The sequence below is a fragment of the Pseudophryne corroboree genome, chromosome 1, assembly GCF_028390025.1.
Source record: "Pseudophryne corroboree isolate aPseCor3 chromosome 1, aPseCor3.hap2, whole genome shotgun sequence".
NCBI classification, from domain to species: Eukaryota; Metazoa; Chordata; class Amphibia; order Anura; family Myobatrachidae; genus Pseudophryne; species Pseudophryne corroboree.
Genome location: NC_086444.1, coordinates 338,331,729 through 338,620,086, shown reverse-complemented (window position 1 = coordinate 338,620,086; position 288,358 = coordinate 338,331,729).

Genomic DNA, 288,358 nt, shown 5'->3' with positions numbered 1-288,358 from the left:
AGTGTTACAATGTTGCGCCTATGCGCTCCATTGTAACCAATGGTGGGAACTTTGTGGTCAGCGGTGAGGTCACTTTCGGTCAACCGCTGAGCAGAAAGTTCCCACCATTGGTTACAATGGAGCGCATAGGCGCTACATTGTAACACTGCCGTGTGCCGCCTGTCAGACAGTACAGGAGCACACAGCCGATCAGGAGGGTGCTACAACGTGGCGCTCCCTGATTGGCTGAAGAAACCCACTTAGACATCAGTCAGAGTGGGTTTCTGGCATTCGGGGAAAGGGGTCCCATGTGAAAACATGGGTCACCATTCAGTGCGTGGCTCTGGTCTCCGTTTTATTTTTTTAATCAAGTACGTGGATTACAAAAGGATTATCCGAGGAGCCTGGTACCCTGGATCTGGTGAGTATAATTTATTCAACAGGTACCCCATGGATTCTACTGGAGAAGAGGACCGACCCTCGTGTGAACATAAGGTAAGTATGTATGTATGTTTGTGTGGATGGATGTAATAAAACTTTACTTTCAAGGTGTGTGTGTATTGTCTTTTTTTGGGTATTTTTTTTGTAGTAGTACTACAGGTACCAGCGGGCCTATTTTTCCGCCGCATGCTGGTACTTGTGGTTCTCCAAGTACCAGCATGCGGGGGAGGCTTGCTGGGCCTTGTAGTACTGCTACTAAAAACAATATCTTACACTTTGACAAAAAGGCTATCAGCCCCCCATCCGCAGCCCATTGGATGGGGGGGGACAGCCTCGGGCTTCACCCCTTGCCCTTGGATGGCTGGGGGGGGGACCCCTTGATTGAAGGGGTCCCCACTCCCCCAGGGTACCCCGGCCAGGGGTGACTAGTTGGATATTTGATGCCACGGCCGCAGGGCACTGTATAAAAGTGACCCCCGGCTGTGGCATTATCTGTCCAGCTAGTGGAGCCCGGTGCTGGTTTTAAAAATACGGGGGACCCCTACGCTTTTTGTCCCCCATATTTTTGGAACCAGGACCAGGCGCAGAGCCCGATGCTGGTTGCTTAAATATGGGGGAACCCCTGTCCATTTTTTTCCCATATTTCTGCAACCAGGATCGGCTCAAAGAGCCCGAGGCTGGTTTGCCTTAGGAGGGGGGACCCCACGCAATTTTTTTTTAACATTTAAACTTTTTTTTTTTAAACAAAGTGCACAATGAAGCCCAGCACGGATCTCTCAGATCCGGCCGAGATTCATTGTATTAAAGTCGGCAGTGTTTTACAAGTCACTCACGTAAAACACTGCCTAAAAAAACGAATGACATCGACATCGGAAAACCCGAAAATGCAGAATACGGCAGCTTAGTAAATTAGTCGTAATAAATTCAAAAAGTTGCAGTTTTACACTTTCGATGTCATTCGTGATTATTCTCCCACCAAATCGGGAGAATTACGAATGTTAGTAAATATACCCCAATGTTTGAAATTTACAGAAATTGTTATCAAGAAAATCACACACTATTATTAGCTACAGTTGATTCGAAATTTCAAATAACAAGATGTTTGCATCTTAATTTGAATGATTATATTTTTGCAATTGTTGTATTATTCATTCATTTCTTATTTAAATCTTGCATATGGAAAAAAAAATTGCCTTTCCATGTAACAGGAAGAATTCACATAATCAAATACTTTCTCCAACCAATATGCATATGTACAGTATTACAGAAAATCGTACATATGACTTGTGCTTTTGGAGGATTAGCATTCAGACACCCCTACGTGATTTGGATGACACCAATGCGAGGACAGGTTTGAGGGGGGTTAGTGTCCCGGTCAGACCTCACATCAGAATGCACCGGGCAGAATTTGATCCAGGGAGCCTGTTCTGGCACTTCCACTGAATGGATTTGGAAGAAAACTTCACAGATGGTAACACTGGATCCTAGATAACATACTAGGGGCTCGGGTCAATCAGACCTCATGTCAGAATGTACCGGTAAGAACTTTGACCCAGGGACCATGTTTTGGGCCGTCCACTGAATGGATTTGGTAGAAAACTTTACAGAAGGGTAACATTGGATCCCATAAGACATACTCGGGGTTGGGGTCCTGATTGGACCTCCTGTTGGTGTATACTGGCCAGAAATTTGACACAGGGAGCCTGTTCTGGGCCTTCCACTGGATGGAGTTGGATGGAAACTTTAATTAACAGTAATAACTAACAGAAATGACCTAATTCAATGACCTGAAAATACTGACTGAAATAACCACAAATCAATTAACCAAAATACCTGAGAGAAACGGAGGTGGGCAGACAAAAAACTGTTGTGTACCCAAATGCCTTGGAATAGCAACATTGATAACAGAAGGAAAACAAAAAGAAAAGCTGGGGATCAGGGCTAATGGCAACACCTCAAAAACAAAAACAACACTGGAAGCCACCTCATGGGTGTCTTGTAATAACTAAAAAGCTACAAATTATTTTTAATATGTTAACAGTTATATCCAACTCATTTATAACAGAATAAAATAACTAGAAAATGTAAGCTTGGGCAATGCCGGGTACTTCAGCTAGTATAATATAAAACACAATACATGAAATCATACCAGAAGAAGCCCAGAGAGAATATGCAGGTAGGCTGTTGGGGATGGGCCAAATGGATAATTAAGCCATACCCCATGATTCACACATGTGTGCATAGGGGCAGGACTAAAATTACACAATTGCATAGAATCACGTCATTAGGCTCTGCCCCCCACACATAGAGGGTAATTCAGAGTTGATCGTAACAGCAAGTTTGTTAGCAGATGAGCAAAACCATGAGCACTGCAGGGGGGAAAGATATAACATGTGCAGAGAGCTAGATTTGGGTGGGTTATTTTTTTCTGTGCAGGGTAAATACTGGCTGCTTTATTTTTATACTGCAATTTAGGTTACAGTTTGAACACACCTCACCCAAATCTAACTCTCTTTGTACATGTTATATCTGCCACCCCCTGCAGTGGGCCCTCATTCCGAGTTGTTCGCTCGCAAGCGGATTTTAGCAGATTTGCTCATGCTAAGCCGCCGCCTACTGGGAGTGAATCTTAGCATCTTAAAATTGCGAACGATGTATTCGCAATATTGCGATTACACACCTCGTAGCAGTTTCTGAGTAGCTCCAGACTTACTCGGCATCTGCGATCAGTTCAGTGCTTGTCGTTCCTGGTTTGACGTCACAAACACACCCAGCGTTCGGCCAGACACTCCTCCGTTTCTCCGGCCACTCCTGCGTTTTTTCCGGAAACGGTAGCGTTTTTTCCCACACGCCCATAAAACGGCCTGTTTCCGCCCAGTAACACCCATTTCCTGTCAATCACATTACGATCGCCAGAACGATGAAAAAGCCGTGAGTAAAATTCCTAACTACATAGCAAATTTACTTGGCGCAGTCGCAGTGCGGACATTGCGCATGCGCATTAAGCGGAAAATCGCTGCGATGTGAAGATTTTTACCGAGCGAACAACTCGGAATGAGGGCCATGGTTTTGCCCATCTGCTAACAAATTTGCTGCTATGATCAGGTTGAATTAGGCCCATAGATCGCAGATTCACTAGATTTATCTCACCATTTTGCCAACTTTACTAGGATGGGGAAGGGAGTGGATGGATGTGGGAGGGGTGCCCACACTTCTGGAGGTGGGTGGGACAAACTGAAAAATTGTGTGTCTCCCATAGGTTCTGGTAGTGTAGGCAATGCATACAAATAACAAAACAGTGACAATAAAAATTAGGATAATCATCCCCAGCGTATAATTTAGCTTAAGACTGCAGAGAATGAATCCCACTTATCCTCCACAGCCACAGGTGGTTTATACAGAAAAAATAAATAAATAAACATACCATACAGACGAAATGACCCATAGCCAGGACAGTAAAGAGCCTGGCTGGGCCCAGGTACTTTTTAGGTGGCGTGGCCTAATCACAGGAGGTGCAGCCATGCTGAGGAGAAGAGCTACAGCTGCTGCTGTCAGGTAAGGAAGGGGGGACCTGGGTCCCCACTGAGCTCCTCGTTCAGACATGAGCCCGGGTAATTAGTACCCAGGGGTGCGAGCTCCGGGCACCGATATAAAGTTAGAGGGCATGCTGCCGCCCGCTACCCCCTTCTCGTGGGCCACTGCCAGCCACAGAGCAGGAGGAGAAGCAGAGGGGGTGCACACTCAGTCGGACTCTGAGACTAGGTAGGGAACTGAGCAGGCTAGAGGGGACAGCAGAAGATACTGACAGCGAGCACATGCCGGAGCTCTGCCCATCCTCCTTATACTGTACGTCTCACTGTTTGCTAGCTGTGCAACAGGGCTACTTCAGTCCTGCAGCACCTCTCTCTTTTCCGGAAACTGCAGCACATGACTCCACTTCAGATGCTACAGCTACTCTCTCTGCCCTAGCTGCTGCAGCACGTCTTTCTGTCTCGGCTTTTACAGTACCTCTTTCTGCCCCAGCTGCTGCAGAACTTATAACGTCAGTCCCTGCCCCATGGGAGCTTACAATTTTTATTCCTTACCCCTCACACACACACACACACACACACACACACACACACACTACACCGTCCATACTGCCATGACCCTATATTGTTGTTGCAAGACTCTGGCATGCACTCATCTTATTTTAAACATTGTGGGCACCAAAAGGAATCTTTCGCCCTTATCTCCACAAGGTCTAGCACTGGCCCTGTTACCAATTTAGGATTTTTAAATACTGTTTCTTTTCAAATGTAACATACACCCAATTCAGTAGAGTACAGGGGAGGGGAGCAACAAAACATAACCTTGCTCCGGGCACCATGCCACCTAGCTACACCTCTGTTAGTACCTTCCTCTCTCAGTTGCTGGAATAGATCAGGTCTCCTCTTTCAGCTATGATCACTACACAATGGGGGTCATTCCGAGTTGATAGCTAGCTGCTTTTGTTTGCTGCGCAGCGATCAGGCAAAAAAACGGCACTTCTGCGCATGCATATGCGGGGCAATGCGCACGCGCGTCGTACTAATACAATGAATGATGTCGTTTCACACAAGGTCTACCGAAGCTTTTCAGTCGCACTGCTGGCCGCAGAGTGATTGACAGGAAGAGGGCGTTTCTGGGTGTCAACTGATCGTTTTCAGGGAGTGTTCGGAAAAACGCAGGCGTGTCAGGAAAAACGCAGGCATGGCTGGTTGAACGCAGGGCGCTTTCGTGATGTCAAAACAGGAACTGAATGGTCTGAAGTGATCGCAAGCGCTGAATAGGTCTGGAGCTACTCTGAAACTGCACAACATTTTTTTGTAGCCGCTCTGCGATCCTTTCGTTCGCACTTCTGCTAAGCTAAAATACACTCCCAGTGGGTGGCGGCATATCGTTTGCACGGCTGCAAAAAACTGCTAGCGAGCGAACAACTCGGAATGACCACTAATGTTACTAGCACTGTGAAAAATCACCTGCATCAATGACTCCTGCAACATACTTGCCTACTTTCAAAAAAGCATTTCAAGGAGATTGTGAAAGTAACACCTATCAGTGCAGATGTGTACTGCTACATCTGTGGGGCGTCATAAAAATGACTCAAAGCCAAATGTAAATCAGCCCCAAAGTTAGTAAGATCTAATTATTGAAGAAAAGACACTGACATTTTTCAGGATTTGCTCATGTATTGTGATTTACAACAGGTTCTATATACTGTACGTGGCCACAATAAACCTTATTTAAATTCATGTAGCCATAGGGATCAGTGGGGCAGCTGTATTAAGCCTGGAGGAGAGCTAAAGCAGTGATAAATTCAAGGTGATAACGTACCAGCCAATCAACTCCAATATGTAAATGAGCAGTTAGGAGCTGATTGGCTGGTGCGTTATCACCTTGCACTAATCACTGCTTTATCACTTCTCCAGTCTTGATACATCTGCCTCATAACCAATGCAGAGAAATGGCAATGATGATCCCGTTTGAATGTATGTATCTCTGATTTCTTTTTTTCCCAAAAAAATGTTACAGCTACATAATGGTGGTAAGGGGCAATCAGGGAGATTACTGGTCTATTTAGGTAGTCAGGGAGATTGCTGCTATTCCAGGGAGTCTACTGCAGAATCAGGGAGGGTAGGCAACTATGTCCTGCAAGCAGGGAACACTCACATTTTAAATTGAGGAAGTCCCCTCTATCAAATTATGTGGCCCACATGTATCCATTGTCTTGCGATTACTTGTGATCACCATACTTGCACTATGGAATACAAATTTTTCTGCAGTGACGTGCAGTCAGGGAAGGCAGAGCCTCATACTGTACTCCAGTACACTCTAGAGTTTTAGTGTTCTCTCACCTCCCCTGTCCTGGATATAGACTGCTTATCTGGGACGCCCAGGTGAGCAGTCTATATCCAGGACAGGGGAGGTGAGAGAACACTATAATGCCGTGGAGGGGGGGAAGTCCGGAGCGGCACCCGCCAGTCAGTCTCTGCGCACGCCTATGGGTTTGGGGTATAATCAGAGAAGCAGGCCTTTAGGTAAATTCTCCTCTCAGACACAATGGTGACAACAGTATTTCTTCGAAAACAGAGTCTCAATTTATTAGAAGGAATGAGCAGTATTATACTAAGGAGAGAGTATTGACTGCATAGGAGAGAAAAGAGTTAAACATCTGGGGAGGGGTGGACCTAGCTGTGAGGAAAGTACAGCCTTCTTTAGGGGGAGGGCTTGATATATATAGGGAAGGTGAAGCCATCTTAAGTCTCTTGGTGATTTGGTTTGGTGAGTGCTGCAGTGCCAGCAAATCTTGTTTTATTGCTGAATCTTGCTGTGTCTATAGTATATGGGCTGACCCACTCTTGGTGCTCTCCTCTACAGTATCCCCTTACCATTTGAATTTACTTGACCCTCCCGGTATTGCTTTTTTTTTTTTTTTGTCTGCTGAGATGTCCGCTCGTCCCCAGCGCGTGCTGAGGGCCCCGGCTCGGTACCGTGGGTCGGACGGCCGAGCGGGCCCTGAGGCGGCGGTGGGCGGCGTAGGGGACGGGGCTCCGGCCCTTAGGGCCTCCTCAAATGCGCCCACAGGCAGCGCTGGCGGGGCCCGGGTGGACTCGCCGCCAGGTGCCGAGTCGGGCACTCCGGCCAGACGAGGGCGGCGTGGGGGACCAGGGGTCCCTGCAGGCCGCTCGAGTGTCAGCGGGCGGCGGCCGTCCCCGCCGGGAGCCGCCGAGCCCGGGATCATTGCGGGCGCCCGCGCGCCGCGGGGGGCGCCCGAGTGGGTCAGACACGGTCTCTCCTGCCTCGCCGCGGTCGGCTGTTCGGGCCGGGCGGGGGGTGAGGATGGTTGAGGGAGCTGGAGGTCGCCGCGCGGGGACTATACAGGAGCCTCGCGCGGCGGCCGAAGTGGAGGAGCAGTCCAGGAGGCCGTTGGCGGGAGGACGTGGGGCGCGCGCACGAGGTGCGCGCGCCCACGCTCGCTCCGGACGCCGCTGGCCGCGCACGGGCGCGCACAGCGGCGCCAGCATTGCATAGGCCACCTTCTTCTTCTCCCCGGATGCCGGAATTCGGCAGGGGGAGAGACAGTTTTAGGGGGGTGCAGCGTGTGCCTCGGGGAGGCAGCGCTGGGCGCATGGACAGGGCAAAGAGTGATGGGGGCACAGCAGGGGCAGCAAGAGATGGCCGCCAGCAGCATGCGGGTGCACTCTCCGCGGGTCAGGTGACACGCGGGGGAGCACGCGCGGGGAGGCAGCAGGTCCCTGGGACCGTCGCAGGACGCACCGGGTCCCGCGGCAGGAGGGGAGACAGAGAATGGGTCAGCGGCCGCAGGGCCGCGGCCCGGGCCGCTGCGCGCGACAGCGGGTCCTCCCCAGGACCAGGGGATTCTTCTCCTTCCCTGGATAGGGAAGGGGAAGGATCGGAAAGGGAGAGCGACTGGGCCGGCCGGGGGGCTCTTGCCTTCGGGTTAGAGCATGAGGGGCAGGATCCCCGGGGTGCATCGGGCGGTCGGTGGGCACGGGCTCGCGCCCAACCAAGGACCGGTCGTCCGTCGGGCGATGTTTCCGGGGGTCGCGCCGCATGGGATACTCCTGGGGCCATAGCGTCGGCGCTGGCCACGGTGGTGGAGGCTCTGGGGCCATTAGCTGCAGTGGCCTCCCCTAGGGCAAAGGTGGATTTCGGGCACGCTGCGGGACGCAGGGGGTCAGGCAATGGCAGGGCATCAGCGGCGCAGCGAGTGGCACGAGCCTGCCGAGAGCTGGGGGCTGCCGCGGCGGAGCTGGAGCTAGGATCAGACAGTGAGCGGCAGGGGAACACGGCCATGGCGCATTCCACTCGGGGTGCCCGGCGTGCGCCGCAGGCGCGGGCCGGGCCCTCTTTTGTTTTGTCTTCCACAGAGGAACCAGGTGAAAGGGATTCGGCAGACTTCGCGGTGGATGACGATTGGAATGAAGACGACGAACAATCCGGGTCGGAGAGGTCGACGGCATCCGGTGAGTTGGTACAGTCTATTTCAATTTCCACCGCAAGCTCGAGTTCGCGTAGCTCTTCGTCCTCCTCCTCATCCTCCTCTTTGGCGTCGCAAGCGTCCGACGCTGATAGTACTGCTAGGGCAAGGAAGGAGGCCGAGAAACTTGCCAAAAGGGCAGCAAAACAGCAGAAAAGGCGGAAGCGGCGCAGGCGAATTAGTGAAGAGGAGCGTAGGGCAAAGAAGAGGCGAGACCTTCCGGGGGTAGTGCGCTGCGAGTACACCGCAGTTATGCGGGGGCTGCGAGACAGCTGCCGCAAAAAGATACGTAGGGGTGACTTTGTGGACTTATTCGGTTTGACTAAGGCCATGAAGAAGGATTACAAAGCGGCGGCCGCTACGAAGGGCATGGGGGCAGAAGCTTTCAGGTCTTTTGATAACTGGCTGGCCGGTTTTTGGGTGTTTGCGGCTTGCTATTTGGAGGACAGGCCGGAGGAACACAGGAATATCATCCGGTACCTTCATCTCGTGCACGACATGCAGCGCACATCCTCGGGCTCGGAATGGCGGAGATATGACCAAGAGTTTCGGGAGAAGCAGGACGGGTTACGGGTTATGGACTTTGGGTTCAAAGACGTGGAGGTCTGGCTCAAAGTGACCCGGGCATCCCAGCGGGAGGAAGAGACCCAGAAGCAGGGAACGGGTGGGTGCCGCGGGGGGTCGTCAGCGCAGGGAACGGGCGTGGACGGGGGATTTACCAAGACAGGCGGGTTGGCCGTTCGCATGGGCGGGCGGCCTGCCCCTCGGGGGAAATGCTTCGCTTTTAACAGCGGAACATGTTCATTTGGCAAACAGTGTCGTTTTCGCCACTCTTGCCAGCAGTGCGGTGGAACCCACCCAGCCTCCTCTTGTTTCAAAGGGGGACGACAAGGCAATCGGGGGAAACAACCCTACCCTAAGCAGGCCGCGAGCGGGACCGCTCAGCAGAGCACCAACGCCAGTTAAGTTGGAAACTATGGGTAAATGGTTGGGTCTGTATCCCAATAAAAGGGATGCAAAGTTTTTGTTAGAAGGTTTTAAGTTTGGTTTTCGCTTGCCTGTTGCAAGCGAAGTGTCAGTGCGCGCGCACAGGAACCTTCAGTCCGCCCGAGCCTTGCCGACTGTGTTACGGGAGAAAGTGGATAAGGAGGTCAGGTTGGGCAGGATGGAAGGGCCGTTTAAGTCACCCCCGGTGGATGACTTGGTCATCTCCCCGGTCGGGGTAGTACCAAAGAAGACTCCGGGCGCTTTTCGGCTCATTCAGCATCTTTCTTACCCGCCAGGGGCATCGGTCAACGACGCAATACCACCGGCTCATTGCTCGGTGGTGTATCAGTCATTTGACGAGGCGCTAGAGATGGTCCGCAGCTACGGGAGCGGGGCCCTCATGGCTAAGATTGATGTTGAGTCAGCCTTTAGATTAATGCCATTGCATCCGGACTCATTTCGCTTTATGGGTTTTCGGATTGGGGCGGAGTATTTCATCGACAAATGTCTGCCGATGGGATGTTCCGTTTCGTGCGCGTTTTTCGAGCGCTTTAGCACTTTTCTTCATTGGTGCGTGGAGTCTGCGTCAGGCGGTCACGGGATTGCACATTACCTCGATGATTTCCTGTGTGCGGGGCCGGCTACTGGCACAAGATGCGGCGATTTGCTGTTTAGCACACGAGCCCTTTTTTACCACTTCGGTGTCCCGGTAGCCAGGGATAAAACGGAGGGTCCGGCCTCCTGTCTTTCATTTTTGGGGATTGAAATTGACACCGTGGCGGGAGAGTGTCGCCTGCCCCAGGACAAAGTGTCAAAGCTCCGCAAAACTATTTGCCGTTTCAGCGGCTCGCGTAAGGTCACGCTGCGGCAGGCGCAGTCTTTGCTGGGCATGTTGAATTTTGCTTGTCGGGTAATACCGATGGGCAGGGTTTTCTGCCGGAAGCTCGAAAGGGCAACAGCGGGGTGTGCCAGGCCGCATCATTTCGTCCGATTGTCCTCGGAATTAAAAAGGGATTTGGCCGTCTGGGCTTCGTTCCTGGAGGATTTTAACGGGGTGAGAATATGGCAAGCGCCAGCCGTTGACAGCGAGAGTTTGCAGCTTTTTACTGATGCTGCAGGTGCCTCTGGATTCGGTTGTTTTCTGGAGGGATCGTGGTGCGCGGCATCTTGGCCGGCAAATTGGCATAGCGAGGGTCTTACAAGAGATCTGGTGCTGCTGGAGCTTTTTCCCATTATGGTAGCGTTGGAAGTTTGGGGCGATCGGTTAGCTAACCGCAGCATAGTGTTCAGGTGCGATAATCTGGGCGTGGTGCATGCGATAAATAACCAGAGGGCGAAATCGCTAGTGGTACTGCGGGTACTTGGGCAATTGCTTTTGACATGCTTACGTAGGAACCTATGGTTCCGAGCGCAGCACGTGCCCGGTTTAGAAAACGGAATCGCAGACGCGTTGTCGCGTGGACAGTGGGAGAGATTTTGGGATTTGGCACCTGAGGCTGAAGAGCAAGGTTTTCACTGTCCTGGTTATGTTTGGCAGGTGATCGGGCCGGACTGGAGGGTCTAGCGTTGCGGTCAATCGCGCCGGCCACGCTCAAGGTGTACGGACAAGCTTGGAGTGAATGGGAGGAGTTTGTACAGGGGCGTCAGCATCAAGGTAAGAGCAGGCATAGGCTGATGCTTTCGTTTATGTGGGAGCTGTACGTCTCCGGTAGGTCACGAGCAGTGGTTTCGCGGTATTTGGCAGGCATATCATTTTTCTGCAAGCTGCGAGGCGTCCCTGGCGTAACAAAAAGCGAGGTTCTGCGGAAGGCAATGAAAGGGTGGGTGCGAGTCGCGCCGTCGCCACCGGATAGGAGGCGGCCCATCGATGCGGCGTTGTTGCCGGCCGTCATCGAGGCAGTAGGGCGAGTCGCGTCGTCCAGGTTTGAGACGCTTTTGTTTAGTTTGGCGTTCTCAATGGCTTACCACGGGGCCTTTCGAGTTTCTGAGTTGGTAGCGCCTTCCAAGAGAGCAGATTCGCGCATGCTGGTCGGAGACGTAGTAGTGGGTGAGAGGTCCTTGCTGTGCAGGTTGCGACGATCCAAGACGGATCAAGTGGGGAGAGGGCGCTGGGTTACAATGGTTCCAGCGCTAGAGGAGAGCGTTTGCCCGGTGGGGCTGGCAAGGCAATACGTGGTGGTGCGACCCGTTAAAGAGGGGTCTTGGCTGTTGCATTATGATGGGCTGCCAGTCACGAAATATCAGTTTCGATGGATGCTGAGTCGCTGTTTGGCGGGCTTGGGCCTCCCACCCACTGCTTTCGGTACCCATTCCTTTCGCATAGGCGCAGCGACATCGGCTGCTGCGGCGGGTTGCTCCAGAACTGAAATACAGGCGGTGGGGCGATGGAAGTCGTCAAGTTATAGACGATATATTCGCCCCGTCACATGAGCGGGCGGTTTGCGCTTGGTGCGTTGTTTAAAGTTGCAATGTATTATGTTGTTGCAGTTCTGTGAATTTATGGTGTTGTGCGTCTGTTGATGTTACCCCCTTTTTGTTTCGTTTTATCCTACTCAGGGATTAGCTACTCGCCGTTGCTGGCATGAGTCGGCAGCGGGGGTCTGGAGTTATTTGCGATTTTTTGCCTGACTTGACGGACTGAATTCTAATCTACAATTCGGCTAATTTGGTCTAATCAGAGTCCCTCAGCAGGTCTTTACGTTTCACCTCCAGCTGAGTTATTACATGTGTTTCCCATTTTATACCCCCCCCCTCCCCCCCCTCCCCCCCCTGTTTTTATTTTGTTTGTTTTATTTGATCTTTCCCCCTTTGTGTCTTTAATTGCGCTCTTAAATTGGCTATGAAACATGGTGCAGTTGGCTAGGCCGTGACTGCTACAATAGCGAGATCTAAAGTTTTCTTTTTTGGCAGATCCTTCAGTATAAACAAATAATAAGCCTCTTAGTAATCAATTCTACCCCTCTTTTTCCCTTCAGGATGGTTTGACGACAATTTGACCATTTGGGTGGTTGGCCACTCTTATATTTATTGGGCGGCCAGGTTTGTGGCCTCGGAAGGGTCTCAGGCATTGCTTGGAGTACAGGGTGTCAGATGGCTTGGCTGGCGAGGAATGATGTGGGGCGAGCTGAGGAGTAGGTTAGTGAGTCAGGCCAGCAAGCATGGGGTCCCTAAGGTGTTGGTTGTCCATCTTGGTGGCAATGACTTGGGGAAGAGGACATCCTTGGATCTGCGGTGGGCCATGATACAGGATCTGGCAAGTGTGACCGCGGCATGGACCAATTGTGTGTTGGTTTTTTCCATGATGGTGCCGAGATTGTGTTGGAGGGGTGTGGCGGATGGTCGCCAGATTGATGAGGCCCGGAAAAAGGTGAACGGAGCGGTGGCAAAGTGGGTGCTGTCCCACGGTGGGAGGGTGGTTCGCCACCCGAGGATACGTTTCAGAGACAGCCACCTTTTCCGGCGCGATGGAGTACATCTATCCAATGAGGGGATGATGTTTTTTCTGGAGGATCTAGGTTTCGCTTTGCAGGAGTTAGGGTAGGTTTATGGTGGCGGTGCGAAAGACTGTTGGGGATGAGTCTTTCGCTGTTGGCGGAAAAGAACGGCAGTTTGGTATTGTAGAGAAAACTGTAGTGTTTTACAGTTTGTTGTGGTTTAGGTGCACTCACCTCCATCGACTTATGGCCGCTTGACCACCCGTCCGGGAAGGCAGCGGCAGGGCACCCAGGAGCGGTGGGTAGTCACTGTGGGGGTTGAGTTGTCACCTATTACCGGTTTATGGTAAGTTTTTAGTAAATTTATAGGGTTAAGTTATTTAAGGTTAATTTAGATTAATTGAGCCGTTCTTTTGGGCCGCCACCATATGCCAGCTGGAGCGGCATATTAAATTAATCTCTTTATTTACAGGTTTCCTAATGGTTAGGGACAAATAAATAGCTAACAATTTTCTGCCAAAATTCAAGTCTCAGTGTCATTATTTCTGGTTCTTTGTTATGAATGCTTTACTTTCAAAGAAAGGGGTCCACCAAATATCACTAAGATGTTTAGGAGAGAGTATTGACTGCATAGGAGAGAAAAGAGTTAAACATCTGGGGAGGGGTGGACCTAGCTGTGAGGAAAGTACAGCCTTCTTTAGGGGGAGGGCTTGATATATATAGGGAAGGTGAAGCCATCTTAAGTCTCTTGGTGATTTGGTTTCCCACCCTCCCGCCCTGGTAGTTGGAAATTTTGGCACGTGGTGCTTTGGCTTTAAAGTTGTTGGCTGTTTTCGTTGGCTATTTATTGGCGGAAAAGAACGGCAGTTTGGTATTGTAGAGAAAACTATAGTGTTTTACAGTTTGTTGTGGTTTTGGTGCACTCACCTCCATCGACTTATGGCCGCTTGACCACCCGTCCGGGAAGGCAGCGGCAGGGCACCCAGGAGCGGTGGGTAGTCACTGTGGGGGTTGAGTTGTCACCTATTACCGGTTTATGGTAAGTTTTTAGTAAATTTATAGGGTTAAGTTATTTAAGGTTAATTTAGATTAATTGAGCCGTTCTTTTGGGCCGCCACCATATGCCAGCTGGAGCGGCATATTAAATTAATCTCTTTATTTACAGGTTTCCTAATGGTTAGGGACAAATAAATAGCTAACAATTTTCTGCCAAAATTCAAGTCTCAGTGTCGTTATTTCTGGTTCTTGGTTATGAATGCTTTACTTTCAAAGAAAGGGGTCCACCAAATATCACTAAGATGTTTATAAAAACAGTCTATGTCAGTGGTTCTCAAACTGTGTGCCGTGGCACCCTGGGGTGCCTCAGGATACTTGCAGGGTTGCCTTGGTTTGGTGGTCCAGGGCCAATTCAAAGTATTTATCTTCAATGTAATAGGCAAAACCTGTGCTTGTAGCTGCCAATTATAAAATATGTGGACAACCAGAAGCAAATCACCACATTATTGAACCTAAGCATGACATATAAATACAATTTAATTAATTTTTCTTTCTAAATTTCTAAATAAGAAAATGTTGGCATTGGAGTGCGGTGAAAAAATTTCTGGTACTCTACGGAGCTGTATTTCGAAAAATTTTGGGAACCACTGGTCTATGTAATTAATCAACTTTAGTAAAAATGGTTCACCACATGCAGAATACTTTGGTATTTGTAGTGCAACACCTGAAGTTTAAGCAAATGGTTTATGTAGAAAAGAAAAGCCCTTTGAAGACAGTACAACACATTCAGGTCACTGTAGTACTTGTACTACACCAGCTTAGGTTTAAGCAACAGTCTATGCAATTAATCAGCTTTAGTTAAAACAGTCCAACACATGCAGTTCCCTGTAGTACTTGTAGTGCACTAGCTAAAGGGCCCCACTGGCCGATTTTTTGAAAGATATGAACGATCTCGTTCATAAATGAACGAGAACTCGTTCATATCTTTCAGTGTGGAGACTCCTGCGATGAACGATGCGCTGCCCCGCACTCGTTCATCGCTGGTCTCCCGTCGGCTGTGCATGCAGGCCAATATGGACGATCTCGTCCATATTTGCCTGCACTTCAATGCAGCCGCGTGATGGGGGGAGTGAAGACACTTCACTCCCCCCGTCACTGCCCCCCCGCCGCCGGGTCGCTCGTCGGCCGTATCCGCCGTCGGGTAGCTCGGCGGCGGGTCGGCCAGTGAGTAGGGCCCTTTAGGTTTAAACATTTTATGCAATTAATTAGCTGTAGGGAAAACAGTTCTACATATTCAGGTCACCGTAGTACTTGTAGTGCAAAGACTTAGGTTTAAATAACAATCTATGCAATTAATTAGCGGTAGGGAAAACAGTTCTAGATATGCAGGTCCCTGTAGTACTTGCACTGTACCAGCTTAGGTTTAATCAACAGTATATGCAGTTAATCAGTTGTAGGGAAAACAGTTTAACATATGCAAGTCACTGTAGTACTTGTAGTGCATCAGCTTATGTTTAAGCAGTCTATGAGGGTAATTCAGAGTTGATTGCAGCAGCAAATTTGTTAGCAGTTAGGCAAAACCATGTGCACTGCAGGGGGGAGGGGCAGATTTAACATGTGCAGAGAGAGTTAGATTTGTGTAGGTCAGGCATTCCCAACCACGGTCCTCAAGGCACACTAACAGTGCAGGTTTTAGTGATATCCAGGCTTGAACACAGGTGACTTCATTAGTAGCTCAGTTATTTTGATTTAACCATCTGTGCTGCAGCCTGGATATCAGTAAAACCTGCACTGTTGGTGTGCCTTAAGGACCGTGGTTGGGAATGCCTGGTGTAGGTTATTTTGTTTCTGTGCAAGATAAATACTGGCTGCTTTATTTTTACACTGCAATTTAGATTTCAGTTTGAACATACCACATACCTCCCAACATAACCCTCTACAGGAGGGACAGAATACTCTGCTCCTGGACTTCCCTCTTCATTTATGATTACCAGCACCTGTGGTGAAACACCTTTCTTATCCATTAACCTGTTCAAAACAGGTGCCGGCAATCATACATTAAGAGAAAAGTCCAGAAGCAGAGCACTACAGTATGTCCCTCCTGGAGAGGGTCATGTTGGGAGGTATGATACCACAACCAAATCTAACTCTCTCTGCACATGTTACATCTGCCCCCCCTGCAGTGCACATGGTTTTGCCCAACTGCTAACAAATTTGCTGCTGCGATCAGGTTTGAATTAGAGATGAGCGCCGGAAATTTTTCGGGTTTTGTGTTTTGGTTTTGGGTTCGGTTCCGTGGCCGTGTTTTGGGTTCGACCGCGTTTTGGCAAAACCTCACCGAATTTTTTTTGTCGGATTCGGGTGTGTTTTGGATTCGGGTGTTTTTTTTCAAAAAACCCTAAAAAACAGCTTAAATCATAGAATTTGGGGGTCATTTTGATCCCAAAGTATTATTAACCTCAAAAACCATAATTTACACTCATTTTCAGTCTATTCTGAATACCTCACACCTCACAATATTATTTTTAGTCCTAAAATTTGCACCGAGGTCGCTGTGTGAGTAAGATAAGCGACCCTAGTGGCCGACACAAACACCGGGCCCATCTAGGAGTGGCACTGCAGTGTCACGCAGGATGTCCCTTCCAAAAAACCCTCCCCAAACAGCACATGACGCAAAGAAAAAAAGAGGCGCAATGAGGTAGCTGTGTGAGTAAGATAAGCGACCCTAGTGGCCGACACAAACACCGGGCCCATCTAGGAGTGGCACTGCAGTGTCACGCAGGATGTCCCTTCCAAAAAACCCTCCCCAAATAGCACATGACGCAAAGAAAAAAAGAGGCGCAATGAGGTAGCTGACTGTGTGAGTAAGATAAGCGACCCTAGTGGCCGACACAAACACCGGGCCCATCTAGGAGTGGCACTGCAGTGTCACGCAGGATGGCCCTTCCAAAAAACCCTCCCCAAACAGCACATGACGCAAAGAAAAAAAGAGGCGCAATGAGGTAGCTGACTGTGTGAGTAAGATAAGCGACCCTAGTGGCCGACACAAACACCGGGCCCATCTAGGAGTGGCACTGCAGTGTCACGCACGATGGCCCTTCCAAAAAACACTCCCCAAACAGCATATGACGCAAAGAAAAAAAGAGGCGCAATGAAGTAGCTGACTGTGTGAGTAAGATAAGCGACCCTAGTGGCCGACACAAACACCGGGCCCATCTAGGAGTGGCACTGCAGTGTCACGCAGGATGGCCCTTCCAAAAAACCCTCCCCAAACAGCACATGACGCAAAGAAAAAAAGAGGCGCAATGAGGTAGCTGACTGTGTGAGTAAGATAAGCGACCCTAGTGGCCGACACAAACACCGGGCCCATCTAGGAGTGGCACTGCAGTGTCACGCAGGATGGCCCTTCCAAAAAACCCTCCCCAAACAGCACATGACGCAAAGAAAAAGAAAAGAAAAAAGAGGTGCAAGATGGAATTGTCCTTGGGCCCTCCCACCCACCCTTATGTTGTATAAACAGGACATGCACACTTTAACCAACCCATCATTTCAGTGACAGGGTCTGCCACACGACTGTGACTGATATGACGGGTTGGTTTGGACCCCCCCCCCCAAAAAAAGAAGCAATTAATCTCTCCTTGCACAAACTGGCTCTACAGAGGCAAGATGTCCACCTCATCATCATCCTCCGATATATCACCGTGTACATCCCCCTCCTCACAGATTATCAATTCGTCCCCACTGGAAACCACCATCTCAGCTCCCTGTGTACTTTGTGGAGGCAATTGCTGCTGGTCAATGTCTCCGCGGAGGAATTGATTATAATTCATTTTAATGAACATCATCTTCTCCACATTTTTTGGATGTAACCTCGTACGCCGATTGCTGACAAGGTGAGCGGCGGCACTAAACACTCTTTCGGAGTACACACTTGTGGGAGGGCAACTTAGGTAGAATAAAGCCAGTTTGTGCAAGGGCCTCCAAATTGCCTCTTTTTCCTGCCAGTATAAGTACGGACTGTGTGACGTGCCTACTTGGATGCGGTCACTCATATAATCCTCCACCATTCTTTCAATGTTGAGAGAATCATATGCAGTGACAGTAGACGACATGTCCGTAATCGTTGTCAGGTCCTTCAGTCCGGACCAGATGTCAGCATCAGCAGTCGCTCCAGACTGCCCTGCATCACCGCCAGCGGGTGGGCTCGGAATTCTGAGCCTTTTCCTCGCACCCCCAGTTGCGGGAGAATGTGAAGGAGGAGATGTTGACAGGTCGCGTTCCGCTTGACTTGACAATTTTCTCACCAGCAGGTCTTTCAACCCCAGCAGACTTGTGTCTGCCGGAAAGAGAGATCCAAGGTAGGTTTTAAATCTAGGATCGAGCACGGTGGCCAAAATGTAGTGCTCTGATTTCAACAGATTGACCACCCGTGAATCCTTGTTAAGCGAATTAAGGGCTCCATCCACAAGTCCCACATGCCTAGCGGAATCGCTCCGTGTTAGCTCCTCCTTCAATGTCTCCAGCTTCTTCTGCAAAAGCCTGATGAGGGGAATGACCTGACTCAGGCTGGCAGTGTCTGAACTGACTTCACGTGTGGCAAGTTCAAAGGGCATCAGAACCTTGCACAACGTTGAAATCATTCTCCACTGCACTTGAGACAGGTGCATTCCACCTCCTATATCGTGCTCAATTGTATAGGCTTGAATGGCCTTTTGCTGCTCCTCCAACCTCTGAAGCATATAGAGGGTTGAATTCCACCTCGTTACCACTTCTTGCTTCAGATGATGGCAGGGCAGGTTCAGTAGTTTTTGGTGGTGCTCCAGTCTTCTGTACGTGGTGCCTGTACGCCGAAAGTGTCCCGCAATTCTTCTGGCCACCGACAGCATCTCTTGCACGCCCCTGTCGTTTTTTAAAAAATTCTGCACCACCAAATTCAAGGTATGTGCAAAACATGGGACGTGCTGGAATTTGCCCATATTTAATGCACACACAATATTGCTGGCGTTGTCCGATGCCACAAATCCACAGGAGAGTCCAATTGGGGTAAGCCATTCTGCGATGATCTTCCTCAGTTGCCGTAAGAGGTTTTTAGCTGTGTGCGTATTCTGGAAAGCGGTGATACAAAGCGTAGCCTGCCTCGGAAAGAGTTGGCGTTTGCGAGATGCTGCTACTGGTGCCGCCGCTGCTGTTCTTGCGGCGGGAGTCCATACATCTACCCAGTGGGCTGTCACAGTCATATAGTCCTGAGTCTGCCCTGCTCCACTTGTCCACATGTCCGTGGTTAAGTGGACATTGGGTACAACTGCATTTTTTAGGACACTGGTGAGTCTTTTTCTGACGTCCGTGTACATTCTCGGTATCGCCTGCCTACAGAAGTGGAACCTAGATGGTATTTGGTAACGGGGGCACACTGCCTCAATAAATTGTCTAGTTCCCTGTGAACTAACGGCGGATACCGGACGCACGTCTAACACCAACATAGTTGTCAAGGCCTCAGTTATCCGCTTTGCAGCAGGATGACTGCTGTGATATTTCATCTTCCTCGCAAAGGACTGTTGGACAGTCAATTGCTTACTGGAAGTAGTACAAGTGGGCTTACGACTTCCCCTCTGGGATGACCATCGACTCCCAGCAGCAACAACAGCAGCGCCAGCAGCAGTAGGCGTTACACGCAAGGATGCATCGGAGGAATCCCAGGCAGGAGAGGACTCGTCAGAATTGCCAGTGACATGGCCTGCAGGACTATTGGCATTCCTGGGGAAGGAGGAAATTGACACTGAGGGAGTTGGTGGGGTGGTTTGCGTGAGCTTGGTTACAAGAGGAAGGGATTTACTGGTCAGTGGACTGCTTCCGCTGTCGCCCAAAGTTTTTGAACTTGTCACTGACTTATTATGAATGCGCTGCAGGTGACGTATAAGGGAGGATGTTCCGAGGTGGTTAACGTCCTTACCCCTACTTATTACAGCTTGACAAAGGGAACACACGGCTTGACAAATGTTGTCCGCATTTCTGGTGAAATACTTCCACACCGAAGAGCTGATTTTTTTGGTATTTTCACCAGGCATGTCAATGGCCATATTCCTCCCACGGACAACAGGTGTCGCCCCGGGTGCCTGACTTAAACAAACCACCTTACCATCAGAATCCTCCTGGTCAATTTCCTCCCCAGCGCCAGCAACACCCATATCCTCCTCATCCTGGTGTACTTCAACACTGACATCTTCAATCTGACTATCAGGAACTGGACTGCGGGTGCTCCTTCCAGCACTTGCAGGGGGCGTGCAAATGGTGGAAGGCGCATGCTCTTCACGTCCAGTGTTGGGAAGGTCAGGCATCGCAACCGACACAATTGGACTCTCCTTGTGGATTTGGGATTTCGAAGAACGCACAGTTCTTTGCGGTGCTTTTGCCAGCTTGAGTCTTTTCAGTTTTCTAGCGAGAGGCTGAGTGCTTCCATCCTCATGTGAAGCTGAACCACTAGCCATGAACATAGGCCAGGGCCTCAGCCGTTCCTTGCCACTCCGTGTGGTAAATGGCATATTGGCAAGTTTACGCTTCTCCTCCGACAATTTTATTTTAGGTTTTGGAGTCCTTTTTTTACTGATATTTGGTGTTTTGGATTTGACATGCTCTGTACTATGACATTGGGCATCGGCCTTGGCAGACGACGTTGCTGGCATTTCATCGTCTCGGCCATGACTAGTGGCAGCAGCTTCAGCACGAGGTGGAAGTGGATCTTGATCTTTCCCTAATTTTGGAACCACAACATTTTTGTTCTCCATATTTTAATAGGCACAACTAAAAGGCACCTCAGGTAAACAATGGAGATGGATGGATACTAGTATACAATTATGGATGTACTGCCGAGTGCCGACACAGAGGTAGCTACAGCCGTGGACTATTGTACTGTACTGTGTCTGCTGCTAATATAGACTGGATGATAATGAGATGTAGTATGTATGTATAAAGAAGAAAGAAAAAAAAACCACGGGTAGGTGGTATACAATTATGGATGGACTGCCGAGTGCCGACACAGAGGTAGCTACAGCCGTGGACTACTGTACTGTGTCTGCTGCTAATATAGACTGGTTGATAAAGAGATGTAGTATGTATGTATAAAGAAGAAAGAAAAAAAAAACACGGGTAGGTGGTATACAATTATGGATGGACTGCCGAGTGCCGACACAGAGGTAGCTACAGCCGTGGACTACCGTACTGTGTCTGCTGCTAATATAGACTGGTTGATAATGAGATGTAATATGTATAAAGAAGAAAGAAAAAAAAAACCACGGGTAGGTGGTATACAATTATGGACGGACTGCCGAGTGCCGACACAGAGGTAGCTACAGCCGTGGACTACCGTACTGTACTGTGTCTGCTGCTAATATAGACTGGATGATAATGAGATGTAGTATGTATAAAGAAGAAAAAAAAAAACCACGGGTAGGTGGTATACAATTATGGATGGACTGCCGAGTGCCGACACAGAGGTAGCTACAGCCGTGGACTACCGTACTGTGTCTGCTGCTAATATAGACTGGTTGATAATGAGATGTAGTATGTATAAAGAAGAAAGAAAAAAAAACACGGGTAGGTGGTATACAATTATGGACGGACTGCCGAGTGCCGACACAGAGGTAGCTACAGCCGTGGACTACCGTACTGTGTCTGCTGCTAATATAGACTGGTTGATAATGAGATGTAGTATGTATAAAGAAGAAAGAAAAGAAAAAAACACGGGTAGGTGGTATACAATTATGGATGGACTGCCGAGTGCTGACACAGAGGTAGCTACAGCCGTGGACTACTGTACTGTGTCTGCTGCTAATATAGACTGGTTGATAAAGAGATGTAGTATGTATGTATAAAGAAGAAAGAAAAAAAAACCACGGGTAGGTGGTATACAATTATGGACGGACTGCCGAGTGCCGACACAGAGGTAGCTACAGCCGTGGACTACCGTACTGTACTGTGTCTGCTGCTAATATAGACTGGTTGATAAAGAGATGTAGTATGTATGTATAAAGAAGAAAGAAAAAAAAACCACGGGTAGGTGGTATACAATTATGGATGGACTGCCGAGTGCCGACACAGAGGTAGCTACAGCCGTGGACTACTGTACTGTGTCTGCTGCTAATATAGACTGGTTGATAAAGAGATGTAGTATGTATGTATAAAGAAGAAAGAAAAAAAAACCACGGGTAGGTGGTATACAATTATGGACGGACTGCCGAGTGCCGACACAGAGGTAGCTACAGCCGTGGACTACCGTACTGTACTGTGTCTGCTGCTAATATAGACTGGTTGATAAAGAGATGTAGTATGTATGTATAAAGAAAAAAGAAAAAAAACCCACGGGTAGGTGGTATACAATTATGGATGGACTGCCGAGTGCCGACACAGAGGTAGCTACAGCCGTGGACTACTGTACTGTGTCTGCTGCTAATATAGACTGGTTGATAAAGAGATGTAGTATGTATGTATAAAGAAGAAAGAAAAAAAAACCACGGGTAGGTGGTATACAATTATGGATGGACTGCCGAGTGCCGACACAGAGGTAGCTACAGCCGTGAACTACCGTACTGTGTCTGCTGCGACTGGATGATAAATAATGATATAAAAAATATATATATATCACTACTGCAGCCGGACAGGTATATATTATATAATGACGGACCTGCTGGACACTGTCTGTCAGCAGAATGAGTTTTTTATAGAATAAAAAAAAAAAACACCACACAAGTCACACGACGAGTGTTTAACTTTTTCAGGCAATCACAATATAGTATACTACTAACTATACTGGTGGTCAGTGTGGTCAGGTCACTGGTCAGTCACACTGGCAGTGGCACTCCTGCAGCAAAAGTGTGCACTGTTTAATTTTAATAATATGTACTCCTGGCTCCTGCTATAACCTATAACTGGCACTGCTCCCCAGTCTCCCCCACAATTATAAGGTGTGTGAGCACAGTCAGATATATACATAGATGATGCAGCACACTGGGCTGAGCAGTGCACACAGATATGGTATGTGACTGAGTCACTGTGTATCGTTTTTTTCAGGCAGAGAACGGATTATATTAAATAAAACTGCACTGTCTGGTGGTCACTGTGGTCAGTCACTACTAAACTCTGCACTCTCTACAGTACTCCTAAGCTCCAGTAAATCAAGTGTCTCTGTCTCAAATCAATCTCACTCTCTCTCTTCTAATCTAAATGGAGAGGACGCCAGCCACGTCCTCTCCCTATCAATCTCAATGCACGTGTGAAAATGGCGGCGACGCGCGGCTCCTTATATAGAATCCGAGTCTCGCGAGAATCCGACAGCGTCATGATGACGTTCAGGCGCGCTCGGGTTAACCGAGCAAGGCGGGAAGATCCGAGTCGCTCGGACCCGTGAAAAAAAACATGAAGTTCGGGCGGGTTCGGATTCCGAGGAACCGAACCCGCTCATCTCTAGTTTGAATTAGGCCCTATATCAGAGGTTTCTCTGACGTCCTAAGTGGATGCTGGCAGGGGTGTATCTTCCTATTGGCCAGGATGGCACTTGCCAGGGGCGCCCGCCAAGAGGGGGGCGCCGCCCGGCAGTAAAACCCGTGCCAGGGGGTAGAATGACATAGTAGTTCTCACTGAGTACATCCCTTAGCACTGCTGGACTCTCAGACGCATATTGCACTCTGACACTCTCTGTGAATACAGTCACAATGATGGTGAATATAGCCAGGGAGCGGGGCACTTCCAGGTATGGGGAGGGGCGAGGCACCTCCTCTTCCTCATCTGCTCCCCTTCTCATTGGTCCCACGCAGTCTGTCAGAAAACACCAGCCACTACAATCAGTACCAGTCAGCAGTGCAGCATGAGCATACCTGTACATTTTCTGCGGTACCGTAGCTGCACTGCATGGTCTATCCTAGCAGTCTGGATCACAGCTTACAAAGAGCTCTGTATGGAGAGGTATCTAGACCAGTGACTGCCTGTCCAGCTGTGTTGAGACTACAAGTCCCAGCACACCTTGTCAATTGGATTTGCTGGGACATGTAGTGCAATCACACCTAGAGAGGGTTTTTTAACTGTATGTATGTGTGCATATATCCCCTCGGTGCCCCTGTCCACACCCTCCTTGTAATTCACCCTTAGTGTCACTGCCCGCACCATTCCTGTAACTGCCCCCTCAGTGACCCTGCTCATACACTCCTGTAATTCCCTCTCAGTGTCCCTGCCAGAATCTCCCCGTAATTCCCCCTCAGTGTCCCTACCGGGTGGTCTTCAGTATGCCGACTGACGGGATCCCGGCGCACAGTATACCGGCGCCGGGATCCCGACAGCCGGCATACCGACACTTATTCTCCCTCGTGGGGGTCCACGACCCCCCTGGAGGGAGAATAAAATAGCGTGGCGCGTGTAACGTGCCACTGTGCCCGTAGCGTGGCGAGCGCAGCGAGCCCGCAAGGGGCTCATTTGCGCTCGCCACACTGTAGGTAAGCCGGCGGTCAGGCTCCCGGCGCCGGTATGCTGGTCGCCGGGAGCCCGACCGCCGGCATATCGTAGTGAACCCGTCCCTACCAGCACCCTCCTCATAATTCCCCCTCAATCTCCCTGACTGCACCCTCCTCATAATTCCCCCTCAATCTCCCTGACTGCACCCTCCTCATAATTCCCCCTCAATCTCCCTGACTGCACCCTCCTCATAATTCCCCCTCAATCTCCCTGCCTGCACCCTCCTCATAATTCCTCCTCAATCTCCCTGCCTGCACCCTCCTCATAATTCCTCCTCAATCTCCCTGCCTGCACACTCCTCAAAATTCCCCCTCAGTCTCCCTGCCTGCACCCTCCCCGTAATTCCATCTCGGTGTCCCTGCCCGCACCCTCCTCGTAATTCCTCCTCAGTGTCCCTGCCCGCACCCTCCTCGTAATTCCTCCTCAGTGTCCCTGCTGGCACCCTCCCCATAATTCCATCTCCGTGTCCCTGCCCGCACCCTCCTCGTAATTCCTCCTCAGCAGGGCCATAACTAGGTGGGTGCCAGAGGTGCCTGGCACACAGCGCACATGCATTGTGGGCGCAGTACCGCTGGTAACACCCGTAGTTCCGCAATGCAATGTGATCCTGCGGTAGTTAAAGTGCAGTCGCGGACAGTAAAGCCCTGCCCCCACCCTCGGAAACATGAGATTACAGCACAGCCAGACCACTCGCCCCCCCCCCCCCCCCCCCTCCACCAGAGGTTATAATGAGCCACGACAATACTGCCCGCTCCCCTCCGCCGCCGCCACCACCGTAGGTTAAAGTGAGCTGTAGTGCCCGATCCTCCCCTCACCTCGCACCCACTCCTGTCAGAGTTACAATGCAGCGCATACAACGGCAACCCAGCAGTCATTTCCTCCCCCTCCTGCCTGGAGGTTACAGTGATGATCTTCTGTACTCCCAGGGGACATGCCGGCTGAAAATCTCTAGATCTACAACCACACACAGCGGCAGTGAGCGGCCAGCGAGCTCCTGGACTGCACGTAAGCAGCCACTCTGCCCAAGCCTGTGCTTGTCAGTGAGCGGCCTGGTCTCCAGGCAATGGATTGACAGTGTCCCATGAGATCAGGATCATGCAGCAGTCACACAACTACAACTGGGTGAGCAGAACAGCAGCAAGTGGTAGGGACTCTTTATGCCAGCCCTTAGAAAGGTGAGAGGAGAGAAGTGCCTGGGTCCTGATGCTGTAGAGCCACAAGTCCCATCATGTCCTGACAGACATTACATGATAGAGCATGCTTGGACTTGTGGTTCTACCATAGCTGGAGAGCAGACAATGCCTACCTCCGAGTTCTCATGATTTTTGTACAGGGCCGTAGCTAGGTGTGTGCCGAGTGTTCTCGGCCCACAGTACATAGGCATTGAGGAGAAGAAAACTGCATGTAATGTGTAAAAGGGAGCTCTGCCTGCTGTAATGTGTAAAAGGGAGCTCTGTCTTCCGTAATGTGTAAAAGGGAGCTCTGCCTGCCGTAACGTGTAAAAGGGAGCTCTGCCCGCCTTAATGTGTAAAAGGGAGCTCTGCCTGCTGTAATGTATAAAAGGGAGCTCTGCCTGCCGTAATGTGTAATAGGGGCTCTACCTGGAGTAATGTGTAAAATGGGGCTCTACCTGGCGTAATGTGTGTAAGTGGCGTCATTTGATTAATGGAGACCACTGTGCAGCGTAATATGAATTGGTATTATTTTGTTGCCACGCCCCTAACATATAAAGCCACACCCCTATAGTTTTCGCGCACACCTACAGCACGCACTGGCCCTATTTTAAATATGGTGGTGGGGCGCTGAGGCTGTTTCTTGCACACAGCGCTAAAATATCTAGTTACGGCACTGCTCCTCAGTGTCCCTGCCTGCACTCTCCCCATAATTCCATCTCAGTGCCCCTGCCCGCACCCTCCTCGTAATTACTTCTCAGTGTCCCTTACCGCACCCTCCCTGTATTTGCCCCTCAGTGTCCCTGACCTCAGCCTCCCTGTAGCCGCTCCTTCTCATTTTCCCTACCCAAACCCACCCTGTAATTCTCCCTTAGGGTCCCTGACCTCCGTCTTCCTGTGACTCCCCACTCAGTGTCCCTGCCCACACCTTCTTATAATTCTACCTCAGTGTCCCTGCCTGTACCCTCCCCGTAATTCCCCCTCAGTGTTCCTGCCCGCACACTCCTGTAATTCCCCCTCAGTGTCCCTACCCGCACCCTCCCTGTAATTCTCCCTCAGTGTTCCTGACCTCAGCCTATCTGTAACTCCCCACTCTGTGTCCCTGGGTGGGGGAGGTGGGGGGCGCCAGTTCCTCACTTTGCCAGGGGCGCTCAGACCCCTAGATACACCCCTGGATGCTGGGACTCCGTAAGGACCATGGGGAATAGCGGCTCTGCAGGAGACTGGGCACAACTAAAAGAAAGCTTTAGACTAACTGGTGTGCACTGGCTCCTCCCACTATGACCCTCCTCCAGACTTCAGTTAGAATCTTGTGCCCGGCTGAGCTGGATGCACACTAGGGGCTCTCCTGAGCTCCTAGAAAGAAAGTATATTTTAGGTTTTTTATTTTACAGTGAGATCTGCTGGCAACAGACTCACTGCAGCGAGGGACTAAGGGGAGAAGAAGCGAACCTACCTGACTGGAGGTAGCTTGGGCTTCTTAGGCTACTGGACACCATTAGCTCCAGAGGGATCGAACACAGGACCCGACCTCGATCGTTCGGTCCCGGAGCAAGAAGTGTTCCGGAAAATCGGCGGCAGAAGACTTCTGTCTTCAACAAGGTAGCGCACAGCACTGCAGCTGTGCGCAATTGCTCCTCATGCACACCTCACACTCCGGTCACTGATGGGTGCAGGGCTCTGGGGGGGGGCGCCCTGAGGGCAATATAATACACCTTGGCTGGCAAATCTACACCATATATAGTCAGGAAGGCTATATAGGTGTAAAAATCCCCCTGCCAGAATTCCAGAAAAAGCGGGAGAAGTCCGCCGGAAAAGGGGCGGGGCTATCTCCCTCAGCACACTGGCGCCATTTTCCCTCACAGCTCCGCTGGAAGGACGCTCCCTGGCTCTCCCTTGCAGTGTCAAGCTACATAAGGGTAAAAAAGAGAGGGGGGGCACTAAATTTAGGCGCAGTATATATAATATAAGCAGCTATAAGGGAAAAAACACTCATTTATAGTGGGATCCCTGTGTTATATAGCGCTCTGGTGTGTGCTGGCATACTCTCTCTCTGTCTCCCCAAAGGGCTTTGTGGGGTCCTGTCCTCTGTCAGAGCATTCCCTGTGTGTATGCGGTGTGTCGGTACGGCTGTGTCGACATGTTTGATGAGGAGGCTTATGTGGAGGCGGAGCAAATTCCTATAAATGTGATGTCACCCCCTGCGGGGCCGACACCTGAGTGGATGGTTATGTGGAAGGAACTACGTGACAGGGTCGACTCCTTACATAAAAGGTTTGACGACATACCAAATATGGGACAGCCGGCTTCTCAGCCTGTGCCTGCCCAGGCATCTCAAAAGCCATCAGGGGCTCTAAAACGCCCGCTACCTCAGATGGCAGACACAGATGTCGACACGGATACTGACTCCAGTGTCGACGACGATGAGACTAATGTAACTTCCAAATGGGCTACACGTTACATGATTGAGGCAATGAAAAATGTGTTGCACATTTCTGATGTCACCCCCGGTACCACAAAAAAGGGTATTATGTTTGGAGAGAAAAAACTACCAGTAGTTTTTCCTCCATCTGAGGAGTTAAATGAAGTGTGTGAAGAAGCGTGGGCTTCCCCCGATAAGAAACTAGTAATTTCTAAAAGGTTACTAATGACGTACCCTTTCCCGCCAGAGGATAGGTCATGTTGGGAAACATCCCCTAGGGTGGATAAAGCGCTTACACGCTTGTCAAAGAAGGTGGCACTACCGTCTCCGGATACGGCCGCCCTAAAGGAACCTGCTGATAGAAAGCAGGAGGCTATCCTGAAGTCTGTATATACACACACAGGTATTATACTGAGACCAGCTATTGCTTCAGCATGGATGTGCAGTGCTGCAGCTGCGTGGTCAGATTCCCTGTCGGAAAATATTGATACCCTAGACAGGGACACTATAGTGCTAACCGTAGAGCATATTAAAGACGCAGTCTTATACATGAGAGATTCACAGAGGGATATTTGCCGGCTGGCATCTAAAATAAGTGCAATGTCCATTTCTGCCAGGAGAGGGTTATGGACTCGGCAGTGGACAGGTGATGCAGACTCAAAAAGGCACATGGAAGTTTTGCCTTATAAAGGTGAGGAGTTGTTCGGGGATGGTCTCTCGGACCTAGTTTCCACAGCAACTGCTGGGAAGTCTGCATTTTTACCCCATGTTCCCTCACAGCCAAAGAAAGCACCGTATTATCAGGTACAGTCCTTTCGGCCCAATAAGGGCAAGCGGGTTAAAGGCGCGTCCTTTCTGCCCAGAGGCAGAGGTAGAGGGAAAAAACTGCAGCATACAGCCAGTTCCCTGGAGCAAAAGTCCTCCCCCGCTTCCTCTAAGTCCACTGCATGACGCTGAGGCTCCACAGGCGGAGCCAGGTACGGTGGGGGCCCGTCTCAAAAATTTCAGCGATCAGTGGGCTCGCTCACGGGTGGATCCCTGGATCTTTCAAGTAGTATCTCAGGGGTACAAGCTGGAATTCGAGACGTCTCCCCCCCGCCGTTTCCTCAAATCTGCCTTGCCAACAACTCCCTCAGGCAGGGAGGCAGTGATAGAGGCAATTCACAAGCTGTATTCCCAGCAGGTGATAGTAAAGGTGCCCCTACTTCAACAAGGACGGGGTTACTATTCCACAATGTTTGTGGTACCGAAACCGGACGGTTCGGTGAGACCCATTTTAAATTTGAAATCCTTGAACACATATATAAAAAAATTCAAGTTCAAGATGGAATCGCTCAGGGCGGTTATTGCAAGCCTGGACGAGGGGGATTACATGGTATCACTGGACATCAAGGATGCTTACCTGCATGTCCCCATTTACCATCCTCACCAGGAGTACCTCAGATTTGTGGTACAGGATTGTCATTACCAATTCCAGACGTTGCCGTTCGGTCTATCCACGGCTCCGAGGGTCTTTACCAAGGTAATGGCCGAAATGATGATACTCCTTCGAAAGAAGGGAGTTTTAATTATCCCGTACTTGGACGATCTCCTGATAAAGGCGAGGTCCAGGGAGCAGTTGTTGGTCGGGGTAGCACTATCTCGGGAGGTGCTACAACAGCAAGGCTGGATTCTAAATATTCCAAAGTCACAGCTGGTCCCTACGACACGTCTACTGTTCCTGGGGATGGTTCTGGACACAGAACAGAAAAAAGTGTTTCTCCCGGAGGAGAAGGCGAAGGAGCTGTCATCTCTAGTCAGAGGCCTCCTAAAACCAAAACAGGTGTCGGTGCATCACTGCACGCGGATCCTGGGAAAGATGGTAGCTTCCTACGAAGCAATTCCATTCGGCAGGTTCCATGCAAGAACCTTTCAGTGGGACCTGTTGGACAAGTGGTCCGGATCGCATCTTCAGATGCATCGGCTGATAACCCTGTCTCCAAGGACCAGGGTGTCTCTGCTGTGGTGGCTGCAGAGTGCTCATCTTCAAGAGGGCCGCAGATTCGGCATACAGGACTGGGTCCTGGTGACCACGGATGCCAGCCTTCGAGGCTGGGGGGCAGTCACACAGGGAAGAAACTTCCAAGGACTATGGTCAAGTCAGGAGACTTCCCTACACATAAATATTCTGGAACTGAGGGCCATTTACAATGCCCTAAGTCAGGCAAAACCCCTGCTTCAAGACCAGCCGGTACTGATCCAGTCAGACAACATCACGGCGGTCGCCCATGTAAACCGACAGGGCGGTAGGAGAAGCAGGACGGCGATGGCAGAAGCCACAAGGATTCTCCGATGGGCGAAAATCACGTGTTAGCACTGTCAGCAGTGTTCATTCCGGGAGTGGACAACTGGGAAGCAGACTTCCTCAGCAGGCACGACCTCCACCCGGGAGAGTGGGGACTTCATCCAGAAGTCTTCCAACTGATTGTAAACCGTTGGGAAAGGCCACAGGTGGACATGATGGCGTCCCGCCTAAACAAAAAGCTAGAAAGATATTGCGCCAGGTCAAGAGACCCGCAGGCGATAGCTGTGTACGCTCTAGTGACACCGTGGGTGTACCGGTCGGTTTATGTGTTCCCTCCTCTTCCTCTCATACCAAAGGTACTGAGGATAATAAGGAGAAGAGGAGTAAGAACTATACTCATTGTTCCGGATTGGCCAAGAAGAGCTTGGTACCCGGAACTTCAAGAAATGATTTCAGAGGACCCATGGCCTCTGCCGCTCAAACAGGACCTGCTGCAGCAGGGGCCCTGTCTGTTCCAAGACTTACCGCAGCTGCGTTTGACGGCATGGCGGTTGAACACCGGATCCTGAAGGAAAAGGGCATTCCGGAGGAAGTCATTCCTACGCTGATTAAAGCTAGGAAAGAAGTAACCGCAAACCATTATCACCGCATATGGCGAAAATATGTTGCGTGGTGTGAGGCCAGGAAGGCCCCAACGGAGGAATTTCAGCTGGGCCGTTTCCTGCACTTCCTACAGTCAGGGGTGACTATGGGCCTAAAATTGGGTTCCATTAAGGTCCAGATTTCGGCTCTATCGATTTTCTTCCAGAGAGAACTGGCTTCACTACCTGAAGTTCAAACTTTTGTTAAGGGAGTGCTGCATATTGAGCCCCCTTTTGTGCCTCCAGTGGCACCTTGGAATCTCAACGAGGTGTTGGATTTCCTAAAGTCACATTGGTTTGAGCCACTTAAAACCGTGGAATTGAAGTATCTCACATGGAAAGTGGTCATGTTGTTGGCCTTGGCTTCGGCCAGGCGTGTATCAGAATTGGCGGCTTTGTCATGTAAAAGCCCTTATCTGATTTTCCATATGGATAGGGCAGAATTGAGGACTCGTCCCCAATTTCTCCCTAAGGTGGTATCAGCCTTTCATCTGAACCAACCTATCGTGGTGCCTGCGGCTACTAAAGACTTGGAGGCTTCCAAGTTGTTGGACGTAGTCAGGGCCCTGAAAATTTATGTTTCCAGGACAGCTGGAGTCAGAAAGACTGACTCGCTATTTATCCTGTATGCGCCCAACAAGTTGGGTGCACCTGCTTCAAAGCAGACTATTGCTCGCTGGATCTGTAGTACGATTCAGCTTGCACATTCTGCGGCTGGACTGCCGCATCCTAAATCAGTGAAAGCCCATTCCACGAGGAAGGTGGGCTCTTCTTGGGCGGCTGCCCGAGGGGTCTCGGCTCTACAACTTTGCCGAGCAGCTACTTGGTCGGGGTCAAACACATTTGCTAAATTCTACAAGTTTGACACCCTGGCTGAGGAGGACCTAGAGTTTGCCCATTCGGTGCTGCAGAGTCATCCGCACTCTCCCGCCCATTTGGGAGCTTTGGTATAATCCCCATGGTCCTTACGGAGTCCCAGCATCCACTTAGGACGTCAGAGAAAATAAGAATTTACTCACCGGTAATTCTATTTCTCGTAGTCCGTAGTGGATGCTGGGCGCCCATCCCAAGTGCGGATTGTCTGCAATACTTGTATATAGTTATTGTTTAACTAAAGGGTTATTGTTGAGCCATCTGTTGAGAGGCTCAGTTGTTATCATACTGTTAACTGGGTATTGTATCACGAGTTATACGGTGTGATTGGTGTGGCTGGTATGAGTCTTACCCGGGATTCAAAATCCTTCCTTATTGTGTCAGCTCTTCCGGGCACAGTATCCTAACTGAAGTCTGGAGGAGGGTCATAGTGGGAGGAGCCAGTGCACACCAGTTAGTCTAAAGCTTTCTTTTAGTTGTGCCCAGTCTCCTGCGGAGCCACTATTCCCCATGGTCCTTACGGAGTCCCAGCATCCACTACGGACTACGAGAAATAGAATTACCGGTGAGTAAATTCTTATTTTTAAAACTCTGCCTTCAAGGCATCCCAATGGTCCATGTTTTAAGTTTATCCATGTTTACCCACAGGTGACTTTATTAGCACCTCAGTCAATTTGATTTAACTATCTGTGCTGGGCCATGGATATACCTAAAACCTGGACTGTTGGGTGCCTTGAGGACTGTGTTTGAGAACCTATGATTTATGCAAAGAATTAGCTTTAGGGAAAACCGTTCAGCACATGCAGGTCACTGTAGTACTTTTAGTGCACCAGCTTAGGTTTAAGCAACAGTCTATGCAATTAATCAGCTTTAGTGAAAATAGTTCAGTACATGTAGGTTAATGGGGTACTTGTAGTGCATTGGCTTTGGTTCAAGCAAAAGGTCTATGCAGAAAAAAAAACCACTCTGAAATTAGAGATGAGCGGGTTCGGTTTCTCTGAATCCGAACCCGCACGAACTTCATGTTTTTTTTCACGGGTCCGAGCGACTCGGATCTTCCCGCCTTGCTCGGTTAACCCGAGCGCGCCCGAACGTCATCATGACGCTGTCGGATTCTCGCGAGACTCGGATTCTATATAAGGACTCGAGCCGCGCGTCGCCGCCATTTTCACACGTGCATTGAGATTGATAGGGAGAGGACGTGGCTGGCGTCCTCTCCATTTAGATTAGGAGAGAGAGAGATTGACCTGAGGCTGATACTGTAGAAGAGAGTGCAGAGTTTAGTGACTGACCACAGTGACCACCAGCAGTGCAGTTGTTTTATTTAATATATCCGTTCTCTGCCTGAAAAAAACGGTACACACAGTGACTCAGTCACATACCATATCTGTGTGCACTGCTCAGCCCAGTGTGCTGCATGCCTGCATCATCTATGTATATATTATATATCTGACTGTGCTCAGCTCACACAGCTTATAATTGTGGGGGAGACTGGGGAGCACTGCAGTGCCAGTTATAGGTTATAGCAGGAGCCAGGAGTACAAGACAGTCACATACCATATCTGTGTGCACTGCTCAGCCCAGTGTGCTGCATCATCTATGTATATATTATATATCTGACTGTGCTCAGCTCACACAGCTTATAATTGTGGGGGAGACTGGGGAGCACTGCAGTGCCAGTTATAGGTTATAGCAGGAGCCAGGAGTACATATTATATTAAAATTAAACAGTGCACACTTTTGCTGCAGGAGTGCCACTGCCAGTGTGACTGACCAGTGACCTGACCACACTGACTACCAGTATAGTTAGTAGTATACTATATTGTGATTGCCTGAAAAAGTTAAACACTCGTCGTGTGACTTCACTTGTGTGGTGTTTTTTTTTTTATTCTATAAAAAACTCATTCTGCTGACAGACAGTGTCCAGCAGGTCCGTCATTATATAATATATATACCTGTCCGGCTGCAGTAGTGATATATATATATATTTTATATCATTATTTATCATCCAGTCGCAGCAGACACAGTACGGTAGTTCACGGCTGTAGCTACCTCTGTGTCGGCACTCGGCAGTCCATCCATAATTGTATACCACCTACCCGTGGTTTTTTTTTCTTTCTTCTTTATACATACATACTACTACATCTCTTTATCAACCAGTCTATATTAGCAGCAGACACAGTACAGTACGGTAGTTCACGGCTGTGGCTACCTCTGTGTCGGCACTCGGCAGTCCGTCCATAATTGTATACCACCTAACCGTGGTTTTTTTTTCTTTCTTCTTTATACATACATACTACGACATCTCTTTATCAACCAGTCTATATTAGCAGCAGACACAGTACAGTACGGTAGTTCACGGCTGTGGCTACCTCTGTGTCGGCACTCGGCAGTCCGTCCATAATTGTATACCACCTACCCGTGGTTTTTTTTTCTTTCTTCTTCATACATACATACTACGACATCTCTTTATCAACCAGTCTATATTAGCAGCAGACACAGTACAGTACGGTAGTTCACGGCTGTGGCTACCTCTGTGTCGGCACTCGGCAGTCCGTCCATAATTGTATACCACCTAACCGTGGTTTTTTTTTCTTTCTTCTTCATACATAAATACTACGACATCTCTTTATCAACCAGTCTATATTAGCAGCAGACACAGTACAGTACGGTAGTTCACGGCTGTGGCTACCTCTGTGTCGGCACTCGGCAGTCCGTCCATAATTGTATACTAGTATCCATCCATCTCCATTGTTTACCTGAGGTGCCTTTTAGTTGTGCCTATTAAAATATGGAGAACAAAAATGTTGAGGTTCCAAAATTAGGGAAAGATCAAGATCCACTTCCACCTCGTGCTGAAGCTGCTGCCACTAGTCATGGCCGAGACGATGAAATGCCAGCAACGTCGTCTGCCAAGGCCGATGCCCAATGTCATAGTACAGAGCATGTCAAATCCAAAACACCAAATATCAGTAAAAAAAGGACTCCAAAACCTAAAATAAAATTGTCGGAGGAGAAGCGTAAACTTGCCAATATGCCATTTACCACACGGAGTGGCAAGGAACGGCTGAGGCCCTGGCCTATGTTCATGGCTAGTGGTTCAGCTTCACATGAGGATGGAAGCACTCAGCCTCTCGCTAGAAAAATGAAAAGACTCAAGCTGGCAAAAGCACAGCAAAGAACTGTGCATTCTTCGAAATCCCAAATCCACAAGGAGAGTCCAATTGTGTCGGTTGCGATGCCTGACCTTCCCAACACTGGACGTGAAGAGCATGCGCCTTCCACCATTTGCACGCCCCCTGCAAGTGCTGGAAGGAGCACCCGCAGTCCAGTTCCTGATAGTCAGATTGCAGATGTCAGTGTTGAAGTACACCAGGATGAGGAGGATATGGGTGTTGCAGGCGCTGGGGAGGAAATTGACCAGGAGGATTCTGATGGTGAGGTGGTTTGTTTAAGTCAGGCACCCGGGGAGACACCTGTTGTCGGTGGGAGGAATATGGGCGTTGACATGCCAGGTGAAAATACCAAAAAAATCAGCTCTTCGGTGTGGAGGTATTTCAACAGAAATGCGGACAACAGGTGTCAAGCCGTGTGTTCCCTTTGTCAAGCTGTAATAAGTAGGGGTAAGGACGTTAACCACCTCGGAACATCCTCCCTTATACGTCACCTGCAGCGCATTCATAATAAGACAGTGACAAGTTCAAAAACTTTGGGTGACAGCGGAAGCAGTCCACTGACCAGTAAATCCCTTCCTCTTGTAACCAAGCTCACGCAAACCACCCCACCAACTCCCTCAGTGTCAATTTCCTCCTTCCCCAGGAATGCCAATAGTCCTGCAGGCCATGTCACTGGCAATTCTGACGATTCCTCTCCTGCCTGGGATTCCTCCGATGCATCCTTGCGTGTAACGCCTACTGCTGCTGGCGCTGCTGTTGTTGCTGCTGGGAGTCGATGGTCATCCCAGAGGGGAAGTCGTAAGCCCACTTGTACTACTTCCAGTAAGCAATTGACTGTTCAACAGTCCTTTGCGAGGAAGATGAAATATCACAGCAGTCATCCTGCTGCAAAGCGGATAACTGAGGCCTTGACAACTATGTTGGTGTTAGACGTGCGTCCGGTATCCGCCGTTAGTTCACAGGGAACTAGACAATTTATTGAGGCAGTGTGCCCCCGTTACCAAATACCATCTAGGTTCCACTTCTCTAGGCAGGCGATACCGAGAATGTACACGGACGTCAGAAAAAGACTCACCAGTGTCCTAAAAAATGCAGTTGTACCCAATGTCCACTTAACCACGGACATGTGGACAAGTGGAGCAGGGCAGGGTCAGGACTATATGACTGTGACAGCCCACTGGGTAGATGTATGGACTCCCGCCGCAAGAACAGCAGCGGCGGCACCTGTAGCAGCATCTCGCAAACGCCAACTCTTTCCTAGGCAGGCTACGCTTTGTATCACCGGTTTCCAGAATACGCACACAGCTGAAAACCTCTTACGGCAACTGAGGAAGATCATCGCGGAATGGCTTACCCCAATTGGACTCTCCTGTGGATTTGTGGCATCGGACAACGCCAGCAATATTGTGTGTGCATTAAATATGGGCAAATTCCAGCACGTCCCATGTTTTGCACATACCTTGAATTTGGTGGTGCAGAATTATTTAAAAAACGACAGGGGCGTGCAAGAGATGCTGTCGGTGGCCAGAAAAATTGCGGGACACTTTCGGCGTACAGGCACCACGTACAGAAGACTGGAGCACCACCAAAAACTACTGAACCTGCCCTGCCATCATCTGAAGCAAGAAGTGGTAACGAGGTGGAATTCAACCCTCTATATGCTTCAGAGGTTGGAGGAGCAGCAAAAGGCCATTCAAGCCTATACAATTGAGCACGATATAGGAGGTGGAATGCACCTGTCTCAAGCGCAGTGGAGAATGATTTCAACGTTGTGCAAGGTTCTGATGCCCTTTGAACTTGCCACACGTGAAGTCAGTTCAGACACTGCCAGCCTGAGTCAGGTCATTCCCCTCATCAGGCTTTTGCAGAAGAAGCTGGAGACATTGAAGGAGGAGCTAACACGGAGCGATTCCGCTAGGCATGTGGGACTTGTGGATGGAGCCCTTAATTCGCTTAACAAGGATTCACGGGTGGTCAATCTGTTGAAATCAGAGCACTACATTTTGGCCACCGTGCTCGATCCTAGATTTAAAGCCTACCTTGGATCTCTCTTTCCGGCAGACACAAGTCTGCTGGGGTTGAAAGACCTGCTGGTGAGAAAATTGTCAAGTCAAGCGGAACGCGACCTGTCAACATCTCCTCCTTCACATTCTCCCGCAACTGGGGGTGCGAGGAAAAGGCTCAGAATTCCGAGCCCACCCGCTGGCGGTGATGCAGGGCAGTCTGGAGCGACTGCTGATGCTGACATCTGGTCCGGACTGAAGGACCTGACAACGATTACGGACATGTCGTCTACTGTCACTGCATATGATTCTCTCACCATTGAAAGAATGGTGGAGGATTATATGAGTGACCGCATCCAAGTAGGCACGTCACACAGTCCATACTTATACTGGCAGGAAAAAGAGGCAATTTGGAGGCCATTGCACAAACTGGCTTTATTCTACCTAAGTTGCCCTCCCACAAGTGTGTACTCCGAAAGAGTGTTTAGTGCCGCCGCTCACCTTGTCAGCAATCGGCGTACGAGGTTACATCCAGAAAATGTGGAGAAGATGATGTTCATTAAAATGAATTATAATCAATTCCTCCGCGGAGACATTGACCAGCAGCAATTGCCTCCACAAAGTACACAGGGAGCTGAGATGGTGGATTCCAGTGGGGACGAATTGATAATCTGTGAGGAGGGGGATGTACACGGTGATATATCGGAGGGTGATGATGAGGTGGACATCTTGCCTCTGTAGAGCCAGTTTGTGCAAGGAGAGATTAATTGCTTCTTTTTTGGGGGGGGTCCAAACCAACCCGTCATATCAGTCACAGTCGTGTGGCAGACCCTGTCACTGAAATGATGGGTTGGTTAAAGTGTGCATGTCCTGTTTTGTTTATACAACATAAGGGTGGGTGGGAGGGCCCAAGGACAATTCCATCTTGCACCTCTTTTTTTTCTTTTATTTTTCTTTGCGTCATGTGCTGTTCGGGGAGGGTTTTTTGGAAGGGACATCCTGCGTGACACTGCAGTGCCACTCCTAAATGGGCCCGGTGTTTGTGTCGGCCACTAGGGTCGCTAATCTTACTCACACAGTCAGCTACCTCATTGCGCCTCTTTTTTTCTTTGCGTCATGTGCTGATTGGGGAGGGTTTTTTGGAAGGGACATCCTGCGTGACACTGCAGTGCCACTCCTAAATGGGCCCGGTGTTTGTGTCGGCCACTAGGGTCGCTAATCTTACTCACACAGTCAGCTACCTCATTGCGCCTCTTTTTTTCTTTGCGTCATGTGCTGATTGGGGAGGGTTTTTTGGAAGGGACATCCTGCGTGACACAGCAGTGCCACTCCTAAATGGGCCCGGTGTTTGTGTCGGCCACTAGGGTCGCTAATCTTACTCACACAGTCAGCTACCTCATTGCGCCTCTTTTTTTCTTTGCGTCATGTGCTGATTGGGGAGGGTTTTTTGGAAGGGACATCCTGCGTGACACTGCAGTGCCACTCCTAAATGGGCCCGGTGTTTGTGTCGGCCACTAGGGTCGCTAATCTTACTCACACAGTCAGCTACCTCATTGCGCCTCTTTTTTTCTTTGCGTCATGTGCTGATTGGGGAGGGTTTTTTGGAAGGGACATCCTGCGTGACACTGCAGTGCCACTCCTAAATGGGCCCGGTGTTTGTGTCGGCCACTAGGGTCGCTAATCTTACTCACACAGTCAGCTACCTCATTGCGCCTCTTTTTTTCTTTGCGTCATGTGCTGATTGGGGAGGGTTTTTTGGAAGGGACATCCTGCGTGACACTGCAGTGCAACTCCTAAATGGGCCCGGTGTTTGTGTCGGCCACTAGGGTCGCTAATCTTACTCACGCAGTCAGCTACCTCATTGCGCCTCTTTTTTTCTTTGCGTCATGTGCTGATTGGGGAGGGTTTTTTGGAAGGGACATCCTGCGTGACACTGCAGTGCCACTCCTAAATGGGCCCGGTGTTTCTGTCGGCCACTAGGGTCGCTTATCTTACTCACACAGTCAGCTACCTCATTGCGCCTCTTTTGTTCTTTGTGTCATGTGCTGATTGGGGAGGGTTTTTTGGAAGGGACATCCTGCGTGACACTTCAGTGCCACTCCTAAATGGGCCCGGTGTTTGTGTCGGCCACTAGGGTCGCTAATCTTACTCACACAGTCAGCTACCTCATTGCGCCTCTTTTTTTCTTTGCGTCATGTGCTGATTGGGGAGGGTTTTTTGGAAGGGACATCCTGCGTGACACTGCAGTGCCACTCCTAAATGGGCCCGGTGTTTGTGTCGGCCACTAGGGTCGCTTATCTTACTCACACAGTCAGCTACCTCATTGCGCCTCTTTTTTTCTTTGCGTCATGTGCTGATTGGGGAGGGTTTTTTGGAAGGGACATCCTGCGTGACACTGCAGTGCCACTCCTAGATGGGCCAGGTGTTTGTGTCGGCCACTAGTGTCGCTTAGCTTAGTCATCCAGCGACCTTGGTGCAAATTTTAGGACTAAAAATAATATTGTGAGGTGTGAGGTATTCAGAATAGACTGAAAATGAGTGGAAATTATGGTTTTTGAGGTTAATAATAATATGGGATCAAAATGACCCCCAAATTCTATGATTTAAGCTGTTTTTTAGTGTTTTTTTAAAAAAACACCCGAATCCAAAACACACCCGAATCCGACAAAAAAAATTCGTTGAGGTTTTGCCAAAACGCGGTCGAACCCAAAACACGGCCGCGGAACCGAACCCAAAACCAAAACACAAAACCCGAAAAATTTCAGGCGCTCATCTCTATCTGAAATAGACAGTTCTAGAGATCGCCATTTTTGGGATTTTTTTTGTTTTTGTTTTTTTCTTCATGTTTTGGTTTTGGATTGGTTTTGCCAAAGCTGCCCTTGTGATTTTGGTTTTGGTTCTAATCTCAAAAGAAAAAATCATAAAAACAGCTAAAATCACAGAATTTGGGGGTGTTTTGTTCCTATAGTATTATTACCCTCAATAACATTAATTTCCACTCATTTCCAGTAGTGATGAGCGGGTTCGGTTTCTCGGAAACCGAACCCCCCCGAACTTCACGCTTTTTACACGGGTCCGAGGCAGACTCGGATCTTCCCGCCTTGCTCGGCTAACCCGAGCGCGCCCGAACGTCATCATCCCGCTGTCGGATTCTCGCGAGGCTCGTATTCTATCACGAGACTCGGATTCTATATAAGGAGCCGCGCGTCGCCGCCATTTTCACACGTGCATTGAGATTGATAGGGAGAGGACGTGGCTGGCGTCCTCTCCGTTTAGAGTAGACTAGAGAGTAGTAGAGAGTAGAGACACTTGATTTACTAATTTTGGGGAGCATATTAGGACGGAGTACTACTTGCTGATAGTGTGACCAGTGACCACCAGTTTAATTAATCCGTTCTCTGCCTGAAAAAAAACGATACACAGACAGTGTGACACAGTCACATACCATATCTGTGCTCAGCCTCAGTGTGCCCTCAGTGTGCTGCATCATCTATGTAATACTGTATATCTGACTGTGCTGAGTGCTCACTGCTCACACAGCTTAATTGTGGGGGAGACTGGGGAGCAGTTATAGCAGGAGTACATATTTTAACAGTGCACACTTTTGCTGCCAGAGTGCCACTGCCAGTGCCAGTGTGACTGACCAGTGACCACTGACCACCAGTATATTGTGATTGTCTGCCTGAAAAAGTTAAACACTCGTCGTGTGGTGTTTTTATTCTATAAACGCATTCTGCTGACAGTGTCCAGCAGGTCCGTCATTATATAATATATACCTGTCCGGCTGCAGTAGTGATATATATATATTTTATATCTCATTATCATCCAGTCTATATTAGCAGCAGACGCAGAACGGTAGTCCACGGCTGTAGCTACCTCTGTGTCGGCAGTCGCTCGTCCATCCATAATTGTATACCACCTACCCGTGGTGTTTTTTTTTTTTTTTTCTATCTTCTTGATACTAGTAGCTTACTTTAGGAGTCTGCAGTGCTGAGATGACAGTGTCCAGCAGGTCCGTCATTATATAATATATACCTGTCCGGCTGCAGTAGTGATATATATATATATATTTTTTTTATATCATTATCATCCAGTCTATATTAGCAGCAGACGCAGTACGGTAGTCCACGGCTGTAGCTACCTCTGTGTCGGCAGTCGCTCGTCAATCCATAAGTATACTAGTATCCATCCATCTCCATTGTTTACCTGAGGTGCCTTTTAGTTGTGCCTATTAAAATATGGAGAACAAAAATGTTGAGGTTCCAAAAATAGGGAAAGATCAAGATCGACTTCCACCTCGTGCTGAAGCTGCTGCCACTAGTCATGGCCGAGACGATGAAATGCCAGCAACGTCGTCTGCCAAGGCCGATGCCCAATGTCATAGTACAGAGCATGTAAAATCCAAAACACCAAATATCAGTAAAAAAAGGACTCAAAAATCTAAAATAAAATTGTCGGAGGAGAAGCGTAAACTTGCCAATATGCCATTTACCACACGGAGTGGCAAGGAACGGCTGAGGCCCTGGCCTATGTTCATGGCTAGTGATTCAGCTTCACATGAGGATGGAAGCACTCAGCCTCTCGCTAGAAAAATGAAAAGACTCAAGCTGGCAAAAGCACAGCAAAGAATTGTGCGTTCTTCGAAATCACAAATCCACAAGGAGAGTCCAATTGTGTCGTTTGCGATGCCTGACCTTCCCAACACTGGACGTGAAGAGCATGCGCCTTCCACCATTTGCACGCCCCCTGCAAGTGCTGGAAGGAGCACCCACAGTCCAGTTCCTGATAGTCAGATTGAAGATGTCAGTGTTGAAGTACACCAGGATGAGGAGGATATGGGTGTTGCTGGCGCTGGGGAGGAAATTGACCAGGAGGATTCTGATGGTAAGGTGGTTTGTTTAAGTCAGGCACCCGGGGAGACACCTGCTGTCCGTGGGAGGAATAGGGCCATTGACATGCCTGGTGAAAATACCAAAAAAATCAGCTCTTCGGTGTGGAAGTATTTCAACAGAAATGCGGACAACATTTGTCAAGCCGTGTGTTGCCTTTGTCAAGCTGTAATAAGTAGGGGTAAGGACGTTAACCACCTCGGAACATCCTCCCTTATACGTCACCTGCAGCGCATTCATCATAAGTCAGTGACAAGTTCAAAAACTTTGGGCGACAGCGGAAGCAGTCCACTGACCAGTAAATCCTTTCCTCTTGTAACCAAGCTCACGCAAACCACCCCACCAACTCCCTCAGTGTCAATTTCCTCCTTCCCCAGGAATGCCAATAGTCCTGCAGGCCATGTCACTGGCAATTATGACGAGTCCTCTCCTGCCTGGGATTCCTCCGATGCATCCTTGCGTGTAACGCCTACTGCTGCTGGCGCTGCTGTTTTTGCTGCTGGGAGTCGATGGTCATCCCAGAGGGGAAGTCGTACTCGTAAGACCACTTTTACTACTTCCACCAAGCAATTGACTGTCCAACAGTCCTTTGCGAGGAAGATGAAATATCACAGCAGTCATCCTGCTGCAAAGCGGATAACTGAGGCCTTGGCATCCTGGGCGGTGAGAAACGTGGTTCCGGTATCCATCATTACTGCAGAGGCAACTAGAGACTTGTTGGAGGTACTGTGTCCCCGGTACCAAATACCATCTAGGTTCCATTTCTCTAGGCAGGCGATACCGAAAATGTACACAGACCTCAGAAAAAGACTCACCAGTGTCCTAAAAAATGCAGTTGTACCCAATGTCCACTTAACCACGGACATGTGGATAAGTGGAGCAGGGCAGACTCAGGACTATATGACTGTGACAGCCCACTGGGTAGATGTATGGACTCCCGCCGCAAGAACAGCAGCGGCGGCACCAGTAGCAGCATCTCGCAAACGCCAACTCTTTCCTAGGCAGGCTACGCTTTGTATCACCGCTTTCCAGAATACGCACACAGCTAAAAACCTCTTACGGCAACTGAGGAAGATCATCGCGGAATGGCTTACCCCAATTGGACTCTCCTGTGGATTTGTGGCATCGGACAACGCCAGCAATATTGTGTGTGCATTAAATCTGGGCAAATTCCAGCACGTCCCATGTTTTGCACATACCTTGAATTTGGTGGTGCAGAATTATTTAAAAAACGAGAGGGGCATGCAAGAGATGCTGTCGGTGGCCAGAAGAATTGCGGGACACTTTCGGCGTACAGGCACCACGTACAGAAGACTGGAGCACCACCAAAAACGCCTGAACCTGCCCTGCCATCATCTGAAGCAAGAAGTGGTAACGAGGTGGAATTCAACCCTCTATATGCTTCAGAGGTTGGAGGAGCAGCAAAAGGCCATTCAAGCCTATACAACTGAGCACGATATAGGAGGTGGAATGCACCTGTCTCAAGCGCAGTGGAGAATGATTTCAACGTTGTGCAAGGTTCTGCAACCTTTTGAACTTGCCACACGTGAAGTCAGTTCAGACACTGCCAGCCTGAGTCAGGTCATTCCCCTCATCAGGCTTTTGCAGAAGAAGCTGGAGACATTGAAGGAGGAGCTAACACAGAGCGATTCCGCTAGACATGTGGGACTTGTGGATGGAGCCCTTAATTCGCTTAACAAGGATTCACGGGTGGTCAATCTGTTGAAATCAGAGCACTACATTTTGGCCACCGTGCTCGATCCTAGATTTAAAACCTACCTTGGATCTCTCTTTCCGGCAGACACAAGTCTGCTGGGGTTCAAAGAACTGCTGGTGACAAAATTGTCAAGTCAAGCGGAACGCGACCTGTCAACATCTCCTCCTTCACATTCTCCCGCAACTGGGGGTGCGAGGAAAAGGCTCAGAATTCCGAGCCCACCCGCTGGCGGTGATGCAGGGCAGTCTGGAGCGACTGCTGATGCTGACATCTGGTCCGGACTGAAGGACCTGACAACGATTACGGACATGTCGTCTACTGTCACTGCATATGATTCTCTCCCCATTGAAAGAATGGTGGAGGATTATATGAGTGACCGCATCCAAGTAGGCACGTCAGACAGTCCGTACTTATACTGGCAGGAAAAAGAGGCAATTTGGAGGCCCTTGCACAAACTGGCTTTATTCTACCTAAGTTGCCCTCCCACAAGTGTGTACTCCGAAAGAGTGTTTAGTGCCGCCGCTCACCTTGTCAGCAATCGGCGTACGAGGTTACATCCAGAAAATGTGGAGAAGATGATGTTCATTAAAATGAATTATAATCAATTCCTCCGTGGAGACATTGACCAGCAGCAATTGCCTCCACAAAGTACACAGGGAGCTGAGATGGTGGATTCCAGTGGGGACGAATTGATAATCTGTGAGGAGGAGGATGTACACGGTGATATATCGGAGGATGATGATGAGGTGGACATCTTGCCTCTGTAGAGCCAGCTTGTGCAAGGAGAGATTAATTGCTTCTTTTTTGGTGGGGGACCAAACCAACCCGTCATTTCAGTCACAGTCGTGTGGCAGACCCTGTCACTGAAATGATGGGTTGGTTAAAGTGTGCATGTCCTGTTTATACAACATAAGGGTGGGTGGGAGGGCCCAAGGACAATTCCATCTTGCACCTCTTTTTTTCTTTCATTTTTCTTTGCGTCATGTGCTGTTTGGGGGGTGTTTTTTGGAAGGGCCATCCTGCGTGACACTGCAGTGCCACTCCTAGATGGGCCAGGTGTTTGTGTCGGCCACTAGGGTCGCTTAGCTTACTCACACAGCTACCTCATTGCGCCTCTTTTTTTCTTTGCGTCATGTGCTGTTTGGGGAGTGTTTTTTGGAAGGGCCATCCTGCGTGACACTGCAGTGCCACTCCTAGATGGGCCAGGTGTTTGTGTCGGCCACTTGGGTCGCTGAGCTTAGTCATCCAGCGACCTCGGTGCAAATTTTAGGACTAAAAATAATATTGTGAGGTGTTCAGAATAGACTGAAAATGAGTGGAAATTATGGTTATTGAGGTTAATAATACTTTGGGATCAAAATGACCCCCAAATTCTATGATTTAAGCTGTTTTTTAGGGTTTTTTTGAAAAAAACACCCGAATCCAAAACACACCCGAATCCGACAAAAAAAATTCGGTGAGGTTTTGCCAAAACGCGTTCGAACCCAAAACACGGCCGCGGAACCGAAACCAAAACACAAAACCCGAAAAATTTCCGCTGCTCATCACTAATTTCCAGTCTATTTTGAACACCTCTCAGCTCACAATATTGTTTTTATCAAGTTTCAGCCAAAAGGTTGCACCAAGGTAGCTGGCTGACTAAACTAAGTGACAGAAGTAGGTGGCACAAATACCTGGCACATCTAGGAGTGGTACTGCAGTGGCAGACAGAATGGCACTTTTATAAACTATGCCCAAAAAATGCTCCAAAGAGCACATAATGAAAAGAAATAAGGTGCAATATGAAATTGTCCTTGGACCCTTCCATCCACCCCTATGCTGTGTATATGAAACCGGACATGCACAGTTTAACAAACCAATAATTTCAGCGACAAGAGCCGGCACTTGTGGCTGAAATTATTGGTTTGTCTGGGCCCCCACAAAACAATTTTTTAGAAGAACTTCCTCCGTTAAGTAATTACTCTGAGGATGCTGATGATGAGGTGTTAATTACATTATAATCTTGTACAATAAGTATCATGTCTTCGCCGCAAATAACGCAACATGGAGGAGGTTCCTAGATGGCTAACGTATCTACCTCTACTAAATTTGGTTTCACAAATGGAGCAGATGCTTTCATAAACATTGTCAGGATTGGGGTTAAAATAATCCCACTCCCAAGAGGTGGCTTTTTTGGTTTTATGACCAGGTATCACAATGGCTTTCTTTTTATCACGGTCAACAACTGCAATCACCAGTGGCTGACTTGCACAAACAACATCATCATCAACATCCTCAATGTCAGATAGTACACACATGTCCCCCTCATCCTGTCCCACTTCCACACACAAATCCTCAATTTGTATTATGTCCTCCTCATCAGATTCATCCCCCTCCTCAACGGATTCATCACCATCTTTATTTGTACTGCTCCCCACATGTGCAGATGGTTCAGAAATGGTGAAAGGCAGTGAAAGATGTCAAACTCATACCTGACGTGGACACCCCTAAACGTTTCTCGAGAACGTCTTTTGGTACTGATTCTGAATGCGCAGTTTGTCTTACTGCCTCTGCAGGTAACTTTCCTTTTGATTTTTTTTCTATACCACTCTAAAATTAAATGATTTTATAAACCCTAACTTAAGTCCTCTATGCACCTGGGTATCTGCCTTAGCAGCTGATGATAACGGACTTCAGCACTAGTAGTAGCTTCCATTTCTATCAACATAAAGTGGGGTTGACCTTCACCGACAGCGTCACACAAATGAGTCAGAAATGTATATAATAATTACACACTGCAGTTGACTTCACCAACAGTGTTGCACAAATGAGCCAGAAATGTATATAATAATAATTAACCACTGCGGTTGACTTCACCGACAGCATTGCACAAATGAGTCAGAAATGTATATAATAATTATACACTGCTTTTGACTTCAATGACAGTGTTGCACAATACGTGTATGAGTAGGAAATAATATACTGTGGTCTGACCAGCAGTGTCACAGTGCTTATGAAAATAAAATAAAAACTGTATAGTACACTTGGGTACAGCACAAACAAAAAAAATATATATCTTTTTTTTATAATTTTTGGCTTTGTTTTTACTTTTATTTTAATTTTACACTGGGGCAGAGCCCCTGGCTGAACGGACAGATCATCCCTTTCATATGGAACAGGCATGTCAAACTCATGGTCATCCAACTGTTGTGAAACTATAAGTCCAGCATGCTTTACCAGCTGATCAGTGGAAGGTATGCTGGCAAAGCATGCTGGGACTTGCAGTTTCACAACAGCTGGAGGGTCACAAGTTTGACATGCCTGATATAGAGCATACAACAAGTGATAGCACACCTTTTTAAGATACAGCAGACAAAGATCACCCCTTTTTTAGATACAGCTGACAGAGAGTACCCATTTTTCAGATACCGCAGACAGAGACAACCCCTTTTTCAGATACAGCACACGGTAAACCCCCACTGCCACACATCACACCACGCCACCTAGTACTGAGATAGAAACATCCATCCGTGCAGTACACTCTCCTATGCCAGAGTGAAAATGGCTCAGATACACGGGAACTTATATAGAATCCGACAGCGGGATGATGTTTTGCCTCAATGACGTAGTTGAGGAGAGTGGGAAAACCCGAACCAGGCTCGGATCCCGGTTTGGATTGCAAAGTTTGTGGGGTTCAGTTCACAGAGAACCGAATCCGATCCTCTCTACTTCTAAGGGTACAGGGCTTACTAAACCTTCTTGCCAGCGACGGCTCCTACCTTTTTGGAGTAGGGCTGGTGATACTGTCAGTCCTTCCCTCCTTGTCCCTGCCATTACCTGGTTTCTGACGATTGTGCTATGTGCAGTTCACAGACATAGGGTCCTGGCTCATGTGCAGTAGTGGTGATGGTACTGCGCACGCGCAAAACCATGGTTTCTATGGACTGCATAGGTTGCATCCCATAGAAGCCAGCTAGGGCTAAAGAGGCAAGGAGCTGGCTTCTTACAGCCAGCTCTCTGCCTTTTGCAGCCTGGTCTGGCAATCCCGGAGGGAGAATCACCTCCCAATGGGACTGCCTATAGTGTCTGTGACTGGCAGGTAAGACTTCCAATAGGTAGTCACTGCCAATCACAGTCAAGCCAGTGCAGTCTCACGGACTTCATCTGGCTTCACTGACATTGAGCTGGGTGGCGGATTTTATATGAGTGGGCTGCATAGGTAAAAACAATCACTGCCTTGCCTAACCCTAGCCTTGAGCAGCGCTTAAGCAGCTCCTGAGGGATACTGTGGGATCTTTTCTTTTACTGCCTGTGTACTGCAGGACTTCTAGCAGGGATCTTCAATGTGGATCTCCCTGGGACTTACTACCCTAGTCTTCTGTGGGTCTTATCGCCAGCTTGACGCAGCTGGGATTCTGTCACTGTGGCAATTCTTTGTGTAGGTGCCACAGCTGCTAAACACCAGACCATTCCTGGCCTCACCCTTCCTGAAACTGGGCATCCTCTTTCTCCCACCAGCAGTGCCATTTCTTGCACCTGCCACGGCACTTTGTGACTCCATTATTCTCCCCCTCCTCCCTCTTCCCTAGTACTCTGCTCGGGGGAGTTGAGTACTAGTGAAGAGGGAGAAGGGGGAGTGTGTTGTCAGTGCTGGCAGACTGGTGCCCACCAGTGAACATACACCCCCTTGGCAATGAGCTATATTTTTGACAACAAGCATCACCCTCGGAAAAGAGCATGGATCCCAGAGCATGAAACCCCTGGCAATGAGCATGACACCCAGTGCGTGAAACCCCTGGCAACGAGTGTGACACCCAGCACATGAAACCCTTGGCAACAAGCAGGTAATTTAAAAGTAATTAGAACATTTACTGTAGGGTATAATGTATCACGGGTATTGCGGTGTATGGTGTAATATGGTGCAGGGGGCATAATATGGTGCAAAGGGCATTACTCTGTGGGGGGTTAATATTGTGAAATGTTTATTTACCTGTGGTGGCCGAGGTCTGTTGTTGCAGGGTCAAAAACTAGGGTATAAGATAGTATTTTCCTTCAAGGCCACACCTATTTTAGTGAGACCAGCCCATTTTAATGAGGCCATACCCCCTCACCGGGAGCATGCACAAGTCACGTGCAAAATAGCTTTTTGTATGTCGCATTTTTTAATGTCTATTCGGGGTTTTAATTTTTTTTTAATGCTCGCACCGGAAGCCAAGTTATCTAGAAACAGCCCTGACCACCAGACTGCACTTTATTCTTGGCTGATACATGGTGAGATTGCTCCACAGGTACAGCCGGAAAGTATTCACAGCGCTTCACTTTTTCAACATTTTGTTCTGATACAGCCTTATTCCACAATGGAATAAATTCATATTTTCCCTCAAAATTCTACACACACTACCCCATAATGACAATGTGAAAAAAGTTTTTTTTTAGATTTTTGCAAATTTATTAAAAATAAAAACTAAGAAATCACATGTACGCATGCACAGCCCTTACCATGAAGCTCAAAATTGAGCTCAGGCGCATCCTGTTTCCACTGATCATCCTTCAGATGTTCCTACAGCTTAATTGGAGTCCTTCTGTTGTAAATTCAATTGATTGGACATGATTTGGAAAGGCACACACCTGTCTATATAATGTCTCACACTTGACAGTGCATGTCTGAGCACAAGCCAAGCATGAAGTCAAAGGAATTGTCTGTAGACCTCCGAGACAGGATTGTCTCGAGGCACATATCTGGGGAAGGGTACAGAAAAATATCTGCTGCTTTGACAGTCACAATGACTACAGTGGCCAATGGAAGAAGTTCAGAGCCACCAGGGCTCTTCCTAGAGCTGGCCGGCCATCGAAACTGAACGATCGGGGAGGAGGGCCCTAGTCAGGGAGGTGACCAAGAACCTGATGGTCACTCTGTCAGAGCTACAGCATGTGGAGAGAGGAGAACCTTCCAGAAGGACAACCATCTCTGCCGCAATCCACCAATCAGGCCTGTATGGTAGAGTGGCAAGACGGAAGCCACTCCATACATAAAAGCACATAGCAGCCTGCCTGGAGTTTGCCAAAATGCACCTGAAGGACTCTCAGACCATGAGAACCAAAATTCTCTGGTCTGAAGAGACAAAGATTGAATTCTTTGGCGTGAATGCCAGGCGTCATGTTTGGAGGAAACCAGGCCCCGCTCATTACCAGGCCAAATACCATCCCTACAGTGAAGCATGGTGGTGGCAGCATCATGCTGTGGGGGTGTTTTTCAGCATCAGGAACTGGGAGACTAGTCAGAATAGAGGGAAAGATGAATACAGCAATGTACAGAGACATCCTGGATGAAAACCTGTCTCAAGAGCGATCTTGACCTCAGACTGGGGCGACGGTTCACCTTTCAGCAAGACAATGACCCTAAGCACACAGCCAAGATATCAAAGGAGTGGCTTCAGGACAACTCTGTGAATGTCCTTGAGTGGCCCAGCCATAGTTCAGACTTGAATCCGATTTAACATCTCTGGAGAGATCTGAAAATGGCTGTGCACCGAAGCTTCACATCAAACCTGATGAAGCTTGAGAGGTGCTGCAAAGAGGAATCGGCAAAACTGCCCAAAGATAGGTGTGCCAAGCTTGTGGCATCATATTCAAAAAGACTTGAGGCTGTTATTGCTGCCAAAGGTGCATCAATAAAGTATTGAGCAAAGGCTTTGAATACTTATGTACATGTGATTTCTTAGCTTTTTATTTTTAATAAATTTTCAAAAATCTAAAAAAAAAAATTTCACGTTGTCATTATGGGGTATTGTGTGTAGAATTTTGAGGGGAAAAAATGAATTTATTCCATTTTGGAATAAGGCTGTAACATAACAAAATGTGGAAAAAGTGAAGCACTGTGAATTCTTTCCGTATGCACTTTACATGAAAGATCTTGGGGGTCATTCCGAGTTGATCGCTCGCTAGCAGATTTTAGCAGCATTGCACATGCTAGGCCGCCGCCCTCTGGGAGTGTATCTTAGCTTAGCAGAATAGCGAACAAAAGATTAGCAGAATTGCGAATAGAAATTTCTTAGCAGTTTCTGAGTAGCTCCAGACCTACTCACAGATTGCGATCAGCTCAGGCCGTTTCGTTCCTGGTTTGACGTCACAAACACGCTCTGCATTCGGCCAGCCACTCCCCCGTTTCTCCAGACACTCCCGCGTTTTTCCCTGACACGCCTGCGTTTTTCCGCACACTCCCAGAAAACGGCAAGTTTCCACCCAGAAACACCCACTTCCTGTCAATCACACTCCGATCACTTCAACAATGAAAATTCTTCGTTCGGACGTGATTAAATCAGTTTTGTGCTAAAATACTTACCGCATGCGCACTGCGTACCATGCGCATGTGCATTTTTGCCTTAATCGCTCCATTGCGAAATCGGCAACGAGCGATCAACTCGGAATGACCCCCCTAGCCCCTTAGCAGCTATTATCTGGGAAATCACCTCAGATTAAAAGGCACTGGGGTACATAAACTAACATTTCCCATGGCGCAGCGGTAATGCAGGTCTTGGTTTGCCTATTAATGTGGCAAAGCATGAAGCTGCATTATTTGCAAAATGTACAAAGCTTCCCTTGTGACACCATATAAATAATAAGATTTTACTTACCGGTAAATCTATGTCTCGTAGTCCATAGTGGATGCTGGGGACACCGTAAGGACCATGGAGAATAGACGGGCTCCGCAGGAGACAGGGCACTTTAAGAAAGAATTTGGATACTGGTGTGCTCTGGCTCCTCCCTCTATGTCCCTCCTCCAGACCTCAGTTAGAGAAACTGTGCCCGGAAGAGCTGACAGTACAAGGAAAGGATTTTGGAATCCAGGGCAAGACTCATACCAGTCACACCAATCACACCGTATAACTCGTGATAAACTTACCCAGTTAACAGTATGAACAACAATGGAGCATCAGATCAACCCTGATGCAACCAACATAACCCTTATTTAAGCAATAACTATATACAAGTATTGCAGAAGAAGTCCGCACTTGGGACTGGCGCCCAGCACCCACTACGGACTACGAGAAATAGATTTACCGGTAAGTAAAATCTTATTTTCTCTAACGTCCTAGTGGATGCTGGGGACTCCGTAAGGACCATGGGGATTATACCAAAGCTCCCAAACGGGCGGGAGAGTGCGGATGACTCTGCAGCACCGAATGAGCAAACTCAAGGTCCTCCTCAGCCAGGGTATCAAACTTGTAGAACTTTGCAAAGGTGTTTGAAATTGACCAAGTAGCAGCTCGGCAAAGCTGTAATGTCGAGACCCCTCGGGCAGCCGCCCAAGAAGAGCCCACCCTCCTTGTGGAATGGGCCTTAACTGATCTAGGCAGCGGCAACCCAGCCGCAGAATGAGCCTGCTGAATCGTGTTACAGATCCAGCGAGCAATAGTTTGCTTTGAAGCAGGCGCCCCAAGCTTGTTGGAAGCATACAGGATAAACAAAGATTCTGTTTTCCTGACCCTAGCCGTTCTGGCTACATAACCTTCAAAGCCCTGACCACATCTAGTAACTCGGAATCCTCCAAGTCACGAGTAGCCAGAGGCACCTCAATAGGTGGGGTCATATGAAGGGATGACACCTCTTTTGGCAGAAATTGTGGACGGGTCCGCAATTCTGCCCTGTCCATATGGAAAACCAGATAGGGGCTTTTATGTGACAAAGCCGCTAAATCTGACACACGCTTAGCTGAAGCCAAGGCTAATAGCATGACCACCTTCCACGTGAGAAATTTTAACTCCACGGTTTTGAGTGGCTCAAACCAGTGTGACTTCAGGAAACTCAATACCACGTTAAGATCCCAAGGTGCCACTGGAGGCACAAAAGGGGGCTGCATATGCAGCACTCCCTTTACAAACGTCTGGACTTCAGGAATAGAAGCCAGTTCTTTTTGAAAGAAAATGGATAGAGCTGAAATCTGGACCTTAATGGAACCCAATTTCAGGCCCAAAGTCACTCCCGACTGTAGGAAGTGAAGGAAACGACCCAGCTGGAATTCCTCCGTAGGGGCATTCCTGGCCTCACACCAAGCAACATATTTTCGCCATATACGGTGATAATGTTTAGCCGTCAGGTCCTTCCTAGCCTTTATCAGCGTAGGAATAACCTAATCCGGAATGCCTTTTTCTGCTAGGATCCGGTGTTCAACCGCCATGCCGTCAAACGCAGCCGCGGTAAGTCTTGGAACAGACAGGGCCCCTGTTGCAACACGTCCTGTCTTAGAGGCAGAGGCCATGGGTCCTCTGTGAGCATTTCTTGCAGATCCGGATACCAAGTCCCTCTTGGCCAATCCGGAACGATGAATATTGTTCTCCCCCTTCTTTTTCTTAGGATTCTCAGCACCTTTGGTATGAGAGGAAGAGGAGGAAATACATAAATCGACTGGAACACCCACGGTGTCACTAGTGCGTCTACAGCTATCGCCTGAGGGTCTCTTGACCTGGCGCAATATCTCTGTAGCTTTTTGTTGAGGCGGGATGCCATCATGTCCACCTGTGGCAGTTCCCACCGCCTTGCAATCTGCGTGAAAACTTCTTGATGAAGTCCCCACTCTCCCGGGTGGAGGCCGTGCCTGCTGAGGAAGTCTGCTTCCCAGTTGTCCACTCCCGGAATGAACACTGCTGACAGTGCTCTTACGTGATTCTCCGCCCAGCGAAGAATTCTGGTGGCTTCTACCATCGCCACCCTGCTCCTTGTGCCGCCTTGGCGGTTTACATGAGCCACTGCGGTGATATTGTCTGACTGAATCAGAACCGGTTGGTCGCGAAGCAGGGACTCCGCTTGATGTAGGGCGTTGTATATGGCCCTTAGTTCCAGGATGTTGATGTGAAGGCAAGTCTCCTGACTTGACCACAGCCCTTGGAAATTTCTTCCCTATGTGACTGCCCCCGACCCTCGGAGGCTTGCATCCGTGGTCACCAGGACCCAGTCCTGAATGCCGAATCTGCGACCTTCGAGAAAGTGAGCACTCTGCAGCCACCACAGGAGAGACACCCTGGCCCTGGGGGATAGGGTGATTAACCGATGCATCTGAAGATGTGATCCGGACCACTTGTCCAGTAAGTCCCATTGGAAGGTCCTCGCATGGAACCTGCCGAAGGGAATGGCCTCGTATGATGCCACCATCCTTCCCAGGACTCGAGTGCAGTGATGCACTGACACCTGTTTTGGTTTTAATAGATTCCTGACCAGTGTCACGAGCTCCTGAGCTCTCTCTATCGGGAGATAAACCCTTTTCTGGTCTGTGTCTAGGATCATGCCTAGGAGAGGCAGATGAGCTGTAGGAACCAACTGCGACTTTGGAATATATAGAATCCAGCCGTGTTGCCGTTACACTTCCAGAGAAAGTGATACGCTGTTCAGCCACTGCTCTCTTGATCTCACTTTTACGAGGAGATCATCCAAGTACGTGATAACAGTGACACCTTGCTTCCGCAGGAGCACCATCATTTCCGCCATTACCTTGGTGAACATTCTCGGGGCCGAGGAGAGACCAAACGGCAACGTCTGAAATTGGTAATGACAATCCCGTACCGCAATTCTGAGGTACGCCTGATGAGGTGGATAAATGGGGACATGAAGGTATGCATCCTTTATGTCCTGAGTCACCATAAAATCTCCCCCTTTCAGGCTTGCAATGACCGCTCTTAGCGATTCCATCTTGAACTTGAACATTTTCAGGTATATGTTCTGGGATTTTAAATTCAATATGGGTCTGACCGAACCGTCCGGTTTCGGGACTACCACATGGTCGAATAATAACCCCCTCCTTGTTGAAGGAGGGGAACCTTGACCACCACCTGTTGAAGATACAATTTGTGAATTGCAGTTAACACTGTCTCCCTCTCGTGGGGGGAAGCCGGCAGGGCCGTCGGTGAGGGGGCATCTTCTCAAAGTCCAGCTTGTATCCCTGAGACACAATATCTATTGCCCAGGGATCTAACAGGGAGTGAACCCACTTGTGGCTGAACGTACGAAGGCGTGCCCCCACCTGGCCTAGCTCCGCCTGTGGAGCCCCAGCGACATGCAGTGGATTTTTGTAGAGGCTGGGGAGGACTTCTGTTCCTGGGAACTAGCTTTGTTGTGCAGCTTCTTTCCTCTGCCCCTGCCTCTGGCAAGAAAGGACGCACCTCGGACTTTCTTGTTTCTTTGTGTTCAAAAGGCTGCATTTGATAATGTCGTGCTTTCCTAGGCTGTGCAGGAATATAAGGCAAAATATCAGAATTACCAGCTATAGCTGTGGAGACCAGGTCCGAGAACCCTTCTCCACACAATCCGCAGCCTTCCATATGCCTCTTAAGTCGGCATCATCTGTCCATTGCATATTCTACAGGATACGTCAAACAGAAATCGACATAGCTTTGACTCTAGGACCCAGTATACTCATGTCTCTTTGGGCATGTTTTATATATATATATATATATATATATATACAAAATAGAGAATTCAGCACTCACCATAGCAAGCTCACTTGTCCTCACAACATCAATAAATAAATGATGGGGGTTTAGTTGGTGAATTGGCCAATGCACGGAAGCCTGCATACCGATTTTCAAGGTACCCCACCTTCATGCAGGTCCTACACTATCACAAAGCCTAAATAATTAAAACCTGGCAACTGTATCATGGTCACAGGCCTTTTCATGCACCCCTGTGTAATCTTAATTGTTCTAAACCTGTGTCAGCTGCTCCTTAGTAATTTATCGGCTGTGTCAGGTGACTAGTATGCCTTTAAAAGCCACTAGATATGTGGCAGGCATACATTAAACCTAGTGGGCATATTTGCAGTTATATTATATGTGATACAGTTGCCAGGTTTTAATTCTTTAGGCTTTGTGATAGTGTAGGACCTGCATGAAGGTGGGGTACCTTGAAAATCGGTATGCAGGCTTCCGTGCATTGGCCAATTCACCAACTAAACCCCCATCATTTATTTATTTATTGATGTTGTGAGGACAAGTGAGCTTGCTATGGTGAGTGCTGAATTCTCTATTTTGTATGTATTTGGCAGTGGCGTGCGGTGAGGTCAGTGTCTGGTGAGGCACTGCAGCCATAATGTTCGCTAAGTCCTGCCGATGATGCAGAGCAGGGAGGGCAGGATGGGAGCAGTGGTGCGGAGCAGGAGGGGGCAGGATGGGAGCAGTGGTGCGGAGCAGGACGGGGTGGGATAGGGCAGTGGTGCGAAGCAGGAGGGCGCAGGAAGGGAGCAGTGGTGCGGGGCATGTTGGTAGCAATGATGCGGAGTGGGGGGGGGGTGAGGTTGGGAGCAGTGGTGCGGAGCAGGAGGGGGCCGGATGGGAGTAGTGGTGTGGAGCAGGAGGGGGTAGGATGGGAGCAGTGGTGCGGAGCAGGAAGGGAGCAGTGATGCGGGGCAGGTTAGGAGCAATGGTGCGGATCACAGGGGGCAGGATGGGAGCAGCGGTGCGGATCACAGGGGGCAGGATGGGAGCAGCGGTGCGGATCACAGGGGGCAGGATGGTAGCAGCAGTGCGGATCACAGGGGGCAGGATGGGAGCAGTAGTGTGGAGCATGGGAGCAGTGGTGCGGGGCAGGTTGGGAGCAATGATGCAGAGTGGGGGGGTGAGGTTGGGAGCAGTGGTGCGGAGCAGGAGGGGGCCGGATGGGAGTAGTGGTGTGGAGCAGGAGGGGGTAGGATGGGAGCAGTGGTGCGGAGCAGGAAGGGAGCAGTGATGCGGGGCAGGTTAGGAGCAATGGTGCGGATCACAGGGGGCAGGATGGGAGCAGCGGTGCGGATCACAGGGGGCAGGATGGGAGCAGTAGTGCGGAGCATGGGAGCAGTGGTGCGGCGCATGGGGGGCAGATGGGAGCAGTCGTGCGGAGCAGGGGGGGGCAGGTTGGTAATGAAAGGTACTCGCTCGCTAAGTTAAACAACAATCTCACCTGCTCCCTGTAGCTCCCGGGTCCCGGCTGCTGTCGTTCCCTCCATGGACACTGCTCCCAGGGCCGGATTATAGGAAGGGCGACAGGGGCCCCACACATTAAGGGCCCCCACACTCCGCTATTTAAACTGGAGTACTCCACAGCTGCATAGAGGGGAGTGGTGCTCTGCGCTACCCTACACATGGAGGGCGGGACTCCTGCTCCTGGCGCTGAGCGCAGCTAAACAGCCTTACAGTCACAATGGGGGAGTGACCGTCACTAGAAGAGTGGCATATCATCGCGGACACACTACTCCCGCCGCCATCGTGACTCACCTCTGAAGACGTGACTCCCTCCCTCCAGGAGGATGTGCCCCGCTGCCCGCGGATTATCAATGTCTGTCCACATGCTGGAAGCACCTGGCTGATCCAACCCTCTATGCTCTTGCCAATTGATGTAAGTGAGTCACCGCTCCCCTCTCAATCCGCAGTGGCCGCCCTGTCTCCCTTCTCACTGTGAGATGACGGACCCCATGCTGGCAGTGTTAGAGCTGTGTGCCCCTGCTGTGCGTATGTGCACAGGTGAGTTTGGGGGGGGGGGAGTGCTTTGTCTCTGTTGTACAGTATGTGCACAGGAGCTCCTGCTGTATGTGTGTGTGGGGGGTGATGTGTGCCCCAGCTGTGGGTGTGGATGGGGGTGATGTGTGTCCCTGCTGTGCGTGTGGATGGGGGGGCTGTGTGCCCCTGCTGTGGGTGTGGATGGGGGTGATGTGTGTCCCTGCTGTGCGTGTGGATGGGGGGTGATGTGTGCCCCTGCTGTGGGTGTGGATGGGGGTGATGTGTGTACCTGCTGTGCGTGTGGATGGGGGTGATGTGTGTCCCTGCTGTGGGTGTGGATGGGGGGGCTGTGTGCCCCTGCTGTGGGTGTGGATGGGGGTGATGTGTGTCCCTGCTGTGTGTGTGGATGGGGGGGCTGTGTGCCCCTGCTGTGGGTGTGGATGGGGGTGATGTGTGTCCCTGCTGTGCGTGTGGATGGGGGTGATGTGTGTCCCTGCTGTGGGTGTGGATGGGGGGGCTGTGTGCCCCTGCTGTGGGTGTGGATGGGGGGGCTGTGTGTCCCTGCTGTGTGTGTGGATGGGGGGGCTGTGTGACCCTGCTGTGGGTGTGGATGGGGGTGATGTGTGTCCCTGCTGTGTGTGTGGATGGGGGGGCTGTGTGCCCCTGCTGTGGGTGTGGATGGGGGTGATGTGTGTCCCTGTTGTTCGTGTGGATGGGGGTGATGTGTGTCCCTGCAGTGGGTGTGGATGGGGGGGCTGTGTGCCCCTGCTGTGGGTGTGGATGGGGGTGATGTGTGTCCCTGCTGTGCGTGTGGACGGGGGTGATGTGTGTCCCTGCTGTGGGTGTGGATGGGGGGGCTGTGTGTCCCTGCTGTGGGTGCGGATGGGGGGGCTGTGTGCCCCTGCTGTGGGTGTGGACAGGGGGGGGGGGGGCTGTGTGCCCCTGCAGTGGGTGTAGATGCATGTGTGTGTATGGTGGGTAGACTGTGTGCCCCTGCTGTGTGAGTGATTTGTGATGGCCTCCACATGCCCCTGGGCCCCCACATACCCGACTGCTGTCCATAGCGCCCAGCCACCGCCGCCGATCTGTGTCTCCCCTCCCGCAGGCACCAGGTCGGAATGAGCCCCCCTCCCGCAGGCACCAGGTCGGAATGAGCCCCCCTCCCGCAGGCACCAGGTCGGAATGAGCCCCCCTCCCGCAGGCACCAGGTCGGTATGAGGATGACAGCTGCTGCGTTGATGGGACTGAGAAGCGGGACACGGCGGGAGCTCTGCTCACAGCCTCACACTTGCTCCGGCTATCTGTCTTAGCGCCGCGGCTCCTGTGTGACAGCCTCACACAGGAGCCGCATCGCTAAGACAGATAGCCGGAGCAAGTGTGAGCAGAGCTCCCGCCGTGTCCCGCTTCTCAGTCCCATCAACGCAGCAGCTGTCATCCTCATACCGACCTGGTGCCTGCGGGGGGACGACGATACTGATCGGCGGCAAACGTGAGTGGGGGGGGTGCAGTGACCTGATCCCACTGGCTGCAGGATCAGTAGGAGACACACGGGGAAAGGGGGGAAGGAAACTAGACGCTATCGACACAGATGAGATGACACAGATTCTGGAGTCACTGTCGGAGACCGTTTCCGAAGCCCTGCCCACTGCCCAATCACATTGACAGGGGTGTGCTTTCATATGAGCTGAAAGCACACCCCTGTCAAAGCGGCACTGCTATTAGGTGCCGCTTCTGCTGCTTTTCTGAATGGGCTTTCACTGCCCAACGCTTGGCCCCGCCCCCCTCTTCCGGTCCTTTCACATAGACTGCGGGAGGCACCTACAGCGGTGCCTCCAAAGCACATATAATACTGTTTCATAGATGGTAACAATAATTACAATAATATAAAGAGTAAACCAGATACTTATGACACAGAACAAGTGTCATAAGTATCTTCTTTGTATTATTTTACACATTACTGACAGGGGAGGCACTGCCTCCCCTGCCTCCCCTGACTGCACGTCCCTGGTATTTGGGTAGGTGGCCATGGGCTGCATGCACCCCACCCTATGAGTGGTGAGTGCAGACACTGCACTCCGCTTCTGGGGTGGCGAGTGCTGTGGTTTTCTATATTTGTTTTTATATATATATATATAATCAAGACAGCATCTTTTATATATATATATATATATATATATATATATATATATATACACACATATATATAAATCTACATACTAGGGTCTCAATCTCTGCTGATAAGGTACCTGTCCACGCTGCCACAGCGCTATAAACCCATGCCGACACAATCGCCGGTCTGAGTAGTGTACCAGAATGTGCACGCTATCTGCAGGATCCCTGAGAATAGCTGTTACGTCAGGGCTACCTTTAGGGCAAACGTGACACCTAGGGGAAGATTCCCATCCTATCCTGGCCCTAGTGGGGAAAAATTCTTTGAATTCTGAGAATTCTTTGTGGGAAACTGCAGTCTCTTGTCTGGAGATTCCCGCTCTTTTTCATCATGAGAGGAGGGAAATTTACCTCAGCTTTCTTCCCCTTAAACATGTGTACCCTTGTGTCAGGGACAGATGAGTCATCAGTGATATGCAAATAATCTTTTATTACAATAATCATTTATTGAATACTTTTCTGCCATTTTGGGTGTAACTTTGCATTATCGTAGTCGACACTGGAGTCAACCTCCGTGTCGATATCAGTGTTTACTATTTTGGATAGTGAGCATTGAGAGACTCTGAAGGTCTCTGCGACATAGGGACAGACATGGGTAGATTTCCTGTCTGTTCTCTAATCCTTTGTGCAATAAATTCACTTTAGCACTTAATTACACAAATCCAAACAGGTGTCGGCGTTGTCGACTGAGACACCCTCACACACACATATTTGCTCTATCTCCTCCTTAGGGGAGCCTTTTACCTCAGACATGTCGACACACACGTACCGACAATCCACACACTCAGGGAATGCTCATCTGAAGACAATTCCCCCATTAGGCCCTTTGGAGAGACAGAGAGAGAGTATGCCAGCACACACCCCAGTGCTATTAACCCAGGAATAACACAGTAACTTAATGTTAACCCAGTAGCTGCTGTTTATATTGATTTTTGCGCCTAATTATGTGCCCCCCCTCTCTTTTTACCCTCTTCTAACGTGTAACTGCAGGGGAGAGACTGGGGAGCTTCCTCTCAGCGGTGCTGTGGAGAAAAAACATGGCGCTGGTGAGTGCTGAGGAAGAAGCCCCGCCCCCTCGACGGCGGGCTTCTGTCCCGCTTTCATGTACAATTTTGGCGGGGGCCCATGCATATATACAGTGCCCAACTGTATATATGCCCTGTTTTGCCAAGAGGTCTCTAATTGCTGCCCAGGGCGCCCCCCCCCTGTGCCCTGCACCCTACAGTGACCGGAGTATGTGGGTTAGTGTGGGAGCAATGGCGCACAGCTGCAGTGCTGTGCGCTACCTCATATGCAGACTGGAGTCTTCTGCCGCCGATTTCGAAGTCTTCTTGCTTCTGACACCGGCTTCTGTCTTCTGGCTCTGCGAGGGGGACGGCGGCGCGGCTCCGGGATCGCACGACCAAGGGTGCGATCCTTTGTACGATCCCTCTGGAGCTAATGGTGTTCAGTAGCCTAAGAAGCAGGACCTATCTTCAGTGAGTAGGACTGCTTCTCTCCCCTCAGTCCCACGTAGCAGAGAGCCTGTTGCCAGCAGAACTCTCTGAAAATAAAAAAACCTAACAAAATACTTTCTTTTTAGCAAGCTCAGGAGAGCTCACTAAGTAGCACCCAGCTCGTCCGGGCACAGATTCAAACTGAGGTCTGGAGGTTGGACATAGAGGGAGGAGCAAGAGCACACCAGTATCCAAATTCTTTCTTAAAGTGCCCTGTCTCCTGCGGAGCCCGTCTATTCCCCATGGTCCTTACGGAGTCCCCAGCATCCACTAGGACGTTAGAGAAAAAGGATTATAATAAAAATTGTATGTTAAACTGCAGAGTCGGCCCTAGCCATGGGCATTATGGGCAAATGCCTTTAGCATCTGGAATGACTAGGAGCATAACATAGCTAGGGCCAGCTCATCTATTGCAGCCAGCCAGGAGAAGAGTGTGGAGAGTGGAGACATCAGGAGGCTACAGTTCCAGAACACAGAACTTTTGCTCAGTTTAAACAGGCAGGAAGCGTGTTTACTTTCACTTTCTGCCTGCCTGTTGTGGCTGATCATTGGGGCTAATTCAGACCTGATCGCTGCTGTGCGTGTTCGCCGGCGCCGCAGTGCGCCAGCACATGCCAGACAGCCGATGGGTGTCTCAGACCTGTGATCGCCTCTGCCTGATTGACAGGCAGAGGCGGTCGCTGGGCGGGAGGGGGCGGCCAGCGCCATTTGGCCGTCATTTAGGGGGCGTGGTCCAGGCAATGCAGGCATGCCCGGACCGTTGGGGGGGGCGGGCCGCGGCAGCTACGTGACATCACATGCAGCCGCTGTGACCTAGGCAGCTTTGAGTAGCTCCCTGCCAGCGCGCAGGAGCTGCGCTGGTAGGGAACTACTTTTCCAGTACAAAAGCATCACCGCTGCGAGATGCTTTTGTACTTGTGTGTGTGTGTGTGTGTGGGGGGGGGGGGGGGGGGGGTCGTGGTCAGGCCTGACATGCTGGGCAGACTAGCCCTGTGCTGGGCGTCTCCCCATATGTCTGAAGACTGATCGTAGCGGTGCTAAATTTAGCACATCTACGATCAGGTCTGAATTAGGCCCTTTGTCAGCCGCATAGGAAGCCATGCAGAGCCTGTGGAGCTACAGGACTCTTACCCAGCTCCCCACAGGATAAAGGTAAGATATGGATAAGGGGAGGTGGGATGGGAGCTAATTACATAGTTATGGGTAGGAGGGAGAGACCTACAAGGAGTGGGGAGAAGGGGGCTAATTACACTGCTATGGGAGTAGACCTATGGGAAATGGGGGGAAGGGAGAGGGAGACCTATGGGGAGTGGGGTGAGGGGGCTAATGACATTGCTCTGGGGGGAGTGGAGACTTATGGGGAGGGGGGATGGAGGCTAATGACACTGCTATGGAGGGAGGGGGAGACCTATGGGGAGTGGGGGAAGGGGTCTAATGACACTGCTATGGGGCAGACCTAAGGAAAGTGGGGGCCCAGGGGGATATGACACTGTTATGGGTGGAAGACATGGGGGTGTGGGAGCTGATGACACTGCTGCTAATGGGAGTTACGGCTCAGGGGGCTATAGCAGTGCTATGGGGGAGAGGGTCCATAGGTGCTCGCATGGGGTATAAAATGTTCACAGGCACACCCTAATGTCGGGCACTCCCCACATGCCTCGTCAGATGCTGGGCATATGTTTAAAGTTTAATCACTAGCTGAACAATTACACATAGTATGCACTATGCAGTCACACTATGCAGGCACCATCTCAGCAGAGCTCCCATTGTGACACCACCCACGGTAAGTGATTCCTAACCTGCCGCTGCCCGTCAGCATCGATGGAGCTGTCATTAGAAGGATCATTGCCCCCTCATACCAGGAGAAGGTTCTTTCTGTGAGCTGTACTCAGGGGGGATGGAGGATCTTCTGTACTAGATGGAAGGTGGGTGGATGGTACAGGTGTGAGACATGGAAGGTGGGAGCGAGGTGCAGGGGAGATGAAAGGTGGGAGCAAGGTACATGTGTGGAAGATGGAAGGTGGGAGTGAGGTGCAGGGGAGATGGAAGGTGGAAGCAAGGTACAGGTGGGAGACATAGAAGGTGGGAGTGAGGTGCAGGGGAGATGGAAGGTGGAAACAAGGTACTGGTGTGAGACATGGAAGGTGGGAGTGAGGTGCAGGGGAGGTGGAAGGTGGGAGCATGGTACAGATGTGAGACATGGAATGTGGGAGTGAGGTGCAGGGGAGATGGAAGGTGGAAACAAGGTACAGGTGTGAACATGGAAGGTGGGAGCGAGGTGCAGGGGAGATGAAAGGTGGGAGCAAGGTACATGCGTGGAAGATGGAAGGTGGGAGTGAGGTGCAGGGGAGATGGAAGGTGGAAGCAAGGTACAGGTGTGAGACATAGAAGGTGGGAGTGAGGTGCAGGGGAGATGGAAGGTGGAAGCAAGGTACTGGTGTGAGACATAGAAGGTGGGAGTGAGGTGCAGGGGAGATGAAAGGTGGGAGCAAGGTACAGGTGTGAGACATAGAAGGTGGGAGTGAGGTGCAGGGGAGATGGAAGGTGGAAGCAAGGTACAGGTGTGAGACATAGAAGGTGGGAGTGAGGGGCAGGGGAGATGGAAGGTGGAAACAAGGTACTGGTGTGAGACATGGAAGGTGGGAGTGAGGTGCAGGGGAGATGGAAGGTGGAAACAAGGTACTGGTGTGAGACATGGAAGGTGGGAGTGAGGTGCAGGGGAGGTGGAAGTTGTGATCATGGTACAGATGTGAGACATGGAATGTGGGAGTGAGGTGCAGGGGAGATAGAACGTAGGAGCAAGGTACAGGTATGAAAGACAGAAGGTAGGAGTAGGTGAGATTGAGTGAGGTGCATGGGTGATAGATGAAATGTGAGCAAGGTAAAGGTGTGGAAGATGGAATGTGGGAGTGAGGTGTGGGGGAGATGGAAGGTGGGAGCATGGTACAGGTGTGAGACATGGAAGGTGGGCGCAAGGTGAAGAGGAGATGAAAAGTGAGAGCAAGGTACAGGTGTGAAAGACAGAAGGTAGGAGCAGGGGAGATTGATAGTGAGAGTGAGGGGCAGGGGTGATAGATGGAAGGTGGGAGCGAGGTACAGGGAAAATTGAAGGTGGGAGCGAGGTACAAGTGTGAGAGATGGAAAGGGGGAGCAAGGTGCAGGGGAGATAGAAGGTGGGAGTGAGGTGCAGGGGAGAGGCTGTTAGGGGAGAGCCTGGGGTACAGTACTGTGAGGGGAGAATGTCCTATACAATGCCTTTTAATGTGGGAGTATAAGGGACTTTACTCTAAAACCTGTCCCTTTTTACTTTAGTTATAGCAGGGTGCTGTGAGGGTAGAGGGGTGCTGTGAGGGGAGTATGGGATTACAGATGTAGCCACACTCATTGTGGATGTGTCTAGTTATGGGTGTGACTAGGTTACCACGATATGTGCTCATGCCAGCATGCATGTGTGCAGGGCCGGCCCAAGCCTAATTTTTTTGATAAGCAAATATTTATTTTGGCGCCCCACAGTGTAATATATGGGGGCGTAGTTTCATGGGGAAGGGGCAAGGTAACCTGATAGTACCAATTTACATTACACAACACAGTAGAGCCCCTTCTACACATTACACCACAGCGGTACCCCTTATACTCATTACGCTACAGTAGAGACCCTTTTACACATTATGCCATGGTAGAGCCCCTTATACACATTGCATGTTGCCCAACCCTAGAACCGCCACTGACTGGAATGTAATAAGAATGATTAACAACTGGTTTATACATATTATTCAGACAGGGCTTTAGATAAACTAGACTTATTTATAAATGGCATACAGTAACTATTGACAATAACACTGACACACATACAGGGGCAAATTCAGCAGAAAATGACAGTGGAACACCATGATAGATGAAAGGGTTAAATAGCAGTGAGAGGTATATTTGTTCGCGCTGGAGGCGTGCGCTCCCAGAAAGTGGGTGTGGCCCCACTACAAGTAGTGTGGCCTCACAGAATGTGCGATGTGTGGGCCATAAATGCAACTTGTACACAATTTTCATAGTAGGCAGCGAGTGATTGGAAGAGAGAAAGGGTGACCGAAAGAAAGAGAGAGTGTGACAAGCAAGGGGTGACAGAGAAGCAGTCGGTGAAAGGGAGAGGGTAACAGGGAATGGGTGACATGGAGAGGGTAACAGGGAAAGGGTGACATGGAGAGGCAGAGGGTGACAGGGAGAGGGCGACAGGAAAAGCAGTGTGTGAGAGGCAGAGGGTGACAGGGGAAGGTAGAGGGTGATGATGAGAGGGCGACAGGGAGAGATAGTAGGTGAGAGGCAGGGGGTGATGGGGAGAGGGTACCTGAGTATCTGTACGAAGGGGATAAATGGGGTAAATTAGGCTGAAAGGGCTCACTGGGACATCAAGGGAAAGTATTAGCTGGGAAGAGAGAGAGGGAGCAAGAAAAAGATAGTAGAGAGTGAGAGGAGAGGGGTATGGGGGAGAGAGGAGGATAAGGGGAGAGAGAGGGGAGAGAGACCTTCTCTGACCTGCAGTAAGTCAGTTGTTGGTTTCCCTGAGTCTGCTTCTTGACAGTGGAAGGCTCTGCAGAATGTAGTCTCATGGTCCCAGCACTGATGTTAGCAACTGCGCCCAGCTGCCGCGCATTAATGTCCCTCGAGCCGGCCCTGCATCAGAGGCCTGGCAAGTCAAGCAGTATCAGAAAGGAGGGAAGGGGGGAGGCTCCCTACCTATACTTGGTCTCCTACTTTGCTATGGCCTACGGCCGGCTGCAGCGTTCTGCTGCCTCAATCACTGCTTTAAAAAAAAAATGCCAGAAACAACAGGGGAAACACAAGCCCACATGCCCTCCCCCATCCCTGGACCTGCAAGTGCACATATACATAGTTTGTATAGGGGAACACTGACACATCATTTTTTCTCCAGAGTTTTGACTATAAAAATGATTAGAATAATACAAGAAGCTACTTCTAATATATTCTTTATATTTTTAATCTACTTTAAATAGTCTCAAGTCAGGCGTATACGTTAGGAAAGGCTCTGCTCACCTGCCTCACCTCACGTCACTGATATCCAGGGGAGCCAGAACGTGTTGTGGTTGGGGGGGCGTATATAAAAATAAATTTTACCGCTCCCCTCCATGATTATCCACCCACCCCCCACCCCATGCAGGGACCGCTTACCCCACAGATCACCGCAGAGAATCTGACTTCAAAGCTCCGGCGCTGCAGCGTGCTGCCCCGTGTCCTCCTGTCCTAGCTGGCTCTCAGATGCATTACTGGGAGGAGGCGTGGCCTTGCTGAGCCTGTTGGGACATCCCCACCTCCTCCCAGTAATGCCTCTGTGAAAAGCCGGCTAGACTGGACATGGGGCAGCACGCTGCGGCGCCAGAGTTTTGAAGTCAGAGTCTCCGCACTCCGCAGTGATCTGGGGGTAAGCGCTCCCCCTCCCCATTGCCCTCCCCATTCTGACGCATATGCTGATATCCGCGACTCAGCACAGATGGTTAAATCAATTTGACTGAGGTACTAATTTAGTGACCTGTGGCCAAGCATGAATATACTTAAAACCTCGACCATTGGGGTGCTGTTGAATACCACTTTTGAGAACCTCTGGATTAAGGTATTGAAGTGTAATTAACAAGACTAGGAACAGTGTCTGGAAACAATATAGTAACATATTTATTACACCTTATTCTATTTTTTTGTACACTACTTTTGTTCAGCACATAGGGGGTCATTCCGAGTTGTTCGCTCGTTGATGATTTTCGCTACGGAGCGATTAAGGCAAAAATGCGCATGTGCATGGTTCGCAGTGTGCATGCGGTTAGTATTTTAGCTCAAAACTTAGTAGATTTACTCACATCCGAACTAAGATTTTTAATTGTTGTAGTGATCGGAGTGTGATTGACAGGAAGTGGGTGTTTCTTGGTGGAAACTGTCCGTTGTCTGGGAGTGTGCGGAAAAACGCAGGCGTTTCAGGGAAAAACGCGGGAGTGTCTGGAGAAACGGGGGAGTGGCTGGACAAATGCTGGGCGTGTGTGTGACGTCAAACCAGGAACGAAACGGACTGAACTGATCGCTATTTGTGAGTAGGTCTGGAGCTACTTAGAAACTGCTAAGAAATTTCTATTCGCTATTCTGCGAACCTTTCGTTCGCTATTCTGCTAAGCTCAGACACACTCCCAGAGGGCGGCGGTTTAGCGTGTGCAATGCTGCTAAAAGCAGCTAACGAGCAAACAACTCGGAATGAGGGCCATTGTGTTGACAGCTGTCAGTTGGACTTAATTTCCAGTCCCTTAATCAAAGGTGCTTTGTTTTAGTGAAAAGCAGACTATATGGCCCTACACACTACCTGATGCCCGCTGACACCAATATTGGCAGCGGCAAGGACCCGGCGGGGGAGGTGGCATCGGCAAGGGCATACACATCTGCTGATGCGGCCGGGACAGGCAGCGACAGCGGGGGAAGGGGTTGCGGGAGGAACAACGGCCATTCTGCATCTGCACATGTTCGGACGAGGTTGTTAACAATGCGCGGGAACGCGCATCGTTAACTACATTTAGTGTACACCCTGGACGCGATTGTGAAAGATCTCACTCAGATTGGCCCTTCTGAGCGTGATCTTTCAAAATCTCGTCTAGTGTGTATGGGGCTTTAACCAAGAGAGCTGATCTAGAAGGAATTGTGGGCCTTATTCAGAACTGATCATGGCAGCAACTTTGTTAGCAGATGGGCAAAACCATGGGGGTGATTCCGAGTTGTTCGCTCGCTAGCATATTTTAGCAGCATTGCACACGCTAAGCCGCCGCCCTCTGGTAGTGTATCTTAGTTTAGCAGAATAGCGAACGAAAGATTAGCAGAATTGCGAATAGAAAATTCTTAGCAGTTTCTGAGTAGCTCCAGACCTACTCACAGATTGCAATTAGCTCAGGACGTTTCGTTCCTGGTTTGACGTCACACACACGCCAAGCGTTCGGCCAGCCACTCCCCCGATTCTCCAGACACTCCCGCGTTTTTCCCTGACACGCCTGCGTTTTTCCGCACACTCCCTGAAAATGGCCAGTTTCCACCCAGAAACACCCACTTCCTGTCAATCACACTCCGATCACTTCAACGATGAAAATTCTTCGTTCAGACGTGAGTAAATCTACTAAGTTTTGTGCTAAAATACTTACCGCATGCGCACTGCGTACCATGTGCATGCGCATTTTTGCCTTAATCGCTCCGTTGCGAAAATCGGCAACGAGCGAACAACTCGGAATGACCCCCCATGTGCACTGCAGGGGAGGCAGATATCACATGTGCAGAGAAAGTTAGATATGGGTGGGGTGTGTTCAAACTGAAAATCTAATTTGCAGTGTAAAAATAAAGCAGCCAGTATTTACCCTGCACAGAAACAATAACCCACCCAAATCTAACTCTCTCTGCAAATGTTATACCTGCCACACCTGCAGTGCACATGGTTTTGCCCAACTGCTAACAAATACAGTATGCTGCTGCGATCAACTCTGAATTACCCCCGAGATCGAGTTTGCCGTAGGTGGAGGATGATGGCTGATCTGGGACTTTTGTTTAAAGGGGCAATCAATTAGACCAAAATCATATAAACTTACAAGGCAAAACCATGCCTTGTAAGTAACTGCAACGTAACATCCGAGATCAGCTGGGGTCCAGCACCTTTGCCAATCCTGGACTCCATTACATCCCGCCGACAGTGTCCCCAGTCCATATTATGCCACATTACAGTGCCCCAGTTCATATTATGTAACATTATAATATCCTTCAGTAAACTGTATACCGCATTACAATGACAGGTCCAGGGACATATCTAGATATATTGTAGATCCCAAGACAAAAGTTTGTAAGGCCACCTATGTATCTATCAATGGTAAAAAAAAAAAAATGTATCTAACACATATAACTTTGACAGGGAATATGGGCTTCTCTAAGCTCTGGACACCATAGTAGCTGCATTCCCTGCACCTATGGTAGCTACACCCTTGCTTGTGGGTTACTACAAATATCAAACCCCATTATTATTATTATATTTATAAAAATTCTCTCTTTTGATAAATATAATGATATTTCATCACACTGAGGGGCATATTTTTTTTATCACAATCAGCATGTCATGGGGTCTGATTTAGTGATCAAAAATCTCTGATATCTGCTGCAGTTTACCCTTCATAAATCTTGGGAATGCTTAATTTTTGTACATATCACCTGTTTTCAGGGGTTTTTCTGTAAAAAAAATATTTTGATAAACAGCAGCAGCGTATGCATTTGCTGCCTGTAATTGAGCTGGCTGGCTTCTAGGGACAACACTGCCACTAGAAAGTGGGAAGTGCTGCCATGATAGCAGGAGAGTTGCTTACCATGGAAGAGCTCTCTGCCATCACAGCATACTTACCTACTTTTGAAAAAGCATTTCAGGGAGATTGTGAAAGTAACAACTAAAAGCGCGGGTGCGTACTGCTACATCTGAGAGGTGTGTTATGAAAATGACTTACATCCAAATGTAAATGAGCCCCAAACTTAGTAATATCTATTTGTTGTAGAAAAGACACTGATATTTTGCAGGATTTGTTTGTGTGTTGTATTTTGCAAGAGGTTCCATATACTGTAATTGACCACAAATAACCTTATTTAAAATGCATGTAGCCATAGGGATCATTGTGCCTTATAACCAATGCAGGTAAATGGTTCTAATGATCCTATTTGAAAGTATTTACTGTATCTCTGATTTATTTTTCCCCCCAATAATGTAACAGCTACATAATGGGGGTAAGGTGTAATCAGGGAGATTGCTGGACTATTCAGGGAGTGAGGGAGATTGCTGCTATTTCAGGGAGTCTCCTGCAGAATGAGGGAGGGTAGGCAACTATGCATCACAGTCTGGGCTGGCAGTCATGTGACTTCCTAATTGAAGTCACTGCCGCTGATAGGCAGTGCCTTTGGGTGACTTATTTTATTTAAAATCTACCATTGTTGATAATTATGCTTTTACAGTAAGTGCAAAAATCACAGCATTAATAGGCACACCTACCTTTCAACTGCAGCTTCCACTTTTATACCCCATTAACTGTATGTTATTAACTCAGAGTTGGAGCAAGAAATTAAGCTGTCTGTGAAGGAATAGCTGATTAGTGGAAGCTTTTTTATCATAAGTAAATAGGATGAAGAGGGAGTGCAGATCAGCACCAAATGATATATGTTCTTCCTGTGTGTGAGAGACTTTAATCCCGACTTACAAAGTCTACTTTTTGTGCGTAATAGTGAAAGTTGTTAATAATAATAATTGGTGAGTATTTATTACCGGTAATTAAAGGTTATAAGTTGTAAAAATATGGTGAGAAGGCACCTAATAGAAACAGGGGTCTGCCCAGCATGTACAGACATTTTGGGATGAGTGTGAAGGTGTGACCTCATTGGGAGGCTGCTTTTTTAATTAATGAGAATAAAGGTTAGAGTGGCACATATTGCCTTATACTAAAGAAGGGAGATGAGTTACTCTCATGATATGTATATGTCGGTTGTTTATTGCTTTTAATATGACCATATGATACTTTTGATTATTTGTTTTTGGCACAATATACATTTTATTAGAGGTAGACAATTCCCATGGTCTGTGACCTTTTCCTTACAGTAACTACTTTTCCTTAATGGACTAATGACTATCTAAGATGCAATGCGTTTTCATTCATTTACTGATTTGCTTTACTCATATGGAAAATATACAGTATGGCACAACCCGCTGTGCAGAAGATTGCAAATATACAGTACTGACCCATATTTCCAAAGAGAGCTCTAGAAATATGAAGCCCACAGCTGTTGGGTCATACTCTGCTCTGGGTGCAGGATGAAGAGCGTAGGGCTCATATGCACAACACACCCCTACACCCATTATTGGCGCTAGAATTAGAAATGAGTTGAGAAATAAAGTGAATATCTGGTAACATCATGTACAGGAAGCAAATAGAAAGCAATGAAGGAAACTGTTAAAAAGGTGCATGAAGTGAGAAGCTGGACTGTCAGCATACTGACAAAGAAGTGTTTCTCAAGGTTATCCACCTACACATATCACTTCTGCAGACATAGATCACTCTATTTTCCATTATTGTAATGAATACTAAGGATAAAGGGAGGTTATCTGATTAGAGGTGGAGATGGCGCGTTCTCTGGGTGGTGACAATGTTATACGATGGCAGTCAGACAAAATGAATATGTTAATACGTCTTCTGAGATACTATACTCGTATCAGGTATTGCCAAAAGATTTATTTCTTGGCTCCTTAAGGCGGCTAGAATTTCACTTTATATACTACCTAAGTGAAATGTGCTGTGGTTTTTGGAATCCGTAAACCACAGGCATACTCAACTGAATGTAAAATACGGCAGTGTTGAAAAAAGTGTAAGAAACCCAATTTCACATTATAACTACTGTCAGCTGTGTCAGATGGGAAAGAATAAATGTTCTGCCCTGTGTTTGAAAGCTCAGTGGAGCAAGTCCTTGTAATAACCAGATCATAAGGATCAGGACACCAAATAATGTTTTTTTTTTTTAGAAACATGATTTCCCCTTGCACTGATTGATATTAAAGTAGGTATATCTGTGATGTAATACAGCCTCCCTGTTATTAGCAGGCTCAGTGTTGGTTTTTGACGGCCAGTAGATCAGCATTTGATTTTCTTGTCTATGTACAGACATCTCCAGTAAAGGTGAGTGTAAGGATAAGACCTCTGTTCATATCCTGAGCTTTTCCAGTACTACATAATTGGAAAGCTGAGTGGCGACTGATAAGGAATTGGGAATACAGGGGGGCTCCTTGGCAGGCATCATACTTGTTATTACTGAACTATAGGGGCAGATGTATTAAGCTTGGAGAAGGGAAAAAGCAGTGATAAATGCAAGGTGATAATGCACCAACCAGTCAGCTCCTAACTGTCATTTTTCAAATCCGTAATGATTGGCTGGTGCGTTATCACCTTGCACTTATCACCGCTTTATCACTTCTTTATACCTTCTTCAGGCTTAATACATCTGCCCCTATATGATGTGTTGCAGTGTATTACGTGTAGTGATCTAGTGCATTGTATATGTTAGTCAAATGTGGCATACTTAGAAAATCAACTACAAAATGTATTTAATTTGCTTGCAATCCCAATAATAATTTTGACATTTTAGTATGTTGTAAGTGTAAAATTAATATATATAACCAAGGAAAAATTTATATTTTTATATATTTTAATGGCGTTGGAGAGGTGTAATGTATAATTTTGGAAACATAATACATTTGTTGCCGCAGTTTAGACTGTGTCAGTCACTTTGCAAGATAGAAGACAAATTTGCTGATAAAATAGTAATCAGAAACTTTGTCCATTACACAAATCTATTCTATATTGGCAGGAACTTGATATTTAAATAGCTAAAATAATGTCCAGTATGTCTTTATTGGAGCATATACTATATGCGTAAATCTAAAGAGAGAGAGAGGATGATAGAGAATAAAGGTAAGCATAATATTTAAAGTAATTGTGTTTTGTGTCTATATCTCTTTAAATCACCTTTTTAAGTGGTAAAGAAAAGCATCTGTGTTAAGAGTTATCAGGAGGAGACATTGAATCTGATACAAAATGCTAGCAACAGTGTATCTTTATCTTAACCATTTGTGTATATGAGGATACTGAACTTTGCTTCAGGTTTAGCTGGTAAATGAACTGTGCGATAATCACACTGGCAGAGCTAACAGTACAGCGGGAGACAAGGAAGACAGAGAAAAGAAAGGTTACTCTGTTTTGATATTGGCTAAAATATTTCACATTTGGGGAGCTGTCCCATTAGTTCCTGTACCATTAATTGGAATATCTTATAGACCATAGGCTCTCAAAATCGGTCCTCAGGACCCCACACAGTGCATGTTTTGCAGGTAACCCAGCAGGTGCACATGTGTATTAATTACTCACTGACACATTTTAAAAGGTCCACATGTGGAGCTAATTATTTCACTTGTGATTCTGTGAGGAGACCTGCAAAACATGCACCGTGTGGGGTCCTGAGGACCGAGTTTGAGAACCTATGTTATAGACCAATGCATTGCAGACTACTTACCTAATGAAAGTGGGTGAAGCAATGTCATCTTAGCCACCCGGTCTAAAATGCTGGTAATCTGGGCATTGTATACTGGGGAAAGGGGGAGGGGTATACTATGATGCAATCATGCCTCCATCCCCCAGCACCACCCAACTATCCTGATACCACTCCCCTTATTGTGCCGACCTGATTATCCCCTCTGTGGGCCGCCAGAGAGTTGGCGAGTGTTTGTGCAAGCTTTTAGAAATAAGATACTGTGAGGGCAATTCAACTGTTATTTGTGCAACAGCCAGCAGCAATTCAGTTGTTCTGTCGTTCAAGCATGAGTTCAGCGGGCGCCGACATTTCTGCTTGCTGCCTCGCTGCTGGCGAGCAGAAATTCACAAAAAGTATCATGTTTGAGCACCCAAACAGGACTATTCACATAGTGGGCAGCATTTTAGTAATGTTTAGCTGCTCTGCGTGGAAAAATCTGGTGCTTTTGGGTACGTCTTAAGTAATGGGTGCCAGAACGAAGCAACAATTGAATTACTCCAATGGGCACCCATTACTCTGGATGCTCAAAAACACACACCCTGTGAGGCTGATGCCAAGATAAACATATGCTTGAATGCAGAGTATATCATGCATGTTTTCACACTCTGCATGCTCCAGAACTGAGCTTTTACAAGTACAGCTGAGTCATATGCATTTCAATCACACCTGGTATAGAGTAAACCGTTTTGTATCTATAATGGGTGCAGGGTGTGCGGTGCACAAAGACCCCCTGGGGTCTAGAGGGGCCGACACCTCATACCCTGCATGCGTTTATTCAATACTCACCACTCCGGAGACCCCCGTCGGCACCAGCACCTCTCTAACAATCACAAGGAAAATGGCAAGGCAGACTTTTTCCCAGCATTTTGTGTATGCGCAGTAAAGAAATCTCTAGGAAAGTATCCGACACACATTTCCCCGAGATATGTGCATGCACAATACAGTGTTTTCCCTAGTGCTCAGAGTAATGTGCTGCCGGCTGCAGAGGAGGGGGCCTGGATGGAGGAAGCTACACGTAGGCCTCCTCCTCTGTTAATATGCCCCTGAGGGTAAAGGTATTTGGATGGTTCCAGTTCTACTCGGCATTGGTTTGATAATATCCACTGTAGGTGTTAGCTGTAGGTGTTGGGGTCCAATTATTTTTGACACCCCACACCCAGATAAATAAGCGCAATTATGTAAGGGATTGTTTTCTCTTCACCCCTTTGACATAATTGTTTATGTTTGGGAGTCCGGACTATGAGTCAACATACATTAGGTCAACAATCATTAGGTCAACAATATACAGTTGATACACAAAAGGTTGACATGGACCAAAGGTCGACATATGAAAGGTCAACACTGGAAAAGGTTGACCGGTTCAAAAGGTTGAGAGGTTTATATGGTCGACATGACAATGGTCAACACATATGATCGACACATGTTTTTTGGGGGGTTTTCATGTTTTTGGACTATCCATATCACAAATCATAATTTTTTACTATCCTTGTGGAGAACGAAGCGCAGTGAGGCATCATACCCAAGTATGGCGAGCAAAGTGAGCCGGTGAGGGGATACGTTTCTACAGATGGTGGCCCCAGATCAAAAAACTATCCACACTAAACCCAAAAATGCAAAAAAAAGTGTGTCGACCAATTTAGTGTTAATCATTGTCATGTCGACCTTTTGACCTCTCAACCTTTCCCAGTGTTGACCTTTCATATGTTGACCTTTTGTACATGTTGTCCTTTTATCCATGATTACCTTGTGTCTGTCGACCATATGGGATCGACCTAAGGACTGTAGACCTGATGAATAGATCTTGTATATCACAACTTTGTTTTTGCATTCTATCAGGTGAGATAGCTCAGACACAGTGCTACCTCTGCTTACCCGTTGTTTCACTGTGACATAATATTAGTCTATGGAATCTCACATAGTAGCTCTGCAGAGCTGGATCTATGTAAATATAGCATGAGTACAACAGAGATTTGTACAGGTGCAAGCATATATCATAAGCAGCAGGTACAGAACAGCATTCAAATTATAGAAAAACATCAATTAACTATACATTAGTAGCTTTACAAGCACTGACAAACTAATAACACTGTATAGTGAGGAAAACCAACAGAATGTTCTGCAAACAGTTATGGTGCTAAACTTTTATTTCTATGCAGTAAAACTAATTTATGGTAAATTTCTGAAGCAATATTTGTTGTGATGTCTTCAGCTGTCTCATTCACCAATTACCGATGAGGTTAACTACAACATAGAATAATTATTAACAGTTACTTACAGTATATAGCACCAGCATATTCCACAATCTTTTTCATTTTTATGGAATAATAACAACAACAACAACAACAACAACAACAAAAACAACAACATATGGAATTCAATATTTCTTTACATGGGCTGAAGTGACCGGATTTTACCATGTAATTTGTGAATTATCAATAGCTAGATCTTTACATCTTCAGATGCATCTGGTTCCTCGCCAATAGCATATGCTCCTGATTTACGCCATGTCATCATCGTGTAATCGCATATGTAAAAGATACTCCTTCTTAACCACTTTCCTGGCGTGGTTGCATTGTTTGTGACCACACCAGGTAGTGCGTTATCTGATCTTGTTGCAAATGATGCGACCAGTCAAGTACACTACGTGGGCGGCTGCAGGAAGAGAGAATTCCTGCAGCTGCTGCTCTCCAAGAGACCTCTGGGTCCCCCTGGTTCCTTGCACCCTTCCACAGTGTCTGCCATGCTGCTGATCTGTGCTGATCGATCAGCACAGCAGGACCCCGGCTGCAGTCTATAGGAGTCACCTATCATCCTCTTCTGATCCCCAATCCACCTGTAATTACAGACCTTCAACTTTTGAAAACTTTACTTTTAAAGTGCTTTTTATCTTTCAGGTATCTAAAAATAAATTTTATGGCAATCCCATGCCCTCTTTCAGGGTTGTTTGAAAATTGGCTAACAAGGCTGCCATGCCTGATTAATGTCTGGATTTGCATGCCCGCGTATGTGCGCTAGCTCTGCATATGCATCCGCATTCCATAGGATCGCATGTTACACACGCTCCGTATTTCTCTGCAGAGGAACATCTATTTTGCCACATGTTTTTTCAGGGTGGTCTTCTGTTTGCCGGCGGTCGGGCTCCCGGCGCTCAGTATACCGGCGCCGGGAGCCCGACAGCGGGCATACCGACAATTATTTTCCCTCGTGGGGGTCCACGACCCCCATAAAGGGAGAATAAAATAGTGTGGCGCGCGTAGCGCGCCACCGTGCCCGTAGCGTGGCGAGCGCAGCGAGCCCGCAAGGGGCTCATTTGCGCTCGCCAAGCTGTCGGTAAGCCGGCGGTCGGGCTCCCGGCGCCGGGATGCTGGTCGCCGGGAGCCCGACCGCCGGCCACCCGTAGTGAACCCGTTTTTTCAGCATGTCTTTGGGATTTCACATATATTAAAAAAAAACATAATAGACACGTAGTTTAAAAAAGTGGATTTATGGCAAATCTTGTTTCACCAAGGGCTGAACTGCCCATCTGGCAGTTCTGGCAAATGCCATCTGGGTTGACTCCCATAGCACAGTCACTCCACATCCTTTCTGCCACCATGTTAGTTGCTTCTTAGCCACCACCTATAGTCAACTCAGCCCCAACTGCAGTGGCTTATCTATAATGGGTGCAGTGTGTGTGGTGCACATGGGCCCCCCAGGTCCAAGGGGTCCCACACCATACAAGCTGCACCCATTTCTCCAGTACTCACCTCTCCAGAGTATAGTATCATGCTTTGGAGAGAAAATAAGTAAAAAAGTTGAACAAAGCAACCAGTAAGCTTCTGTCATTAATCTAACTCTGGGTCTGATTTGTTTGTAAGTAAAGCAAAAAATGACAAAGGTAAATACTGGCTGCTTTTGCAGGTAGCCCACAAAAGTTTGCAGCTTTATGTTTACACTTTAGATTTAGATTTTGATTACAGTTTGAACACACCCCACCCAAATCTAAATATTTCTGCACATGTTACATCTGCCCCATCAGCAGCGCAACATGGTTTTGTTCATTTGCTTTTATGCTTTACTTACAAATGTTACTCAAGTCCGCAGCCTTTCAAATGACAAAAGCTGATTGGTTTCTTTGAGCAACTTTCCCACTTTATCTCTCTCTACTATATGATACATCCTACCCACAATAATCAGCACACCATGCTGGGGACTTGAGCTCAGATGTACTGTAGTCAGATACTTAACACATGAAAAAGGTGGGCCCCTGTGTGTTTTACAGATGGATGACTATGAAGTGAAAATTGCAATGTGGCAGTTTTGAACACTGAAAGAAGTTCAATTATGGGAAGGGACCACCAATGGGATGAGATAAAGTGCCTGTCAATCAGCTCCTAACTGTCATTTTTCAAACACAGACTGTAACATGGCAGTTGGCTGGTACTTTATCTCTCTCCAAAGCTCAGTACATAGACCATGTATTCATGATGTAATGCTATGATAGTCTCTATCTGAGAGAATGTAAAAAGCACATTGTCTGTTCTTTGTGGGCAGAGAGCTGTACAATATTAAACGCAGGCATTGGATCTGTCTAGTTCTTCTCTATGAGCTGTCTTTTATACTTTAATGATAAATATAATCGGCGGGATGTAATGGAGTCTGAGATTGACGGAGGTTTGGGATGCTGGACAGTGTTTTTTTAAAGGAGCAAACACACTTGCAAAACCATGCACTGTAAGCGATTGCCCCTTTAAAAAAACATCCGAGAAAGATCGGCTGACATCCCACACCTCCGGTGATCTCGGACTCCATCACATCCCACCGCATATTTTGATTTTTTTTTTAATGATGTGGATTATCTGTTATTAAACTAGCTTAAATAACAAGAGAAGGGGGCCCAGTCTGAGACTCTCTTAATGAGCTCCTGAATGTGGGTATATTTAAATCTCTACCAATGTCTCAGATTGGTAGAATGTAATCAAAAAAGGCTTGATACGGAGGAAGGCATTATATCAATAGCGTGCACAAGCAGCAAATGTTTTGGATCTGCGCCATACTTGCCTACTTTTGAAAACTAGTTTCAGGGAGATTCCAGGCAGCAGAATACGCCACACAAAGCGTGGCGTGCCGTTGAGGGGGGGAAGGGGGGGGAGTGGCATGCTTCGCCCAAAGTGCGTGTTGAGGACTACCAATTAGCGTATTTATTGACACTCAGGGGCAGTGGCGTAACTAGAAATTTTTATCCCCCAAGCCAAAAATGGGCGTGGCTTTGTTGAAATGGGCGTGGTTTCACATAAAGGGGCGTGGTATTGCAGGAAAATACTACCTTATACCCCAGTTTTGCAATCTGCACGTCCAGACGTTGGCCACCACAGGAAAGAATAATAATCCTGATTCATGCCCCTTACATTATTTGTAATTTTTCCTCCTTATAGTAATGCCCAGTATACATTATGCCACATACTGCAATGGCTCTTAGACATTATGCTACACACAATAATGCACATGACACAATATGCACACACCATAATGCCCCCGACACATTATGCCACACACCCTAATGCCTGTGACACATTATGACAGGAATCGCAATGCCCGTTATACATTATGCTACACACTGCAATGCCCCTGATACATTATAGCACATACAATACCTGTGACACATTATGACACACACCGCAATGACCCTGAGACATTGTACCACATACCACAATGCCCGTGATATAGTATACCACACACCGTAATGCCTGACACATTATGACACACACCGCAATGTCCGTGATACATTATGCCACACACTGCAATGACCCTGAGACATTATACCACATACCACAATGCCCGTGATATAGTATACCACACACCGTAATGCCTGTGACATATACCGCAATGCCTGTTATACCCTATGCCACACACCGCAATGCCCGTTATACATTATGCCACACTGCAATGCCCCTGAGACATTATACCACATACCACAATGCCCGTGATATAGAATACCACACACCGTAATGCCTGTGACACATACCGTGATGCCCGTTATACCCTACGCCACACACTGCAATGCCCGTTATACATTATGCCACACTGCAATGCCCCTGAGACATTATACCACATACCACAATGCCTGTGATATAGTATGCCACACACCGTAATGCCTGTGACACATTATGACACACACCGCAATGCCCATTACACATTAAGTCCTACAGTAAGGCTTCTAATTACTTTTAAATTACCTGGTCGTTGCCAGGGGTTTCATGCTCTTGGTTCCATGCACGGTGCCAGGGGTTTTCATGCTCAGGGTGTCATGCTCGTTGCCAGGGGTTTCATGCCCTGGGGGTCATGCTCGTTGCCAGGGGTTTCATGCTCTTGGTTCCATGCTCATTGCCAGGGGTTTCATGCACTGGGTGTCATGCTCGTTGCTAGGGGGTAATGCTTGTTGCTAGGGCTGTGTTCCCAGTGGCACATATGCCCCCAGTGCCAGGTACACACATGCCCCCAATGCCAAATATGCCCCCCCCCAAGTGCCAGGTACACATATACCCCTCAGTGTCACATATGCCCCCTCAGTGCCACATATGCCCCCCCAAGTACCAAATATGTTTCCCCTTTCCCAGTGCCAGGTACAGCTCCCCCCCCCGCTGTTTTGTGAGTGAGGGACACGGAGAGCACAGCGCACGCCTCTTCTGTGTCCCACCTGCGTCTCCGGCGTGTCTGTTGAATGAAGTGCCGGTTCGTGAGCCAATCAGAGCTCACGAACGGGCACTTCATTTAATAGACCCGCCGGAGACGCAGGAGGGACACAGGAGAGGCGCGCGCTGTGCCCTCCGTGTCCCTCCTTCACAGCAGCGGCTAGGAAACAAGGGAGACAGCAGACTGACATCAATCTGCTCTAAATCAGTGGCGGCGCCCCCCGCAGCCCTGCGCCTCCAAGCCACCGCGAGGGCTGCGGGGGCAGTAGTTACGCCACTGCTCAGGGGTGTGTCCTGCAATGGCAGGTGAAAATTAGTACTAAAAGCAGCAAAAAATAAAAATAAAAAATAGGGTAATACTATAGGTACACTAGAGTAATAATACAGGTGTACTAAATTATGATACAGTGTACATTTCTGAGAAGAAACGGACAGTATATTACACCCAGTACACACAGCATATAATACATTATATTATACACAGCACCCCTCCCCATATTGTACCCAGTACCATATTACATTACATTATACACAGCCTCACTCCCCCATATTACAGCCAGTACACCCGATACCACATAACATTACATTATACATAGCCTCAGTCAGTGCCTTAAATAGACATTTTTTTTTAGCACTGTGTGCAAGAAACAGCATCGGTACCCCCTATAAAGAAAACTGGTCAAGTGTGTGCCGTAGGCGCGTGTGTGCCAAAAATGTAGGGGCGTGGCTTCATTGGGAAGTGGCGTGGCCACAGAGCTCCCTTATGCAGATTACTGCAGGCAGAACTCCATTTTACGGCTCCCGGACCGCCAGCTAATGAGAAGCTGCCACTGGTTGGCGGTCCGCGAGCCGTGATTGGCTCACGCCAGATTTTAAAAAACCGCGCCTATTTTTGATTGGTGCAGCAGCAGGGACCTGATGCTGTGGCTGGGCGGAGGCGGAACTGGTTCCACCTGCAATTAGAGGTGATGGAACGCAGTTCCGCCCCACTTTAACCACTGCATTACATCATACATAGCCCCAGTACCCCATATTACAGCCAGTACACCCGGACCCATATTTCATTAAATTATACACAGCCTGCAGTCCCCACAATATTACACTAAGTAGCACATTACATATCACACAGCCCCCCCCCCCTATCACAGATAGTACACAGCACCATATTACATTATATTATACACAGCACAACCCCCCCCCCCCCCTCTAATATTACACCCGGTAGCGCATTACATATCACACAGCCCCCCCTCCCCCTTATTACAGAAAGTACCATGTAACATTACATAATGCACAGTACACACTCCCTTCCCCTGACCACACTATACACATCCCCCCTTTCTCATAAAACCCTCCAGCACATACAGCACCCACCTGGCTATTGCTGCTCCTTCCTGTGCAGAGCAGGAGCCGGCCCGGGACAGTGTGGTGGAAGGAAGCAGCAGCACTGGGCAGGCACAGGAGGAGGAGCAGCAAGAGGTAAGATGAGCTGTGTGTTACACGCAGCCCTGTGAGTGTGGTGGGCGGGGCCAGCAGCAGTGAAGCAGAGCATTGGATGTCAGCAGACCAGCTGCTCTGCTGATTATTCTCCTGCCTCCGCTCAGGCTGCCGGCTCTGTGTGCTCACTGCACAGCAGGAGTCAGGATAGCCACCACGGACGGCTGTGACCTCTTACGTGCAGGCAACGCCCCCCGCATTTCCGGACTCGCGCATGCGCAGTCCGGATTAACAGGGAGCTCATTTAAAAACTGGGAGGGCAGGCAAGGTTTGCGGGGCAGCGGGAGGCTCATTGAAAAATCGGAAGCCTCCCGCTGAATCCGGGAGGGTAGGCAAGTCTGATCTGCGCATGCTTTCCAATGTTTACCGCTGGTGGGCACAGAATAAATTTGAATGCTGAGATAAAGCTGGGTGACTTAGCCCAGGGAAACGTGTTAAGACCAGTGAAAGCCAGTGAAAGCCACTAGGACCTGCACTTTATACCACCAATGGATCCAGATAAGGACTATCTATTGGCCAACCTTTTGGAGATACTCCTGACTGTTAAGGGGCGTTCTCACGGAGCGATCGCTGCTTAAAATCTAAGCAATCTGACTAGATTGCTTAGATTTTAAGCATGATCGCTCCGTGTGTAGCCCTCACAGCGATAGCGATGCGCAGCCCCGCGCATCGCTATCGCTGGTGCTAGATTGGCCTGTATGCAGGCCAATCTAGCAGGTCACTCACTTCACCCGCTGGGTGAAATGAGTGGCCTCCCCCATCTCCCCCCGCATGCTCAGCACACATCGGGCTGTGCTGAGCGGCGGGAGAGATGTGTGCTGAGCGGTTCGCTCAGCACACATCTCTCCCGCATCTGCTGGTGAGTACTGGGTCTTACTCTGCAGCTATCAGCAAGATATGGATACTCTACAAATCTACTAACACAGCACCTGCAAGCTGCCTCTGCTGCTATCTGTGTGAGATCATTGTGGATCGGGTAATACCAGCTGTATGTGCTAATAATATGCCAAAAGGAGCAAAGTTTTAACACTACCTCTACCTATACTAAAAACTATCGAATAAAGGCCCTCATTCCAAGTTGATCACTCGCTAGCTACTTTTAGCAGCCGTGCAAACGCATAGTCACCGTCCACGGGGAAGTGTATTTTTGCTTTGCAAGTGTGCGATCGCATGTGCAGCCGAGCAGTACAAAATTTTTTGTGCAAAACAAGACCAGCCCTATAGTTACTTATCCTGTGCAATGATTCTAGTGTCAGAGGTCCCGGAATTGATGTCAGATACCCGCCCTGCAAACATCTGGTCACGCCTGCGTTTTTCCTACCACTCCCAGAAAACGGTCAGTTGACACCCATAAACGCCCTCTTCCTGTCAATCTTCTTGCGATCGGCTTTGCGAATGGATTCATCTCTAGAAGCATTGCACAGCAATGATGCTGTTTTTACCCGTACGACACGCGTGCGCATTGCGGTGCATGCGCTGTTTTGCCATTTTTTAACCTGATCGCTGCGCTGCGAAAATCGGCAGCGGGCGATCAACTCGGAATGACCCCCAAAAAGAGAACAATTCTAATATTCAAATCTAGTCTGGGATCCAATTTATGAAACTTATCCTCTAGTGGCAGAACTATTTTTCTGATTCTCAGAGCTTTATGTAAAATTATTTTTAATGTCTTGTTTTTAATAAATTGTTGTTTCATTGATCCTTCACATACATTTATTTTAGATAAACAACTCTAGCACTGGTTAAATCTTCTTCTTCCTTGAATGCTGAGAGGTAGGCATTTCTGGGAGGTAATGGGGTGCCTATTCAGATGCAGGCATGTCCGTTCTCAGACACATTTGCACTGGCACTGGACTGGTGCCCACGTTCCGATGGACATTCTAAGCAACCATAGGACTGTCCTAATGTCTGATGTGCAACTGATGTGTTCAATGGTTCGTTTTGTACACAGCCTACTGCTGAGACATCCACTGACTCCAGAATTAGCCAATTTTGTAGTCGCACAGCACAAAAACATGATTTTGTTTGCAGCTGCATTAACATTCACCTCTGAATCTTTCCGTTCATTCAGTCAAATTTGGTCCAGGTTAATATTTTTGGTCAACTTACATCTGATAAGATGACAAACTGGTACAGTACTTATAGTTTCAGTCTGTAGTGTGGCTGATGTACAAAGCATATATTTATCCATGTGTGCATTGTCTTTCTATATTCAGACAAGGCATCAAATTCAAGCAGTGATAATTATTTTAGAAAACACCTGTTGACCTACCCACACAGAGAGAGAGACATCCCAATTTTGTCCAGTCTACTACCATTTGCTTTACAGATAAGGAACATTATAATAATAATAATAAGTCAGTGACAGCGTATTTCATCTCCTTTTAGCACCTTGTTGACTTGAGAAACATTCCAATTCTTGCTCTGTGTCTCACTTTTCACATGTCATTAGACCCATGCCCTTTCTGCTATTTCTTAAACCAATCTGACTTTTTCTGATTACTAATACAGAAGGGGAAAATAAAGGCTTGTAATTTATTTCCCAGATGCCAGTGCAAATAAAAGGTTTGCTGCTTTATAGGACTGGCAGGTTGTATTTGCAGATAATGAAAGCGACACACACCACTTCAAAATGTTGTTGGAGAGAAATTCTTGCTGACCTTGTTTTGACATTCACCATGTCGCTTGCAATCATTTTAATATATAGCAAAAAAACAATATTTCATATGAATAGTTTTCAAAAGAATCAACTCTGTATAAAACGTTAGGCAAGGCATACTAACAATTTAAATATACAGAATTTTGCTTTTATGTAGCAGAGCTATTATAATCAATATAATCATCGGAAAAGTAGAATCGGTGTTGCAGTTTAGCGTGACTGACACAATTGTTTTCCATTACAACCACACAAATAACAGATTATCTGTGATAGCTGCATCAACAGGAGCACTGATTTTGTTGGTGGATTTCATCGCATTCAGGGGTCTATTCATGAAGCAGTGAAAACTGTGGAGAAGTGAGCCAGTGGAGAAGAACCAATCAGCATTGAAGTAACATTTATAATTTGCATACTATAAAATCATACAGAGCAGCTGATTGATTGCAATGGGCAACTTCTCCACTGGCTCACGTCTCCACTCTTTTCACTGCTTCATGAATAGACCCCTTATTTTGTACTGTACAGTAGGTTGATTCAGAGATGTACACAAACCCGCAATTGAGCTATTATCGCCAGTCTGTACGTCCATCAAAGTCAGAGCTGCCTACCCTACTGCAATTTGCAGGAGACTCACAGTTAGTGGAAGAATCTCCCAATGCCCCAGGAAGTTGCACAAAGCTCTTGGATTCCACATTGTTTTATTGTGAATCCAGACATTCCAGATGCAGATGGGACATGGACATCGCCGGCGTTCCGGATTCCCCACTACCTCGGCGTGAGTATCGGCATGGACCAGCTGATGTCCAAGAGTGGATTGGCCAGGTCTCCTCGCCGGGAGGATTTTTTGACATGTTGCCCCGTCCCCACTGAGTCACTCCCGAGACTAAGCAGCCGTATCATCGCTACTATTCAATATACAGAGGGGGTATGGCTTTTACATCTATCTCTGGGAAGGGTGAATATATAGTATCCATCTTATTTACACAAGATATTACACTATGGTCACTCCCTGCTACTGGGCACTCACCTGTCCCTACTCCTCCTCTGCCAATGGGTACTCACCTTTTCCCACCTACCCCTATGTTTACCTTCCCCCAGCCCCACTTCTACTGGGTACTCACTTCCTCTCACCACTCCTGTTACTGGGTGCTCACCTTTTCACTCCCCACTCCCTTGTCACTGGGTGCTCACCCCTCTCCCCTCCTCATTCCCTCTCAGCTGCTGGGTTCTCACCTGCACCCACCTTCCACTGTACTTACCTGCTAACATCCCCCTGCAACTTAGTACTCACCTTCCACCCCATCCCCCATCACTGGGTTCATACCTTCTCCAACCCCACCTACCACTGGGTGCTCACCTTCCCCAACCCCATCTATTACTAGGTACTCAACTTCCCCCACGCCACACCCCTGTCACTGTCATTATAGAAATACAAAATAAAATTATCTTCTGATGATATTGTTGCCTGACCCTCCTCAGAAAAATGCTCCATGGCCTCTGTAACTCATTTTGGAGATGCAGTGGGGCCCCAGGCTCTTCTCTTCATATTTGGTGGCATTTTTCTACCCTGTCTGAATTTTGGCAAAAGACTCATGAGCTTTCTTAGGAAATAACTGGCCTTCTATTTCCTTGCAATCCTAAGGGGAAGATATTCTAGGCTTTGATAAGAGTGGAGAAATGAGCCAGTGGAGAAGTTGCCCATGGCAACCAATCAGCTGCTCTGTATAATTTTATAGTATGCAAATGATAAATGTTACTTTACTGCTGATTGGTTATCATGGGGAACTTCTCCACTGGCTCACTTCTCCATTCTTTTCACTGCTTAGTACATCTCCCCCTTAATGTTAGCTTTTAAATATAATATATAGAAGTGATCTCTATATGAATATGGAGGACCTCACATCTTCGACCTTAAACAAAACTCAGAATTCACCACTGCTTGGTATGATTAGCTGACATTTACGGAATCTGTTTATAAATTACATGTACAATCATTCTCTGGGGCTGTCCCTTCCATTTAGGCTGCGGTCTCCCCCAAATCCAATAATCCCAATGCTAATAAATTACCCTCTAAATTTCAATCCCTTGTATTACTCCTTGGGGGCCTTTCTTTTTCTCTCTCACCCCTCTCCATCAATGTTTCTTTCATCCACAATTGCTGTTACATCAGTAGTTGCTTGTGAACTGGAGTTTGTCATTGTTTTAATAAAAATTGACCCTCAAAGGCCTGAATGACCAACTCACCATCTGGACACTGAGTGGCTAACAGTGAAAAGGATTTTTTATTTTAGTGTATAGAACAGGCATTTCCAACTTTGGTCCTCAAGGCACACTAATGGGCCCTACACATTGGACGATCCACCGCCGAGCTGCTCGACGGCGGATACGGCCGACCCGGCGGCAGGGGGGCAGTGACGGGGTGAGTGAAGTTTCTGCACTCCCCCCGTCACCCGGCTGCATTGAAGTGCAGGCAACTATGGACGAGATCGTCCATATTGGCCTGCATGTACAGCCGACGGGGGACCAGCGATGAACGAGCGTATACGCACAGCACCAATCAGGTCTGAATTAGCCCCATTGTTCTCTGAATGTTAATGATTATTTGCACCCTACTAGCCAAATCAATGCAGTTACAACTTCAATATACATGAATTGTCTTTGATTTAATTAATTTTTGTATTTAAATATGCAATGCCTTTCTCTGTCTACTCTTTCTTATCAATTAATTAATTCCACTGTGAATTTTTATAATTTTATTCTTGGTCATCATATCTGCAGTCTGTACCAAACCACAGGCCTCTATTAGAATCACCATTGTAAGCGTTTGCCCCCAAACTTAACTACCTGACCACGGATCAGAGCCCGACTCGGGTTTTCCCGCCTCATTCGGAAACCAGAACGAGGCTAAACGTCATCAACCCGCTGTCAGATTCTCACGGGTTTTGGATTCCATATAAGGAGCCGCGTGTCGCCGCCATTTTCACTCCGGCATTGGAGAGTGTAGAGAGAGGACGTGTTTCCGTCCTCAGTGTCTGTGCGGGAGGGTAAGTGGGGTGGCGATTCCAGTGCCGTCTTGTGCTGCTTTAGTACAGTGGTAGTATCTTGTGCTACATCTGTCCAGTCACAGTGGTGGTGTCCTCTGCTGCCATATGTCCAGTGCTGCTGTATTAGTCCAGTCCATTGCAGTGGTGCTGTGTTGTCCTGCATCAGCCCAGTGGTGATGTCCCTGTGCTGCTGTATAATCCAGTGGTACTGCCGTATATGTCCAGTAATACTGCCGTATATGTCCAGTGGTACTGCCGTATATGTCCAGTGATACTGCCGTATAGGTCCAGTGATACTGCCGTATAAGTCCAGTGGTACTGGCGTATAAATCCAGTCCAGTGATACTGCCGTATATGTCCAGTGATACTACCGAATATGTCCAGTGGTACTGCCGTATAAATCCAGTCCAGTGATTCTGCCGTATATGTCCAGTGGTACTGCCATATAATTCCAGTGATACTGCCGTATATGTCCAGTCCAGTGGTGCTGTCCTGTGCTGTATATTATTTACTCCAAATAAAGGGGTTATTAATATTTAATACAAATAATTTTTACAGGGTTTGCCCTGTGTGGTGTAGAGGTTTGCTCTTCTTTGCTGCATTTTGTTACATAACTCCAGAAAAATAATGGAGAACAAAACTTCCTCCTACTGCTGCTGCTGCCGCTACCGTTGTTGCTGATGGGAGTCGATCATCATCCCAGATGGGAAGTCGGAAGACCACTTGTACTACTTCAACACAGCAAATGACTGTCCAACAGTCCAGGTGAGGAAGATGAAATATGACAGCAGGATCAGCAGTCATCCTGTTGCAAAGCGGATAACTGAGGCCTTGATAGCTATGTTGGTGTTAAACGTGCATCTGGTATCCGCCATCAGTGCAGTAGGACTGCAATGCCAACCCTAGATGGGCCAGGTGTTTGTGCCGCACACTTGTGTCCTTAGCTTAGTCATACAGCTACCTCATTGCATCTCTTTTACTTCTTTGCATGATGTGCTGTTTCAGGACTATTTTTAAGTGCCATCCTGTCTGCCACAGCAGTGCCACTCCTAGATGGACCAGGTGTTTGTGCCACACATTTGTGTCGCTTTGCTTAGTCATTCAGTGACCTTGGTGCACCTCTTTTTTTCTTTGCATCATGTGCTGTTTGAGGACTAGGTGTTTTAAGCGCCATTCTGTCTGCCACTGCAGTGCCACTCCTAGAAGGGCCAGGTGCTTGTGCCACACACTTGTGTTGCTTAGCTTAGTCATACAGCTACCTCATTGAACCTATTTTACTTCTTTGCATGATGTGCTGTTTGAGGACTAGTTTTTTTTAAGTGCCATCCTGTCTGCCACTGCAGTGCCATTCCTAGATGGGCCAGGTGTTTGTGCCGTACACTTGTGTCGCTTAGCTTAGCCATCCAGCTACCTCATTGCACCTTTTTTTCTTCTTTGCATCATGTGCTGTTTGGGGCCTATTTTTTAAATCTGCCATCCTGTCTGCCACTGCAGTGCCACTCCTAGATGGGCCAGGTGTTTGTGCCGCACACTTGTGTCACTTAGCTAGGTCATACAGCCACCTCGGTGCAACCTTTTGGCCTAAAAACAATATTGTGAGATGTGAAGTGTTCAGAATATACTGGAAATTAATGGAAATTAATGTTATTGAGGTTAATAATACCGTAGGATCAAAAATACCCCCAGATTCTGTGATTTTAGCTGTTTTTATGTTTTTTTTAAAAATTGTCCAGATCCAAAACCAAAACTAAAAAACACGATAGGGTGGTTTTGGCAAAACCAATCCAGATCCAAAACACGAGCATGGAACCAGAACCAAAACACGAAAGTGCCCGCCGCACATCTCTAATATTAATCTATGACAGGAAAGTGCTTTCTGCATTCCAGTAGTAAGCATATGCATTAAGGGGGTCATTCCGAGTTGATCGCTAGCTGCCGTTGTTCGCAGCACAGCGATCAGGCAAAAAATTGGCACTTCTGCACATGCGTGTGGTGCGCACTGCACACGCGCAAAGTACTTTCACAAAAGCCGATGCAGTTTCACACAAGGTCTAGCGACGCTTTACAGTCGTACTGCTGATCGGTGAGTGATTGACAGGAATGGGGTGTTTCTGGGAGGTAACTGACCGTTTTCCGGGAGTGTGCTGAAAAACGCAGGCGTGTCAGTTAAAAACGCAGGCGTGCCAGGGGAAACGGGGGAGTGGCTGGCCGAACGCAGGGCGTGTTTGTGACGTCAAAACAGGAGCTAAACAGACTGAAGTGATCGCAAGGAAGGAGTAGGTCTGCAGCTACTCTGAAACTGCTTTTTTAGCACTGTTCTGCGATCCTTTCGTTTGCACTTCTGCTAAGCTAAGATACACTCCCAGAGGGCGGCGGCTTAGCGTTTGCACTGCTGCTAAAAGCAGCTAGCGAGAGATCAACTTGGAATGAGGGTCTAAGGACCTAATTCAGACCTGATAGCAGCGGCAAAATTGTTCTCTAATGTGCAAAACCATGTGCACTGCGGGGGGTGGGGGACGGGGCAGATATAACATATGCAGAGAGAGTTGGATTTGGGTTGGTTGTTTTGTTTCTGTGCAGGGAAAATACTGGCTGCTTTATTTTTACACTGCAATTTAGATTTAAGTTTATACACACCCCACCCAAAACTAACTTTCTCTGCACATGTTATATCGGGTGGTCTTCAGATTGCCTCCGGCTGGCCTCCCGGCGACCACCGTACCAACGCCGGAATCCCGATCGCCGGCATACCAACATCTTTTCTCCCTCTTGGGGGTCCACGACCCCCCTGGAGGGAGAAAAGATAGCGTGGTAGTGCGCCACCGTGGCCATAGCATGGCGAGCGCAGCGAGCCCGCAAGGGGCTCATTTGCGCTCTCCCAGCTGTTGGTATGGCGGCGGTCAGGATTCCGGCGCTGGTATGCTGGTCACCGGGACCCCGACCGCCGGCAAACCATACTACACGCGTTATATCTGCCCCACCTGAAATGCACATGATTTTGCCCATTAGAGAACAATTTTGCTGCTGCGATCAGGTCTGAATTAGGCCTATGTTTGGTAGCCCTCAATTCATACAATGACATACAAATTACATTGCTCCCTAGTCTGATACCAATTTTAGAAAATTATCATACAGTATTTCATATTCTACAAGAAGATTTCTTTACAGATACAAAACATAAATAAGTGATGGCAGAACAAGTCTGAGGACATTGTGAGGTTTTTATACATCAAAAATAGTGTGTATTCTATAAATGGGTAGTCTATTAGGTTTGGTTCATTGAAACCTCTCCAAAATTCCCATATAACATTAGCTTATAGAGAATGCTACGGTCACATGGGGGGGTCATTCCGAGTTGATCGCTCTCTGCCGATTTTCGCAGCGCAGCGATCAGGTGATAAAACGGCATTGATGCGGGCGGCAATGCTTTTGTACCTGAAGAGTAGCTCCCTACCAGCGCGTCTCCTGCGCACTGACAGGGATCTACCCGTCGCTCTCTGGGGTACGGGTACAAAGCCCGTTGTGGTTGTGCACAGGTTCTAGCAAAGTTTTAATTCGCACTGACGGCCGCCAAAAGATTGACAGAAAGGGGGCGTTTCTGGGTGTTAACTGACTGTTTTCAGAAAGTGTATGTAAAAATGCAGGCGTGTCTGAAAAAATGCAGGCGTGGCTGGGCGTTCGTTGGGCGGGTGTAAGACGTCAAATCCGGACACGAATAGGCTGAAGTGATCGCAAGCGCTGAGTAGGTTCTGAGCTACTCTGAAACTGCACAAACTTTTTTGCAGAGCTCGGCTGCACATGCGTTCGCACTTCTGCTAAGCTAAAATACACTCCCCAGTGGGCGACAGCATAGCGTTTGCACGGCTGCTAAAACTAGCTAGCGAGCGATCAACTCGGAATGACCCCCATAGTACGTGGTTCACACAACTGTGATTTTACTATAGCTCTCCCAAAGCATTCATGTTATTAGTAAATAAAATATATATTGTCAATAAAAAGATTTAAAACAAGCACAATTACAGCATAAGAGGCAAAGTAATCAGGGGCATCCCTGTGGTCACTGACATCTGCTGCGCTAAACAGACCCCCCACGCACGCCTCTGTTATGCATGTCTGAGTTGGGGTGTGGCCCTATAGAAAAAAGCATGCCCAGCATTCCCAGAGATGATGGCTGTCCCCAGATACTTGTCTGTCTGAACTATCAGCTTCTCCTCAGTGACATGAGCTGATTGTTGCATGTAATGTCACAGTGCAGTAAACATCTCCCAATCACTGACAAGGAACTGGCATTTTGGTGTCACCCTCTCAGAGGGTGAAACCAGGTGTGATCCGCATCTCTTCTAGAGAGTATAATAGTAATTACTCTTCTAATAGTATTTAAATACATACTCATGTTTTTAGAATTAATAACATATCTCATGAATTTCAACACTTCAAATTGGCATCACAACAATTTTGCTGGATATACACTCTAATGGGCCCTACACATTTGTCGATCCGCCGCCGAGCTGCCCGACGGCGGATACGGCCGAAGGGCGACCGGGCGGCGCGTGGGGGAGAGGGGGTATTGGCAGTGACGGAGGGAGTGAAGTTTCTTCACTCCCCCCCCATCACCCGGCACCATAGCAGTGCAGGCAAATATGGACGAGATCGTCCATATTGGCCTGCATACACAAGCGATGGGGCACCAGCGATGATCGAGCGCGGGGCCACACCTCATTCATCGCTGGTGCCTCCACACTGAAAGATATGAACGGTATCTCATTCATTAATGATCTTTCAGTATTATTGCCAAGTGTGTAGGGCCCAAAAGATTATCTGTCCAATCTTTCTGGTTATGTATGGGAGCAAATCAACCATTTGCTCCCAAAAGAGGGGAAAATGGGCAAAAATGGTTGTTTGGATAAATTGATTAAATCAAATGGATTTGACCAATTTGTCAGAACGTTCGTGGTTGTCTGTTTTCCACTGTTTGGGAGCATATGGCTGATTGTCATTTGCTCCCATTCTGTACATTACCAGATATTGATTCCAACTAAAAAGATTGAACAGATAATCTTACAGCGTGTATGCAACTTTAGTTTTCAAACAAACATGTACTGCAAATAGTGCTCAATCAAAAAAAAGGGCAGATATAAAAAGAGACACACATAATATCACCCAAGTATACATGCCCAGACATCCCAAAAGAGCATAATTTGTCTATATTCTATGTGAAAATCACCTTTACTCTATTACCAGTGCTTAAAGTGGTACTAGAGAGGTGGTGTGGAGCTCACCCCCTAGCCACGCCCTCATTGAAGCCACACCCCTAGCCCATCCCTTCATGTCCACCTGGTGGGCATTCTTAATAAGAAACAATGATTTGCTCAGTGTGTGGAGCACACACTGGGTACCAGCGCCGTAACTACCTGAGTGCCAGGTGTGCCTGGTACACAGCGCAGTTACCCTGAGGGTGCACAGCCAGAAGCTTGTAATGAGTCAAATTGACTCATTACAAGCTGCCTGTTGTGTGCCGTGCGCCGTGCTGGAGGAGAGCAGCAGCGCCGGAGGCAGAGAAGGAGGAGGAGGGAGGGGGACTGGAGCCGCAGCAGCGATCCTTCCGTATTGGCTGCCCAGCGCTGCTGTGAATGCTGGGATGTGGTTCCCTCATCCCAACATTCACAGCGGCGGCCAGCCAATGCAGAAGGACAGGGGAGTGCTGCAGCGGCGCTTCTACCAATGACATAGAGCTGCTGCGGCTCCAGTCCCCCTCCCTCCTCCTCCTCCTTCTTCCCTGCAGCTGCCCGGGATCTCTGCCAGCACGAGGAGCCTGACTGCCAGCGGGAAGAGATGGTAAGTATATATCTCTCTTTCTTTCTTTCTTTCTTTCTTTCTTTCTTTCTTTCTTTCTTTCTTGATTTCTTTCTTTCTTTCTTTCTTTCTTTCTTTCTTTCTTTCTTTCTTTCTCTCTCTCTCTCTCTCTCTCTCTCTTTCTCTCTCTCTCTCTTTCTCTCTTCTGCCACAATGTGTAAAAAGGGGGACTGGCTGCCGTAATGTGTAATAAGAGGATGCTATCTGCCGTAATGTGTAAAAAGGGAGACGCTGTGTTCCATAATGTGTAAAAAGGGGGACGCTGTCTGCCATAATGTGTAATAAGAGGTTGCTGTCTGCCGTAATGTGTAAAAAGGGGGACGCTGTCTTCCATAATGTGTAAAAAGGGGGACGCTGTCTTCCGTAATGTGTAATAAGGGGGACGCTGTCTGCCATAATGTGTAATAAAAGGACGCTGTCTGCCGTAATGTGTAAAAAGGGGGATGCTGTCTGCCGTAATGTGTAATAAGGGGGACGCAGTCTGCCGTAATGTGTAATAAGGGGGATGCTGTCTGCCGTAATGTGTAAAAAGGGGGATGCTGTCTGCCGTAATGTGTAATAAGGGGGACGCAGTCTGCCGTAATGTGTAAAAAGGGGGACGCTGTCTGCCATAATGTGTAAAAAGGGGGACGCTGTCTGCCATAATGTGTAATGAGGGGGACGCTGTCTGCTGTAATGTGTAATAAGAGGATGCCGTAATGTGTAAGAAAAGGGGATGCTGTCTGCCGTAATGTGTAAAAAGGGGGACGCTGTGTGCCGTAATGTGTAATAAGAGGACGCTGTCTGCTGTAATGTGTAAAAAGTGGGACGCTGTCTGCCGTAATGTGTAAAAAAGGGGACGCTGTCTGCCGTAATGTGTAAAAAGGGGGACTGTCTGCCGCAAAGTGTAAAAAAGGGGCGCTGTCTGCCGTAATGTGTAAAAAGGGGGACTGTCCAAAATCAAAGTAAGTTCACTACCAATGTCCACCAAGGCCACATTCTGGTTAATTAGGAAAGTTATTCAAAACAATCTACTTCTAGGGTACACTCACGGTGCAGTAGCTTGGGTACATTGGCCTTACATCCTGGGCTTGAAAGCAGTCAATAGACTCCTGCAGTGTCAGGTACTCCATATGGATGTGTCTGGGATCCTCATATTTAAAACACTTTAACTTAGCTAGATTCAGGTTCACCTCTTTATCCACTGGCTATTTCATTTCAGACCTGGGTGGTTCCTGGATAACCCTGTTTTTTGTTTTGACACCGGTTTTGGCACAAAACTAAGAAGCTTGGTCTTTTGCTGCAATGCCTCATATCTCTCCACTAATGTGATGAGTTCCTCAGGGGTTTGGGGTATGCCTGAATCACCCACTTCTGCAGACACTGGTCCAGTTTCCAGATGCAGTGGTCAATTACCAGCAGTTAAACCATCCGATGCAATTTTTTTTCCAGTATCAATCAATTCCTCAGTATTTTGGTCAAGGCAGCCAACTGAGTTCTGACTGGAGATTCTTTGGAGAAATCCGACCCATGGAAGAGCTGAGCTCAGCCTAGCCCAGTGACGCTGACATGAGCCAGTATCTTTGTTGCTGGCATTGCAGCAGCAACCGTACATACTGCATTTGTTTCTGCTGTTGTATCTCTATCAGCTGTTGCTGCTCATGAGCATTTTTATTATTTTCTCCATGTTGGCTTCTTTGTGGGAAGCAGAAACTACAGTCACTTCCCTTAGCATCCCACTTCTGATACTACATGTGATAAAGTAGCTTTGTAGTGGAAGCATACACTGACTCTGACTTCTCCACTACAACTTTATTTTGTCAGGATGGCTGTGGACTAGCAACCATTACACAGTAAAATGTTCATGGCCTCTGACTAACAGAGATCTACTCCTTAGTCACTGGACTGCTTTCCCGGCATAGGGCATTAACATAAACAGTCTTTTATACCTTAATCTACTCCTCCCTTTTCTAGACTGACAGGCAATCAACATTCCTATCTTGCCTATAAAAGGGAGCTCTTTGCAGCTGCTCTGGTTGAGTATCGCATGCTTTCAGTTGACCCAGGCTGAAGAGAACTGCACTGAAATAAATTAATTAAAATGAATTACAGTAAGACATACATTTCCTATCCTCCAAATGCATGTTTTTCATGGGCTTAAGAAATAAATTGCAACAATAGATTACAAAATTGTAATTACAATGAATGTATTCTTGTGCCTTGTAACTCTATTCCACATGTATAAATTCAGTACTCCAGCTCATAATAAATTTAATGTGATATTGTGTACCAAGTACCTCTACACTTAGGGTGGGATGCATTTAATTTACCGGCTGTCGGGATCCCGGCAGTCAGGATACTGATGCCGGAATTCCACCAGCTGACAATGCCGCCAGCCGGTATCTCGGTGCATCAGGACTATTCCCACTTATCGGTGTCCATGACACCCATAAAGTAGGAATAGATCCTGTGGCGAGCACAGCGAGTCACCGAGCCTGCAGCATGGCGAGTGCAGAGAGCTCGCAAGGAGACTCTTTGCGCTCGCCTCCCTGCCGCCGTTCTTGCAGATGGGGTGCCGCTGTATTGACAGCTGGCATCCCATCCGCCAGTAAATCATACTGAATCTCTTAAAGCAGCATACTAGGTCCTGGTCTACTAGTTAACCTTTCACTTTGTTTTTTTCCTTACATCTCAAATTATGAATTGATTAAAAATAATTGATCTGTGGGACCTGCTACTAATCTGGGTCCTAGGTAGACACCTCATCTGTCCATATTACAACCTACCACTGCTGAACATTATCATATAAACAGTGGGTATGTGTGTCGGCAAGGACAGAACAATCCCTAAGCAGACAGTAATGAGGCTGTTAATAAGTGGAAGCTACTGGTAATTTATACAGTAACACTTGATACATGTTTATGGAAGCAAAACCTCTTTAAGCATCCCTCTAATCAGCAGCTGTTCCATTAACCTTTCTCTGAACCAGAAGACCACCTACTGTTAATATAACTTGTGGTGTTTACAGCTAACTTTGCTGTAGCTGCCTAGAATTTTTTGCAGTGATTAATTTTTATTTGCCTAGAGTAAATCCACCATCTATATAAGGAAACAAGATGTTTCGCTGTAGTATTAATTTTAATGTTATGGGAGATTGTTTTTTTTATAAATTAAAAGTCTTCTGCATTCAAAGAAAGTAATCCATTATTAAGCAACACATGTTCATTAATAGTTTTTTGGATGTACTGTATATTATACTAAATCTACATGGTTCACTTTCAAATACATCGTCAATGATAAAGGACTGTCACCATTTCCTGCAAAGTTAATGGGAGACAAAATACAGTGCAATCATAAGACTCTGAACCGCTCGGCTCGGGTGTTTCTGCCAGACTCGGATCACAGCATAAGGCTGAACGTCATCGTCCCAGCATCGGATTCACACAGGACTTGAATGCTATAAAAGGTGACAGGACTCAATGCCATTTCCCGGAGATTGCAGCACGCCGATGTGTGCTGCGCTAACTCTTCAGTTAAAAAAACCCCAAAACTATATAGACAATTATAAAGGAAGGAAACATATAATCTGTCAGTATATGTGTAGGGAATACACTGCTGCAAGCCTGCAACTGCTGTTTCCAGAGTCTCACAGGGGCTGTATTGGCAGTGTGGAGGAACTATTATTGTGTGTAAGGGGTACACTGTATACTGTGTTGCTGTATTATATTATAACTGCTGTATCCAGAGTCTCACAAGGTGCTGTGCTCTATAGTCACAGTGTATAGGGACACACTGCTGTGTGCTGCACTATACTCTGCTGTAAATTCTACTGTTTGATGTTCACACGCCTCATAAGCCCTGTGATTCCAGGCAGTGATCTGTGAACTTCAAGTTAAAAAAAATATAAAAATATATATTGTAAAGTTCTATTGTTTGTACTATTTGGTATGCTGTACCCTTGTGCGCTTTCTTCATGTGCATCTAACTATGTGATTCACGCAGTTCGAAAGGAGCTGCAAGTTTTATATATATATATATATATATATATATGTTCACACGCCTCATAAGCCCTGTGATTCCAGGCAGTGATCTGTGAGCTTCAAGTTAAAAAAAAATACAAAAATATATATTGTAAAGTTCTATTGTTTGTACTATTTGGTATGCTGTACCCTTGTGCGCTTTCTTCATGTGCATCTAACCATGTGATTCACGCAGTTCGAAAGTAGCTGCAATTTCTATAAAAAAATATCATTCATTTCTATTGTTTGTACTATTTGGTGCACTGTACTCTAGTGCGCTTTCTTCACGTGCATTTAACCATGTGATTCACATAGTTTGAAAGGAGCTGCAAAGTATAAAAAAACTGAAATATTTAGTAAATTTCTGTTGTTTGTACTATTTGGTGCGCTGTACCCTAGAGTGCTTTCTTCATGTGCATCTAACCCTGTGATTCATGCAGTTTGAAAGGAGCTGCAAGTTATATTAAAAAATATGTTAATTTATATTGTTTGTGTACTATTTGGTGCACTGTATCCTAGCATGCTTTCTTCACATGCATCTAACCCGTTGATGCATACAGTTTGAAAGGAGCTGCAAGTTATATTAAAAAATATTGTTAATTTCTATTGTTTGTGTACTATTTGGTGCACTGTATACGCTAGTACGCTTTCTTCACATGCATCTAACCCTGTGATTCATGCAGTTAAAATGGATAACAATTAGTTTAGAGAACACCAACCTGCTGCCACCAGTCATGATGATGACGATAGTTTAGCATCTACTAAAGTAATTGCTCAAGGGCATAGCAGATCTAAGACAGGGCATCTAAAACCAAAAACCCAATATACAGTGGTAAATAAAAAAAAACACCTCTTATAAAGAGAATGCTTGGTGCAGAAAAACATAAAATTGCCAATATGCCATTCACCACATGCAGTGGCAAGGAAAGGCTCAGGTTTTGCCCTTTATTTCTAAGTGGTGGTTCTTCAACTGTCAGTGATGCAACGTCTTCTGCCTCTCATGACTATGTGATAACTTTTCTTTCAGAGTCTAGAAGAGGTGTCAAAAAAAATAAAACCACTAATGCAGTAGAACAAACTGTGCGTTCAGAACCATCAAACATTCCTGAGGAACGTTTAGGGGTGTCCATGTTAGTTGTGTGTGAGTCTGACATTTCTCACACTGTCCTCATAAAGAAGCCTCTTTCACCTCCTTCCACCATTTCTGCACCATATGCACATGTGGGGAACAGTACAAGTAAAGATGATGCTGATGAGGGCATAATAGAAATTGAGGATTCATGTGTGGAAGTGGAACAGGATGAGGGGTATATGTGTGTACTACTATCTGACATTGAGGAGGATGTTAATATGTTGTTTGTGTAACTCAGCCACCAGTGGCTGCAGTTTTTGCTTGTGATAAAAAGAAAGCCATTATGATGTCTGGGCATAAGGCCAAAAAGCCGACCTTTTCGGTGTGGGATTAATTTTATCCCAAATCCTTGCAACGTTTTTGAAGGCATCTGCTCCATTTGTGAGGCCAAAGTTAGTATAGATAGGTACGTTAGCTGTCTAGGTAACTCCTCAGTGTTACGTCATTTCCGGCGAGTTCATGAAAATTATTGTACAAGATTATAATGTAATTATTACCCTCATCATCAACATCCTCATTAGTGATCGGAGGTAGTCCTTTCAAAAAATTGTTTTGTGGGGGCCCAAACAAAGGAAGCACTTCAGCCACAAAAGTGTCTGTTCTTGTTGCTGAAGTGCTTGGTTTCTAAAACTGTGCATGTCCTTTTTAATATCCATCATAAGGGTGGGAGGAAGGGCTCAAGAACAATTCCATATTGCACCAACTTTCATTTCTGCCACTGCTGTGTGGAAATGTTTCACAGATGTGTTATAAACTGTCATGTGTTTGTGCTGCTTCTCTGGCAATTAATAACTAACCAGGACACTGCAGCCTTTGCCCAATAATGGTGGAAACAATATTGTAGGCTGTGAGGTGGTCAAAATTGACAGAAAATTATTGAAAATGAATGTTATTGAGGTTAATAATACTCTAGGAACAAAAAAGTGCCTAAATTAAGCAATTTTAGCTTTTAATGTCAATTTACAAAAACAAACAAATCCAAATCCAAAGCCAGTCATGGCGGTTTGGCAAATCAAAAACCGGCCGACGAATCAGAACAAATCCAAATCCAGCAAAAATGGCTCAGCGCACATCCCTAAATTATAACCACTGATCCTGCCAGAGAAGTGACTTCCAATCTCTTAGAACTCACAAAAACAATCTGCATGAATGAAAGAGCTACTAACCTTAGCGTGATATGTATCAAAGATTAGAGAGAGATAAAGTGGAGAGAAATAAAGTACTGACTGAAAAGTTTCCTAATCGTCATTTTTCAAACACAGCCTGTAAAATGACAATTAGACGCTAATTCAGTTTGTACTTTATCTCTGAGAGGGCTTCATGTTTTCTGAATGAGCTGCCAATTTGTCATTGCCAGATAGTAAGCTGCAGAGATCCTGACAAGCTGTAGAGGTAACATGGAAGTTCAAGCCCCGTTTGGGAATATAGGGAAAGTCCAGATGAATGGATAAAGTCCGGGCCCAGCCAAGGATACCAAGAGCAATTGTTCCTGTGATTGCAGTTATTTGAATATTATCTTGTTCCCTTGTTCTGCTGTTGCTAACACTATTTCATTACAATACTAGCTGTTCTACCCATTCTTCGCACGGGAGTTTCTGATTTTCACGGTAGTAAATATAATAGTGTAAAAAATGTGGTAAATCTATAGAGATGTAAATTTGAGACATCTTAATATAAGTAAATATTAATCCATGGTTTTTGGCGTTACCCGAGGAGAACGCCTAGCAGATACGGTAAAAAGTGACAGGACCATTTTTGTAGTTTATTAAATTCTACACACTGGAGGTGCAATCCAAATTTTGAGATGATTGTCTATTTGGGCGTTATCACTCATGCAACACAAGCCACGCATCGGTAATGATGTCATTATGTCAACCCCTTTTCATCCCCTTTGGGAAGTTTTTTTTAAAATTATACTTACGTAGTTTTCCTACAGCTTGAGCCGCGCTCATCTGAGACGGCTGTATCGCAAACGAGCACTCTCGGCGTAACTAGGCGATCCGTCCACCTAGTAACGCCGGGAATGCACAGAGATGCTCCCATTCAGAGCATCTCTGCCCGAGTACGCGGACAGAAACGCTATCCATTCAAGTGAATGAAGCACGTCTCCATTATGGGAGCGCGCATCCAGGCGGGCACACCTAGTCAGTTAAATTTCAGCTTCCTAACATATCGGGAAGTAAGAGAATTAGTGATGAGTCAGTCAGTGGGTGAGTAAGTAAGTAAGGGCTTTCGCATTTTTGTAGTTTATTAAATTCTACCCACTGGAGGGGTAATCCAAATGTTGATCCGATTGTTCGTTTGGGCGTTATCATTCCCACAACGCAAGCCATGCATCGGTAATGACATCATTATGTCAATACCTTTTTCATCTCCGTAGGGGAGGTTTTTTTAAATTCTAATTACGTAGTTTTCCTATTTCCCACCTGCAGAATGCCTATGTTAGATTTCAGTATCCTAATATATTGGGATGGAAGAGAATTAGTGATGAGTCTGTCAGTGAGAGTGAGTGAGGGCTTTCACATTTATATATAGATAATATAGAGAACAGTCTCAAAAGATCATTCGAGGTGTTTGAACAATATTTAAAATAAGTGTCATTTTATATCTATTTCATATGCAGAAATGCATTTAAAAATCCTGCACAGGACTTACTTTATGCCTAGATTAAAATTTTTGATAGGAGATGCAGAGTATGCTGCTATAAATGTAATGCCTCAGATGCTGATCTAATACATTGTCTCTGGACGTGTTCAAAAATAGTTATGCTATGGAAGGAAGTGCAGGATTATATTACTATGACCCTATATATCCCCTACCAGATATCTAAGACTTGGGCGTTTTGGAATAGTCTCTCTACGCAGGAGAAAACAGTTATGTCTAAAGGGGATACGGTCGTTAGGTCGATACAGCTTAGGTTGACAGTCATTATGTCGACCACTGAATGTCGACATGCATTAGGTCGACATGGTCAATAGGTCGCCATGGTCATTAGGTCGACATGTACTAGGTCGACATGAGTTTTTCAATTGTTTTTTCATTTTCTGGATTTTTTCATATTTAACGATCCACGTGGACTATGATTGGAACGGTTACCTGTGCCGAGCGAAGCAAGGCACCTTGCCTGAAGCTTGGCGAGTGAAGCGAGCCATGCGAGGGGACACGGTGCACTAATTGGGGTTCCCCATCACTTTATGAAGAAAACAACGCCAAAAACAGTAGAAAAAACATGTTGACCTTTTGACCTGTCAACCTAGTACATGTCGACCTATTGCCCCTATCGACCTAATGCATGTCGACCTTCCATGCTCGACCTAATGACTGTCGACCTAAGTTGTGTCTATCCAACGACCCATACCCGTCTAAAGATCAGATGCTCTTACTAGCCAAATTTGCCGCTGTCACTAAATAAGCTATACTTTCCCAGTGGATAGCTCAGACTTCCCCGTCCTTAACGTTAGTGCATACCAGAGTATATCACCTCTTTATGATGGGTTGGGTCGGAACATCCACAATCAACGAAAAGTTGTCCAGTAAATTTTTTGGTGTATGGTTACCGTATATTCAGACATGTTCACTTGCACTAAAGGAGGTATTGCGTAAGTGCTTCCAATTTACCACATGGTACAACTTAGAGGTTATTGGTAGCAGTCCTCCTTTTTTAAATATACTTGTATTTCATAGGTTGACTGCAGCCGTACATACTTTTTCACATTCAGTGTCATTTAATGGTATCGAAACGGCTTCTCTGCACTGTTCTAATCTTGGATTCTTTGAACGGTTGAAGGTACTATTCAGAAGAGTCTTTTGTAATTAACTGCATTGTATTTTAATTTAACAGGTTCTGGGACTGCTTCTGAATTCTCTGGGGGACTTTTGAATGGAATGTTTTATTGCTTTTGTGTCTGTTTCTTTTTCATTGTGATGTTCTTTGTACCATCGAATGCATTGTGACTATGTATTCACTTTCTGCTTTAATTATATTTACAAAAAAAAGGACGTGTCCTCATGAAGTGTGAGTAATCCAGCCAGGACCTGATTAAGGGTTCCAGCTGCCCTAGGCTAATACAGAAGTTGCTGACCCTAGCTTACCCGCCACCAATTTTTTCGCTCAAATTCAGCTAAAAATCTGTAATCAGCTCCATTCATATTGCTGCTTACTGCCCTAGCAGTGCTGGCAATGGCGGCAGTAGCATCAATCACATCCTTCACAGCGGAGCCAGCCGCGTCTCTCACAGGATCTCCTCTACCCGGCGTCCCTGCCTCTGTGACGTCGGCAATCCCAGAAGGCACCGCTGCTCCCACAGTATAACAGCCTCGGCAGCGGAGCCAACCACAGCTCTCACAGGATCTCCTCTTCCCAGGGTCCCTGCCTCGGTGATGCCGGCAATCCCAGCAGGCACCGCTGCTCAACAGTTCCTGGGGGAGATCTCATGAGACCTTGCTCAGCCCCAACTCCAGCAGCACCAGGAAGTGCTCCCATCCCAGAGCAATCTATTGTAACGGCGCTGTGCGTGCACACACCCCTCCCCCCTCCTCAGGACCCAGTGTTCCAGGCTGCAGCCTTATCAGCCTATTGGTTAATCAGGCAAATTGCAAGTTCTGTGCCCTATTTGGATTCAGGCTTGGCTTTGAATTGCCTTACACTGTCGGGACTATTCCTCCCCTCATCCTCAGCATTTATCAGTATTTTTTTTTTTTCCAGGGACTTCTTCATACTTGATATTACCATTACTACTGTTTCCATAATAATCATATGTAATAATATACAGTTTAAAGTTGTCCTGGAGAGATGGTGGAACTCAATCCCCCATCCACCCTGTTCTAGTGAAATACTGTATAAGTGTAATTTCAACAGATGGGTGTCACATTTCACTCTGGAAAGCATGTGTAATATGGATTTAAGGTGAGCTCTTTAGGCTAATTTAGGATGGGTTTCATGATTGGATTATCCATCACCTGTCAGCAGCCCTAATGTACATCTACTTCCCTTTTGTCACCTGCTGGGTGCAAAAAAACAGAACTCAAACCTTGGGTTTAGCTTTCTTTGTATGCACTGACACTATCAGTCTACATTTCTGGTATCCTTGATTTATTTCTATATAAATCTGGGAGGTATTTTCCCAAAACTTCGAATTTGGGCCTATTTGAAATCGATCAGAATACAACCAACATCCCCACAAAATCGACTACAAATGCCTTTAAATGTCATGATTTATGCAACCAGAGTGCCCCACGTGCTTCTCTACTATGTTTTTTCCCCACATATTAAGGTTTCAGACAATTCCACATGATTTAAAATCAAATAGAACTGTTTCTGATAATAGTGATTTGTGGTCGATGTTGAGTCGATTTTCAAATCAACTATTAGTAAATATGGTTTAGGAATTGAACTCTATGTTATCTGACCTGGTCGCACAAGATGCGACCAGTCAGATAAACAGTGTTAGTAGCGGCAGGAAATGAAAACTTCCGTCTACTGTTGCTATCAGAGGGACCGGAAGGTCCCTCTGCCTTCCTGCACTCTCCCCTACTGATTGCCGTGCTGCTGATCACTTTTGGGGAAAAAATCGTCTGTTGCATTAAGTGATTAAAGGTTCAATTGCAGTTCTATATAAGTGTAAAGTTTTATTTCAGCCAATTTTGACTTTAGTAAATACCTGTCTTTGCTGCTGCATTACTCATTGTGTATCCTGCTGATCTATGTTTGCCGACAATTCATGTTCCTCTCTACATTGCTGTTTGTGATTCATTTGCAATATTGTGTGCAGTGTTAATTACAGCATTTGTTCTTTATTTTCTTGTGTGGCGCTATGAATATACAGTGCATCCGGAAAGTATTCACAGTGCTTCACTTTTTCCACATTTCGTTATGTTACAGCCTTATTCCAAATGGAATAAATTCATTTTTTCCCTCAAAATTCTACACACAATACCCCATAATGACGTGAAAAACGTTTTTTTAGATTTTTGCTAATTTATTAAAAATAAAAAACTAAGAAATAACATGTACATAAGTATTCACAGCCTTTACAATGAAGATCAAAATTGAGCTCAGGTGCATCCTGTGTCCACAGATCATCCTTGAGATGTTCCAACAGCCTAATTGGAGCCCACATGTGGTAAATTCAATTGATTGGACATGATTTGGAAAGGCACACACCTGTCTATATAAGGTCCCACACTTGACAGTGCATGTCTGAGCACAAACCAAGCATGAAGTCAAAGGAATTGTCTGTAGACCTACGAGACAGGATTGTCTGGAAGCACAAATCTGGGGAATCTGAAAAATATCTGCTGCTTTGACAGTCCCAATGAGCACAGTGGCTTCCATCATCCATAAATGGAAGAAGTTCGGAACCACCAAGACTCTTCCTAGAGCTGGCTGACCGTCTAAACTGGGTGATTGGGGGAGAAGGGCCCTAGTCAGGGAAGTGACCAAGAACCTGATGGTCACTCTGTTAGAGCTACAGCATTCCGCTGTAAAGAGCGGAGAACCTTCCAGAAGGACAACCATCTCTGCCGCAATCCACCAATCAGGCCTGTATGGTAGAGTGGCCAGACAGAAGCCACTCCTTACATAAAAGCACATGGTAGCCTGCCTGGAGTTTGCAAAAATGCCCCTGAAGGACTCTCAGACCATGAGAAACATACTTCTGTGGTCTGATGAGACAAAGATTGAACTCTTTGGCATGAATGCCAGGCGTCATGTTTGGAGGAAACCAGACACCGCTCATCACCAGGCCAATACCATCCCTACAGTGAAGCATGGTGGTCGCAGCATCATGCTGTGGGGATGTTTTTCAGTGGCAGGAACTGGGAGTCTAGTCAGGATAGAGGGAAAGATTAATGCAGCATTGCACAGAGACATCCTGGATGAAAACCTGCTCCAGAGCACTCTTGACTTCAGACTGGGGCAACAGTTCATCTTACAGCAAGACAACGACCCTAAGCACACAGCCAAGATATCAAATGAGTGGCTTCAGGACAACTCTGTGAATGTCCTTGAGCGGCCCAGCCAGAGCCCAGACTTGAATCCGATTGAACATCTCTGGAGAGATCTGAAAAAGGCTGTGCACTGACGCTTCCCATTCAACCTGATTGAGCTTGGGATGTGCTGCAAAGAGGAATGGGTGAAACTGCTCAAAGATATGTTTGCCAAACTTGTGGTATCATATTCAAAAAGACTTGAGGCTGTAATTGCTGTCAAAGATGCATCAACAAAGTATTGAGCAAAGGCTGTGAATACTTATGTACATGTGATTTATTTTTAATAAATTTGCAAAAATCTCAAAAAACTTTTTTAATGGTATCATTATGAGGTATTGTATGTAGAATTTTGAGGGGAAAAATTAATTTATTCCATTTTGGAATAAGGATGTAACATAACAAAATGTGAAAAAAGTGAAGCGCTGTGAATACTTTCCAGATGCACTGTAAGTGTTTCTAACAAATGCAGCACATATTCTACAGATACTGTACATTTATAATATCCTTATTCTCCTATTATATATAAAGTGGGTATGCTTGCATTATATATTCCTACTTACTAACATACTTGCTATTCCACTTCTATCTTGCTCTCCTTTTTCCTCTTAGCTTTGACTTCTGTTCTCTTCTTCACTGAGTGGGCTGGCTTGGCATCACCTCTTTGTGGCTCCTCTTCGTGTGGATGAGGTATTGTGATGTTTTCATGTCTTGTTCTCTGCAATGCAATAGCAAGAAGAGGTGGAGACCAAGCTGACAGCCAGGTGTGCTATGCACAAAGGGGTTGATGCATCAAGCAGTGAAAAGAGTGGATAAGTGGACCAGTGGAGAAGATGCCCATAGCAACCAAACAGCTTTGAAGGAGCATTTAAGTACACTCTATCAAATGATAGGTAGATGCTTATTGGTTGCTATGGGCAACTTTTCCACTGTTTCACTTCTCCAATCTTTTCCCAGCTTGATACATCAACCTCATAATCTGTAGCATCGGGATGGCATGCAGCAGGCTCCCATTCATCTACATTGACAGAACACAGGTTACCAGCAACATTATAGGCTGGTTCAGTGACTAAACTAGTTTAAAAGGTTCCACTTTATTATGCAATGAGCATTTCAGGGTGTGCACCCATAGGTATATTAAACACCTCTTTAATACCACATTGGCTCATGGTTTTAGCAAGGAGCGTAACTTTTATCGTGCACTTATCATGCACTGATATAAAGCCTCATTCTAGATGTCTGAGTGTTATTTAAAGGTACTGTAACTTCACAACGTTTACTTTTGTTCTTTCATTAAATTGATATCAGATATTGTCATTGTTTATTGTTTCTTTTATATACCATTATTCTGTGCCATTGTTCAGCTAATCCTTATCCACCAAGACATTTTATCATTGTTATTGTGTGCCTTTTCATTTTACGGTTACAGTTTATAGTTGTGCTAATCTCTACCATGCTACTTTTACCATTGCTTAAACGTGTTAACCATGACTTCTAATTATCATGTTATAAACCTACTTTTACATTGTTTTCATTAATGTTAGATTTTATTTATAAGGCCCCACAAAGTGCCGTACAACGGTAAACATAAAAAGATATCAGAATTACAGTACAATACATGACAGCTAACGATAGCATACAAATACCCCTTTTACACCACCAGCTAGTAACACGGGTTATTGCACATGAGCGCGCATAACCCATGTTGCTGGCTGGTGAAAAAGGGTCGAGTTGGAATAGTCCGGGTCATGTGACCCAGTATTCCAACTCGGGAACTTTGTTTGGTTGAACACGTGTTCAATCTGGCAAACTGAGCAGTGTACACGGTAGCCGGGTCGGCTCTATGTGAGGGCGGCGCTTAGAGATCATGTGATCTCCAAGCGCCCTCCCGCCGCGTCACCGGCAATGTCACCAACCCGGCAATATGCCGGGCTGGTGAGTCCGGTGTAAAAGGGGGCTGGCGCGGGTAGCTCCCGTGTCAGGGTTCCCGGCTGCGACCCGCATTCTTTGGTGTAAAAGCGGTATAAGTAAACAGCAAAAATCAAAGCATTACAGTAACATCACACACAAAGTTAGAGTGGGGTATGGAAGTTTGTTACAAGCCCCAGGTTCACTCCGATTATGAGCCACCGGCTCTCTCTCCCCAGCGTCCCTGCTGTTGATAAGTTACTGGGGCGCTGAAGAGCTTCCACCCAGCTGCTTCCTGTGGTTGTTTAGCGACGAGGGACGCTGGGTGGGAGTGCGGTTACGTGCAGTACTCAAGTTGCACGGAGTTGTAATTAGTACAGAGTCTGGATGTGCAGTGCAGAGGATCACTAATTAGAGGGGGCTTGGCTGCCTGGAACCTTCTCATTGGTTGGTTCTCCCTTTATATCCTCAGTCTGTCCATTATTATTTGCTGGTAATAGCATCTGGTGCAGCCGGAGCCTTTATCACTAAAAGTCTCAGTTTGTGGATTCCTCCAGCTGTGCTTCCATACGTGTTCCTGGACAGTGTTCCAGGGTCCGGCTATTGCCCTCCACCCATTATCTGCTGAGCTGTTCCAAGTACCTAACTCTCAGCTCTAGTTTTAATATTTCTGTTAAATTCCTGAGTAACAGCGTTCCTTTGTAGTTATTGCTCCTTCCAGTCCAGAGGCAATTCCCCAGTATTTCTTTTACTCCCTCTGTTTCTTCCTCTCTGTGATTTTCTCTCTCCCTTCCTTTCTGTACTTCCACTCTAACCTTATCCCCACTGTTTGCCTTCCCCTCGCCCTGTTCTCCTTTGACGAATTTCGTAGTGTATCTTCAGTATTTGTTTCCACCAGCATTAACTCAGGTCACCCATGGGTTAAGCTCATACTACCACCAGTGGCGTAAGTCCTGGTGGGCATCCCAGTACCGGTATGCGCAACAGGTCTTAAGGGAAAAGCGACTCTTATACAGTAGGCATGAAGACCTGCTGGTGAGTTCTATGAGTTTCAACTCTGAGTGTACTGGGGTCACTGCCTGACGGCCTGCAAGCAACAAAGAAACTCTGGGGAAGAATTTCATCCCAGCATAACATACAAAACATAATGACAATTACAAGTAGGCAAATTTAGAATAAATTAATAAATTATATTGCAATCAAAATGCATAGCAGACAAAGCATTCAGCCTAAGGGGGAAATTTAATAAACATAATTATCACATAAATTCAGAAAAATGAGCTATTTATGTTTTCTGGAGATGGAGATGTTTGGTTTAAAAAATTAGATAAATATCACTTCTCGAGTGGCAGCTACAGCACAGTCCAACATTCAAACAGGGAAGCCACACCAACTGCCAGAGTTTTGGTTGTCAATTGGTGTGACTCCCCTATTTGAATTTTCCTTCAGGTGGATGCTCTTCTGGGCCTGGGTCAGAGTTATTGTGGCTCAGGGTCACTGTCAAAACTTTTCTGGCTGTCACCAACTACAGTATTTATACAGACCTGGCCAGGGGTGGGTAAGCCAGATCGGGATCATCTGGACTGCAACTCGTGAGTGGCAGAAGCATAGAACAGGAGAGTGCCATCATGCACGTTAAATTTGTGCCTTGCATTTTCTTTAAAAATATGTGTTATGGTGTTTAGCAACGTTTCCTGGTGTCCGTGTGAATTCATTTGTTGAAAATCTGGAAAGATTTGCATGATTTAACCACTGGTCTACTTTGCTAAGTTCTGCTACCCCAAAAGAGAAGTCAGAACTCTAGTGTAGGTACTGCTGCATTGCAAAATTCAGAAATGCAGTTTAAGTCAATAAAGAAAGCTGATTTTACTAAATTAATCTAAAATGTAAATTCCTTTTCTCTCTCCTCAGCTATATATTATATGAATGTATTAATTGGAAACAATCCACCTGAAATTGGCCCGCATATTTTATGTATAACAATTAATGGTCCAGAGCAAGATTTTTCACTGATAATATTTTGGGATTTCATCATTGACATTACTAATCATACAAATGTATTTTATAAATGATTGTGAATGAATGAATGAATAAATTACTCTATTAATGAAAAGATTCTGATATTTAGTGAGATTGAAGCTTGTACGCTTTAGTAGAAGGCCTACTCTAATAAAAACAGGCAACATCAGTTCTAGCGCATGTACAGTAGCTCTTGTAGCCAGACAAGTTCTTATAATAGCTGGAGAAACATGCCATCCCCACAGATTTGTTAACCATACAACCTCTAGAGTGTGCCTGTGTAACAGGCAAGTCATCCATTATATCACTCAGATTACAGTCTGAGCTGGATAGTATGATTTGTGGAAGACATAGAATGGGTTATTATTCACTGCCTGTATTATTCAGATGCTACGTAGATTAGTGTTTTTGCTTGTGCATTTGCCATCTTTGCTAAAGACAATGGGGGTCAGTCCGAGTTGTTCGCTCGTTATTTTTTTCTCGCAACGGAGCGATTAGTCGCTAATGCGCATGCGCAATGTCCGCAGTGCGACTGCACCAAGTAAATTTGCTATGCAGTTAGGTATTTTACTCACGGCATTACGAGGTTTTTTCTTCGTTCTGGTGATCGTAGTGTGATTGACAGGAAGTGGGTGTTTCTGGCCGGAAACTGGCCGTTTTATGGGTGTGTGTGAAAAAACGCTACCGTTTCTGGGAAAAACGCGGGAGTGGCTGGAGAAACGGAGGAGTGTCTGGGCGAACGCTGGGTGTGTTTGTGACGTCAAACCAGGAACGACACTGAATGAACTGATCGCAGAAGCCGAGTAAGTTTGGAGCTACTCAGAAACTGCTAAGAAGTGTCTATTCGCAATTCTGCTAATCTTTCGTTCGCAATTTTGATAAGCTAAGATTCACTCCCAGTAGGCGGCGGCTTAGCGTGTTCAAAGCTGCTAAAAGCAGCTTGCGAGCGAACAACTCGGAATGACCCCCAATGTGATATACCTACTGATGGCACCTCTATAAGGTCCCTGTGTACTAGGTATGTACTAACATAAAAGTAATTACGCAATGGCTGCAAAATGAAGAAAATTCATGTCCTCTGTGTTCTCCACATCCTCATCTTGATTTTTCTTCAGTGAGGGAACATTTTTCCATCTTCATGAAACTTCCAACTAAAGATGAGTGAAAATGTAGCTGAATGAAAGAAGCAAGCAGCGCTTATCCAGGCTTTACCAAATCACATTACAGTTTTGCATTCTACTCTCAGAAAGAAACATTTACTGACATCATAAGCTTTCAACTTCAATTAGACATTAGGTTTGCATGTTGTTGCTTAGAAGAAATGAGTATATGGGCAAAAACATGACAATTTCACTTACAGATACTGTACCTGCAATTGTACCTCTTATTCATCATGATAAATAACCCTGATAGTGCTTCGAATAATTATAGGATGACTAAGAGATTTAGAAAGGTTGTTCAAGTGCAGAGCTGAAAATGCTGTCCAGTATATAAGCTGCCTTTCTTGGAAATCTAGATTTGGCAAGCTCAGGATAGGGAGTTACATAGAAAGGCTAGCATTTGATTTTCAGTCTCAAGCACTGATGGATTAAGCCATGAAGTAAATTATAAAGAGGTCTTCTCTCAAGTCCATCACAGCTGACGGTGAAAGGGTGTATTGGCAATGTGTCCATTTGGAAAAGGAAGCACTGATTCTCAAATAAATGAGAAATCTTGCTGACTATTGATCAAACTGTCACTTTCAATGACTGAACAGCTTTATAGTAAAGGACAGATGTTACCCATGTGCATCAGATTACACTGGCTTATTTAATTACATGTTGGAGCAAAACAAAGAGTTGGGCAGAACAAGGCTGCTGTGTCATTTTAACATCTATGGGTCATTGCTGCGGATTTATTTTTTCATCTCTTTATTGGCTGAGGTGTTAGACTAATGTAAAATGGGATTCAGTTTCGATATTTTAAAAACTATAATTGTTTTATTCAAAATAAAATATTTTAATAATTTACCATGTCATGTGCGGGTATATTTGCCTATTTTGCATACACTTATTATTTTTTGAATTTATTTTTGTCATGGCCCTCTTATTGCCCAAAGCATCTCAATGGGCCTATTACTGTATATTTTCTCACATTTTATACCACAAAAACACAAACACAGTATTTGTGCTTTACAGTATTTATTCATATATGTTGTGTATACAGTACATGGAACATGTTAATTCCTCAGTATTTTGTTACCAGTAGAAACAATTACACATACAGTATATGTACATTAAGATGGTCTAAAATCCAGCATTAGACAAAGTCTTGGGATCTGTGACGATTGTTTGACTTATTTTTGTCTTTTTACATTACTATGTATTTTAAGATTTTCTTATAATAAAAAAGGTGGAGATGTATCAAGCCTTGAAGAGAGATAAAGTGTCAAAGTTACTGTCACGGCTCAGCGTTACTGCCTCAGACCCAGACCCCTGTTGCTTACTAATCCGGATCCTGACATGGTGGTTGTGGGGATCTCCAAGGTTTTGCGGCTCTCCAGTTGCCATCTGTCTTTCAGTGCGGTCAGCATTTGGCACCTGCATACTAACACTGCAGGCTGCACTATCATCTCCCAAGCTGCGGTTCCAAACAGCTTCGGTCTCAGGGTGATGCCATTTTCAAAGTGAGGTGATAACTGCACCACCAATGACATATGTTCTCTGGACACCTGATGTGAATGGCCAATCGACAATCAGCAGCCCATATAAAAGGATATCCTGAAGGGCTGGCTGGTTGCATGCACAATGTTACTACCTGCCTGCAGAGTGTGACTCTAAACTGTGCTCCACAGTTTCCCATCATCGAGCATAGCTGGTTCCAGACCAATCCTCAGCACATCTGGTTCCAGCCCAGCATCAAGCATAGCCCGATGCAGCCCAGATGCCACTACAACCAATTCCAGTTCAGGACATTTGTCCTGGAAGATCCAGTTTGGACAGCAAGTCCAGATCCAGCCAAGCTATTTGAATCTATGTTTTCTACTCACCTCCAGTATCATGTTCCACCAGACTAAAAACCATTCCAGTGTCATATGTCACTGGGTTAAGCCCGGTTCCACAGATTGGATTAGCTCTTACCCCTCTGTACTTGCTTCCAGTATCCCTGCATCTAAGGTCTTTTGATTATACATTCCTACGGAGTTCATCTTCTGTCAGTATTCTTAGTCATGTGCATATTCAATACACAGGAATATAATTAAATTGCACAGCTTTTTGTATACAGTGTTTACTCCAACATCTTCACTCAACCGCAATCCGGGAACACAGACTAACCCCATCCTGATAACTTGGAGACTTATAAATAGAAGAGAGATAAAGTACCAACGAATCAGCTACTAACCACTTTTCAAACCAAGCCTGTCAAAAAACAGTCAAGAGCTGATTGGTTGCTTAAGGGCCCTACACACCTAGCGACCCGCCGCTGAGCTGCCCGACGGCCGATACGGCAGACAGGGTGACCCTGCATCAGGGTAAGGTGACGGGGGAGTGAAGTTTCTTCACTACTCCCGTCCGCCGGCTCCATAGCACTGCATGCTAATATGGACGAGATTGTCCATATTAACCTGGATGTTTAAACAAGCCGGCACCAGTGAGGAACGAGCACGGGCCGCGCATCGTTCATCGCTGGTGCCTACACACTGAAAGATATGGACGGTATCTCATTCATTAATGAACAAGATTGTTCATATCTTTCACTGGTATCGACCAGTGTGTAGGGCCCATTACTCTCACATTGTAACCAATGTAGTATGCTCAACATGGCTGCCTCATCTGGTTTGCTGTGTAGAATGAATCAGTGCATGGTTCTGGTGATCTTGCAAGAATCCCACCATAGCATTTTTTTATGTCTCCCATTGTGTGTCATCGGTTCCAGGTATTGGCTATTCTGTCGAGTCAAATCTTATGTAGTACACCTATGATGATCAAGTCTGCACAGAGAGGTGATACCCTTTGTGTTATCTTCATGGCCTCTCTATTTCATGCAAAGCTCGTTACCATGCTCTTAATTTCTGTGTTGCATTATGTTCACACTTTCTCTTAAGCACCTTGAGTCCTGTTTGGAGATAGAGCGCTATATAAATAAAATTATTATTATTATTATTATTATCATTATTATTACTATTATTAGGACTAGATCGAAGCCCTGAAGAGAGACCCAAAGTCTCGAAACACATTAGCATTGATACTGGCATGGACATTGGCATCCTAACCTTGTGCTATCTCTGACTGACCTGTGGACCACTTGTGGAATTAACTTTTAAAGCTACAATATCATAGTTTTAACGATTTTATTAAACAATCCTACTTTAAGTCTTTCATCTCCTCCTACCAGCTCTTTTCCACTTTCAGCTTGGCATTCTTCAGCCACACTCAACTTGCCCGTCTGCTTCATTTTACTCTCTTACAACTGCACCTTGGTTGGCCCCCTCAGTTGCTCCACTAGCTCCCTGTACTGTACAGAATCAAATTCAAACTCCTTTCATGTCCCTACAAATCACTCAACCATTGTTCCCCGTCATACATCTCCAACCTCACACACACACTCCTTCTCTCCCACACTGCCAATAACCACTTCCTCTACTCCCTGATCTCCCACAATGCTTCCATCCTCTTTAATGCCCTTGGATGCTCCGTCAGACTTTTGCCAAGCAACCAAGCATTTAAATGTGCCCGAAAAGTTGAGATGTGCATCAACCCCCATGTTTTGGTTTTGGTTCTGTATCAACTTTGTGTTTTGGTTTTGCCAAAAACCGCCCTCACATGTTTTGGATCTGTATTTTATTCTAAAATCACATAATTTTTGTTTCTACAGTATTATTATCCCCAATAACATTCATTTTCAGTCATTTCCAGTCAATTGTGACCACCTCACAGCTCACAATATTGTTCACCAACATAGGCCAAAGTCTGGCTGGCAAAACTAAGGAGCAGAGCAGCGGCACAAACACACGGCAGTTATTTCTGTGTAGCAAATTAGTAATGTATTAACAATAACCTATCAAACCAACTTGCAAGTACTTTCAATAGAAAATGAAAAAACACAAAAATGTACTAAGAATTGTGTGTGGAATATCATTGCTCAAAAGTAGTGATAGTTAACAAATAGCAAATAAAAAAACGTAAACCATTTGTAAAACAGCAATGCACAAGTGCACAAACCCCCAGCACATGCCTATTCTCAGTGCCCAATCTCACCTGGGGGCCCTGGGCCACTGAGAATTGTCCCTCTGTGGCCATGTAAAGCCTGAATCAATCAGCCTTTTTGTTGAGCAACTCCTCAAAATTTCCCCAACCATAATAACAGCATTCTGTACCTCTGTGATACAGAGCAGAATACTTTCGGAGACACAATTCAATTTTGAGCATGTTACAGTGCGGGACACACAGTCAGATACAGTGTGGGTTGGATACAGTGCTGGTTGCATTGTGGGTCACATACAGTATGGGTTGGAAACAGTGTGGGTCAGATACAGTGCGGGTCGGATACAGTGCAGGTTACAGTGTACGTCAGATACAGCATGGGTTGGATACACCAATAATGCACTTACTGTGACAGGAGGAAGGTCCTGATGGTTAATGCCCTCGGTGGTGCCTGTGAGGATGATAATGGTCCGAGCGCTGCATTGTACACAGCACTGTCAGTGCAGCAGCAGCCTCTGGGTGAATGCAACAGGCACCTCTGGCTGGACAAGAATGCAGGGAGCCTATTGGCTGAGAGCAGTGAGAACGTCTCTCTCAGCCAATCAGCGGTCAGCCCATTAATTTCAATGGGACTTTGAAATTTTGTGCCCTAACCTAAAACCCATGAGATCCAACAGCAGGAAGATAATATTTTGTCTCATTTTGGTATCCGAGGCAGGTGAGGAGATCTGAGTCCCGTCTCAGATTCCCTCAGAACTCAGATGTATTGGTGGGCTTGGTTCTGTGAAAAAGGATTCCACTCATCTCTACCTAAAAGCTAATCTAAATCCTAACTCTCCACCAGAATCTGCTACCCATTTCCCTTTGGAATGTGAGCTCTTGTGAGCAATGTAATTTCTCCTACTGTTTTTACTGTGCAATTCCATAGTTTGAGGGTTGAATCCTTTGAGTTACATTGTGTAAATGTAACTGATTAATTTATTTACTGTACACTAGAGATGAGCGGATTCGCAGTGAACCAATAAGATTCGGTTTTGAGAACCGAGTAAAACCGAGTAAAACCGAATCCGCTCATCACTACTGTACACTAGACAATTTCATTAGCTTGGACTCTTACTAGGAGGAGGGGCATATCAGAACGATATATTACAGTGTCTCTTTAAGATTACAGGGATTACATTAATTTAAAAAAGCATTTACACACACCATGAATTAAATGACCCCTTCAAATACAATACCATATTGTTGCTTTTTATGGATGCATTTTATAGATGCTTCTTCAATTCTCAAAGGGGAAATATATTAACAGGAGTTTATATTTATTTGGGGAATCTTCCCTTATTGTTTTCAAACTAACACATACATGTGTAAAATTGCAATAGATATGATATAGTGTGGGATTTATCAAAACGTAGAGAGAGATAAAGTACAAACCAATCAGATCCTAACTGTCATTTTTCACATACATCCTGTAACATGGCAGTTATGAGCTGATTGGTTGGTACTTTGGGGTCTATGTACTAAGCCTTGGAGAGAGATACAGTGGATGGAGATAACGTACCAACCAACCATCTTCTAACTGTAATTTTTCAAACACAGGGGTCTATTTACTAAGCCTTGGGTGGAGATAAAGTGGACGGAGACAAAGTACCAGCCAATCCGCTTCTAACTGCCATGTCACAGGCTGGGTTTGAAAAATGACAGTTAGGAGCTGATTTGCTGGTACTTTGTTTCCATCCACTTTCTCTCCATCCAAGACTTAGTAAATAGACCCCACAATCTGTAACATATGATAGCAACTAGGTGTTGACTGGCTGGTACTTAATCTCCGTCCACTTTATCTCTACAAGGCTTAGTACATAGACTCCTTAATCTCTCTCCGCTATCTCTCTCTCCAAGGCTTGATACATTTCCCTGAGTCTGTTATTGTTTTCAGCTATTAGCCGGAAAGATACTGCACAAATTGGAGAAGTAGAACAAGCCTATTCCAGTTGGTTCAAAATGCTGAACTATGTAATTAAAATCAGGGCAGTAGAGGGCCTGGCTGGGCCCAGGTACTTTTCAGGGGGTGTGGCTAATCAAGGAGGCGTGATCATGCACCCTTAGAAATAAATACTGAAAAAAATTGTATTTTAAGCACCTCTATGGCCACACGGCAACATGTACTGGGCTGAGGAGAAGAGCTGCAGCTGCTGCTACCAGGTAACAGGAACGGGGCCAGGGCCCCCACTGGACCCTTACGGACCCCTCCATCAGACCTAGGCCCGGCTAATTTGTACCCTCTCCCCCCTTTCTCGGCAACACTGATTATAACGTAATAGTACAGTATTGTTGAATGCTATTATTGCATTTGCAGTTCATAGTTGATGCTGTTTGTTTATGTTACATTTGATAACTGTCAAAAAAGATTTCTAAAATCAACAATAGTAAATAATACAGCCATCAAACATGACAGGTGGTACATTCATTTCTATTCAAGATTCATTCAAGATGCTTATATTTTTATTATAAAGCAAGTTCTTAGAATGTAGGTATTAAGTTTTAACACTGTTATTCTCATTATATGCAGTGGCGGATCCAGGGGGGGGGGGCACGCGGGCCCGTGCCCCCCCTGTCATGTTTGGCACTTACAAAAAAAAAAAAACGAACAGTCCCTTCCCTTTAAAAAAGAAGCGGCGGCGCTGTTCACTGGCGCCCGCCACGATGAAGGACCCAGCGGCAGCGGCAGCAGTATTAATGAGTCAGAGAGACTCATTACAATACGCTGCAGCCGGCTGTAGCAAAACCGGAAGACTCGGAGGAGAGGGGAGGCTTTCCCCTTCTCTCTCCTCCCCTCCTCCACGATCAGCAGCCGCTGGTGCTTGGCTCGGCCTGCACATGAATTAAGCAGGCAACTCGCCAGCACCTGGACTTGGTGGGGTAGCAGCATGCCCCATGGGCATAAGGTCAGCGAGTGGGCATTTAATGAGAGGGAATCTGGTGCAGCCATATAGATTTGTGTATATGTGTATGTATATATATATATATATATATATATATATAATATATACACATGCTGTTTGTGTGTGTGTGTATATATATATATATATATACATACACTGTATTTACACACATACTGTTTGTATATGTATATATATATATGTATGTATATATATATATATATATATATATACTGTATTTACACACATACTGTTTGTGTATATATATATATATATATACTTACTCTTGGTGTGCTGAGCAGATGTCTCTTTGGTTGTCCTGAGAAAGGCTTGCTTAAGCCGAAACGTCGACAGTATGAATTGGCTCTGATGTACCATTAAATCCTTAATATTGAAATTGAACTGGTGAGTGCCCTCTATTCTGGATTTGTTGTCTGGAAAAACACCTGATATATGTGGATGTCCTGATTTGGGCCTCCCTGAGGAGCACCCCCCTGGTGACTTTGATTGCTGTGAGTGCGGACATTACATATTGGTATATATATATATATATATATATATATATATATTTACCTGGGCACTCAGTTGCAGCGCTGGGATGCACTTGTGCTTTATTAATTCTAAAGGTGGGTACATACTGGAAGATATATCTGTCGATCGATTGATCGGCAGATATATCTATGGACGGATCGGGCAGTGTGCTGTGCATACACACTGCCCGATCCATCGGGGACTGACGTCATGAGTTGGGCGGGGGTGTACACATGCCCGCCCATTTCAGCTGTCAATTACCGCCGGCCGCCGCAGCATGTGTCCGACCGCCCGTACACACACAGCGACGTGCCAATATATCGGTAGATATATTGGCCGCCGGCTGTGCTCCGAGGCCGACGCTATACGTCTGTGAACGGCGGAGTTCACAGACGTATCGGCCGTACACACTGGCCGACAGACCCGCGATATATCGGCCGTTCAAGAGAACGCCCAATATATCGGCCAGTGTGTACCCACCTTTAGATAGGGTATATTAGGCTGTTTTCTGGGTTCAGGAGCCCCTGCCTCCCCCCCACACTCCCCCACCCCCACACACTCTCTCTCTTTTCTTGTTCTCTCTCCTCTCAGTTATTGTGTTAAGCTTCCATGTTTTCTTCTGTCTGTTTCCCCAGCGATACTTTCCCTTCATGTCTCTGTAAACCTCACTACAAATGTCTCACTACTCCCTCCTACAGAGACCTTAGGTACCCACTGCCTCTCCTTGTCCGCCTCTCCTTGTTACCCACTGCCACCTCCCCCTGGCATCACCCACTTTTTCCTCGTCACCCTTTCCCCGGTGTTACCCACACTGCCTCTCACTGTCACACTCTCTCTGCCTCTCCGTCTCCCACTATGTCTCCTTCACCCACTGCCTCACCCTCTTCCTCTCCCCTGCGTCACTATAAACCCATCACCCTCTCTCTTCTGTCACTCTCTGCCTCTCCAAAGTGTCACCCTCTTCCCGTCTTACGAATATGACATTCCCTTTGAGGCCATGACCCTTGTTGCTAGGTCATGCCCTTGTTGTGAGGCCATGCGCACCTTCATGGGACCGCACGCCAAAGGCGTGCAAGTGGTGCCCCCCCTGTCATTTTTTCCTGGATCCGCCCCTGATTATATGTGTATTGTATACTTTTTCCAGTCCTTAAAACATCTTAGGTTTAAAGATACTTGTGGTATTGACTTGCATACTCTACATGCCTGTAAGAGTCTTTTAATCAATATATTCATTTTCTCTAGAAACGAGCATTTACAGTTTTTCATCATACTAATGGATGTCTATTGTCCTGCTGACAAAGCAAATACAAATTACCTCTGCAACATCGTATCTCTGCCTTTGAAAGAACTGATGTAATAATACAGGTTTGCAGTTGTGTAAGGGTAATGAGGTTATTTAGTACACTGCTGTACAGAGATGACGTTTGAGATCCTGGCACACACAGTTTAAAACTGATTAACCCATTAAATGTTCAAGCATTACAGCTTAAATTTGCTGATGTCGGAATTGTGCCCTTAATCTAAATACAGCATCCACACCCTGAGATAGCAAAGATTTGTGTCTAATTTATTACAGTACACAGAAACACCAGTATAGATATGTAGAGTTACACAGACTTGGCCAATACAATATAATTTAGTGTCCCTCCTCCAAACCTAACAGATAGGTACATTGGCAGGAAGGTGAGGCGAGAGCAGGAGATGGTACTCCAGAGCTGTGCTGGACTTTTCACAGCGCACAACATGTACAGATGGTGCCTCGCTCATCTATGCTGTCTATGGCATTAGCCCCGATCACCGAGTTGCAGCGTGCCTGGGCGCAAGGCGGTGTGCCTAGTTGTAGGGAGGCTCACAGAGCTTATCATGGCATTTGGCATTACCAGTGAGTGTAATACCTGCGATCATCCACCAGATGTCACTTTTTAAAATCGCCATTGCACATGCATGTGGTCTCCATTGAAATACAGTACACTATAGCACAAGAACTACTTTACTGTACACTGTATGGGCAAAGCTGTACGCACGTATCATTACGCTATTTAAAATACACTGCGGCAATAAGGTCCCGTAGACAAACCAATAAATAAAAATAGTGTATACAGACACAAATGAACGTGTAAAAGCTATGGTCCATTGACGTTAGGTTTATGTGAGCTATAAAATGAAATGAAATTAAAATGGGCTTAAAACTTATATCTCTGGTTCTGGAGTCCAATCGGCTCAGAAGCATGTTGGTATGGAAGGGGAGACAATTAGCTACCAGAAGATACCGACCCCAAGTTTCTATGACCCCCACTAGGCTAACAGCAAGCATCGGAACCCATGGTGGGTCTGAATTAACGGGCCCATTATAGTCTATGGGAAAATGGGTCCACTTTTCTCCCTGATATCTCCAGTTCTGCTTGCCCCAGAGACTCAAGACTGGCACCATATGAAAGAGCAGACTGACCACTAGTTTATGTGACACCACAAAGGGAAATGCAAGCATCCGTATGTTGGGTCCCCTCCAATTGTCCGCCCAGCTTGCACGGGGTGCAAGGATTCTGGCTAGATAGAAAATACTGTACAGAGATGCTAAGCACAGCATTTTGTCATCCAGGAACATAGGGAGGAGCTTTTATCTCTCCCCATTATACTTATAAAGATAACACTTGCCTCTCTAGCCTTTAGAGCAGAGTACGTTACAAGCTGTTCATGCTATTTAGTACTCAAATAGAAAATACTGTACAGAGACGCTAAGCGCAATGTTATGTAGGGCTGATACTACAGTCGCTTTGGTTGGGAAAAGGACTAGAGAGGGCCAGAGTGAATGTATATTAAAAAGCACAGTACTGTGCTATGGATTTGCATATCAGATGCCCCAACAGTTAGTTATGGGTTTTACAACCAAACTCTTGATGGGATGTGGTCAATTTAGCTACAATCAAAATCCCACGGTCAAATTCCCAACACCCATTGACCGACGGTCAAAATCCAGACAAAGTCAAAATACCAATATAGTTAAAATACCAACATTTAAAATACAGACAGGTCAAAAAGGCGACATGAGTTTTTCATGATTTTTTTTATTGAAACCAACTTACTCACACTTTACCATCCCAGTGGGTCTGGATGGGGTATAAAATAGTGTGCCGAGCACAGCAAGGCATCGTGCCTGAAGCATGGCGAGCGCAACGAGCCATGCAAGGGGACGCAGTACACTTATACGGTGTCCATGTCAACCTATGTCGATGTACCCACCCAAAAACAATTAAAAACTTGTGTCAACTTTTTGACCTGTCAACATTTTAAATGTCGGTATTTTGACCTTGTCTGTATTTTAAATGTCGGTATTGTGACCATGTCTGTATTTTGACCTTGTCGGGATTTTGACCATCGGTCAACTGTTGTCAGGATTTTGACAGACTGGATTTTGATTGTAGGTACTGTATTTCATACTGAACCCCTCTTGATAATGACTTTACTTTTTTATTAGCAACAGTTGGAGGATACAGGTTAAATCGCTCTGTGTTAGTGTACGCAATCATTTCACTAGCTCTAGATGTTTACTCTCACAAGTTTGCAAAAACAAAATGCTTGTTGCCACTTATCTTGCAAGTGCAGAGAGGTTACTGAGGCAGATGACTTAACTAAATTGCTTTATAATTAAGTTTATGAAAAATGAAGCTATCCGAGCATCACCTGTAAGGGAAATCTGTTGTTAAAATGCAGCAGTTCATCCCAGCACTTCGCCAGATGCACAAGCTAAGTGGCAGGCATTAATTAAACAATTGCTGTGTGGGATTCTCAAGACTTTGGTTTGCTATGTTAATGAAAAGGAGCTTAACCCCTTTTATTTGTATTATTTCACGGACCTCTAACTTAAATAAAGTGGTGATAAACTGCATGCTTACTTCAAGTCTCAAGATGTATGTGCAAGGATGTCTAAAATAAATCCTATACTTCAGTATCCACATAGCATTAATATCATTATTGACTATGCAATGTCAGCAAGAGTTCTCAGTTAGGGGCAGGTGTTCCCATACTCCAGAGAGAGCAGGGAGTTGTCACACCAAGTGCTTACCTGCCACAAGGTGGGCAAGGACAAACTGTGAGTCACGTCAAGCACACCTATCTCACTAGACAACTTAGAGCCTCATTCAGCATGGATCACTAATGCGAATGGTCACAATAAAAATTGTGACTGATCACAAAATCGCTACAATACATTTGCACACACCCATAAAATGGACCTTCAACCGCATACGAAAGTGCTAAATAACGGAGGTCACTGGGGCCGCCCAAGTGTCACTGAATTGCAATGCACATGTGACCACAGATGCAAATGCAAATGCAATGCACTATACACAGCATCGGTACCATCTACTGTATATGTTTTTCCTTCTAATTTCTAACCCACTGTCTACCTATTAATCTCACTCTGGCAAATTAAGTGTAACTAAACAATTAAGCCATCAAACACAACAAATGAGTTTTTGATGGCTTAATTGTTCTATACACATAAATGTTTTTCTACATATTAGATAGATAGATAGATAGATAGATAGATAGATAGATAGATAGATAGAGACCAAAACAATATTTGAATTTTTAAACAGTTTACTTAACAAATAAAATACAATTTCACAACATTATAATTAAACTTAAAATTTGGGTAAAAAAAAACACCTAATTAAATAAATTAATCAAAACATTAGTGTTGGCAGCCATGGCAGCCAGGTGGCTTTGGATCTGATGCAACTACTCCCTTATTCCGGTGTTTCTATCACCATCTCAACATCTACAGATTGTGGGAAACAATTATAAAAATATATACATATTTTGTTGGCCATTTATCAAATGATATTTGTGGCTAAGACTCCTTAAACTCCTCTTTTTGGGGGCAAGCCACAAACATTAAATATTACTGCAATGTTAGAAGTAGGGACTGTAGCAGGTACTGTATCTCCAATACCTGCTGCAATCCCTCCAATGGTGCCCACAGCTGCATCTCCCTAGGTTTCTTTGGTGGATGCAGTGCTGCCAGATGTTTCAGTATCAGGAATACTGTGCATGGAGGGATGGAGAGGGATGGGGGGTTGGAGAGGGATGGGGATGTGGATGGGGGAGTTGGGTGGTGATGGTGGTTGGAGTGGGATGGGGATGTGGATAAGGAGTTGGAGGGGATGGGGTGGTGGTGATGGAGGGTTGGAATCTGGGTGTGTGCTAATTTGCTGGAGTCACCTTCTACCTTGACGCATAAATTGTCTTTGTGCATTGCCTAAAAATACAGGATAAAATATACATATTTAAAAAAATGCATTTACATTTTAACATTTATCACATTAAAATTAAATTTTAAAAGCAAAAATAATTTTAAAATATATATATATATATATATATATATATATTATGCATACTGTCTTATTTGACAACAGCCCTGCCTTAATTTTCTTGTAACTACTACATTTTTTCCCACATATTTTATTTATTGGTTCACAACAAAAGATACATGTTTCATTAAGTGTCAAGTACAAGATAAAGAACTAGTTTGACACTCTACTTTTTGTATATGTTGGACCGGTAAATTTTCATTATGGAAAAAACAACTGGAGAAACAAAAAGAGAACAAATAGAAGAAAAGTAAAGTAAGAAAGGAAGAAAAGAAAAAGAAGGAGTAGTGTCATAGTCAGGGTACCAGGGGGTACAGTCAGAGTAACGCAATATAGTTAGCTTTCTGACAGACCAGAATAAAATAATTATCAACCAAGCAAGGAAATATTTGTTTCCTAAACTTAATTGTCAATCTCAGACACTGTGGATTAAAGATTTGTAGTGATCTGATTCTTTGTAAAGGAGCCATGGGTACCAAATTGTTGTAAAGTTTTAATAGCCTTTTGACATAGAAAGAATAAGATCACCCATTGGCATATTGTGATCTAGGTGTACACACCATTCGGTCATAGTTGGTGCTGAAATAGATCTCCAGTGTACTGGAATAATTGCCTTAGAGTCACTAATCATATGTAATAACAGTGTTTTTTTGTATTGTGCCAGGGGTCTCCGCAATAGATTTAGCAGCCAGAAACTAGGACATGATGGTAAATCTTCCCGGAGAATGTGACTGGCTGTCTTTATTATTTTACAGAATGGTTTGAGAGGACATTCCCACCATATGTGCATATGTGTTCCTACGCCTTTTGCACATCTCCAGCAAGTGCTAGAGACTTCTGGAAACATTTTATCCAATACACTGGGGATCTATTCCAACGGGAGAGAACTTTGTAGTATGTTTCCATAATCAATATGTTCGAGTAACTAGAAAAAGTATTATTTCGAATTTCTGACCAATCATCCTCACCTTCTAAGCCCTGTAGATCAGATTCCCAGGCATGCATAAATTTAGACCTAGTGGGAGAGAGGTGGTCAATAAGAATGTTATAAATTACAGACTAAGGGTGTGATGGATATGATGGAGAAAAGCTCATATTTTGAATTGAAGTGGTCCCTCGAGTATAGTCCTTCATATCCCCCAAACTAATAGGAAAATGTTTAATCTAGAGATATCTCCATATCTTTTTGTTTGGTAAATACCATGTAGCTTGAACAGCGGAAAAGCTCATAATCCCAGATGCATCAATTCATTGGCTTATTTTAGTAATCCCCTGTTGACGCCATAATCGGAATCGGAATAAATTATGTACAGCTCCCGGGAGAAAAGCCGAATTCCCGAATAAGGGAGTTAATGGGGAAGGTGATGGTGACAATAATGGTTGGCTGCGTAGATGCCGCCAACATGAAATGGTAGGGCCCAGTAGAGGGTGTGAAACTTGAGGGAGTTTCAAGAGCCAAGGCATCTCCAGTTGAGCTTTAATATTGCTTTAATATCAACCCACTGTTTTCTATCTGATATTCGACTTCTATCATCCTCGTAATATAGACTGCATAATAATAGGAAAGGAACTGAGGCAGTTGTAGGCCTCCTTGATGTTTTATCCTGTAGAGTATCTCATGTTTAAACTTAAACCAAGGTCTGTGACCCGCCCACACAAAGTTACTTATGAAACGGTGAAGTGCGGTAGACCACGAGTACGGAATCTTGATAGGGAGTGTTTGCAGAAGATAAAGCACTGTAGGTAGTATATTAATTTTAATTAACCCAATCCTTCCCACCCATGAGATCTTCAAAGAATGCCAGGCAATGAGGTCAGTTCATAACTTGGCTAGTAGGGGTGTAAAGTTAGAGGAAAAGACCTGGGAAATGTCTTTATGAAAAAGAACACCAAGGTAATACATTTGTGATGGATGCCATGTAAATTGGGAAGTAGATAGAAGACTCTGTAGGGTTATATTGTTAAACATTAGGTTCAATGACACCAATTTGGATAGATTTACTGTAAAATTTGACAAGTTGCCAAAGGGTTCATATTCTTTCAGAAGGATAGGAATGGATGTCAGGGAGTTGGCAACTATAGCTAGGAGATTGTCTGCAAAAAGTGCTAGTTTATATGCACTATCACCTATAGTCAGCCCCATTACATTAATATTCTGCTGAATGGCCCTTGCCAGGGCCTCCATAAATAAGGTGAATATGAACAGAGATAGGGGGCAGCCCTGTTGGGTGCCATTGTAAATAAATACTGGCTCTGACAAGTCTCTATTAATTTTAACACGAGCAGAAGTAGCCAAATAAAGAGCTCAAATTCTCTGAATACTAACTGGTCCCAGGCCCAGATGCTCCAGCACACCCATTAAGAATCCCTAATCTACCCTGTCAAATGCCTTCTAAGCATCTGTAGATAGAAGGATGGCAGAGTTCTTTTGAGCAGATGCCAAATGAATCAGGTCAATGACCTTCATTGTGTTATCCCTGGCCTCATGACCAGGGCCAAACCCCACCTGGTCTGAGTAAATCAAATCAGGAAGGAGCAATTTAAAATGGTTGGCTATCATCTTTTCAAAGGGTTTCAAATAAATGTTTAACAGGGAGATAGGTCTGTAACTGGAACACTGAGCAGGGTCCTTCCCTTCTTTAGAAATAACTGATATACTATACAGTATGAGCAAGGAGGGATTGGGCTGAGAAGGGTGATTCATTGCATTAAAAGCCTAGAGCATCAAGGGAGATAAAATATCTCTGAACTGTTTGTAGTAGGCAATAGAGAAACCGTCTGGGTGAGAACTTTTTCCATTTGAAACGTATTTAACAGCCAAGGTCAATTCTTTTGGAGTGAAAGGTTCCTCAAGAGCCTCCATCTCAATTTCAAACAAAATAAGGAATCCTATTTTGTTCAAATACGCCACAATAGATTCCTTTCAAGATATTGTGTCTATTCCCTCTGTTGAATCAGAAAGGTTATATAACTGGGAGTAGTAGGATTGAAAAGTCTTAGCTATTTCCTTTGTGGAATTGCACATGGACCCTTGTTCGGTTTTTACTCTGTCAATAAATGTGGTCGCACATTGGACGTGTAATGCCTTTGCCAGCAGTCTGCTTGGTTTATTTCCCCAAAGGAAGTAGCGACTATTGCATTTGCGGGCATCAAGCCTAATTTTATCTGCCATAAGAGTATTAAGTGCCTGGCGTGCTTCAGTAAGGGAGTGAAGGATCTCAGTGGAAAGGGAAGATATATGCAGAAGTTCCAGTGACTTTATCTTCTGCAACAAGGCCTCTCTCAAGTGATGTTTCTTTAAATAAGCCCCAAATTGAATAAGTTTCCCTCTTATGACACATTTATATGCTTCCCAGACTGATTTTAGACACATCAAGTAGATCATCACCTCGGTCAGCATGTGGATTTCCTGCATAGAAGATGCAGTGGCTCTCATGATGGCAATGGCTAAGTTTTGTTGAGTTGTGATTGGTTGACTTCAATAAAATGACTGACAGTATAACTGTTCAGTATGGATTTCAGTATCCAGTTTCCTCAAGTAGCTTTATAAATACCTATAAAAGAACGCAACACAACACTGACATGTATGGCAAAAAACTGTTTGTGTCTCTGACTGGCTTTTAAATATTATTGGTATTCCAAAGCGGACTAGTTGCATAAACACGCTATGTGTCTACGAAAGTTTGCTATGTGAATAAAAGCTCTTCAGGGCATCATACACACATTCAAAGTGGAGGATCATACTGATATAGATGATTTACTGGACGAGATGTTGTTGGACCAGGGGAGTGATGGTGCTTATTGTGAGGAAATTGAAGATATTGTTGCAGTTGCTTTGACCACAACTTCAGGTGTGAGCCCCCAACCCATGCAATAATGGGGTCACTGGAAGAGAGGTTCCTTGTAGGTGTGGGCCAATTGAAAGTGGTGGCCCCCCAGTGGAAGTGGATAATCCACCACTTGAATTGGCTTCACCTACAGTACCAAGGAATCCCCGCATCTTGGGTCAAGTAATCAGAATAAAAAAATAAAACAAAGTTGCAAAGTGCAAATATAGAAACATACAATTTAAGGGTAGATAAGAACATCTTTGGCCATCTAGTCTAGCCTTTAACATTTATCCATATGGCAACTGCAACCCTATTTGTTAATTATATGTAAGGATATGGGCCCTCATTCCGAGTTGTTCGCTCGCAAGCTGCTTTTAGCAGCTTTGCACACGCTAAGCTGCCGCCTACTGGGAGTGAATCTTAGCATAGTAAAATTGCGAACGAAAGATTCTCAAAATTGCGATTACACACCTCTTAGCAGTTTCCGAGTAGCTTCAAACTTACTCGGCATCTGCGATCAGTTCAGTGCTTGTCGTTCCTGGTTTGACGTCACAAACACACCCAGCGTTCGCCCAGACACTCCTCCGTTTCTTCAGCCACTCACGCGTTTTTCCCAGAAACGGTAGCGTTTTTTCGCACACACCCATAAAACGGCCTGTTTCCGCCCAGAAACACCCACTTCCTGTCAATCACATTACGATCACCAGAACGAAGAAAAAACCGTGAGTAAAATTCCCAACTGCATAGCAAATTTACTTGGCGTAGTCGCACTGCGGACATTGCGCATGCGCATTCGCGACTAATCGCTCCGTTGCGAAAAAAAAATAACGACCAAACAACTCGGAATGACCCCCATTGTTATGCCTATCGCAAGCGTGTTTAAATTGTTCCACTGTCTTAGCTTGAACCACCTCTGGCATGAGGCTAGTCCACTTATCCACTACCCTTTTCTAAGCAAAATAAAAAAGTAAGCAACTGGGTAAAACCATGTTGCACTGCAGATGGGTCTGATATAATGTGCAGAAAAAGTTACATTTGGATGGGGTATGTTTACAATGATTTCTACAATTGCAGTTTTTATGTTATAAAAACAAATAAAATGCAGAATTTGTGGCCTACATGATAAAACAGCCACACTTGACCCTGCACATAACATTTAGAAATGAATTGACTCCCCTTGCACTGCTACATGGTTTGTTTAAGTAACATTCTTAAATATATATTTTTTATTGCTTCCACGTCTGATTCAGGGCCAAAGAAAAAAAATTTTGGGTTAAAAAATTGTAGTTGTTAATTTGTATTAATGTGAATGATCATGTATATCTATGCTGTTTCAATATATATATATATATATATATATATATATATATATATATTATACAGTTGTGCTCATACGTTTACATACCCTAGCAGAATTTGTGATTTTCTGGCCATTTGTCAGAGAATATGCATGATAACTCACAAACTTTTCTTTCACTCATGGTTAGTGGTTGGGTGATGCCATTTATTGTCAAACAACTGTGTTTACTCTTTTTAAATCATAATGACAACAGAAACAAACCAGATGACCCTGATCAAAAGTTTACATACCCTGGAGATTTTGGCCTGATAACATGCACACAAGTTGACACAAACGGGTTTGAATGGCTACTAAAGGTAACCATCCTCACCTGTGATCTGTTTGCTTGTAATCAGTGTGTGTATAAAAGGTCAATGAGTTCCTGGACTCCTAAAAGACCCTTGCATCTTTCATCCAGTTCTGCACTGACGTGTCTGGATTCTGAGTCATGGGGAAAGCAAAAGAATTGTCAAAGGATCTGCGGGAAAAGGTAATTGAACTGTGTAAAACAGGAAAGGGATATACAAAGATATCCAAGCAATTGAGAATGCCAATCAGCAGTGTTCAAACTCTAATTAAGAAGTGGAAAATGAGGGATTCTGTGGAAACCAAATCACGGTCAGGTAGACCAACAAAAATTTCAGCCACAACTGCCAGGAAAATTGTTCGGGATGCAAAGAAAAATCCACAAGTAACTTCAGCTGAAATACAGGACTCTCTGAAAAAAAGTGGTGTGGTTGTTTCAAGATGCACAATAAGGAGACATTTGAAGAAAAATGGGCTGCATGGTCGAGTCGCCAGAAGAAAGCCATTACTACGCAAGTGCCCTAAAGCATCCCACTTAAAATACTCCAAACAGCACAGAGACAAGCCTCAAAACTTCTGGAACAAAGTCATTTGGAGTGATGAGACCAAAATTTAACTTTTTGGCCACAACCATAAACGTTACATTTGGAGAGGAGTCTGCAAGGCATATGATGAAAGGTACACCATTCCTACTGTGAAACACAGAGGTGGATCGCTGATGTTTTGGGGATGTGTCAGCTACAAAGGCACTGGAAACTTGGTCAAAATTGATGGCAAGATGAATGCAGCATGTTATCAGAAAATACTGGAGGAAAATTTGCACTCATCAGCCCGGAAGCTGCGCATGGGACATACTTGGACGTTCCAACATGACAATGATAAAAAACACATGGCCAAGTCGACCTGTCATTGGCTACAGCAGAATAAAGTGAAGGTTCTGGAGTGGCCATCTCAGTCTCCTGACCTCAATATCATTGAGCCACTCTGGGGAGATCTCAAATGTGCAGTTCATGCAAGACAGCCCAAGAATTTACAGGAACTGGAGGCTTTTTGCCAAGAAGAATGGGCAGCTTTACCATCTGAGAAAATAAAGAGCCTCATCCACAACTACCACAAAAGACTTCAAGCTGTCATTGATGTTAAAGGGAGCAATACACGGTATTAAGAAATGGGGTATGTAAACTTTTGATCAGGGTCATTTGGGTAGTTTCTGTTGTCATTATGATTTAAAAAGAGTAAACACAGTTGTTTGACAATAAATGGCTTCACCCAACCACTAACCATGAGTGAAAGAAAAGTTTGTGAGTTATCATTCATATTCTCTGACAAATGGCCAGAAAATCACAAATTCTGCTAGGGTATGTAAACATATGAGCACAACTGTATAAGTCCAGGGGTACTGCAATATAAGTCCAGACCAGTGGTGCTGCCATATAAGTCCAGTGGTGCTGCCATATAAGTACAGGAGTACTTCTGTATAAATCCAGTCCTGTGGTGCTGCCATATAAGTCCACTCCAGTGGTGCTGCCATATAAGTCAAGGGGTACTTCCATATAAGTCCAGTGTAGTGGAGCTGCCGTATAAGTCCACTCCAGTGGTGCTTCCGTATAAATCCAGGGATACTGCTGTATAAGTCCAGGGGTACTGCCATATAAGTCCAGTCTAGTGGTGCTGCATATAAGTCCAGTCCAGTGGTGTTGCCGTATAAGTCCAGCCCAGTGGTGCTGCCGTGTAAGTCCAGGGGTACTGCCATATAAGTCCAGGGGTACTGCCGTATAAGTCCAGTCCAGTGGTGCTGCGGTATAAGTCCAGTCCAGTGGTGCTGCCATATAAGTCCAGGGGTACTGCCGTATAAGTTCTGGGGTACTGTTGTTTAAGTTCAGACCAGTGCTGCTGCTGTATAAGTCCAGGGGTACTGCCTTATAAGTCCAGTGATACTGTCATATGAGTCCAGTCCAGTGGTGCTGCCTTATAAGTCCAGGGGTACTAATGTATAAATCCAGTCCAGTGGTGCTGCCGTATAAGTCCAGTGGTTCTGCTGTAGAATCCAGCTGTACTGCAGTATAAGTCCTGGGGTACCGCTTTATAAGTCCAGGGATACTGCCGTATTAGTCCAGTCCAGTGGTGCTGCCATATAAGTCCAGCAGTACTGCTGTATAAGACCAGGAGTACTGCTGTATAAGACCAGCAGTACTGCTGTATAAGTCATGGGGTACTGCTGTATAAGTCCATGGGTACTGCCATATATGTCCAGCAGTACTGTCGTAAAAGTCCTGGGGTACTGCTGTATAAGTCCTGGGGTATTGCCATATAAGTCCAATGGTACTGCCGTATAAGTCCAATCCAGTGGTGCTGCCATATAAGTTCAGTCCAGTGGTGCTGCCGTATAAGTCCAGCGGTACTGCAGTATAAGTCCAGCGGTACTGTTGTATAAGTCCAAGGGTACTGCCATATAAGTCCAGCGGTACTGCTGTATAAGTCCAGCGGTACTGCTGTATAAGTCCAGGGGTACTGCTGTATAAGTCCAGTCCAGTGGTGGTGCCGTATACCTCCAGTCCAGTGGTGCTGCCATATAAGTTCAGGGGTACTGCTTTATAAGTACAGGGATACTGCCATATAAGTCTAGTCAGTGGTGCTGTCATATAGGTCCCATCCAGTGGTGCTGCCGTATATGTCCAGCAGTACGGCCGTATAAGACCAGGGGTACTGCTGTATCAGTCCAGCAGTACTGCCATTTAAGTCCAGGGGTACCGCGGTATAAGTCATGGGGTACTGCCGTATAAGTCCAGTCAAGTGGTGCTGCCATATAAGAACAGTCCAGTGGTGCTGCCGTATAAGTCCAGCGGTACTGCCGCATAAGTTCAGGGGTACTGCCGCACAAGTACAGTGGTACTGCCATATAAGTCCAGTGTTACTGCCAAATAAATCCAGCAGTACTGTCATATAAGTCCAGGGGTACCTCAGTATAAGTCCATTCCAGTGGTGATGCCATATAAGTCCAGTGGTGCTGTCGTATAAGTCCAGGGGTACTGCCATATAAGTCCAGTCCAGTGGTGGTGCCGTATACCTCCAGTCCAGTGGTGCTGCCGTATAAGTTCAGGGGTACTGCTTTATAAGTACAGGGATACTGCCGTATAAGTCTAGCCAGTGGTGCTGTCATATAGGTCCCGTCCAGTGGTGCTGCCGTATACGTCCAGCAGTACGGCCGTATAAGACCAGGGGTACTGCTGTATCAGTCCAGCAGTACTGCCATTTAAGTCCAGGGGTACCGCGGTATAAGTCATGGGGTACTGCCGTATAAGTCCAGTCAAGTGGTGCTGCCATATAAGAACAGTCCAGTGGTGCTGTCGTATAAGTCCAGCGGTACTGCCGCATAAGTTCAGGGGTACTGCCGCACAAGTACAGTGGTACTGCCATATAAGTCCAGTGTTACTGCCAAATAAACCCAGCAGTACTGTCATATAAGTCCAGGGGTACCTCAGTATAAGTCCATTCCAGTGGTGATGCCATATAAGTCCAGTGGTGCTGTCGTATAAGTCCAGGGGTACTGCCATATAAGTCCAGTCCAGTGGTGGTGCTGTATAAATCCAGTCCTGTGGTGCTGCCATATAAGTCATCTCCAGTAGTGTTGCCATATAAGTCCAGTGGTACTGCCATATAAGTCCTGTCTAGTGATGCTGCCATATAAGTCCAGGGGTACTGCCATATAAGTCCAGTCCAGTGGTGGTGCTGTATAAATCCAGTCCTGTGGTGCTGCCATATAAGTCATCTCCAGTAGTACTGCCATATAAGTCCAGTCCAGTGGTGGTGCTGTATAAATCCAGTCCTGTGGTGCTGCCATATAAGTCATCTCCAGTAGTGCTGCCATATAAGTCCAGTGGTACTGCCATATAAATCCTGTCCAGTGATGCTGCCATATAAGTCAAGGGGTACTGCCATATAAGTCCAGTCCAGTGGTGCTGCCATATAAGTCCAGACTAGTGGTGCTGCCATGTAAGTCCAGGGGTACTGCCATATGAGTCCAGGGGTACTGCCGTATAAGTCCAGTCCAGTGGTGCTGCCGTATAAGTCCAGTCCAGTAGTGCTGCCATATATGTCCAGGGGTACTGCCATATAAGTCCAGTGGTACTGCCGTATAAGTCCAGCCCAGTGGTGATGCTACATAATTCCACTCCATTAGTGCTGCCATATAAGTCCAGGGGTACTGCCATATTAGTCATGGGGTACTGCCGTATAGGTCCAGTCCAGTGGTGCTGCCATATAAGTCCAGGTTTTCCTCCATTTAAGTCCATGGGCACTGCCGTATAAGTCCAGGGGTACTGCCTTATAAGTCCAGTGGTGTTGCCGTATAAGTCCAGGGGTACTGCCGTATAAGTCATAGGGTACAGACATATAAGTCCAGTCCAGTGGTGCTGCCGCATAAGTCCAGAGGTACTGCCATATAAGAACAGTGGTACTGCCATATAAGTTCAGTCCAGTGGTGCTGCCATATAAGTCCAGTCCAGTGGTACTGCCATATAAGTCCAGGAGTACTGACGTATAAGTCCAGGGGTACTGCCGTATAAGTCCAGTCCAGTGGTGCTGCCGTATAAGTCCAGTTCAGTGGTGCTGCTGTATATGCCCAGGAGTACAGCCGTATAAGTCCAGTGGTACTACCGTATAAGCCCAGTCCAGTGGTGCTGCTGCATAATTCCACTTCATTGGTGCTGCCATATAAGTCCAGCGGTACTGCCGTATAAGTCCAGGGGTACTGCCATATTAGTCCTGGGGTACTGCCATATAGGTCCAGCCCAGTGGTGCTGCCATATAAGTCCAGGTTTACCTCAGTTTAAGTCCATGGGCACTTCCATATAAGTCCAGTGGTACTGTCTTATAAGTCCAGTTGTGTTTCCGCATAAGTCCAGAGGTACTGCCATATAAGAACAGTGGTACTGCCATATAAGTTCAGTCCAGTGGTGCTGCCATATAAGTCCAGTCCAGTGGTACTGCCATATAAGTCCAGGAGTACTGCCGTATAAGTCATGGGGTACTGCCGTATAAGTCCAGTCCAGTGGTGCTGCCGTATAAGTCCAGTTCAGTGGTGCTGCTGTATATGCCCAGGAGTATAGCCGTATAAGTCCAGTGGTACTACCGTATAAGCCCAGTCCAGTGGTGCTGCTGCATAATTCCACTTCATTGGTGCTGCCATATAAGTCCAGCGGTACTGCCGTATAAGTCCAGGGGTACTGCCATATTAGTCCTGGGGTACTGCCTTATAGGTCCAGTCCAGTGGTGCTGCCATATAAGTCCAGTTTTACCTCAGTTTAAGTTCATGGGCACTTCCATATAAGTCCAGTGGTACTGTCTTATAAGTCCAGTGGTGTTGCTGTATAAGTCATGGGGTACTGCCATATAAGTCATGGGGTACAGTCATATAAGTCCAGTCCAGTGGTGCTGCCGCGTAAGTCCAGGCGTACTGCCATATAAGACCAGTGGTACTGCTGTATAAGTCCAGTTTAGTAGTGCTGCCATATAAGTCTAGTCCAGTGGTTCTGCCATATAAGTCCAGGAGTACTGCCATATAAGTCATGGGGTACTGCCGTATAAGTCCAGCCCAGTGGTGCTGCCATATAACTCCACTCCAGTGGTGCTGCAATGTATGTCCAGGGGTACTGTCGTATAATTCCAGTTCAGTGGTGCTGCCATATATGTCCAGGAGTACAGCTGTATAAGTCCAGTGGTACTGCCATATAAGTCCAGTCCTGTGGTGCTGCTGCATAATTCCATTTCATTGGTGCTGCCATATAAGTCCAGGGGTACTGCCGTATAAGTCCAGGGGTACTACTATATTAGTCCTGGGGTACTGCCTTATAAGTCCAGGTTTACCTCCGTTTAAGTCATGGGCACTTCCGTATAAGTCCAGGGGTACTGTCTTATAAGTCCAGTGGTTTTGCCGTATAAGTCCAGGGGTACTGCCATATAAGTCATGGGGTACAGTCATATAAGTCCTGTCCAGTGGTGCTGCCGCATAAGTCCAGGGGTACTGCTGTATAAGACCAGTGGTACTTCCGTATAAGTCCAGTTCAGTGGTGCTGCCATATAAGTCTAGTCCAGTGGTTCTGCCATATAAGTCCAGGAGTACTGCCGTATAAGTCATGGGGTACTGCCGTATAAGTCCAGTCCAGTGGTGCTGCCATATAACTCCAGTCCAGTGGTGCTGCCATATATGTCCAGGGGTACTGTTGTATAAGTCCAGTTCAGTGGTGCTGCCATATAAGTCATGGGATACTGCCGTATAAGTCCAGTGGTACTGCCGTATAAGCCCAGTCCAGTGGTGCTGCCGCATAATTCCACTCCATTGGTGCTGCCATATAAGACCAGCGGTACTACCGTATAAGTCCAGGGGTACTGCCATATTAGTTCTGGGGTACTGCCATATAGGTCCAGTCCAGAGATGCTGCCGTATAAGTCCAGGTTAACCTCCGTTTAAGTTCAGGGGCACTGCCGTATAAGTCCAGTGGCGTTGCCGTATAAGTCATGGGGAACAGTCATATAAGTCTTGTCCAGTGGTGCTGCCGCATATGTCCAGGGGTACTGCCATATAAGACCAGTGGTACTGCCGTATAAGTCCAGTCCAGTGGTGCTGCCATATAAGTCAAGTCCAGTGGTGCTGCCATATAAGTCCAGGAGTAATGCCGTTTAAGTCATGGGGTACTGCCATATAAGTCCAGTCCAGTAGTGCTGCCGTATAAGTCCAGGGTAACCTCTGTATAAGTTTAGGGGTACTGCCATATAAGTCCAGGGGTACTGCCTTATAAGTCCAGAGGTACTGCTGTTTAAGTACAGTCCAGTGTTGTTGCCGTTTACGTCCAGGGGTACTGCCGTATATGTCCAGGGGTACTGCCGTATAAGTCCAGTGGTGCTGTCCTGTGCTGTATATTATTTACTCTAAATAAAGGGGTTTTTAATATTTAATCCAAATCATTTTTACAAGGTTTGCCCTGTGTGGTGTAGGGGTACGCTCCCCTGTGCTGCATATTGTTATATAACTCCAGAAAAATAATGGAGAACAAAAATTTGAAGAATAAAATAGTGAAAGATCAAGATCCACTTTCTCCTAGTGCTGAAGCTGCTGCCACTAGTCATGATGACATAGACAATGAAATGCCATCAACATCGTCTGCCAAGGCCAATGCCCAGTGTCATAGCAGAGGGCATGTAAAATCCAAAAAGCCAAAGTTCATTACAATGACCCAAAAAAAATAATTTAAATTGTCTGATGATAAACGTAAACGTGTCGATATGCCATTTACAACATGGAGTGGCAAGGAATGGCTAAGGCCCTGGCCTATGTTCACGACTAGTTGTTCAGCTTCACATGACGATGGAAGCGCTCGTCCTCCCACTAGAAAACTGAAAAGAGTTAAGCTGGCAAAAGCACAGCAAAGAACTGTGTGTTTTAAGATGGTATCACAAATCCCCATGGAGAGTCCAAGTGTGTCGACGCCAGCGGTTGCGATGCCTGACCTTCCCAACACTAGACGTGAAGAGGTGGCTCCTTCCACCATTTGCACGCCCTCTGCAAGTGCTGGAAAGAGCACCCACAGTCCAGTTTCTCATATTCAAATTGAAGATGTCACTGTTGAAGTACACCAGGATGTGGATACTGGTGTAGCTGGCGCTGCGGAGGAAGTTGACACTGAGGATTCTGATGATATTGTGGTTTGTTTGAATAAGTCACCAGCGGAGACAGTTGTTGGCCATGAGATGAAAAAGCCCATTGTCATGCCTGGGCAAAATACCGAAAAAGCCACCTCTTCAGTGTGGAATTATTTCTCCACAAATCCGGACAACAGGTGTCAAGCCATCTGTTTCCTTTGTCAATCCATAATACGTACGGGTAAGGACTTTAACCACCTTGGAACATCCTCCCTTATACATCACCTGCAGCGCATTCATCAGAAGTCATTGTCAAGTGTCAATTAAATTAAAGTGAAGTACATTGTCAAGTATGTGCTGTTTGGGGCCTAGTTTTTGAAGTGCCATCCTGTCTGACACTGCAGTGCCATTCCTAGATGGGCCAGGTGTTTATGCCGCACACTTGTGTCACTTAGCTTAGTCATCCAGCAACCTCGGTGCACCTCTTTTTTACTTTGCATCATGTGCTGTTTGGGGACTAGTTTTTAAAAATGCCATCCTGTCTGCCACTGCAGTGCCATTCCTAAATGGGCCAGGAGTTTGTGCCGCTCACTTGTGTTGCTTAGCTTAGTCATCCAGCAACCTTGGTGCACCTCTTTCTTTGCATCATGTGCTGTTTGGGGCCTAGTTTTTAAAAGTGCCATCCTGTCTGATACTGCAGTACCACTCCTAGATGGGCCAGGTGTTTGTGCCGCACACTTGTGTCGCTAAGCTTAGTCATCCAGCTACTGTACCTCGGTGCAACCTTTTGGCCTAAAAACAATATTGTGAGGTGTGAGGTGTTCAGAATAGATTGGAAATGAGTGGAAATTAATATTATTGAGGTTAATAATACCGTTGGATCAAAATTTCTCCCAAATTCTGCGATTTTAGCTGTTTTTATGTTTTTTTAAAAAATCATCGAGATCCAAAACCTAAACCAAAATCTGAATGGATGGTTTTGGCAAAACCAATCCAGATCAGAAACGTGAGCGGGGATCTGGATCCAAAACCAAAACACAAAAAGTGCCCGTCGCACATCTCTAGATCACACTATACATGCAGTATATTTTGAACAGAATGGGTTAAAATGAACATTGTATATAGAAAAATAAATATAGTAAAGTAATTTCATATATGATTCAATAATTTGGACTTTGAGATTAATGAAGTATATGAACTTGCAAATATCTATTTGATATATATTTTATTGTTATAGCATGGTTTAAAAAATCTAAAGTAAATTACTGGCTATGGAAAGGCAATTAAGCAGATGAGTGTTTTAAAAGGTATTTGTTAACACTTTACAATTGTAGCAACATCAAATGGTATATTTTTCTAAAACATTTGTAACCTTAATACAGTACTTGATAAACACAAACTCACAAGTCCATTTCTGTGCACATATACTGTACATTACAAATTGCTAATTGATTAGAAAGTTAGCTTACCTGTATAACTGAGTGTGCAGTCTTTTATCAACATAGTAGGAATTCTGGAACTATAGAGAATAGCCTGTGCAGCCCCACAGCTACTCAGAGAAAGGATTGCAATTGACTGCTCTCCTTGGAAAGTATGAAGTTGCTAATATATGCATGCCCTTATCAGACCACCGTACACCCACATGGCAGCCCATTTTCACTATGGAAATTCAGCCACACACCGAAATGCCTCTTTTGCAATTGTGCGTTTTAAGCATTTGTGCATTGTATTTTCTTGCATTCGTTTTCAAACATGGTCACTCACGAATGCGCTCCATGCTACTATCGATATCAATAATTTACAATTTCAATCCATGTTGAATGAGGCTCTTAGTTCCATAGGTATTGCTGTCTGAGTTGCTTCATCACTAAGGATGGCCATCGACCATTTGAAATCATCATTGGTCTATGACCATTGGTGATGGTTTACCGCCATCAACAGAGCTACCGAAATGTTTTTTTTTCTTAGAGGTGTTGGTACACGGAGCCTAACTCCAGCCCACAACAACTGCAAAGACCCACTCATTGAACACTAAAGCAGGGGTCACCGTCAGTGTGTGAAACCATCAATAGTTCCCTTACAGAGGGTTTCACACCAACAAGGTTATCCATCAATGGTACCATAAATGGTGACCCTCGATGGATAGCCCACCTATGGCCATCCCTACTATGCCATTCAGTATGTACTGAAGAAGACCTTCCACTTGGTGATGACAATCATGTCATGAACCCCACTTAGGGCCATAGGGAAGGTGGTGCTGCAGGCTTCATTATCCAGGGTGTAATGCCCCAGCCCATGATGCTCTTCTGTTCTGTACTGTTCCATCTCCCCTGACATGAGTCCTCTCCTCCCGTAGGTAAATTGGGTGGTATGTAACAGGGCAATTAGGCTAAGACATCTTGAAGCTTTATTATCCAGTAAAGAGCAGAAAATATGATTCCAGCGATTGCCATGTTGTCAAGTCTGGGCCCAGCCCATGCAGCCCACAGAAAAGAGTGGAAGAAAGAACTACATAAGGGGAAGTGGAGGAGCATGAAACGAATAGGAGGAGGTGAGGGCAAACTTTCATGAATTATATAAATAAAGAAGTGGTAAGATTTAAAAACAAAACAAAACAACATTTATTACACACAATAGAAAGCTCAGAACTTGTTCCAAATGTATATTTTTAAATGTAAAACTAAAGATAGAGTGTAAGCTATTCTGAGCAGAGCCTTCTTCCATATGTAAATTTTCCTCACTTATATTAACATCCCCCCCCCCCCGCTGTCCACAATTGCACCATACCCATGGATTTAGCACTACTGTGTATAGTACAGTATAATTATACATGTTACTGTTTTTATATAGCTTGTATCCCAAAGCAATGTTTTGTACTGTTTTCCTTTTCTTATGGACTTTGCAGTACTCTGCAAAAGGCTTGTGGCACCATATTAAAAAAAAATTATAATTATAGTAGAAATAAACAGAACTTCAATACATAAAACAAATGTAACTCTATCTCACTGATATCAAGTCTCTATAGTATAATTGTATTATGGGTAACGTTAAATATTTTAGACTATTCCACAAAAGGTGCCTCTAACCAAGCATCCACACTTATATATCATCCACCAGGGCTTGCTTAGGAAACCCTTAATCCTAAACAGAGGCGTTACCAGATGTGGTTACACCTAGTGTACACTTCATATCCCCCCACATGCCAAAAATGTGCATGACAGAAAAGCAGGTGTAGTCTAACATAAAGGAGTGTGGCCTTGTAGGAAATCCTGATTTTTGTCTCTTCAGGGGTATGATCAGCATCCAAGGATATGCTGAGCTGCCTCGGAGACAGTCTGCCTCCACTGTAGGCTCCTCCTTTGTGACAGGACCCAAGTGTTTCAGGAGAATGTCACACTGCAGCCCTAGCTCCTGTCACTGCAGAGGAGCCAGAATTTTGGTGTCACCCCCTCTAAGGGTGACATCTGGGTGCAAACCACACCCCCATCACCCCGGTAGTGACACCACTGTTCCTAAAGTATAAGTCTTATTGGTGTAAGGATAATTACTAGAGATGTGCACCCGCCCAAATCTTGGGTTTTGGGTTTTGGTTTTTGATCTGTATCTACTTTGTGTTCTGGATCTTTATTGGTTTTCCCCAACCACCCCTTGTGGGTTTTGGATCTGTATTTTTTTTTAAAAATAATAAAAACAGCGAAAATCACAGAATTGTAACAAAACAAGTAGTCAAATATTCAAAGAATGTAATTTTGTTTTTTGTAGCATAGTAAGGGGACTATTTTTATGAAATATATGAGGGATATCCCCGAAAACATCAGTTTTTGGTGAAATCCGCAAATATTTAGAAATACCCCAATGTACAGTATAAAGGAGGGACCTGGAGTTCCGAAAGCAGCCTCAGTCTTCATAGGTTTCTATGGGGATTTCAATGCTGTCTTTCTATGGGGAATTCAATGATGGCTTTGTGCTACTGTAGCCTATGAGCTACACTTCACAAAAGTCACCGGAACCCTCCCAGGCAATGTCTGCCATACATGCATGGTCAGCAGACCACGCATGCACAGGAGTCCCAAAATAGGAGTGAAGAGACTGCTGAAGTGGTCTGTTCACTCCGACCAAATTGCAGGTACAGGCTCCTTCTTGAGCCCCTGTCCCTGATTTTTTCTCATTTATACATCCAGGTGGTATAATCACATCCTGCTATGCGATTTGGGGTGCTAATATCATGCCCAAATTGCATTACAGATGTGATTATTGATAAATGGGCACCTAGGTACTGTATGTTAACATTTTAACTGGTTCAAATTTTAGTTTAATTTCACCAGTTTGTAGGGTAAATAACAAGTTACAGGTAAACTTTTAAAAAAAGCTTTGTTGATTTTGTAATTTTATAAATTTGCACCCTTCATGGTTTGCATTAAAACTTGTACTTTTAGATCCTTTTATATGTAAAAGAATTTAGTAATTAAAATATTTAAAAAAAAATTGTATAAAAAAGCATGCATTTGCCATGCACTGGGTATAACATTAACCAGGGCTCGACTATGGTTCATAAAATAAACTAGGGCACTACTATGGGGTATAACATTAACCAAGGCACTTCTATGGTTCAGAAAATTAACTAGGGCACTATTATGGGGCATAAAATTAATAACTGCTGTAGAAAGCTGTCTCTAGAAGCATCACAACAGGAGACTCTTCAAAATGTTGCTATGGGGCCACAAAGTTCAGGTTATGCTACTGCTGTTGGATATTGGGTACTGCTGGATACAGAGGTGTCCTCATACTGTACATCTTGCCTCAATACGCCATGTAGCGGGAGATATCTGGAGTGATTGAGCTGACAGGTCCTGTGCATTAGTGTTGGGCCTCATTTCTGATGAAAGTGCATTTTATTGTATATCACTGTGCAAATAAAACACACAAGCAGACTCTGCTGATTAAAATGATATGCGGCATGCCTATATTCTCTGCACATCTACATCTGTAACCAATAGTGGGGCTTTAAAAGAGGAGGAGGCCCATGTGCTTCCTCCTCTGTTCGGTCCCCCTCCTCTCTGCAATCAGCAGCGCTGGAAAGTCTAAGCAGCAGAGGGCTCAGACTCCGCTGTGCATGGGCCTAACACTGAAAATGGCTGCTGCACCACGGTGATTCCACAGCACTGCTGACGCCAGCGCGGGACTCCGGAGGAGTAAGTATTAAAAAAATGGGTGCCCCCTCTAGACACTGCACGCACAAAGTACAAAATGATACTGTATGTTACAATGTTTTTTAGGGAAACACTGAAATGTACCATTTCATATGCAGATACAACCATGTTCAGACACAGAATATAGGTGCTGCATATCATTTTAATCAGTATAAGCTGATTGTGAGTTCTATTCGCATCATTTTGCACTTTAATGGAAAAAGTTGCACGTAAATACACTCAGCGTTACAAAGTCACGTCACAGCATGGCATGACTAGAAGGGCTGTGTCATGTGCAGGGAGGCTATATGTAAATTGTGATATTTTCTTAAATTCTCATAGAGAGTACGTAGTTTGATTTATAAACTTATATTGATATGTTATCATTTATAGACACTGTCCAGTGAATGCCCCCAGATACAGGGCTTTCAAGAGCAGAGATGTGCTGGGTAGTGACGGGATGCAACCAAATTGGGGAGGAATGGTCACGTCCAGGAACGATTCTAGGCTCGGGCAAGCCGGGCGCTGTAGCCTAAGGGCTTGGCCGTAGTCACCCTGCAGGCTCCTGCCGCCCACCCACACCCCACATCCCGGCTGCAGCACCATTGAGGGAGAATAGTCAGACCAGGGCCGTAACTAGGTGTGTGCGAGAGGTGCCTCGCACACAGCGCAGAGCCCTGGGGAGCGCACAGTCACGGCCCTGTTTAACACTGTACGGAGCATCAGAGCTCCGTACAGCTCCAGGGCCGGTGCCACTAGGCGGCACAGCATGCTGCCGATGAATGCTGCCTTCATAATTCCTGTAGCTGTTGCTGTGCTCCTCCTCTTCCTTAAGAGATGAGGAGCATGTCAGTCACTCCCCCCCCCCTCTGCAAATCTCTCCTCCCGCAATAGCACCCGAGCTTTCCGCGATCCCACTCGCCGCCTCTCCTCTCCTACTGCATATTACCGCCGGCCGCCCGCGCACCGCCCCCCCCCCCCCTCCCGAGCTGCAGTACGGTGCTCCCTGCCTCCCACTGATAATCTGGCAGCTCTTGGCTACGCAGGGCAGCAATGGGCTGTGGCAGCGCCAGCGTGGCTACCGAGTAATGGACCAGTTGTCCAGTAGTAAGTTTAGCAGCCTGCAGCTACGTGACTGCAGGGAAGAATGGGGGGGAGGGGATACCTGTCCTGAGATTGTGTTGGGATGACAGACAGACGAAAGTGTGCAGGCTTTCTCTGTCCTGTGCATGTGTCAGTACAGCCTGTCTTTCTCATCAAAGCGGTAGACAGGCTGTACTATTTTTTGTTCTTCTGTTACCAATTCAAGTTGAATATTAGACTCTCGGATTATATATATATATATATATATATATATATATGTGTGTGTGTGGATATATATATATATATATGTGTGTGTGTGTATATATATATATATATGTATTTGTATGTGTGTGTAAAAAGGGCACGCTGTCTGCCGTAATGTGTAAGAAGGGGACACCGTCTGCCGTAATGTGTAAAAAGGGGGACGCTGTCTGCCGTAATGTGTAAAAAGGGAGGACCCGCAAGCATGCTCCAGCCGCCAGCGCCGCTCAACTCCATTGCCCAGCCGCAGCCCGCCCCAGCACAGCACAGCAGCACCAGCCAGTGTCACAGAGGACAGCGGGGAGAGATGGTAAGTGTCTGTCTGTCTCTCTCTATCGACGCTGTCTGTCGTAATGTGCAAAAAGGGGACGCTGTCTGCCGTAATGTGTAAAAAGGAGGACTGTCTGCCGTAATGTGTAAAAGGGGCTCTACCTGGTGTAGTGGCGCTACTGTGCGGTGTACTTTGAATAATGGAGACTACTGTGCACCATAGTATGAATTGGTATTGTTTTGTGGCCACACCCTTTCCCCATGAAGCCACGCCCCTGATTTTTTTGCGCGCGCCTAAGGCGCGCACTGCCCATGTTTTGCATAAGGTGGTGGGGGGCGCCAATACCGTTTTTTGCACACAGCGCTAAAATGCCTAGTTACGGCACTGCCTCCCCTCCCGCAGCCTAACCCTAACACTCCCCCAAGTTCCTAACCATTACCTCCACTCAGGGGCTTTTTACGAGAAGAGGGGACCCACATGCAGCCTCCGTTGCAGGCCCTCTGCTTTCCAGCAGAAAGTAGTAGACTCTGGCATGATGACAGAGTCTATTATGCATGCACAGGTCTCCAGGAACATGGTGCCCGCACCTTGTTCCCGGGAACAGCTCCATGGCGCATGCGCAAATCACTCAGAAATGGCCACAGAGCCCATTTTCCAAGTGATTTGAGTCATCACTGCAGGACTGTCACTGGCTGCGGGACACCAGGACACCAGGGGGGTAAGTATAATGTATGGGAGCAGTGTGTGTGGTGTGGGACCCCCTAGACCAAGGGGCCCTTGTGCAGCACACACATTGCACCCATTATAGAAATGCCTATGCCTCCCCTCCCGTAGCCTAACCTTAAAACCCCGCCAAGTGTCTAACCCTTATCTCCTCTCCCATAGCCTAACCCTAACACTCCCCCTAGTGCCTAACCCTAACTGACCCACCGGCAGCCTAACGCTAGCCGTCTGCTGCTGGTCCATGCAAACTGTCTATATTTCACATGTCCACATTGTGAACATGTCAACATTCTGACAGTTCTGACATGTTCAAATTCAACATTACAGTAATGTTTACATAACTGTCAACATTGTGGTGCTGCCATTACGAATGACGACATTGTAAATATCAACATTATGACTACATCCCAATAGTTTATGGAACTCTCTTTTGAGTTGAAATTTTGTTGATGTTTTATTTTTAGTAGATTGGTACAGAGGAAAGGTGCAGGGGTATGCCATGGTAAGGACAGTGTGAATGAAACGATCAGACAAGTGATATCAGTAGATGGCATAGCGCCATATGAGCACTTGATTTGTCTCTGCACTCAGAATATTTCCCTAATTATTTCTCCGGCATTCATGGCATTTGTAATATGGAACAGGGTGTTCTGTTTAAGATTCTGGAACAAGAACAGAGCTGAGTCACTCAGCACTGGGTAAGCTAACAGCAAAAAGAGAAATTATTTGTATGAGCCTTGTTAACAAAAAGTACATTTAACATCATGTATCTTAAATTTTCTCAATTTTTTTTACATTTTCATCACTAGGCATATGTAGCACAAACTAGTGATGTGCACCGGAAATTTTTCAGGTTTTGTGTTTTGGTTTTGGATTCGGATCCGCGGCCGTGTTTTGGATTCGGATGCATTTTGGCAAAACCTCCCTGAAATTTTTTTGTCGGATTCGGGTGTGTTATGGATTTGGGTGTTTTTTTACAAAAAAAACCTCAAAAACAGCTTAAATCATAGAATTTGGGGGTCATTTTGATCCCATAGTATTATGAACTTCAATAACCATAATTTCCACTCATTTACAGTCTATTCTGAACACCTCACACCTCACAATATTATTTTTAGTCCTAAAATTTGCACCGTGGTTGCTGGATGGCTAAGCTAAGCGACCCAAGTGGCCGACACAAACACCTGGCCCATATAGGAGTGGCACTGCAGTGTCAGACAGGATGGCAGATTTAAAAAATAGTCCCCTAACAGCACATGATGCAAAGAAAAAAAGAGGTGCAATGAGGTAGCTGTGTGACTAAGCTAAGCGACCCAAGTGGCAGACACAAACACCTGGCCCATCTAGGAGTGGCACTGCAGTGTCAGACAGGATGGCATATATAAAAAATAGTCCCCAAACAGCACATGATGCAAAGAAAAAAAGAGGTGCACCAAGGTCGCTGGATGGCTAAGCTAAGCGACCCAAATGGCCGACACAAACACCTGGCCCATCTAGGAGTGGCACTGCAGTGTCAGACAGGATGGCAGATTTAAAAAATAGTCCCCAAACAGCACATGATGCAAAGAAAAAAAGAGGTGCACCAAGGTCGCTGGATTGCTAAGCTAAGCGACCCAAGAGACCGACACAAACACCTGGCCCATCTAGGAGTGGCACTGCAGTGTCAGACAGGATGGCAGATTTAAAAAATAGTCCCCAAACAGCACATGATGCAAAGAAAAAAAGAGGTGCACCATGGTCGCTGGATGGCTAAGCTAAGCGATCCAAGTGGCCGACACAAACACCTGGCCCATCTAGGAGTGGCACTACAGTGTCAGACAGGATGGCAGATTTAAAAAAAAAATCCCCAAACAGCACATGATGCAAAGAAAAAAAGAGGTGCACCAAGGTCGCTGGATGGCTAAGCTAAGCGACACAAGTGGCCCCAACACAAACACCTGGCCCATCTAGGAGTGGCATTGCAGTGTCAGACAGGATGGCAGATTTAAAAAATAGTCCCCAAACAGCACATGATGCAAAGAAAAAAAGAGGTGCAATGAGGTAGCTGTGTGATTAAGCTAAGCGACCCAAGTGGCCGACACAAACACCTGGCCCATCTAGGAGTGGCACTGCAGTGTCAGACAGGATGGCAGATTTAAAAATAGTCCCCAAACAACACATGATGCAAAGAAAAAAAGAGGTGCACCAAGGTCGCTGGATGGCTAAGCTAAGCGACCCAAGTGGCCGACAAAAACGGGATCCGGTCTGAAGATCGACAGTGTCTAGGTCGACAATGTTTAGGTCGACCACTATAGGTCGACAGTCACTAGGTCGACATGGATGGAAGGTCGACAGGGTTTCTAGGTCGACATGTGCTAGGTCGACAGGTCTAAAGGTCGACATGAGTTTTTCACATTTTTTTTTTTGGGGGGGGGTTCATACTTAACGATCCACGTGGACACGTGGACTACTATTGGAACGGGAAAGTGTGCCGAGCGAAGCGGTAGCGGAGCGAAGGCACCATGCCCGAAGCATGGCGAGTGAAGCGAGCCATGCAAGGGGACGCGGTGCACTAATTTGGGATCCCGGTCACTTTACGAAGAAAACGATACAAAAAAAAAAAATCCTCATGTCGACCTTTAGACCTGTCGACCTAGCACATGTCGACCTAGAAACCCTGTCGACCTTCCATCCATGTCGACCTAGTGACTGTCGACCTATAGTGGTCGACCTAAACATTGTCGACCTAGATACTGTCGATAAAACGAACCACACCCGACAAAAACACCTGGCCCATATAGGAGTGGCACTGCAGTTTTCTAGCGAGAGGATGAGTGCTTTAGGTGGTGTGCACTGGCTCCTCCCCCTATGACCCTCCTCCAAGCCTCAGTTAGGATACTGTGCCCGGACGAGCGTACACAATAAGGAAAGATTTTGAATCCCGGGTAAGACTCATACCAGCCACACCAATCACACTGTACAACTTGTGATCTGAACCCAGTTAACAGCATGATAACAGAGGAGCCTCTTCTGGCAGAAATGGACATCGCACTTACTCTTGATGCCAGGGTGCAAATATCCCTCCATCCTCATGTGAATCTGAACCACTAGCCATGAACATAGGCCAGGGCCTCAGCCGTTCCTTGCCACTCCGTGTCTTAAATGGCATATTGGCAAGTTTACGCTTCTCATCAGACGCTTTTTATTTAGATTTTTTGGTCATTTTGCTGAACTTTTGTAGTATACTTGACGACACAGAGGTAGAGCAGTGGACTACTGTACCTTACTGCTATATATATACTGGTGGTCAGCAAAATTCTGCACTGTCTTCCTACTATATACTGCGCACAACTAAAATGCAGCACAGGTATGGATGCATAGTATATTTGACAACACAGAGGTAGAGCAGTGGACTACTGTACCGCACTGCTATATATATACTGGTGGTCAGCAAAATTCTGCACTGTCCTCCTACTATATACTGCGCACAACTAAAATGCAGCACAGGTATGGATGCATAGTGTACTTGATGACACAGAGGTAGAGCAGTGGACTACTGTACCGTACTGCTATATATATATACTGGTGGTCAGCAAAATTCTGCACTGTCCTCCTACTATATACTGCGCACAACTAAAATGCCGCACAGGTATGGATGCATAGTATACTTGACGACACAGAGGTAGAGCAGTGGACTACTGTGCCGTACTGCTATATATATATACTGGTGGTCAGCAAAATTCTGCACTGTCCTACTATATACTGCGCACAACTAAAATGCAGCACAGGTATGGATGCATAGTATACTTAACGACACAGAGGTAGAGCAGTGGACTACTGTACCATACTGCTATATATATACTGGTGGTCAGCAAAATTCTGCACTGTCCTCCTACTATATACTGCGCACAATTAAAATGCAGCACAGGTATGGATGCATAGTATACTTGATGACACAGAGGTAGAGCAGTGGACTACTGTACCATACTGCTATATATATACTGGTGGTCAGCAACATTCTGCACTGTCCTCCTACTATATACTGTGCACAACTAAAATACAGCACAGGTATGGATGCATAGTAAACTTAACTACACAGAGGTAGAGCAGTGGACTACTGTACCGTACTGCTATATATATACTGGTGGTCAGCAAAATTCTGCACTGTCCTCCTACTATATACTGCGCACAACTAAAATGCAGCACAGGTATGGATGCGTAGTATACTTGACGACACAGAGGTAGAGCAGTGGACTACTGTACCGTACTGCTATATATATATTGGTGGTCAGCAAAATTCTGCACTGTCCCCCTACTATATACTGCGCACAACTAAAATGCCGCACAGGTATGGATGCATAGTATACTTGACGACACAGAGGTAGAGCAGTGGACTACTGTACCATACTGCTATATATATACTGGTGGTCAGCAAAATTCTGCACTGTCCTCCTACTATACACTGCGCACAACTAAAATACAGCACAGGTATGGATGCATAGTATACTTAACTACACAGAGGTAGAGCAGTGGACTACTGTACCGTACTGCTATATATATACTGGTGGTCAGCAAAATTCTGCACTGTCCTCCTACTATATACTGCGCACAACTAAAATGCAGCACAGGTATGAATGCATAGTATACTTGACGACACAGAGGTAGAGCAGTAGACTACTGTACCTTACTGCTATATATATACTGGTGGTCAGCAAAATTCTGCACTGTCCTCCTACTATATACTGCGCACAACTAAAATGCAGCACAGGTATGGATGCATAGTATACTTGACGACACAGAGGTAGAGCAGTAGACTACTGTACCATACTGCTATATATATACTGGTGGTCAGCAAAATTCTGCACTGTCCTTCTACTATATATTGCGCACAACTAAAATGCAGCACAGGTATGGATGCATAGTATACTTGACGACACAGAGGTAGAGCAATGGACTACTGCACCGTACTGCTATATATATACTGGAGGTCACAGCAAAATTCTGCACTGTCCTCCTACTATATACTACAATGCAGCACAGATATGGAGCGTTTTTCAGGCAGAGAACGTAGATATTTTCAGCACACTGAGCACAGATATTTGCAAGCACACTGAGCACATACAGTATATTTGCAGCACACTGAGCACAGATATTTGCAACACACTGAACACAGAAACTGAGAGAACGCAGCCACGTCCTCTCGCTATCATCTCCAAAGCACGAGTGAAAATGGAGGCGACGCGCGGCTCCTTATATAGAATACGAATCTCGCGAGAATCCAACAGCGGGATGATGACGTTCGGGCACACTCGGGTTAACCGAGCAAGGCGGGAAGATCCGAGTCTGCCTCGGAACCTTGTAAAATGGGTGAAGTTCGGGGGGGTTTGGATCCCGAGGAACCTAACCCGCTCATCACTAGCACAAACCCATAATACCTGGCAGTAAAAAAGAAACTTCATGGTCTATTTAAGTGTATTTTACTTTTTTTATTATTATTTTTTTGAATGGGTGGAAATGATGGAGTGAAAGTGTACACACGAACCAAGGCATGCGACAGTGTATAACACCGCATTTGTGTACAGTATAACACCGCTATTACTTGAGATGGCTTCAGTGACCCATTAGCGGTTCAGGGTGGAAACTGGGAGGTGACCTAAAGTCTTCACAAAAGGAGGAGGTGTTATGGGCGTGTCATGGGGGTGTTTCCACATGCGGCTGCGATCTGTTTTAAAAACATAGTAACATAGTATCTGAGGTTGAAAAAGACAATTGTCCATCGAGTTCAACCTATTTGTGGTCGCCTATGCATGATGATTTGACTAAAATTTCTGACTGATGCTGCTGTCAGCCGTTGCATTTTATCCCTATTTATAGTAACTATAATGCATGACTATGCACCATACCCCTGGATATCCTTATCCATTAGGAATTTATCTAACCCATTCTTAAAGGTGTTGACAGATTCCGCCATTACAACTCCCTCGGGCAGGGAATTCCAAAGACGTATTGTCCTTACCGTGAAAAAGCCTTTACGCCGTATTGTGCGGAATCTCCTCTCCTCTAACCTGAGCGAGTGTCCACGAGTCCTCTGTGTTGATCTAACCAAAAACAGGTCCCGCGCAAGCTCTGTGTATTGTCCCCTTATATATTTGGAGATGTTGATCATATCCCCTCTAAGTCTCCGCTTTTCCAATGTAAACATGCCTAGTCTTTCAAGCCTTTCCTTGTATTCCATCGTCTCCATGCCCTTAATTAGTTTGGTCGCCCTCCTCTGTACCTTTTCAAGCTCCAGGATATCCTTTTTGTAGTACGGTGCCCAGAATTGTACACAGTATTCAAGGTGTGGCCTCACTAGTGATTTATATAACGGGAGTATAATACTCTCGTCCCTAGCATCAATACCCCGTTTTATGCATGCTAATATCTTATTAGCCTTCTTTGCTGCAGTCCTACTTTGGGTACTACTGCTTAGCTTGCTATCTGTGAGGACACCTAAGCCCTTTTCCAGTACAGAATCTCCTAATTTTACCCCATTTAGTAGGTAGGTGTAATTTTTGTTCTTGTTACCACAGTGCATTACCTTACACTTGTCTGTGTTGAAGCGCATTCTCCATTTGGCTGCCCATGCTTCTAATTTAACTAAGTCATTCTGAAGAGACTCAGCATCCTCCTCTGTATTTATAGCCTTACACAATTTGGTATCATCTGCAAAAATTGACACCATGCTCTCTAGACCTTCTGTTAGGTCGTTAATGAAAATATTGAACAATAGCGGTCCTAATACTGAGCCTTGCGGCACACCACTTAGCACTTCAGTCCAAGTTGAAAAAGATCCATTAACCACAACGCGCTGCTCCCTGTTATCTAACCAGTTTTTGACCCAAGTGCATATTGTGCTTCCTAGCCCTGATTCTTGTAGCTTGTAGATAAGTCTCATGTGTGGTACAGTATATTCATAAACCCATGTTGATTCCTTTTAATGACCTTATTGACTTCAAGGAACTTCTGAATACTATCTCTTAGAATACCTTCCAATACTTTCCCCACTATAGATGTAAGACTAACTGGTCTATAATTACCTGGTTCAGCTTTACTTCCCTTTTTGAATATAGGCACTGCTTCTGCTATACGCCAGTCTTTGGGAACCATACCTGATATAACTGAATCCTTAAAGATCAAAGATAGCGGTTTTGCCAGTTCAGAGTGAAGCTCCATTAGAACCCTTGGATGAATACCATCGGGCCCTGGTGATTTATTAATCTTTAAATGTTTTAATCGGTCACAGACTACTTCCTCGCTTAAATAAGTTCCTATCAGTGGGAAATTCTCATTATTGAGATTGTGTGTCAGTCCCTGAAATGGGTCCTCTCTAGTGAATACTGTTGAAAAAAACTCATTTAGTGTGTCCGCTATGTCATTATCATTTTTGCTTAAGACTCCCAACTTCTCTTTTAAAGGGCCTATACTCTCCTTCTTTAATCTCTTGCTATTAATGTATTTAAAGAATTTAAACTGCAACCACATTGGTCAAATCTTAAGAACGTTACAAGGGAGACTCTGCTCCACCTGAGGAGTAGATGTTGTGACTAATGGTGCGTGGATGGTTACGATATCGGATCCACCAGCGCATTTGAGCATTGTTCAGATGTGCAAAGTGGACATTGCATCATTTGCTAGATCCGTCTTACGGTAGTGCACAAGGGCAATGCTTAAACAGGCATTTGCATGTTTTCACACTTCAGAATCCACGAGAAAACGCAGCAGCACATGATCTGCATTCACCTTTGAATCATGCCCAGCATACTTTTATAGTGCATTTTTATTTAATTAATATTAAGTCTCCAGATCTGCTGCATCACACCAAGTTTGTGAAGAAATGTTTCCACATAGTGTATTACCTTTCAGTCTCCTTTTCATCAAGTGTAGGCTTCTTTTAATCACCTTGTAATTGAATTTTTCTTTAGGGTTTTCACTTGCATCTACAATGAAATTTTAAATAATAATATTTTGATATGGTGTATAAACAAGAAGTTTGTCATTTGTTCATTTGGCATTATATGGGTTAAAAATACAGAGAACATATTTAATATTATTCCGCCCAAAGGCTTTTGCCTTTTTTCTTAAAAAATTACGTTTCCGTTTATTAAACAAGAAAAAAAATTCAATAAATATCACTTATTGCACCATTTCTAGTTGCTCTTCAGAAGTTCTTTGTTTTTATTAAAAATTCATGTGAGGTAACGTCTTTGTGTAGAATATTGCTGTAAACAACGATACAGAATTATTTACCAAAACATTTTGAGATACATGTTGGTCAAAGACAAAGCAAAAGTAAAAATTATTTACTAAGACGCTTAAAGGAGCAAATGTTCACTATAGTAACTAAATTAAAAATATATTTATTTACAAAAGGGCAGACTTGGAGATCTGTATCTCAAATAAAGCACAATGACAAACATCCATAGGGCTAGATGCATCATTGCTTGAAGAGTGATAAAATGGAAAGTGATAAACTGCCATCCAACCAGCTCCTAACTGACATTTTTCAAAGAGGGCCTGTGAAATGACAGTTAGGAGCTGATTGGCTGGCATCTTTTCTCTCTCCATTTTATCACTCTCCAAGTGATGATGCATCTAGCTCATAATGTATAAATGTACCTTTTAAGAGGGAGAAGTGTTTTAATTAGCATTTCAAATCTGGTATTTTTGGTGAAGGTATGTTTGTGCACATTTAGGAACCCAATATGCTAAAACCAAATTTAATTTTGGAAGATAAAATGTATTAAATGACTCTGAAAAAATGTAAACCAGGCATTAGCCAATTCTTTCAATGGGATACATGTTGTATCTTCAAAGCACACTGTTTATACTGGTAGGCACATTATAGACTAATTTTGATTAATTAAATATAGATTTTCAAACACAAAAATATTGAGACTTATTAAGCAATTCGTAAAAAGATTAATTAAAACATTTACATTAAGGAAGGTATATACCTGAAGTGGCAGTATAGTAGACGGTGCAGGAGCACATCTTCTTTCACCATCGGACAGATGTACTAAGTTTGGGTTTTTCTGCCAAACTCCATTTTATTTGCAATCTGGAGGTAAATCTGACAAAAATGAAAACCTCAACTTTAGATGGCAATAGACTATTGGACTATGGGGGTCAATCCGACCTGATCGTAGCTGTGCTAAATTTGGCACAGCTACGATCACTTACACTGACATGCGGGGGGGGGATGCCCAGCACAGGGCTAGTCCGCCCCGCATGTCAGGCCGACTCTCCCCCCCTCACAAGTACAAAAGCATCGCACAGCGGCGATGCTCTTGTACTTGAAGAGTAACTCCCAGCCAGCGCAGCTCCTGCGTGGAATACCTTTTAATAAGTAACTTACTGTATGTTGTAGTGAATCTCAGTGAATTCTGGAGATATACAGTAAGAGCTGAATCTAAACTGAACGCACTTCTGATGTCAGACACAGTGGAGCCTTGTTTTGCTACTGTGCATGCATCAGTGGCGCGCCACGCATGCATCCTGATTGTTTCTGGACAGAGGTGTAGTTTTAAATTTGGGTGCACACAGGGATAAGTGTATTGGAAATGTAGTGGGTGTTCCTGGGCATTGACACGGATGCGTGTTAGTCCACGCATGGAGATAGTCCATCTTATGGAGCATGTTACAGGAATGTCATGGGTGTGTTGGTGAAAATGATGCACACAGAGATGCACAGCCACTCATATAGGAGGCCATACTCGGACAGAGAACCTGCACCTGCCACATGGCTGGTGCAAGATTCGATAGTACAAACAGTGGTGTACCCAAAGACTCATCAATCAGAATTTCAACGTCTATAGGCGTTTTAGTCCTTGCACATTTATGTGCATGGATGTATACCAGGGAAGGGCTTTGTAGTGGCATTTGCATAACGCTGAAGGCATGTGACCGGCAAAAGTCACAGATATGGACACAGCTGTCTCAGGCTGAGAATCAGTCCCATTCACTCACACTGCTACAGCATCTACTGTAGAGGGAACTGTTGAACATGGAAGACAAAAAAAAGTTGTAATGGGGCATGATGTTCCTCAAGCTTCCCCACATGCTTCTTACATGGCTCTTACATTTACCCACATGCCATCAGCATCCTCAAATAGCCATCAAACCCACATGCTCCTCACATCAATCATACCCACATGTCATTACATCAAACCATCAAACCTCCTCCACATGCAATGGGTTCTCCGCCCACACTTGAAATGAGAGCCCCAGATACTTCATGATACCCCCACACATGCTATCAGACCATCTCCACATATACCATCAGAACTCTTCCACATTTACGTGGAGGATAGAGATAGAAGGCAGATACGAAAATAAGGGTGCAGAGACTAGAATAGGAGAACATAGGGTATAGGAATAAGTGGGGTAGAGACAGTGAGGAGAAGGCTAGAGATAGGGTGTAGGAGACAGAGTTTTGGGGACTCAGTGAAGAGAAGGAACGGGCAGAGCCTGAAGTAGAGAATAGAGTCAGCAGGATATTTTATTTAATCCTGCTCTGGTGCTCTCATCCGGGGCACAAGCCCTGTCAGTCCTAACCCCTAGTTTCAGTACTCACTGACCTCTATGAAGAGGTCACACTGATATCACCCACCTGATACATACAGGTCTGATATCACACTCCTGGAGCACAATGATCACTATACACTGATTACTCATCATTCACTTGGTACACACTTAGCACTATACACAGGCCACACTGATATCCAAAGATGTATTAGGAATAATGCTCCTGTGAGTAAAACAAACTATGAATGGATGAATTTGGTAATGGGTCAAAAGAAATACAGTCACAACCTTTAATATCAATACAAACATTTAAGGGGGTTTGTCCACACACCTTAATTTACACATGTATTAAAAGATGCTACACTGCTATTTTCAGGGAGTCTGCAGAATGAGGTTAGTGCCCCTCCACACCAATTCAGGTCTCCTTCAGCACAGTATGTTTGTCTATGCTTATACCCCCAGCCGACAGTACAGCAGTTTGGCAGCAACACCATCCTTCCCATAGCAGTGCAGAATTCACCTTTCCATCTTCCAACTTGCCCTATAGTAGTGCTGCTGAGACCCCAACCAGGCAGACTCAGAGCACCAGAGCAGCTGCAGAATACTGAAAATATCAAGCCATTGGAAAATAGCTTGATATATGCAATAATAGATGACTGACAGCCTCTGACCCTGAACAGACTTTCTGAAATTATTTCCTTGTACTTGTAGATTGCTGTCATATAAAAGTTTAGAGTGAGAAATGTGTTACAACCTTGGAGTTCGCAGGATATGTCTAAGTGGTTGAGAGAGGAAACAAGTGTTGGGTGGCTATGTGATGGACCTTACCTCTGAAATGTTGTTCCTCCATACCTTGTCTCATAGTACCATGCTCAGAGAGGTAGGATAGATTGATATGAATCAATAGTGAGCCAGAAATTCCAACAAAAAGTCTTCTTATTAATCTGCAAGGAACTCTGGATTTGGGATGAATGGTTGATTAAGGGACTTTGGTTAGAAATTACAAAAAGAAGAATTTGGCATACAAGAAGAACAGGAATATACAATTTACTACAGTTCACACCACAATATACTCAGTAATACTAAATAATACATTTCTAGCTTTCCTTAGCCAAGGTAACAAATATCTTCACAAGTAAATATTGTTGAAGCTCGGGTTGAAATCTGTTGCACCACAGAGTGTCAGTGGGGGAATAGGTACACAGATATTGGGGGAATCCTGGGTTAGGAAAATGGCAATAATACTCAGCTCTTTATTCAAAGAGGTTGTAACTAGCAAAGGAATGGTAGGGTCCTCTAACAATGGCTACTCACAATCAGGGGCTTTTGGATAGAACAAACTCAGTCTCTCTCAGTTGCAGGGCTTGATCTGTATCTGCATAAGTAGCTCAGTCCTTCCAGACATAACTGTCTGTCTGTGCTTGCATACAACTCAGTCTTTCAGAACAAATATATCCCTTATATTTGTGTTAAACTCCGTATTTTGGTACCTCTTGCATGGGTTTTAACTTGCAAATGATGGAACTGCTGGCTGTGCCCTTTTAAATACTGCTTAGTCTGTGACAATGGTTGCGGAGGTGAAATGGCACACTTGCCTGTGGCTGAGCTGTCAATTTCCTTTAGTACTCTCAGACCCAGGGAACGGAAGTATACATTGGCTGCACCTGCTCAAAATGACTCCTTGTTGACTCAAGATGGCCATGGCATCTACGCCTCTCACCAGGCCTGGTGGTGTTCAGTCTCTGGCTGCGGAATTTCAATGCCCGCTCTCCGGCACATGGCTCCCTGGCAACACCCCGCTGCTGTCCTTCAGCAGCGCAGCTTTCACCGCCCAGCATCCTGCGGCTGTCTCCTGAACTCAGCTACTGCTCTGCTCTGTGTTCCCCTGTCTTCAAGCACCTCCTCCCTTCACCTTATCATACCCATCAAGCACTGCTTCTTCAAGCTGCCCTTGTCCAATCAGCTCTATTCCCCGAGACCACATGACTGGATAATGGGCTAAACTTAACTCCTCCTGTGCCAGAGCTTCTCCTGCTGCTGCAGAGCTGCAAGCAAGACTCTCTTAGAGGGGCACACGCACCATTTTTCCAGGGCTACCACAAAAGCAGGTCAGTCAGAGATTCTACTGTGCAAATGTGGTATGCTCATTACAATAAGTCTGCTGATGCAGGATTTGTGTGTGTATGTTATAGTGGTGTTTAAGACATATGGTGGTGTTTGGGGCACATGGAGTGATCTAATTGTATGCGGAGAGGTTTGAGGACATTTAAGGGGCATGTACGGCATCTGATGGTTAATTAAGGCTCATCTGGGGGTACTGATGGCTTGTGAGGTCTGTGAAACTTTTACAGGGCATATTGATTGATCTGAGTGGCACTTCAATGGGAACAAGTCAGGATCCCGGCATTCAGCATCCCAGCAGTTGGAACACTGATGCCGGAATACTGACACTGCTCGAATCCGAGTGCAGAGATACCATCATGGATTACAATGGGGAGGGAGGGTTAGGGTTAGGCTGTGGGGGAGGGGGAGGTTAGGGTTAGGCAGCGGGGAGGGAGGGTTAGGGTTAGGCACACAAGGGGAGGATTAAGGTTAGGCTGCAGGGAGGTAGGGTTAGGTATAGTCTGCAGGGAGGTGGGGTTAGGCACCACTGTGGACGATTAGGGTTGGGCTAGGCGGGGGGGGGAGGGGGGGGTTATGGTCAGGCTACAGGTAGAGAGGGTGAGGGAGATTAGGGAATAGGCATAGTATACTCACCACTTATGTGTCAGAATTCTGAGCATTGGGATCCCGATACCACCCCATTTAAAGGGTATGTCAGGAGGTCAGATATCATGGGAGGAGGTTAAAGGAACATCTAGTCTATCTATGCCCACTTTGGCCCTGACCATGGTTATATGGCACCAGTTACAACTCTTAATTCTCACAAAAGGCCCTATATAGTTTTCAGACCCAGGCACATGAAGCTCTTAATCTGGCCTGGCACACAAACACTATGGTTAATTATAATTAAAATGTAGAATTGATTTGTTTGAAGTTATTTACAATATAAATGTTATGACAATTGGAAATATTTTCTAATCTTAATTAGTTTAAATCTTATTAACATTAACTTCTTTTTTCATTAACTTCTCAAGCAACAAGGCATGCCAGCACAAGTGTACAGCTCATAGATCAGGAGTTACCATGTTTCGTATTTGTTATCTAGAACGTCAATTAAATGCTTTCTTCCTTAAGCTGTTCTCGGATATAATAAAGGAATATCAATGTGCTCTAATTTAGGCAACATCATTGCAGATCTCTTATTGTTAAGATATCTTTCTTAATAAGACCATCACACTTTGGAATAACTTACAGTATTTGTCCTACCTTTGTGAAGAACACACAATGTAGGTTGATCAATAATATTTAACTAGCTTGCATAGCTAGAGGGCTAGTATTTCAATAGTGAAGACTAATCCATACAGATAAACAGCATGCAATCATAGGGAATGAAACAAGAAATTTGTCATAGAAGAAAAAAATTGATGTTAGCAATGTTTTATACTTAAGCTGCTGATGAATCTTTGCACTCAGGCCAATAAGTTGTGGTTGAATTGTGTATATCAGTGATGTGTCATCAACTTTTTATGTAAAATAACTTCAGCTATTATATGTATTCAACAGGGAAATCAGACATGAAAAGAGGAAATAAAACTGAAACATAACAAAAGAGTGTGCATTTATCTCATATATAACTTTTGTACGGGGAGTTGCAATACATAAAATAATGACTCTGAATCACTATTGAAAGCCCAAATGGCGAAATCTATAAAGCAGCTTTTCTTTTATACTCTAGCTTCAAAACCCTTGAACATTGTAGTACATTGCCAGCAATTGTGCCCTCCAAGCTTCTAGAACTGTTATCCAGTGATTAGGAGTGTCCAAGAGCATATCCCCGATGATGTTGCCGTACATGATGTGTGCATGTGGTTTAGGAAAAAACAACGTTGGCAAAGCAACAAATTTCCCCTTTATGGGGTAATATTTTTAAAAGCAGGATTTGCAGTGGTCCTGGTAATTACTTTCTCTAGTACCCAAAGGCCAGTGACATTTGGCTTCCCCCTAGAAGACCAATGTGAGGGATAGGGTTGCAACTATGAATTGACTGGTGCCATTGCATAGGGCAAAGTGCACTGTCACTGCCCCTTGGTCCCTGCATCTGGCTAGCAGTGTGCTTGGAATGGCTCCCTGCAGCCGCTAGATTATGCTTCAGCCATGCACCCTCTAGCCTGTACAGCCTGATGGAGCATATTCAGTGCACTCCGAGTAGTGCCGCACTGTCCCAATGATGAAGCCACCACCCTTCTCTGACAAACCTTTATGACAACATGCGCTCAGCTGTTGAATGCAGCACAGGATGCACTGCTGTCTTGTTACTGGGTTTGTAGGGGATTTCCTGTTTTGTTTTTTTCTTAACAAGCAGACAGGCCAGACAGACAGGTCAGATAGCGCAGATTGCATATTGTTTGAGCCTTCTCAAGTGTCACAACCACTGGCAGTTTTTCCAGTGGGTTTTCCTGCAGTTGTTAAATCATGGCCATTAAGTATGGTTTACCAGCAGACGGGATGCCGGCTGTCAATATCCCGACAGCTGCATTCCGCCCAGCCAGAATGCCGGCAGTGGGGTGAACACTAAGAGTACCCTTTCAGGCTCACTATGCTTGCCACGCTGCAGGCTGCAAATCTGTGGGTGTCATGGACACCCACGAGTGGGAATAGCCCTGGTGTGCAGAGATTCCGGCTGGCGACATTGTTGACTGCTGGGATTCCGACGTCAGTATCCTGACCACCGAGATCCTGACAGCCCACAAATTAAACGTATAACTACATAATATTTCTACTGTAATGTACCGTGGGGCTGCGGACAAGTAGGACATGCAGACTGGCTCTGCAAGCTGTCCTAATTAGTAAATAGAAATATATAATTAAACATAAAATAAAATATAATCACTCATAGTTTCTTTTATTATTAGAGATGGGCACCGGAAATTTTTTGGGTTTTGTGTTTTGGTTTTGGACTCGGTTCCGCGGCCGTGTTTTGGATTCGGACGCGTTTCGGCAAAACCTCCCTGAAATTTTTTTGTTGGATTCGGGTGTTTTTTTAAAAAAAACCTCAAAAACAGCTTAAATCATAGAAATTGGGGGTCATTTTGATCCCATAGTATTATTAACCTCAATAACCATAATTTCCACTCATTTCCAGTCTATTCTGAACACCTCACACCTCACAATATTATTTTTAGTCTTAAAATTTACACCGAGGTGGCTGGATAACTAAGCTAAGCGACCCAAGTGGGCGGCACAAACACCTGGCCCATCTAGGAGTGGCACTGCAGTGTTAGACAGGATGGCACTTAAAAAAATAGTCCCCTAACAGCACATGATCCAAAGAAAAAAAGAGGTGCAGCAAGGTCGCTGCATGGCTAAGCTAAGCGACACAAATGGCCGGCACAAACACCTGGCCCATCTAGGAGTGGCACTGCAATGTCAGACAGGATGGCACTTAAAAAAATAGTCCCCAAACAGCACATGATGCAAAGAAAAAAAGAGGTGCACCAAGGTCGATGGATGGAGGTGCTGGATGGCAAAGCTAAGCGACCCAAGTGGCCGGCACAAACACCTGGCCCATCTAGGAGTAGCACTCTGGTGTCAGACAGGATGGCATTTAAAAAAAAAGTCCCCAAACAGCACATGATGCAAAGAAAAAAGAGGTGCACCAAGCTTGCTGGATGGCGGTCGCTGGATGGTTAAGCTAAGCAAACCAAGGGGCCGGCACAAACATCTGGCCCATCTAGGAGTGGCACTGTAGTGTCAGACAGGATGGCACTTAAAAAAATAGTCCCCAAACAGCACATGATGCAAAGAAAGAAAGTGGTGCACCAAGGTCGCTAGGTGGCGGTCGCTGGATGGCTAAGCTAAGCGACCCAAGTGGCCGGTACAAACACCTGGCCCATCTAGGAGTGGCACTGCAGTGTCAGACAGGATGGCACTTAAAAAAATAGTCCCCAAGCAGCACATGATGCAAAGATAAAAAGAGGTTCACCAAGGTCGCTGGATGGCTGTCGCTGGATGGCAGAGCTAAGCGACCCAAGTGGCCGGCACAAACACCTGGCCCATCTAGGAGTGGCACTGAAATGTCAGACAGGATGGCACTTAAAAAAATAGTCCCCAAACAGCACATGATGCAAAGAAAAAAAGAGGTGCACCAAGGTTGATGGATTGAGGTGCTGGATGGCAAAGCTAAGCGACCCAAGTGGCTGGCACAAACACCTGGTCCATCTAGGAGTGGCACTGCAGTGTCAGACAGGATGGTACTTAAAAAAATAGTCCCCAAACAGCACATGATGCAAAGAAAAAAAGAGGTGCACCAAGGTCGATGGATGGAGGTGCTGGATGGCAAAGCTAAGCGACCCAAGTGGCCGGCACAAACACCTGGCCCATCTAGGAGTGGCACTGCAATGTCAGACAGGATGGCACTTAAAAAAATAGTCCCCAAACAGCACATGATGCAAAGAAAAAAAGAGGTGCACCAAGGTCGATGGATGGAGGTGCTGGATGGCAAAGCTAAGCGACCCAAGTGGCCGGCACAAACACCTGGCCCATCTAGGAGTGGCACTGCAGTGTCAGACCGGATGGCACTTAAAAAAATAGTCCCCAAACAGCACATGATGCAAAGAAAAAAAGAGGTGCACCAAGGTTGCTGGGTGGTGGTTGCTGGATGGCTAAGCTAAGCGACCCAAGTGGCCGGCACAAACACCTGGCCCATCTAGGAGTAGCACTTCAGTGTCAGACAAGATGGCACTTAAAAAAATAGTCCCCAAACAGCACATGATGCAAAGAAAAAAAGAGGTGCACCAAGGTTGCTGGATGGCGGTCGCTGGATGGCTTAGCTAAGCAAACCAAGGGGCCGGCACAAACACCTGGTCCATCTAGGAGTGGCACTGCAGTGTCAGACAGGATGGCACTTAAAAAAATAGTCCCCAAACAGCACATGATGCAAAGAAAAAAAGAGGTGCACCAAGGTCGCTGGATGGCTAAGCTAAGCGACCCAAGTGGCCGGCACAAACACCAGGCCCATCTAGGAGTGGCACTGCAGTGTCAGACAGGATGGTACTTAAAAAAATAGTCCCCAAACAGCACATGATGCAAAGAAAAAAAGAGGTGCACCAAGGTCGCTGGATGGCTAAGCTAAGCGACCCAAGTGGCCGGCACAAACACCTGGCCCATCTAGGAGTGGCACTGCAGTGTCAGACAGGACGGCACTTAAAAAAATAGTTCCCAAACAGCACATGATGCAAAGAAAAAAAGAGGTGCACCAAGGTCCATGGATGGCGGTCGCTGGATGGCAAAGTTAAGCGACCCAAGTGGCCGGCACAAACACCTGGCCCATCTAGGAGTGGCACTGCAGTGTCAGATAGGATGGCACTTAAAAAAATAGTCCCCAAACAGCACATGATCCAAAGAAAAAAAGAGGTGCACCAAGGTTGCTGGATGGCAGTCGCTGGACGGCTAAGCTAAGCAAACCAAGTGGCCGGCACAAACACCTGGCCCATCTAGGAGTGGCACTGCAGTGTCAGACAGGATGGCACTTAAAAAATTAGTCCCCAAACAGCACATGATGCAAAGAAAAAAAGATTGCACAAAGGTCGATGGATGGCGGTCGCTGGATGGCTAAGCTAAGCGACCCAAGTGGCCGGCACAAACACCTGGCCCATCTAGTAGTGGCACTGCAGTGTCAGACAGGATGGCACTTAAAAAAATTGGCCCCAAACAGCACATGATGCAAAGATAAATAAAATAAAAAAGAGGTGCAAGATGAAATTGTCCTTCGACCCTCCCACCTACCCTTATGTTGTATAAACAGGACATGCACACTATAACAAACCCATAGTTTCAGCCACAGGGTCTGCCACACGACTGTGGCTGAAATGACTGGTTGGTTTGGGCCCGCACCAAAAAAAGAAGCAATCAATCTCTCCTTGCTCAAACTGGCTCTACAGAGGCAAGACGTCGACCTCATCATCATCCTCCAATTCCTCACCCCTTTCACTGTGTACACCCCCCTGCTCACAGAGTATTAATTCGTCCCCACTGGAATCCACCATCTCAGGTCCCTGTGTACTTTCTGGAGGCAATTGCTGGTAAATGTCTCCACGGAGGAATTGATTATAATTTATTTTGATGAACATCATCTTCTCCACATTTTGTGGAAGTAGCCTCATACGCCGATCGCTGACAAGGTGACCGGCTGCACTAAACACTCTTTCGGAGTACACACTGGAGGGGGGGCAATTTAGGTAAAATAAAGCCAGTTTGTGCAAGGGCCTCCAAATTGCCTCTTTTTCCTGCCAGTATACGTACAGACTGTCTGATGTGCCTACTTGGATCCTGTCACTCATATAATCCTCCACCATTCTTTCAATGGTGACAGAATCATATGCAGTGACTGTAGACATATCACTAATCATTGGCAGGTCCTTCAGTCAGGACCAGATGTCAGCTTTCGCTCCTGACTGCCCTGCATCACCGCCAGCGGGTAGTTTTTTAAATCTGATCCTCTTCCTGGCAGCTCCAGTTGCGGGAGAAAATGAAGGAGGAGCTGTTGGCAGGTCACGTTCTGCTTGACTTGACAAGTGTCTCACCAGCAGGTCTTTGAACATCTGCAGACTTGTGTCTGCCGGAAAGAGAGATACAACGTAGGATTTAAACCTAGGATCGAGCACGGTGGCCAAAATGTAGTGCTCTGATTTCAACAGATTGACCACCCGTGAATACTGGTTAAACGAATGAAGGGCTCCATCCACAAGTCCCACATGCCTAGCGGAATCGCTCCGTTTTAGCTCCTCCTTCAATCTCTCCAGCTGCTTCTGCAAAAGCCTGATGAGGGGAATGACCTGACTCAGGCTGGCAGTGTCTGAACTGACTTCACGTGTGGCAAGTTCAAAGGGTTGCAGAACCTTGCACAACATTGAAATCATTCTCCACTGCGCTTGAGTCAGGTGCATTCCCCCTCCTTTGCCTATATCGTAGGCAGATGTATAGGCTTGAATGGCCTTTTGCTGCTCCTCCATCCTCTGATGCATATAGGGCATGTTCAGGAGTGTTTGCTGGTGCTCCAGTCTTCGGTACGCGGTGGCTGAATGCCGAAAGTGGCCCGCTATTCTTCGGGCCACCGACAGCATCTCTTGCACGCCTGTCATTTTTAAAAAAATTATGCACCACCAAATTCATTGTATGTGCAAAACACGGGACGTGCTGGAATTTGCCCAGATGTAATACATGCACAATATTGGTGGCGTTGTCCAATTTCACAAATCCCCAGGAGAGTCCAATTGTGGTAAGCCAATCTGCAATGATGTTCCTCAGTTCCCGTAAGAGGTTGTCTGCTGTGTGCCTCTTATGAAAAGCGGTGATACAAAGCGTAGCCTGCCTAGGAACGAGTTGGCGTTTGCGAGATGCTGCTACTGGTGCCGCCGCTGCTGTTGTTGCTGCTGGAGGCAATACATCTACCTAGTGTGCTGTCACAGTCATATAGTCCTTAGTCTGCCCTGCTCCACTTGTCCACTTGTCCACATGTCCGTTGTTAAGTGGACATTGGGTACAACTGCATGTTTTAGGACACTGGTGACTCTTTTTCTGACGTCTGTGAACATTCTTGGTATCGCCTGCCTAGAAAAGTGGAACCTAGATGGCATTTGGTACTGGGGACACACTACCTCAAGAAATTATCTAAGTCCCTGTGAACTAACGGCGGATACCGGATGCACGTCTAACACCAACACAGCTGTCAAGGCTTGTATTATCCGCTTTGCAACAGGATGACTGCTGTGATATTTCATCTTCCTCGGAAAGGACTGTTGGACAGTTAATTGCTTACTGGAAGTAGTACAAGTGGTCTTCCAACTTCCCCTCTGGGATGACGATCGACTCCCAGCAGCAACAACAGCAGCGCCAGCAGCAGTAGGCGCTACACTCAAGGATCCATCGGAGGGATCCCAGGCAGGAGAGGACTCGTCAGACTTGCCAGTGACATGGTATTGGCGTTCCTGTCTAAGGAGGAAATTGACACTGAGGGAGTTGGTGGTGTTTTGCACTGAGAGCTTGGGTACAAGAGGAAGAAGGGATTTAGTTGTCAGTGGACTGCTTCCGCTGTCACCCAAAGTTTTTGAACTTGTCAATGACTTCTGATGAATGCACTCCAGGTGACGTATAAGGGAGGATGTTCCTAGGTGGTTAACGTCCTTACCCCTACTTATTACAGCTTGACAAAGGCAACACATGGCTTGACACCTGTTGTCCGCATTTCTGTTAAAATAATTCCACACCAAAGAGGTGATCTTTTTTTGTATTTTGACCAGGCATGTCAACGGCCATATTCATCCCACGGACAACAGGTGTCTCCCCGGGTGCCTGACTTAAACAAACCACCTCACCATCAGAATCCTCCTTGTCAATTTCCTTCTCAGCGCCAGCAACACCCATAGCCTCATCCTGGTGTACTTCAACAGTGACATCTTCAATTTGACTATCAGGAACTGGACTGTGGGTGCTCCTTCCAGCACTTGCAGGGGGCGTGCAAATGGTGGAAGGCGCCACCTCTTCCCGTCCAGTGTTGGGAAGGTCAGGCATCACAACCGACACAATTGGACTCTCCTTGGGGATTTGTGATTTAGAAGAACACCCAGTTCATTGCTGTGCTTTTGCCAGCTTAACTCTTTTCATTTTTCTAGCGGGAGGATGAGTGCTTCCATCCTCATGTGGAGATGAACCACTAGTCATGAACATAGGCCAGGGCCTCAGCCATTCCTTGCCACTCCGTGTCGTAAATGGCATATTGGCAAGTTTACGCTTCTCCTCAGACGCTTTTAATTTCGATTTTTGAGTCATTTTACAGAACTTTTTTTGTGGGGGATTTTACATGCTCTCTACTATGACATTGGGCATTGGCCTTGGCAGACGACGTTGATGGCATTGAATCGTCTCTGCCATGACTAGTGGCAGCAGCTTCAGCACTAGGTGGAAGTGGATCTTGATCTTTCCCTATTTTACCCTTCACATTTTTGATCTCCATTTTTTAATTTGTTGTATTATATGCCAGTAATATATCAATAGCAATGGGCTACTGTACTGTACTACTATATATACTGGTGGTCACCAAAATGCTGCACTGTACTACTATATACTGCTCACAACAATGCAGCACAGATAAGGATACTTGAAGTGACACAGAGCTGCAAGTTACAGCAATGGCCTACTGTACTGTACTACTATATATACTGGTGGTCACTAAAATGCTGCACTGTACTACTATATACTGCTCACAACAATGCAGCACAGATATGAATACTTGAAGTGACACAGAGCTGCAAGATACAGCAATGGCCTACTGTACTGTACTGTACTGTACTACTATATACTGGTGTTCACCAAAATGCTGCACTGTACAACTATATACTGGTCACAACAATGCAGCACAGATATGGATACTTGAAGTGACACAGAGCTGCAAGCTACAGCAATGGCCTACTGTAATGTACTACTATATACTGGTGGTCACCAAAATGCTGCACTGTACTACTATATACTGCTCACAACAATGCAGCATAGATATGGATACTTGAAGTGACACGGAGCTGCAAGGTACAGCAATGGCCTACTGTACTGTACTACTATATATACTGGTGGTCACCAAAATGCTGCACTGTACTACTATATTCTGCTCACAACAATACAGCACAGATATGGATACTTGAAGTGACACAGAGCTGCAAGGTACAGCAATGCCCTACTGCCCTGTACTACTATATACTGGTGGTCACCAAAATGCTGCTCTGTACTACTATATACTGCTCACAACAATGCAGCACAGATATGGATACTTCAAGTGACACAGAACTGCAAGATACAGCAATTGCCTACTGTACTGTACTACTATATATACTGGTGGTCACCAAAATGCTGCACTGTACTACTATATACTGCTCACAACAATGCAGCACAGTTATGGATACTTGAAGTGACACGGTGCTGCAAGATACAGCAATGGCCTACTGTACTGTACTACTATATATACTGGTGGTCACCAAAATGCTGCTCTGTACTACTATATACTGCTCACAACAATGCAGCACAGAAATGGATACTTGAAGTGACACGGAGCTGCAAGGTACAGCAATGGACTACAGTACTGTACTACTATACTGGTGGTCACCAAAATACTGCACTGTACTACTATATAGTATATACGGGTCACACAAAAATGCAGCAGATATTGAGCACTGATCAGGATACTGTCTATAACTGAGTCTGACACGGAGCTGCAAGATACAGCAATGGCCTACTGTACTGTACTACAATAATATACTGGTGGTCACCACAATGCAGCACACTGAGCACAGATATTTGCAGCACACTGAGCACATATATTGAGCTTTTCAGGCAGAGAACGTAGCCACATCCTCTCCGCTCAATCTCCAATGCACGAGTGAAAATGGCGGCGACGCGCGGCTCTTTATATGGAATACGAATCTCGCGAGAATCCAACAGCGGGATGATGACGTTCGGCCTCATTCAGGTTAACTGAGCAAGGCGGGAAGAGCCGAGGCTGCCTCGGACCCGTGTACAACATGTGAAGTTCGGGGGGGTTCGGATCTCGACGAACCGAACCCGCTTATCTCTATTTATTATTATGTTATATTAAACTATGAATCACCATACAAGTGCTTATAACCAAACAATGAAAATAGTCAAATCGGGGGCGGCCATTACTGTTGTACTGAGTTAGTCCATATGATGAATAGCTTAACCAGCTATTGGTTATTAATCAGGTTTAATAGCAGTATGCGCTACAACACAGGGTTAAAGCAGCACAATACAGGAACATGTAATGGGAGACAAATAAAGCCAGGAGCAGGTTAATGCAGGTGGCATGCAGTTTTTGTAGTGTAGTGTTACTGGCATGGAGGTGTATAGTGACACCACCACTGTTATATGTGGCACCAGCATCTCTGAGGCATGGTCTCACTCATGGTAGACACTCATGGACATGACCTATCTATCAGAAGGAAGAAGAATGTTCAGTAATGTGCACATGCACACTTCTCCTTCTGCTACTGACCAAGCACCACCCCCTACGGCCTCCTCCTCACTTCTGCTAGAGCTGGATAGAAAAGCAGTATGCAGCAAAGGGTCTTTGAAGGGTCCTTCTCCTCTGCCATGATGCTGTGCTGGTGGCCCAGCTCTGCCTAATGTGTCCCACCTCACACTGACACCTTCTGACATGTTTAATACAAAAAAAAGAAAAGAAATTGCCAAAAATCTTAGAAAAAGTAAAAAAAGAAAAATCACCTGGACTACAGATAGTCCCTCAGGTGGTGGCCAATCGGTGATCTGCCCCTGGCAGTGTGTATGTGGTACACTGATCCTACACAGGCTGCCTGTCACTGTTGCAAAGATTGGGAAAAGAGCAGGCATAGGCGTGGCCTCAGCGCTGTCACTGTGGGGCAGATTTATTAAGCCTGGAGAAGTGATAAAGTGGAAGGTGATAAAGCACCAGCCAATCAGCTCCTGACTTCCATGCTACAGGGTTGGTTTAAAAAAATGACAGTTAGGAGCTGATTGGATGGTGCGTTATCACCTTCCACTTTATCACTTCACCAGGCTTAATAAATCTGCCCCTCTGGGACAGTGGCTGCTGGTGAGAGAGGAGGCTGGCCCAGTGGATAGTACCCCATTCTCCCAGTGGCCCGATCCACCCCTGCTGGTAAGAAATACATGTTGTAGCTGCCACAGGTTCCTAAAATTCAATATCATTCATTATTGATAAAACAGACATACAATATTACTTTTCATTTGTGTTTAAATCCTGACACACTTGAAACAAATATGCTATGACGTTGCACAAGATTTACATGTGCATGCCCTGGGCATGTTTATCACATTAGCACTGTAAATTCTAGAACATATGAAATACACACTTCATTTAGCATAATTATGTTGCATTTCTGTATAGGGAAAACTGCTCCATGCATGAAAAATAGATAAGAACATTTTGAAGTTGGAAAGGAGACGGATAAATTGAGCCATTGCAGAAAATGATTAGAATGTTTATACCTTTCTATTTGTATAAACACAATTCACACAAAGAGGAAATTAAACAATATTTATCAAGTCAGGAATAAATAAAGCATTTTCTTAACTGTCAATTACTTGTACGGCACACAGAAGATCTACAAGAGCAAATATACACAAGAACATAATTGTTGATACAATTACAAAATGATATAAAATAATTATTCGTAAACACTAAAACAGTGACAAGAGGCATTATACAGTCCCGATGCCATACTTCAGATGCAGAAGAGAAAAGAGAATAATAAGACAGACTATTGATTAAACAGATCAACTAAGCTTAGTCTAAATATCATGAAGAACTAATGAAGATTACTTATTCTTTCATATGTGTAATGCAGATTTATAGATTTGATTTGCAATGGGTGGGGGCTCTCCCACAGTACAAATGCTTGCATCTATAAAAACTAGCATTAATACTATTATTTTTACTTTCCTGAAGAAATTTGAGCAAATATATGGCAGTTTTAAAGACTAAGGGACCCAAAACTATGTTTAAGGCTTTTGTTAGCAGACATTATTTTCTTGTGTCTCATTCTGCAGGTATGAATAGGACAAATAAATTCAGGACTACTAAAATCGTGCAATACTCACAGTGCTGTACCACAAAAGTCTGCACCCTGGACCATCCTCCACTACCCCCAGTGCACATGATGTCATGACATTACAGAGAAATCCAGAGCAGGGTGCTTGTCACTGGGTGTGTCCCAATGCAAAATGTACATTAAATGATAAAAAATACAAAGATTAGGAGTCTTATCAGATTACAGAAGATGACAAAAAGAGTATATAGCCTTTGGAATGTGTCTCATCATTGGACCTCCCCTAGCAGTGCTTTCATTTTCTACAGAATTGAATTTGAAAAGAAAGGATAGAACTACAATCATTTGTAAGACAGAAAGTGTATATTACTGTCCATGAAAATATATATGTTGAAATTTTCATGAATGAATACTGTACATTAAAGATAATTCAAGAGGAAATTACAGGCATTGCATTATTATATAGTATATATTTACATTTCATACACAACAGTGATCTTTTGTTACTTGCTACATTAGAATCTACAGCTAAGCCTGAAAAAAATTGTTAGCTACTCATTTACATGATAATAGAACAAGTATGGTACATCTGAATGCTATTTCAAAGCTATGGTGTTTTGGAGGGGTGCTATTAAAGTAGGTGAACCAGCAATACGGACAGAATATGTTGCATCTGATTTGGTGAACATGGGTACTGAATACCAAATTGTACTAGATTTGGTATTCAGTACAAAGCTCCCTACTTTTCTTAGATTGTGCTGTACATTGAAATGTTCCAAGGAATAAAAATGTCAAATTATGGAATGGATAGATAAGCAGACATCCCACACACATTACATTACAAAGATTCTTACAGTAAAGAATTGGACCATTCCACAATCTCACCATAATTAGTAAAAAGAACTGATGGAAAAAAATCATTAATACTCAATATTCTGCCAGCAGTTATTGAAAGTACATACATATGAGAATATAATATAGTACTTGCTTGGTGAGGAGCAGCCTATGAAATATCTGGTTTTATCTGTAACAAAAAAAATATGAAGACAGAATATAAATAGATAGGTACAGTATTACACTTGGCTCTTTCACATAAATCTAACATATGTATATGTTGTAGGTGTTATTGGATGGAAAATAAAAGTAATAAATTAAGTAAAAAGAATAAAAATAATGTAAGGCAATATTTTTTTCCCCTTTTTCAATTATACTCTTTAGGAACTTGAAGTTCTCCAGTCATTTTGGATATAAAGGGAATAAAAAATAAAACAATAATGTAATAGTTTTAAACACAGTAATCAAATGTCTAAAACAAGAGATACACCTTTCAGTTAGAAGATACGTTTCTAGATCTTTTCAGGGAAACATCCACGCAAGTGATGTGCTTACTTCAATGAATATTTAAAACAGTGGAATATATTACTAGAGATGTGCACTTGAAATTTTTCGGGTTTTGTGTTTTGGTTTTGGGTTCGGTTCCACGGCCGTGTTTTGGGTTCGACCGCGTTTTGGCAAAACCTCACCGAATTTTTTTTGTCGGATTCGGGTGTGTTTTGGATTCGGGTGTTTTTTTTTAAAAACACTAAAAAACAGCTTAAATCATAGAATTTGGGGGTCATTTTGATCCCAGAGTATTATTAACCTCAAAAACCATAATTTACACTCATTTTCAGTCTATTCTGAATACCTCACACCTCACAATATTATTTTTAGTCCTAAAATTTGCACCTAAGTCGCTGGATGACTAAGCTAAGCGACCCTAGTGGCCGACACAAACACCGGGCCCATCTAGGAGTGGCACTGCAGTGTCACGCAGGATGTCCCTTCCAAAAAACCCTCCCCAAACAGCACATGATGCAAAGAAAAAAAGAGGCGCAATGAGGTAGCTGTGTGAGTAAGATAAGCGACCCTAGTGGCCGACACAAACACCGGGCCCATCTAGGAGTGGCACTGCAGTGTCACGCAGGATGGCCCTTCCAAAAAACCCTCCCCAAACAGCACATGACGCAAAGAAAAAAAGAGGCGCAATGAGGTAGCTGTGTGAGTAAGATAAGCGACCCTAGTGGCCGACACAAACACCGGGCCCATCTAGGAGTGGCACTGCAGTGTCACGCAGGATGTCCCTTCCAAAAAACCCTCCCCAAACAGCACATGACGCAAAGAAAAAAAGAGGCGCAATGAGGTAGCTGTGTGAGTAAGATAAGCGACCCTAGTGGCCGACACAAACACCGGGCCCATCTAGGAGTGGCACTGCAGTGTCACGCAGGATGGCCCTTCCAAAAAACCCTCCCCAAACAGCACATGACGCAAAGAAAAAAAGAGACGCAATGAGGTAGCTGTGTGAGTAAGATAAGCGACCCTAGTGGCCGACACAAACACCGGGCCCATCTAGGAGTGGCACTGCAGTGTCACGCAGGATGGCCCTTCCAAAAAACCCTCCCCAAACAGCACATGACGCAAAGAAAAAAAGAGACGCAATGAGGTAGCTGTGTGAGTAAGATAAGCGACCCTAGTGGCCGACACAAACACCGGGCCCATCTAGGAGTGGCACTGCAGTGTCACGCAGGATGTCCCTTCCAAAAAACCCTCCCCAAACAGCACATGACGCAAAGAAAAAAAGAGGCGCAATGAGGTAGCTGTGTGAGTAAGATAAGCGACCCTAGTGGCCGACACAAACACCGGGCCCATCTAGGAGTGGCACTGCAGTGTCACGCAGGATGTCCCTTCCAAAAAACCCTCCCCAAACAGCACATGACGCAAAGAAAAAAAGAGGCGCAATGAGGTAGCTGTGTGAGTAAGATAAGCGACCCTAGTGGCCGACACAAACACCGGGCCCATCTAGGAGTGGCACTGCAGTGTCACGCAGGATGTCCCTTCCAAAAAACCCTCCCCAAACAGCACATGACGCAAAGAAAAAAAGAGACGCAATGAGGTAGCTGTGTGAGTAAGATAAGCGACCCTAGTGGCCGACACAAACACCGGGCCCATCTAGGAGTGGCACTGCAGTGTCACGCAGGATGGCCCTTCCAAAAAACATTCCACAAACAGCACATGACGCAAAGAAAAATTAAAGAAAAAAGAGGTGCAAGATGGAATTGTCCTTGGGCCCTCCCACCCACCCTTATGTTGTATAAACAGGACATGCACACTTTAACCAACCCATCATTTCAGTGACAGGGTCTGCCACACGACTGTGACTGAAATGACGGGTTGGTTTGGACCCCCACCAAAAAAGAAGCAATTAATCTCTCCTTGCACAAACTGGCTCTACAGAGGCAAGATGTCCACCTCATCATCATCCTCCGATATATCACCGTGTACATCCCCCTCCTCACAGATTATCAATTTGTCCCCACTGGAATCCACCATCTCAGCTCCCTGTGTACTTTGTGGAGGCAATTGCTGCTGGTCAATGTCTCCACGGAGGAATTGATTATAATTCATTTTAATGAACATCATCTTCTCCACATTTTCTGGATGTAACCTCGTACGCCGATTGCTGACAAGGTGAGCGGCGGCACTAAACACTCTTTCGGAGTACACACTTGTGGGAGGGCAACTTAGGTAGAATAAAGCCAGTTTGTGCAAGGGCCTCCAAATTGCCTCTTTTTCCTGCCAGTATAAGTACGGACTGTGTGACGTGCCTACTTGGATGCGGTCACTCATATAATCCTCCACCATTCTTTCAATGTTGAGAGAATCATATGCAGTGACAGTAGACGACATGTCCGTAATCGTTGTCAGGTCCTTCAGTCCGGACCAGATGTCAGCATCAGCAGTCGCTCCAGACTGCCCTGCATCACCGCCAGCGGGTGGGCTCGGAATTCTGAGCCTTTTCCTCGCACCCCCAGTTGCGGGAGAATGTGAAGGAGGAGATGTTGACAGGTCGCGTTCCGCTTGACTTGACAATTTTCTCACCAGCAGGTCTTTCAACCCCAGCAGACTTGTGTCTGCCGGAAAGAGAGATCCAAGGTAGGCTTTAAATCTAGGATCGAGCACGGTGGCCAAAATGTAGTGCTCTGATTTCAACAGATTGACCACCCGTGAATCCTTGTTAAGCGAATTAAGGGCTCCATCCACAAGTCCCACATGCCTAGCGGAATCTCTCCGTGTTAGCTCCTCCTTCATTGTCTCCAGCTTCTTCTGCAAAAGCCTGATGAGGGGAATGACCTGACTCAGGCTGGCAGTGTCTGAACTGACTTCACGTGTGGCAAGTTCAAAGGGCATCAGAACCTTGCACAACGTTGAAATCATTCTCCACTGCGCTTGAGACAGGTGCATTCCACCTCCTATATCGTGCTCAATTGTATAGGCTTGAATGGCCTTTTGCTGCTCCTCCAACCTCTGAAGCATATAGAGGGTTGAATTCCACCTCGTTACCACTTCTTGCTTCAGATGATGGCAGGGCAGGTTCAGTAGTTTTTGGTGGTGCTCCAGTCTTCTGTACGTGGTGCCTGTACGCCGAAAGTGTCCCGCAATTCTTCTGGCCACCGACAGCATCTCTTGCACGCCCCTGTCGTTTTTTAAAAAATTCTGCACCACCAAATTCAAGGTATGTGCAAAACATGGGACGTGCTGGAATTTGCCCATATTTAATGCACACACAATATTGCTAGCGTTGTCCGATGCCACAAATCCACAGGAGAGTCCAATTGGGGTAAGCCATTCCGCGATGATCTTCCTCAGTTGCCGTAAGAGGTTTTCAGCTGTGTGCGTATTCTGGAAAGCGGTGATACAAAGCGTAGCCTGCCTAGGAAAGAGTTGGCGTTTGCGAGATGCTGCTACTGGTGCCGCCGCTGCTGTTCTTGCGGCGGGAGTCCATACATCTACCCAGTGGGCTGTCACAGTCATATAGTTCTGACCCTGCCCTGCTCCACTTGTCCACATGTCCGTGGTTAAGTGGACATTGGGTACAACTGCATTTTTTAGGACACTGGTGACTCTTTTTCTGATGTCCGTGTACATTCTCGGTATCGCCTGCCTAGAGAAGTGGAACCTAGATGGTATTTGGTAACGGGGGCACACTACCTCAAGAAATTGTCTAGTTCCCTGTGAACTAACGGCGGATACCGGACGCACGTCTAACACCAACATAGTTGTCAAGGCCTCAGTTATCCGCTTTGCAGCAGGATGACTGCTGTGATATTTCATCTTCCTCGCAAAGGACTGTTGGACAGTCAATTGCTTACTGGAAGTAGTACAAGTGGGCTTACGACTTCCCCTCTGGGATGACCATCGACTCCCAGCAGCAACAACAGCAGCGCCAGCAGCAGTAGGCATTACACTCAAGGATGCATCGGAGGAATCCCAGGCAGGAGAGGACTCGTCAGAATTGCCAGTGACATGGCCTGCAGGACTATTGGCATTCCTGGGGAAGGAGGAAATTGACACCGAGGGAGTTGGTGGGGTGGTTTGCGTGAGCTTGGTTACAAGAGGAAGGGATTTACTGGTCAGTGGACTGCTTCCGCTGTCACCCAAAGTTTTTGAACTTGTCACTGACTTATTATGAATGCGCTGCAGGTGACGTATAAGGGAGGATGTTCCGAGGTGGTTAACGTCCTTACCCCTACTTATTACAGCTTGACAAAGGCAACACACGGCTTGACACCTGTTGTCCGCATTTCTGTTGAAATACTTCCACACCGAAGAGCTGATTTTTTTGGTATTTTCACCAGGCATGTCAATGGCCATATTCCTCCCACGGACAACAGGTGTCTCCCCGGGTGCCTGACTTAAACAAACCACCTCACCATCAGAATCCTCCTGGTCAATTTCCTCCCCAGCGCCAGCAACACCCATATCCTCCTCATCCTGGTGTACTTCAACACTGACATCTTCAATCTGACTATCAGGAACTGGACTGCGGATGCTCCTTCCAGCACTTGCAGGGGGCGTGCAAATGGTGGAAGGCGCATGCTCTTCACGTCCAGTGTTGGGAAGGTCAGGCATCGCAACCGACACAATTGGAGTCGGACTCTCCTTGTGGATTTGGGATTTCGAAGAACGCACAGTTCTTTGCGGTGCTACTGCTTTTGCCAGCTTGAGTCTTTTCATTTTTCTAGCGAGAGGCTGAGTGCTTCCATCCTCATGTGAAGCTGAACCACTAGCCATGAACATAGGCCAGGGCCTCAGCCGTTCCTTACCACTCCGTGTGGTAAATGGCATATTGGCAAGTTTACGCTTCTCCTCCGACAATTTTATTTTAGGTTTTGGAGTCCTTTTTTTACTGATATTTGGTGTTTTGGATTTGACATGCTCTGTACTATGACATTGGGCATCGGCCTTGGCAGACGACGTTGCTGGCATTTCATCGTCTCGGCCATGACTAGTGGCAGCAGCTTCAGCACGAGGTGGAAGTGGATCTTGATCTTTCCCTAATTTTGGAACCTCAACATTTTTGTTCTCCATATTTTAATAGGCACAACTAAAAGGCACTTCAGGTAAACAATGGAGATGGATGGATACTAGTATACTTATGGATGGACTGCCGAGTGCCGACACAGAGGTAGCTACAGCCGTGGACTACCGTACTGTGTCTGCTGCTAATATAGACTGGATGGATAATGATATGAAATCAATATATATATATGTATGTATATATAATATCACTAGTACTGCAGCCGGACAGGTAGATAATATATTTATTAGGTAATGATGACTGATGACGGACCTGCTGGACACTGTCAGCTCAGCAGCACCGCAGACTGCTACAGTAATCTACTATACTATAGTAGTATGTACAAAGAAGAAAGAAAAAAAAAAAACCACGGGTAGGTGGTATACAATTATGGATGGACTGCCGAGTGCCGACACAGAGGTAGCTACAGCCGTGGACTAACGTACTGTGTCTGTTGCTAATGTAGACTGGATGATAATGAGATGAAATCAATATATATATGTATGTATATATAATATCACTAGTACTGCAGCCGGACAGGTAGATAATATATTTATTAGGTAATGATGACTGATGACGGACCTGCTGGACACTGTCAGCTCAGCAGCACCGCAGACTGCTACAGTAAGCTACTATACTATAGTAGTATGTACAAAGAAGAAAGAAAAAAAAAAAACCACGGGTAGGTGGTATACAATTATGGATGGACTGCCGAGTGCCGACACAGAGGTAGCTACAGCCGTGGACTAACGTACTGTGTCTGCTGCTAATATAGAGTCTAGACTGGATGATAAATTATTGATAATGAGATGAAATCAATATAATATCACTAGTACTGCAGCCGGACAGGTACTATATATATTTATTATGTAATGACTGATGACGGACCTGCTGGACACTGTCAGGTCAGCAGCACCGCAGACTGCTACAGTAAGCTACTATAGTAGTATGTATAAAGAAGAATGAAAAAAAAAAAAACCACGGGTAGGTGGTATACAATATTATATATATATATATATATATATATATATTATATACAATTATATATATATATATATATATATATATATATTAAACTGGTGGTGATTGATTATTAAACTGGTGGTCAGGTCACGTTGCAACTTGCAACTAGTACTCCGAGTCCTAAGCAGACAATCACAAAATATATTATTATACTGGTGGTCAGTGTGGTCACAACAATGGCAGTGTGGCACTGACTCTGGCAGCAAAAGTGTGCACTGTATGTTATATGTACTCCTGAGTCCTGCTCTCAGACTCTAACTGCTCCCCACTGTCAGTGTCTCCCCCACAAGTCAGATAATTAATACAATACACTTACAGTCACACTATCTAATCTATATCACTTCAGCAAGTAGTATAGTAGTATAGTAGTACTCCTCCTAATAATGCTCCCCAAAATTACTACTACTGTGTCTCTCTCGTCTCTACTGTGTCTCTCTCTTCTCTAAACGGAGAGGACGCCAGCCACGTCCTCTCCCTATGACTCTCAATGCACGTGTGAAAATGGCGGCGACGCGCGGCTCCTTATATAGAATCCGAGTCTCGCGATAGAATCCGAGCCTCGCGAGAATCCGACAGCGGGATGATGACGTTCGGGCGCGCTCGGGTTAACCGAGCAAGGCGGGAAGATCCGAGTCGCTCGGACCCGTGAAGAAAAAACTGAAGTTCGGGCGGGTTCGGATTCAGAGGAACCGAACCCGCTCATCTCTATATATTACAGGTATCTTAGAAACATACTGTAGAAATGGGTGGTATTCATGTGACCGGCGGTCTGCTGACCGACGGTCACATGACCTCCTCCACCATCCCGAAGGCTCACTATCCCGATGGTCGGCATGCCAACCAACAGGGACTATTTCCACTCGTGGGTGTCCACGACACCCATAGAGTGGTAATAGAACCCGTGGCGACCACAGGTCGCCACCGAGCCCGCAGCGTGGCGAGCGCAGCGTGGCGAGCGCAGCGAGCCCGCAAGGGGCTTGCTGCACTCACCCCTCCCCGCCGGGATCCCGGCGTCGGTATGCTGCCGGGATCCCGGCGTCGGTAAGCTGACTGGCGGTCAGGAGACCGCCGGTCAGCCATACTACACCCGTAGAAAATAGAATTTGATGGCAGATAAAAACCACTTGGCGTATCTAGTCTGCCCTTTTTTTTTTGCGTGTAAAGACCATCTTCTTCTGGGAATTTCCAATCTTCATTTCGACTTTGCCATTTTGTTTTACCTCCTACTTCAGAGAATCACCCCAAATTTCATAGTGAAAAAGAATATACACAGATGTAGTGTATTACTGTTTTAAAAACATTGGGTACAACAAAAAACAATCACTGAACAAATAAAAAACTAGCAGAAGCGAAGGAACCGTATAAAATTACAGCTTTAAATAAACACAAACAAGATGGGAGGAAATGGATCATCTTTCTTTGATCCTACAAAGTGCTTTGGTGCTGGTTAGAGTGAGAGCATTGAATAGGTGTCCACCTTAAAGAGTGCTGAATGGAGCAATGAAACACTTCAGTGCAAAACCAAAAGAACTAGAGGTGTCAGCAGGGCTACACCCCCCTGGTGTATGATGTTTTGGGGGATGATTGCATGTAAGGCTTCATTCTCATCACACTGGGGCTTGCCCAACACTCTTATAGCTGCTGGGCAAGCCCCCAGCCTCTCCTGGGACAGTGATGGATGATGCATACATGCGTGCATTATCCATCACTGCTGCTCAGTGACACCATCTGAGGGGGTGACACTAAAAAAGCAAAGCGCCTCTGCTATTTTGGGGTCCACCCAGCCTGCATCTCCCAAGTTACTGGTAAGTAGAAAGTTAAATAAAAAAATAATAAAAACAAATCTGGTAGTGCTACTGTACAGACCTGTTGAGACAGCTATGTACCCAATGCAGGAAATTATTTACATTGCACACTCATGGCTTTATTCAGAGTTAGATTCAAACACAAACGTGAAATGACCCAAGGAAAAAAGTCGCACTTTTCTACCTATTCTGAGTTTGCTGCAGAAGCAAACTGTGACCAACTCTGCATAGGTAGACAATAAGCCACTGCATGGACCAGGTGCTGGTTAACAAAATATTACCAAAAATATTATAACACATTGGTAAGAATATATATAAATTCTATATGTATATATATATATATATATATATATATATATATGTATATAGTTACCAGTGTCTTTGTAAACCAAAAAATAAGGCGGCACTCCCCAATTCCTTAAGCAGAATTTGTGTATTAAAGAAGTATCAAATCTCCATGCTCGTCAACGTTTCAAGGCCACCCTGGCCTTTTAGTCAGGACGTAACAAGTGAACAGTGCAGGAAACATATATAACAACTGTGTAAGTCATTCCTTTATAGGATGCATGCAGTCCGGCCACCGGTGGGAGGGCCCTCACGATGACTCGCTTCCTGCCCGTTCGTCACCAGAGATGCATCACCCCGCCGGCTTCGGTTACCATGGAGACAGCGCCACCGTTGCAACACGGGGCTGTACACAAAACATACTATTAAAATATCCAGTGCATGCAATTTAGTTAGCATAACACAAGTGCATACCATCATGTGCATATAAAGTGCAAGTGCTTAAAACTAGTGATGAGCGGGTTCGGTTCCTCGGGATCCGAACCCCCCCGAACTTCACCCTTTTTTGCACGAGTCCGAGCAGACTCGGATCCTCCCGCCTTGCTCGGTTAACCCGAGCTTGCCCGAACGTCATCATCCCGCGGTCGGATTCTCGCGAGATTCGTATTCTATATAAGGAGCCACGCGTCGCCGCAATTTTTCACTCATGCACTGGAGATGATCGTGAGAGGACGTGGCTGGCGTCCTCTCAGTTTCTATGTTCAGTGTGCTGCAAATATCTGTGCTCAGTGTGCTGCAAATATCTGTGCTCAGTGTGCTGCAAATATCTGTGCTCAGTGTGCTGTAAATATCTACGTTCTCTGCCTGAAAAATGCTCCATATCTGTGCTCAGTGTGCTGCAAATATCTGTGCTCAGTGTGCTAATTGCTTTATTGTGGGGACTGGGGACCAGCGGTATTGTATAGTAGGTGGACAGTGCAGAGTTTTGCTGACCAGTGACCACCAGTATTATACATTCTCTGCCTGAAAAATGCTCCATATCTGTGCTGCATTGTAGTACATAGTAGGAGGACAGTGCAGAATTTTGCTGACCACCAGTATATATATAGCAGTACGGTACAGTAGTCCCCTGCTCTACCTCTGTGTTGTCAAGTATACTATCCCATCCATACCTGTGGTGCATTTAAGTTTTGCACAGTATATATATAGTAGGAGGACAGTGCATAATTTTGCTGACCACCAGTATATAATATATAGCAGTACGGTAGAGTAGTCCACTGCTCTACCTACCTCTGTGTCGTCAAGTATACTATCCATCCATACCTGTGGTGCATTTAAGTTTTGCACAGTATATATATAGTAGGAGGACAGTGCATAATTTTGCTGACCACCAGTATATAATATATAGCAGTACGGTACAGTAGTCCACTGCTCTACCTACCTCTGAGTCGTCAAGTATACTATCCCATCCATACCTGTGGTGCAATTAAGTTTTGCACAGTATATATATAGTAGGAGGACAGTGCATAATTTTGCTGACCACCAGTATATAATATATAGTCATACGGTACAGTAGTCCACTGCTCTACCTACCTCTGTGTCGTCAAGTATACTATCCATCCATACCTGTGGTGCATTTTAGTTGTTGTGCGCAGTAGTAGGAGGACAGTGCATAATTTTGCTGACCACCAGTATATAATATATAGCAGTATGGTACAGTAGTCCACTGCTCTACCTACCTCTGTGTCGTCAAGTATACTATCCATCCATACCTGTGGTGCCTTTTAGTTGTTGTGCGCAGTAGTAGGAGGACAGTGCATAATTTTGCTTACCACCAGTATATATTATATAGCAGTACGGTACAGTAGGCCACTGCTCTACCTACCTCTGTGTCATCAAGTATACTATCCCATCCATACCTGTGGTGCATTTTAGTTTTGGACAGTATATATATAGTAGGAGGACAGTGCATAATTTTGCTGACCACCAGTATATAATATATAGCAGTACGGTACAGTAGTCCACTGCTCTACCTACCTCTGTGTAGTCAAGTATTCTATCCATCCATACCTGTGGTGCATTTAAGTTTTGCACAGTATATATATAGTAGTAGGACAGTGCATAATTTTGCTGACCACCAGTATATAATATATAGCAGTACGGTACAGTAGGCCACTGCTCTACCTACCTCTGTGTCGTCAAGTATACTATCCATCCATACCTGTGGTGCATTTCAGTTGTGCGCAGTATATATAGTAGTAGGCCATTGCTATTGATATATTACTGGCATATAATTACACACATTAAAAAATGGAGAACAAAAATGTGGAGGGTAAAATAGGGAAAGATCAAGATCCACTTCCACCTCGTGCTGAAGCTGCTGCCACTAGTCATGGCCGAAAAGATAAAATGCCATCAACGTCGTCTGCCAAGGCCGATGCCCAATGTCATAGTAGAGAGCATGTAATATCCAAAAAAATAAAGCTCAGTAAAATGACCAAAAAATTTAAATCAAAATCATCTGAGGAGAAGCGTAAACTTGCCAATGTGCCATTTACGACACGGAGTGGCAAGGAACGGCTGAGGGCCTGGCCTATGTTCATGGCTAGTGGTTCAGCTTAACATGAGGATGGAAGCACTCATCCTCCTGCTAGAAAACTTAAAAGAGTTAAGATGGCAAAAGCACACCAAAGAACTGCGTTCATCTAAATCACAAATCCCCAAGGAGAGTCCAATTGTGTCGGTTGCGATGCCTGACCTTCCCAACACTGGACGGGAAGAGGTGGCACCTTCCACCATTTGCACGCCCCCTGCAAGTGCTGGAAGGAGCACCCGCAGTCCAGTTCCTAATAGTCAAATTGAAGATGTCACTGTTGAAGTACACCAGGATGAGGATATGGGTGTTGCTGGCGCTGGGGAGGAAATTGACAAAGGCACGTCAGACAGTCCGTCTGTATACTGGCAGGAAAGAGGCAATTTGGAGGCCCTTGCTCAAACTGGCTTTATTTTACCTAAATTGCCCCCCCTCCAGTGTGCACTCCGAAAGAGTGTTTAGTGCAGCCGCTCACCTTGTCAGCAATCGGCGTACAAGGGGGGTAATTCCAAGTTGATCGCAGCAGGAAATGTTTTAGCAGTTGGGCAAAACCATGTGCAGGTGCAGGGGAGACAGATATAACATGTGCAGAGAGAGATAGATTTGGGTGTGGTGTGTTCAATCTGCAATCTAAATTGCAGTGTAAAAATAAAGCAGACAGTATTTACCCTGCACAGAAACAAAATAACCCACCCAAATCTAACTCTCCCTGCACATGTTATATTTGCCTCCCCTGCAGTGCACATGGTTTTGCCCAACTGCTAAAAAAAATTCCTGCTGCGATCAACTTGGAATTACCCCCAAGGTTACTTCCAGAAAATGTGGAGAAGATGATGTTCATCAAAATGAATTATAATCAATTACTCCGTGGAGACATTCACCAGAAATTGCCTCCAGAAAGTACACAGGGACCTGAGATGGTGGATTCCAGTGGGGACGAATTAATAATCTGTGAGGAGCGGGATGTACACAGTGAAAGGGGTGAGGAATCAGACGATGAGGAGGAGGTGGACATCTTGCCTCTGTAGAGCCAGTTTGTGCAAGGAGAGATTGATTGCTTCTTTTTTGGTGGGGGCCCAAACCAACCAGTCATTTCAGTCACAGTGGTGTGGCAGTCCCTGTCGCTGAAATAATGGGTTTGTTAAAGTGTGCATGTCCTGTTTATACAACATAAGGGAGGTTGGGAGGGCCCAAGGACAATTCCATCTTGCACCTCTTTTTTCTTTCATTTTTCATTACATCATGTGCTGTTTGGGGACTATTTTTTGAAGTGCCATCCTGTCTGACACTGCAGTGCCACTCCTAGATGGGCCAGGTGTTTGTGTCGGCCACTAGGGTCGCTTAGCTTAGTCACACAGTTACCTCATTGCGCCTCTTTTTTTCTTTGCATCATGTGCTGTTTGGGGACAATTTTTTTAATCTGCCATCCTGTCTGACACTGCAGTGCCACTCCTAGATGGGCCAGGTGTTTGTGTCGGCCACTTGGGTCGCTTAGCATAGTCACACAGCTACCTCATTGCGCCTCTTTTTTTCTTTACATCATGCGCTATTTGGGGACTATTTTTGAAGTGCCATCCTGTCTGACACTGCAGTGCCACTCCTAGATGGGCCAGGTGTTTGTGTCGGCCACTTGGGTCGCTTAGCTTAGTCACACAGCTACCTCATTGCACCTCTTTTTTTCTTTGCATCATGTGCTGTTTGTGGACAATTTTTTTAATCTGCCATCCTGTCTGACACTGCAGTGCCACTCCTAAATGGGCCAGGTGTTTGTGTCGGCCACTTGGGTCGCTTAGCTTAGTCATCCAGCGACCTCGGTGCAAATTTTAGGACTAAAAATAATATTGTGAGGTGTTCAGTGTTCAGAATAGACTGGAAATGAGTGTATATTATGGTTATTGAGGTTAATAATACTGTGGGATTAAAATGACCCCCAAATTCTACAATTTAAGCTGTTTTTGAGGGTTTTTTGTAAAAAGCACCCAAATCCAAAACACACCCGAATCCGACAAAAAAATTTCAGGGAGGTTTTGCCAAAACGCGTCCGAATCCAAAACACGGCCGCGGAACCGAATCCAAAACCAAAACACAAAACCCGAAAAATATCCGGTGCACATTACTACTTAAAACAGACAATACATATTAACATCAAACATTAATAAGTTAAAAACCAGAGTTAATAAAATTAATCCATAGTCATGCTGTCCATAAATCTTATAATGCCTCAGCTACTATTCCTCTATCTCAATTATCTCTCAACAGCTTCACAGAGCTGCATCATACTTTAAAGCCTTTTAATACTTATACGTAGCTAGTGAACTTTACAGAAATATGTCCAGGAAATTTTTTCGTTAAGGCCCCTGGGAGAAATGGTATCTAGAATATGTATCCATTTTGATTCACACTGATTAAGACGTTTCTTACGATCACCACCATGCATATCCATGGGGATATGATCAATGATCTTGTATCTCAAGGAGGTCAGACTATGCTGAACCTCCTTGAAGTGCCGAGCCACCGGCTGGTCACACTCTTTATTTTCTAGCGCCGCTTTTATAGCTGAGCGATGTAAAGCCATCCGCTCTCTAAAGGTGCAAATGGTCTGTCCAACGTAATAGAGCCCACAAGGGCACATAATGATGTAAACCACAAATTGTGTTGTACAACTCAGGATGTGATTGATCTTAAACTTCCGGCCCGTGTGCGGGTGTTTAAAATAGGGGCCTGGTTCCATAAAGCTACACGTCGTGCAAGATGCACATTTGTAGCAACCCATTTTTTTCTTTTGTAGCAAAAAGGAGGTTTTAGGATTGTCGGGCGTATATGTAATATTGGTTTTGACTAGCAAATCCCGTAAGTTCCTACCCCTTTTATAACACGGCATTATGTTTTTATTCTTAAATACCGGTAGGTCACTGTCTCCAGACACGATGGGCCATAATGCTTTTGTGGCTCGGGGTATAACCTGACTAGCCATTGTAAATTCTGAAACTAGCGGGATTCTATTTTGTTTTCCTATCTTACTCTTTGCTTCCAATAAACTGTGCCTAGGAATTCTCAATGTCTGTTCTTTAGCTTTCTCAAGAACAGATCGCGGATATCCCCGGCTAGCAATCTTTTCTGATACTTGATTTAACGCTGGTTCAAGCAGATTAATATCGCTTGTGATTCTAGCCATTCTAAGCATCTGGGATATGGGAAGGGCTTTCTTTAAAGAAGAAGGATGGCAGCTGCTGTGATGTAACAAAGTATTTCGGTCTGTTTTCTTATTAAAGATCTCAGTAGAAATGGCATTATCCTTAATCCTGACCAAAACATCTAGGTAGTTAATTTCTGTCTGACTGTATTGAAATGTAAATTTCACTGGATGGTTTAAAGAGTTAATATGCGTAATTAACTCTAATAACTCTGTTTCTGAATCCATCCAAATTAAAAAAGATCATCTATGTACCGCGTGTACAACATGATGTTTTTTGATACATTAGGGTCTGTAAAGAAAAAATTGCGTTCCTGCTCAAACATAAACACATTGGCGTACAATGGGGCGACATTCGTCCCCATCGCACAGCCCGTGCACTGTAAATAATATCTGCCATTATGCAAAAAGAAATTTTCTGTGAGAATAAACTTCAATAATTCCAGAAACAAAGGAATATCCACATCTGTGAAATGATTAGTGTGGAAAAACTATTTCATGCAATCAAGGCCCATATCATGAGGTATGACAGTATACAAATTCCTCACATCCAAGGTACACAAGTATGCCCCTGTTGGAATATATTTAAATTCTTCTAATTTCAACAAAAATTGTGTAGTATCCTTAAAAAAGTTATTTGTCTTTCTACCAACGGTTGTACTAAATAATCAAGGAATTGTGAAATAGGCTATAGAAGTGATCCCCTTGCCGATATGATCGGTCTACCTGGGGGCTTCTGGGCATCCTTGTGTACCTTGGGAATAGTGTAGATAATAGGAGTGATGGGATAAGGCTGTGACAATGTGTCAAACATTTTTTATTTAGCCTGCCATCCCTCAGGGCCGTAGTCAACATTAAATCTAGTTCCCGTTTGAATTGATCATTAGGATTATAAGATAGTCTCATATACGTATTGGAATCTGCTAACTGCTGATCGATGTCCTCCATGTATTTGTCCAAATCCATAATGACAATTGTCCCGCCCTTACCTGCGGGGCGGATGACAATATCTGAATATGACCTTAAGTCCCGCAATGCTTGTTGTTGCTGTTTATTTAAACTAGTAAAATGTTTTTTGGGCGCCATATCATACTTGGTGACTGACTCATCCAACAATCGTGAGAAAGTTCTTAATGAAGAATTATTAGATGGGGGATCAAATTTAGATCTAGAATGTTTCATGAAGAAATCTTGGAACACATCATCCTTACCCGGTGGCTTATCTTGAAAAAATTGCCTAATACGTAGTGAACGACTAAACCGATGTAAATCAACCTTCCAATTAAAGTCATTATGGGGGTTACTTGGGATAAATGAAAGTCCTTTACTGAGAACTGAAATTTCAGAGGGGGAAAAATTACGCAAGGATAAATTGAACACTAGTTCCTGGTCTTGTTCTCGTTTACTGGCGGCTTTGTATATTCTTTCTGGATGCCCCCCCCCCGGCGGTGGTCAGTGTGGTCACAACAATGGCAGTGTGGCACTGACTCTGGCAGCAAAAGTGTGCACTGTATGTTATATGTACTCCTGAGTCCTGCTCTCAGACTCTAACTGCTCCCCACTGTCAGTGTCTCCCCCACAAGTCAGATAATTAATACAATACACTTACAGTCACACTATCTAATCTATATCACTTCAGCAAGTAGTATAGTAGTATAGTAGTACTCCTCCTAATAATGCTCCCCAAAATTACTACTACTGTGTCTCTCTCGTCTCTACTGTGTCTCTCTCTTCTCTAAACGGAGAGGACGCCAGCCACGTCCTCTCCCTATGACTCTCAATGCACGTGTGAAAATGGCGGCGACGCGCGGCTCCTTATATAGAATCCGAGTCTCGCGATAGAATCCGAGCCTCGCGAGAATCCGACAGCGGGATGATGACGTTCGGGCGCGCTCGGGTTAACCGAGCAAGGCGGGAAGATCCGAGTCGCTCGGACCCGTGAAGAAAAAAACTGAAGTTCGGGCGGGTTCGGATTCAGAGGAACCGAACCCGCTCATCTCTATATATTACAGGTATCTTAGAAACATACTGTAGAAACGGGTGGTATTCATGTGACCGGCGGTCTGCTGACCGACGGTCACATGACCTCCTCCACCATCCCGAAGGCTCACTATCCCGATGGTCGGCATGCCGACCAACAGGGACTATTTCCACTCGTGGGTGTCCACGACACCCATAGAGTGGTAATAGAACCCGTGGCGACCACAGGTCACCACCAAGCCCGCAGCGTGGCGAGCGCAGCGAGCCCGCAAGGGGCTTGCTGCACTCACCCCTCCCCGCCGGGATCCCGGCGTCGGTATGCTGCCGGGATCCCGGCGTCGGTAAGCTGACCGGCGGTCAGGAGACCGCCGGTCAGCCATACTACACCCATAGAAACATAGAATTTGATGGCAGATAAAAACGACTTGGCGTATCTAGTCTGCCCTTTTTTTTTTGCGTGTAAAGACCATCTTCTTCTGGGAATTTCCAATCTTCATTTCGACTTTGCCATTTTGTTTTACCTCCTACTTCAGAGAATCACCCCAAATTTCATAGTGAAAAAGAATATACACAGATGTAGTGTATTACTGTTTTAAAAACATTGGGTACAACAAAAAACAATCACTGAACAAATAAAAAACTAGCAGAAGCGAAGGAACCGTATAAAATTACAGCTTTAAATAAACACAAACAAGATGGGAGGAAATGGCTTATCTTTCTTTGATCCTACAAAGTGCTTTGGTGCTGGTTAGAGTGAGAGCATTGAATAGGTGTCCACCTTAAAGAGTGCTGAATGGAGCAATGAAACACTTCAGTGCAAAACCAAAAGAACTAGAGGTGTCAGCAGGGCTACACCCCCCTGGTGTATGATGTTTTGGGGGATGATTGCATGTAAGGCTTCATTCTCATCACACTGGGGCTTGCCCAACACTCTTATAGCTGCTGGGCAAGCCCCCAGCCTCTCCTGGGACAGTGATGGATGATGCATACATGCATGCATTATCCATCACTGCTGCTCAGTGACACCATCTGAGGGGGTGACACTAAAAAAGCAAAGCGCCTCTGCTATTTTGGGGTCCACCCAGCCTGCATCTCCCAAGTTACTGGTAAGTAGAAAGTTAAATAAAAAAATAATAAAAACAAATCTGGTAGTGCTACTGTACAGACCTGTTGAGACAGCTATGTACCCAATGCAGGAAATTATTTACATTGCACACTCATGGCTTTATTCAGAGTTAGATTCAAACACAAACGTGAAATGACCCAAGGAAAAAAGTCGCACTTTTCTACCTATTCTGAGTTTGCTGCAGAAGCAAACTGTGACCAACTCTGCATAGGTAGACAATAAGCCACTGCATGGACCAGGTGCTGGTTAACAAAATATTACCAAAAATATTATAACACATTGGTAAGAATATATATAAATTCTATATGTATATATATATATATATATATATATATATATATGTATATAGTTACCAGTGTCTTTGTAAACCAAAAAATAAGGCGGCACTCCCCAATTCCTTAAGCAGAATTTGTGTATTAAAGAAGTATCAAATCTCCATGCTCGTCAACGTTTCAAGGCCACCCTGGCCTTTTAGTCAGGACGTAACAAGTGAACAGTGCAGGAAACATATATAACAACTGTGTAAGTCATTCCTTTATAGGATGCATGCAGTCCAGCGAGCAGACGCCCTCTGCTTCCGCCCGGCCACCGGTGGGAGGGCCCTCACGATGACTCGCTTCCTGCCCGTTCGTCACCAGAGATGCATCACCCCGCCGGCTTCGGTTACCATGGAGACAGCGCCACCGTTGCAACACGGGGCTGTACACAAAACATACTATTAAAATATCCAGTGCGTGCAATTTAGTTAGCATAACACAAGTGCATACCATCATGTGCATATAAAGTGCAAGTGCTTAAAACTAGTGATGAGCGGGTTCGGTTCCTCGGGATCAGAACCCCCCCGAACTTCACCCTTTTTTGCACGAGTCCGAGCAGACTCGGATCCTCCCGCCTTGCTCGGTTAACCCGAGCTTGCCCGAACGTCATCATCCCGCGGTCGGATTCTCGCGAGATTCGTATTCTATATAAGGAGCCACGCGTCGCCGCAATTTTTCACTCATGCACTGGAGATGATCGTGAGAGGACGTGGCTGGCGTCCTCTCAGTTTCTATGTTCAGTGTGCTGCAAATATCTGTGCTCAGTGTGCTGCAAATATCTGTGCTCAGTGTGCTGCAAATATCTGTGCTCAGTGTGCTGCAAATATCTACGTTCTCTGCCTGAAAAATGCTCCATATCTGTGATCAGTGTGCTGCAAATATCTGTGCTCAGTGTGCTAATTGCTTTATTGTGGGGACTGGGGACCAGCGGTATTGTATAGTAGGTGGACAGTGCAGAGTTTTGCTGACCAGTGACCACCAGTATTATACATTCTCTGCCTGAAAAATGCTCCATATCTGTGCTGCATTGTAGTACATAGTAGGAGGACAGTGCAGAATTTTGCTGACCACCAGTATATATATAGCAGTACGGTACAGTAGTCCCCTGCTCTACCTCTGTGTTGTCAAGTATACTATCCCATCCATACCTGTGGTGCATTTAAGTTTTGCACAGTATATATATAGTAGGAGGACAGTGCATAATTTTGCTGACCACCAGTATATAATATATAGCAGTACGGTAGAGTAGTCCACTGCTCTACCTACCTCTGTGTCGTCAAGTATACTATCCATCCATACCTGTGGTGCATTTAAGTTTTGCACAGTATATATATAGTAGGAGGACAGTGCATAATTTTGCTGACCACCAGTATATAATATATAGCAGTACGGTACAGTAGTCCACTGCTCTACCTACCTCTGAGTCGTCAAGTATACTATCCCATCCATACCTGTGGTGCAATTAAGTTTTGCACAGTATATATATAGTAGGAGGACAGTGCATAATTTTGCTGACCACCAGTATATAATATATAGCCGTACGGTACAGTAGTCCACTGCTCTACCTACCTCTGTGTCGTCAAGTATACTATCCATCCATACCTGTGGTGCATTTTAGTTGTTGTGCGCAGTAGTAGGAGGACAGTGCATAATTTTGCTGACCACCAGTATATAATATATAGCAGTATGGTACAGTAGTCCACTGCTCTACCTACCTCTGTGTCGTCAAGTATACTATCCATCCATACCTGTGGTGCCTTTTAGTTGTTGTGCGCAGTAGTAGGAGGACAGTGCATAATTTTGCTTACCACCAGTATATAATATATAGCAGTACGGTACAGTAGGCCACTGCTCTACCTACCTCTGTGTCGTCAAGTATACTATCCCATCCATACCTGTGGTGCATTTAAGTTTTGGACAGTATATATATAGTAGGAGGACAGTGCATAATTTTGCTGACCACCAGTATATAATTTATAGCAGTACGGTACAGTAGTCCACTGCCCTACCTACCTCTGTGTAGTCAAGTATTCTATCCATCCATACCTGTGGTGCATTTAAGTTTTGCACAGTATATATATATAGTAGTAGGACAGTGCATAATTTTGCTGACCACCAGTATATAATATATAGCAGTACGGTACAGTAGGCCACTGCTCTACCTACCTCTGTGTCGTCAAGTATACTATCCATCCATACCTGTGGTGCATTTCAGTTGTGCGCAGTATATATAGTAGTAGGCCATTGCTATTGATATATTACTGGCATATAATTACACACATTAAAAAATGGAGAACAAAAATGTGGAGGGTAAAATAGGGAAAGATCAAGATCCACTTCCACCTCGTGCTGAAGCTGCTGCCACTAGTCATGGCCGAAAAGATAAAATGCCATCAACGTCGTCTGCCAAGGCCGATGCCCAATGTCATAGTAGAGAGCATGTAATATCCAAAAAAATAAAGCTCAGTAAAATGACCAAAAAATTTAAATCAAAATCATCTGAGGAGAAGCGTAAACTTGCCAATGTGCCATTTACGACACGGAGTGGCAAGGAACGGCTGAGGGCCTGGCCTATGTTCATGGCTAGTGGTTCAGCTTAACATGAGGATGGAAGCACTCATCCTCCTGCTAGAAAACTTAAAAGAGTTAAGATGGCAAAAGCACACCAAAGAACTGCGTTCATCTAAATCACAAATCCCCAAGGAGAGTCCAATTGTGTCGGTTGCGATGCCTGACCTTCCCAACACTGGACGGGAAGAGGTGGCACCTTCCACCATTTGCACGCCCCCTGCAAGTGCTGGAAGGAGCACCCGCAGTCCAGTTCCTAATAGTCAAATTGAAGATGTCACTGTTGAAGTACACCAGGATGAGGATATGGGTGTTGCTGGCGCTGGGGAGGAAATTGACAAAGGCACGTCAGACAGTCCGTCTGTATACTGGCAGGAAAAAGAGGCTATTTGGAGGCCCTTGCTCAAACTGGCTTTATTTTACCTAAATTGCCCCCCCTCCAGTGTGCACTCCGAAAGAGTGTTTAGTGCAGCCGCTCACCTTGTCAGCAATCGGCGTACAAGGTTACTTCCAGAAAATGTGGAGAAGATGATGTTCATCAAAATGAATTATAATCAATTACTCCGTGGAGACATTCACCAGAAATTGCCTCCAGAAAGTACACAGGGACCTGAGATGGTGGATTCCAGTGGGGACGAATTAATAATCTGTGAGGAGCGGGATGTACACAGTGAAAGGGGTGAGGAATCAGACGATGAGGAGGAGGTGGACATCTTGCCTCTGTAGAGCCAGTTTGTGCAAGGAGAGATTGATTGCTTCTTTTTTGGTGGGGGCCCAAACCAACCAGTCATTTCAGTCACAGTGGTGTGGCAGTCCCTGTCGCTGAAGTAATGGGTTTGTTAAAGTGTGCATGTCCTGTTTATACAACATAAGGGAGGTTGGGAGGGCCCAAGGACAATTCCATCTTGCACCTCTTTTTTCTTTCATTTTTAATTACATCATGTGCTGTTTGGGGACTATTTTTTGAAGTGCCATCCTGTCTGACACTGCAGTGCCACTCCTAGATGGGCCAGGTGTTTGTGTCGGCCACTAGGGTCGCTTAGCTTAGTCACACAGTTACCTCATTGCGCCTCTTTTTTTCTTTGCATCATGTGCTGTTTGGGGACAATTTTTTTAATCTGCCATCCTGTCTGACACTGCAGTGCCACTCCTAGATGGGCCAGGTGTTTGTGTCGGCCACTTGGGTCGCTTAGCATAGTCACACAGCTACCTCATTGCGCCTCTTTTTTTCTTTACATCATGCGCTATTTGGGGACTATTTTTGAAGTGCCATCCTGTCTGACACTGCAGTGCCACTCCTAGATGGGCCAGGTGTTTGTGTCGGCCACTTGGGTCGCTTAGCTTAGTCACACAGCTACCTCATTGCGCCTCTTTTTTTCTTTGCATCATGTGCTGTTTGTGGACAATTTTTTTAATCTGCCATCCTGTCTGACACTGCAGTGCCACTCCTAAATGGGCCAGGTGTTTGTGTCGGCCACTTGGGTCGCTTAGCTTAGTCATCCAGCGACCTCGGTGCAAATTTTAGGACTAAAAATAATATTGTGAGGTGTTCAGTGTTCAGAATAGACTGGAAATGAGTGTATATTATGGTTATTGAGGTTAATAATACTGTGGGATCAAAATGACCCCCAAATTCTACGATTTAAGCTGTTTTTGAGGGTTTTTTGTAAAAAGCACCCAAATCCAAAACACACCCGAATCCGACAAAAAAATTTCAGGGAGGTTTTGCCAAAACGCGTCCGAATCCAAAACACGGCCGCGGAACCGAATCCAAAACCAAAACACAAAACCCGAAAAATTTCCGGTGCACATTACTACTTAAAACAGACAATACATATTAACATCAAACATTAATAAGTTAAAAACCAGAGTTAATAAAATTAATCCATAGTCATGCTGTCCATAAATCTTATAATGCCTCAGCTACTATTCCTCTATCTCAATTATCTCTCAACAGCTTCACAGAGCTGCATCATACTTTAAAGCCTTTTAATACTTATACGTAGCTAGTGAACTTTACAGAAATATGTTCCAGGAAATTTTTTCGTTAAGGCCCCTGGGAGAAATGGTATCTAGAATATGTATCCATTTTGATTCACACTGATTAAGACGTTTCTTACGATCACCACCATGCATATCCATGGGGATATGATCAATGATCTTGTATCTCAAGGAGGTCAGACTATGCTGAACCTCCTTGAAGTGCCGAGCCACCGGCTGGTCACACTCTTTATTTTCTAGCGCCGCTTTTATAGCTGAGCGATGTAAAGCCATCCGCTCTCTAAAGGTGCGAATGGTCTGTCCAACGTAATAGAGCCCACAAGGGCACATAATGATGTAAACCACAAATTGTGTTGTACAACTCAGGATGTGATTGATCTTAAACTTCCGGCCCGTGTGCGGGTGTTTAAAATAGGGGCCTGGTTCCATAAAGCTACACGTCGTGCAAGATGCACATTTGTAGCAACCCATTTTTTTCTTTTGTAGCAAAAAGGAGGTTTTAGGATTGTCGGGCGTATATGTAATATTGGTTTTGACTAGCAAATCCCGTAAGTTCCTACCCCTTTTATAACACGGCATTATGTTTTTATTCTTAAATACCGGTAGGTCACTGTCTCCAGACACGATGGGCCATAATGCTTTTGTGGCTCGGGGTATAACCTGACTAGCCATTGTAAATTCTGAAACTAGCGGGATTCTATTTTGTTTTCCTATCTTACTCTTTGCTTCCAATAAACTGTGCCTAGGAATTCTCAATGTCTGTTCTTTAGCTTTCTCAAGAACAGATCGCGGATATCCCCGGCTAGCAATCTTTTCTGATACTTGATTTAACGCTGGTTCAAGCAGACTAATATCGCTTGTGATTCTAGCCATTCTAAGCATCTGGGATATGGGAAGGGCTTTCTTTAAAGAAGGAGGATGGCAGCTGCTGTGATGTAACAAAGTATTTCGGTCTGTTTTCTTATTAAAGATCTCAGTAGAAATGGCATTATCCTTAATCCTGACCAAAACATCTAGGTAGTTAATTTCTGTCTGACTGTATTGAAATGTAAATTTCACTGGATGGTTTAAAGAGTTAATATGCGTAATTAACTCTAATAACTCTGTTTCTGAATCCATCCAAATTAAAAAAGATCATCTATGTACCGCGTGTACAACATGATGTTTTTTGATACATTAGGGTCTGTAAAGAAAAAATTGCGTTCCTGCTCAAACATAAACACATTGGCGTACAATGGGGCGACATTCGTCCCCATCGCACAGCCCGTGCACTGTAAATAATATCTGCCATTATGCAAAAAGAAATTTTCTGTGAGAATAAACTTCAATAATTCCAGAAACAAAGGAATATCCACATCTGTGAAATGATTAGTGTGGAAAAACTATTTCATGCAATCAAGGCCCATATCATGAGGTATGACAGTATACAAATTCCTCACATCCAAGGTACACAAGTATGCCCCTGTTGGAATATATTTAAATTCTTCTAATTTCAACAAAAATTGTGTAGTATCCTTAAAAAAGTTATTTGTCTTTCTACCAACGGTTGTACTAAATAATCAAGAAATTGTGAAATAGGCTATAGAAGTGATCCCCTTGCCGATATGATCGGTCTACCTGGGGGCTTCTGGGCATCCTTGTGTACCTTGGGAATAGTGTAGATAATAGGAGTGATGGGATAAGGCTGTGACAATGTGTCAAACATTTTTTATTTAGCCTGCCATCCCTCAGGGCCGTAGTCAACATTAAATCTAGTTCCCGTTTGAATTGATCATTAGGATTATAAGATAGTCTCATATACGTATTGGAATCTGCTAACTGCTGATCGATGTCCTCCATGTATTTGTCCAAATCCATAATGACAATTGTCCCGCCCTTACCTGCGGGGCGGATGACAATATCTGAATATGACCTTAAGTCCCGCAATGCTTGTTGTTGCTGTTTATTTAAACTAGTAAAATGTTTTTTGGGCGCCATATCATACTTGGTGACTGACTCATCCAACAATCGTGAGAAAGTTCTTAATGAAGAATTATTAGATGGGGGATCAAATTTAGATCTAGAATGTTTCATGAAGAAATCTTGGAACACATCATCCTTACCCGGTGGCTTATCTTGAAAAAATTGCCTAATACGTAGTGAACGACTAAACCGATGTAAATCAACCTTCCAATTAAAGTCATTATGGGGGTTACTTGGGATAAATGAAAGTCCTTTACTGAGAACTGAAATTTCAGAGGGGGAAAAATTACGCAAGGATAAATTGAACACTAGTTCCTGGTCTTGTTCTCGTTTACTGGCGGCTTTGTATATTCTTTCTGGATGCCCCCCCCCCGGCGGTGGTCAGTGTGGTCACAACAATGGCAGTGTGGCACTGACTCTGGCAGCAAAAGTGTGCACTGTATGTTATATGTACTCCTGAGTCCTGCTCTCAGACTCTAACTGCTCCCCACTGTCAGTGTCTCCCCCACAAGTCAGATAATTAATACAATACACTTACAGTCACACTATCTAATCTATATCACTTCAGCAAGTAGTATAGTAGTATAGTAGTACTCCTCCTAATAATGCTCCCCAAAATTACTACTACTGTGTCTCTCTCGTCTCTACTGTGTCTCTCTCTTCTCTAAACGGAGAGGACGCCTCAATGCACGTGTGAAAATGGCGGCGACGCGCGGCTCCTTATATAGAATCCGAGTCTCGCGATAGAATCCGAGCCTCGCGAGAATCCGACAGCGGGATGATGACGTTCGGGCGCGCTCGGGTTAACCGAGCAAGGCGGGAAGATCCGAGTCGCTCGGACCCGTGAAGAAAAAAACTGAAGTTCGGGCGGGTTCGGATTCAGAGGAACCGAACCCGCTCATCTCTATATATTACAGGTATCTTAGAAACATACTGTAGAAACGGGTGGTATTCATGTGACCGGCGGTCTGCTGACCGACGGTCACATGACCTCCTCCACCATCCCGAAGGCTCACTATCCCGATGGTCGGCATGCCGACCAACAGGGACTATTTCCACTCGTGGGTGTCCACGACACCCATAGAGTGGTAATAGAACCCGTGGCGACCACAGGTCACCACCGTGCCCGCAGTGTGGCGAGCGCAGCGAGCCCGCAAGGGGCTTGCTGCACTCACCCCTCCCCGCCGGGATCCCGGCGTCGGTATGCTGCCGGGATCCCGGCGTCGGTAAGCTGACCGGCGGTCAGGAGACCGCCGGTCAGCCATACTACACCCATAGAAACATAGAATTTGATGGCAGATAAAAACCACTTGGCGTATCTAGTCTGCCCTTTTTTTTTTGCGTGTAAAGACCATCTTCTTCTGGGAATTTCCAATCTTCATTTCGACTTTGCCATCTTGTTTTACCTCCTACTTCAGAGAATCACCCCAAATTTCATAGTGAAAAAGAATATACACAGATGTAGTGTATTACTGTTTTAAAAACATTGGGTACAACAAAAAAACAATCACTGAACAAATAAAAAACTAGCAGAAGCGAAGGAACCGTATAAAATTACAGCTTTAAATAAACACAAACAAGATGGGAGGAAATGGATCATCTTTCTTTGATCCTACAAAGTGCTTTGGTGCTGGTTAGAGTGAGAGCATTGAATAGGTGTCCACCTTAAAGAGTGCTGAATGGAGCAATGAAACACTTCAGTGCAAAACCAAAAGAACTAGAGGTGTCAGCAGGGCTACACCCCCCTGGTGTATGATGTTTTGGGGGATGATTGCATGTAAGGCTTCATTCTCATCACACTGGGGCTTGCCCAACACTCTTATAGCTGCTGGGCAAGCCCCCAGCCTCTCCTGGGACAGTGATGGATGATGCATACATGCGTGCATTATCCATCACTGCTGCTCAGTGACACCATCTGAGGGGGTGACACTAAAAAAGCAAAGCGCCTCTGCTATTTTGGGGTCCACCCAGCCTGCATCTCCCAAGTTACTGGTAAGTAGAAAGTTAAATAAAAAAATAATAAAAACAAATCTGGTAGTGCTACTGTACAGACCTGTTGAGACAGCTATGTACCCAATGCAGGAAATTATTTACATTGCACACTCATGGCTTTATTCAGAGTTAGATTCAAACACAAACGTGAAATGACCCAAGGAAAAAAGTCGCACTTTTCTACCTATTCTGAGTTTGCTGCAGAAGCAAACTGTGACCAACTCTGCATAGGTAGACAATAAGCCACTGCATGGACCAGGTGCTGGTTAACAAAATATTACCAAAAATATTATAACACATTGGTAAGAATATATATAAATTCTATATGTATATATATATATATATATATATATATATATATATATATGTATATAGTTACCAGTGTCTTTGTAAACCAAAAAATAAGGCGGCACTCCCCAATTCCTTAAGCTGAATTTGTGTATTAAAGAAGTATCAAATCTCCATGCTCGTCAACGTTTCAAGGCCACCCTGGCCTTTTAGTCAGGACGTAACAAGTGAACAGTGCAGGAAACATATATAACAACTGTGTAAGTCATTCCTTTATAGGATGCATGCAGTCCAGCGAGCAGACGCCCTCTGCTTCCGCCCGGCCACCGGTGGGAGGGCCCTCACGATAACTCGCTTCCTGCCCGTTCGTCACCAGAGATGCATCACCCCGCCGGCTTCGGTTACCATGGAGACAGTGCCACCGTTGCAACACGGGGCTGTACACAAAACATACTATTAAAATATCCAGTGCGTGCAATTTAGTTAGCATAACACAAGTGCATACCATCATGTGCATATAAAGTGCAAGTGCTTAAAACTAGTGATGAGCGGGTTCGGTTCCTCGGGATCCGAACCCCCCCGAACTTCACCCTTTTTTGCACGAGTCCGAGCAGACTCGGATCCTCCCGCCTTGCTCGGTTAACCCGAGCTTGCCCGAACGTCATCATCCCGCGGTCGGATTCTCGCGAGATTCGTATTCTATATAAGGAGCCACGCGTCGCCGCAATTTTTCACTCATGCACTGGAGATGATCGTGAGAGGACGTGGCTGGCGTCCTCTCAGTTTCTATGTTCAGTGTGCTGCAAATATCTGTGCTCAGTGTGCTGCAAATATCTGTACTCAGTGTGCTGCAAATATCTGTGCTCAGTGTGCTGCAAATATCTACGTTCTCTGCCTGAAAAATGCTCCATATCTGTGCTCAGTGTGCTGCAAATATCTGTGCTCAGTGTGCTAATTGCTTTATTGTGGGGACTGGGGACCAGCGGTATTGTATAGTAGGTGGACAGTGCAGAGTTTTGCTGACCAGTGACCACCAGTATTATACATTCTCTGCCTGAAAAATGCTCCATATCTGTGCTGCATTGTAGTACATAGTAGGAGGACAGTGCAGAATTTTGCTGACCACCAGTATATATATAGCAGTACGGTACAGTAGTCCCCTGCTCTACCTCTGTGTTGTCAAGTATACTATCCCATCCATACCTGTGGTGCATTTAAGTTTTGCACAGTATATATATAGTAGGAGGACAGTGCATAATTTTGCTGACCACCAGTATATAATATATAGCAGTACGGTAGAGTAGTCCACTGCTCTACCTACCTCTGTGTCGTCAAGTATACTATCCATCCATACCTGTGGTGCATTTAAGTTTTGCACAGTATATATATAGTAGGAGGACAGTGCATAATTTTGCTGACCACCAGTATATAATATATAGCAGTACGGTACAGTAGTCCACTGCTCTACCTACCTCTGAGTCGTCAAGTATACTATCCCGTCCATACCTGTGGTGCAATTAAGTTTTGCACAGTATATATATAGTAGGAGGACAGTGCATAATTTTGCTGACCACCAGTATATAATATATAGCCGTACGGTACAGTAGTCCACTGCTCTACCTACCTCTGTGTCGTCAAGTATACTATCCATCCATACCTGTGGTGCATTTTAGTTGTTGTGCGCAGTAGTAGGAGGACAGTGCATAATTTTGCTGACCACCAGTATATAATATATAGCAGTATGGTACAGTAGTCCACTGCTCTACCTACCTCTGTGTCGTCAAGTATACTATCCATCCATACCTGTGGTGCCTTTTAGTTGTTGTGCGCAGTAGTAGGAGGACAGTGCATAATTTTGCTTACCACCAGTATATAATATATAGCAGTACGGTACAGTAGGCCACTGCTCTACCTACCTCTGTGTCGTCAAGTATACTATCCCATCCATACCTGTGGTGCATTTAAGTTTTGGACAGTATATATATAGTAGGAGGACAGTGCATAATTTTGCTGACCACCAGTATATAATTTATAGCAGTACGGTACAGTAGTCCACTGCTCTACCTACCTCTGTGTAGTCAAGTATTCTATCCATCCATACCTGTGGTGCATTTAAGTTTTGCACAGTATATATATAGTAGTAGGACAGTGCATAATTTTGCTGACCGCCAGTATATAATATATAGCAGTACGGTACAGTAGGCCACTGCTCTACCTACCTCTGTGTCGTCAAGTATACTATCCATCCATACCTGTGGTGCATTTCAGTTGTGCGCAGTATATATAGTAGTAGGCCATTGCTATTGATATATTACTGGCATATAATTACACACATTAAAAAATGGAGAACAAAAATGTGGAGGGTAAAATAGGGAAAGATCAAGATCCACTTCCACCTCGTGCTGAAGCTGCTGCCACTAGTCATGGCCGAAAAGATAAAATGCCATCAACGTCGTCTGCCAAGGCCGATGCCCAATGTCATAGTAGAGAGCATGTAATATCCAAAAAAATAAAGCTCAGTAAAATGACCAAAAAATTTAAATCAAAATCATCTGAGGAGAAGCGTAAACTTGCCAATGTGCCATTTACGACACGGAGTGGCAAGGAACGGCTGAGGGCCTGGCCTATGTTCATGGCTAGTGGTTCAGCTTAACATGAGGATGGAAGCACTCATCCTCCTGCTAGAAAACTTAAAAGAGTTAAGATGGCAAAAGCACACCAAAGAACTGCGTTCATCTAAATCACAAATCCCCAAGGAGAGTCCAATTGTGTCGGTTGCGATGCCTGACCTTCCCAACACTGGACGGGAAGAGGTGGCACCTTCCACCATTTGCACGCCCCCTGCAAGTGCTGGAAGGAGCACCCGCAGTCCAGTTCCTAATAGTCAAATTGAAGATGTCACTGTTGAAGTACACCAGGATGAGGATATGGGTGTTGCTGGCGCTGGGGAGGAAATTGACAAAGGCACGTCAGACAGTCCGTCTGTATACTGGCAGGAAAAAGAGGCTATTTGGAGGCCCTTGCTCAAACTGGCTTTATTTTACCTAAATTGCCCCCCCTCCAGTGTGCACTCCGAAAGAGTGTTTAGTGCAGCCGCTCACCTTGTCAGCAATCGGCGTACAAGGTTACTTCCAGAAAATGTGGAGAAGATGATGTTCATCAAAATGAATTATAATCAATTACTCCGTGGAGACATTCACCAGAAATTGCCTCCAGAAAGTACACAGGGACCTGAGATGGTGGATTCCAGTGGGGACGAATTAATAATCTGTGAGGAGCGGGATGTACACAGTGAAAGGGGTGAGGAATCAGACGATGAGGAGGAGGTGGACATCTTGCCTCTGTAGAGCCAGTTTGTGCAAGGAGAGATTGATTGCTTCTTTTTTGGTGGGGGCCCAAACCAACCAGTCATTTCAGTCACAGTGGTGTGGCAGTCCCTGTCGCTGAAGTAATGGGTTTGTTAAAGTGTGCATGTCCTGTTTATACAACATAAGGGAGGTTGGGAGGGCCCAAGGACAATTCCATCTTGCACCTCTTTTTTCTTTCATTTTTCATTACATCATGTGCTGTTTGGGGACTATTTTTTGAAGTGCCATCCTGTCTGACACTGCAGTGCCACTCCTAGATGGGCCAGGTGTTTGTGTCGGCCACTAGGGTCGCTTAGCTTAGTCACACAGTTACCTTATTGCGCCTCTTTTTTTCTTTGCATCATGTGCTGTTTGGGGACAATTTTTTAAATCTGCCATCCTGTCTGACACTGCAGTGCCACTCCTAGATGGGCCAGGTGTTTGTGTCGGCCACTTGGGTCGCTTAGCATAGTCACACAGCTACCTCATTGCGCCTCTTTTTTTCTTTACATCATGCGCTATTTGGGGACTATTTTTGAAGTGCCATCCTGTCTGACACTGCAGTGCCACTCCTAGATGGGCCAGGTGTTTGTGTCGGCCACTTGGGTCGCTTAGCTTAGTCACACAGCTACCTCATTGCGCCTCTTTTTTTCTTTGCATCATGTGCTGTTTGTGGACAATTTTTTTAATCTGCCATCCTGTCTGACACTGCAGTGCCACTCCTAAATGGGCCAGGTGTTTGTGTCGGCCACTTGGGTCGCTTAGCTTAGTCATCCAGCGACCTCGGTGCAAATTTTAGGACTAAAAATAATATTGTGAGGTGTTCAGTGTTCAGAATAGACTGGAAATGAGTGTATATTATGGTTATTGAGGTTAATAATACTGTGGGATCAAAATGACCCCCAAATTCTACGATTTAAGCTGTTTTTGAGGGTTTTTTGTAAAAAGCACCCAAATCCAAAACACACCCGAATCCGACAAAAAAATTTCAGGGAGGTTTTGCCAAAACGCGTCCGAATCCAAAACACGGCCGCGGAACCGAATCCAAAACCAAAACACAAAACCCGAAAAATTTCCGGTGCACATTACTACTTAAAACAGACAATACATATTAACATCAAACATTAATAAGTTAAAAACCAGAGTTAATAAAATTAATCCATAGTCATGCTGTCCATAAATCTTATAATGCCTCAGCTACTATTCCTCTATCTCAATTATCTCTCAACAGCTTCACAGAGCTGCATCATACTTTAAAGCCTTTTAATACTTATACGTAGCTAGTGAACTTTACAGAAATATGTTCCAGGAAATTTTTTCGTTAAGGCCCCTGGGAGAAATGGTATCTAGAATATGTATCCATTTTGATTCACACTGATTAAGACGTTTCTTACGATCACCACCATGCATATCCATGGGGATATGATCAATGATCTTGTATCTCAAGGAGGTCAGACTATGCTTAACCTCCTTGAAGTGCCGAGCCACCGGCTGGTCACACTCTTTATTTTCTAGCGCCGCTTTTATAGCTGAGCGATATAAAGCCATCCGCTCTCTAAAGGTGCGAATGGTCTGTCCAACGTAATAGAGCCCACAAGGGCACATAATGATGTAAACCACAAATTGTGTTGTACAACTCAGGATGTGATTGATCTTAAACTTCCGGCCCGTGTGCGGGTGTTTAAAATAGGGGCCTGGTTCCATAAAGCTACACGTCGTGCAAGATGCACATTTGTAGCAACCCATTTTTTTCTTTTGTAGCAAAAAGGAGGTTTTAGGATTGTCGGGCGTATATGTAATATTGGTTTTGACTAGCAAATCCCGTAAGTTCCTACCCCTTTTATAACACGGCATTATGTTTTTATTCTTAAATACCGGTAGGTCACTGTCTCCAGACACGATGGGCCATAATGCTTTTGTGGCTCGGGGTATAACCTGACTAGCCATTGTAAATTCTGAAACTAGCGGGATTCTATTTTGTTTTCCTATCTTACTCTTTGCTTCCAATAAACTGTGCCTAGGAATTCTCAATGTCTGTTCTTTAGCTTTCTCAAGAACAGATCGCGGATATCCCCGGCTAGCAATCTTTTCTGATACTTGATTTAACGCTGGTTCAAGCAGATTAATATCGCTTGTGATTCTAGCCATTCTAAGCATCTGGGATATGGGAAGGGCTTTCTTTAAAGAAGGAGGATGGCAGCTGCTGTGATGTAACAAAGTATTTCGGTCTGTTTTCTTATTAAAGATCTCAGTAGAAATGGCATTATCCTTAATCCTGACCAAAACATCTAGGTAGTTAATTTCTGTCTGACTGTATTGAAATGTAAATTTCACTGGATGGTTTAAAGAGTTAATATGCGTAATTAACTCTAATAACTCTGTTTCTGAATCCATCCAAATTAAAAAAGATCATCTATGTACCGCGTGTACAACATGATGTTTTTTGATACATTAGGGTCTGTAAAGAAAAAATTGCGTTCCTGCTCAAACATAAACACATTGGCGTACAATGGGGCGACATTCGTCCCCATCGCACAGCCCGTGCACTGTAAATAATATCTGCCATTATGCAAAAAGAAATTTTCTGTGAGAATAAACTTCAATAATTCCAGAAACAAAGGAATATCCACATCTGTGAAATGATTAGTGTGGAAAAACTATTTCATGCAATCAAGGCCCATATCATGAGGTATGACAGTATACAAATTCCTCACATCCAAGGTACACAAGTATGCCCCTGTTGGAATATATTTAAATTCTTCTAATTTCAACAAAAATTGTGTAGTATCCTTAAAAAAGTTATTTGTCTTTCTACCAACGGTTGTACTAAATAATCAAGAAATTGTGAAATAGGCTATAGAAGTGATCCCCTTGCCGATATGATCGGTCTACCTGGGGGCTTCTGGGCATCCTTGTGTACCTTGGGAATAGTGTAGATAATAGGAGTGATGGGATAAGGCTGTGACAATGTGTCAAACATTTTTTATTTAGCCTGCCATCCCTCAGGGCCGTAGTCAACATTAAATCTAGTTCCCGTTTGAATTGATCATTAGGATTATAAGATAGTCTCATATACGTATTGGAATCTGCTAACTGCTGATCGATGTCCTCCATGTATTTGTCCAAATCCATAATGACAATTGTCCCGCCCTTACCTGCGGGGCGGATGACAATATCTGAATATGACCTTAAGTCCCGCAATGCTTGTTGTTGCTGTTTATTTAAACTAGTAAAATGTTTTTTGGGCGCCATATCATACTTGGTGACTGACTCATCCAACAATCGTGAGAAAGTTCTTAATGAAGAATTATTAGATGGGGGATCAAATTTAGATCTAGAATGTTTCATGAAGAAATCTTGGAACACATCATCCTTACCCGGTGGCTTATCTTGAAAAAATTCCCAAATACGTAGTGAACGACTAAACCGATGTAAATCAACCTTCCAATTAAAGTCATTATGGGGGTTACTTGGGATAAATGAAAGTCCTTTACTGAGAACTGAAATTTCAGAGGGGGAAAAATTACGCAAGGATAAATTGAACACTAGTTCCTGGTCTTGTTCTCGTTTACTGGCGGCTTTGTATATTCTTTCTGGATGCCCCCCCCCCCCCCGGCGGTGGTCAGTGTGGTCACAACAATGGCAGTGTGGCACTGACTCTGGCAGCAAAAGTGTGCACTGTATGTTATATGTACTCCTGAGTCCTGCTCTCAGACTCTAACTGCTCCCCACTGTCAGTGTCTCCCCCACAAGTCAGATAATTAATACAATACACTTACAGTCACACTATCTAATCTATATCACTTCAGCAAGTAGTATAGTAGTATAGTAGTACTCCTCCTAATAATGCTCCCCAAAATTACTACTACTGTGTCTCTCTCGTCTCTACTGTGTCTCTCTCTTCTCTAAACGGAGAGGACGCCAGCCACATCCTCTCCCTATGACTCTCAATGCACGTGTGAAAATGGCGGCGACGCGTGGCTCCTTATATAGAATCCGAGTCTCGCGATAGAATCCGAGCCTCGCGAGAATCCGACAGCGGGATGATGACGTTCGGGCGCGCTCGGGTTAACCGAGCAAGGCGGGAAGATCCGAGTCGCTCGGACCCGTGAAGAAAAAAACTGAAGTTCGGGCGGGTTCGGATTCAGAGGAACCGAACCCGCTCATCTCTATATATTACAGGTATCTTAGAAACATACTGTAGAAACGGGTGGTATTCATGTGACCGGCGGTCTGCTGACCGACGGTCACATGACCTCCTCCACCATCCCGAAGGCTCACTATCCCGATGGTCGGCATGCCGACCAACAGGGACTATTTCCACTCGTGGGTGTCCACGACACCCATAGAGTGGTAATAGAACCCGTGGCGACCACAGGTCACCACCGAGCCCGCAGCGTGGCGAGCGCAGCGAGCCCGCAAGGGGCTTGCTGCACTCACCCCTCCCCGCCGGGATCCCGGCGTCGGTATGCTGCCGGGATCCCGGCGTCGGTAAGCTGACCGGCGGTCAGGAGACCGCCGGTCAGCCATACTACACCCATAGAAACATAGAATTTGATGGCAGATAAAAACCACTTGGCGTATCTAGTCTGCCCTTTTTTTTTTGCGTGTAAAGACCATCTTCTTCTGGGAATTTCCAATCTTCATTTCGACTTTGCCATCTTGTTTTACCTCCTACTTCAGAGAATCACCCCAAATTTCATAGTGAAAAAGAATATACACAGATGTAGTGTATTACTGTTTTAAAAACATTGGGTACAACAAAAAACAATCACTGAACAAATAAAAAACTAGCAGAAGCGAAGGAACCGTATAAAATTACAGCTTTAAATAAACACAAACAAGATGGGAGGAAATGGATCATCTTTCTTTGATCCTACAAAGTGCTTTGGTGCTGGTTAGAGTGAGAGCATTGAATAGGTGTCCACCTTAAAGAGTGCTGAATGGAGCAATGAAACACTTCAGTGCAAAACCAAAAGAACTAGAGGTGTCAGCAGGGCTACACCCCCCTGGTGTATGATGTTTTGGGGGATGATTGCATGTAAGGCTTCATTCTCATCACACTGGGGCTTGCCCAACACTCTTATAGCTGCTGGGCAAGCCCCCAGCCTCTCCTGGGACAGTGATGGATGATGCATACATGCGTGCATTATCCATCACTGCTGCTCAGTGACACCATCTGAGGGGGTGACACTAAAAAAGCAAAGCGCCTCTGCTATTTTGGGGTCCACCCAGCCTGCATCTCCCAAGTTACTGGTAAGTAGAAAGTTAAATAAAAAAATAATAAAAACAAATCTGGTAGTGCTACTGTACAGACCTGTTGAGACAGCTATGTACCCAATGCAGGAAATTATTTACATTGCACACTCATGGCTTTATTCAGAGTTAGATTCAAACACAAACGTGAAATGACCCAAGGAAAAAAGTCGCACTTTTCTACCTATTCTGAGTTTGCTGCAGAAGCAAACTGTGACCAACTCTGCATAAGTAGACAATAAGCCACTGCATGGACCAGGTGCTGGTTAACAAAATATTACCAAAAATATTATAACACATTGGTAAGAATATATATAAATTCTATATGTATATATATATATATATATATGTATATAGTTACCAGTGTCTTTGTAAACCAAAAAATAAGGCGGCACTCCCCAATTCCTTAAGCTGAATTTGTGTATTAAAGAAGTATCAAATCTCCATGCTCGTCAACGTTTCAAGGCCACCCTGGCCTTTTAGTCAGGACGTAACAAGTGAACAGTGCAGGAAACATATATAACAACTGTGTAAGTCATTCCTTTATAGGATGCATGCAGTCCAGCGAGCAGACGCCCTCTGCTTCCGCCCGGCCACCGGTGGGAGGGCCCTCACGATGACTCGCTTCCTGCCCGTTCGTCACCAGAGATGCATCACCCCGCCGGCTTCGGTTACCATGGAGACAGCGCCACCGTTGCAACACGGGGCTGTACACAAAACATACTATTAAAATATCCAGTGCGTGCAATTTAGTTAGCATAACACAAGTGCATACCATCATGTGCATATAAAGTGCAAGTGCTTAAAACTAGTGATGAGCGGGTTCGGTTCCTCGGGATCCGAACCCCCCCGAACTTCACCCTTTTTTGCACGAGTCCGAGCAGACTCGGATCCTCCCGCCTTGCTCGGTTAACCCGAGCTTGCCCGAACGTCATCATCCCGCGGTCGGATTCTCGCGAGATTCGTATTCTATATAAGGAGCCACGCGTCGCCGCAATTTTTCACTCATGCACTGGAGATGATCGTGAGAGGACGTGGCTGGCGTCCTCTCAGTTTCTATGTTCAGTGTGCTGCAAATATCTGTGCTCAGTGTGCTGCAAATATCTGTGCTCAGTGTGCTGCAAATATCTGTGCTCAGTGTGCTGCAAATATCTACGTTCTCTGCCTGAAAAATGCTCCATATCTGTGCTCAGTGTGCTGCAAATATCTGTGCTCAGTGTGCTAATTGCTTTATTGTGGGGACTGGGGACCAGCGGTATTGTATAGTAGGTGGACAGTGCAGAGTTTTGCTGACCAGTGACCACCAGTATTATACATTCTCTGCCTGAAAAATGCTCCATATCTGTGCTGCATTGTAGTACATAGTAGGAGGACAGTGCAGAATTTTGCTGACCACCAGTATATATATAGCAGTACGGTACAGTAGTCCCCTGCTCTACCTCTGTGTTGTCAAGTATACTATCCCATCCATATCTGTGGTGCATTTAAGTTTTGCACAGTATATATATAGTAGGAGAACAGTGCATAATTTTGCTGACCACCAGTATATAATATATAGCAGTACGGTAGAGTAGTCCACTGCTCTACCTACCTCTGTGTCGTCAAGTATACTATCCATCCATACCTGTGGTGCATTTAAGTTTTGCACAGTATATATATAGTAGGAGGACAGTGCATAATTTTGCTGACCACCAGTATATAATATATAGCAGTACGGTACAGTAGTCCACTGCTCTACCTACCTCTGAGTCGTCAAGTATACTATCCCATCCATACCTGTGGTGCAATTAAGTTTTGCACAGTATATATATAGTAGGAGGACAGTGCATAATTTTGCTGACCACCAGTATATAATATATAGCCGTACGGTACAGTAGTCCACTGCTCTACCTACCTCTGTGTCGTCAAGTATACTATCCATCCATACCTGTGGTGCATTTTAGTTGTTGTGCGCAGTAGTAGGAGGACAGTGCATAATTTTGCTGACCACCAGTATATAATATATAGCAGTATGGTACAGTAGTCCACTGCTCTACCTACCTCTGTGTCGTCAAGTATACTATCCATCCATACCTGTGGTGCCTTTTAGTTGTTGTGCGCAGTAGTAGGAGGACAGTGCATAATTTTGCTTACCACCAGTATATAATATATAGCAGTACGGTACAGTAGGCCACTGCTCTACCTACCTCTGTGTCGTCAAGTATACTATCCCATCCATACCTGTGGTGCATTTAAGTTTTGGACAGTATATATATAGTAGGAGGACAGTGCATAATTTTGCTGACCACCAGTATATAATTTATAGCAGTACGGTACAGTAGTCCACTGCTCTACCTACCTCTGTGTAGTCAAGTATTCTATCCATCCATACCTGTGGTGCATTTAAGTTTTGCACAGTATATATATAGTAGTAGGACAGTGCATAATTTTGCTGACCACCAGTATATAATATATAGCAGTACGGTACAGTAGGCCACTGCTCTACCTACCTCTGTGTCGTCAAGTATACTATCCATCCATACCTGTGGTGCATTTCAGTTGTGCGCAGTATATATAGTAGTAGGCCATTGCTATTGATATATTACTGGCATATAATTACACACATTAAAAAATGGAGAACAAAAATGTGGAGGGTAAAATAGGGAAAGATCAAGATCCACTTCCACCTCGTGCTGAAGCTGCTGCCACTAGTCATGGCCGAAAAGATAAAATGCCATCAACGTCGTTTGCCAAGGCCGATGCCCAATGTCATAGTAGAGAGCATGTAATATCCAAAAAAATAAAGCTCAGTAAAATGACCAAAAACTTTAAATCAAAATCATCTGAGGAGAAGCGTAAACTTGCCAATGTGCCATTTACGACACGGAGTGGCAAGGAACGGCTGAGGGCCTGGCCTATGTTCATGGCTAGTGGTTCAGCTTAACATGAGGATGGAAGCACTCATCCTCCTGCTAGAAAACTTAAAAGAGTTAAGATGGCAAAAGCACACCAAAGAACTGCGTTCATCTAAATCACAAATCCCCAAGGAGAGTCCAATTGTGTCGGTTGCGATGCCTGACCTTCCCAACACTGGACGGGAAGAGGTGGCACCTTCCACCATTTGCACGCCCCCTGCAAGTGCTGGAAGGAGCACCCGCAGTCCAGTTCCTAATAGTCAAATTGAAGATGTCACTGTTGAAGTACACCAGGATGAGGATATGGGTGTTGCTGGCGCTGGGGAGGAAATTGACAAAGGCACGTCAGACAGTCCGTCTGTATACTGGCAGGAAAAAGAGGCAATTTGGAGGCCCTTGCTCAAACTGGCTTTATTTTACCTAAATTGCCCCCCCTCCAGTGTGCACTCCGAAAGAGTGTTTAGTGCAGCCGCTCACCTTGTCAGCAATCGGCGTACAAGGTTACTTCCAGAAAATGTGGAGAAGATGATGTTCATCAAAATGAATTATAATCAATTACTCCGTGGAGACATTCACCAGAAATTGCCTCCAGAAAGTACACAGGGACCTGAGATGGTGGATTCCAGTGGGGACGAATTAATAATCTGTGAGGAGCGGGATGTACACAGTGAAAGGGGTGAGGAATCAGACGATGAGGAGGAGGTGGACATCTTGCCTCTGTAGAGCCAGTTTGTGCAAGGAGAGATTGATTGCTTCTTTTTTGGTGGGGGCCCAAACCAACCAGTCATTTCAGTCACAGTGGTGTGGCAGTCCCTGTGGCTGAAATAATGGGTTTGTTAAAGTGTGCATGTCCTGTTTATACAACATAAGGGAGGTTGGGAGGGCCCAAGGACAATTCCATCTTGCACCTCTTTTTTCTTTCATTTTTCATTACATCATGTGCTGTTTGGGGACTATTTTTTGAAGTGCCATCCTGTCTGACACTGCAGTGCCACTCCTAGATGGGCCAGGTGTTTGTGTCGGCCACTAGGGTCGCTTAGCTTAGTCACACAGTTACCTCATTGCGCCTCTTTTTTTCTTTGCATCATGTGCTGTTTGGGGACAATTTTTTTAATCTGCCATCCTGTCTGACACTGCAGTGCCACTCCTAGATGGGCCAGGTGTTTGTGTCGGCCACTTGGGTCGCTTAGCATAGTCACACAGCTACCTCATTGCGCCTCTTTTTTTCTTTACATCATGCGCTATTTGGGGACTATTTTTGAAGTGCCATCCTGTCTGACACTGCAGTGCCACTCCTAGATGGGCCAGGTGTTTGTGTCGGCCACTTGGGTCGCTTAGCTTAGTCATCCAGCGACCTCGGTGCAAATTTTAGGACTAAAAATAATATTGTGAGGTGTTCAGTGTTCAGAATAGACTGGAAATGAGTGTATATTAAGGTTATTGAGGTTAATAATACTGTGGGATCAAAATGACCCCCAAATTCTACGATTTAAGCTGTTTTTGAGGGTTTTTTGTAAAAAGCACCCAAATCCAAAACACACCCGAATCCGACAAAAAAATTTCAGGGAGGTTTTGCCAAAACGCGTCCGAATCCAAAACACGGCCGCGGAACCGAATCCAAAACCAAAACACAAAACCCGAAAAATTTCCGGTGCACATTACTACTTAAAACAGACAATACATATTAACATCAAACATTAATAAGTTAAAAACCAGAGTTAATAAAATTAATCCATAGTCATGCTGTCCATAAATCTTATAATGCCTCAGCTACTATTCCTCTATCTCAATTATCTCTCAACAGCTTCACAGAGCTGCATCATACTTTAAAGCCTTTTAATACTTATACGTAGCTAGTGAACTTTACAGAAATATGTTCCAGGAAATTTTTTCGTTAAGGCCCCTGGGAGAAATGGTATCTAGAATATGTATCCATTTTGATTCACACTGATTAAGACGTTTCTTACGATCACCACCATGCATATCCATGGGGATATGATCAATGATCTTGTATCTCAAGGAGGTCAGACTATGCTGAACCTCCTTGAAGTGCCGAGCCACCGGCTGGTCACACTCTTTATTTTCTAGCGCCGCTTTTATAGCTGAGCGATGTAAAGCCATCCGCTCTCTAAAGGTGCGAATGGTCTGTCCAACGTAATAGAGCCCACAAGGGCACATAATGATGTAAACCACAAATTGTGTTGTACAACTCAGGATGTGATTGATCTTAAACTTCCGGCCCGTGTGCGGGTGTTTAAAATAGGGGCCTGGTTCCATAAAGCTACACGTCGTGCAAGATGCACATTTGTAGCAACCCATTTTTTTCTTTTGTAGCAAAAAGGAGGTTTTAGGATTGTCGGGCGTATATGTAATATTGGTTTTGACTAGCAAATCCCGTAAGTTCCTACCCCTTTTATAACACGGCATTATGTTTTTATTCTTAAATACCGGTAGGTCACTGTCTCCAGACATGATGGGCCATAATGCTTTTGTGGCTCGGGGTATAACCTGACTAGCCATTGTAAATTCTGAAACTAGCGGGATTCTATTTTGTTTTCCTATCTTACTCTTTGCTTCCAATAAACTGTGCCTAGGAATTCTCAATGTCTGTTCTTTAGCTTTCTCAAGAACAGATCGCGGATATCCCCGGCTAGCAATCTTTTCTGATACTTGATTTAACGCTGGTTCAAGCAGATTAATATCGCTTGTGATTCTAGCCATTCTAAGCATCTGGGATATGGGAAGGGCTTTCTTTAAAGAAGGAGGATGGCAGCTGCTGTGATGTAACAAAGTATTTCGGTCTGTTTTCTTATTAAAGATCTCAGTAGAAATGGCATTATCCTTAATCCTGACCAAAACATCTAGGTAGTTAATTTCTGTCTGACTGTATTGAAATGTAAATTTCACTGGATGGTTTAAAGAGTTAATATGCGTAATTAACTCTAATAACTCTGTTTCTGAATCCATCCAAATTAAAAAAGATCATCTATGTACCGCGTGTACAACATGATGTTTTTTGATACATTTGGGTCTGTAAAGAAAAAATTGCGTTCCTGCTCAAACATAAACACATTGGCGTACAATGGGGCGACATTCGTCCCCATCGCACAGCCCGTGCACTGTAAATAATATCTGCCATTATGCAAAAAGAAATTTTCTGTGAGAATAAACTTCAATAATTCCAGAAACAAAGGAATATCCACATCTGTGAAATGATTAGTGTGGAAAAACTATTTCATGCAATCAAGGCCCATATCATGAGGTATGACAGTATACAAATTCCTCACATCCAAGGTACACAAGTATGCCCCTGTTGGAATATATTTAAATTCTTCTAATTTCAACAAAAATTGTGTAGTATCCTTAAAAAAGTTATTTGTCTTTCTACCAACGGTTGTACTAAATAATCAAGAAATTGTGAAATAGGCTATAGAAGTGATCCCCTTGCCGATATGATCGGTCTACCTGGGGGCTTCTGGGCATCCTTGTGTACCTTGGGAATAGTGTAGATAATAGGAGTGATGGGATAAGGCTGTGACAATGTGTCAAACATTTTTTATTTAGCCTGCCATCCCTCAGGGCCGTAGTCAACATTAAATCTAGTTCCCGTTTGAATTGATCATTAGGATTATAAGATAGTCTCATATACGTATTGGAATCTGCTAACTGCTGATCGATGTCCTCCATGTATTTGTCCAAATCCATAATGACAATTGTCCCGCCCTTACCTGCGGGGCGGATGACAATATCTGAATATGACCTTAAGTCCCGCAATGCTTGTTGTTGCTGTTTATTTAAACTAGTAAAATGTTTTTTGGGCGCCATATCATACTTGGTGACTGACTCATCCAACAATCGTGAGAAAGTTCTTAATGAAGAATTATTAGATGGGGGATCAAATTTAGATCTAGAATGTTTCATGAAGAAATCTTGGAACACATCATCCTTACCCGGTGGCTTATCTTGAAAAAATTCCCTAATACGTAGTGAACGACTAAACCGATGTAAATCAACCTTCCAATTAAAGTCATTATGGGGGTTACTTGGGATAAATGAAAGTCCTTTACTGAGAACTGAAATTTCAGAGGGGGAAAAATTACGCGAGGATAAATTGAACACTAGTTCCTGGTCTTGTTCTCGTTTACTGGCGGCTTTGTATATTCTTTCTGGATGCCCCCCCCCCGGCCGGCGCTTGGTCTTGGTCCAGGATTGTCATTTTTTGACCTGGTGAATCTGCTTACCGGGGTTCTTTGTGAATGAGATTCGTCTGAATCATTAATGTTGAAATCACTATCGCTGTTGGAATAATTCCCCCGTTGTTGCCTCTTACTGCGCCACGGTTGTTGGGGGCGATCAAATGTACGGTTACCCTTCGGGATCGTACCTGATAACCACCGGTACACCCATTGGTCCTCATAATCTGATTGTACCACAGCCAGTTTGTTCCTCTTAAATTTCAGTAATTCCTGTCGGTACAACTCCACCTGCTGTGATAGTTTTTCCCAGGTCCCTTTGTGTTTCTTTTCCTCCAATACGGATTTATAATTAATGTTTAGCTCATCTATTTTGGCCTTGGATATCTGTAATTCATTACCGGATTCTTGTATAACTAATAATATCAAATCAAAGCTACACTTATTCAGTATAGCTAGCCATTGCCGGCAAAATTCTGCGCTATTACGGACAATAGTTGGATTATTCCATATCCTAAAACCCCTTGGTATCACTTTTGCTCGATAATAATCAGAAAGTGATGTACCGTGTAGATAATAATCAATTTCCCTCTTTTTCCACTTTAAGAGCAATTAGTACACCTCCTCTGTATTAACCACATCACTTCCACTCTGAGGCGATTCCTGAAACAAAATAGCAGAGGCCTGTTCCTCTGTAAAGCTAATGGTTTCACCAATTCTTTTCTGTAAACCAGCAAAAGTGACTGGATCCTGGCTGGATGGTGTCAAATCCATGCTGCCGTATAGATAAACAAGGCTGTTAATTGTTTAGCAGACCACGGACCAATCCTCTAATTAACTCCAGTAAACCAAACACCAATTGTCACTGTTTCCAATAAGTAATAACATATAGTCAATATGATCATACAGTTCCGGTGCCACAGCACTGTGGGGATCCCTTAGCAATCCACACCAATATACTGCATTCAGCTTGGCACTCAGGATGAAGAAATACAATATAGGGGTGCCTTCCCACAATCTTAATTCATAGTTACCAGTGTCTTTGTATACCAAAAAACAAGGCGGCACTCCCCAATTCCTTAAGCAGAATTCGTGTATTAAAGAAGTATCAAATCTCCATGCTCGTCAACGTTTCAAGGCCACCCTGGCCTTTTCGTCAGGACATAACAAGTGAACAGTGCAGGAAACATATATAACAACTGTGTAAGTCATACCTTTTTAGGATGCATGCAGTCCAGCGAGCAGACGCCCGCTGCTTCCGCCCGGCCACCGGTGGGAGGGCCCTCATGATGACGCGCTTCCTGCCCGTCCGTCACCAGGGACACATCACCCCGCCGACTCCGGTTACCATGGAGACAGCGCCGCCGTTGCAACACGGGGCTGTAGACAAAACATACTATTAAAATATCCAGTGCATGCAATTTAGTTAGCATAACACAAGTGCATACCATCATGTGCATATAAATTGCAAGTACTTAAAACAGACAATACATATTAACATCAAACATTAATAAGTTAAAAACCGGAGTTACGAAAATGAATTCTAAGTCATGCTGTCCATAAATCTTATAATGCCTCAGCAACTATTCCTTTATTTCAATTATCTCTCCGCTAGTTTCAGAATTTACAATGGCTAGTCAGGTTATACCCCGAGCCACAAAAGCATTATGGCCCATCGTGTCTGGAGACAGTGACCTACCGGTATTTAAGAATAAAAACATAATGCTGTGTTATAAAAGGGGTAGGAACTTACGGGATATGCTAGTCAAAACCAATATTACATATACGCCCGACAATCCTAAAACCTCCTTTTTACTACAAAAGAAAAAAATGGGTTGCTACAAATGTGCATCTTGCACGACGTGTAGCTTTATGGAACCAGGCCCCTATTTTAAACACCCGCACACGGGCCGGAAGTTTAAGATCAATCACGTCCTGAGTTGTACAACACAATTTGTGGTTTACATCATTATGTGCCCTTGTGGGCTCTATTACGTTGGACAGACCATTCGCACGTTTAGAGAGCGGATGGCTTTACATCGCTCAGCTATAAAAGCGGCGCTAGAAAATAAAGAGTGTGACCAGCCGGTGGCTCGGCACTTCAAGGAGGTTCAGCATAGTCTGACCTCCTTGAGATACAAGATCATTGATCATATCCCCATGGATATGGGTGGTGGTGATCGTAAGAAACGTCTTAATCAGTGTGAATCAAAATGGATACATATTCTAGATACCATTTCTCCCAGGGGCCTTAACGAAAAAATTTCCTGGAATATATTTCTGTAAAGTTCACTAGCTACGTATAAGTATTAAAGGGCTTTAAAGTATGATGCAGCTCTGTGAAGCTGTTGAGAGATAATTGAGATAGAGGAATAGTTGCTGAGGCATTATAAGATTTATGGACAACATGACTATGGATTAATTTTCTTAACTCCGGTTTTTAACTTATTAATGTTTGATGTTAATATGTATTGTCTGTTTTAAGCACTTGCACTTTATATGCACATGATGGTATGCACTTGTGTTATGCTAACTAAATTGCAAGCACTGGATATTTTAATAGTATGTTTTGTGTACAGCCCCATGTTGCGACGGCGGCGCTGTCTCCATGGTAACCGGAGCCGGCGGGGTGATGCGTCCCTGGGGACAGACAGGCAGGAAGCGCGTCATCGTGAGGGCCCTCCCACCAGTGGCCGGGCGGGAGCAGCGGGCGTCTGCACGCTGGACTGCATGCATCCTATAAAGGTATGACTTACACAGTTGATATATATGTTTCCTGCACTGTTCACTTGTTACGTCCTGACGAAAAGGCCAGGGTGGCCTTGAAACGTTGATGAGCATGGAGATTTGATACTTCTTTAATACACGAATTCTGCTTAAGGAATTGGGGAGTGCCGCCTTGTTTTTTGGTATACAAAGACACTGGTAACTATGAATTAAGATTGTGGGAAGGCACCCCTATATTGTATTTCTACATCCTGAGTGCCAAGCTGAATGCAGTATATATGTATATATATATATATATATATATATGCATATGATACAAAATAATCTTAACAGAAACGAGAACTTATGCTGCCCAAACAACTAAGGATCTATTGTCAGATCTGGCTGGTTGGAATGAAAACCTAGTAATGGATGAGAGAAAATTACAACATTTGCCCTCATCCATTACCAGGGGGGGAATGTAATCTAATAGGGTGTGAGAATCAGAACGTAAAAGATTTTTGGAGATTTCTCCTGTTTTTTTTTAAAGTGGCAAGCATTTACATGACAAAATCAACCTGGTTGGAAAAAAACTGGAGAAATCTCCCAAAATATCTCACTTTCTGATTCTCACATCCTATTACTTCCCCTCCTGGTTTTCATTCCAACCAGCCAGATCTGACAATAAAGATTTAGGTGTATGGGCAATTTAAACATTTGGGTTGTATAATAATTTTGGAACTACAGTAAATGGACATTAGTGAAATGCATGAGTAAAGAAGGCTTGAGTCTGTTTTTGAAGGAATCTAGGGTGAAGATCTCCCCACATTTTTGAGGAATAACATGTGGACACATTGAATGATCTGTTAATAACTAAAAATGGGCATATAAAAAATAAACAAAACTAGTGGTTTACTGTATACTGCTTTGAGTTTCCCATTGATTCTAACAAAACAATAATTCTTAGATTATTATCATTTGCCCTAATAAGTCACTTGGAGAAATGAGAACCAATCAATGTCATAGCCAGGGCCGGACTGCCCACCTGGCACTTCAGGCATATGCCAGAAGGGCCGATGGACTCGATTTTACTCTGATTTACTCGGTTCTGAAAATGGCATCTAATTGGCTTACGGATGTCTCGTGTTTTGGATAGCCAATAAGATGCCTTTTTCAGAACCGAGTAAATCCGAGTAAAAATGAGTAAAACCGGAACACGCTCAACTTGAGTTTTATGCAAAATAATGATGTTTTATTTTGTCGCGAGTAGGACAACTATATGTTACGGGAGGGACACAGTGCAAAAAAAACACCCATTTTATGCATGTAGAACAAAAACAGTGCACTTCTGTTGCTACAGTAAACAGGTTGAGTATCACTTATCCAAAATGCTTGGGACCAGAGGTATTTTGGATAACGGATTTTTCCGTATTTCGGAATAATTGCATACCATAATGAGATATCATGTTGATGGGACCTAAGTCTAAGCACAGAATACATTTATGTTGCATATACACCTTATACACACAGCCTGAAGGTAATTTTAGCGAATATTTTTTATAACTTTGTGCATTAAACAAAGTGTGTCTACAGTCACACAATTCATTTATGTTTCATATACACCTTATACACACAACCTGAAGGTAATTTAATACAATATTTTTAATAACTTTGTGTATTAAACAAAGTTTGTGTACATCGAGCCATCAGAAAACAAAGGTTTCACTATCTCACTCTCACTCTCACTCAAAAAAGTCCGTATTTCGGAATATTCCGTATTTCGGAATATTTGGATATGGGATACTCAACCTGTATAATAATTTTTTGTTACTTAACATGTTAATCTTATCACAAATATTATTGTTTTGAGTACAGATTTTTTTGTTTTAAATTCCTCTATTAACCCTGTTTAAACACATCTACCATAGCAAAACACTCATTAAAAACTGCCTCTAACTTTTTTAATAACTGGTGTAGGTAACACTGCAAGAATCTGATAAACTTTTACAAAATGAATATACATTTTCATTTGTTTTGACCAGTTTTCTATTTTCCGCAACAACCTTCAAAAACATTTCTTTCACTGGCCCGTCATCCTGCGATTCCAGTAAATCTGTAGTGAGCAGTATTTCTGTAAGATGTTTTTGGAACTGCCAGTTAATACTAACAAAGCCCAAGGACAGGAAATAGAAGGAGAGGAGAAGACCATGGGGGTAATTCAGAGTTGATTGCAGTAGCAAATTTGTTAGCAGCTGGGCAAAATTCATGGACCTCATTTCGACCCAATCGCACACTGCACTTCCTCGTAGCGGTGCGATCGGGTCTGGAATGCGCATGCGTGGCGTACGCATTGAGCATGCGTGTTGTTGCCCGGTGACAATAGTCGCCAGTCAATGACGCTGACAGCAGAGAAAGAGGTCGCAGCGGTGACCGCAAGAAGATTGACTGCAGGAAGGTGTTCCGGAGCTGACCGTTTCAGGCCATTTTTGGGGAGTGGTAAGAAAAACGCAGGCGTGTCCAGGCGAATGGAGGACGGATGTCTGACATCAAAGCTGTGCCCATCATCGCTGGATCCGTCCCACAGGGTAAGTATGTCCAGGGTTAGTCTTGATTTGTGTGAAACTTTTTTAGCATAGCAGGGCTGCACAAGCGATCGCAGCCCTGCTATGCTAAAATACACTCCCCCATAGGAGGAGAACAGTTGATCGCACCAGCAGCAAAAAGTTGCTTTGTGCGATCAACTCGGAATGAGGGCCCATGTGCACTGCAGGGGGGACAGATATAACATTTGCAGAGAGTTAGATTTGGGTGGGTTATTTTGTTTCTGTGTAGGGTAAATACTGGCTGCTTTATTTTTACACTGCAATTTAGATTTCATTTTGAACACACCACCACCAACTCTAACTGTCTCTGCACGTTATATCTGCCCCCCATGCAGTGCACACGGTTTTGGCCAACTGCTAACAAATTTGCTGCTGCGATCAACCCCAGGTGCGAAAAAAACAGCCACCGAACAGTGGTTGGTAGACCTGGATTTCTATATGTCCCATAAAATAACTTCCTAGCCAGCCAGGGGTGTAATGGAGTGCATCCATTGTCCCCAATGGACTCAGAGAAAGAGATTTTACAGGTAGGAAGAAAAATAAAAATGTTTCTTTCTTCCATGGGGGACACTGGGAACCATGGGATGTCCCAAAGCTGTCCCTTTAAGGGAGGGAATGCTCCTGTGCTGTGTGTTGGACCACTCGCTGAAACAAGTATCACTAGAGGCGAATAAGTCTAATTAGTAGTGAAGGCATAAGGAATGAATGAAGGCCCACATAAAGATCTTGCAGATATGTTCTGTAGAGAGACCTTGCTCAGCCACTAAGGAGGCACCCAGCAACCAAGTGGAATGCTCCATAGCAAGTCCAGAAGCTCCCGGGCCCCACTATACAGTAGTTATGTCCCTGATTACCCCTTAATAAATACAGCACCCTTTATAAAACCACTCAGTATACACAACACCACTATAATACCACTCAGTATGCACAACCCCCCATATGATACCACTCAGTATAGACAGCACCCACCATAATAACACTCAGTATACATAGCACCCCCATAATACTTTCATTATGCACAGTGCCCTCCACCATAATGCCCCTCAGTGCACACAGCACCCTGATTTTACACTCCAGTTTACACAGTCCCTCTCCATCATCCGCACATCCTTTCAGTACACACAATACACCCTTATTCCATTGAAGTAAACACAGACTCCCATACCAAGGGCATAGCTCCCATAGGTGCATGCAGTGCAGCTGCTATGGGGCCCAGATCCGAGAGGGGCCCACCTTCCCTGTCACATTTACATATGTTCTATACATTTTATGCATTGGGTGGTATGTAGGGGTCCTTTCAAACTTTTTCATTGGGGCCAAACATATCTTAGTATGCGTCTGGATTTGCTCATTGTAGTTTTATATAAATGAACTGGAGGGCTTTTTAATGTTATATAATATGAACCGGGGCTTTGTAATGAGGCACAATGTGAACGGGGAGCACTATATATCATAATGTGAATTGGGCGTACTGTGTGGCATAATGTGTACTGGTAGCTCTGAAATGTGTCATAAGGTGAACTTAAGCACTACTATGATTCATAAAAGAAACTAGGGCACTACTATGGGACATAACATTAACTACTGCTGCAGAGAAGTGTCTCTCTAGAAGCATTGGGATGGGGCTCCTTCAAAATGTTGCTATTGGGCCCAGAGAGTTCTGGATACGTCCCTGCCCCATACTTCCCCTCAGTGCACACAGCAACCCCATATTTCATTCCATTATACACAGCCCTCTCCCCATATTACCCCGATACACACACAACACACTAAAATTATATTCCATACATTTAAACACCAATCTTGACAGCCTAATTATAAAGAGCAATCCACAATTAAGTTTTATGTTCACTAATATTCATATTTAATTAACTATGGCTTTATTTTAGTTTTAACTTTCAGGAAACAATAAATGTAAAGGCAAACTCCTCTCATGACAATATATTTAGCCTTTGGAGGTTCTGAAACTGTTGGTCTCAATCTTTGTGTTCAATTTGTCATGGGTGGGACAGTTAAAAAAAAAAAGGTTAAAATCAAGATAATGCAACAGTATAATTCAGTAAATGATTTTTAGAGGTAATGAACTAAAGAAAATGCTTACTTCTAACCAACGGTACCCCTGTCCTCAGAACCATTAGCTCACTACAAAAACTTTTGTATGTTTTTTGTCACGGGCAGGACAACTAAAGATTTCTGTTTTTGCAAGTTAAATACTATACATAAACTTACCTTTTCAAACAAATTCTTAGATGAATCTTGTAGTAAACTCTTTAAATAGCATCCAGACTCACTAAGAACTTACAGAACATAAACAGCTGATGCATATGTAATAGGGGCAACTTTGGAAACAAAAAGTCTTTAATAGGCAGATACCACACATGCATTCTACCATGATTTAAGACAATACATTGTGCTGCAAAATTATTTTTCTTTCATGGAATATTAAATTGGAGGTATTTACTAACAAAATAATTAAAAACTGAACCGTGATAATGATTCTGAAAAATCAAAGGGCAGGTTCACTTTCTCACCGAATACCTCCACAACCTTTTTCATCTTGGAGGACAAATTTTGATCTGTAATTTCCCTTCCTCACTCCAAAGCAGAGGGAACTTCCTGACACTGTGGAAATCTCAGAATCCATACTTTGATTTCTAATGAGACAGCATCATGGCTAGATAATATCCTCATGGAGTTTTATCACCTGTAGATGTGTCCAGCCTCTTTCAAAACACAACCGAGTATCACGGATGCACACATTGTGATTGCAATTAGCCGTGCCTGTGGGTGATCCGTTCAAAGGAGCATACGCACCATGTGACTATATGGTGTCAGGTCTCAGGTTTTGTCTGTCCCCGGAGGGGGCACTAGTGGGTCAGTGTTGGTGCAATGTACAAAGCGTGGAGGTAATATGAAAGTCCTGCGCATATGCGCTGATGTTTATTAGCACAGAGGTAACAAAGCAGATGGTATAATAATGAATAATAACTGAAGACCGACAATGTAGCAAACAATGATTGATAACTGAAACCAAAAGTAACTGAAAGTCTCTTGCAACAAAATATGAAATAACTTAATTGGCTGAATGCAGATGAATAAACAAAACTCCGGTAATACTTGAAAGCACAGTCTCTGTATAATATGAAATGAACGGCTAACTGAATGCAGATGGATTGAAAAGCTGAACTCCGGTATTATTTAGAAACACATAGTCTGTGTATTACACAATATGAAATGAACTGAAAACTGAAATGCAGATGGAAAAGGCAGAACTCCGGTATTATTTGAAAATACACAGTCTCTATATAGCATAAGTCCTTATGGCCTCACTAGGCCCAAGAAGGAGACAGTCTCAATGCAATTAGTTGGTATTACTGCTGAGATGCACAGGTTGATATACTTATAATGAAGTGCACAGGTAAGGAAATGGATTGAACACCTGAGGAGAGTCTCTTACTGCTGATGAGCTTGTAGCTGTGATTTGAAGTCCAGAGTAAACAGGAGAATTGCAGAGTGATGAATGATGAGAGTAACCACGGTGAATAACTGGACACAGGAACACGGGAACAACAACGGAGGAATCACTGGAGACAGGAACACGGGAACCAGGAGAACTAGATACACCATATGTGACTCGTTGTCCGAGGCGATGTGAGTGAGCCCCGGACAGGAACATATACCCCTTGCTCTGCAGTGATTGGTCACAGGGCCCTGGCTGGAAACACAGCGCTGGATTGGATGCCGGGATCAGCTGAGTGTTAACTGGAGCTGGTGATTAACCGGGAGAATAATTCTATAGACAGTTAATGCAATGCACTGCTGGTTGCTGGCTGGGATCAGTAGTGCAACGGGAGTTAATGCTGTTTAGCTAGAAGCACTGTGTACTCCAGGCTGCTGGCTGAAACCAGTTGTTACCAAAAGATAGAACTGGTTAGGTGGAGCACAGTGAGCTGTGGGCTGCAGGAGACTGAAGACTGGAACTGCTGGGACCTGTAGTTCCACAGGTCCAATTCACAGGGAATACTCTGAAAACAGAGGACTGAAGCCAGGAGACGCCTGTTCACTGGAAGTGATGCAATGGAGAAGGCGGATTCCTGACAGTACCCCCCCCTTTTATGGGTGGGCACCGAACACCCACGCTGGAACTTGGAGGATCCTTGAAAAAAGAACTTAGGAATACACAAAATCAGAGGTCCTCAAAAGTCTTCCCAACTTTCATCTTCAGAAAACAGATTTTCCTCGTCAGAACAAGTAGACCATTCATGGTCATTTGAGACAGAATTTACTTCCTGCGAAAAGGCATAGCTAGGAAGGATAGAACCTCCCATAATGTAACTTGAGTCTTCATCAACAAACTCACTTTCAGAGTCAAAGTCCAGGTCTAGTGTGGTCATGGGAGCCTTTTGTTTAGGAACAACATTATCTGAGACAACCTGTGGACCAGTGAATTTGAAGCTATATGAGACACCAGGACTAGGGGTAACGGCAGCATAGCCAATACTTACATCAACAGATGGTAGACTTTGAACTGGTTTTTGAGCTCTCCAATTCCTGTAATTCTTGAAATCTCTGATACATTGATTAAACAGAACTTGATCATGTTTGGAAAGCGTTGAGTTGAAAAACTGAGAACTGGAAGACTGATCAGAAGACTGAGCAGATGTTGAATCTGGGGAGTCAATACTTTCAGAAGTGTTGCTGTAGGATGGAGACACGGAAGTATATGCAACTTTCAAATCTAAAGTCTGAGAACCTTGTCTTGACTTTGCAGCTTGGAAATCTTTAATAGCTTGGTCTAATGTATCCTGATTTTGCACAGACAGAGATGTTGGAGAGGATTTAGCAGTAGACAAACTGTTGACAAATTGGCCAGAATGCCCAGATGACTTTGAATGCACTAAATTTGGAGCAAACTCCTGTTTTACTGCTTCGAGGAAAGCGGGAAGATCATTCAGTAGCGGATCTTTAGTCTCAATGAGAGGATTCGCCCAATCCAGTGCTTTACCTTTGAAGAACAGGAGGAAATATCTGATTGCATTGACTGGAGTAATACTCACTGAAGATCCTGAGTTAGTAAAAGCGAGATATTGGCTCGCTAATGCACGGAACTGAGCATAGTCACCATCTAAGTAGACTGGTGCTTGTGTATCAAGTGGACACTTGGAAGGCTGAATGTCAATTGAAGTCTCAGAAGACAATGTAGGACACTTGAGAGTAGAGGACTGGAATAAGCTTTCAGAAGCAGGAGTAGAATCAACTTGAAATGCTCTAGGGTGGAGAGAGGACGTCATCTCCAGAATTGACTGACGGGAGTTCCCAGCTGAGGTTGACTGAACACTAGAAGCTTTATCTTGGGGACAGATGCTTAGAGCCTCCATCTGGCTTGAGGCAACTGCAATATCTGCAAGAACTGTGGACCATGGACATATTGACAGGAGTTGCTTACTTGAAACACTGGAGAGAACCACACCAGGTTCAGAGGAACTGGAATCGGTAGGAACCGATGGCAACTTTGGACAAACGGATGGAACAGGGATTTGTCCAGGACTACTTGAATTGACTTGAACTGAAGGAGGCTGATCTGGACAGACGGATGGGACCGGATTGGGTCCAGAAAAGGTTGAATTGTCTGGAACCGGAGGAGTCTTCGGACTGATGGACAGGACCGGATTTGATACGAAGAGGCTGGATTCGGCTGAAACCGAAGGAGGCTGATCCGGACAGACGGATGGGACCGGAATGGGTCCGGAAGAGCTTGAACCAACTGGAACCGGAGGAGTCTTCGGACTGATGGATAGGACCGGATTTGATCCGAAGAGACTGGAATCGGCTGGAACCGAAGGAGGTAGCTCAGCATTGGAAACAGAGCTACTCGGGCTGGCTGGAACCAGAGGAGGCTGATCTGGACAGACGGATGGGACCGGATTGGGTCCAGAAAAGCTTGACCGGCTGGAACCGGAGTAGTCTTCGGACTGACGGATAGGACCAGATTTGATCCGAAGATGCAGGAATCAGCTGGAACTGAAGGAGGTAGCTCATTGTTGGAAACAAAGCTACTCAGGCTGGCTGGAACCAGTGGAGTTTTTGGACCGACGGCTGGAACCGGGCTAAGTCCATTGACACGTGACTCTGTATAGACAGAATCCAGATGTTCTGATGATTCCTCTTGGAGTGGTACTGAGCTGGTAGCATTCTCTGAAGTTGGCAAACAAAAGTTCATGTCTGTATCTGTGGCTTTATGAATTCCTCCTGGGATCTTGGCCCTGGATTCCTCTCTTGAGGCTGAAACTCCAAAGACCCCTCCTGGGGTTAATAGATCAGACACACTTCTTTGAGTTGCATGCCCGGATGCCACTTCTGGAACCTGAACATCAGATACCCCTTCTGGGGTCACAACATCAGATGCCCCACCTGGGGCTGTAGACACAGATGCCTCTTCTCGGACATCTCGGGCTGTAGACACAGAAACTGCTTTAGTTATGGGTAACATAGATAGTCTCTTTTGATTTCCGTACTTGGAATTTGGTCTACTTGTCACATGACCCCAATCGTAGACTTTTTGGACACTCCTGTCCGAGGTAAAGGAACTTGAAACTGTAGAGGATACGCTGTAAGGTTTGCAGTTGAAAACTCTGTGATGTTGGGACCTGTCACCAACTTTTGAGTTGCGGAAGGAACAGTCCTTAATAAGATGACTAGAACTCCCACAGTAAAAGCAGAGGTGAAGCTGCTTGCGATGCCGGCGTTCAGCTTCCGTGAGTTTGGAGCGTGGGTAGCTTTGGAATCTGCCCTCTCTCTGCATAGGAGAAGAGACTTTAGTTTGAAGGAAGCTTGACACGGAGGTCGCACTAGTCTCAATACTTTGAGCAGGACTCTTCACTGCGTTTAAAGCACCACCCAGGATTTCTGGCATTATTGGAATGATTTTTGTTAGGAGACTTTGAAGTTGTTCCAATAGATGATAAAGAGTGCTTATTGGTTCAGATCTCACAGCAGACAACAAAGGAGTCTTGAAGCTTTCAAAGGAGGAAGTCGCTCTCTCAGGAAAATTAGCTGTGAAGGGACTGCCATAGGACTGACTTGAGCAAGATCCATCCACAGGAACGGATTGTGCAGGGAAAGTTGAAATGACTGGATCAGGAGTGACTTGAACAGGAACTGGAGAAACAACAGAACTTGGAAGGGATTGCTGCAAGGTATCCAAACGGATAGACATTCCCTGTAGAAACAGGATCACTTGTTGTTGTGCAGCCTCATAATCATTGAGTCGTGACACCAAACTCTGGAGTGACCCTGACCCCACACTCTGACCACCGTCCGGGTCCATGGGCCTCGGACAAACTGTCAGGTCTCAGGTTTTGTCTGTCCCCGGAGGGGGCACTAGTGGGTCAGTGTTGGTGCAATGTACAAAGCGTGGAGGCAATATGAAAGTCCTGCGCATATGCGCTGATGTTTATTAGCACAGAGGTAACTAAGCAGATGGTATAATAATGAATAATAACTGAAGACCGGCAATGTAGCAAACAATGATTGATAACTGAAACCAAAAGTAACTGAAAGTCTCTTGCAACAAAATATGAAATAACTTAATTGGCTGAATGCAGATGAATAAACAAAACTCCGGTAATACTTGAAAGCACAGTCTCTGTATAATATGAAATGAACGGATAACTGAATGCAGATGGATTGAAAAGCAGAACTCCGGTATTATTTAGAAACACACAGTCTCTGTATAACACAATATGAAATAAACTGAAAACTGAAATGCAGATGGAAAAGGCAGAACTCCGGTATTATTTGAAAATACACAGTCTCTATATAGCATAAGTCCTTATGGCCTCACTAGGCCCAAGCAGGAGACAGTCTCAATGCAATTAGTTGGTATTACTGCTGAGATGCACAGGTTGATATACTGATAACGAAGTGCACAGGTAAGGAAATGGATTGAACACCTGAGGAGAGTCTCTTACTGCTGATGAGCTTGTAGCTGTGGTTTGAAGTCCAGAGTAAACAGGAGAATTGCAGAGTGATGAATGATGAGAGTAACCACGGTGAATAACTGGAAACAGGAACACGGGAACAACAACGGAGGAATCACTGGAGACAGGAACACGGGAACCAGGAGAACTAGACACACCATATGTGACTCGTTGTCCGAGGCGATGTGAGTGAGCCCCGGACAGGAACTTATACCCCTTGCTCTGCAGTGATTGGTCACAGGGCCCTGGCTGGAAACACAGCGCTGGATTGGATGCCGGGATCAGCTGAGTGTTAACTGGAGCTGGTGATTAACTGGGAGAATAATTCTATAGACAGTTAATGCAATGCACTGCTGGTTGCTGGCTGGGATCAGTAGTGCAACGGGAGTTAATGCTGTTTAGCTAGAAGCACTGTGTACTCCAGGCTGCTGGCTGAAACCAGTGGTTACCAAAAGATAGAACTGGTTAGGTGGAGCATAGTGAGCTGTGGGCTGCAGGAGACCGAAGACTGGAACTGCTGGGACCTGTAGTTCCACAGGTCCAATTCACAGGGAATACTCTGAAAACAGAGGACTGAAGCCAGGAGACGCCTGTTCACTGGAAGTGATGCAATAGAGAAGGTGGATTCCTGACAGTACCCTCCCTTTTATGGGTGGGCACCGAACACCCACGCTGGAACTTGGAGGATCCTTGAAAAAAAAACTTAGGAATACACAAAATCAGAGGTCCTCAAAAGTCTTCCCAACTTTCATCTTCAGAAGACAGATTTTCCTCGTCAGAACAAGTAGACCATTCATGGTCATTTGAGACAGAATTTACTTCCTGGGAAAAGGCATAGCTAGGAAGGATAGAACCTCCCATAATGTAACTTGAGTCTTCATCAAACAGAACTTGATCATGTTTGGAAAGCCTTGAGTCGAAAAACTGAGACCTGGAAGACTGATCAGAAGACTGAGCAGATGTTGAATCCGGGAAGTCAATACTTTCAGAAGTGTTGCTGTAGGATGGAGACACGGAAGTATATGCAACTTTCAAATCTAAAGTCTGAGAACCTTGTCTTGACTTTGCAGCTTGGAAATCTTTAATAGCTTGGTCTAATGTATCCTGATTTTGCACAGACAGAGATGTTGGAGAGGATTTAGCAGTAGACAAACTGTTGACAAATTGGCCAGAATGCCCAGATGACTTTGAATGCACTAAATTTGGAGCAAACTCCTGTTTTACTGCTTCGAGGAAAGCGGGAAGATCATTCAGTAGCGGATCTTTAGACTCAATGAGAGGATTCGCCCAATCCAGTGCTTTACCTTTGAAGAACAGGAGGAAATATCTGATTGCATTGACTGGAGTAATACTCACTGAAGATCCTGAGTTAGTAAAAGCGAGATATTGGCTCGCTAATGCACGGAACTGAGCATAGTCACCATCAAAGTAGACTGGCGCTTGTGTATCAAGTGGACACTTGGAAGGCTGAATGTCAATTGAAGTCTCAGAAGACAATGTAGGACACTTGAGAGTAGATGACTGGAATAAGCTTTCAGAAGCAGGAGTAGAATCAACTTGAAATGCTCTAGGGTGGAGAGAGGACGTCATCTCCAGAATTGACTGACGGGAGTTCCCAGCTGAGGTTGACTGAACACTAGAAGCTTTATCTTGGGGAGAGATGCTTAAAGCCTCCATCTGGGTTGAGGCAACTGCAATATCTGCAAGAACTGTGGACTCTGGACATATTGACAGGAGTTGCTTACTTGAAACACTAAAGAGAACCACACCAGGAACTGGAATCAGTAGGAACCGACGGCAACTTTGGACAAACGGATGGAACAGGGATTTGTCCAGGACTACTTGAATTGACTTGAACTGAAGGAGGCTGATCTGGACAGACGGATGGGACCGGATTGGGTCCAGAAAAGGTTGAATTGTCTGGAACCGGAGGAGTCTTCGGACTGATGGATAGGACCGGATTTGATCCGAAGAGACTGGAATCGGCTGGAACCGAAGGAGGTAGCTCAGCATTGGAAACAGAGCTACTCGGGCTGGCTGGAACCAGAGGAGGCTGATCTGGACAAACGGATGGGACCGGTTTGGGTCCAGAAAAGCTTGATCGGCTGGAACCGGAGGAGTCTTCGGACTGACGGATAGGACCAGATTTGATCCGAAGATGCAGGAATCGGCTGGAACCGAAGGAGGTAGCTCATTGTTGGAAACGAAGCTACTCAGGCTGGCTGGAACCAGTGGAGTCTTTGGACCGACGGCTGGAACCGGGCTAAGTCCATTGACACGTGACTCTGTATAGACAGAATCCGGATGTTCTGATGATTCCTCTTGGAGTGGTACTGAGCTGGTAGCACTCTCTGAAGTTGGCAAACAAAAGTTCATGTCTGTATCTGTGGCTTTATGAATTCCTCCTGGGATCTTGGCCCTGGATTCCTCTCTTGAGGCTGAAACTCCATAGACCCCTCCTGGGGTTAATAGATAAGACACACTTCTTTGAGTTGCATGCCCGGATGCCACTTCTGGAACCTGAACATCAGATACCCCTTCTGGGGTCACAACATCAGATGCCCCACCTGGGGCTGTAGACACAGATGCCTCTTCTCGGGCTGTAGTCACAGATGCCCCTTCTCGGGCCGTAGACACAGATGCCCCTTCTCGGGCCGTAGACACAGATGTCCCTTCTCGGGCCATAGACACAGATGTCCCTTCTCGGGCTGTAGACACAGATATCCCTTGTCGGGCTGTAGACACAGAAACTACTTTAGTTATGGGTAACATAGATAGTCTCTTTTGATTTCCGTACTTGGGATTGGGTCTACTTGTCACAGGACCCCAATCGTAGACTTTTTGGACACTCCTGTCCGAGGTAAATGAACTTGAAACTGTAGAGGATACGCTGTAAGGTTTGCAGGTGAAAACTCTGTGATGTTGGGACCTGTCACCAACTTTTGAGTTGCGGAAGGAACAGTCCTTAATAAGATGACTAGAACTCCCACAGTAAAAGCAGAGGTGAAGCTGCTTGCGATGCCGGCGTTCAGCTTCCGTGAGTTTGGAGCACGGGTAGCTTTGGAATCTGCCCTCTCTCTGCATAGGAGAAGATACTTTAGTTTGAAGGAAGCTTTACACGGGGGTCGCACTAGTCTCAATACTTTGAGCAGGACTCTTCACTGCGTTTAAAGCACCACCCAGGATTTCTGGCATTATTGGAATGATTTTTGTTAGGAGACTTTGAAGTTGTTCCAATAGATGATAAAGAGTGCTTATTGGTTCAGATCTCACAGTAGACAACAAAGGAGTCTTGAAGCTTTCAAAGGAGGAAGTCGCTCTCTCAGGAGAATTAGCTGTGAAGGGACTGCCATAGGACTGACTTGAGCAAGATCCATCCACAGGAACGGATTGTGCAGGGAAAGTTGAAATGACTGGAGCAGGAGTGACTTGAACAGGAACTGGACAAACAACAGAACTTGGAAGGGATTGCTGCAAGGTATCCAAACGGATAGACATTCCCTGTAGAAACAGGATCACTTGTTGTTGTGCAGCCTCATAATCATTGAGTCGTGACACCAAACTCTGGAGTGACCCTGACCCCACACTCTGACCACCGTCCGGGTACATGGGCCTCGGACAAACTGTCAGGTCTCAGGTTTTGTCTGTCCCCGGAGGGGGCACTAGTGGGTCAGTGTTTGTGCAGTGTACAAAGCGTGGAGGCAATATGAAAGTCCTGCGCATATGCGCTGATGTTTATTAGCACAGAGGTAACTAAGCAGATGGTATAATAATGAATAATAACTGAAGACCGGCAATGTAGCAAACAATGATTGATAACTGAAACCAAAAGTAACTGAAAGTCTCTTGCAACAAAATATGAAATAATTTAATTGGCTGAATGCAGATGAATAAACAAAACTCCGGTAATATTTGAAAGCACAGTTCTGTATAATATGAAATGAACGGATAACTGAATGCAGATGGATTGAAAAGCAGAACTCCGGTATTATTTAGAAACACACAGTTTCTGTATAACACAATATGAAATGAAATGAAAACTGAAATGCAGATGGAAAAGGCAGAACTCCGGTATTATTTGAAAATACACAGTCTCTATATAGCATAAGTCCTTATGGCCTCACTAGGCCCAAGCAGGAGACAGTCTCAATGCAATTAGTTGGTATTACTGCTGAGATGCACAGGTTGATATACTTATAATGAAGTGCACAGGTAAGGAAATGGATTGAACACCTGAGGAGAGTCTCTTACTGCTGATGAGCTTGTAGCTGTGGATTGAAGTCCAGAGTAAACAGGAGAATTGCAGAGTGATGAATGATGAGAGTAACCACGGTGAATAACTGGAAACAGGAACACGGGAACAACAACGGAGGAATCACTGGAGACAGGAACACGGGAACCAGGAGAACTAGACACACCATATGTGACTCGTTGTCTGAGGCGATGTGAGTGAGCCCCGGACAGGAACTTATACCCCTTGCTCTGCAGTGATTGGTCACAGGGCCCTGGCTGGAAACATAGCGCTGGATTGGATACCGGGATCAGCTGAGTGTTAACTGGAGCTGGTGATTAACTGGGAGAATAATTCTATAGACAGTTAATGCAATGCACTGCTGGTTGCTGGCTGGGATCAGTAGTGCAACGGGAGTTAATGCTGTTTAGCTAGAAGCACTGTGTACTCCAGGCTGCTGGCTGAAACCAGTGGTTACCAAAAGATAGAACTGGTTAGGTGGAGCACAGTGAGCTGTGGGCTGCAGGAGACCGAAGACTGGAACTGCTGGGACCTGTAGTTCCACAGGTCCAATTCACAGGGAATACTCTGAAAACAGAGGACTGAAGCCAGGAGACGCCTGTTCACTGGAAGTGATGCAATGGAGAAGGCGGATTCCTGACAGTACCCCCCCTTTTATGGGTGGGCACCGAACACCCACGCTGGAACTTGGAGGATCCTTGAAAAAAGAACTTAGGAATACACAAAATCAGAGGTCCTCAAAAGTCTTCCCAACTTTCATCTTCAGAAGACAGATTTTCCTCGTCAGAACAAGTAGACCATTCATGGTCATTTGAGACAGAATTTACTTCCTGGGAAAAGGCATAGCTAGGAAGGATAGAACCTCCCATAATGTAACTTGAGTCTTCATCAACAAACTCACTTTCAGAGTCAAAGTCCAGGTCTAGTGTGGTCATGGGAGCCTTTTGTTTAGGAACAACATTATCTGAGACAACCTGTGGACCAGTGAATTTGAAGCTACATGAGACACCAGGACTAGGGGTAACGGCAGCATAGCCAATACTTACATCAACAGATGGTAGACTTTGAACTGGTTTTTGAGCTCTCCAATTCCTGTAATTCTTGAAATCTCTGATACATTGATTAAACAGAACTTGATCATGTTTGGAAAGCGTTGAGTTGAAAAACTGAGAACTGGAAGACTGATCAGAAGACTGAGCAGATGTTGAATCCGTGGAGTCAATACTTTCAGAAGTGTTGCTGTAGGATGGAGACACGGAAGTATATGCAACTTTCAAATCTAAAGTCAGAGAACCTTGTCTTGACTTTGCAGCTTGGAAATCTTTAATAGCTTGGTCTAATGTATCCTGATTTTGCACAGACAGAGATGTTGGAGAGGATTTAGCAGTAGACAAACTGTTGACAAATTGGCCAGAATGCCCAGATGACTTTGAATGCACTAAATTTGGAGCAAACTCCTGTTTTACTGCTTCGAAGAAAGCGGGAAGATCATTCAGTAGTGGATCTTTAGACTCAATGAGAGGATTCGCCCAATCCAGTGCTTTACCTTTGAAGAACAGGAGGAAATATCTGATTGCATTGACTGGAGTAATACTCACTGAAGATCCTGAGTTAGTAAAAGCGAGATATTGGCTCGCTAATGCACGGAACTGAGCATAGTCACCATCAAAGTAGACTGGCGCTTGTGTATCAAGTGGACACTTGGAAGGCTGAATGTCAATTGAAGTCTCAGAAGACAATGTAGGACACTTGAGAGTAGAGGACTGGAATAAGCTTTCAGAAGCAGGAGTAGAATCAACTTGAAATGCTCTAGGGTGGAGAGAGGACGTCATCTCCAGAATTGACTGACGGGAGTTCCCAGCTGAGGTTGACTGAACACTAGAAGCTTTATCTTGGGGAGAGATGCTTAGAGCCTCCATCTGGGTTGAGGCAACCGCAATATCTGCAAGAACTGTGGACCCTGGACATATTGACAGGAGTTGCTTACTTGAAACACTGGAGAGAACCACACCAGGTTCGGAGGAACTGGAATCGGTAGGAACCGACGGCAACTTTGGACAAATGGATGGAACAGGGATTTGTCCAGGACTACTTGAATTGACTTGAACTGAAGGAGGCTGATCTGGACAGATGGATGGGACCGGATTGGGTCCAGAAAAGCTTGAATCGGCTGGAACCGGAGGAGTTTTTGGACTGATGGACAGGGCCGGATTTGATCCGAAGAGGCTGGAATCGGCTGAAACCGAAGGAGGCTGATCCGGACAGACGGATGGGACCGGAATGGGTCCGGAAGAGCTTGAACCAACTGGAACCAGAGGAGTCTTCGGACTGATGGATAGGACCAGATTTGATCCGAAGAGACTGGAATCGGCTGGAACCGAAGGAGGTAGCTCAGCATTGGAAACAGAGCTACTCGGGCTGGCTGGAACCAGAGGAGGCTGATCTGGACAGACGGATGGGACCGGATTGGGTCCAGAAAAGCTTGAACCGGCTGGAAGCGGAGTAGGCTTCGGACTGACAGATAGGACCGGATTTGATCCGAAGATGCAGGAATTGGCTGGAACCGAAGGAGGTAGCTCATTGTTGGAAACGAAGCTACTCAGGCTGGCTGGAACCAGTGGAGTCTTTGGACCGACGGCTGGAACCGTGCTTGCTCCATAGACACTTGACTCTGTATAGACATAATCCGGATGTTCTGATGATTCCTCTTGGAGTGGTACTGAGCTGGTAGCACTCTCTGAAGTTGGCAAACAAAAGTTCATGTCTGTATCTGTGGCTTTAAGAATTCCTCCTGGGATCTTGGCCCTGGATTCCTCTCTTGAGGCTAAAACTCCAAAGACCCCTCCTGGGGTTAATAGATCAGACAAACTTCTTTGAGTTGCATGCCCAGATGCCACTTCTGGAACCTGAACATCAGATACCCCTTCTGGGGTCACAATATCAGATGCCCCACCTGGGGATGAAGACACAGATGCCTCTTCTCGGGCTGTAGATACAGATCCCCCTTCTTGGGCCGTAGACACAGATGCCCCTTCTCGGGCCATAGACACAGATGCCCCTTCTCGGGCCGTAGACACAGATGCCCCTTCTTGGGCCGTAGACACAGATGCCTCTTCTCGGGCCGTAGACACAGATGTCCCTTCTCAGGCCGTAGACACAGATGTCCCTTCTCGGGCCGTAGACACAGATGTCCCTTCTCGGGCAATAGACACAGATGTCCCTTCTCGGGCTGTAGACACAGATGTCCTTCTCGGGCTGTAGACACAGAAACTATTTTAGTTATGGGTAACATAGATAGTCTCTTTTGATTTCCGTACTTGGGATTGGGTCTACTTGTCACAGGACCCCAATCGTAGACTTTTTGGACACTCCTGTCCGAGGTAGGATAGACATTCCCTGTAGAAACAGGATCACTTGTTGTTGTGCAGCCTCATAATCATTGAGTCATGACACCAAACTCTGGAGTGACCCTGACCCCACACTCTGACCACCGTCCGGGCCCATGGGCCTCGGACAAACTGTCAGGTCTCAGGTTTTGTCTTTCCCCGGAGGGGGCACTAGTGGGTCAGTGTTGGTGCAATGTACAAAGCGTGGAGGCAATATGAAAGTCCTGCACATATGCGCTGATGTTTATTAGCACAGAGGTAACAAAGCAGATGGTATAATAATGAATAATAACTGAATACCGGCAATGTAGCAAACAATGATTGATAACTGAAACCAAAAGTAACTGAAAGTCTCTTGCAACAAAATATGAAATAACTTAATTGGCTGAATGCAGATGAATAAACAAAACTCTGGTAATACTTGAAAGCACAGTCTCTGTATAATATGAAATGAACGGATAACTGAATGCAGATGGATTGAAAAGCAGAACTCCGGTATTATTTAGAAACACACAGTCTCTGTATAACACAATATGAAATGAACTGAAAACTGAAATGCAGATGGAAAAGGCAGAACTCCGGTATTATTTGAAAATACACAGTCTCTATATAGCATAAGTCCTTATGGCCTCACTAGGCCCAAGCAGGAGACAGTCTCAATGCAATTAGTTGGTATTACTGCTGAGATGCACAGGTTGATATACTGATAACGAAGTGCACAGGTAAGGAAATGGATTGAACACCTGAGGAGAGTCTCTTACTGCTGATGAGCTTGTAGCTGTGGTTTGAAGTCCAGAGTAAACAGGAGAATTGCAGAGTGAGGAATGATGAGAGTAACCATGGTGAATAACTGGAGACAGGAACACGGGAACAACAACGGAGGAATCACTGGAGACAGGAACATGTTAACCAGGAGAACTAGACACACCATATGTGACTCGTTGTCTGAGGCGATGTGAGTGAGCCCCGGACAGGAACTTATACCCCTTGCTCTGCAGTGATTGGTCACAGGGCCCTGGCTGGAAACACAGCGCTGGATTGGATGCCGGGATCAGCTGAGTGTTAACTGGAGCTGGTGATTAACCGGGAGAATAATTCTATAGACAGTTAATGCAATGCACTGCTGGTTGCTGGCTGAGATAAGTAGTGCACCGGGAGTTAATGCTGTTTAGCTAGAAGCACTGTGTACTCCAGGCTGCTGGCTGAAACCAGTGGCTACCAAAAGATAGAACTGGTTAGGTGGGCTGCAGGAGACTGAAGACTGGAACTGCTGGGACCTGTAGTTCCACAGGTCCAATTCACAGGGAATACTCTGAAAACAGAGGACTGAAGCCAGGAGACGCCTGTTCACTGGAAGTGATGCAATGGAGAATGCGGATTCCTGACATATGGATTGTGAGTGTGTATGCAGTGATCCCATACTGCCGCGAGCATGTTAATAATGCTAGAATTGCAACTGCCGTGGCTAGCGGCAAAGATTAACAAGGATTCATCTGTATATGTAGAACAGAGGCGTATCTAGGGTAGGGCGAATGGGGCACGTGCCCTGGGCGCCTTGGCAGGCCCAGGAGAGGGGGGCGCCGCCGGCGTCCAGGGCATCATGCCCCACTCACCCCCGTCAACCCTAAATGTGAGGGGAGGAGAGCGCAGCGTCTCTCCCTCCCCTCACCGCCGCTGCCAGCACTAGCAGCACTGCCAGCAGCGCTGCTGTGTCCGGTCTCCGGTGTTAGCCAATCAGAGCTTGCGGACCGGCTCCTGATTGGCTGCCGGTCCGCGAGCTCTGATTGGCTAGCGAACCGGCGCCAGACAGCCGCCGGAGACCTGGAGCTGTGAGGGGAAGGAGAGGCGCTGCGCTCTCCTCCCCTCACATAGCAACAAGCGGCCGGTAAGTGATGGGGGGGGGGTCCGGCGGCACGGGGGAGGGGGGGTGCGGTGGCACAGTGGGGCGTGTATCTGGCACCAAGTGGGGCCTGGCACTGTGGGGCATGTATCTGGCACTGTGGGGCATTTAACTGGCACTGTGGGGCAATGTATCTGGCACTGTGGGGCAATGTAACTGGCACTGTGGGGCAATGTATCTTGCACTGTGGGGCATGTAACTGGCACCAAATAGGGCATGTAACTGGCACTGAGTGGGGCCTGGCACTGTGGGGCAATGTATCCGGCACTGTGGGGCAATGTAACTGGCACTGTGGGGCATGTATCCGGCACTGTGGGGCAATGTAACTGGCACTGTGGGCCATTTTCAGTGGCCACACCCCTTCTGGAGCGTGGCCACACCCCTTCTGGTGTGTGGCCACGCCCATTTTGTGTGTGGGGGGGTTGGGGGGGGGCGAGGCACCATTTTCCATCTTGCCCTGGGCTCCGAAAACCCTAGTTACGCCTCTGATGTAGAAGACCTTTCTCCTCACCTTTCATAATACAATAAAGTTTAGGAAGGTGATCTGTTGCCTCTTGTCATTTTGTTTGGAATGTTTGTGCAATATTGCAAGTGAGCACTGTACACACCAGCGGTTACTGTGTAAGCAATGACCAGTACTGTATGTTAAAATGTACAAAGGACACATACAGTACTAGAGAAGCCAATCATCATCATCAACTTGAAGATGATATGCGGTTAAAGGAGGTAAAACTTTTTTTTTTTTAGCAGGATGAGGTACTCAACTTGCAATCTAACTACAGAAGGAGAGGGAGAGGGAGAGGGAAAAGGAGATTGAAAAGGAGAGGGAGAGGGAGAAGACCTGGGTTATTGATATCTCTCATGTACTTTGAAAAATGTATCTGGGACGGGTGTCATGCTAGTTGCCAGGGCTGTGTAATGCTAGTTGCCAGGGCTGTGTAGTTCTCTTTGGTGTGTTTACTGTGCCCGCCAGGCCGCCCGCCATCATCTCCCTCCTCCTTCTCTTCTCCTCCCGCCCGTTTGTAACACAGAGATATAGAGAGGAGGGGGTGCAGCAGGTGACAGGGGATAGTGAGAGTCTTTGATTAGCTCCTTCCTCTTATCTCGCATGGAGTGAGCTGGGGAGGAGTGAGATGAGCTCTCTGTCTGGGGAGATGGCAGTGATCCATTCATTCAGCAGCAGCAGCCAGCGCTGGGAACCCAGAAAACATCAGGTTTCCACCCAGAAATGGCAGATTCCTGTCAGTCGAACAGCTGCTACATTGCAATTACAATCTGTTTGCATGCTCTGTCACTATTACCCCTCGAGCATGCAATGTGAATGCTACGCATGCGCAGCCATTCGATAATCACTCGATTTGCGATGTCTCTGAGATGCGCTTGCCTATTTCTGCGAAAATTTAATTGCCTCTTTACCACCCAGTTACATCCATTCAGCTGCAATTGGTGATGGAATTGCATTGCACAGAAGGACTATTTCTGCAGTCACTTTGAACATCACTTCTTGGCGGACCAAGTCCCGTGCACCTTGGATTTTCTGATATTACTTTTATTTGTGCAAATGTGCATCTTAATTACGATACTATGTGACAACATCACTTCTCAAGTCTGCACTAATTGACTTGATACGTGACACTTGTATATCGCTGTGTGACGGAGTGTGAATCTGTATTCAACGGGCCTTTATTTATATATATATATATATATATATAAACAAAAACAATAACCAATTGCGCTTGGTATAACTTTAAAACACTCAGATTTTAGTATTTCCAGTAGCTGTTCTTCCACGGTGTGGATTCTTATAACTGGTATCACCTGCAAGTATACCCTCACACCAGAGAACACACCCGAACAAAAAGACGGCCAGAATGGCCTAAATTAGATATGATACCAATTTGTTTTTATTAAAAAACATATAGAATTCCATAAATTCATATGAACATTTTTTTTTATTTTTTACAGATAAAAGGTTCCATACATTCATATAAACATTCTTAGAAGAAAAACATCCAGATACAGTCAATAGGTTTTCTGTTCAAGCCTTTAAAGAACACCCTCACCCTTATAGGTGTATATTCTGTAGGGTGTATTAATGAACTAGATAAGAGACCGTAACGGATTCGACCCAACGCGTTTCGTCAGAACGACTTCATCAGGGGTTTCTGTATGGTATCACAAAAAAAGGAAGGAACAAAGGCCTTCATGGATATAAAACATCCATAGCCCATATATATAGGACCAACTTTTAATAGAGATGGATAATTCACCCAGAATGGTTTTTTTTTTGGATGTGGCTGTTACTTGTGTCTCTTTCCTGGTGGCTGCAGGTTCAAATTTAACAGACATAAAAACTGAAAAGAGTCTGCAACCAGGTTCATTAACTAGCTGAATACCCTTAAAGGCGTATGCGTTTATGCTTGGTTTTACCATCCTACAACCATTCTGGGTGAATTATCCATCTCTATTAAAAGTTGGTCCTATATATATGGGCTATGGATGTTTTATATCCATGAAGGCCTTTGTTCCTTCCTTTTTTTGTGATACCATACAGAAACCCCTGATGAAGTCGTTCTGACGAAATGCGTTGGATCAAATCCGTTACGGTCTCTTATCTAGTTCATTAATACACCCTACAGAATATACACCTATAAGGGTGAGGGTGTTCTTTAAAGGCTTGAACAGAAAACCTATTGACTGTATCTGGATGTTTTTCTTTTAAGAATGTTTATATGAATGTATGGAACCTTTTATCTGTAAAAAATAAAAAAAAATGTTCATATGAATTTATGGAATTCTATATGTTTTTTAATAAAAACAAATTGGTATCATATCTAATTTAGGACATTCTGGCCGTCTTTTTGTTCGGGTGTGTTCTCTGGTGTGAGGGTATACTTGCAGGTGATACCAGTTATAAGAATCCACACCGTGGAAGAACAGCTACTGGAAATACTAAAATCTGAGTGTTTTAAAGTTATACCAAGCGCAATTGGTTATTGTTTTTGTTTATGTTATTCTTTGAAAGTTCACTAACAGGGACTTTCTCCATATTGCTGCTGGTGGGTTGAGCGCGGGGTGGAAGACATTTTTTTGTATTTATATATATATATATATATATATTATACACATACAGTATGTATATTGGTTAGCTGCACCGATTGATCAGCGTGCGCGTATGACCCCAATTTTTATACTTGACTTCATAGCTGTCATCATTATCATTGTGCACTTGCACCACCCTATGTCCAAGAGATCTTTTGGAAAATAGATGGATCTCTTTGTACAGTATGCACAATACATAGTGGGATTTCCAATTACCCGCTGTACATTACCGCGGGTAATGATATCGCAGGGATATCCTATTAGCCCCGATAAGCCAGCATGGGTTGGGGCTCATCTGGGTTTTCCTGTACTGCACCGGGTGCTGGCTCCTAACAACTCCCAGTGAGGTGCTGCACCTCTGGCTCTCTAGTCACATGACCGCTCATCCATTATCTGGCCACCGCAGGGGGTGGGGGAAGAGGGGGATGCAGGTCACAGTGCTGCTCTAGCTTCCCCACCGGGGGTCCCAGCACTGAGTGCCGGCTCCCGGGCCGCAGCACCCTCAGTGCAGTCCCAGACTGCTGCTGCTGTGACGGGCATGGGACACTGCAGGTCGCCTTGGTTTCCAGGAATTTTGTTTCATCTGCCTCGGGCTCACGAAACCAAATCCCCAGAAAGAGCCGCATTTTCAAGCGATAATGGGGCTTTTTCTCACTAAAACACACAGGTTCCACTGAACCTGTGTGCTTTCGGGAGGAAAGCTGTTTTTTACGGGTGATCCTAATTGGACAGCCGGTAAAAAAACCATTGGTGAAACATCAGAAAAAAAGTGTGAAAAACTGAGGTTTTGTACACCCGATGGTTTAACTCCTGTAACAGCATACTGCCCATAGGGCCTAATTCCACATTTATTGCTATTCAAAGAAATTGCAGTTGTCTGCGAGTAGAAAGGCACCGCCCCAATAGGAAAAAAATTGTGAATGCATCGCAGATCGCTATCCACTTGCAGATGCATACGCAATTCTCGGAACATCGAAGAATCTTTGCCGGGTGCATCCGACTGAAGAATAATGGGTGAATAGGTGAATAAGCAGCAAGATGAAATCCGTAATAAGTACCTTAACGCGTTTCTCGGCCTCTAGCACTGGCCGTTTCTTCAGTCGGGTGCATCATTCATTACCGCTACTCACGGACAGAATCAACAAGCGGTTAAAGGATCTTTACACAGAGTGCATTGAGCCGCTGCATACCCGGCTCAGTACAGCCTTCAATACCGAAAGCCTTCTCTTCACCAGATACCATCTAATAAGAGAAGTCGGCTCCCGTCTGATCAGTACGTATGAGCAGTTCAGTGTTTACGGTCACGACCTAATCAATGAGATGCTGGTTACTCGGACAAACCGAGCCGTCCACAATTTATACAGCGGGACTTGCACATGCTAACAGAAATTAGAGACTTATACCTATTATAACAGCAATGCCGCTATAAGAAGTATTTATTATCAGTCTCTCACTTACAACAATTTACAGTCCGTGGACGCACGGCCGCAATCTTGGTTCTCAAAAGTGACAATCTACAATAATTTTATCAATTTAGGTGTTTTTTTGCAGCTGCAATGTCTTGTTTATTTTATTAAATACATGTATTTTTTTATCAATTATGAGCTATATGACACTTGGTACATTGTTTTATTAAATAATTATTATTCTCTCATAGCGCTCCCTCCTTTGCTTCTTTTTTTTTATATATTCAGATATATTGGGGTAGCCCGCCCCAAATTGGTGAGCAGCTATTGGATTTCCAGTAATAAAGAGCGCCGATTCAACATTTTTTTCTAGTTTGAATTTTCACTATTGAGGTATCCTGGTCTTCCATAACACCTCAGCAGTGCCACAGGCTGATAGAATCCATGCCACACCGCATTGAAGCAGTGATTCATGCAAAAGGGGCCCAAACCAAGTACTGAGTACATATGCATGATTATACTTTTCAGACGGCCGACATTTCTGTATTTAAAATTCTTTTTTTATTGATTTTATGTAATATTCTAATTTTCTGAGATTTTGGATTTGGGGTTATCTTAAATTGCAAGCCAGAATCATCAAAATTATAACAAATAAAGGCTTGAAATATCTCACTTTGCATGTAATGAGTCTATAGAATATATTAGTTTCACTTTCTAAGTTGAATTACTGAAATAAATGAACTTTTGCACAATATTCTAATATCTGTGTTTCACCTGTACAAATGTCGCACATCAAATTAGTAAGTGCAGTCTATGGAAGTGGTTTTGTCACACTGTAATGAGGTTAAGATGCACATTCACGTGAAAAAGATCCTACACAACTTGGTACAGCTCACTTGTGCCAGGTGTTTTTACAACGTATGGCATATTAAGACTAGAGGGTATATGTTTACTTAAAGTCAATGTTTGGTTGATTTTGTGTTTAAGGGCTTAAATCACACATTTACTAACAGATGATTTTTGTCATCGTTTAAAACAAATGTCAAAAATCATTTATTGGTAAATGTGAAATTTAGATGCTGAAAAGCAAAATCGACCAAACATCATCCCAGGTCGATTTTTTTGTAAATATACCCCTAAATAGCACATTTACTAATATATGATTTGTTACATATTTTTAAAAAAAGTATTTAAAAAATCTTCTGTTAGTAAATGTGTGATTTAAATCCTGAAGCACAAAATCAAACAAAAATCAACCCAACATGTACCAAAAATTGCTCAACACCAACCTGAATCGACTTTTAGTAAATACACCTCTATTTGTATGAGATCACATCTGTATATGACTCTGAATCACCCGTAGATGCAGGTACTCAGCTACGAAGCATGACCAGTGTAAAAATATGCAAAATCCTTTGGAAATGGACATCTGTGTAACTATGCATAGTAGTTGCTAAATATTTCCAATGAGATTATTAAATACAAAATACTCTGCAGTAAGTGATAACACCACTCTGTTTCATTATATTACTATGACTGGTCTCTTATGCAAAACTCATGATTTAGTGTGTGAAATATCCTTAATGTTAAATATTTTAATTATCTTAAATATTTGCCTAGTTTTATATGTCAATATACTAAACCTGCTGAATAATAATTATTAAAAATCTCACTATTTCACCATTTCATAAAATTGCATAATTAATATTTAGTCTTGAGTAGTTCAAATGCGTGTCAGGGATCCTGGAAATGCTTCCCTTATTTTTACTGTTGTTGTGATTGAGTGATGCTGTCTACAAATATGGGAGGTTGGTTTCCAATGAGTGAGACTTATTGGCAGATGATTGAAATTTGACAGACCTTAGTCACCAGAAAGATGGCTTCATTATAGGAAGTGGCAGTTCTGCTATTTCAAAGAATTAATCAATTGTGAAAAGAGAGCAATGCTACAGAAACACTTGAAATTCTTGGACCTTGTTTTAGACAACACCTCCAGATAATAGTTATAAAGGGTAGTAGTTATCAGAGCCAAAAATGAAGTTTGTGTGTCCCTTTCCTGTTCAGTTTCAACATTTTAGTTGTGCCATACAATAATTAATACTGACAATACTTTTTCTTTATCAGTACTTTTGGCCCCCAGGAAATAAACAGATCATTTTGCCGAAGGTTAGTTTTTATGAATTTCAGAGTTTTACAGCATGTTAATCGTTTCTTTAAAATGCCATCTTGGACAAAAATAGGTCAAGAACTTGTATTTGAAAAAGGGAAATTCAACAAGGTTTATATTGTAAACAAAATTTCATAACATTAAAATATATTTTTTATGATGTTATGATTATTTCTTGCACCAGTCATAAAAGATTTGTGAATCAATTACTCCCAAGTAATAAGATTAGCCCAATAATGCAAACTTAAACCAAGGGGGTGTCATTCATTCAACAGCTCACCACAGAGAGGCTGAGATTGCATTAGTGAACTATGGGGGTAATTCAGATCTGATCGTAGATGTGCTAAATTTAGCACATCTATGATCATTTACTCTAATGAAGGCCAGTACAGGGCTAGTCCGCCCCGCATGACAGGCCCGCCCATCTTCCCCCGCACAGATGCAAAAGCGGCAATGCTTCCCCACCTGGCGAGTAGCTCCCTGCCAACGCAGCTCCTGCCGCATCTCAGGTCGCAGCGGCTGCATGTAACATCACGCAGCCATCGCAGCCCGCCCCCTCAACGGTCTGGACATGCCTACATTGTCCGGATTGCGCCCCGTCAATGGCGTTCTAATGCCAATGGCACGCCCCCACCTGCCCCACGACTGCCTCTGCCTGACAATCAGGCAGAGGCGATCGCAGCCCAGAGATGCTTTTAGCATCTCACTGGGCTCCCGGGGTGTGTGTGCACACTCAACATAGGGATTCAGACTGTGATCGCTGCCGCTACAGCGATTCAGCCTGAATTAGGCCCCGAATTAGCCCCTATGTACTGTAGGTTGTTTTACCTCTGTGATGTGAGTTGCTGTACATCTCTATTATACTGGTATAGAATGTCTTGGAAGGATACATACAGTTGTGTGATCTGCAACTTATTATTTCATTAATACAATCTGTTAAAATTATTTCTAAAATTATTTTTATTTGATGAGCAATTAGTGTATGTTTTTTTCATATTAATATTAGATATTAGATTTGATTCATTGTATATTATTTTCAGAATGATTAATATTGGATGTTATACTTTATTCATCTTTATTTTTTACATATAGTCAGATTTTTAAAATGTTTGCTAAGATTCAGCCATTCATTATGTATAAATAGTTTGTTATTCTTCTGCGCAATGTAAAATCTATTGGTACATTTGTATGATGCTGTGTTTCCCTTATTTCCTTACTGCATTTAGTAGCAGGTACTATAAGCACAGTTAGTTCTGTCTCAGAACTACAGGGAATACAACTGTAGTGTATTAAGATACATTTCCCTTAGAGACCTCATAGTGGCACTTTCATGGATATCCTGAAAGCTTATTTCGGGAAGAAGAGAGGAAGGCATTCTACTTTTATTTATCTTTTCATTGACAGCCTATGGTGAAGGTAGTATACAGTATATGTCTGGGAACAAGAGTTGTTATCATATTTTCTGTAATGCACTTGACTGCTTGTGTTCAACATTTTTATTATAACAAATTTGAAATTTCAGAAAAGACAATGTAACTATGATGGCTCATTATATCATTCTAAAACATTGACACTAACAAGAAGCAAGTAAAAGACATGGAGCAAGGGACTCCGACAGCTGGAAAGTTAAGGTACAGATGCACTACTATTATAAAATGAATACATATATCCCTCTATTAAATATAAAAATTGTATCAACAATACAATATCTAAGTAGAATGACAAAACAGTCTATTATATAAATAAAAATTGATTAGTCTTTAGCCCAAGCCTAAAGGCCCATACACACTTGCCGATAAAATGAGCGACGTCGCTCATTTTCCCCCTACCTAAGCGAGGTCGCTCATTTTATCGTCAAGTGTGTATGCATGCCGCAAGCGGCGACTGATGCGTGGCCCCGCGGGTCGGCAATGATCGTTGCTGTCGGCAATGCATGCATGCAGGTTCTGGACTGTCGTCCAGGACCTGCATGCACAGCTGGCGGAGGCGTGACGTCACTGAGCGATATGAGCAGTCATATCGCTCAGTGTGTACAGTCAACCGCCGACCGGCCGTCCCTGTAGGGGAAACATTAGACGACGTCGCTCATAGAGCGACATTGTCTAATGTGTATGGACCTTAACTGTAACCTCTGTAATATTTAGGGACACCACATGAATTTATGCTAAATATATGAGAAGCATTAAAACCTTGGTATGTCTCACACAAAGATTAGCTAGATAAGGAACACAGAATCATTACTGAATAAACCAAACTGAAAAACCCTAAACTCTATGTTTGGCACAGCCATTCCCCACAAAGAGTGATATGTTGCCAGGATGACCAGCGAGCAGGCACAGATCAATGACCACAAAACCTAAATACTAACTACATTGACTTCCGGTGGGTGGGATATCCAGCATTGGCGCATTTTAGCAGGGCTCCAGAGAGAGACCCAAAAATCCAGAACCATCCACCTAATCTCACCCTACCTTCATGTGTAACTGCCTGCCCTGAACATTGTGATGCTGTGGGGAGCGGTTTGAGGCTTTTGGGTCTGGAGATTCGCATATTTCACGGGAGTCCAGCCACCGATACTGATGGCCTGTGTGGCAGCCTGATCTGCCGGCGTTGCCGCCCCCCTCCCCATGCCTAACGGTTTCTACCTCTATACTGGGACACAGTTACAGTGGCTATTAGCACCAAGACCTTGCTTTGATGGTGCCAAGGGGTTGCGGTGATGGGCTAAGTGCAATATTGGCCACAGTGTTCCTGAACCCTCCCCCCCCACACACACACCCCCCGCAGCTTACCTGGCTGCTGGCGGCTTGCTGCAGGAGTGTGTGGAGCTGATTGGAGCTTTGGCGGCTGCGTGAGTCATCCCCTGCACAGTCTGGAGTACAGGTGGTGTGCTGGGCGGTGGGACATGAGACGCCTGCCTGGCTCACTGCTTGGCAGGGATTAGCACCAGCGAATCAGTGGTATTGCAGTATATCTTTTCTACAATATCTCCACATTTTTATTTTTTTTATTTTTTTTCTCCTCCCACAGGCTAAAAATTGTTCTACTTGTATTGTTTTTGTGTTGTATTTCTCTCATGCTTTACTTCTGATGTAATGGCTGCCACCCAGAGGCAACACTTCCTTTGTGGCCTATTGTAATAGCTCACTTGTTATTTCTTTACAGGTGTTCATTACCATTTGGTGGTGAAATAGTATTCTCAATTTATTATATAATTTTACAGGATTTTTTATTTTTCAAAGTGTGTATTTGTAACGCGGATGGACGCGACCATCCAGTAGTGCAATAACATTGTAATCTACACTATAGATACCTGTGTGCTTTATTTCTACTAACACTTGCTGTTTTGTTGTTTTTTTTGTCTACGAGATTTACCCATTTACCTTCTTTGTATATAATATCACTGTCACATAGTGACGACATACTTTTTCATGCCCTGCACATTTTATTACGGTGTTGTTGCTACTAGATTACACCTAATAGCTGGATGCTATCTCAACACAAGTAATGTATGCTATAACCTTTGATAGTTCTCAGAGTCCCTAGTCCTTTTCAATTCTGTAATTATGTAACAAACTATCTTTTATGTAGGGAACACATTGTGGGGTTCCTCCCCTGAGAGATCATGTTTTTGCATCTATAAACTTCGAATGCCTCTCGGCCGGGTTTTCAATTCCTTTTTATAGATTGTTCTTAGTGATCTCTAACTATCTGTTTAGAGAGGTATACCCACATCCTACTTTCTCTATATACCTTCCTTAGGGCATGGACAAATTTATCCTTAAAACCATGCCCCCAAAACAGATTAACTCCAATAAATCGGTAAAGGGTAAAGGACATCACAAAAATCTTTTCCCCCCCTCCCTTCCCTACTGGTTTTGATACAGTGTCACCAGACATGCCTGTGATAGACTGCCTCCCCTTACGGCAAAGGTACTCTTTGATTTTTTGATTCCCCTTATGGACAAAAGTTTTGATGATCTTCAGACCCACTTAGGTTCGGGGTTGGCCCACATTGATTCCCATGCAACATGCATTACAACACTAGAATGAGTGATGTGGAAGATCACTTACACTCCTGTCAGACAGAGGTAAAGACCCAAGAGAAACTTACTTTACAACTACAAGAAAATTTGGAGGAACTAGAATAGAGATCTCGGAGAAACAACTTGAGGTTTGTGGAGATCCCAGAATCAATTACAGGGCCTGCTCTCACCTCATTTCTTAGTACAGACTTGCCCAATGCCCTGGAAATCTCTGATGACATAGAAGTCCCACATATTGATAGAGACCATAGACTAGTTGCTGTACAGGTGGGGATGCCTATATACTCCCGCCCAGTAATTGCCCGATACCTAGACTATAGAACTAAAAATGTTCTGGTTGCTTTTCACAAAACTAGAAATGTGGTGGTTAGGGGGTCACAAGATCCTTATTTTTCAAGACTTCTCAGCTGCTGTTGCTCAAAAACGAAAGGATTTCTCAGAAGTCTGTTCATATCTGCACAACAAAAACATCAGATGTGCTCTGCTGTGCCCAGCAAAGCTGAGGGTGCTGGAAAATGGTACTCAGTTGTTCTTTATGGACCCAGAGTCCACAAAGTCTCATTTTCTAACTGATAGATCACCTTAACATTTCCAGGATAGGTGAAATATAGCTTTGAAAAATCCATTTACTTATGTTTTTTGGGGACTTATTTCCCTGGGTGGGAGTAATCATTGTTGGCCATGATCACTTTGGGGCTTGGCACCCCTGACCTACTGGTTTCTTTAATAATACAGTTTAAAATTCTACGTGCGCACTTCTAAATCTAGATAGTGCCCACAACTGTTTTGTTTTGTTGGAAAATGTTAGAAAAAGAAGTTATGAGACACTGTAGCTCTCTGCTAATGCACGTACTGATGATGTTCTACTTATTCTCACTGTCTGATTATATTTCTGTAGATCTTTGTATGTTTTCATGTATGAACTTTGGAAATTGGTAAAATGCCACTGACAGGGATCTTAGATTTTGGAAAACCAACAGAAACTATTCCCTTCTCGGGAGTGAATAGTCATACCTTCCTCAGTTTCTACCTCCTCTGATGCCTTGCCCCCGAAACCCCTACAAATTGTTTCCTTGAAAGTTGGTGGCCTAAACACACTTAGTAAATGGAAGAGGGTCACTACCCACCTCAGACATTTTAACCCAGATGTGGTTTTCCTGCAGGAAACACACTGGATAGCTAGTGAAGAAAATACTATGAAAGCGGCCTGGATTGGGTCCTGTATCTCTGCTCCCTTTTGCAGGAAAGCTGGGAGATGGCCACACTGTTTCACAAAGATCTCCCACTGTCAATTTTATCAGAAGTTATTGACCCCGAGGGGAGGTTTATTATCTTAGATATAGAACTATACCACACGAAATTCACGTTGGTCAATCTTTATGCCCCTAAGGTCAATACTCATTTGTACATCCAAGACTTAGGACATATCCTTCTGGGTAGACGCAACTACTCCCTAATCTTATAAGGGGATTTTAATATGGTGGAAGACACAACCATTGACAGATCTTCATATGTTTTATGTACTTCTGATTCCTAGGGCCATTTCCTACACACTGATAGAGTCAACCCGGGCCTATTGGACCCATGGAGGTTGTTAAATCCTTCAGATAGAATGCATACCCATTTATCAATGGCACACGGGTCTCTTTCATGAATTGACAAAATTTTAATAGCTGATGATCTCATGTCTAATATATGCCAGGTAGACATCCACATTATTATAGTGTCAGAACATGCGCCTGTCTAGGTAGCTATCAGTCACCCATTTATGTATCCCTCAGGTTGTATTTGGAGATTCCCCCATTATTTATTGACAAATGAGGATTTTAAATTGTACCTCACTGGACTAACTCTGTAGATTAAAAATTGGAATATTGGGATCACCCTGAATTTTTCTGGGAGGCGTCCAAGGCTGTAATGAGGGGGCACATAATAAGGTATGTCTCTCAGAAAAAAAGGAGGTCAAAGCTGAATATGCTGCATTGCAATCAACAATGTTGGCAGCATTTCGAAATTACACAACTACCCTATCTGATAGCATGCTGGCTGCGTATAAGCAAGCGAGACAGTTACGTGAGACTTATTTGGCAACCCAAGCCAAACATTCAATTGAATTCACCAGGAACAGGTTCTACAGGTGGGGAAACAAAGATGGTAGATTACTAGCTGTTCTTTCTAAACCCCCTAAAAAGCACCATAATATAACCACTCTGAAACATCCTGTTCCAGGCATCAATTTAACCAAATCCTCTGCGATTACAGCACAGTTTCAGAATTTCTTTGAAACATTGTTTGGTTCCTCACCTGTAGACACTGAGATCCAATTGCAATTCCTTTCTGAGGGAGTGTTACCTCCACTTTCCTCCCGATCAAAAAGCAGCGCTAGCGGGTAGGATTACAATGGATGAGGTTAATTTGGTCATAGCTCGAATGACCCATGGTAAAACACAGGGCCAGGATGGCCTCTCAAGTGACTGTTATCGTATGCTACTGACTCATATAGCCCCTACTTTGCTGGAATTATTCCAAACTATACACAAAAAGAACTCCTCCTCCTCTCTTTTCAATTAAGCTCTTATTACACTTTTGCCCAAACCGGACAGAGATCTCTGTCTATTATCATCTTATAGGCCCATTAGTCTCCTAAATGTAGACTATAAATGATTAGCCAAAATGATGGCATTACAGCTGCAATCCATGCTCTCTGATATCCTGACAAGCACGCAAGTAGGTTTCATCCAAGGATGACACGCGGTTATGGCAGTACGTACTGCATTGGCAGCGGTGATTTTATCTCATAACTGCCATGCCAATCAAAACATGTTTTTGAGTTTGGATGACAATAAAGCATTTTACATGGTGTAATGGCCGCATCTATTTTTTCTGTATTGGAAAAGAGGGGATTTGAGGAGGGATTTGTCCAATTAATCCATTCTATAAACTATAGGCCGTCAGCTTCTTTATTTATTAATGGATCCAGGGGTCCACGTTTTTACCCGGAGAAGAGCACCCACCAGGGATGACCTTTATCCCTCTTATTATTTAATATTGCACTGGATCCACTGTTACATACTCTCCAAGATTTAACAATCTTTCGGGGTATTCAAATAGGTGGTCATGAGATAAAATTATCTGCATTTGCCGATGACATTCTCCTTTTCATAGCTAACCCTGAACACTCCCCTAAACGGATCCTTAACACGATTAATATGTTTGGCTCCATTTCTGGCTTTAGTATTAATATGGACAAGTCTAATGCTATGTTATTATATGGTACTACTATACACCCACGATGGACTACCTAACTTTTGTTATGGTTGGCTGCTACACATATTCCATATCTGGGGATAATGGTTTCTCGCTACCCCTCAAATTTATACAAAATAAATGTGAGCCATGCAATCACTACCTTGACTAATGATGTGAAAGAGTAGGAATGTCTCCCGTAGTCCTATCTAGGGAGGACAAATTTGCTCAAGATGGTAGCCATTCCACGCTTACTCTATCCATTACAAATACTCCCAGTTTTACTAACCAAATCAGATGTACAACAAATGAATGCACTTCTTCGGAGATTTATTTGGAAAGGAGGGCGAGCCCATATTGCGTTGCGGAAACTCATTCAGCCAAAATCGAATGGTGGAATAAACTTCCTGGATGTTGTCAATTATAATCATGCTGTTCTCTAAAGGCATTTGCGAAATTGGCTGCAGAATAGCTCAATATACTGTATACCAACACTTCATTGGACCAGGGCTTTCTTCCTGATATGAGTATGACATGTTTTCTCCACCAACCTGACCAGGAAATACATGACTCTTTAAAAAGAAACCTTCTCTCATGGACTACTAGGAAAATGTGGCATATTCTACATCACAATGCAGGATTAAACCAATGCCATTCCCTACATCTACCCCTGAGTCACAACCCTAACTTCCTAGATGGCATGGCTGCTCGCCCCTTCAATATGTGGAGATTGGCGGGAATTCATACTTTACAATCCCTATTCTCAAAAGAGTATAAACGTTCTTTACATTATTCTGAAGTGTCATCTCAATATGCCATGGTAAGCCCTTACCCATTATTATAGCTGCAGACTCGATTATACTTTACACATGTTCTTACACATTTTTTAGACAGTGACTGGGGAACAATTCATTAGATTCTGACTCACCCAGTACCTCAACACAAAGCTATTTCACTCCATTATACTATTTTGAGAAAAATTATTCACCATGCAGAGGTAACAGGAGGAATGTCTAAATGGCTTACCCATTTTCCTGACCTAACTATAACAGTTTTAGAAAAAGACCTTATATTTTCATGAAAGGCCTTAAAGGCTAGTAGGTACACAGAACTTTTTTTGAACATATATCACAATACTTGTCTATCTCCTCTTCAACGTTTCCAAATGGCAACTTCCAATACTCATGTATGTCCAAAGTGTCATCAAGCAGAGGTAGACACCTATCATTGTCCTTGGGCCTGTCTTATCATATGATATTTTTTGCTTCTCATTCGGCATTATGTCGAAGCCAAACTTGTCACTTACGTGCCCTCTACCCCTGAATGGGCTATATTGGGTGTTTTTGACCCAATCCTCTGAATGACCTTAGAAAGTAAAAAATAACCGTTGGCCCTTAGTGCTGCTGGAAAAAAGATGATTCTTCAGGGCTGGATTGACACCACTCCCCCGCAAATACACCTTTTTGTTTAACCAAGTTGCACTTTTTGTTCAAAATGGACTGGGTAGAAGCTATTGTAAATAAGGGCAAAGAGGTAGAATGTTTAATTGTTTTATGGGACTCTTATATAGCTTCTCATCCTCTTGCTACAATGCAACAAATACACTACAGCCTCAAAAATACTACCTGGTATCTCATGAGGTTGGCAGTACAGGATCCACCTTTCTCATTGGTTTAATAAGGTGGAGCTGGTCAGCGGCTTCTCCCATGAATATCATGCTGCATGACGCAGCTAGACAGCCTTGAAATGACTCCTGTTGTTTTGTACAAGCATTGAGCCTAATTCAGATCTGATTTCAGCAGCAAATTTGTTAGCTAATGGGTAAAACCATGTGCACTGCAGGGGGGCAGAAATAACATGCTAAGAGAGTTAGATTTGAGTGTGGTGTGCTCAAACTGAAATCTAAATTGCAGTGTAAAAATAAAGCAGCCAATATTTACCCTGCACAGAAACAGTATAACCCACCCAAATCTAACTCTCTCTGCACAAGTTATATCTGCCCCACCTGCAGTGCTCATGGTTGTGCCCGTTAGCTAACAAATTTGCTGCTGCGATCAGATCTGAATTAGGCCCATTGTTTTAATTTAACATTGAGCACATTCACTCCATGTCACTGTAAATCGTTTCTTTGATTTTAAGCTCTGCTTATTTCTACTGTCTAATATGCTGTAATGTCTCAATAAAAAAAAATAATAATAATAAAATGCCTATTTTATATTAATTTAGCTGTTATTTGATTTAGTTAATTAAAGGAACATGAGACTGTCTTTAATTCAATGGTTTAATGTCAAATACATTGCTAAATTTGTATATAATTGCACATGTGGGAAAGGCTGGAGTTTAGGGATTCATTCCGACCAGTTCGCATGCTGTGGTTCATCGCAGCAGTGCGAACGGGTCGGAACTGCGCATGCGCCGGGCAGCTACGCAGCGTACGAAGAAAGCGGTCGACAGGAGGAAGGTGTTCCGGTGCGTCTACTCACGAATTTCCGGGCATGGAGCAGCGAATGCAGGCGTGTCCAGGAGAACAGAGGGCGGATGTCTGAAATACACTCCCCCATAGGCGGTGTCTAGTTGATCGCATGAGCAGCAAAAAGTTGCTACGTGCGATCAACTCAGAATGACCCCCATAGTGTTTCTGTTGCACATCAGACTGGTAATGCCCATTGCTGTAGCAGGCTTTGTCTCTTGATAGCAGTGCATCACTCACCTAAGCTGTCAGAACATGCTCCAAACCATAATAATAATTTTGACTGTTTGTTTTCTTCATGTGGAGCCAGCACCACCAGGATATGGGCACTGCCATCTTGCTTGTGATCAGCTAAACACTGATCAACCAGTTCTAGTCCAGATCTCCTGGACATGACTCTTGTATCCAGTCAGCAGCCAGGATGCCCTATTTAAGTCTCCCACTGACTACTTCTCATTGCCAGTACAACTTCGGCTGCATCCTGCCTGCTCATTTTAGTCTGTAGTTTTCAGAGTTTGCTCCACAGTCCAGTGTGTTTAAACAAGCTACTACAGTATGTATTTCTCCAGTGCTAGCCTGTACTGCTGAGCGCTATCCTGACACTGCTGTGCACTACTGAATACTTCAAAGTTCCAGCCAGTCCTGTTGTACTCCATTCAGGACTTCTGTGTCAAGTGCTGTCCGCAGCAACCTATGTATTATTGTATACTTCAAGCTCCAGCCAGCCTTGCTGAAACCTTACAGGATTCCTGATTCAAGACACAATATATATATATATATATATATATATACAAACAAATAGAAAACCACAGCACTCGCCACCCCAGAAGTGGGGTGCAGTGTCCGCACTCGCCACTAGTGGGGTGGGGTGCATGTAGCCCATGGCCACCTACTCAAAAATATAAGAACAGAAAGTTCAGCACTCACCAAAATAAACTCACTTATCCTCACAACATCTAGGAATAAATTAATAAATGATGGGTTTTAGTTAGTGAATTGGCCAATGCACGGAAGCCTGCACACCGCTCGCCAAGGTACCCCACCTTCATGCAGGTCCTACACTATCCTGGCAACTGTAACACACATAATATAACTGCAAATATGCCTACTTGGTTTAAGGTGTATCTGCCATGAACTCCATGGCTTTTAAAGATACACTAGTCACCTGACACTGGCTGATAAATTACTAAAGTGTAGCTGACCCAGGTTTAAGATAATAGGGGTGCATGAACAGAGCTTGTGGCCACAGTTAATGAGTTAACCAAGGATTATCCCTAAAATATACAAACAAATAGAAAACCACAGCACTCGCCACCCCAGAAGTGGGGTGCAGTGTCCGCACTCGCCACTAGTGGGGTGGGGTGCATGTAGCCCATGGCCACCTACTCAAAAATATAGAAACAGAAGGTTCAGCACTCACCAAAATAAACTCACTTATCCTCACAACATCTAGGAATAAATGAATAAATGATGGGTTTTAGTTAGTGAATTGGCCAATGCACGGAAGCCTGCACACCGCTCGCCAAGGTACCCCACCTTCATGCAGGTCCTACACTATCCTGGCAACTGTAACACATATAATATAACTGCAAATATGCCTACTTGGTTTAAGGTGTATCTGCCATGAACTCCATGGCTTTTAAAGATACACTAGTCACCTGACACTGGCTGATTAATTACTAAAGGGCAGCTGACCCAGGTTTAAGATAATAGGGGTGCATGAAGAGAGCTTGTGGCCACAGTTAATGAGTTTACCAAGGATTAACCCTAAAATATACAAACAAATAGAAAACCACAGCACTCGCCACCCCAGAAGTGGGGTGCAGTGTCCGCACTCGCCACTAGTGGGGTGAGGTGCATCTAGCCCATGGCCACCTACTCAAAAATATAGAAACAGGAAGTTCAGCACTCACCAAAATAAACTCACTTATCCTCACAACATCTAGGAATAAATGAATAGATGATGGCGGTTTAGTTAGTGAATTGGCCAATGCACAGAAGCCTGCACACCGCTCGCCAAAGTACCCCACCTTCATGCAGGTCCTACACTATCCTGGCAACTGTAACACACATAATATAACTGCAAATATGCCAACTTGGCTTAAGGTGTATCTGCCATGAACTCCATGGCTTTTAAAGATACACTAGTCACCTAACACTGGCTGATAAATTACTGAAGGGCAGCTGACCCAGGATTTAGATAATAGGGGTGCATGAACAGAGCTTGTGGCCACAGTTAATGAGTTAACCAAGGATTTACCCTAAAATATACAAACAAATAGAAAACCACAGCACTCGCCACCCCAGAAGTGGGGTGCAGTGTCCGCACTCACCACTAGTGGGGTGGGGTGCATGTAGCCCATGGCCACCTACTCAAAAATATAGAAACAGAAAGTTCAGCACTCACCAAAATAAACTCACTTATCCTCACAACGTCTAGGAATAAATGAATAAATGATGGGGCTTTAGTTAGTTAATTGGCCAATGCACAGAATCCTGCACACCGCTCGCCAAGGTAGCCCACCTTCATGCCATCCTGTCTGACACTGCATTGCCACTCCTAGATGGGCCAGGTGTTTGTGTCGGCCACTTGGGTCGCTTAGCTTAGTCACACAGTGACCTTGGTGCACCTCGTTTTTTCTTTGCATCATGTGCTGTTTGGGGACTATTTTTTTAAATCTGCCATCCTGTCTGACACTGCAGTGCCACTCCTAGATGGGCCAGATGTTTGTGTCGGCCACTTGGGTCGCTTAGCTTAGTCATACGGCGACCTCGTGCAAATTTTAGGACTAAAAATAATATTGTGAGGTGTGAGGTATTCAGAATAGACTGAAAATGAGTGGAAATTATGGTTTTTGAGGTAAATAATACAATGGGATCAAAAATGACCCCCAAATTCTATTATTTAAGCTGTTTTTGAGGGTTTTTTGTAAAAAAAACACCCGAATCCAAAACACACCCGAATCCGACAAAAAAATTTCAGGGAGGTTTTGCCAAAACGCGTCTGAATCCAAAACACGGCCGCGGAACCGAATCCAAAACCAAAACACAAAACCCAAAAAAATTTCGGTGCACATATATATATATATATATATATATATATATATATATACATACACTTGTCGAAGTAAAAAAAAATATTACATAAAGAGAACATACAAACTCTACACACATATAAGTCGCTATACTTGCAAATACGCGCAGCGAGCACAGCAATATATGGTAACACACGCATTTACACGGACATGCCACAGAGATGGATTCAACACTTATTTCATACAATGCATAATTATAATAATATCACGCGCCAGACATCATGATGATTTAAAATTATATCTAATGAATTAATGTCATGAATATGTATTATTTGAACGAAGCAAGATAGACCTGTCATATTTACTATTGAAACAACCAGCTTAATGTGTAGATTAATTTGATACTTGTTATTGAGTTGTGAGACATTGTGACGGATGGTTATGATTAGATGTATGGAAGCTAAAATCACTTTTGTTAGAACAATGGATGTTCCGAATAGGACAGTGGACAGGAAGCTCAGTGGACAGGAAGCAGCCCCTTTGGACATCCCCAGGGCTGAGCCTGTTCAGCACATACAAAGGAACTGGTGACTCATCGTGAATCCATCCCCCAGAAACTAGATAACACACTGATCACACAGGAAGGTAGTTCCTGTTTTGGTCTCAGAGTTGCTGTAAGGTCTGAGATGATGGAGTTATTGCCAGCTCTGTTCCTGTTTTGGTCTCAGCGTAAGATGGAGTCCCGGCATGATTTTACAGCAAGAGAGAGACATAAGCATTGAGGGAATGGTATTGTATCGATGGCCTGTAACTGCATGTAACTGTATGTAATTGTATGTAACTATGTTTTAACTGCTTACTGTGTGAGTTGTATTCATGTAACTATAGGTACACTGTACATTGTAATATATATATTGAATCCATATCCTTTTAATAGCAAATATATACTTCAATGAGCTTTGGAACTCAGATAATGTGTGGGTGTATTATTTTCTCTTATGGGATACAGTGTTTTGCGATGTACAGCGCACTTTTATCGTATATGGTAATAAGATGCGCCTGGCGTCTGCAATATATATTAGACCGGGCATTTTAAATATTTGTGAGAAATCAATTTGGCATTCTTAGATGGGGCTGGTCCGCAATATCACGTTCTTAATGATGCACTTTAAATTATAAACGCAACACTGTGGTCGATCAGCTTGTGATGGACGCATCATAAAAGCTGAGAAAATCATCATATCCGTGTGTATTGTTGTTTTATTAGTAAGACACTGATATGAAATTCAAGGGACAATGCGTTTCTCATAATATTTAAGATGCAAAAATGTATTTTTATTGTTGGAAAACAAGGTTCAAATAAGTCATATTGTGTTTGATTCAGATTGGATTGCTTTTCTGTTAAGTAGGGTTAAAAGTACATTCAAAAGTTGCTGCATAGCCTTGATATAGTTTTTAGTTTTAACTCAGGCCTAAAATATCTTCTGGTGCTTGTATGATGTGTGATTTCTTTGTGACAAAGGAAGCCGCATGGTCTGTCCTCCATTTGGACTAACCACATGGCCTGGCCACCATTTTGTGTAACCCTCATGGATGTGGAAGGGGGAGAAGCAGCGGCCATTTTGGGAAGGTCATTTTTCTAAATGGCTGATTTTCACTGATCAGAATAATCAGCTTTCCTTGGTCACATCAAACACCATTTATGAGTTACCAATGCATTTATTTAACCCATGCCATAGTCGATTACAAATAGTTTCAGCAGGGCCTAGTGAGAGTTAAAAGATGAATACTTGATGTAAGAATTACACACAAATATAAAAAAAAAGTTTTTTTTTCTTTTACCTCTAGGATTCAGGTAACTCTGCTTGCTAGTTTAGGATAGCCATTGAAATGTTAATTAACCTGTCCCACTACCCTCTTGAACAGGCATATGAACCTCTGTTGATATGCAAATTAGAAGCACTGAATGGGTAAATGAGTCTCATAGGAGACCAGTGAATGGTACATATATATATAATGATATTATAATTATGTGTATATTTATATAAGTGTATGTTCTGCAAGATAGCTATCCAATCTGAATCATATCATTTAAATTATTGATTATTGCTAGAGTCATTATAGATCTGTGTGAAATAGGATACATTTGTTGCTATATAGTTAAAACTAAAATAAATGTCTAAGGAAGTAAGTATAAAGACACAAACGCAGGTCTGCATAAAAGTTTATGCAGAACAAGTTGTGTCTAGTGGGCAATAGTAGTTAGTATTGCTCACATTTATAGAAGCTGTGTGATTTGTTTTATTGCGGACGCAGGGTTTTGTACACGTGTCTCGGACAAAGTAAAGGACTGCGCATGCAGCGTAAGGGACACGTACAGTTGCGTGTTTGCGCAAAGTGCGTAAGAATGCGGGCACTAAGTACAAATTATACAATAGTGTCGTTTAGTTCAAAGGTGGGATAGTAGACATTTAATACAATAGCACATAACTATCAGATTTCAAAAGCAGGTTACTCTAAATTTAGTTTAAAAACGATTGCCTCTGGGGTAAAGCTGCCAACCTGAATGAATCCAAATTTTCTGTACAGAAAAGATAAAGGGGTATATGCAATTGCCGGCGAATCGCGGCAATTTTTCGCCTGTTTTTTAATTCAACACAATTCGACCGTCGAATTCCAGCAAGTGGGTGCCGGAATTCAACATATTCAATAAAAAACGGATTCGACAGACCCGCTGTCGAAAAACAGCCGATTTGACGGATTTTGATTAGATTTTTAAAAAATAGGAAAAAACTGTAAAAAATCAGAAGAAAAATTGCGTGGGGTCCCCCCTCCAAAGCATAACCAGCCTCGGGCTCTTCGAGCCGGTCCTGGTTCTAAAAATCCGGGGAAAAAACTGACAGGGGATCCCTCGTATTTTTAAAACCAGCACCGGGCTCTGCAAAAAATATGGGGGACAAAAAGAGTAGGGGTCCCCCGTATTTTTTACACCAGCATCGGGCTCCACTAGCTGGACAGATAATGCCACAGCCGGGGGTCACTTTTATACAGCGCCCTGCGGCCGTGGCATTAAATATCCAACTAGTCACCCCTGGCCGGGGTACCCTGGGGGAGTGGGGACCCCTTCAATCAAGGGGTCCCCCCCCAGCCACCCAAGGGCCAGGGGTGAAGCCCGAGGCTGTCCCCCCCATCCAAGGGCTGCGGATGGGGGGCTGATAGCCTTGAGAAAATTGAAAGAATATTGTTTTTCCAGTAGTACTACAAGTCCCAGCAAGCCTCCCACGCAAGATGGTACTTGGAGAACCACAAGTACCAGCATGTGGGAGAAAAATGGGCCCGCTGGTACCTGTAGTTCTACTGAAAAAAAATACCCAAATAAAAACAGGACACGCACACCGTGAGAGTAAAACTTTATTTCACACATGTCGACACACACACATACTTACCTATGTTCACACGCCGACCTCTGTCCACTTGTCCAAGTAGAATCCACGTGTACCTGAAAATAAAATTATACTCACCTGATCCATGTCCTGTGGTCTGTTATTATAATCCACGTACTTGGCAAAAAAAAAAACGAACACCCGGACCAGGCGGACTGAAAGGGGTCCCATGTTTACACATGGGACCCCTTTCCCCGAATGCAGAGACCCCCCCGTGACTGATGTCACAGAAAGGTCTCTTCAGCCAATCAGGAAGCGCCACTGCGTGGCACTCTCCTGATTGGCTGTATGCGCGTCTGAGCTCAGACAGCGCATCGCACAGCTCCCTCCATTAGTTTCAATGGTGGGAACTTTGCGGTCAGCGGTGGGGTTACCCGCGGTCAGCGGCTGACCGCGGGTGACCCCACCGCTGACCGCAAAGTTCCCACCATTGAAACTAATGGAGGGAGCTGTGCAATGCGCGTCTGAGCTTAGACGCGCAGAGCCAATCAGGTGAGTGCCACGAAATTGCTTAACAATTAAATTGCTTAACAATTAAGAATGGCTTAACATAAAGACAAACACCCCCTCCTTTTTTTTTAGTCCTATCTCTCCTGAAGAGGGAGTACCCCTCTATGTTTGCTGCCGAGTCGTGAGAATCATCCCACCATGTCTATGTAGTGCCTATGATATCATATTGGTCATTAAGTGCAATCATTTCTAATTCCCCCATTTTACTTGTTAGGCTTCTTGCATTTGCAAGCATACACTTAAGTTTAGTACTTCCCTGAACTGCAAGTTTAGTTGTAGACATTTCCTTAGGAAGTTGAGTTTTTCTTAATTTACCATTGCTGACTATTTTTCTCCCTCCCCCCTCTCTACCTCCATTATACTTTATACATCCCTCATTTCTACTCTCTCTAGTTGTCCCACTAATTCTTTCTTGTCCCTCCCCCCAGTCACCTAGTTTAAAGTCTCCTCCAAACTTCTAACCATCAATCCCCCAGCACTGCTGCCCCCTCCTCATTCAGGTGCAATCCATCACGACAAAAAAGATGGCACCTGACTGAGAAGTCCACCCAGTGTTCCAAGAACACAAACCCCTCTTTCCTACACCAGTCTCTAAGCCACACATAAACCTCCCTAATCTCCCTCTGCCTCCCTGGACTAGCGCATGGCACAGGTAATATTTCAGAGAAAATTACCCTAGATGTCCTTGCCTTTAGTTTCTGGCCTAGGTCCCTATAAACTTTCTTAAGGATATCCCACCTATCACTAACTTTGTCGTTGGAGCCAACTTGCACCAAGACCGCCAGATCTTCTCCCGGCCCCTCCCAACAATCTTTCTACCCGGTCCACAATGTGATGTACCCGAGCACCTGGGAGACAACAGACTGTACGGCGATCACAGTCCTGTTAGCAGATTGCCCTATTTTCCTGATGATAGAATCCCCTACCACCACAATCTGACTAGTTGCCTCGCTTTCTCTTATCCTCTTTGTGATGGAGGAACATCTCCTCCGGTTGCTAGAGGGAACAGTTTCCTCCAGCTCCATCATTTCCTCACTGCCATCCCCAGAATCTTTGTCAAATCGGGTGAATTTATTGGGGTTTGGCAGATCGGAGACGCCCTGTCTCCCCCTCTTCTTCTTCCTTCTAACCGTGACCCAGCTAGCTACCTGATTGTCCTCATCCTCCTCTACCGGTGTCCCCCTCTCAACTCCTCCACCATTCTATCTAAGCTTTGCTCGAGATTGTGAATATCCGTCAGTTGTGTAACGGTTTGCTCTTTATCAGTTACCTGGGGGCTAAGACATGTTAGAGGGGAGTGCACTCCTGCGTTGTCTCCTCCTCTCTGTTGCAGTGACCCCAGTGGGAAGACATCATTGCGCATCCATGACTTGGCACAGAGAGTGCCACAGTATTGCACACACATGCAGTACATAGCCCCTCAAGAGAGACCCTATATTACCTGCATTACTACTGTTGTGCAAACCAACAAAGACCACCATGGTGTATGGCTTTCCAGTTCAGATCATCCCATGGTTTGAAATTCAGATTTGAAATCTGAATTTTGGGTTTTTGATTGCAAAAATTACATGACTTTAGCTGTTTTTATCCATTAAAAAAAATACAAAATGTAAGATTTGGATTTTAAATCCAAATTCCAAACCAAAACACTTGAGGGTGGCTTTTGCAAAACCAAAACAGGATGATTAAATTAATTTAGAACCAAAGCCAAAACACAAGACTCCACGCACATCTCTAGTCAATAAGACAAACTGCGGGAGATTCTGTAGTTTGTATGGATTGTCCAGTTACTGGCAACTGTCACCTCAGTATGTGAGCACACATAGGCGATTTCTGGGTGTCTGAGGTGCTAGCATCCAGGATAATGACCACCCTACTCACCGAGTGAATAGGCATATTCTTTATTGTTGGAACAAAATGGGGAAGGGTGCAGGAATAACTGTGCTGATAAATGGCTGCAATAAGGGGGTATATGGAGAAGTCACTCTGTCTCCAAGTATACAATGACAAGAAAAAGAATACACCCTATTGTTGCGCTAAACAAAGGTCCATATGTTGTATAAGAAGTTCCAATAAATAACAAGTCTTATGTCTGTAGAATAAACTGGTAACAAGTCTTTCAGAATTTCGGATACAGTGTTAGTACGTCAACTTAAGTTGGTAAGTGAATTATCTGTATGTACGTACCGTACTCCCATGTACGGTGTGAGAGAGATCTTCGTAAAGGTATCTTTTTTCCGCACGATTCACAAGTTCATAGTAAGGTTCCTCTTCCTCTTTATTGAATCCTCATAAAAAACAAAGGGTAGAGAGGGAGAAAGAGCCAATGGTGTAGTATGTTCGGTACTCTGTATCGTGTACCCCCCCACAAATGGAATATAGATAACTCTTAATGCAGGAACAGACCATACTCACATAAGTACGTATAATGCCTTTCTTATAAAGGTATCTTTGTGGGGTGAAGATATAAATGCCAAAAAGTGGTGCATACCCCGACTCCCGTTTGGAAAATTATGGGTATGCACATCAAGGTTTCTTTAGGTGTCCTCTTCTCAATCCTTATGTGGACCTATGTGAGACTTATGATCTCCATAAATCCAATGAAGGTAGAAGGTTCTATACCAATATGTCCCTTTATGGTAAAAGTCCTCTTCCCCTTTGGTAGGTCCTCATAAAAAACAAAAAGGGTAAAGAGAAGGGGGCACCAATGGTGTAGTATGCTCAGTGTTCTATATCTTTTGACCCCCTAGAAATACAGTGTGGGTATCTCTGAAAGAAAGAACATACTGTACTCACATAAGTATGTATGGTGCCTCTCTTATCAAGGTATCTTTGTGGGGTAAATAATATAAATGCCAAGAATGGGAGCGTACCCCAACTCATGTTTAGGAGATTATAGTTATGCACATCAAGGTATCTTTAAGATTCCGCTTCTCATCCTGCTGCCAGACACAGCAATGGCTGTTCTCTGCTCCTGATGCATTGTGGGACATATTGGTATAGAACCTTCCACCTTCTTTGGACTTACAAGTTTCACATAGGTCCACATAAGGATTGAGAAGAGGACACCTAAAGAAACCTTGATGTGCATACCCATAATTTTCCAAACGTGAGTCGGGGTATGCTCCACTTTTTGGCACTTATATCTTCACCCCACAAAGATACCTTTATAAGAAAGGCACTATACTTATGTGAGTACGGTATGTAACTGCATTAAGAGTTATCTATATTCCATTCACGGGGGGGAAGGGGGTACACGATACAGAGTACCGAACATACTACACCATTGTCTGTTTCCCCCTCTCCACCCTTTGTTTTCATGAGGATTCAATAAAGGGGAAGAGGAACCTTACTATGAACTTGTGAATCGTGTGGAAAAAAAGATACCTTTACGAAGATCTCCCTCACACCGTACATGGGAGTACGGTGCGTACATACAGATAATTCACTTACCAACTTAAGTTGACGTACTTACACTGTATCTGAAATTCTGAAAGACTTGTTACCAGTTTATTCTACAGACATAAGACTTATTATTTATTGGAACTTCTTATACAACATATGGACCTTTGTGTAGTGCAACAATAGGGTGTATATTCTTTATTGTTCTCCATGGTCCTCATATCATCCTCTACTTTAAAAAGTAATCTAACCTGTGTTCTGCAACATCTCAGCAGTCAGAAGATCAGAGTAAGAGGAGTGAGGTAAGTGCATGATTACACCGAACCATACCGTCCACACATCTCACATGGCTGCTTGTACTTTACATGAATTCTCAAGACTTTTTTTTTACATACTGTACCATTTGGCATAGTAATTAGTTTAAATTCTAAGAAATTAAACTGTTTCAGGTCAGAAATTCAATTTTGATGTTTCTTTTCTATTTGGAATCTCAAGTAGCATTTTAATGGAATCCTTCCTCCTATTTAACTATAATTCTTATTAATGTGCTGCAATATAAATATTTTTGTGGACAGCAGTAATGACAGTGTCATCTGAACATTGTAGGTATGTTCTGCCCAACATACCATGTATGCATGATAGATACAAATTTTAACAAATAATGTATTTTGTTTTGCAGTGTGCATACCATAGATATATTACAAAGTGCACAGTATTTTAAAAAAATGTACATTTATCAAGGTATCAGGGTCGCTTTGCAGCACTGGTGCCATGATTTTATTTCCAACCAGGGCCCAACAGTATCTCATAACTCCCAATTCTCCTGATTAGCAGTCCTCAGATGGGGTGGAATTTCCAGGAAAACAGGCACTGTTTGTTACAAAAGTACAAAAGTGAATTTCTGGGGGGGATTTGTGCAGATCAGGGACAGGAGCAGGTGTGGGGTCACTCCTCCTTTACAAAAAAAAATATGAATAACCAGTATGCGCGGCACCCCTTTGCCAGGGGAAGATCCGTGGGAAGAAGGATCTTCAGTGTGATCGTTCCCATCCCCCTCGCACATCATGCAAGCAGAGGAGATGCTGCAGACTCCCTAGGCACCCCACAGCCCACCGCATCTGCCACTGACAGGTAAACCAGGGTAATCAGTACCCCTCAGTGGGTACTACCCCAGGGTAGGATTTATTTACGTGTCTAAATGTTTGAATATATGCTTTCTCTGTAGTTTGCATGATTTCTCCTGTTTTCATGGTTTTCCATTGTGTTGTTTTTCATACAACTTATTTTTTATTGTCTTTATTTTGTATTCTAAAATTCATTTTTCTGCACCTAGCATTATTTTACAATTTGTTACTGACTTTTCAATCATGTAGCACCGCTGAGAGAAAACAATAGAAAGAAAAAATAGGAGCTGGTAGAAAATGACAGGCAAAGGAACTACACAAAAAGCCCAAGAAGAGAGTTAGCCAAGTGGAAATGAAAGAGAGGACAGCTGAACGGAGCAGTGATAGAGGCTGAGACATGTCAGATTTAGCTCTGCAGCTGGAATTCTGCAGCAGATTACACCACAGTTCAGCAGAACTAGGGGGTCACACAGTAAATTTTTAGGTCAGTGTAAAAGAAATACAATGGAAAGACACATGGGTATATTACCATTGCCGCATGGAAAGACACATAAACACAGATCTGTGCCCAGTAAAACTGTTATCACCAACTCTAATTTTAGTATACTGTGTTGGTCAGAGTTCATCAGCTTACTGTATTTTTCAGTTATGTTTCAGAAATATCTTTGTAATACATTTTTTTTTTTTTATAAAATAGTACTATTACACATAGAGGAAGAAAAATATAATTCACAGCAATTGAAAGAGCAGATTATGCAAATGAATTATTTATTTTATAATAATATGACATAAGTGAAGAGCCTATATAATAATCAGTGCAATGTGGGTCCAGAAATGGCAAGTGTTGATTAATTTGTGCACCTTTCATTAATATTTTGCATTTTCTTTCAGATACCTAAAGAAAAGTATGATTATAAGATCCAAATCATTTCCAAGTATTGATTAGAGTAGTAATTTTCTTGGGTCATGCAGAGCAGCAGCTCTAAAAGCTGGGAAATATATAAATGTGAACAAATTTACATGGTATTATTAATCAGACCTCACAGTTGCGCCTGGAAGTTCAGTATTATCTTTCACTGAATCACACAGCATTCTCAAATCCATAATCAGACAATCAACTAATTTCTTCTCTGTGTATTCTGCGTACTCCTAAACCTTTGTATAACATGCTTACTAAACTGTGCATAAGCATTTAACCTTTGTCAGACTGTTGCTTACTGTATCTATTTTTCTGCAGCATAAGGCCACATCTACATGGATCTTTTCATTTCATACAGGCACGTCTTCTGATTCATATACAGTGGCATCCACCTCTACTGGATTTTGCATATGCAAACGCATGGCTTAATAGTCACTTATGCAGGGGCATAACTAGAACTTTGTGGGCCCCATAACAATTTTTTAAGGACCCCCCCAACTCAGGTCTTCAGAAAGAGATGGGCAGCAGGGACAGAAAGTGGTGAAAGGGACAGAGAGAGTGCCGGCAAAGACATAGGGACAGAGATAGGCAGCTGGAACTTCAGGACTGACAGAGGCAGCAGGGGCATAGAAACAGAGAGACAGCAGGGTCATAGGGACAGAGAGAAAGGCAGCAGGGATGTTGGGATAGAGAGAGGCAGCAGGGACATAAGGACAGAGAGAGGCAGCAGGGATGTAGGGACAGAGAGATAGGCAGTAGAGATGGACAGAAAGAGACAGCAGAGGTATAGAAACAGAGAAAGAGGCCACAGGGATGTAAGTCCTAATAGATAGGCAGCAGGGATGTAGGGACAGAGAGAGGCAGCAGGGACATAGGGACAGACAGAAAGAGGCAGCAGGGACATAGGGATGGACAGAGGCAGCAGGGACATAGGGACAGAGAGAGGCAGATGGGATGTAGAGACAGAGAGAGGCAGCAGGGATGGACAGAGGCAGCAGGGACATAGAGACAGAGGCAGCATGGATGTAGGGACAGACAGAGGCAGTAAGTACAGACAGAGGCACAAGGTACAGAGATAGGCAGCAGGGACATAGGGACAGACAGAGGCAGCATGGACAGAGATTGGAAGCTGGAACTTCAGGACAGAAAGAGGCAGCAGGAGCTTAGAAACAGAGAGTGAGAGCAGGGATGTAGGGACAGAGAGAGACAGCAGGGACGGACAGAGGCAACAGGGACATAGTGACAGAGAGAGAGGCAGCAGGGATGTAGGGACAGATATATAGCCAGTAGAGATGGACAAAAAGACAGCAGGGGTATAGAAACCGGGAAAGAGGCCACAGAGATGTAAGGACTGATAAATAGGCAGCATGGATGTAGGGACAGAGAGAGGCAGCAGGAACACAGGTACAGAGAGAGGCAGCAGGGACATAGGGACAGACAGAAAGAGACAGTAGGGACGTAGGGATGGACAGAGGCAGCAGGTTCATAGGGACAGAGAGAGGAAGCAGGGATGTAGTGACAGAGAGGCAGCAGGGATGTAGGGACAGAGAAAGGCAGCATGGATGGACAGAGGCAGCAGGGATGTAGGGACAGACAGGGGCAGCAGGGACATAGTGACAGACAGAGGCAGCAGGGACATAGGGACAGACAGAGGCAGCAGGGACAGAGAGAGGCAGCTGGAACTTCAGGACAGAAAGAGGCAGCAGGAGCTTAGAAACAGAGAGAGAGAGCAGGGACATGGGGACAGAGAGAGAGACAGCTGGGACGTAGGAACAGAGAGAGGCACCAGGGATGTAGGGACAGAGAGAGAGCAGGGACGGACAAAGGCAACAGGAATGTAGGGACAGACAGAGGCAGCAGGGATGTAGGAACAGACAGAGGCAGCAGGGAGAGAGAGAGGCAGCAGGGACAGAGATAGGCAGCATGGACGTAGGGACAGACAGAGGCAGCATGAACAGAGATAGGAGGCTGGAACTTCAGGACAGAAACAAGCAGCAGGGACGTAGAGAGAGAGAGCAGGGACGTAGGGACAGATAGAGGCAGCAGGGATGTAGGGACAGATAGAGAGGCAGCAGGGATGTAGTGGCAGAGAGAGGCAACAGGGATGTAGGGACAGATAGAGAGGCAGAAGGGAGTAGAGACAGAGAAATAGGCAGCAGGGGCATAGGGATGGAAAGAAAGAGGCAGCAAGGACTTTGGGACAGAAAGAGGCAGCAGGGGCATAGAAACAGAGAAAGAGACAGCAGAGACATAGGGACAGAGAGGCAGCAGAGATGTAGGGATGGACAGAAAGAGGCAGCAGGGGCAGACAGAGGCAGCAAGGACATAGGGACTAAGAGAGGAAGCAGTGATGTAAGGACAGAGAGAGGCAGCAGGGATGTAGGGACAGACAGAGGCAGCAGGGACATAGGGACAGAGAGAGGGAGCAGTGATGTAAGGACAGAGAGAGGTAGCAGGGATGTAGGGACAGACAGAGGCAGCAGGGACATAGGGACAGAGAGAGGCAGCAGGGGTATAGGGACAGACAGAGACAGCAGGGTTGTAGGGACAGACAGAGGAGGCAGGGACAGAGATAGCCAAAAGGGACGCAGGGTCAGAAAGAGGCAGCAGGGACAGAGAGAGGCAGCAGGGGAATAGGAACAGAGAGAGGCAGCAGGGACGTTTATCGCTACTTCAAGGGGGTGGCACTTGCAGCTGTTCCTCAAGGGGGTGGGGGGATCCACGGACCTTAGTTCACTAGGTGCATGGGGAGCTGTAGGCCGTGGAAGCCTACAGCTCCCCATGCACAGATCTGGGGCCCCATAGCAGCTGCACCCCCTGCACCCCTTGGTAGGTACGCCACCACACTTATGCTTAGTCTCCTAGCAGGAACAAAAGTCATGGAAACAGCTACTGTATCACTTTACTGCAACTTCTTTATCTGGAGACACTCATGATGGAGACGCAGTCCCGGCAATGGGGTTTGGTTAGATAGTCCCAAAAATCATTACTTATCACTATGATTTGTGGCAATAGGGAATTAAACTTTTTGGTGCTTCTTCTGCTACCAATATTAATTGGGACATTTAGGGGACTTTTCATTATTAAGATGTAATGGCCCCATGCAAATCATGTATGCAGTGCACTGATGCAATTCTATAGTGGTCCTGTTTTGGGACAGCTGCTCTGGAAAGCATCCGTTCCATGATCCCCAGTGCTATTTTTGTACAAAAATAGGTTCAGGAACTCCCGTGGGTGGACAGTGGTGGGCGGAGCTGTGGGTATTGTGGGAGGAGCTGCAGTGTGGGGGGGACCTATGCAAGAATAAGGAATTTGCACGTGCCATAGATGCGTGACCCCAAAAGGGGTGTGGCCTCATTGTAAGCAGTGTGTCTTTGCTGCAAGGAGCATGGCCTTGCAGGAAAAGACTACCTTATACCCCAGTTTTGCAACCCACACGCCCAGACATTGCCTGCACACATGCCCCTTACATGTTTTGCCATTTTTCCTCCTTATAGTAATGCCCATTACACATAATACCACACCGTAATGCCCATTACACATTATGCCACACACTGTAACACCCATCACGCAATATGCCACACACCGTAATGCCCACTATGCAATATGCCACACATCGTAATGCCCATTATGCAAAATTCCACACGATAATGCCCATTACATGTTATGCCACACAATGTAATTCCCATTATGCCACACACTGTAATGCCCATTATACAATATGCCACACACAGTAATGCTTATTAAACATTATGCCACACACCTTAATTATCTATTACACATTATACCACACACGTAATGCCCATTACATAATATGCCACACACACACACACACACACACACACACACACACACACACACACACACACACACACACACACACACACTGACCCTTACAAATTATGCCACACAGTAAGGCTTCTAATTACTTTTAAATGACCTGCCTGTTGTCAGGGCTCTCATGCTTGCTGCCAAGGATTTCATGCACGTTGTCAGGGGTTTCATGCTCTGAGTTCCATGATTGTTGCCAGGGGTCTCATGATTGTTGCCAGGGGTTTCATGTGCATTGTCAGGAGCCTCCTGCCCATTGTCAGGGGTTTCATGCACAATGCCAGGGGTTTCATGTGCATTGTCAGGGGTCTCCTGCGCTTTGCCAGGGGTTAAAAGGGTAAATAGGTTTACCTGTTGATGAGAAGGAGAGAGGAGTCATCATTTTGCTATCTATATCAGTTGAAGATGTAACTAATGACATGCAGGTATAATGCCACTATTGATTTTGAGATGACACTTTATAATAGTCACTTCATATACTATGCACTCTAGTATCTAAAGGACTGGTATCCTAACTAGGTCAGTACAAATTATAGATTTCTGTATGTGTCATATCCATTATATAGTACAGGATTGTGCCAAATCCAGTACTTACTGTATGCTATATATTTCTGCTGGGCTTTGACCAAGCTTGCTTAATGTACATGTGCCACCATTGGGCAGAGCATGTGTAAGTTTAGACTGGCAGTTTGCTCTCTTGAATCCCTCATTGGAAAATGTAAAGGCTACAAGTGCAGAGATTTTTTTTTTAATTAGACCAGTTTGGATGCTATGAAAATCATTGGTTTGTTTCCTGGAAGTCACTACTGTCAGTTGGCCACAGGGGAAGGTTTTGTCCAATATCACAGTTCAAGGCATAATTGGCTTCTATAGTTGCTGAGAATGATTAACATGAGTTTCCAAGGTATAGGATTTCCAGTAGGTCTGCCAAGTTATTGGAGAGACATTTTGAGTAAAAAATAAGATATTACATGGAGTTCCCCATTAAGGAATTGTTTTTGTTTAATGCAATAAATCAGAAATTAAAGGCCTGATTGAGGGATGGATGCAATTCATCAGGATATCACCATTTTTAGCAAAGTGTGGATGCATCGGGGTCTACATACACAACTGTCAGTACCAATCTCAGATCTCCACATGGAACTTAGTGGGTGTAACTGAGTTGCAAAGGTACATAGAGAATTTTGGTGTACACATGCCATGGGTATGTTGGCGGGCTATTCAGAGGTGAGCATATTCAGAGATCTTTCCGACTTCAGTGGAGTCTCCTGCACCAAGGATAAGGCTGGTGCAGATGCGTTCTGATTATGATGACAGCTACTTTTACAAGTGGATGGATGGGGCTACTGCAGTTGTATAGATGTGGTCGACTATGAAAAAGTTACATTTATTATCAAGTATGCAAAGCGCCTTCAATTGCATCTGCATTAAATGAAACTCTGAATCTGGCCTTAAGTGTCAAAGAAAAGCTATTGAAAGCAGCCCATGCACTTTAGTAATGTTCATTAATGTTCATTAGAGAAACTGGAGATGAAGTTAGCTCTGATAACACCTGCTCAGCAAGTAAGCAATGAAGCACTCACAAGGGGAATCATTAACTCACTAAGCTTATAATCAGGAAAAATACATCCCAACAGACATTATGTAGTAATTAGCAATCCAGCTTTCACTGCCTATGGACTGAGGTTTGTTAGCATAAGCATAAGCTGGCCTGCTTACATTAAAGTTTCTAGTAAAAGACACCTTATCAGCTGTACAGCTTTCTAACCAGATAGAAAGTATTAAAACTATTAAGGAAACTTATATTTAATAATTGTAGTTCACTTTTTTACAGCTTCATATTTAAAGGATGTTGTTTTTCCAAAATTGCACTTACTGTAGCACTGACATAAAGGGGCAGCAGACAGCTGTCTAGTCCTTCTGAAGTTGCCGGCTATTATTCCATGTTGGTAATGTGTTGGAAAAATGGTGCTGGGCTATAATGTCACAGCCATTGGCATTCTCAAAGAGTGGAAGATGTCCCAGCAGATTAAGTATGATTTAATGGCAGACGGGATGTCAGTTGGGTGCCAGAGAAGGGTAGAGAAACTAGTTAATCTCATTGTTATGACTACTCAATTTGGCTAATCCCTGACCTCCAGATTCACACCTTTGCACACAACAATACAAATTAAATGATAGATTGCAAATAATAATAATAATAATAATAATAATCAAAACAAACAACTATAGTACATAATAGCAATGCTTTCAGACTGTAGCAGCTGAGGAGAAGATTTATATGGTACCTGAGAATAAGATAATATGGTGACTGAGGAGATGATATGGTACCTGAGAATAAGATTATATGGTGACTGAGGAGATGATATGGTAACTGAGAGGAAAATTATCTGATAGCTGAGAAGAAGACAACATGGTAGCTGAGGAGAAAATGACTTGATAGCAGAAAAAATGATATGAAATCTGTGGAGAAAATGTTGTGATAGCTAAGGAGAAGATGAAATGGTGACTGAGTAGTAGATGATATGATAGCTGAGCACAAGATGAAATGGTGGCAAAGGATAATAAGATATGGTGGTAAAGGAAAAGATTATTTGATAGTTGAGAAAGATGGTATTGCTTATGAGAAGTTGATATGACAGGTGAAGAGAATATAATATAACATCTTAGGATAAGATATGACAGCTGAAGTGAAGATGATATGGTGGCTGAGGAGAATATCATATGATAGCTTAGCAGAAGATGGTATGATAGCTTAGGAAAAGACAATATAGTGTGCTGAGGATAAGCTCATATTATAACTGAGGAGAAGATGATATGTTGGCTGAGGTAAATATGATATGACTTGCTGAAACTTGCACAGGAAAGCACTAGGCTGAAACACTGGAGTATAGTATGGGAGCCTATACTCTGGCAACTGCCTTTTATAGGCATCAGTGTTTGAAACTGGCACCAAATAGGTCATCATATTTGCTGCCCCTCCCCCTTTAAATGTAGAACAGAACAGTGCATGTGTCCCTATGGGAGCCTCAGCTGCCTGTTCATACCTGGAAACCAGAGAAGAGAACAAGAGTTAGTGCCCGCTAAGGATGGCTAGCCAAACCTGGGAACCAGTGCTGTCGGACCCAATAAGGGAAGCATGGGTTTCAGCATGCTGTGACAGATAGCCTCTGAGAAGATGATGTGATAGCTGAGGAGAAGATGATGTGGTGGCTGAGGAGAAAACAATATAACTGAGGAGAAATTTATATGATAGCTAAAAAGATTATGTGTTGGTCTAGGAGAAGATAATGTGGTGGCTGAGGAGAAGATGATATGATAGCTGAAAAGAAGATGATATAAAAGCTTAAAAGAGTGTGGTATGGTTGCTGGGAAGAAGAAGGTATGGTGGCTAAGGAGATAATATGATAGCTGAGAGAAATTATACAGTATGATAGTGTTGCAAACTCACAGATGGATGAAGACGATGCTGATCTTTTCACATGTTCTGAGATCCAGAGCAGAGGCACAGGTGTCTAACATGCTGGTGGTTTTCACAGGGACCCCTACAAGGGGGTTTGTGCTTCACTGCACCCGACACGCAGGGGGCGTCTCTCTGTCTGGGTTCATAAGTATGGGGCTGGTATGTACTGAAGTTGGCACTGCTAAGTTGCCATGAAGCACATGGACACAGAGTCATCAGGCTGGGTGGAACCAAACTTGAAACACAGGAACAAAGGCAGGAAACAAGAACAGAACTTAAAGGTGGCAGGATTCAGGGAATGGAACACAAGAGTAAAAGTACCTAGAGCAATATGTTGAGATGGCAAAACTTGCTGAAACTTTTACAGGAAAGCACTATGCTGGAACACTGGCGTGTGGCATGGGAGACTATACTCTGGCATCTGCCTGTGCTCAGAAACTGCTTTTTTAGGATGCAGTGTTTTAACTGATGCCAAATGTGACATCACGTTTAGTGCCACTTCCCATTTAAATCTATAACAGAGCAGTGCACGTGTCCCTATGGGTGGTCTTCTGTATACCGGCGGTCGGGCTCCCGGCGCTCAGTATACCGGCGCCGGGAGCCCGACCGCCGGCATACCGACACTTATTTTCCCTCGTGGGGGTCCACGACCCCCATAGAGGGAGAATAAAATAGTGTGCCTCAACTGCCTTTTCTGTAAGCCAGAGAAGCCAACAGGAATTAGTGCACACTGATGAGGGCTAGCCATGCCTGGGTCCAGCACTGCCAGATTCAGCAAGTAAATCACGGGTTCAGCATGCTGTGACAGATAGCTTATGAGAAGATGATATGATAGCTGCTGAAAAGATTATATGGTAGCTGAAAAGACGATGATGTGATAGTTGAAGAGAAGATGATATGATAGCTGAGGAGATAATGATATGGTAGCTGACGAGAAAATAATATAATAGCTGAAGAGAAGATGATATGGTAGCTGAAGAGAAAATAATATGATAGCTGAAGAGAAGATGATAGCTAATGAGAAGATGATATAGTGGCTGAGGAGAAGATATGATAGCTGGGCGAAAGAAGATATGGTGGCTGAGGAGAAGAAGATATGATAGCTGGGGAGAGGATGATATAGTAACTGAAGAGAAGATGATATGATAGCTGAAGAGAAGATGATATTATAGCTGAGGAGAAAATGATATGATAGCTGAGGAGAAGAACATATGGTATCTGGGGAGAAGATGATATGATAGCTGAAGTGAAGATGATATTAAGACTGAGGAGAAGATGATATGATATCTGAGAAGAAGAAGATATGGTAGCTGGGGAGAAGATGATATGATAGCTGAGGAGAAGATGATATGGTGGCTGAGTAGAAGATGATCTTAGCACAAACTTGTGAAGTTCGTAGCACAAATTTGGCAAAATATATGGGCCCATCCAGAGCGTCCTGGTGAACGTCGTCAGATGGGTCCCTAACATCTCTAATACTAAGACATTATATACATTTATGCAGGTCTTACCTTTAAATAGAGCCCATTCTAATATGTAGTCAGCAATGTAGGAACCTGTGCTATATAAAACACCTGAGAGTAGATAGGAGCGTGCCAATAATAAAATGAAGGAGACTCGCCTTCAAGTGTACCATATATACACAAATATTGAGGAAAAAGGGGGATTTGGACAGAACACTCTATTATTAAACATACAGATGGAGCCACGAGTGTGCCTATATGAAGAACGTATCCGTCCAGGTGGGCGCGCCCGCCCAGATGGAGAAATTCAGAACGGGAGCGTCTGTGCACTCCCGTCGTGACTAGATGGATGGATCACCTAGTCACGCCGGGAGTGCACACCTGCTATACAGCTGCCTCAGATGAGTGCGGCTCCATCTGTAATGAAAGGATCTGCCATGCTGAGTCTTCTAGTACTATGCAAAAGACAATACTGTATGGTGGTTGGGTAGAAGTAGTGATATGGTGGCAAAAAGAAGATACGGTGACTGAGGAGAATACGATATGGTGGTTGAGGAGAAGATGATATGGTGGCTCAGTAGAATATTGAGAATCTTTGCTGTAGATTGTTGCTGGATTGCATTGAGAAAACCACTATTTATAAGCTATTTTATGAGTCACATATCTTCTTGGGCCCCACCTCTAAGGCACCAAGTATTTGAATAGGCTTAATTTAAATATAACCTTTGCATTTAAATCTTAGTACTGTAGCTTGATCCTTGTCACATAAACTCTTGTCAACTTTGCTCAATTATGACAATAATAACTTTTGAAATTTATTGAAATGACACTGGAAATTATGGGAAATCAGCAGGGGAAACCCAGAAACCCAACAAGTACCACTGATAAAGAGATTAGTGGAGCTATAAATGTACAGTACTGCATAATTTCTAATAAATCTTCTTCTCTAGTCATAATGAAGCCTGCAATGGATATTTCAAATCAATTTATTAAATAATTAAAGCATTAGGTAATGGGAATTTCAAGGATGCCTTGTTCCACTCTCTGTACCCTGTTTGCGTCACAGTGTTTTAGGAAGCATGGTTAATATAGGGGGGTCATTCCAATCTGATCGCACACTGCAGTTTTTTGCAGCGGTGCTGTCGGGTCAGAACTGCGCATGCGCCAGTGCTGCAGTGCGCCGGTGCATGCCAGACAACTGGCGGCCATCGTTGCCTAGCGATTGCCTCTGCCTGAGTGACAGGCAGAGGTGGTCGCTGGGCCGGGAGGAGGCGGCACAGTGGCATTTGGCCTCCGTTTTTGAGGCACGGTCCGGCAAACGCAGGCATGTCTGGACTGTTCAGGGGGGCAGGCCAAAGTGGCTGGGTGACGTCACACGCAGCCGCTGCGACCCTGGCAGCGACAAGTAACTCCCGGCCAGCCGCAGGAGCTGGGTGATGCTTTTGTACTTGTGCGGTGGGGCCGGGCCTGACATATGGGGCGGACTAGCCCTGTGCTGGGCGTTCCCCCGCATGTCTGTGTCAGTGATCATAGCTGTGCTAAATTTAGCACAGCTACGATGAGGTCAGAATGACCCCCTAAGTGTTTTATCAGGCTGCATTAAACTCTCAAGAAAGTTTTGTTGCAGCAGCAAGTTGACTGCACTGCTCTGCCAACAAGTGGAACATTCTCAACATGTTTTCCGAGTCTATTCTATTTTACCTTTTCATTTACAATAGTCTATATACATATACTGTAGCTATAGAAAAGGAAAAATGCAATAGTCCCATGGCTCAAAACGTTAGTATTTAGGTTCTGAACATTACAGGGCAGAGAATCTGAAAAAGAAATACAGGGTGAGGAAAGATGATAGGAAATACAGTATGTGTGTGTGTGTGTGTGTGTGTGTGTGTGTGTGCGTGCGTGCGTGCGTGTGTGTACGACAACTGTCAATCACTGTGAATCATGTGTGTGTGTTGGGAGGGGAGTGCAGCGGGACTGTAAATCAAATCACTTTGCAAATAAATCCTCTCTGTGATCGACGTCACAAGACCATTGTGTTCGCGGCGCAACTTAGACACATGCAGTCAGATAATACCCTCTCAACTATGAAATCATGGGGTTTGTGTACGTCTCTGAATTAGGCCTATTATAAAGAATGGCAAAGCAAAAGTAGAGCTCAACGATTGAATTGCAGTAACTTTGCACCTCTGTGAAACAGCCAATTGCATTACAAATTCAATGTGTGAAGTCTCACTGTAGCTTTACTCATGTCTAGTTCTAGGTCACACACTAATGGAAGAATCTCATTTGAAAAAAAAAAACAAGATAAAATGTTCTTTCTGCAAAAATCTGAATCAGTCTTCTGCTCTGTTCTAATAATGATGAAAATTACACTACTTATGCTAGTTTATGTAAGGAATGATTGGGGCTATATCAAATGCAGCCTTCGGCAGCAGAATAAAATATCAGGCCTTGGGGAACAATACATACATTCTTGGATTGTGACAAAATACTCATCCTTCATATTCTATTACATTATAATTAAGCTAAATGTTCTTTTAAAATGCAAGACCTTTAAGAACATGCATAGTGGGTTATGCATATACTCAGCGGCGGAACTTGTGAGTGGTGGACCCAGGTGAAAAATATAATTTGGGCCTCCCTCCTCCACCACAACCAAAGTTCACAATGTACCACATGGCAGTGGGTGACAGGGTAGGCAGAGGGTGACAGCGTAAGGCATGGAGAGGCAGTAGTTCACATGGAGAGACAGACTGTGACAACAAAAGGCAAGGGGAGGCAGAGGGTGACAGCAGAATGCAAGGAAAGGCAGAGGGTGACAGGGGGTGGCAGTGGGTGACGGGTACAAGCACTATGTCCTGTTTGGTGCGGAGAACAAGGGGACATGTACCTTGGTTGGGACAGGAACACAGCGGCCTCTGCTCTGCCTGTGGCAGAGTGTGCCTTTATCAGTTTGGTACTCAGTCAGGCACACTCTGATAGTATCTGTTACACTGCCTTAGAGGTGGCAGGACTCTATTAGTCTGGCACACTCAACATCAGCTCTGCCTCCCTAAGGTAAGGGGCAGGTTCCTCAGGGGCCACCCTGCTCTCCGCATTGGGCCACTCATCCAACATTGCTCAAATTGGTCTGCAGGGGATAACTCATTGCTGGTCTGGGCAGTAGTGGGCCCTTTAGTCCACAGTGGCCCCAGTGCAATGCACCTGCTCAACCAATGGTAGTTCCACCCCTGCATCTATTCTACATTAACATTATTGTAGGAAGACAATTTTTTTTTCCAATCATGGTTGATAAAGCATATACAGTAAGACCTAATTCGGAGATGGATGCGACTGCACCTGGTCTTGTGTCTGTTGGTGGAATCGTGGGAGTGACAATATGCAAATGCATGTTTCAGTCTTTCCCCAGTGTATAAGTGTGCGTCTGAATATGCAAGCACTGAGATACCCACTTTCTATGTCTCTGCAAGCTCTAACAGGATGCAGTTAATTTACCTACAATCAAAATCCCGGTGGTCAAAATACCGACAACCATTGGCCGATGGTCAAACTACCGACAAGGTCAAAATACCTACAAGGTATTGCATTTTACTGCAGATCATGACTACAGTCAAAATACCACCTCAGGGTCCCATATTGCATATTGTACATATACAGTGCATCTGGAAAGTATTCACAGCGCTTCACTTTTTCCACATTTTGTTATGTTATAGTCTTATTCCAAAAGGGAATAAATTCATATTTTCCCTCAAAATTCTACACACAATGGCCCTCATTCCGAGTTGTTCGTTCGCTAGCAGATTTTAGCAGCATTGCACACGCTAGGCCGCCGCCCTCTAGGAGTGTATCTTAGCTTAGCAGAATTGCGAACGAAAGATTAGCAGAATTGCGAATAGAAATTTCTTAGCAGTTTCTGAGTACCTTGAGACTTACTCCTACACTGCGATCAGCTCAACCCATTTCGTTCCTGGTTTGACGTCACAAACACGCCATGCTTTCGGCCAGCCACTCCCCCGTTTCTCCAGACACTCCCACATTTTATCCTGGCACGCCTGCGTTTTTCCGCACACTCCCAGAAAATGGTCAGTTTCCGTCCAGAAACACCCACTTCCTGTCAATCACACTCCGATCACTTAAACGATGAAAATTCTTCGTTCGGACGTGAGTAAATCTACTAAGTTTTGTGCTAAAATACTTAGCGCATGCATACTGCGTACCATGCGCATGCGCATTTTTGCCTTAATCGCTTCATTGCGAAAATCAGCAACGAGCGAACAACTCGGAATGACCCCCCATACCCCATAATGACAACATGAAAAAAACTTTTGGGAGGTTTTTGCTAATTTATTAAAAATAAAAAAACTAAGAAATCACATGTACATAAGTATTTATAGCCTTTGCACAATACTTTTGTTGATGCACCTTTGGCAGCAATTACAGCCTCATTTCTTTTTTAATATGATGCCACAAGTTCAGCACACCTATCTTTGGGCAGTTTTGCCCATTCCTCTTTGCAGCACCTCTCAAGCTCCATCAGGTTGGGTAGAAAGCGTCAGTGCACAGCCATTTTCAGATCTCTCCAGAGATGTTCAATCAGATTCAAGTCTGGGCTCTGGCTTGTCCACTCAAGAACATTCACAGAGTTGTCATGAAGCCACTCCTTTGATATCTTTGCTGTGTGCTTAGGGTCGTTGTCCTACTGAAAGATGAACCATCGCCCCAGTCTGAGGTCAAGAGCGCTCTGGAGCAGGTTTTCATCCAGGATGTCTCTGTACATTGCTGCATTCATCTTTCCCTCTATCCTGACTCCCAGTTCCTGCCACTGAAAAACATCCCCACAGCATGATGCTGTCACCACCATGCTTCACTGTAGGGATGGTATTGGCTCTGGTGATGAGCGGTGCCTGGTTTCCTCCAAACATGACACCTGGCATTCACACCAAAGAGTTTAACCTTTGTCTCATAAGACCAGATAATTTTGTTTCTCATGGTCTGAGAGTCCTTCAGGTGCATTTTGACAAACTCCAGGTGGGCTGCCATGTGCTTTTCACTAAGGAGTGGCTTCCGTCTGGCCACTCTACAATGCAGGCCTGATTGGTGGAGTGCTGTGAAGATAGTTGTCCTTCTGGAAGGTTTTCCTCTCTCCACAGAGGAATGCTGTAGCTCTGACAGAGTGACCATCAGGTTCTTGGTCACCTCGCTGACTAGGGCGCTTCTCCCCTAATTGCTCAGTTCAGATGGCCGGCCAGCTCCAGGAAGAGTCCTGGTGGTTCTGAACTTCTTCCATTTACAGATGATGGAGGCCACTGTGCTCATTGGGACCTTCAAAGCAGAAGATATTTTTCTGTACCCTTCTCCAGATTTGTGCCTCTAAACAATTCTGTCTCGGAGGTCTACAGACAATTCCTTTGACTTCATGCTTGGTTTGTGGGACCTTATATAGACAGGTGTGTGCCTTTCCAAATCATGTCCAATCAACTGAATTTACCACAGGTGGACTCCAATTAAGCTGTAGGAACATCTCAAGGATGATCAGTGGAAACAGGATGAACCTGAGATCAATTTTGAGCCTCATGGCAGAGGCTGTGAATACTTATGTACATGTGATTTCTTAGTTTTTTATTTTTAACAACTTAGCAAAAATCTAAAAAAAAACTCTTTTCATGTTGTCATTATGGGGTATTGGGGGTCATTCCGAGTTGTTTGCTAGTTGCCGATTTTCGCAACAGAGCGATTAAGGCAAAAATGCACATGGTACGCAGTGCGCATGCGCTAAGTATTTTAGCTCAAACTTAGTAGATTTACTCACGTCCGAACGAAGAATTCTTATCGTTGAAGTGATCGGAGTGTGATTGACAGAAAGTGGGTGTTTCTGGGCGGAAACTGACCGTTTTCTGGGAATGTGCGGAAAAACGCAGGCATGCCAGGATAAAACGCAGGAGTGTCTGAAGAAACGGGGGAGTGGCTGGACGAACGCAGGGCGTGTTTGTGACGTCAAACCAGGAACGAAATAAGCTGAGCTGATCGCAGTGTAGGAGTAAGTCTCGAGCTACTCAGAAACTGCTAAGAATTTTCTATTCGCAATTCTGCTAATCTTTCGTTCGCAATTCTGCTAAGCTAAGATACACTACCAGAGGGAGGCGGCCTAGCGGGTGCAATGCTGCTAAAATCTGCTAGCGAGCGAACAACTCGGAATGACCCCCATTGTGTGTAGAATTTTGAGGATGAAAATTAATTTATTCCATTTTGGAATAAGGCTGTAACATAACAAAATTAGGAAAAAGTGAAGCACTGTGAATATTTTCCGGATGCACTGTAAGTGCACACCTCCAGTTCTTTTGGTTTTGCTCTGAAGTTTTTCATTGCTCCATTCAGCACTCTTTAAGGTGGACCCCTATTCAATGCTTTCACTATAACCAGCACCTAAGACTTTGTAGGATCAAAGAAAGAAGATCCATATCCTCCCATCTTGCTTGTGTTTATTTAAAGCTGTAATTTTATACGGTTCCTTCGCTTCTGCTAGTTTTTTATTTGTTCAGTGATTGTTTTTTGTTGTACCCAATGTTTTTTTTAAATAGAAATATACTATATCTGTGTATATTTTGTACCCAATGTTTTTAAAATAGTATTACACTACTGTACATCTGTGTATATTCTTTTTCACTATAAAATTTGGGGAGATTTTCTGAAGTAGGAGGTAAAACAAAATGGCAAAATCGAAATGAAGATTGGAAATTCCCAGAAGAAAAGGGGGCAGACTAGATAAGCCAAGTGGTTTTTATCTGCCATCAAATTCTATGTTCCTACAGTGCATCCGTTAAGTATTCACAGCGCTTCACTTTTTCCACATTTTATGTTACAGCCTTATTCCAAAATGGAATAAATTATTTTTTTCCCTCAAAATTCTACACACAATACCCAATACACCCAATACCCTACATGAAAAAAGATTTTTTGAGATTGTTGCTAATTTTTTAAAAATAAAAAACTAAGGGACTGAGGGAATCCAAGGGAATCCTCTGGCTAGGGTGTTCCCACCAGAATCGGATTCCCCAACAAGGCCGAACGTCATCTTCCTGGTGTCAGATTCGAGTGGGAATTGGATTCTATGAAAGGTGCTGCTGCTGGTGCCATTTTCCGAAAATAGCAGCACGTTGAAGTTTGCTGCATAAAACTGCAATTCTGCATAGCGAAAATATAAATTGTGGGGACATTTTTAGTGCAATAGCATACTATGGTATATTATATTATTGATCCTCTGAGTCGCGCAGTTTAAAAGGAGCAGCGAGTTATATAAAAATATATTGTTAATATCTATTGTTTGTTTGTACAGGTTGAGTCTCCCTTATCCAAAATGCTTGGGACCAGAGGTATTTTGGATATGGGATTTTTCCGTATTTTGGAATAATTGCATACCATAATGAGATATCATGGTGATGGGACCTAAATCTAAGCACAGAATGCATTTATGTTACATATACACCTTATACACACAGCCTGAAGGTCATTGTAGCCAATATTTTTTATAACTTTGTGCATTAAACAAAGTGTGTCTACATTCACACAATTCAATTATGTTTCATATACACCTTATACACACAGCCTGAAGGTCATTTAATACAATATTTTTAATAACTTTGTGTAGTAAACAAAGTTTGTGTACATTGAGCCATCAAAAAACAAAGGTTTCGCTATCTCACTCTCACTCAAAAAAGTCCGTATTTCGGAATATTCCGTATTTCGGAATATTTGGATATGGGATACTCAACCTGTACTATTTGGTGCACTGTTTCCTACTGTGCTTTCCTCATGTGCATCTAACCCTGGGATTTACACAGTTTGAAAGGAGCTGCATGTTATATCAAATATATAATTAATTAATTTCTATTGTTTGTTTGTACCATTTGGTGCGCTGTACCCAAGTGTGCTTTCCTCATGTGCATCTAACCCTGTGATTTATGCTGTTTGTAAGGAGCTGCAAGTTATTTAACATATATAGTTAATTTCTATTGTTTGTACTATTTGGTGCACTGTACCCTAGTGCGCTTTCCTCACGTGCATCTAACCCTGTGACTCGTGCACTTAAAATGGATAACAATCAGTTTAGAGAACGCCAACCAGCTGCCACCAGTCATGATTATGAAAATAGTCCAGCATTTACTAAATTCGATGCTGAAGGGCATAGTGGATCAAAGGGCATCAAAAACCAAAGACTCAATATACAGTGGTAAAGAAAAAAACACCTCTTATAAAGGGAAGGTTTGGTGCGGAAAAATATAAAATTGCCAACATGCCATTCACCACGCACGGTAGCAAGGACAGGCTCAGGCCTAGGCCTTTATTTCTGAGTGGTGGTTTTGCACCTGTCAGTGAGACATCTTTTTCTGCCTCTCATGATGTCTCACACTCGTAGTCTAGAAGAGGTGTAAAAAAGCTGAAAAACACTAAGGTATTAGAGCAAACTGTGCAATTAGAAACAGAAATGTCAGAAATACCAGAGGAGAGTCTTAAGTGTGTTCCTGAGTGCTATGTGTGAGTCTGACCTTTCATATACTGTACTTGCAGAGAAGCCACCTTCCACAGTTTCTGCTTCCTCTGCATATGTGGGGATAAGCAACATAAGTGTTGTTGATGAAATTGAATTGAGGATACCACCGTAAAATTGCAAGAGGATGAAGGGAAGATTTGTGTAGTTGATGATGGCACTAATGAGGATGTTGAGGATGAGGATGTTGGTTGTGTTAGTCAGGCACCAGTGGAAGCATCTCTTGGCCATCATAAGAAGAAGGCCATTATCATGCCTGGGCAAATCCACCTCGAATGTGTGGAATTATTTTTACCCAAATCCTGACAACTTTTGTCAAGCCATCTGTAGCCTTTGTGGAAACACAGTAAGTAGAGGTAGGGATATTAAGCATTTAGGAACCTCCACCCTATTACATCATCTGCAGCAAGTTCATGACAAGCAAATTCCTCAGAAGTATCCTTGAGAGATAGGCCTGCCGCTGCTGCTGGGGATGGATCTTCATCCCAGAAGTGGACCAAGAAGACTGCTAGTAATTGTTCCACAAAACAATTGACTGTTAAACTATCATTTGTAAGGAGGAGCAAGTATAACAGTTCTCACCCAGTCGCACAGTGGATCACAGACCCAATGACTGCTATGCTAGTATTAGAACTGCATCCAATATCCACCATTAATGCAGTGGGTTTTACGCAGTTAATTGAGGTCCTATGTCCCCAGTACCAAGCTCCATCTCGGTTCTATTTTATCCAAAAAGCCATTTTTCAGCTGTACCAGGACGTTAAAAAAAATCAAATTATTGCCCTACAAAATGCCATTGTACTCACTGTCCACTTAACCACAGACATGTGGACAAGCGGTAGTGGGCAAACTAAAGATTATATGACTGTGACAGGCAGTTGGGTGGATGAATCGCCTTCAGCAGCAGCATCAGAAGCATCTAACAAATTCCAGATCATTCAGGGGCAGGCTACACTGTGTATCACTAACTTTACCAAGAGGCATACTGCTGACAACCTCTTAGAAAAAAATCGGGGATGTCATAGCAACACAGCTTACCCCACTTGGACTCTCCTCAAGATATGTGGTTTCTGATAACACCACAAATATCGTGAAAGCATTACAGCTGGGTGAATTCCAACACATCCCCCGTTTTGTCCACATGATTAACGTGGTGGTACAGGGTTGTTGTCTTTTTTAAAATTACAGGGTAGTGCAGGAGAAGCTGTCTGTGGCCGAAAGATTTCGGGACATTTTCGGCATTCAGCAACAGAATGAAGGAGATTGCAGCACCTGCAAGAACAATTTCATTTGCCCTGTCATCAACTGTAGCAAGAAGTGGTAACAAGGTGGAACTCCACCCTTTATATGCTTCAGCGGATGAAGAAACAGAAAAAAGTCATCCACAGCTATAAAACATTCCATGACTTTGGGAGAGGAGAGGGAATGTACCTTAGGCCAGCACAGTGGAGAGTACTTTCTGTCTTGTGTAAGGTGCTCAATCCCTTTGAAGTAGCCACATGTAAAGTGAGTGCTGACACTGCTAGCTTGAACCAGGTGATTACCCTAATTAGGCTTTTGGAAAATCAGCAAGAGAAATTGAAGGAGGAGATTAAACAAAGCAAATCTGCAAAGTATGCTGAACTTGTACATCAAGTCCTTGACTCACTGGATCCAAGGGTTGCCAATATCTTGAAATCGGATCACTACAATACTTGATCCTAGGTTTAAGATGTATGCCGTGTCTTACTTTCCAACTGACCCAGATCTAAAGAAATGCAAAGAGTTCCTGGTAAGCAAGTTGGCAGGTCAAGTGACACGTGGCACTACAACATCTCCTTCAGTTTCTTCAGCAGCAGCCAGAAAAAATCTTACCTTTCCCAAAAGACCTAGTGGTGATGCAGATAAGTCAACACAATATTTTGACATCTGGTTGGGTCTAAATGAATTGCCCAGCATTTGTGACACCTCTACCGTAACTCCATCTGATATGGTCACCATCCAAAGATTGGTGGAGGATTATTTTCATGAGACTGTAAAAAGAGGCATTTAACAGAGTCCCTTTGAGTAGTGGAAGGCAAAAAAGGCAATTTGGAGGCCCTTGTACAAACTGGCTCTTTCAGCACAGCTGGGAACCTTAACAGTGATCGGCGTAGGAGGCTACTTCCTGAAAATGTGGAAAAGATGATGTTCATCAATATGAACAGGAAATTCCATGAGGATGACCTTTCCCGGCAATTATGTCAAAGCACATAGACTTCTATCATGATGGATTCCAGCGGGGATGAATTAACATTGTGTGAGGAAGATGTACGAACTGATGAGGGTGAGGATGAGGATGGCAATGACGATAACATCTAGCCACTGTAGAGCTGTTGCCTTAAGCCAATTGGTAACTTGTTTTGTGGTGGTTTGTTAAAGTGTGCATGTTCTTTTTAATACAGATGTATCCACATGTATCTTGACGGTTAATAGGATTAACTATGACTGGCCAATCAGACTTAATCCCCTGCTGTAATGACTTAATCCCCTGCTGTATTGTTCTTGTATTGCAGTTGAGAACAATAGCTGAAGGGTTTATGCTAATAAATCATGCTGTGACTAGACACAGAAAACTACTCAAGATAATGGTGGATACATCTGTATCCATCATAAGGATGGGTGGAAAGGGCCCAAGGGCAAGTCCATCTTGCACCACGTTCTTTTCTCCCACTGCTGATTGTCAGTGTTTTATAGAAATGCTATAAACTGCTGCGTGTATGTGCAGCTGCTCTGACGCTTAATAAACCAGCCAGCTCGCTGTAGACTTTAGCCTAATGCAGATAAAAAACAACATTGTGAGCTGTATGGCTGTCAAAATTGAGTGGAAATGACTGGAAATTTATGCTATTGATGTTAATAATACTCTAGAGATGAAAAATGTCCCAAATTAATTGATGTTAGTTTTTTTTGTACATTTTTAAAAAACATCCAAATCCAAATCCAAGGCCAGTCACAGCGATTTGTCAAATCCAAATCCGGCTGATGAATTAGAATCAAATCCAGCAGAAATGTCCAGATGCACATCTCTAATATATATATTTATTATATTTAGATTAATTTTAGAGGGATCTATAAAATGGTATTATTTTTATAGTTTCACTTGTGGGAATAATGGATATATATATATACAATATCAAGTTGTATTGAATTTCACGTAATCCTAAATAAAATCATTAAATAGATAACAGTACTTAATGTGAATATCATCAAAAACAAATTTAGATATTACTTTTTAATTGTCAATAATACATAGTACTATTCCTAAAAGTAAATGTTAAACATGGGAAGCGCTACGAGTATATGTATACGAATAGCGCTGTCTATATATGACAAGGAAGTTCCCACGCTGTTAGGAAACAGGATGTACACATTTGTCTATTAGAACACGTTGCTAGGATACGGGACGTGCGTAATGACGTCACGCCCGCATTGCTAGGAAACGGGCCTATTAGAACTTGTTGCTAAGATAAGGGACGTGCGTATTGACGTCACGCCCGTCTAAAACGAGGCTTGGGGCATACAAACCAACAGACTCGTCCCGTCGCTGAGCGTTGCTAAGTGACAGGATGCGCACAGTGATGGGACGCACACAGCTGAGCGTTGCTAAGTGACGGGACGCTTATAGTGATGTTACGCCCACCACAAGGAGGCTTGCAGCGCATACAGGAAGCGCTTTACAAGCCCCTTGTTTATCAAATTAACATCATATTTCAGTATTTACAACTAAGAATGAAACTATTTTTTTTGGTCAACACTGGGCCTTCATTAGTCATAGGGATTAGGAAGTGAATATTAATGTAATGACACCAGATAGAGATTAAAATGAAGTAATAAATATAGCTACTAATCTCATTAATCAAACAATTAATCTAATGAGACAGGAAGTGATGCAACCAGCTAATGGTACTTAAATAGGGGAATTTTGAACTCAGCTCTCATTCCACTTCTGGATCTCTATGCATGCAGACATATAGGAGAGCTGTTGGTAAGCTATAGGGGTAACTTTTGATTTTTGACTTTAGATTGTCTATTTTAAGACATTAAGCGATCTCTTATTTTTATTAGGTAAATTAAAGAGGCTTAATTATATTCAGGCTACTTTGGATCCCTTTTTGATATAGGAAAGAATTGCGGGTAAGTTGTGTTAAAATATTTAATTAATCCTTTTATGGTTTAAATTCAAAACCTAGAGTAATGTATGATTATTTCTAATAGGAAAATTACAAATAAAAAGTTGGATAAACTAACTACAAGTCATTACTTGGAAGAATAATATTTATTACCAGGCGTTCTCAAATAAGAAGTTCTACCAAACATTGCTAAATTATGGAAGTCAATTATTTTTTAAAATAATTCTAAGTAAGTATTATTCGATTAAATCATTAATAGACAAAGTGATGTCATTAACACAATTATTACCTTTTGAATCTCTCTGTTAATTAGGCATATTGTGGACCATATCTTTATGAAAATACAGCCGTTTCAAATTAAACAAATTATTTATCATTCATAAGTAAGTAATAACATATTAATTTGCCATTTGGGGAGTCATTCATTAGACAATCATTATTACATCATATGTTATCAGGTTTTATTGATGTTGACATCCAGTTGGATAATTGTCTTACTAAATAGACAAATAAAACAAATCGGTATGAGGTCAGCCAATTTTGACACAAATATTGTGATGTTTTTGTGCATATTCCTTCTTGTTCTTAATGTTCCTCTCTATTTCTTTTATTCTTTTTAAATTTTTATTTTTGGATCACACCCTAAGAAAACACCCCTGAAGAAGTCGCTATAAGATGAAACGCGTTGGTTGAAAATACTTTATTGTTTGGAAAGGTTGAAAGTCATTTTTGTGTCTGTAATGAACAATAATGCATTGTAAAAATGTTCATCAACTTCTTTTAATGGAAAAGAGAATTTAAAATTGTTTTTAGCAATAAAAAGAAACAAGTGTTTTAAAGCAAAAGGGTGTGTCTGTTAAGTCATCCTCTCTTCATCAGTAACCAAATACTAAATCACATTCTTAACTAAGTATAATTATATCGAACAATACTTCAATAAGTGCGCTCCACAGAGATATACTTCTTTTGTTTCTTTTTAATATCGGTCTCTTTCGACAGGGGATCATCTCTGTGTAGAAGCTTGCCCATCGTTAATTGGTATCTATATATTTTCATTTATTTATTTATTTTTAAATAAAAAAACAAGAGTACCAATTTTAGAGTCCAAATTTAGAGTGCATTAAGGGTTTGTTTAGTCTTCTATTTTCAATTTTTGTCGATTTCCCCTTTTTTTTGCTTCCCAAAGATGCCTATCTTTAGAGATAGGTCAGAATGGACTAAAAATAGTAGAAGCATCTTTAAAGAAGAAGAAGTTGAAATGGTTACAGATAAAGAAGAGGATGACTTGTATGATCTCATTAGAGATATGGAGAAAATATCAGCTCGTGAATTAAAAAGCTGGTATTATATAGTAACATTAGAAAATTATTTGAAGGTTGGTAGAGTACCTAGGGGATTAAGACTCCTTAAGAATCCCACCTTCGGTAACTTTAATGTTGATTTTATGACTAATTGGAATAAAATTTTAGAAGAAGGTTCTTTGAAATTGGTAGACATGTTAATTACAGAAAGAGAGAGAGAACTAAAAAAGATAGAGGAGGATATGCATAATTACGAATCAAAATTACTAAAATTTGAGAATAATGATAATTATAAAAAAGAAGTAGAATTCGCACAGGAAAGGCTTGATAAATTAGAGAATGATTTAATCATTAGAAAACTAAAGAAGTTTTTTAGGGATAAAAAAGATTATGAGAACAATAAAATACATAATTGGATGGAAAAAGACAGAAATCATCAGGATTTCCATAACCATAGGCCCAATTATAGGTATCAAAGGGAATTCAATAGGGATAGATCAAGAAGTGAACATGACCATCAAGGAAGAACTAATAAAGATCTAGATATAATTTAATTTCATCCACCAAAGAAATAAAAGAAGATCAATAAGTGATCATCAGAGTAATGAAAGATGGCAGGAAGTGAATAGAAATAAAAAAGGGCCTGCTAGGTTTGGTCCACAACAAAACTATAAAGAATACTATAATCCTGTTCCCATTAAAAACCACTATGAGCCCCTTTCCACCTCACCTCCATCTACAAGGAGGCATTTTTTAGATGTAAAGAAGAGCACACAGCTCCCCTATACTCAAAGGAAGGAAGAGCTCCATTACAAAATGGATTCTCCGCAAGGTCTAAAAAAAAGGCTAAACATTGGAGAAGAGGAAAGAGGGGCAGTGGGAGGATTGCCAAAAAAAAAGAAAAAATCCAGTCAATCCCCCAGAGGAAAATCGACAGGAATTATCAACCTATCCAATAAGCAACTATCCGGACCACAAAGCAAGGTACTAGAAAAAGTATTAAAATTTGCCCCTGATTTGCATACCAATCGGTTTAATTTGTTCATAGACTTAAATAAATATGTCCATAATTTAACTTTACAAAGACATTTTTTAAAGAACCCAGTACCCAAATTGGCTTATAATCCTCCAAAAAAAACCTTTAGTTTCGCTTCCATCCAAATATTTTCCAGTCGAATCTAAAGGAAGCCATATTGATATTTTTTTATGACTGTGTTAAAGAAGACTTCAAAAAATTAAAGATAGATACAAAGAAACAACAAAAAAATTGTAATCTTAATTATACAGAGAAACAGGCAATTAAACAATTAAAGACAGACAATACGATAGTGATAAAGCAGGCTGATAAAGGGGGGGCAGTTGTAATTCAAAACCGAGATCAATACCTCACTGAGGCACACAAAATCTTGAACGATATTAATACATATAAAAAATTAGAGACAGATCCTACCATAGAATATCAGAAAGGATTATTTCAAATATTAAATACAGCAAAACAGATGGTTTAATTAATGAAAAGGAGTTTGAATATTAATATATGAAACACCCACAACTGGCTACTCTATATCATTTACCCGAAGTGCATAAAGATAAAAACTGTCCCACTGGAAGGCCTATTATATCAGGAATGGATTCTTTAACAGCAAACCTATCACATTATATCGATTTAAAACTGCAAAAGTATGTAAAAAATCTTAAATCATATATTAAAGATTCTATGAATATTCTCAATATTCTTAATGAAATTGAATGGAATTCAAATTACAAATGGCTAACAATAGATGCTCAATCATTATATTCATCAATCCCACATCAGAAAGATTTAGAAGCGGTTGAAAGAAAACTGTTAGAAGATAGCAAAGTATTGAGTAAAGAAAGCCAATTTATATTGGATAGTATTTAATTTATATTAAACCATAATTATTTTAAATTTGAAGGTGATTTTTATTTACAGTGTCAGGGTACAGCTATGGGAACAAAATTTGCACCCGCGTATGCAAATATTCTCATGGGAGACTGGGAACACAACTTTATTTATGTTACGGACTGGGAGTTGAACCATATTGCACTTTATAAAAGATATATTGATGATCTCATTATCATTTGGATAGGAGACCATAATAGTATTGATGGTTTTATAGATTATATCAATACGAATAACTATAATTTAAAATTTACCTATAAAACAGATGTTGAAAAAATAGATTATTTGGATTTGGTATTGAAAGG